This window comes from Oryza brachyantha, chromosome 3 (assembly GCF_000231095.2).
Source record: "Oryza brachyantha chromosome 3, ObraRS2, whole genome shotgun sequence".
NCBI lineage: Eukaryota > Viridiplantae > Streptophyta > Magnoliopsida > Poales > Poaceae > Oryza > Oryza brachyantha.
The window spans coordinates 21,465,967-21,722,766 of record NC_023165.2 but is presented as its reverse complement, the minus strand read 5'-3'; the positions used below and the strand labels follow the sequence as shown (position 1 = coordinate 21,722,766).

At 39.9% G+C, this 256,800-nt stretch overlaps 27 protein-coding genes, 1 long non-coding RNA gene and 3 other non-coding genes across 42 annotated transcripts; 16 read left to right on the top strand and 15 right to left on the bottom strand.

Moving 5' to 3' along the window:
* The first annotated feature begins 5,232 nt into the window (after nt 1-5,232).
* Nucleotides 5,233-8,290, top strand: LOC102708976. Its single transcript, XM_006650334.3, has 3 exons — nt 5,233-5,446; nt 5,637-7,771; nt 7,848-8,290. The coding sequence occupies exons 1-3, from the start codon at nt 5,341-5,343 to the stop codon at nt 7,926-7,928; spliced, it is 2,322 nt and encodes a 773-aa protein (XP_006650397.2). The 5' UTR covers nt 5,233-5,340; the 3' UTR covers nt 7,929-8,290.
* A 1,832-nt stretch (nt 8,291-10,122) lies between these two features.
* LOC102714087 (pyruvate kinase isozyme A, chloroplastic-like) lies at nt 10,123-15,000 on the top strand. Its single transcript, XM_006651613.3, has 7 exons — nt 10,123-10,607; nt 12,207-12,294; nt 12,374-12,564; nt 12,827-12,945; nt 13,420-13,663; nt 14,173-14,407; nt 14,502-15,000. Exons 1-7 carry the CDS (start codon nt 10,188-10,190, stop codon nt 14,834-14,836), a joined length of 1,632 nt encoding a protein of 543 aa, XP_006651676.2. The 5' UTR covers nt 10,123-10,187; the 3' UTR covers nt 14,837-15,000.
* Nucleotides 15,001-22,465: 7,465 nt separating this feature from the next.
* Nucleotides 22,466-27,480, bottom strand: LOC102713814 (transcription factor MYC2-like). Of its 4 annotated transcripts, none has more exons than XM_040522477.1 (4): nt 27,355-27,480; nt 26,254-26,892; nt 25,776-26,162; nt 22,466-22,840 (listed from the first exon to the last, which is right to left on the bottom strand). In XM_040522477.1, exons 2-4 carry the CDS (start codon nt 26,866-26,868, stop codon nt 22,700-22,702), a joined length of 1,143 nt encoding a protein of 380 aa, XP_040378411.1. In that variant the 5' UTR covers nt 26,869-26,892; nt 27,355-27,480; the 3' UTR covers nt 22,466-22,699. The 4 variants fall into 4 exon arrangements, with proteins under 4 accessions (XP_040378411.1, XP_040378413.1, XP_040378412.1 ...); XM_040522479.1 differs by lacking the exon at nt 27,355-27,480 and adding an exon at nt 26,988-27,229; XM_040522478.1 differs by lacking the exon at nt 27,355-27,480 and adding an exon at nt 26,992-27,229.
* Nucleotides 27,481-46,827: 19,347 nt separating this feature from the next.
* On the bottom strand, nt 46,828-47,839 carry LOC102708601. The gene is made up of 3 exons (XR_005811403.1): nt 47,750-47,839; nt 47,501-47,662; nt 46,828-47,063 (listed from the first exon to the last, which is right to left on the bottom strand). It is a non-coding gene; the product is annotated as an uncharacterized LOC102708601 (long non-coding RNA).
* Nucleotides 47,840-57,349: 9,510 nt separating this feature from the next.
* LOC121054012 (transcription factor bHLH25-like) lies at nt 57,350-62,762 on the bottom strand. Its single transcript, XM_040522869.1, has 4 exons — nt 62,710-62,762; nt 62,115-62,238; nt 61,647-62,036; nt 57,350-57,539 (listed from the first exon to the last, which is right to left on the bottom strand). The coding sequence occupies exons 1-4, from the start codon at nt 62,760-62,762 to the stop codon at nt 57,450-57,452; spliced, it is 657 nt and encodes a 218-aa protein (XP_040378803.1). The 3' UTR covers nt 57,350-57,449.
* Nucleotides 62,763-68,555: 5,793 nt separating this feature from the next.
* TRNAQ-CUG lies at nt 68,556-68,627 on the bottom strand. The gene has a single exon. It is a non-coding gene; the product is annotated as a tRNA-Gln (tRNA).
* Nucleotides 68,628-70,040: 1,413 nt separating this feature from the next.
* Nucleotides 70,041-70,113, top strand: TRNAR-CCU. The gene has a single exon. It is a non-coding gene; the product is annotated as a tRNA-Arg (tRNA).
* Nucleotides 70,114-71,654: 1,541 nt separating this feature from the next.
* TRNAR-CCG lies at nt 71,655-71,727 on the bottom strand. The gene has a single exon. It is a non-coding gene; the product is annotated as a tRNA-Arg (tRNA).
* Nucleotides 71,728-73,411: 1,684 nt separating this feature from the next.
* Nucleotides 73,412-76,074, bottom strand: LOC102708319 (GPI mannosyltransferase 1). The gene is made up of 4 exons (XM_015834523.2): nt 75,705-76,074; nt 74,993-75,175; nt 73,991-74,547; nt 73,412-73,902 (listed from the first exon to the last, which is right to left on the bottom strand). The coding sequence occupies exons 1-4, from the start codon at nt 75,979-75,981 to the stop codon at nt 73,585-73,587; spliced, it is 1,335 nt and encodes a 444-aa protein (XP_015690009.2). The 5' UTR covers nt 75,982-76,074; the 3' UTR covers nt 73,412-73,584.
* Nucleotides 76,075-76,247: 173 nt separating this feature from the next.
* LOC102708041 (protein TRIGALACTOSYLDIACYLGLYCEROL 3, chloroplastic) lies at nt 76,248-79,972 on the top strand. The gene is made up of 11 exons (XM_006650331.2): nt 76,248-76,433; nt 76,951-77,047; nt 77,154-77,282; nt 77,531-77,626; nt 77,751-77,828; nt 77,926-77,987; nt 78,067-78,142; nt 78,392-78,499; nt 78,590-78,765; nt 79,058-79,142; nt 79,429-79,972. Exons 1-11 carry the CDS (start codon nt 76,318-76,320, stop codon nt 79,468-79,470), a joined length of 1,065 nt encoding a protein of 354 aa, XP_006650394.1. The 5' UTR covers nt 76,248-76,317; the 3' UTR covers nt 79,471-79,972.
* Nucleotides 79,973-80,386: 414 nt separating this feature from the next.
* LOC107303724 lies at nt 80,387-82,433 on the bottom strand. Of its 2 annotated transcripts, none has more exons than XM_040522236.1 (2): nt 81,989-82,433; nt 80,387-81,027 (listed from the first exon to the last, which is right to left on the bottom strand). In XM_040522236.1, exon 1 carries the CDS (start codon nt 82,395-82,397, stop codon nt 82,011-82,013), a length of 387 nt encoding a protein of 128 aa, XP_040378170.1. In that variant the 5' UTR covers nt 82,398-82,433; the 3' UTR covers nt 80,387-81,027; nt 81,989-82,010. The 2 variants fall into 2 exon arrangements, with proteins under 2 accessions (XP_040378170.1, XP_040378171.1); XM_040522237.1 differs by having other exon boundaries at nt 82,011-82,433.
* A 1,710-nt stretch (nt 82,434-84,143) lies between these two features.
* LOC102713536 lies at nt 84,144-86,855 on the top strand. Its single transcript, XM_015834227.2, has 2 exons — nt 84,144-85,079; nt 85,819-86,855. Exons 1-2 carry the CDS (start codon nt 84,205-84,207, stop codon nt 86,405-86,407), a joined length of 1,464 nt encoding a protein of 487 aa, XP_015689713.2. The 5' UTR covers nt 84,144-84,204; the 3' UTR covers nt 86,408-86,855.
* Nucleotides 86,856-94,364: 7,509 nt separating this feature from the next.
* LOC121053979 lies at nt 94,365-95,589 on the bottom strand. The gene is made up of 2 exons (XM_040522727.1): nt 95,069-95,589; nt 94,365-94,985 (listed from the first exon to the last, which is right to left on the bottom strand). The coding sequence occupies exons 1-2, from the start codon at nt 95,484-95,486 to the stop codon at nt 94,654-94,656; spliced, it is 750 nt and encodes a 249-aa protein (XP_040378661.1). The 5' UTR covers nt 95,487-95,589; the 3' UTR covers nt 94,365-94,653.
* A 4,584-nt stretch (nt 95,590-100,173) lies between these two features.
* Nucleotides 100,174-103,646, top strand: LOC102713258 (glucan endo-1,3-beta-D-glucosidase). Its single transcript, XM_040522730.1, has 3 exons — nt 100,174-100,402; nt 100,569-101,843; nt 103,239-103,646. Exons 1-3 carry the CDS (start codon nt 100,183-100,185, stop codon nt 103,271-103,273), a joined length of 1,530 nt encoding a protein of 509 aa, XP_040378664.1. The 5' UTR covers nt 100,174-100,182; the 3' UTR covers nt 103,274-103,646.
* Nucleotides 103,647-105,542: 1,896 nt separating this feature from the next.
* LOC102707755 (guanine nucleotide-binding protein subunit beta) lies at nt 105,543-113,024 on the top strand. The gene is made up of 6 exons (XM_006650330.3): nt 105,543-105,892; nt 105,993-106,087; nt 109,262-109,686; nt 110,896-111,259; nt 111,846-111,959; nt 112,627-113,024. Exons 1-6 carry the CDS (start codon nt 105,784-105,786, stop codon nt 112,660-112,662), a joined length of 1,143 nt encoding a protein of 380 aa, XP_006650393.3. The 5' UTR covers nt 105,543-105,783; the 3' UTR covers nt 112,663-113,024.
* A 1,840-nt stretch (nt 113,025-114,864) lies between these two features.
* On the top strand, nt 114,865-115,913 carry LOC102707475 (deoxyuridine 5'-triphosphate nucleotidohydrolase). The gene is made up of 3 exons (XM_006650329.3): nt 114,865-115,215; nt 115,323-115,414; nt 115,508-115,913. Exons 1-3 carry the CDS (start codon nt 114,890-114,892, stop codon nt 115,750-115,752), a joined length of 663 nt encoding a protein of 220 aa, XP_006650392.1. The 5' UTR covers nt 114,865-114,889; the 3' UTR covers nt 115,753-115,913.
* Nucleotides 115,914-119,732: 3,819 nt separating this feature from the next.
* Nucleotides 119,733-125,024, top strand: LOC102712980 (DEAD-box ATP-dependent RNA helicase 10). Its single transcript, XM_006651609.3, has 13 exons — nt 119,733-120,081; nt 120,159-120,288; nt 120,379-120,448; nt 121,414-121,476; nt 121,609-121,683; nt 122,576-122,695; nt 123,094-123,135; nt 123,235-123,309; nt 123,613-123,759; nt 123,913-124,050; nt 124,147-124,258; nt 124,357-124,445; nt 124,651-125,024. The coding sequence occupies exons 1-13, from the start codon at nt 119,859-119,861 to the stop codon at nt 124,774-124,776; spliced, it is 1,410 nt and encodes a 469-aa protein (XP_006651672.3). The 5' UTR covers nt 119,733-119,858; the 3' UTR covers nt 124,777-125,024.
* Nucleotides 125,025-126,264: 1,240 nt separating this feature from the next.
* Nucleotides 126,265-131,145, bottom strand: LOC102712713 (acidic leucine-rich nuclear phosphoprotein 32-related protein 2-like). The gene is made up of 3 exons (XM_040521790.1): nt 131,020-131,145; nt 128,205-128,963; nt 126,265-126,830 (listed from the first exon to the last, which is right to left on the bottom strand). Exons 1-3 carry the CDS (start codon nt 131,143-131,145, stop codon nt 126,690-126,692), a joined length of 1,026 nt encoding a protein of 341 aa, XP_040377724.1. The 3' UTR covers nt 126,265-126,689.
* Nucleotides 131,146-131,995: 850 nt separating this feature from the next.
* LOC102712433 (E3 ubiquitin-protein ligase BOI-like) lies at nt 131,996-133,536 on the bottom strand. Its single transcript, XM_040522328.1, has 2 exons — nt 132,993-133,536; nt 131,996-132,894 (listed from the first exon to the last, which is right to left on the bottom strand). The coding sequence occupies exons 1-2, from the start codon at nt 133,476-133,478 to the stop codon at nt 132,307-132,309; spliced, it is 1,074 nt and encodes a 357-aa protein (XP_040378262.1). The 5' UTR covers nt 133,479-133,536; the 3' UTR covers nt 131,996-132,306.
* Nucleotides 133,537-146,888: 13,352 nt separating this feature from the next.
* On the bottom strand, nt 146,889-155,632 carry LOC102707294 (protein WHAT'S THIS FACTOR 1 homolog, chloroplastic). 6 transcript variants are annotated; one of them, XM_015835395.2, is made up of 6 exons: nt 155,284-155,632; nt 148,771-154,694; nt 148,552-148,655; nt 148,381-148,448; nt 148,107-148,278; nt 146,889-147,542 (listed from the first exon to the last, which is right to left on the bottom strand). In XM_015835395.2, exon 2 carries the CDS (start codon nt 154,604-154,606, stop codon nt 153,452-153,454), a length of 1,155 nt encoding a protein of 384 aa, XP_015690881.1. In that variant the 5' UTR covers nt 154,607-154,694; nt 155,284-155,632; the 3' UTR covers nt 146,889-147,542; nt 148,107-148,278; nt 148,381-148,448; nt 148,552-148,655; nt 148,771-153,451. The 6 variants fall into 6 exon arrangements, with proteins under 6 accessions (XP_015690881.1, XP_015690882.1, XP_015690878.1 ...); XM_015835396.2 differs by having other exon boundaries at nt 148,899-154,694; XM_015835392.2 differs by having other exon boundaries at nt 148,552-150,276; nt 150,366-154,694.
* A 4,241-nt stretch (nt 155,633-159,873) lies between these two features.
* Nucleotides 159,874-165,466, top strand: LOC102706736. Of its 2 annotated transcripts, none has more exons than XM_015834770.2 (10): nt 159,874-160,270; nt 160,850-161,004; nt 161,316-161,403; nt 162,372-162,621; nt 162,704-162,883; nt 163,419-163,460; nt 163,666-163,757; nt 163,882-164,001; nt 164,284-164,373; nt 164,860-165,466. In XM_015834770.2, exons 1-10 carry the CDS (start codon nt 160,217-160,219, stop codon nt 164,983-164,985), a joined length of 1,197 nt encoding a protein of 398 aa, XP_015690256.1. In that variant the 5' UTR covers nt 159,874-160,216; the 3' UTR covers nt 164,986-165,466. The 2 variants fall into 2 exon arrangements, with proteins under 2 accessions (XP_015690256.1, XP_006650390.2); XM_006650327.3 differs by having other exon boundaries at nt 163,660-163,757.
* A 10,120-nt stretch (nt 165,467-175,586) lies between these two features.
* Nucleotides 175,587-177,081, top strand: LOC107303794. Its single transcript, XM_040522767.1, has 5 exons — nt 175,587-175,659; nt 175,774-175,986; nt 176,065-176,157; nt 176,245-176,349; nt 176,420-177,081. The coding sequence occupies exons 1-5, from the start codon at nt 175,603-175,605 to the stop codon at nt 176,603-176,605; spliced, it is 654 nt and encodes a 217-aa protein (XP_040378701.1). The 5' UTR covers nt 175,587-175,602; the 3' UTR covers nt 176,606-177,081.
* Nucleotides 177,082-180,401: 3,320 nt separating this feature from the next.
* Nucleotides 180,402-184,202, top strand: LOC102712155 (fe(2+) transport protein 1-like). Its single transcript, XM_040522828.1, has 2 exons — nt 180,402-181,232; nt 183,454-184,202. The coding sequence occupies exons 1-2, from the start codon at nt 180,546-180,548 to the stop codon at nt 183,907-183,909; spliced, it is 1,143 nt and encodes a 380-aa protein (XP_040378762.1). The 5' UTR covers nt 180,402-180,545; the 3' UTR covers nt 183,910-184,202.
* Nucleotides 184,203-186,403: 2,201 nt separating this feature from the next.
* LOC102711874 (fe(2+) transport protein 2-like) lies at nt 186,404-187,823 on the top strand. The gene is made up of 2 exons (XM_006651605.3): nt 186,404-187,111; nt 187,221-187,823. The coding sequence occupies exons 1-2, from the start codon at nt 186,404-186,406 to the stop codon at nt 187,674-187,676; spliced, it is 1,164 nt and encodes a 387-aa protein (XP_006651668.2). The 3' UTR covers nt 187,677-187,823.
* A 6,920-nt stretch (nt 187,824-194,743) lies between these two features.
* LOC102711607 (BTB/POZ domain and ankyrin repeat-containing protein NPR3) lies at nt 194,744-198,566 on the top strand. The gene is made up of 4 exons (XM_040522352.1): nt 194,744-195,831; nt 196,114-196,873; nt 197,315-197,506; nt 197,665-198,566. Exons 1-4 carry the CDS (start codon nt 195,289-195,291, stop codon nt 197,940-197,942), a joined length of 1,773 nt encoding a protein of 590 aa, XP_040378286.1. The 5' UTR covers nt 194,744-195,288; the 3' UTR covers nt 197,943-198,566.
* Nucleotides 198,567-206,731: 8,165 nt separating this feature from the next.
* Nucleotides 206,732-210,073, top strand: LOC102706459 (TLC domain-containing protein 4-B-like). Of its 2 annotated transcripts, none has more exons than XM_006650326.3 (9): nt 206,732-206,942; nt 207,290-207,423; nt 208,118-208,206; nt 208,300-208,435; nt 208,532-208,606; nt 208,781-208,902; nt 208,995-209,070; nt 209,440-209,499; nt 209,607-210,073. In XM_006650326.3, exons 2-9 carry the CDS (start codon nt 207,313-207,315, stop codon nt 209,733-209,735), a joined length of 798 nt encoding a protein of 265 aa, XP_006650389.1. In that variant the 5' UTR covers nt 206,732-206,942; nt 207,290-207,312; the 3' UTR covers nt 209,736-210,073. The 2 variants fall into 2 exon arrangements, with proteins under 2 accessions (XP_006650389.1, XP_015690864.1); XM_015835378.2 differs by lacking the exon at nt 206,732-206,942 and adding an exon at nt 206,953-207,016.
* A 646-nt stretch (nt 210,074-210,719) lies between these two features.
* LOC102706177 (ras-related protein Rab5A-like) lies at nt 210,720-214,544 on the bottom strand. The gene is made up of 7 exons (XM_006650325.1): nt 214,322-214,544; nt 213,767-213,844; nt 213,499-213,666; nt 212,507-212,555; nt 211,959-212,032; nt 211,226-211,319; nt 210,720-211,027 (listed from the first exon to the last, which is right to left on the bottom strand). The coding sequence occupies exons 1-7, from the start codon at nt 214,364-214,366 to the stop codon at nt 210,921-210,923; spliced, it is 615 nt and encodes a 204-aa protein (XP_006650388.1). The 5' UTR covers nt 214,367-214,544; the 3' UTR covers nt 210,720-210,920.
* Nucleotides 214,545-224,791: 10,247 nt separating this feature from the next.
* LOC121053827 (trihelix transcription factor ASR3-like) lies at nt 224,792-225,886 on the bottom strand. The gene is made up of 2 exons (XM_040521789.1): nt 225,310-225,886; nt 224,792-225,225 (listed from the first exon to the last, which is right to left on the bottom strand). Exons 1-2 carry the CDS (start codon nt 225,884-225,886, stop codon nt 224,792-224,794), a joined length of 1,011 nt encoding a protein of 336 aa, XP_040377723.1.
* A 9,017-nt stretch (nt 225,887-234,903) lies between these two features.
* Nucleotides 234,904-239,153, top strand: LOC102711056 (switch-associated protein 70-like). The gene is made up of 11 exons (XM_015835601.2): nt 234,904-235,052; nt 235,168-235,272; nt 235,930-235,991; nt 236,075-236,158; nt 236,243-236,274; nt 236,351-236,432; nt 236,959-237,190; nt 237,856-238,083; nt 238,160-238,452; nt 238,584-238,946; nt 239,046-239,153. Exons 1-10 carry the CDS (start codon nt 235,029-235,031, stop codon nt 238,942-238,944), a joined length of 1,503 nt encoding a protein of 500 aa, XP_015691087.1. The 5' UTR covers nt 234,904-235,028; the 3' UTR covers nt 238,945-238,946; nt 239,046-239,153.
* Nucleotides 239,154-239,395: 242 nt separating this feature from the next.
* Nucleotides 239,396-246,547, bottom strand: LOC102705893 (ARF guanine-nucleotide exchange factor GNOM). The gene is made up of 2 exons (XM_006650324.3): nt 245,598-246,547; nt 239,396-243,242 (listed from the first exon to the last, which is right to left on the bottom strand). Exons 1-2 carry the CDS (start codon nt 246,348-246,350, stop codon nt 239,730-239,732), a joined length of 4,266 nt encoding a protein of 1,421 aa, XP_006650387.3. The 5' UTR covers nt 246,351-246,547; the 3' UTR covers nt 239,396-239,729.
* Nucleotides 246,548-249,720: 3,173 nt separating this feature from the next.
* Nucleotides 249,721-253,466, bottom strand: LOC102705610. Its single transcript, XM_040522235.1, has 6 exons — nt 253,308-253,466; nt 253,115-253,187; nt 252,370-252,477; nt 252,143-252,241; nt 250,745-250,870; nt 249,721-250,132 (listed from the first exon to the last, which is right to left on the bottom strand). Exons 1-6 carry the CDS (start codon nt 253,449-253,451, stop codon nt 249,993-249,995), a joined length of 690 nt encoding a protein of 229 aa, XP_040378169.1. The 5' UTR covers nt 253,452-253,466; the 3' UTR covers nt 249,721-249,992.
* Between the last annotated feature and the right edge of the window lie 3,334 nt (nt 253,467-256,800).

The window sequence follows — 256,800 nt, the reverse complement described above, 5'->3', positions numbered from 1 at the left end:
CAGCCCACGACCCGTCCCGTCCAATTGAAAGGCCTTTTCCATACTACTACTACTACTAGCTGCCTGCTTCTGCAGCAGCAAAGCGGCCAAGCATGAAACTTGCGCTCGCGAGCCGACGCCTGCACTGCGCAACCAAAAAGAAACTACTGCCACACAGGAGTGAGTGACATTGCAAGCAAACGATGTATAGCCACCCCCAGCGTGTAGCCTGCATGAACAGGAGAGTGAGACAGAGTGAGGGTGTGTCTCTCTGTAGTGACGTGTGTGTGTTTGTGTGAAACAGGCTGGCATTTGCCAAGCAGCAGTAGCAGGCGGCCGATCTGAAACGATCCGAAAGCTGTGATTCCTTGCGAGTTGCAAAGGCTTTTTTACGTTGAGATTGGATTTGATCCAACAAAAATAATAAAAAACATCTCAAGATATCGGTATCTCGATGTATTAAATTATTTTTTAAGATGTAGATCCAATAAATAGATCTAGTTCCAACTATATCTCTGTAGTGACGTTACACAGACACACGGGTGGCTGGCTGCAGGAGCGTCTTGCTCCAAAAGGAAAGCTGAAAAGGGCTTTGGCCTCGCGCTGTGCGTGGCCGTTGGGTAGCGGGGCCGGCGTTCCGGTCCAACCTCAACTGCTGGCCGGCCTCTGTGCACCTCATGTCCTGCTCTGCTCCGATTCCAACTAAAATTATATTCCTTCATATTGTTTATTCTAAATATATTTACTTTTAAGTAATTATTGCGTCGAAGTTTATGAAATTACTCCAGTAAATAAATGGATAGGAAATATGTAAAAAGTAGAGGATAATTATATTAAAATTTAATAAAGTGGAGAGTATTATAGTCTTTTTCTTTTTTTATTGGTATGTACAGGGTGGGCGATAAATGGAGTTATTTTAGGACAAATTAGAAAAAACAAACAACATATTTTAAAATAAAAAATAATTGTAAATACAAATTTTATATATGTATTAGCTTTTAGTATTTTTATTTGATCTTTATAAATGATTTATATAGAAGTTTCCATACACTTATATAGAGAACTAATAGGGTGGTGGTTACGATGATGATGAATCTGTCTTCCACCTCATCAACTCACTATCCTTTAAAATGGAAAGATAACTATGGGGCAGGGTTTGCAATTGGGCACGTCAGACCCGAGTTGGTCAAAAACAGCCCTGGCCCTGAACAGGGCCCTGCAGGTGGACAACAAGGGCGTGACGTAGAGCCGAGGACACGGTGGCAGCTAGCGTGTCGATGGGCGCAGAGATGGCTGCCAGCGTGATGATGGGCACGGAGAAGAGGGCGGTGATGGTGATGAGCGGCGACAGGTGCGCTTGGAGGTGAGAGGCAGGCGACAAGTGCAAGGAGAATGAGATATGAGAAATTAGGGTTAAGGGTTTATATATGGACTCTTTAATGACTGGGTTTTTGGGTCTACTGTATTTTCAATACAGAAATTTTAGTAAGCTGATACCCTTCACCTCTTGGCCATGTAGGGGCAGGCTTGTGAATCCCCAAAATATAAAATTACCAACCCTATGTGGGACGCATATCAACCGTTCGACGGACCATATTCAACAAATGTATACAAACATTAAGAAATTATATATGTACAAAATAATGTTGATAATATGTTGATGGTAATTTCAAAAATTTTGTTACTAGGCACGAGCAACATGGTAACTGTTTTTAAAACACACATTGTTTATCTATTTAGGAAGAGAGACGACGATAATCTAGGAGAGTAGACATACTGAATCTCTACTTTTTATAGAGTTAATGTCATTCTCTATTCTCTCATAAAGCCACACCACCTCAGTTGTTTTAAGTCTTAGGATGATATATCAAAAGTGTAAATTATGTCATATCATCTTAATTATTTTTAACCTTAGGATGATACATCAAAGTGTAAATTAAGCCACATCATCTTAATTGTTTTTAGACTTAGGATGATACATCAAAGGTGTAAATTACATCTCTTCACATCACCTTAATTGTTTTTAGCTTTTGGATGATTCATTAAGAGTGTAAGTTGTATCTCTTCCACTCAAAAGTCATACCATACGACCCAACCATTTATACCCTATCGATAATTGATAAAGACATAAAAGTATATAAACACATGAAAAAATATATAGTTATTTAAAAAATTTAGAATTCATATCTATTACACTATCATACATACAGTTCTTCAGCAGCAACGCACGAGGTATCCATCCATAAACGAACAAGTCCCCGTGAGATCTGTGAGATGGATGTGTAGTATCATCCGGACATGCTAATAAGTCGGGTGAATTTGGACGGTAATTTCCTTTGCTTATTGGGCTGTAAGTTTCACAGAAGAAAATTTCAACGAAGAAAAATACCGAAGAGAAAACTCCAAACAAAATAGAAACTACTTCCTTCATTTTTTAACAAATGATATTGTTGAATTGACATGTCGTCCATCTTATAAAAATCATATGTATGTCATTCATTAAAATAAATTTAATTATGATCCATACTTTATTTATATTTAGATTGATTTTTGAAACAAGACGAGTGGTCTAAATCTTTTTTTTTAGTGGAAGTAATCTAAATGTTTGTCGACAAAATCTCTAGTGCAGTCTTTTATAAAATGTAGGAAACACAACTGTGGTTCAATTGTGTATAAGTTTGTTTCTTTAGGTCATTTTTTGGGTATTTAGGGAAAAAGACAATGGCATAAAAAATAATTTGTAAATAAAACTTTTATATACGTATTTTTTATGATTTAAAGGATAAGTCAAGAAAAACTAAACCACGATGAATAAAAACTCTAAATTTAAGGTAAAAGGTTTAAATTTTAACTTATAAGCATAACCATAAACTCCATCTATTTCAAAATAAACCGTCCGTGCGCATTTCTCGAATCATAACCAGAAATTCAGATTTACTACAATGAACAGCAGAAAAGCTTATACTATGTCTTTTTTTATTTGATATTATTAACTTTTAAATTTATGCATAATCATTCCTCTTATCTAAAAATTTACATAATTAGTATTAACTATTTTATTGTGATTTGATTTACTACTAAAACTACTTTAAGCATGAATTATAATTATATATTTTAAACAAATTAAATAAAAATATAGTCAAGTCGGGTAAAAAAAAACCGAGCAGATCGAGTATTTTGGATGGGACGTGTATCCCGTTTACGCAATCACTCGGAACGGAACCGATGCAATTGGGTGGTCCCTGAATCGCAGTGAGTTGTCGAATTGGCGGGCCCCGCCTCCACAGATGCTGTGGTACACTGGTACGCACAAAAAGTCGTCCCGTCTTGTATTGTATTGGTCTGAGCCGGTGCGGTCACGTCGCCCCCAGCCCGCCCGCGCGCCGCCTGCTCTAGCTGCGGGCGTCTCCTCCACACGCGTCGTCACGCTACGCACCCAGCGGATGCTGCTGTATCGACTGCTGGGGAAAATGTGCCTGATAGGCCAACACAGCGTCACTGTCTTCTTTCCCGCCGATTATTTAATAAAATATAATTGATATTTTTATTGTTATTAGATGATAAAACATAAATAATACTTTGTGTACTATTTTCTAAATGTTTTTTAGATTTTGAAATAAAACAAACGGTTAAACATTGGATACATAAATTCATAAATACAGTCATATTAGGACGGAGGAAGTATAAATCAAAATTTAAATTCGAACTTTAAACGTTTAAAGTTAATTTTAGAGTTTTCTTATCATAATTTATTTTTTACCTTTAGTTTTATAACACTGAGAGCATATATATAAAAGTTTGTTTTATTAATAAAGTATTTTATATTTGCAAATATATTATTTGACTTTTTCTTGAATGGGCAAAAAGATGACTTTTTTCCTCGATTCTTACATGTATATTTCTCCGACCGCTAGACAATATTTTTCTTACAAAATATTTTTGTATATAAGATCGTCATCCCATAATTTTAAGACTTACTAGTTGATTTTATTATTCAATTCAACGGTGCAAACACTGGGCAGCAGTTACTAAAAGCTGCAACGAGAGAAACATGGGTCAAAGAAAAGGCGTAGCAAACTTTCTTTACCTTCTTGATAACTTGCTTGGCAATTTGACCATCTATCTATCTGCAGAGGTATATTCTGGGCCATCATGCCCTGCAGGAGCGTGATGGCCCAGAATCATTTGGGCTGGAACAGTATACGTTTCCGTGAACATGCCAAACCAGAATAAATCGGGCCAAAACTAGGTGACAAAGGACGCGGCAGTCCAGTATAGCTAGGCCGGAATGTGATTGTCCGACGAATGTTTCACGGGCGGCTCCGCGTGATACAATGATCAAGTGTTCAAGTTTGAAACAGGTCACTCGTCGTCAGCCGCAACCAAGGCTGAAAACGGTAACAAAAAAAAAAAAATTCCATGGCGTCGTTTTAGTATAAGTGCTGCTGCTGTATCTGACTGTTTCGTTTTATAGTCGCGCGTGTAATTTGATTTTTTCCAAATTTCATCAGCATTATGTTAAATAGTAGCTAAATTGGTAAATATAGTTGATTTCATCATGCGTCGTGTCTGCATTATATAATATCGAGTTCCTATCTCTTCGTTTCGACGCCCTCACCTAAATGTTGATAAATGTGCACGCTCATATAAGATTTGAAAAACGATTTAGATTATATTCTTCACTTAGGACAAATAGATTATCGGTGGCTAAAGATTTACTATTCTTGATACTTTTTATAGTTTAAAATAATTATCCACATACGTCAAGTTATAAATAATCTATAGCTTATACTTATATGACATAACACACTAATTTTATACTACCTCCGTCGCATAATAACTTTATTTTTCGTTTATTCGTGTCCGACGTTTGAGACGTTTGACTATTCGTCTTATTTGAAAAATTTATATAAAAACTTTAAAAAAAGTTAAGCATAAAATAATATTTATATTTTATCATCCCGTAACAATAAAAATATTAATCATAAAAAAATTTCAAATAAAATAAAAAATAATCTAAAAAACTTAAAAATAAAGTTATTATAGGAAGAATGGGTGTCAACAGCTCAACGGTCCATTTGGCAGCAAAACAGAAGAAAGCGTCCCAACGGCCGGAATCCTCCTCCAAATCCAATTCCAACCTCGTTGTTATCCAATTCCCAACGGTCATCTCTCCGCCTCCACTCCAGCAGCTCCGCGACAATAATAAAAGCCTTGTATTGTAGTAGCCGTTAGAGATCAAATCTCTCCGCCTCGATTGCATCCATCCCAGCTCGCTCTCGCTCTTCCGCCTCGCCCTCTCGCGTTTCATTTTTCTTCTTTTTCCCGGTAGATTTCTCCCGGATCGCTTTCACCTGCCATATGGCTACGGCGACGGCGAGGTCTCCGTCCCCGGCGGGACCCGGTGCGAGGCCCGGCTGCGCCGCCGTCAGGAGGAGCGCCGACTCCAGGCCCGCCTCCCCCTGCGGTAGCGTCTCCTCTTTCCTTCCTCTTCGTTTCTGGGCGGTGGGGCGGATTGGTTAATTTCCTTCCTGCGGCGGGGTGATGTTATTCGTCGATAGGATTCCTTTCTGAATGCTGTTGTCACGTTGTTTCCTGCTTGGATCTGCTGATTTTGGGTGGTGATTAATCGAGTCCGTTTTCGGTTGGATCCACAGATTCGCCGCTGAGGAGCTCCGCCGTCTGCAGAAACGCCGCCTCGCCGCGGGCGTCGTGGTGCGCGGAGAAGGAGAACAGTGACCAGCGTGGGGACGCGGCGGCGGCGAGGACGCCCAAGCCCGCCGCCCGCCCCGTCGTCGGTGGCGGCGCGAAGAACTTCATGGCACCCACGATCTCGGCCGCGTCCAAGGCCTCGCCGAGGAAGAAGGTGCTCGGAGAGCGCAACGAGCAGCAGCTCCACCCGGTGGCCTCGTCCTCCCCCGTCAAGCCCATGGGAGCGCCGCCGGCGTCCGAGGCGGCGGGCGCTCCGCGGCGCCTGCGGCTCTCGTTCGATGGGGCTGCTCCTCCCGCGTCCACGCCTGTTGCCGTGACCGGCTCCAGGCACTCGGTCGGCGGGGACGAGCGGAAGATGGTGGAGAACCCCCCGTGCAAGATCCACCACCACGCGGCGGTCTCCGATGATGCTGCTTCGCTGGAGACGGAGGCGGAGGCGGAGCCCTATCAGGCTGGAGCGGCGGCAGCGTATGATCCCAAGACGAACTACCTGTCGCCGAGGCCTCGGTTTCTGCACTACAAGCCCAACCCCCGCATCGAGCAGTACCGGCAAGGCAGCACCGGCGTGAGGCGCCTAGAGGACGGCTTCGCCTCCGAGAGCAGCGAGGAAACCATCACAACCACCTCCACCACCTCGGAGGAGGAGGAGGAGCTTACAGAGGAAGAACAAGGCCAAGCGCAGCTGTTGTATGAGCTCGGAGACGACACCGCTGTTCCCGCGGCTGATGCTTGCGCCCTGCCGCTGGACCCTGCGTCGGATTCGCCACGGGCTCGCGTGCTGACGCCAGATTCAGCGACGCGCTCTCGTGTCGATGCACCGGAGACGGAGTCTTCGGCGAGATCTGTGCAAGCTCCTCCCAAGAAGAGATCTTCGCTGAGGTTACTGGTCGCTCCCCTTGCTTTGGTTCTGTTCATGTCTGCTGCTCTCATCTGCGTGCCGCCGCCACTGGATTCTCCGGTCATGCCGAGAACCTCCTTGTCGAAGGTGTCAGACTTTCTGTCAGTTCAAGAATTGCATCCTGTGGAGTTTGCTGCTTGGCTGAAGCAATGGTCAAGCAGTTCGTTGAATTTGGTCACATCCTACTGGGAATCTCTTGTTTGGTCTCAAGAGCAAGAGTTCTTTGGTCCGCACTTCGCAGCCAATTTGAGTGCTGCTGCTGCAAGTGCAGATGAGGGTGTTGATATCTACTGCAACTTTGTTGAAGCAAGGCCAGTCCTGATGGAAGATATTGGTGTTAGTGCCTTCGAGCAAGATTTGCAAATCCAGGAGGCTGTTTCAGCAAGTGAGTCTGAGTTGATTTCAGAAATCAATTATGGTGAGCACGATGCTAACCCTGGAACAAGTGTCATAGAGGAGGGAAATGAGAATGTTGATGGCTTCTTAGCAGATCTTGAGATGCCAAAAGAAGATGCTGGGATGTCAGAAGAAGTTCCAGGTAGCAATGGTGAAGAAATGGCATCCTTTAGCCAGAATCTGGAGCCCTCTGAACCTACTACAGGAGAAGCTGAGCCACTAGAGAACATTGAAAGTAACGAGCCTTCCTTGGAGCAGGGCGTTCAGACTGATAATTCAGAGGGTGATCGTGCTGATGGTGGAGAGGAGCACCCACCGGCCTATCACGGAGCGAACTCGGAATTTGGGATGTGGCCAGGCTACCTCGACAAGATCTCAAAGCCTGCTGCAATTGGCGTTGCTCTCGCTGCTATTGTTGTTCCAGCTGCTCTGGCCTTCCTTCTCATGAGGAAGAGGCAAACTCAGGTTTGCGCCAGCGCTGATGCACCACCAGCTGAGCAAGCTGAACAGATTGTTGAGGCCCTATCTGGCTCAGGGAGCAGCGAGGGTCATCTTCGTGTGAAGGGTTCACAGCATCAGACTCCTGTGGCAGATGAGCCTGAGAGATTTGGCGGTTCTGGCGCTTCCATGTACAGCAGCAGCTTGTCTTCTGGCCATGGCAGGAGGAGGAATGTCAAGGAGGATGAGACTATGAGCACCGATCCAGTGTCTAGGAGGGACTCTGCGGCGTATTCCACATCATCCTATGGTAGTTTCACCACCTATGAGAAGATCCCTGCCAAGAAGGTAAATTAAGCAGTTGCTATTCCATCCTTTCAGCTGAGTTGTTAGATTATCACATTCTAATGAACTTGTTGTACAGAGAAACAAGGAGGATGAGGCGATGACCCCAGTCCGGCGTTCCAGCAGGTTGAGGAATCAAGTTAAATCACCGGAGGCCTAAGATGGGGCAGCCAGTGCTCTAACTACTTTGATTTGTAGGGGAACTTAGCCTTAGCACTTGCTACTTTAGCTGCTGCTCAGTTTCATTGACATTGTTTAACTGTACGGTATTGGACTGATGTGTGATGATTAGTAACAGCTATCTGCTGTTTTTTTCATCGACGGAATGATTTGGATTTCTGTTTTTCTTAGAATTGAGATGACTGCTTTCGTGCAGCTTTGTTATGTTTGTCAGTTACTGATAATGAATCTCTATTAATTCAGGGCATTGGTCTGTTACCGCTTCTGTTTTTACATAGCACACATGTATCTTGAAAAATGAAAGTTTGTACGGTTGGTATGGTTACTGAAGAAATGGGTTGGTATGCGTCACCTTCTTAACTGAACGCATTGCGCAATTCACAATTTTACGCTACGGTTTCATCTTCATACGTAGTACGTACTACCGAAGAAATGATTTCTTTGCTTACTCTATTTCATCTTCAAATTTGGTTTGATGTATTATATTGCGGTCTTTCTACTTTCAAGTTTCAACTTCTATTTGTTCCTCTTTTTTGTTGTACCTGGTACGACCGACCGTTGTTTATATCTGCATCTGTATCAAAATATAAGTGTTTCAATGCTATTCAGTTAAAAAAACATAATACTAATTAATAAATAAGAAATTAATATATGGGAACAAAAAAGGAAAGATTTCGAATGGAACAACCTGTAAAATAATACTATTAGTGCTTGTATTTTGGTATAATATTTAAATACTAGAAATTCTTATATTTTGAAAGATATGAATTAGTTTTATTCACAACAGAGTAGATTTTTCTCTTTTTCTTCGATTAACATGCTATTTTAAAACAAATATGGTGTCTCGGTCTTATAATATACTAAGGTATTTTATCATTTAAATATGTCAAACAATATAAGAGATTTTATGATTCCAAAACAATATTTTATTTTTCTTTATCATTTTATCTTAAGTTGAGAGATTTCATGATTCCAACAATTGTCCCATTTCATCTAACATAAATTATTTTTATACTATTTCATTTCCTTACTGACTATCTTTTTGTACACGTGTCATGTGAAGGTGGGGTTGTTAGGTTTTGACACGTAGGGTTAGACAATTCCCGCATGGGCCGGGGAACCAACCCAATCAGAATTTGGTGAGGTCGTAAGTCACTCATAAGGAATCCCTGTGGATCTAAAATATATCAAAAATATATTTTATATGTCCAATAGATAGCATAAATATCTATAAATAGGCCCAACTGATATAAATAAACTAAACACTACTCCAATTCCCTATCCCTACCACTATCCTCTATTCCCTGGCGATAACCCTATTTCCACGCCTCCTAAATGCGACCGCACTCTCCCCCATACCGGCCAATTGCTGTGGCCATCTCTCACATTGGCGTCCCTCTCTCGACACCGACACCTTCTCCAATCCTCCTTCACGTGGACCAATGCAAGCGGCGACGATAATGAGACTAGCTTATGTGAGACGTGACAGGTGACTAGGCATGGCAGCTCACCTCATCCACACAAGAGCGGGGCCCTGATTGAGGGTTTGGAGCTCGGAGAGGACTCGGATGGCCGATGGGGGATGATTTTCCCTATCTCCACATCGGAGCTAGGCTCGAGGAGCAATGTCGGAGATTAGGGGCGTAACCCTTCTTACCAATTCGGTCTAGACCTTCCTGTTGCCAATAATAATGATATGACTTTTACTACTTCATAATTTTTTTTTGCAAAAATAAATATAATCCCTTATTATGAGATGAAGAGGGTAGTTAGATAAATATATTATTTGATCAAATCCACTTGACATAAAACTACTACAACTTAATTTCTGATTAAGTACTACGAACACCATCTCTTTATATGTGTTCAACCCTTCCGGCCATTACCATTTTCTCTGTCAGCGGAAACAACACTCGCTGCAAACTTTATGCAACGGCACATAATTCGCTGCAGATGACTTGGTGTACTTAAATTTGTAACTTGGCAAACTGGGGCGGGAAAGCCCAGCAGAAAAAGAAAAAGGTACCTCGAAACTACACTGGCCCACTGGCCCCACATGTCAGCGCCCGGTCTCCCAATCCGGTGGCTCCCTGCCAGGTCGGACCCACGTGTCATTCACGCAGCAATTCGTTCAACTACCCACCACGACCGCAGGAGAAGGCCGTCTCCTCGCATCCTCCGCCGCCGCCGCCGCTCCTCCTCCTCTCCGCCGCCGCCGCAGGAACAAATCCTGACCATAATGGCCACCTCCGCCAACGCCAGCGCCTTGCCTTACCTCGTCGCCGCCCCCGCGGCGCGCCGGCGCGGGGGCCACCGGATCCGGGCTTTGTCGGCGCCGGCGCCGGTGGTGGAGGGGGCGATGGACGTGGTGTCGGAGGCCGAGCTGCGGGAGAAGGGGTTCATGGGCCTGCGGAAGACGAAGCTGGTGTGCACGGTGGGGCCCGCGTGCGTGGAGGCGCTCCCGGCGCTGGCGCGCGGCGGGATGGGCGTGGCGCGGGTCAACCTGTGCCACGGCGGCCGCGAGTGGCACCGGGACGTGATGCGCGAGGTGCGGCGGCTCAACGAGGAGGAAGGGTTCTGCGTCTCCCTGATGGTTGACACCGAGGGCTCTCAGCTCCTCGTCGCCGACCACGGCGGCGCCGCCTCCGTCAAGGCCGAGGTGTGTTGCCCGTCGCTCTCTCTTTCTCGACTTTTTTTTTCTCGTGTCTGCTGTTGAATTACGTCGATTAGGTTCCCGGCGCGACATCTGGGCATGTTGTCGCGTAACGACGAACGTGATTGTGCATCGACAGGATGCACCGATGTAGATGCTACCACATCGTTTTCAAACATATCTTAAAAGCATCAATTTATTTGTATCTGGTTGTTCAGAATTGAAATAAATGATTTTTCTGGTATTAATTGTATCAATCTGATCAAATTTGGCATGGCCGGTGACTAGATTTGAATCATAACACATTAACACTCGGACATGATGAGCATTGGCTCGTCATTTCTGTCTTCTGGGGATTGCTTTGCTATGACAGGTGTTTTATGAAGACATTGTTATTCTTTCAATTAACACATATGTTTGGTGATTCATTTAATTTGATGTATTATTTATATATCTTTTAGATTATAAAAACTAAGATAAATACAGAATCAATCCTATGTATATTCCTTTAAGAAAAAAATGGATAGTGGGCACTGCCTAGTGTATTCCGAAAAAACAGGATAGTGCCTTAAAAAAAAAAAGAAATAGCCCCTTCGTAATGCTGAAGGAGATGAGGTTTCACTTAGATTCCTCTGTAATGCCAAAAGAGCTCATGCAACTATATTTTGTGTTAATGTTGTACTTAGGATGCGTTTGGTTCGTGAACAAGGTAAGGTGAGTTGGGTTGGCTCCATCCCTTGATTGTAGGATGGGTTGGTTCTATTTTTCTGTTTAGTTGGATGGATGGGTTGGACCCTATTTTTTGTTTGGTGCAAGGGATGAGATGGGATGGGTTGGACCTGTTTTTTGTTTGGTTGAAGGGATAAGATGAGATAAAGATTACCTCTCATATCCAAAATAAAATATTAAATACTAGGATTAATATATGAATAACCTAAAGTAATTGAATGTATATTTATACAAGTAATATATTTTAAATAAATTTAATAAATAAAATGGATATCCCTCTGTGCGTCGTGGCCGTTCTATGATGTCCCACCATTTTGGTGGGATGGGTTGGACCTACATCTAGGAGGAATATTCCTCTCCTGGGTCCAACCTATCCCACCCATTAACCAACCAAACAGGGTCAGGGACAGGTTGGCTCTGTCCAACCAAACACATCCTTACATGACGAGAGATTTGATGACTTGGCACTACTATACGTACTACTTTAGTATTTTGTTATCATGGCTTAGGTTTCGTTAGAGTATGACACTGTAAAAATTAGATGGACCATGGTCATCTTGATCTTTGTAGTTTTTTCTTTCAACCATACAGTAAGTTATTGTGTGAGGTAGCAGAATTGATCAAACTAGATGACAGCTCAACAATCTTAATTCTGAGGCCTTGATATGTTAGTTCTGATGTAGATAACCATACATCCATTTGAGTTTTGATTAGTAACTAGTCTTCATTCATTTACCTTAGCAATTGATACCTTTATTCATCTGTAACTATCTCAGTGATTCAGTGTCTCAATATCATTCTAAACCACCATATCGCTGTCACTCTCTTTCATGCAAGTCATTGCTATAGTTTTCCTCTTTTCATCGGATATTGCAGGATGGCTCTGAGTGGTTATTTACAAGTAAAAGAACCGACGAAGCTCATCCATTCACAATGCATGTTAACTTTGATAAGTTTTCTGAAGGTCTGAAGATTTTTCATGTCTCTTGCTGGTTTCCTCAACATGAATTTATTTCTTAGCACAAATTGCTTTCCATTTACAGGCATTCTAGTTGGTGACGAGCTTGTAATTGATGGTGGAATGGCAACATTTGAAGTTACTGAGAAGGTCGGAAATGACTTGCGCTGTAAATGCACTGACCCAGGTTTGCTTCTTCCCCGAGCCAAATTGTCATTCTGGAGGAATGGAAAATTAGTTGAAAGGAACTTTGGGCTTCCTACACTGTCAGCAAAGGTTAATATACAGTGCAGTACTTTATTATTGGAGCATACGTATTGATTGTTATTTTTCTCATTTGAAATTGATATTTTGTTTTGTTCCTGAAAAAAGAGCATTTCATCATTTATTCATACGAATTTTTATTAATTGAACTATATTATTGCGTTTCTTTGCTAGTTTTTACAGTTTTATTCAAAACCGATAAAATTTTGGTTTCTTCTATTTGATCAATTGCCCACTCATAATCTTACTTGTTTGCTCATATATTGTTTTGTAGGACTGGGCTGACATTGAATTTGGGATATCTGAAGGAGTTGATTGCATTGCCCTTTCATTTGTAAAAGATGCTAATGACATCAAGTACCTCAAGACTTACCTCTCCAGAAAATCATTAGAGTGAGCAAACAACTGACATAGAAAGTTATTTCTTGGTTCCTAAACATAGTTCTCTGTGCATTATTATAAAATGGTGATACACTTATTTTTTTCATAGGGCTGTAGTCTAATATGTATTTTGGCCAACTATTATAGATGTCGTCTATGTGCTAAGTGCTAAAGGGATAGTCCGTGAAATCACTGGCAGGGTTCTTGCCAATGTAAATACATTCAATTAGTCTTATCTGGAAATGTGACCTGTAGAAGTGTAGAACTAAAGAAATTGATACTACTATTTTAAAGAAGAGTATATCCACTCAAATATTTGAAATTATTCAGTTGCAGTACTAAACCTAGAACCTTGCTTGTGATACTTTTATGCCAAAGTCACCAAGTGAACCCTATTCATTTTAGGATTTGGGATTATATTACTGTTGTACATATCTTTATGGAACTGCTACTGTAATATACTAATATAATCTAGTTGTTTACCAGACACATCAAAATATTCGCAAAGGTTGAGAGTCTAGAATCTCTCAAGAACTTGAAAGACATCATAGAGGCATCTGATGGAGTTATGGTAGCTCGTGGTGATCTTGGAGTTCAGATTCCTCTAGAACAAATCCCAGCCATCCAAGAAGCGATTGTTGAACTTTGTCGACAGTTGAACAAACCAGTGATAGTTGCTTCTCAGCTTCTCGAATCAATGGTCGAATATCCAACACCAACTCGTGCAGAGGTAATCAAACTTTTTGAAGGGAATTGAGTTCATCTAACCATGATGAAAATATATTTCTAAAAAAAAACTAAGAGCAAATTGCACTTTGGCACATTTTAGTATCTATGCTTCACTTTGAACCACCCTTATACCTATCATAACACTTTGGATCGGATAAATTTTGTGTTGTTGTGGTTTCAAGTTTCAACTACCTTGAACAATTTTTTCAGTACACTTCAATATCCCAAACGCATTGGCTTCAGTACACTGACGAACTCTTGTCTACGTACAGTCCATTTATTTATTGAAACACAGGTTAGATATGGCTAGAAAGTTGTTCGGGGGTGGTCAAAACTGCAACAATATTAAATTTGTCATGTACAAAGTGAAAAGGTTGGTTTAAAGATGGTTCAAAGTGAAACTAGAGTAATAAAAGGTAGCCCAAAATACAATTTACAAAAAAATAATTTTATTATATGTACCTAACTTTTTTTTGTGCTTCTTAATGACCTGTCATTATCTTTCTGAAGGTGGCAGATGTTTCTGAAGCAGTGCGGCAATATGCCGATGCTGTAATGTTATCGGCGGAGTCAGCTATAGGTGCATATCCCCAGAAAGCTCTAGCCGTCCTCCGTGCCGCAAGTGAGAGGATGGAATCATGGAGCCGCGAAGAAAGCATGCAGAAACTTCTTCCGCAACATCAACTTGCGATAGCTTTGCCTGATAGGATCTCAGAGCAAATTTGCACCAGTGCTGCCGAAATGGGTACTTTTCTTGTGTGCACTTCCTTCCCAGAGATATCTATTATCATGTCCTTTTGATAAGCAAATATATGTTCTGATGGTTACTCTCCCTGCAGCAAACAACCTTGCGGTGGATGCCATCTTTGTTTACACGAACTATGGCCACATGGCATCGCTTTTATCGCGAAATCGCCCCAACCCTCCCATTTTTGCTTTCACTGATAATGCCAACTCAAGAAAGAGCATGAACCTCTACTGGGGAGTAATTCCACTCCAGCTACCACTGTCAGATAGCATGGAGGATAACTTCAAGCGAACCATCAAGCTTATGAAGTCGAAGGGTTCAGTGAAATCTGGAGACACAGTCTTGGTCGTCGCCGACTCCGATCTGAATCGACCCTGTGCTGCTACCTCAGTTTTCCAATCCATTCAAGTTCGAATAGTGGACTAGGTTAGGCATTGGTGAGCCACTACCCACTAGCTAGCAGCTGCAGATCTGGATGGCTGTTTTCAAACTGTACGTTGATTATGGAAAATATACTCGTGCGGATTTCTTTTTGTATTTGTTTTAGGTACATATATTCAATTCGAATAAGGTTACCATTTTGATCGTGATGAAATTGTTGCGCTTGCGCACCTGGTATTAGCCTGTGTGCATTCTGATCCTCCCGTTTCCATATCAAAATGCTTCAAAAATATTTATAATATCACGAGTTGGCTTTCTATGGAGAATTGGCTGCAAAGTGTGTCTTATCGGTGTAGTGATAAATGGACTTTGTAGTAAACTTAGCAAAACAGACGTATGTTCTCTCGATGAAATTTAATTTCATGCAAAATTTTACATCCAAACTTTCGTAGCTCGGTTGGTTAGAGTATGGCAAACAATGAAATATCTACGATTCTAAGTTTTTTATGATCTAACTTATATAAATTTATGTAAATACCATAAATGTAACATTCCAAACATACCATATAAGTTCAAAATTAATTAAAAAAATCACCTTAAGGGAGTTTTTATGTTGTTTCTTTTCATAGGAATTATTTTTTTCTTTTTTGCATACTTATATAGTTTAGATTAGAATTTTTTAGGTTGTCCTTGTTCCACCGGGACCACCCTCTAGATTCTCCACTAAAAATAAACTATAATAACAAAACTCCAATCCAACATCAAAACTAAGTTTTAAATTTTAAATCTTGGCAACGGCTTATAACTAAATGACAAACGAGTGAATATATATCTAACATGCATCAACTATTAATACATTAATTAATTAATCACATTTCAGATCTAACATAAATCTATCAGTAATTAACAACATCCAGCAATTAACAGAGATAACTCACTGATAAAGTTGTCGACTCACACCCACCCACATTACACGACACTTAACTTTACTTGGCTCTCTGCTTATTACTTGCTACTAGCAATACTGGACTAAAAAATTTACTAAGCATCAGTTTGTCTATGTTTATCTATACTCCTATAAAGAGTAGCGGTGGTGGTGGATGGTGGTGAATCTGCTACCTACTTCACCACCAATTTTCTTCTATTTTTCTATACTCATGTAAAGAGGAGTAATGGTGATGATGAATCTGTCATCTATCAATCATCAACTATCTTCTATTTATTGAAAGAAAAAATAACTGAGATCTATATATCAAACCATTTTTATTAACTGTATTTTAATAGTATGTTAATGATATTTTTTAATAAAATTCTGTTACAACGCAGAGATATGATAGTTAAACATAAAGATGTAAGGTTCTAGGTAGAAATATGGCCTCTCTACCCACAAATGGATAGCCAAACTTTACAAACACAAGTATTTGGATTCCAAGGCTCATAGCTAAAGGGAAAGAAAGAGAGAAAACAATAAGCAAGCTAGGAAACTAAGACAAAAATGTTAGAAGACTAATACCTCGGATGACGCAGATAGTTTGGTTTAAGCTTATAGAAAGTTTTCGATATTGCAAACAAAGAAAAAAGGATTTAATTTTTAAGGAAGCGTACTCACGGTAAACAAGAGGGCAACAACTCCCTCTAATTATTAAGCTGAAAAGAACGTTGCATAAGCTTGAAACATTTGTCTGCCTATGCCCTTGCTCTATCTTATCACATCGATCGTACTTTTCTACTTATAAATTAAATTGGGTTATCACTAATTGCTTGCCAAGCCTTTTTGGTCATGTGCATAAACCACGTTGAGGAAGTCTCTCTGATGATCCAGCAGAGGGAACGTCACTAGACGATATATATATGTCTGGAAAATCACTCGGATATGCCTGGATGTTTCTGTCGCTGATCATCGCCATTATATCCCACGAGCACCACGCTGCATATATATATGCATCACTAAGCGAGCGAGGAGTTCTTTAATTTTCTACATATATATTAATTGCAAAATATCTTTAATTAGTGAGAAAGACAAAGCATAATCGTTGTGTTTTCCCCCAAATATGGATCGAGAAGTCCATGAATTAACTGTTTTGCACTAGGTCCCATATATGCATGAATTTCCATCGAAATCGATCGGTCTATCACTTACCTCAGCCTCAAAATGTTTCGGATCCTTCACACGTAATCCAGCTGAAAATCCATGCATGATTCGTTGAACATTTTGCAATGATTAACCAATAAGATCTGGACCGGATCGAATGGTGCTCTGACAACTGATCTACTTGAAATTACTACCAGCGCATGATATACTACCACCGTTTTGAAATTTCAGGTATCCTACGCTGGCCCAGAAATTTCTCAAGACTATTTCGCACTAATTACTCAGATATCGACTTAAGCATGGCACGCACGTGTCCCTGTCTGCATGTATCATGTATAAATATATATGTTTTTTGGTTAGCAAGGTTCAATGTCGTGTGGGGTCTGATCCGTCAGATCATGATTTATGGCGTTGTATGAATACTTGTAATTAATCAAGCACGTTGTTTTATGGTGTTGGCGTCTCCAGCTTTGATTGGCAATGTAACTTTCAAGTCTTCTTTTCAATGAATTGGCAGAGTTCCTAACGTTCTTATTTTAGATGATTATGGGGCATGCATGCTGCAGGGACAGACATGGACAACTTTTGAGTGGGGGCTGTGGGGTTCTAGCCACCCTAAGCGCAGGATCCCCGTAAAAAAGAGTGGAGAGGGGAGGGTGAAGAAGAATGGGAGGAGGAAGAACGCAATGGCCGGAGAAAGAAGAAGCTAACCAATCCCTCGGTTTTCAAAATATGGATCTGCCACTGAGAACATAGTCCCATTAGTTTATTAGTGAAATAAAAATATTACGAGTTGGAGCGAATTTTCCAGGATTCTAACGGCTTTGTGCTTTCAGTACGAGACGACGTGCCCGTCGACAATGAGGCGTCCGTGGCGACTTCGGGGTTTCTCTAGATTTGCTGATCAGTCTTCGGAGGTGCTCATAGGAGGGTTTACGCGCGTGCGTTCTTAGGAAAAAGTGTACGTGCGTTGTACTGTGTTCTCATAAAAAAATCTTACGAGGGATAGATATACAACAAAATTTTAAACTAATTTGGTTTTGGTTCATGCATGGGTCTTGCGTAATTTGTTCAGTCTATAATATAAAGAAACAAAGACATAATCAGCTAGCTAGCTAAATCTTCTATAAAGCGTGGAAAAGATAATTCAACATGCATGTAGTTTACTTGTATATATATTTACGTCCTAGGAATTCTTCTTGTGTGCGTATATATCTATAGTCTGAATACCGTGCTTTCGGCAGCACTTCAGACAAATGCCGCCAACTTTTTCTACCGTCAGATTGGTTTAAGATTAGCATCTAATCTAATCTTGTTCGGAGACTGAGCGCTAACGTACGGCAAGTTTTCAACGGTTCGTTGAATGCCCGGGCTCAGAATCCCTACGTATGTAGGTTTGCATAATTATTTTGCATTTCTAGATAGACACGCGTATATGTGTTATGTATGTACTACCTCCGTTTCATAATTTATCAACATCCTAGCGTATCCTAAATTCATATAGATATCAATGAATCTAGACATATATATAAACAATATACATTGATTAATAGATGAATCTAAGCATAGCTAAAACGTCTTACATTATGAAACGGAGGGAGTATCTATTATTTACTAGCAAATTACCCGTGCGTTTAAGGGATTTTATATTTTAAAATATCATTAATATAGATTTTACATTTTATTCGGTCGGTTGAGGGGCTAATTTAGACTTTTTCTGGTTCAACTTTCAGCCCGTTCGGTCTTCTTCTCGCGCAATCGACCACCCTTACGCACCAAGGCCACAACATGGGCCTGGGCCGCAAAATCCTCCCCCCCCACCCGCGCCCACATGGGCCATATTTGGCCCAATTATTTTCGGTCATCCGATCTGTGGTCGAGCGATCACATGGCCGACCGACGAGACAGGGGAACAAAACCCCACAAGCCCACACCGGTGTCGCCTCAAACCCTAACCCTAGCCGGTGCTTTCATCTTCCTCTCCTCCAGCGATCTTCGCCCACTGCGGCAGCGCTCAGCTTCTCGCCGGCGCGCGTACTCCGGCTGGTCCTCGCCTGCGCCCCTTTCCCTTCCTCCTTCCTCTCGCCTCCTCGGCTCGCTGGTGGCGCCGTCATGCAGCCCCTCGCCGGTAGGCGCGCTCGCCCACGAGTGAGCATGCCGCCGTCGAGCGGCCTCGCGATGGTGCCCTAGCTGGTGCCCGCGCGCGTTCCTTGCGCAGCAACGGCGACCGACGTGGCGGCGCAGTGGCCCGGCGACCCGGCGCGTCGGCTGGCGTCCTCGCCGCCCCCATCTCCAACGACAGTCAGTTCCCCCCTCTCTTTGTAGCCTATTTCGGGGCCTACGCGGTGTCCACACGTTATTGACTCTAGTGGTGGTGGCAGATGCACTGCCACCATCACTAGACTCTTTTTAGTATGATATAGATACAATATACCTTGAGATACCATAAGAAATTTAGTACTATATTTTTCAATGTAAAAATATAATACCTTAAGAAACCATATATCTTGAGGTACCATAATTTTGCACTAAAATTTTTTTACCTAAAGATACTTTTCAGGGACGGTAAAAAAGACACATACATAATACATCCCTTTCACAATGCAAGATTTTTTTAGCTTTAGCTAGAGTTGTATAGATATAATAAATCTATATGCATATATATAAATAATAAATATTTAAATCTAATTGTAGATAAAACATATTAATTACGATATAAAATGGAGGTAGTATATTAATTCTCTGTTTTTTTTTTGTCTATACCAACTCACATATATGTATACCATATATGTGCCAACTTTAGGGGGCATATCCCGGCCGACAGCTCTGATATATGTGTGCATTTTATAGTTTCAATACTAATGGTATATGTACGTACGTATATATTACATATGTATATTCATCGCGTAGTATATATAATAGTAGAAGCTTTTATATATATATATATATATATATATATATATATATATATATTAATTGCTGGTTCGCCAGGATCGTCCATGTCGATCCAGATGCTGATCAATTACTCGTACGTTTTCTTGATCTAGTTGACAATAGTACTGTCCTTTCTACCTGTATTATAATAGAACTGGACCAAGCTATACACAATATATATCTTTTGCATTGTGGATTAAATTGATGGATGAATTATATCATCAAATTGAAGAGAGAATAGCCATTAATAAATTGCAAACTTGCAGGACAGGTTTATTTATAAAGCTAGCGTATTAACCAGTCATTTTCATCCACGAAATGAGAGGACGTACGCAACTAGAAATTAAATAGAGGATCGTCTCCATCCATATGTAGAACATCTTTCATCAAACGGTGGAATGGACCGTTTGATCTCACAAGTGGCTTTAATTATCCGAACCACCTAACGCAATGCAACAAAAAACCCACAGGAGGAATCATATATGCAAGAAATCGTATCAATTGATGCATGCAAAAGATCACAAACTAGTACAAGTAGTTAATTAATTAATTAATTATACATACACCGATCCGCTTCCAATAATATTTAGTTTAGAAAACTTCACAAACTTATCGTTGGGTCTCATTTCTTGTGTGTTTCAAAGAGGATGCGCGGATCCGTGGCAGGTACAAGTGCCATGTGCAGGTGCTTTGTTCCGTGGTACGAGTATATATTGAGAAAGGACAATTCTCTGGTGCATTTTACTAGTATACTATCAGTGAAAAAAAATATTTTTACTTTGTCAATTATTTCATTAACAATATTTTTTAATTTTGTTTTTTTAATAAAGATCACAATAAAACAGATTATATTACCCCTTCAAATTTCTACTACATCTAATATTATTGGTAGTATAATTTAATTACAATCGTCCGATAAAAATAGATCAACAGTATGAATTAAATTCTACTATCAGTAAAATGCACCGGAGTAAGCCCTATCGAGAAAATATGCTAGATAGCGTCATATATAGCTAGGTAGCACACTAGACAAAATTAATAGCGCTATCCTCTGTCTTATGACATGCTTCTTTCGTCCAAAATAAATGAATGTCTAGGAACAAATCTAGACATACAATTGTTCATATTTGTTTGTAAAATTTGATTCTTTTTAGGACGAATAAAACAAATGACAATGTTGTAGCACACACAATGTCAAACTTATTGATGCAACATGAAGATCCATGCATTGCTTCAATGAACAATTAAAACTATAAACTTATATAACATGTTTTCACTTGGTTTTACTCTTACTACAAGATACTTTCACAAAAAGAACATGCTACTACGCGTAGTGGTATGTGCTATAACTTCTATCATTTTCTTTATGCATGGATGATAAGCCCGGGAAAAATGAACGAAACACAAAAAATAATTTATCGGTATAATTTTTATACATGTATTTTTGGTTATAAAAATTAAAAGCCAATCTTGAAAAACAACCTACATTAAAACCTCAAAATCATCCCTAAAATTAAGTATTAAAATTTTAATGTTTGTTGTGGCTGATTAGTAGATAAGAAAATAGTGAGAGTATATTTTTGAAATCGGTAGGTAGTCAAGGTTATTTTATTCAAATTTGAATATTGGAGCACTAATGATTACATGTCGGAATGTATATGATCTTGGGATCTTCAAATCAGTTGGTCATCTCGTAGAGTCGTAGTGGGGTCTGGGGTTTATCACATTACCTTAATTACTCCTTTTTTTTCTTAGTTTTATTGTTACTTGTGTGTCTAATGATATATATAGCTAGAGATGTAAACTGTTTTCACTGTAAAAAACGACATTAAGATTCAGAGACAGCATTGAACGCATGTTTTAAGGCGTATATTGTTATGGAGGCAGGCTCTACTAGGGAACTTTAAAAAAGGTGAAAGTGTATGAACTCGAGTCAACATGTGGTGTCTTATTACAAACTGAGAGCAAGTACAGTAAGATTTAAAATTATGTATTAGGAGGGTCACATATAAATATAATTGGGTGATGAGATGGAGGAGATAGAAGCTAATGTGAAGACAGAGTATGAGTCATCCCATACAGGAGGCAACTTCTATTGAAACTGTAAAAAAAGCATAGGAGAGTTTGAGGGTAAGCATAGGTGATATATTATACCAGTTCTTTTGTCTTAATTGATGTGAGAAGATGATGCATATAAAATTAGAAGTAGAGGCAATATTATAATATAAATCTATATTATTAAACTTGCTCAGATCAATCAACCATGAAACTTCTCTCCTGACCAATGATAACACATATACATGTATACATACATACATATATGTATGTATATGTATAGATATATATTTGTGTGAGAGAGAGAGTGCTAGCTACTACTATCCCATCTCGAAATAAGACCATTTTTTAGTTTTTATACAATGTTTTGACTCTTCGTCTTATTTGAAATTTTTTTACGATTAATATTTTTATTCTTACTAGATGACAAAACATGAATAATACTTTATGCGTAACTAATTTTTTATAAATTTTTTAAATAAGATGAATAGTTAAATGTTGGATATGAAAAAATAAAAAATAAAGTTATTATGAGAGCTTAGAGTACTAGCTTAGCTGGCGATCGATCGAATAGTCGTCGACTGATCAGCAAGGTCATCGATTTGATGCAGAAATTCTCGTTCGATACCAGCATAATATTATTCACCACATCATATCGATCAGGGGTGTGCATGTCTGCGTTCAATCAAGCAGAGAGTGGTAGCCTGCTGCATCACGTACGAGCACACACATACATACACACACACAACGAGAGAGACAGATCGAGAGCTTAATTATACACTGCTCTCAAGTCTCAGCTGGAATCAATCAAATGGCAAGCAAGCAAGCTAGCTAGCAGCTGTTTCTTGTTGTTGACAGCTTCTGGTTTCTTCTGCGGTAGTATTATTATTGTTCCTGCTGTTCTGCTGGAGAACAGTGTTAAGCTTCCCTACAATGTTCTCAGCTGTCACGCTGAACCCGTCATCCACCTGTGGAAGAAAGAGATCGTTAAGTTAATCATTGCAAGACTCGCCAGCTTAATTTCCTTTAATGATTGTACTTATATATGAAGACGCGCAATAGATTTAATATATATATAAAAGCTAAAAGGAAATAAATTGGATTTTACATTATTATTATTAATTAAACATAATATATCTACTTGACATTCACAGGTCGCATTAAAATATTAACATATTGGATTAATTAGTACAGGTATTGAACCAGTTACGTCTAGTGCTAGCTACTCTCCATCGAAAAATATGAGAAACTTCAGAGTTCAAAACGTGTTTTAAAGAAAGTTGGTAGAATTAAATGAGAAGGTTTGAAGTGGTTGAGAGAAGAAATCATGTGGAGAAGTTAAATGGTGATCAATGTTATTATTGGTTAGAAACAAAATACATGTTTAGATGTGTTATATTTTATTATACATTATAAGTGCTGCAGGTTATCATATTTTAAGATAGAGAAGCAGTTAGCTTGTAGTTGTAGCCGTGTACAGATGACTTACTACCTCCGTCCCAAAATGAACGAATTTCTACGTTTTTTTTAGAATTTTTGATTTTCTGTCTTATTTTAAAAAAATTTATGATTAAAATTTTTATTGTTATTACATGATAAAACATGAATAATATTTTATATGTAACTAATTTTTTTTAATTTTTTAAACAAGACGAATGGTTAAGCGCTCAACTAAAAAACCAGAAATTTTTTTGACGGATTAGTAGACAAAGACACTGCCGGTGGTACTGGAGTGACCTTATAATTAAGCGACCCATATAAAATAATAATAATAGTGTAATATCGTAGCTAGAGTAGCTGTCAAACTTTATTGAGCACGCATTTATATCCCTGCTCCCATATCACTGGACGACCAATTATTATAAACACTATCAGATTTTGTGAAGATACCACTAACAGATGAACTGACAATATTCTAATTAATTAATTTTATGTCTGCCTTTTTATTAGAAAATTTTCCTCACAGCCGCTTTCATAAGTACTATATCGTGGAGGGCTGCTGTCATTGATTAAAAAATAGTAATGCCACGCAAGCATATTAAACGTAGACGAGTTGTGAATTATTTTGATTTGGGTGCATAAATCAATTCTCACTTGCCTTCCAATTTCCTAAGTTTTGCGTAGTACCTCCAGTTTTACAAGTTTTCTTAATTAAATAGCATCATTTGTTTGTTTATTTGTCATTTTAATACATTATAAAACCAAATTATAATTCTAACAAATGTTCTGGAGAATGCGTCGTTGTTCAAAATGATATAAATTACTACACTGATGAAAGTATTATTTTGTCGACCCTGTGCACATGCAAAAATAGATGGAAGGGACGACGGCCAACAATAAACACATAACTTTCGTTTTTTTCCTGAATATATATCTGTGGGCATGTAAGTATAGATAAAAGAATTTACATATAATTGGTGTAATCACACACTTATAAATCAACCACCAGAATTAATGAAGGCGAGTCACTTTTCTTAATTTGATTATTTATTGAAAACATGGTGCAAATGTGAAGTAAGCCATTATATATGTAATATCTAATTTCGATTAGGTGATTAATATTACTTTATGCTAGCACAGTCTTATACATCTATAAAGTATACCTATATATACTGGTTCATAGCTAAATCGCATATTCCTTATATTGAAACAAAGATAGCATATCGTAGCTAAAATATGTTTTGAGTGATTTGTTAATTAACTATATTAGCTAGTAGCTACTAAGTAGTTCATTTAGTAGTTTCTATCCCCATAATTTTTAACTTCCACCTATAATCCACTATGTATAAAGCAACATATTTATACTAAATTTATAGGCTCAATATTTTTTTTTGTAGAAATTTGCGATTAGAAGTATTATGGTAAATTATAAATTGCAGATATAAGTTACCCGTGCAAGACATGTGTGGTTCATATTTGTCAAAAGAAATGAACTAGTTTTAGCATCTCAAGGGAATTAAGAAGTAAATAAAGAATGACTGTTCTCATAAGATACTCCTACATGAGAATATAAGATGACTATCATCATGATACGTACCTTGCGAATTTTACTGCTCTTACACTCCTACAGTTGGCATAAAGCAAATCCATATTTTGTAGCAAAAGTTTATACTCTAGCACTAAGTATATACTATTTTTTACTTACTATTTTGTCTTCGCTTTGTTAAAAGGATTAATATAATCTGAATATCCTTGATCGAATCGCGTGGGTTCACATATATTAAACATTTAACCCAACTTCTCTAAACTATCTATATATACGCAGGACCGGTGCCGTAATTCACTAATCCTATATAGTTCAAACATCTCGCCCATACTGGTTGGTACTAATTGAACATGTCGTTACTTTCTAAGGCCATTTATATTCAATACTTTGTCTGTCCCAAATTAAGTAGTTTACTTGTGAACGATCATATATAGAGTATATAAAAGTAAAAAAGTAAATGCATTAAAACTCGATAAAGTATAGGATAAATGTATTAGCATTGAAAAAGTAGAGAGTATTTTAATGTTTTTGTTTTTTCTTAGCACATATGGAATGAATAAAAAATAGTTTTATTGGGAGAAAGGATTATTGCTCTCTCCATAATTTTAATAGATGATGCTCTTGGTTTTTTAATAAACGTTTGACTATTCATCTCATTTAAAACCTTTATACAAATATGCGAAAATATAAATTATAATTAGAATAAATTTAGTAATAATGTAGAACACAACAAAACAAATGATAATCACTTAAGTTTTTTTTTAAATAATACGAATGGCATGCAACAAGAAATTAACTATGTCATCTTCATCTAGCTGTTAAAATATGAGAGGGAGTACAGTACGTTCATGTTATTATTTTATAAAAAACAAGTAAATTTCACTCCAAGCAAAAACCGTCAAATTTATAAATGTTACCTTTGCCATGATGGTTATGATGGCAGTGCATGCCGGGAACGGCATGACATTGGTGTGCGTGATGGCGAGGTGGAGCCCCTCCACCGCGGCGAGAAGCCTCACCACCAACCCCTTGCCACTCTCGCAGTGGATCCTCACCATCACGTTGCCGTGCGAGATCTTCGCCTCGATCTCCGGCAGCGAGCTCCTGCCCCTGCTGCCGCCGCCGGCCGCGGCTGCCTGCGCTGCCGGGTGGTCGTCCGATGCGGCGGCGGCGGCGATGCACGGCTTCTTGACGAGCACCGCCGACTCGACGCTCCGGCCGTTCTGGTCTTCGAGCTCGCTGAGCTTCTCCTGCAGCTCCTTCACGTACCTCACCGCGTCGGAGAGGATCGTCGCCTTGTCCATCTGATCAGGTCGGCCAATGTGGTCGGAGATCGCGAGAGGAATATTGTGCAAGAAATGTATGGAGTTTGCACTCTGCAGTTTTGGGGGTCACCTTCTTGAGGCCGGGGATGACGGTGGAGAGCTCGATGAACCGCTGGTTGATCTTCTCCCGGCGCTTCCGCTCCGCGATGATGTGCTCTTGCGCGTACGGCGCCGCCGACGAGGGGCCTGTGCCGCCGCCGCCCTTTGAGGCGGCTCGCCGTGTCGGTGGCGACACGGCCGACGTCTCTTGACCCCCGCCGCCGTGGCGCGCTCTCGTCGCCTGGTTCGGTGTGGTCTCGTTGCACGGCTGCGTCATGGCCGACGAGAAGTTCCAGCTCACGGGCCAGAGGCCGCCGCCGCCACCAGGTGCGCACCTGACCGAGTTCGGTGACGGCGACCAGCCGTCGACGTGCTCCATGGCAGCGGCGGATGTGTGGCCGCCGCCGGCGGACACGCTGTCCGTGTCGCCCGAGCTCCAGCTGTTGCTGGCCCGGTGCCCCTCGTGCGCCGCTGGCTCCGGCGGCGCCATGCCGTTCTGCGACGCCAAGTCGCGGAGCGCCTGGAGCGACGGAAACGCGTCGCCGACGCCGCCGGAGTATCCACCGGGCGCCGGCGGCTCCGGTGGCGAGTGCAGGTGCTGCAGCGTCTCCATTGCCCACTCCATGAACAGGCTCGAGTCATCCATGTCTCCCAGAGAAACTCTAGCTATCTACAGAGAAAAATCACACACAAAAAAAAGAGCTAAACATATCAGAGCCAACACTTCAATCTGATCAACGTCGATCCAGAGACGAATCCACATACGCACAGTTCATCCCAAGATTCAATGAGAACGAATACATGTTGCAACTTGCACACAAACAAAAAAAAAAGGCTAATTAATCGATCGATGGGAAATGATCTATCTCAGTAGAGCACTCAAGAACAAAACTGAACCAACTCTGAAGAAACTGTTTGGCTACTGTGTCTAGCTAGTGCCTACTGGCAAGAGCCAAGAAGCACAGGGATCCATCGATGATCCATCCGGGAGACAGATGCAACTAGCAATCAACAAGACGAACAGTATCCGACTTGATACCTCTACAGCCTCGCTGCCAATCGAATTGAGCTCGTGAAACACATAGAATCTAGTTCGCAGCCAGGAAAACAGTAGGGCCACTAGCTTAATTACCTGATGATCCCAAGAATTAATCTGCTTAGCTTGCAAAATAATGGAAGCTAGTGTGTAAGGAAGGCAAGAGGGTGATGTGTCTGAAGCTCACACCATTCAAGATCACCAGTCGAGGTTTGTCTGTGCTTGGCCTAATTAACCGCCTCTCCATAATCATGTCAGAGGCTTTCTCTTCCTAGACATTTATAGAGAACCACCACAAGCCCACTTGGGACATGTGCTCCCTTTCTTTAATCAAGTGCATATATTTTGGTTGAGCAATGATGGGATTTGTCATGGTACTTGGGGGGTGTTAAAAACTGAAGATTTCTGGTACTGGCTAATGTATGGAATATCTTGATACCTCAATACTTGGATCGATGGTATTACAAACTAATTAGAGCATATTCAATGCTGAGTCTATTATGGGCGCCACGTCAACAGAAAAAACTCCTCATACAAAGGACAATTTTTCAAACTGACTCTTCATGATTACATGCTAATAAATTCTCCGTTCACATTCTATCTGATCAGCGTCTCTGATTAGAGTCAGCACACGTACAAAGCAGATTTTCTGATTATCTTCTCGTTTTATGCGCCAAGAGTCGATGTTTTGCTGACTCCATGCAAAACAATCACTTTTCTATCTCATATCCTCTCTCTCTTCCACGTCAGCGAGCATGCAGCGATAAAGACGGTAGTGAGAGCCCTTTTTACGTGCCCTTAATATTGTATGGTATCTTTTGGTATTTTCTCATTGTTTGTTTTTATGGGGGAAGAGCGATTTAATTTATGGTAAGTGAGTAAGTACGGTGAGGTATTAATTTTATTATCAAATATCTTTCAGTATGTACATATGTTCCATTATTTCTCGAGGAATATGAAATTACCTATTAAAGAAGCATTGATTTTCTTTTGCTACCTTTCATATCAGTGTAGCGTCAACTAATATACCATATGTGGCACCATATAAATTGGATTTATGCAACATTTAATGATAGTTCGGTGATATTTTTATATATTATATTTCACGTTTTGCAACGATGATTTATATCAGTAGAAAATTAATTTGCAATCATCCATATGAATTAATATAACAAAGTGAAATTAATACCACTAGGTGCATACGTCCTACTGGTGATGAATACCTATTGTAAAGCTAGAGAGATAATCATTGATCCTTCATATATGCATGCCTTACATGTTATAAAGAGATTTTTTTTAAAAAAAATAGAAGTCTTGCATTTAGAAAAGGAACTTGGACGATGGCTCCAAAGATTCTATAATTTACTTTTGCACATTTCTTAGAAAATGGTCTACATTACGGCCTGTGGCATGTACGACTAAAACGTGCGCTCTGAACTTTCAGGAAAGAAATTAAGAAATAAACGTGCATGCAGTAACGGAACTGCACTGCACTGCACTCTTGGAGCATCAGATCAGATCATAGCTTTTGTGTGTCGTTTGGCTTCAGTTTTTTTGACATGTCTCCTGCCTCCACAATTGCCGCTATTAATTATCTCTCTCCATCGATCGTATCACACCTCTCCCTTTCCCCACAAAGGACAGCCAAAAATGGGACGGAATTATACAAATCGTTTCTGGCGATCGCGATTATCTGGCCTAATCCTACCAAAATGATACTCGTAGCCCACTGTCAGGTTAATTATCATATACAGAAAAGAAAGCATCCACATCACATGATGCAACTAGTAGCTAGCTAGCCAAATCTATTAATTGTTGATTAATTAATAACCTAACGTGTGCATACAAGGAAAGCTCCAAGGGAAATATTGTTTAATTTCTCAACGCGGCCGGGACGACGACCCTGAAGAAAATTTGGCTCTGCTTTCAGTAGCTTCAATTTTCTTTTAATTTAAACCAACTTGAGAGAAAGATTATATTATATCTTTAAGTAAATGATTCAGAACTGAGAAACCAAGTTAGCTCGCCGCCGCCACCCAAGCTAGAGTCATCTCATGATGGAATTAATTTAGGTGCACTTTTCCCGATAATGATAATCTATCAACCGATCTACAGTTATATATATTGCTCCTAAACTAAATATATATCACGTAAAATTTTATTGTAGGTTGAAGCAATTATTAATTCCTAGATTTAATTTTGTCGTTGGAGGGCACAAGTTTAGTTATGTTTATATTTTCTCTTGGTGTAATTTATCTTCCTTAATTACTAAGGTCCCCTTATAACTAGCTGGCGCTGCGACCAACTACGGTTTGTAGCCACCGTAACACGGGGTGTTTGGAACAAGGGACTAATGTCCCATTAAATGTTTGGACACTTATTATATACATATTAAATGTAGACTATTAATAAAATTCATTTATAATCTTGGACTAATTCACTAGACGAATCTATTAAACCTAATTAATCTATAATTAGTCTATGTGATGCTACAGTAGTCATGCTCTAATTATAGATTAATTAGGCTTAAAAAATTTGTCACACAAATTAGCTCTCATTTTTGCAATTAGTTTTATAATTAGTTTACATTTAATATTTATAATAAGTATCCAAACATTCGATATGACATGAGACTAAAAAGTTGTTTTAGCTGTATCAAAACACCCCTAAACTTTCATGGAAGAACACCAGACAAGATTATTTTAGTACAGTCAGCTTGTGACGGCACAGTGCCGGTGACTGTGCGGCCGGTCGTGCAAAAACAGTGTACCAGTCATGTCACTGCTGGTGATAATTAAACTTTTGAGATTTCTGATCAGTACCATCAACTGCCGCAGAGAAAAAAATATGTTTTGGAGCAAGATGAAATATATTCTCTGCTCAAAAATGTAGCATACTCTTACCGCTTTTTATTTACACAATCGAATTTTAAATCTGCGTGGGATCATTTATCTTATTTGATATTTTATGCAAATATATAAAATTAAAAAATTATGCTTAAAATACCATTAATGATAAAACAAATCATAGTAAAATAATTAAATGTGTGTTTTTAATAATATAAATAATCAAACATAGAAAAAAAAACATAGAATGAAAAGTAAACGGGCTCAAAGAAAACAAAGCTAGTATATTACTAGCTACTTTATCCAGATCTGTAGCGAAAAATAACTGTGTTTTATGATAAATGAAGTATATTGATAATGATTTAGAAAAATATAACTAATATTCGTAATATATAAGAAAACAGTTATTTTTCTATGGAGCATTAAGTCTAATCGAGTTATAATGCGGTATTTTTAATTTGTTTTGGTGCCTTGCGTCGCCATGGACAAACTTAGATAGCATTTATATCACTAATTGTTCGATTGGTTGCAAAAAGTATAGTGTATATGTATGCACAAATTCGATGTTACGGTGTAATAAAGGTCTCGTCCTATATGGACAGCGTCCAAAGGTTGGTTGCCCCGGGGTGAGGGTACTGTGCGCTAGCCATTCTCACTGTAAGTTTTATGTAAACGATTATCTAGAGTGACATATCATCTAAAAAGTTTAAAACTAGAATAAAACATTACTCTCTCAATGCATTTTTATCTATTGTTCTTTTCTAAGTTACATATAAGACACAAGCTGTCTAGGTAACAGTGCCTAGAAAGTTTCATCTCCATAAAACTCATTTCATCTTTCTTCATTAATATTTTATCACATCATCAAAAATGTCTACATGTCACCCTATTTATTATCCATAAAACTCCCATTGAGACTGGCTAACAGAGCATGTTCGCGTTCGGCTCCTCTATTTCTAACGTAATATTTTCTAGTTTTTCACGCGCATATTTTCTAAATTGTTATTATTATTTATGAAAATATTATATAGGAAAGTTGTTTTAAAAAACATATTAATTATTTTATAATTAATTAATTATATACTAATCTATTATTATATTTTACACGCTGGATAACTAACACCTCTGTTTACTCACCCGAACACGTCCTATATGTGGAGGCAATCATACCATAGCATACACATTCCAGTTGGTTTTTAGCCGGATGTATTTAAGGAATAATGATGAGAATTTGAGTCATGGATTTAGAAAAGGGAAAATTACAAAAAAAAGCCACCGAAATGTCACTCTTAATTTGATATTCCTTCCATAAATATCCTCTACTAATTCATTTTGGTTGGAGATTGCGTCCTACATCACTGTTGCTTACATATTTTTGTCATATTTTTTCATACGTTCTAGCGAATCTCATCAGTCGATCATGGCAAGAACCTTCGTTCTTGTTGTTGTAGGAGATCGATGTGGCTGCCATTTGCAGGGAGTTCCTCTCATGGTGATGTTCAGACGATCAAGCTCGATCCATGTTGTCGTTAAGCTCATGTTCAATGCCAGCGACCGACGACGCTGTCCATGATTGCACTCAACTCACGGACCTAGTATTCAACTATGACACTGAGATAAAAATCATTTTTGTTGGCCTACTAGTGCCAAAATAGAAGTTGCCTAGCTAGATCACTTGCGCCAAACTTAAAGAAAACAATCTACTTTTTATTAGTCTTTATTCTTGCTGAGAAACACAAAACAAATCATATATTCAACCCGCTAACCCTTTGAGGCCGGTTTCTATGGGTTTAGTTGTGTTACTATTAGAAAACATCTCAGACTTTAAATAAACATGCCTATCAACAGAAATACATGAGTGACCGTAACATGGAGCAATTTTAAAGCAAAATAAATTAGGAGGGGGTATTTGCAACAAATTAACTTATAGAGAGGAATCTCAAACTAAGAGTGACATTTCAGGATTGGCGCACCAGGGGTGCAATTTTCCCTTTAAGGAATATGAGAATGACTTGTTTTGAAAAATTGTACATTTAGCAATTTTTACTAATTTGAATTATTTATTATATAACACAAGCTACAACCCCTGATGTGGATAAGGGTTTCCGATCTTTCGAAAGTTCTAATATTCACTCGATTTGGTGGAGTCGTGACACAACTCGATTTGGCTTCTACTCCCTTGAACCCCGCCATCGCAATACCATGTCTTCTTTGGTTATCAGCTGTATCGAAACCTGATTGACCTCACCGAGATGGCTAATCCCTACTTGCAAATCGAAGAACACAAATAAGAACAAGATAGATTGCAACCAAATTGCCGATGAATGATTAAACTCACAAGTTAGGGTCTCACAAATCGAACGAATGGAAAAATTGTTCTAGACAGATTAATCTAAGCAAAACCCAAACCCTAACTATGGTGTCGACTACTAATATATAAAGTTCAGGGTCGTGTAACACCCCTTGATGTAACCCTAATGGACTCTGACACGATACACGTCCCAAAGGCTCAAAATTCAGCGATGCAGCACCAGGACAAATTGTGGACATCAACTTGTTCTCAGGCGATTTCCATTGACTCATAATGAATTTGGATATGGTACCATAACCATTGGAAATTTTATCTTCTTAGATTTCCATCCATATAAAGAACATCCTAATCTGAGCTCGTATGCGACCTGGGCGCCTGTTTTAGTACAAACTTATCCTAGACTCTGAATCGTACTCAAAGTTGACTTGGTTTAGACCTCTATCTTGATTTTAACGCCCTTGCTGATCCTCCACACCTTTAAGTCCCTCCCCTAAGTGTTTCCTTGTCCTTTCCATTGTCCTTAATCATAATATAATCATTAGGTAGCGATCTATTATCAAAATCATATAAAGACAAACTTAAGAACGAGCTCACCTGTAAATTCAATTATCGCAGATCTTGAATGACCAATGGAGGATTATTGTGTATATATGAAGGAACAGTGTCCTCATCAGCCCCAACACCCACAACAGATCGAAATCCTAGGTCATCGAACACATAGGTCCGGATCCTACATGAATGCCACTCCATCGTTTGATGTTGATTATAAGTCACTCCTATCCTAAAAAGTAATTTGCAGTTAACTTTATCTATGCGTGCTATTAATTTGAAAACGGATGCTACAAGCTAAAATACGAAAAGAAAAAACAACATTAACTCCAAAATTAAACCTTAAAATTTCAATTTTGGCGCTGACGTGAAATATGCAGACCATGTTAGAATTCATCTCGATCCCCTTAGGTGATAATTTCAAAAAGTCAAGACAAAACACAATAGTGTTAGCTCAAGCATGCGCAACTTTCAAGTTAGGGCATGTTTGGAGAGTTTAAGATTTTCACAAACAACTAGCGAGAAGCCAGTTGATCAGAATTTACAAAAACTGGGTTTTCCAGCTTCTAGCTTATAGTTTATTTCTGGGATTCTATAAAACTAGATTCATATAAGTTAAGGGTTATTTGGGAGAGTTTTAACTTCTTAAAGTTATGTAATTAACAAGATGTAGCTGGCAGAAGCTCCCCAAAACATATCCTTAATATTCTGTCTTACATGGTGAGGAATTCTGTTAAATTGTTTTAACTCTCGACAATTTCCTTATATTCTCTCTGTATTTTAATAGATAACGTCATTAACATTTTTATCACATGTTTGACCATTCGTATTAGTTAAAAGTTTTGTGCAAATTTGCAAAAAATTAAGTTATAATTAAAATATATTTAGTAATAAATCCGATCACAATAAAATAAATAATAATTATATTAGTTTAAGTTATAATTAAAATATATTTGGCGATTAAGCATGTACCAAAAAGTCAACGACATCATTTATTAAAATACGGATGAAATATGTTAATCCTCCTATATTTTAATAAAATAAATAGTTTTTTTCTCGAAATGGCACCTTGAAGTATCACCTTTTCTGCTATATAAAAACTCGATGCCTTCAGTTACTCGTTAACTCAGGGGTATCAAAATTTTACGTAAAATACATAATACCTTGAGTTACTTTTGCGAGATCAATAAAATTTCACAAAATAAAAACATTTATCTAAGAGAGAGATAGAGAGAAAGAAGAAAATGTAGCCGGAGGGGCTGCCAAGCGCGGTCGGAGTACGTGCACAACACTGCTATACATACGTCATACGGTGATTTTTTTAACTACGTGTACTATTAAATGTTTGTATCCTAATTGGACTTTAAGGTCCATAAACATCATTATACTTCTCTCCTGCCTTTCCGCACACATTTAAGACCCTGTTTGATACCCAGCTACTTTTAAAATTTTTAAAGTCTCTGTCACATCGAATGTTTAGACACTAATTAGAAGTATTAAATATAGACTATTAATAAAATCCCCCTCATACTTTGGACTATTTTGCGAGACGAATCTGTTGAGGCTAATTAGTCCATGATTAGAGAATATGATGCCACAATAAACATTTGCTAATCGTGGCTTAATTAGGCTTAAAAAATTTATCTAATGAAATAGCCTTTATTTATGCATTTAGTTTTGTTATCAGTCTATATTTAATACTCCTAATTATCGTTCAAATATTTGATGTGACAATAGACTTAAAAAAGTCCTTGAAACCGAACAGCCCCTAAATTATCAACATCAGATCGTGTGCGTAGTATTTTTCGTACGTTGCTGAGAGAAGCTAGACCCAACGACCGTAGTGGTGCAGTTACAGAGAAACGTGCTACTACAGTACAGGGTCCTGGCCATGTACGTTTATGAATGGCATATTGGTACCTTGCTACCTAGGGCACCCTGCATGATTGATCGATGCTAGCTGCTCCCTGCAGGCATGGCCCCCCACGCTTACCCACTTGTGGGAAATGCTTCATATTCCTATTTTTAACCACGTGCCTTGACTGTCATTATATTAGTTGCTATGCTGTTCAAATCAGCTGATCAATTAAATGCGTGTTGGGAATTAATTAATGAATTTCGTGTAGAAAAACCGTACCTATTCAGGCCTAGATATATTGCAAAAGCAGAAATACATTTGAGACGGAGAAAATACGCGTACGGTATATGATAGGATTGATGATCGTCAAGAGAAGTACATATGGGAGGTTCGTGGCTTAATTAATACTCGACAGCGACGATATAACTTGAAAATATCATGGACAAATACCCGTTGGCACCTACTACCTCTACCTCTGTTTCATACCGTACGACTTTCTAGCATTGTCTAAATTCATCAATTGATGAATATATATAATTTATATATATGTCTAGATTCATTAACATTTATATGAATCGATCTAGGCAAGACTATAAAGTCTTATACTGTGAAAGGGAGGGAGGAGAAAGCACACTGCGTGACGATATTGGTTATAAATTAGTGGTGAATCTTGATCACGGACAGTACGCTCTCCGTCCTAAAAATTAAAATTATTGCCAACTCTCAATCTTTTTATTTTTGCTACGTCTTCACCCATCCTCTTATCCTAACACATCATAGCCATTTTCTATTTAATTTTCACATATTTTCTCTTTTTAACCAATTATGACCTTTTAATTATTTTCACCTAGATTTTTAATACATGTGCTCACCTTTCCAGTTATATTTTAGAGCGGATGGGTGCCAGTGATAATTATAACCGTGTTCACGAATGGTAGTGAACTTAATTTGCGCATATATAAATCAATATGTCCTTTTCATATTTATGTTGATCTAGAGATCTCAATAAGCTATTGTTGGCTACATTTAGGATATTAGTGGAATTTAATCCAACATGTACACCAAAGATGCATCGGCCAAAATATTATCTGCTGATACATCAAAGCTTTGCTTCCTGAAGCTACAGCACTTGATGTTAGGTACTGTGCACTGGAGATGTTCTTATGATGCTTGCTGTAGTACATTGGTTGTTGGATCTGAGAAGAGTTTTTTTTTTTTTTTGATCAAAGATCCGAGAAGAGTAGCAGTGAAATAAAAAGCATAAGACATAATAAGATGTTGCCGTACTTTATCCAATATATATGAACCGTTCAGTTGTTCAATCTGTAATAATAAGCAGTGGATATATATGTTTCCTGCTACGAAATAATTGAAGTGGGAACACGTTAATCATCGCACTATGCATTAATTAAATGAAGTATAACACAATCATTGACCCAGTCAAAATCTGAAAACATACTCCAGAAACTGGACTAATACAAAACATGTACAAATAAACTTAATTAATTGTAAATCACAGATTAACACACGTGCCAGGGAGAAAGAAATGCCAAAAACAACAAACGGCCCACATATATACATGTGCCTACTACCAGATACGCTAACCTTTTTTCCGGTGCAATTAACCTGACATGTGTATGTCAACATTCGTTATGATATTAAATCTCATATTATATTCTATAATTAGAAATGGAGCGATAATACATACTACCTCTGTCCCGAAATAAGATCATTTCTTAGTTTTTAGATGTAATGTTTCGATTGTTCGTCTTATTTGAAATTTTTTTACGATTAATATTTTTATTGTTACTAGATGATAAAATATAAATAGTATTTTATGCATGACTAATTCTTTTAAGTTTTTTAGAAAATCTTCAAATAAGACGAATTAATGGTCAAACGTTGGGTACAGAAAAACGAAAAACAAATTTATTATGGGACGAATGTGTATATATTACATTGTAAGCATGACATGTATATGTATCGACCAGGCATGCAACAGGGAGGGCCATCGATCGTACGTGCCTAGTACGTTCAGATCGATCCGATCCCACCATGAGTTTTTGGTGGACACATGCATGTTCCCCGTGGCAGTGACCTCAGAGAGAGGGGTACAGCCAATGTTTCAGGAGCAGGAGGCAGGGAAAAAAAAAGGAAAGGTACAGTGTCACCGTATATGTTACTGCATCCACCGTAAAATAAGTAAACCTTCGATTTTAAATTTAAATTAGAGCGTTGCATTTATTATAGGACTGAGAAAATATGTTGAGAATATGTTACACCCTTTACTTTACAGTGTCACAGTACATGTTACCGTATCCATCGCAACATAAGTCTTCAATTTTAAATTTGAATTAGAACGTTGCACTTATTATAGGACCGAGAAAATATGTTGAGAAAACGTTGCACCCTTTATATTTTAATAGATAAGACCATTAATTTTTATTTCCACGTTGACTATTCTTATGACTTTCACATCTTCTAAATTTATAAGGCTTATTTGATTCTCTAAATGTTGTTAAATGAAAAGGTTATACATTACCAAGTAGATCTAATCAAGCTCTATATATAACTTCCCATATAGGGCACATAATCATTGGAGGTCGGTTGCAACATATATCTTAGATTTTCTTTTTAAAGGAATTCTGAAATTTCACATTGAATATTCGGGTCTCTAAATCATTCGGGTGATTAAACCACAGAAATAATTAATTTATCCGATCTAATATGAAAAATATATTTAAGCGATCCAAATGCTTGACACCGTTGATTTTTTTATATATGTTTGACTACCCATCTTATTTAATTTTTTTGTCACATGTGTAAAGCTATTTATATGGATAAAAATATATTTAATAATAAATAAAATGATATAAAAATAATTAATAATTATATATTTTTTTAATAAGACGAATAATTAAACGTGTATAACAAAGTTAACGACGCCAAATAGAAGTATAATACAATGTGGCCCGAAGCCCCAATCACTACAAAATTTATGCCCATAGACGTGCGGTTCCGGTGCCCTGCCGGTTTTCTCTGGGTCTGCCAACTTTTTATTAATTAACCTCGACACTCGAGAGTTTTGACAAAGCAAATTTCCAAGCATGGCGTGCACAAACCACACGTGCGTACGCACGCAGCGCGCTGTGCAAAATGCGGCGGTACGTACGTGTGCAGTAAAGATTTGGCGCATGCATGCGAAACACACCATCCAGCACAATTGGACAAAACAAATATTATATACATATATAGCCGCAGTTTACTTAGAGTATATTTAATTAATTGGACCTATTTTTTCTTGTGTCCATCATGCATGACAATATGACATGTACGTACGTTAACATCGAAGTTACCGTATGGACTACTACACAGGGAAAGGTTAGTTTCTCCAAATACAAAATCTGGGGAACATATAATAATATATGCATGCAAAAACAATTTTGGCAAAAGGAAATCAAAGTGAAAGCCACAGATGAGTTGCAACTTAATTATATACCCAGGCCAATCGACGCCACGCTACCAAATTCTATATATCTTTTATTGTCGGCGCTTATTTTTTTTACTGGGCATGCTTGAATCGTGGAGTCGACTTTTCTGAGCTGTTACCATGTATTCGACATCTTTGTTTGTTGTGAAAATTGGGTTATTACCTTTGTTGGTAGAAATCTTTCGAGATATTGTTTTTTAATACAATGTTTTAATTTAATGCTATTGAAAATGTAATATTGATCGTGGAGTACGTGAGCATATCTCAACTGATTAGTTTCCTTATGCACACAACATGTCAGCTAATTATTCTTTTAATGGTAAACGACGTACCATCGATAACAATGCGTTTTAACTTTGTTAATCTGATGCCTAATCTTTAGAGGTTCTCATAAAGATAGACTATGTGTATTTGTATTTATATGGGTGAATGTGCGCTCATTATGAGCGCATATGGGTTTGTATTATATTCTAAATTCACGATAATAAGGAGATCGTAATCTTAAATTTCAGTGGATAAACCTCCCTGTTTTCTCTTCCTTAACTTATATTACGAGGAGACAGCGATGTTTTCTCCTTAATCAGGACGTGAATTTAGGTTTTAAATAAGTGACACCTTAGATATACTGTTGTGCATGTCAACCTTCTCTGATTATATATTTTATATATTGCCATTATTTACACCTTTTTCTTTAGAGGATACACCGGGAATATAAATTATTGTGAATTTTTCCAATGCAAGGAAAAATTCGCATGAGCCGTTTTGTGGAGCATTGCAAGTCATTAATCATTCGTGTTAGTGTGAGCCTACAAAGGTTGGAGTAGCTAATTAAGCAAATTAGTCACACCACACGTACTTATGCGTCAGCAAATCAGACCAAATCCTGCAAATTTGAGCACAGGCATGCAATTCAAACAATTCGGAGCTTGGTTAACTAAAGTAGCTAGTGAATCTCTATGAACTATAGTTTATTCAAAACGGATAATTAATCTCGATTGATTGGTTGCTGAGCCAACGCCGGCGACACTTGAGCGAAGTATATAAAATATCGATTTAATTTTTTTTTTAAGATAATGGATGAAGTGCGCCAACTTCCGGCGAAATACTGGATTTGATTTGAGGAGAAAAAATATATTAATAACGAAATGGTAGGCGGCACGCTGAGCAGTTATTCTGCCGTGTGCTTGCATTGACACACACACATACAGCTATATTCGTAGCACGGAGTAATTAATCCCAATTAATGACAATGACATCGTGTGCCTATTCTTGACAATGCCATAGTTAATTAGTAATTTATATGTATAATTATTTGCTGAAGATAACGACAGTATCTATGACAGTGCGTAGCCTTAATTTATATATAATATGCGACCCACGTGCCACCCAGACGATATAGCAAAATTATTGTCAGAGTAAAGATAGATCAACAATGTAGGGTTGGCAATAAAATACGAACATTAATTATCTCCTTATTTGAGAAGAAATGAAAGGAAATGGAGTATAAATTAATAAATAATCAAAGTATATATCGTACCACTCAAATTAACCAACGAAGATTATAGCAATTGACACTTATTAGCTAGAATGAGTTCATCTAGTCAAGACCGACGTCAAATTAATATATTGCATATAACCAAGATTTATGATCCCGTTTTAACACGGGGAATTTTTCGTAAAATAATATGATCGAAATAAGCATACTTCATAAAATGATCACAAATAAATAAGAAGGAACGATGTTAATCTAAAATTCTAAATAAGCATAACTATATTAATCAGAGGAAGAGATCTAGCGTCCCCAATGGCATGGAGCATGGTTCTGCCTCCGTTTTATTTTTTTTCCTTCTTTTTCTTTTTTGTTTTTTTGTTCATTTGTCCATGTGGAAATTAAACGGGCAGGTGCAGTATTGTTAATTGCTCCAATAGCTATTTGGGCCTGCACGTATAGATAGATCTGGGCTTCTCATACTTCTTCTTTGGATCAGAATTTAGTTAGCGAGTAGCCCACTTCACCATCGTCCTCACGCATCTCTAGTTCTCTACTCTAATATTTAGCATCGCATTCAACTTCACCGCCTTTGCACAAATCGTCTCTGGTGTCATTGACTTTATTAGTGTGCTATAAAAAATTATATTCTCTCTGTTTCACATTATAAGGCCGTTTGATCTTGCCTAAATTTATATATATGTTAATCAATCTAAATATATGTACAACACCTATACATTGATATATTGGTGAATCTAGTCAAATCTAGAAAGTCTTATAATATTTAATGGATGAATTATTTTTCCATAATGTCTAATATGGAACCACTTCTCTTTATCCTGACACTACCATAAAACCTACTAAGGGGGTGTTTAGTTCGTAAAAAGAAAATTTTTGGATGTCACGTTAAATGTTTGACCGAATGTCGGAAGGGGTTTTCGGACACGAATAAAAAAAGAATTTCACGGCTAGCCTATAAACCGCGAGATAAATCTTTTGAGCCTAATTAATCCGCCATTAGCAATGGTAGCACTTATGGCTAATCATGGACTAATTAGGCTCAAAAGATTCATCTCACGATTTCTCCTATAACTGTGCAATTAGTTTTTTGTTTCATTAATATTAATGCTCTATTTAGGACTCTAAAGATTCGAGGTAATGTTTTTGGGTGAAAATTTTTGAGAACTAAATAAGGCCTAAGGTTGTCCTCTTTGGGCCATATTATTGTTCGGTTTTTATGCACATACTTTCTGCACTGATAAACACTATATTTTTTAAAAAATCTATATAGAGGTTTATAATTTCCTTTAAACATTAGATTTTTAATTTTATAGTAGTTAATTTCATTATTTATAATATTTAATAACATAGAAATATATGATAAGTAATTCTCTATGCATGTTAATTAGCTAGACAGACTTAACACTCCCCGTCCGCCGAGCGTATACATTTTTTTAAAATTTTAAACCTTTTTAATAAATAGTTTTATTACTAAACTTTGGAGAAAAATATTTTACTGTATAAACCTTTTGCTCGTGGCACCAACATCGGTGTGGCAAGATAACGCTGCCACGAAGAGTATTATGCGTGACAGGCTTGTCACGCCTGTTTCACCGGCGTGGCAAAGACAATGCTGCCACGCCAGTGTCGTTGGCAACTTTATCTTGCCACGTCACGAATATTGGTGTAGCCAAAAGGTTTATAGGTGAAAATATTTTTCTCCGAAGTCTAGTAATAAAATTATTTATTAAAAAAGTTTAAAGAATAAAAAAAATCAAGCGTATACTAGCCAGACTGAAAAAAAAAATCAACATCGACAACTCTTTCATCAGTACCGATAGTACTATGTTACAAATTATACAGATAATCCTTACGAACTAACACTGACAAAGTATCATGAGCCACTTAATTATTTTCCACAATTTTATTGTTGGTTCCAGCATATATGCATGAATTTTCGTTCTACATGACAGATAAAAGATTATTCGATTTATGTGATAGCTATTTAATGGTGTAAATAATAGAGTTAGCTACTATAAAATTGAAAATATATTTTGGAAGCCTAAGTTGATGAACTTCTATATAGAAATATTTTATAAAAAATACATCGTTTAGTAACTCGGGAAACTGTTAGATGGTTGTATCACACACTGGCCGCGTTCGGTATATTGGAGGAGGTGGGGTTAATTATCCAGCGGCGGAAAATAGTGTAATAGATTAGTACATGATTAATTAATTATTAATTATTAAAAAATATAAAATAGATTAATATGATTTTTTAAAACAACTTTTCTATAGAAAATTTTCAAAAAAAATACACCGTTTAGCATTTCGGGAAGCGTGCGTGCGAAAAACGAGGGACATAAGTTAACTAGTGGGGGCTTGCCGAATGCGGCCACTATGTTAGATATTTATCGTGCATTGTTCTTTGAGATGGACAACTTATTATTGATTAATAAATAAATGATTCATTTGTCATATTCTTTATGTCGTAAGTTAGTATTTCTTCAAAGATTACTTGATTAATATCCCATATAAAATAAATATGATTAGATGATCAACACATGTATTAATTGGTGATCATGTCCCATGGATCATAGTATGAAGGTACCAAATTGATCATGCAGACACATGTTGGAGAATATTATGTTGCATAGATTTGACATGAGACACTATGAAAGTTATATCTTGTGCCATCAATAATCTTCTTGAGTGTTGATGTATAATCCTTAGACTTAATTAAGATTATCATAGTTATCAACATGTTATTGGATTGCTTAGGGACTACTAAACACTACATCATGACTGAGTATTTATAAAAATAGTCTTCGAGAATAACATAACGTATGTAGTGGGATGTGAATAATTAAGATAGAATTTGCCCATCGATAGAAGAGATATCTCTGGGACCCTTGGTGCTATAATGCATGACCATACCAAATGTGATTGAGGAGTTAATCACAAGTTAAGTAATCTATTACATGATCAAGTGAATGATTGAGCTATTGAAGCGATGACACATATCTAGCCTGGAGCTTAATCGATATCGTGAGGCAAATGGATTAACACAAAGATACACTATATGTTCAACTGATGTGATGTTTATGTTAGCTTGGCGGGTCAATATGTTCTGTTAGGAGCCAATGTTGGTATGTGGACCGAAAAGGAGTTTTTGGGTTGCAAACGAGTATTTATGAACTTATGGGTCGTACACTTAATGGGCTAAATTATGGAAACTAGATGTTGATCCAGTACGACTCAGTTTGGATAGGGATCTGAGTAGGACTCCTACAGGCCGTAGAGTCCCAATTTCGAGTCTTATATATATATATATGGCGAGGGGAATGGTTTGACGTGAGAAAACCCTAGAGACCCTGCTCCTGAGCCAAAACCCTAGCGGCACATGAATGCTACATCTATGCATGGTGTTCCTTCCTTATTCGTGTGGAACCTAGAAGAGACAGCCAGATTGTGATGTTGATCAGTAAAGTTGTGTCCTGAGGTGCATACGCATAGAAGAGAAGATCGATCTACAGCAATCAACTACTTCCTCTACATCAATGGGTGTCAGATCGCTGACACTACTTTGACTTTTTATTATCTTCTTCCACTGCACAACGCATCGTACGGTAATGATACATGATTCTTTACTTAAATGGTTTTTGGTATAAAATTTTGTACTTTTATGTTGTTGTACCATAACCGTATCCTTACATAAACATGTGCGCAAAAGCCAAAGAAAAATTCCTGGCATAAATCTAGCTAGGTTAAGGCTTAAGGAACACAACCATCGTATTTCTCGAATCAAGCATGCCATGTTGCACATTGTTAAAATCAAGCTGATCATGTTCCACTTTGAAACGCATACATGACACACCATGCATATGTCGCACATGCATCCATCCAATGGGAGCAGACCGATTTAATTAATTTGGTGGTCGTCTTTCTCAGAGCTTAAAAATATATATGTAGGCAAACAATCGTGGCTAGCACATATATATACCTGAGCTTAACCACTCCACTTAAATCCCTATTGAATCGTGTGTAGTACGTGTTGTTTGTCAGTTTGTGTAATACCCCGTTCATCAGCTGCCTAGCTAGTTTAGTCTAAGTATGTGTTCTGATCGATTTCGGTTTAATTAGACATGATAGGTCCATGCATGTGTTTATCTGGTGGGATTGATTATTTTGGGTCAACTAATATATACCCAGTTTACAGAGTATCTCTAATTATTTTTTCTATACGAAGCGAGAACGAGAGTGTAATAAGTGGATAAATTATGTAATTTGTGCTTACTGTGTATAGAATAGTCTACGCAGATTTAGTGGCTAAGGTGTTACGGTCAACGTATCCATATATGAAATATATATACCGATGTGCTAAGCATACTCACTTTGTTATTATTATATAAGTCATTTCTGGTTAATCCTAATCAAATATCTTTAAGTGTTTTTATTTGTGGATATTTTTATTTTTTTATTTTGTGAATCCTTTTTTTAATTTGGAAACAAAACGTTAGCAGATCTTTATTACTAAATATGAATCTCTTGGTCATGCTATCCCACTCGACATAGGCAAATGATATTTGGTCGTGCTAGTTAGAGTGGTATGATAAGGAAACTGTCACACCAATTAGATTGATATCGTCACTTCTGCTTTTTATGGTACAACAGTGTTATTGGACTCTACTAGAAAACAATAGTTGGCATGGTATACTTTTAAAATTAAAAATTGAAAAGTTAGATATAATAGAAAATTATAATGATATTTTAACATAAAATAGATATTCTAAAAAAGTATATTTGAGGGTGAATTGACTTAAGCTAATTTGAAATCATAGATACTAGCACACTCTCCTATAAGCATTTAACATAAACAAACATAAGTGACTTGTAATAAGGCCATCTCAATGTAAGTTTTATGTACATGATTATCTAGAGTGATATGTCATCTAAAAAGTTTGAAACTATGATAAAATACCTCTCTCTTAATACATAGTTTTATCTATTATTGTTTCTTAGGTTACATGCAAGATACAAGCTATCTAGGTAACAGTGCGTATAAGGTTTTATCTCCATGAAACTCATTTCATCTCTTCATTAATACTTTGTCACATCATCAAAAATGTCTATATGGTATCCTATTTATTGTCTATGAAATTTCCATTAAGATTGATCTAATATAAAGCGAAGAGATAATACACATCTTAAAAGTGGTCGACCTCCTCCTCCCTAATCTTCGAACTTTTCCATAAAAGAACCACCTTAGCTTTTGAAAACATTAATTCTTCCAATTAAGTATTCCATGACAAAGAAAAAAATGAAGTCACCATCTTGTTTCTGATCCTGTTACCACACATGTGCATCGCACTAACTGCTAAAAAGCGCAGCGTTCCTGTCCCCCTCGTGGGGAGGGCACCCTCTTTCCTAAGAAAACCATCGCTTTCTAATCGATTATCCTAACGTTGGCTCATTAATTCCTAATGTACCCAAAAGGGTCACTAATAATATGTTATAATTCAATATCCGGTTTAAAACACAGGCCTATCAGGGCATGTTAAAAGGTATAGTCCATTTTTATCGAATCTACAGTGATACGTACGAAGGTAAAGTCATGTATAGCTTTTTCATTAATATAATAAAATATATTTTGTTATGCTAGTTTTCTTTTTATTTATCTTATAAAGTTTCTTTTAACAAATACTAAAAGTTGATTCTAAGACTTTGTTATACATGACAACAGATTTTCTCCTGCTTCCCTCTCTTTCCTCCACATCACCAAATTTGCTTACGTGACGATTAAAAGAGTCGGCTAGTAAACACATTTGTACGTGCCCTTACAAGTTAGACATATATGGAGACATTTTTTTATTCAGGCTTTTGCAAATTTGTTATTAGTTTTTTCTAAATTATAAGGATACCAGTATTTTTGTAATTTTTTATAATAATTTTGTATATTGTTTTATATTAGTGACAAATTTATCGTGGTCTCTTTCTCGAAAGATAGTCTGATACGTTGCTTGCGTGGAAAGTTTGCTGAATTGCTATAAGGTACAATAATCAATTAATTAATACGTCACAACGAGCACGATCCCAGCATTAATTCAAAAAGAATGGCTCGGTCGAATCCAAGCTAGCCTGCAAAAACCGTAATAATTAACATTTTGCCACTCTTAGAAACGGTGCTAACATATTTACTACTTCACATGTCATAAATAGCGGGTGACAAATATGTTATATATTATTTCTAAGAGTGTCAAAAAGTTAAATGTCTCGTAGATCTTTAATGTAATAGTAGTACCTCGTTTAAATAGGGTTTTTTTTCTAACTATTAGGAGGTATAAAACTTTAACTTTTATAACATTTAAATAAACGATCGGAGGCTGTGAACGTGCAGTGTTCATTGAATAGTGTGAAATAGAGTATAAGTTTATGATAATCAGAGTCTAGATAAATTAATTGTTGTCCAAGTAATCTGGACCCTCTAATATTCATTAAAATTCCCTATTTAACCAAAAAGAAAAAAAGGAAAAGAAAAAAAAAAGATCGATCTATGCATCACTTCGGTCCTTGCACGGTGGTTATGGTCGTCGTGTTGTAGATCAGATCGATCTAGCCTTCAACGTCATCTATATAAGCAATTAGAAAAAAAAAGAAACAATTTCGTTTCTACCCATTTTTTTTTCAGGTTCTAATACTGATATTACATCTTCTTTTTAGGTTTTCGTTTTTGCCCTTAAAAATTGAATGAACCGGTTGCTCCTCCTTTAGATGGAAGGACTAAAGGTGTTAAATGACGTGTTAAAAGACTATTTTACCCCTGCACCAGAATATCATTTTGATCCTTGTTTTTTTTGTTATTTGTGTAGTTACCCTCCATTCTAAATCATAGAAATACAAAAAAGTAATATATATTAATTCAAATGACATGTTTAAAAACTTATATTTTTAAAAAAAAATTGACAGTTTTAACAGAAATTGGATACAATTTTAACAACAGTTACATACAACATATCGTATCAAACTTTATCATGTAATTCAACATATGCCAAGTCCAAAATATCCCATAATTATTCCACATGTAACCATGTCCAAAATATCACAAAATAGACAACCATACCATAAGATCACATAATTAGTCCACATGAAATTTTAACGGGTTGGTTCAGTGATCAGTGGTCCAGATCACAGGTGTGATTGATCTGATCAATCAAAAGCATCAACATTTCCCCAGACAGACTGCACTTGCAGGTTATTAAGCACTGCAGCAGATACATTTCATTCAGGTTGATGATACCAGCTATTTCATGATTCATAACACAAGAAAAACATTCATTTGATAACTATAACCCAGAAGTGCCAGTTCTCTCTCTACAGAAGGGGCACCATATTTTTCAGGACACTAGCAGATCATCAATACATTGCAACGAAATTTTATAAACAAGTAGCATTAGCATGTTATTAAATTAGAATTAATAAAAGTGATTTGATATATGAGTCTTATCTTTTTTTTTTCTTTTAAAAAATAGGAGGAAGTTGGTGGTGAGGTAGGAGGTAGATTCACCGCTACCACCACCACCACTCTTCCTTGAGTATAGATACTGAATAGCATGCATTTACAATTACAGAAACATATCAAATCTGAAGTGAAGTTTCTTTACTAACAAAGAAACACAACCAATGAAATATGAAATATTACCTTTGCCAGATTTTAGAGCAACAGCACGCGAATCACCAACATTAGCTACATATAGTTCGTTGCCAATCAAAATCGCAGTGACAGCTGTTGAACCATCGTCGCTAGAACGATCAGAAGATATTGATAGTAGGAAATCAGCATCGGTTGTCCGAAATGTTTCTTCTGCTTTTTGCAAAAGCAGATAACAAAATGAGAACATTACTACTTGCGGCACTGGATCTGAACATACAGAAGAGGTACAGGCTGTACATCCGAAATGAGGAGGTGGTGGCGGCATGGGCGCGAGCTGGGAGGAGGAGGCGGTCGCAGATGGCGGCGAACTCGGCCATGACGTCGGCGACCATGGCGGCCTTGCCCTTGCCCACGAGCATCCTCACCAGCGCGACCACTCGCGCGTCCTCATCCACAACGACGACGACGGCGTCGCTCGAGACGAGCAGAGCGCGCGCGTGGTGGGCGGCCCTGGGCAGCGTGCCGCCGCCGCAAGCCTGGCCGTCGACGCCCCTCCCTGCCGCCCCCCGATCCAGCTCCCCTCCCCGTCGCGCGGTCGTGCGCCCCCTATCTGCCGCCGACGCCGTGACTAAGAGGCCGCGCCCCTCCCCGCCGCCGCAAGCCTGGCCGCCGACGCCCCTCCCTGCCGCCACCCGGTCCAGGTCTCCCCCTTCGGTATTTGCCACTCCCAATCCCAGCTACTCTCTATTCAGTCTCAACAGGGCAATTTGGTCATTTCGGAAATTAAATCTTTTATTTTTAAAATATAATATAGTGATCAACGTGATAAACGGTTCATTCGGTAAAAAAAAGATAAAAATAAAAATTCAAAAAAAAAAGTAAAATCAACTTAATACTTAAAATAAGGTCAGGAAGGAAATAATAAAAAAAACTGAGAGCGATCAGATCGATCTTGATCTGTCGATGCCACGTGTTGTGCTTTGCCGTAGCGAACGTGCCGTCGTACGTCGGTGTTGCCGCTGGCTGCCCGTGCTGCTATGTCGTGATCGTGCCGTCGCCCGCGTTGCGTCGTCGTCATCTCTGCTGCCGTTTCATCTTGCTGCCAGAAAGAGAGGAGGAAGATGAGAAGAAATTTGGGATTGTTGGGGGAGTTACTCAAAATCCTGCGAGGTGAAATTGTCAATAGTTCTTACTGCCTCCGTCACTGAATATTTAACTTTATTGATTTTTTTATAAATATTTAACTATTCATTTTATTCAATTTTTTTGTTAAATATATAAACCTATATATATGTACAAAAATATATTTATAAAAAATGAAATGATATAAAAATAATAAATAATTATATAAATTTTTTGGATAAGACGAATAGTCAAGGGTACATAAAAAAGTCAACGGCGTCAAACATTTAGGAAAGAAGGGAGTATTAGTCTATATTTTCAAATAAAAATCAATTACATATGTTCGATTGGGCTGGACCTGTTTTTTCAATTCTGGTACTTGTTGATTGACATTCAGGACCTAGACACCGTCGTTATCTTTCTAATACCATAAGTTTCGTTTAGTTCTAATAAAACTTGTCTCTTTTCATTAGAAGGTTTAGGAGAAACGCTAAAAATAGTGCTGCTATTCGGGTCAGGAACTGTTGCAATGTATTTTGCTTCATTTTAATTGAGACTGATAGAGACATCGTATGATTTTATTTCCAAAATAGAAGTTGTAGAAAATTTTCTGTAAATATCGAAAGTGTTACTATTTGTCTCTTTTCATTAGAAGGTTTGTGGTTTATGTATAAAACCGTCAACAGAGCAATCTATGTAGTTAATACGGGTCCAGGAATAAATAGTCTTTATGTTTCATTGTCAAAAATAGGTTAAATATTCTAAGTACTGTTAGTCACGTATATATGTTTTATACGATGTTTTTCTCCATATATACATTGAAGGGTTCAAACTTGAGAGCTGATGAGCTAAATTTAACATCATGGTTTAACGTGAGTGCACGACGAATATGATAGATATGTGACGATTGAAATGCTATACTATCATTATTTTGCGATACATATATTTACTTACTTGGTCGTAAATAATTATTAAATCTGATTTCATACTACTATTCAGATTAAATTTATTCATGTTTTTAGTTGATAATTGAGTTCCTCATGCCTTGTTCAAGTTTCATGATTCTACTTCTTTTCCGATTAACTCAATCAAGTACCATGCATAGTCATGTAGTGTTTCAGTTGATTATTTATTCATGATCCTTCCTTAGTAAGCGTTGGCCCCGCTTACTCGGGAACTACTATTTCATTGTATTTCGTGTTTATTTATGTATGTCCATGATGGAAACTACTGTTAAATTAAATTTTGAGTTTCTTTTCAAAAAAGAAATGATTCTTGGTGCTCTTTATTTCCAAATATATAATATATGTTATTTGCTGAGTATTTTATACGTACTCACTGTTATGTTTTATGTTGTTTTTAGGTACCAAGTAACAACAACATGCATGGACAGGATGTAGCATACTATTATTAGATACTTACGCACATCTCTAACATGAATTTAGTTTCAATATATTATGACATATTATATAGTGATTAGACGATCTAATATACGTGACCCCATGAAGTTTAGGATAGAGTGGATTTGTGTGTTTTGGGTAACATCCAGGTTGGTGAAAACCCATAATGTTACATTTATTAACTCGAGCTACGTGCTGCTACCTTTATCATAAAAAAATATAATTATTTTTATATTTTTAGAAAGATTAAGATATAGAACGATGAAAAATACATGAACGAGGATAGTTAGAAATAAAATAAAAAGAATTTTAATTATAAAATAATTGATGGGATAAATAACAGTATATATTATGAAAAATACTTATATTATTAAATAAGTTAAATATTAAAATATTTACATTTTGAAACTATAGATAACAATTATTTGAGTTGTTTTGATCTGTCAGCATAAAGCATACGAAAAGAAGTGTCCATTGTTTAGCTAGCATCGGAGTCCAACACAACGGACAACACATTTAATTTAATTATCTCACAGGTCTTACTATATTATAGTATATGCGAGGTTAGGAAAGAATCGCAGTCAAAGTAACCTTGTCAGCACCAGTAATGAGGTTTGTCAAGGTACGCCATCTTGCCATTTTAGAGGTAAGGTGGACTATTTTTGATGTTGACCGTTGATTATTTACGATTCATTATATTGAATAAGAATTAATCAACACGTTACAACAAAAAAAATACAATAATATTGAGAATAATTATCCTACTAAGATTAACTTTGCATATGTGTACCTACCAAAGAGTCAACATCAATTAAATATGAGTCTTACATATCAATGGAACAAGTGAATATGTTAATTTTTGTATTTAATTCGAACATTGAATTTTTTAATGGAATATATTAAAATTACATAAAAATAAATAAATATTTTTATACTTCTCATGAAAATATTTCAATATTTTAACCTTAAATACTGTTATGAAAATCAAAATTAAGATAACAGTCGGAGAAATTTCAGATTATTTTGAAAATTTTATCATACCTAACCAAATCACATTAAATTTGAGTGCACTGCTGCAATATAGTCCCGGAAAAAAGTTGAAACTTTACCTGCATACATTTTATGTTGTGTTAATTTATAATTTAAAAAGATAAGGACTCTTTGTTTACTTTCTTTATTACAATTGACTAATTACCAAAGGAATTAAATGATAATAAATGACTCTTAGTCTTACCCCACCATGAGATACGAGGAAATGTTGATGCATAGATCAAATCACAAAAGTTTTGGTGCACCTAAAAAACTCCACCAATAATAATAAAATAAATAAAGGAGTTCGGATTCTAATCATGGAGTGCCGTTTAATTAGTGTGATGTAAAAGTACGCACTAATATACCATTATTTTTACCAAGTTGGCAAGGAAAGTAGCTAGCAATCGTGCTCTATGCTCAATACGTCGCTTCATCATTGCTCTTTTCAATTCCAGAATTCTTATCACATTTTGGACAAATATCTAGTCAATTTTTTAAAATTTTGACTGTTCATAACTTTTAAATATTTAGTTTGATAGCACTAGGATAACATATATAGTGAATCATAGAGAGCACTTTAGTAAAAATAAACATGTATTTATTTATTTATAGAAAATTAAAGTAATTTAGAAGACCGTCTCGTCCAAAACACCGGAGAGAATAATATTTTTGGACAATGCACCATCAAATTGGGAACGATGCAAGGAAAAATTAAAAAAACAGCTAAGTGTAATTATTTCCTCATCCATAGTAATTGTCGACAGCTATCTACGCATGAGAAGACCATTGAGATACTAAATGTAAGAATCTTTTAATAAGAACAAACCGATGCGTTATTCGCCTCTATTCAGGAGTAGCTTTCAACTTTATCTTAAAATATAGTGACTTCATTGTTTACATTGTCTTATAAACTCACGATATTTCCCATTTAATTTCTGCACTTACTTCATTCACAGAATAATCACGACATTTATATTTAATTTCACCTACTTTATTACGGCCTTGTTTAGTTCCCAAAAATTTTTCCCAAAAACATCCCATCGAATTTTTGGATATTTAAATGGAGCATTAAATATAGGTGAATCAAAAAACTAATTGCACACTTGTGGAAGAAATCTTAAGACGAATCTTTTGAGCCTAATTAGTCCATGATTAGCCATAAGTGCTAGAATAACCAACATGTGCTAATGACGGCTTAATTAGACAAAAAATTCGTCTCGTGGTTTCCAGCCGAGCCATGAAATTCGTTTTTTCATTCGTGTCCAAAAACTCCTTTCGACATCCGATCAAACGTTCAATGTGATCTATTCCCCAAAAAAATTTACCATCTAAACACCCCCTAATACAATAATCTTCTGATAGGCGCACATCGAGAATCTTCTGACCGATCAGCCTTATCCATAGCTTTGGGAAGCTGTTCTCAAAGATTCTCGCTCGTGCCTATCCCCCACCTCGATGTCCTTGTTGAGGCGAACCAGAGCGCCTTCATCAAAGGCCATTCTATCCACGACAACTTCCACCATATCCAGCTTGCGGCCAAGGCCCTTCACGCCAAGCGTATTCCCTCGGCTTCTTCATAAGGTGGACATCGCAAAGGCCTTTCACACTATCAGCTGGCCCTTCTTGTTGAGGTGCTATCTCACCTTGGGTGCCGAAGAAGGAAGAGGCGGTCGATGTGGGGACTTCCGGCCAATCAGCCTCATCCATAGCTTTGGGAAGTTGTTCTCAAACATTCTCGCCCCACGCCTATCCCACCCTGATGTCCTGGTTGAGGCAAACCAGAGTGCCTGCATCAAAGGCTGTTCTATCCACGACAACTTTTGCTATGTCCATCTTGCGGCCAAGGCCCTTCACGCTAGGCGCATTCCTCGGCTTCTTCTTAAGGTGGACACCGCAAAGGCCTTTGACATTGTCAGCTTGCCCTTCTTGTTGGAGGTGTTGTCTCAACTTGGGTTCAGCCAACAGTGGCGCGACTGGATCTCCATCATTCTCGACGTCTCCTAGTCAATGGGATGCCTGGCCCCCGCTTCCTCTATCAGTGAGGCCTCTGCTAGGGCGATCACCTCCCCTACATGCTCTTTATCGTAGTCATGGAGGTGCTCAACGCAATGCTCCGCAAGGCTACAGAGACGGGCAGGCTACTCCAGCTAGCGGGCCATCCAGCATTGTGCCTCTCTCTATGCAGATGATCTAGTCATGTTTCTCTCCCCTGTTCGTCTGGACCTTGAGTTCATTCAAGGCATCCTCTTCGTCTTCGGCTGAGCCTTGGGGCTCTGCACTAACTTCTCCAAGTGCTCGATAACGCGGATCCGTTGCTCAGCCAACGAGCTTGAGCTAATATGCTCCTCCTTCCCCTGTGTGATCTCCGACTTCCCTTGCACTGATCTCGGCATTCTGCTCTCAGTCCATAAGCTACCGAAGGCGGCCCTGTAGCCACTGGTGGACAAGGTTTCCTGCCGCCTGCCTCCTTGAACGGGTCGGCTCCTCTCCCTTGCTAGTCGTACAGTACTTGTGCAGTCAGTGCTCTCCTCCATCCTGGTCCATGTGGCGTTGGCGATTGGCCTACTTGGTTGGTGGTGAAAGCCATTGACAAGAAGCGGCATGCCTTCCTTTGGATGGGCTCGGACACGGTTCATGGGGGACAATGCAAAGTATCTTGGGCGAACGTCTATCGCCCAAAGGTATTCCTAGGGCTAGGCATTCCTAACCTATAGTTAGTCGGCTTTGCCCTGCGCCTATGTTGGCTTTGGTTGCAGTACTTAGGGCATCCCTACTGGGCTGGCCTTAAGGCCCTCCTTGAGCGATGTGTCTCTGACATGTTCGCCGCCTCCACCTTCTTCTTGCCTGACAACAGGGAGGCGGCTCTCTTCTGGACCAATCGATGAATCGAGGGTCGATAAGTAGCCTCCCTGGCCCCACTCCTGCTTCCCATGTTGCCCCGTCGCCTTCGAAACCAGCGCTTAGTTGCAGCCAGTCTCGATAACAATGCTTGGATCTCAGACATCCAAGGCGCGCTTACTGTCCCGGTAATCTGCCAATTCCTACTGGTTTGGGATGCGGTACAGCGGGTTCAGCTCATGCCAGGCGTTCAGTACCACCTCTGTTGGCGCTGGAAAAGCGGCTAGCGTTGCTCAGTTCATTCAGCTTATCAGGCCTTCATCCTTGGCCAGTAGCTCCTCCCTTGTGCTAATTTGCTCTAGCGAGCGAAAGGTCCGGCAAAGTGCTAATTCTTCCTCTAGTTCGCTCTCGTGTAGGATGGCAGATTTGCTCCTCAAGCGCGGCCACAATTCCTACTCCTCGTGCCCCCTCTGCGCTCAGGATCCCGAGACAACGAACCACATCCTTCTTGAATGTGTGTTCGCCAGGCAAATCTAGCTCCGTATACTATCAGTTGCCGGTTGGGTGTCACTTTCTCCTCCTAGCGACGTCTACCTCTAGGACTGGTGGCCCTCTTCAAGAGCCCTCCTTCTGAAGCACTTGAAGGCCAGCTTCGATTTTCTCATCCTCATCGTTTCCCGGCACCTCTGGAAGGAGTGCAACCGTTGGGTTTTCGACCATGCTTTGTCCTCCATGCAAGTGGTGCTTGAGGCCATTCACGCGGAGGGGCACCTTTGGGCGGCCGCAGGGGTGGCAGCGTTTGGAGGCCTTTTGGGAGATTAGGTTTACTTGTCCGCTCCCCCCCTCTCCTTGTGGGTGTCACGTTTAGTCCGCATCTGTTTGCTCGAAATTATTCCAAGCTTGTACCTAGGGGTCCCTGCATAAGTCCGGTCTGGCCTTGTGCGTCATGTGACGTAACTTCTTTTCTTCTAAATATATTGACACGTAAATCTTTTGAGCATTCGAGAAAAAAATACTTATCATGCATGAAAATAATTTGTAATGTCACTAGGCAAATGACGAAAATATGCATGAAATTAAAGCAAATAGCTATAGGGGAACTTGTACCATCACATGAGGAAGAGAGGCTGCACACGCAGTAGTATATACCAGAAAGTAAACTACACTATTCAAAGTCAAGGGAGACTCCATCCAACAAATTTTAATACACCTCCGTTCTAAAATATGAACAAGATTCATCTTACACTATCTCCAAACATTAAAGTCCCACTATTAATTTTTTATAATATATTATCAATAACTCATAAAGTAACTCCCATGACACTAGCACAGGATACGCTGTCTGTGACATGCCTAGACACATTTATGACGGACAGACAACTGGTTAGCCATGAGTGGTCAGTGATAAGAAAAAACATTGGTGACAGGCCGATGCCCGTCACCGATGGTAGCATCTCTGACGGACCAAAACATTAGCCTATCACTGATTAGGCCTACGGTCCGTCAGAGATATACCATCCGTGACGGACCAAAATATTAGCCCGTCACCGATTAGGCCTACAACCCGTCAAAGATATACCATCCGTGACGGGGCTGTAAATTTACTGTCCGTCAAAGATATGACATCGGTCACGCGCTTAGAGTTATGGCCCATCCCAGATAAGTATAATCCAAAATAAATAAAATTTGTCATATGTGTGCCTTTTGGTCATCTCTGACAGGTGGTTAGCCCTTTGCTCTAGGCCAAGCACACTTAACGTCATAGTTCTTTTGAAGATTGCTTTCGAGAAAGAAATTATAATTTGTTATTATAAGTATTCTATTAATCCTATTAACCTCTGGGTCAGGATGTGACATCCTAACATCCCCAATTCATATACATTCATTCACAAACACAACCATCAATATATTTAACACAACCACGTTCATACAAATTTACTTTGGTATTTTGTCTATATAAATTTTTTGAACAATTTAAATTTGAATTTAAAAATATGATAACTTCGAACAATATTTTCAAATACTAAATGATTTCAACAGAGAAAGTCATCAACAACAAAGTTGTATAACTCATCAATATCTATAACTTTTATTTTGTTCATTTTTCTATACAACATGTTTTTGATGCACCTTCGTCGTCGGTGACGGACCGTAAATTATACATCTGTGGCGGGCCGTAAATTATAACCCATCACCGATACGTCATCCGTGACAGGCGGGAGTTTACAGCCCGTCACTGGCGCACCTTCTTTGACGGGCCATAAGTTACAGCCCGTCACAGATGCATTATCTGTGACGGGCCATAAGTTACGGCCCGTCACAGATGTGTCATCCGTGACGGGCTATAATTTAAAACCCGTCACAGATGGTTATCGGTGAAGGGCTGTAACTTACGGTATGTGCATCTCCTCGAAAAAGGTTTTAGTACTTAAAAAATAGTAGCTAGCAAGTATCGTGTTTTGGGAAATTAATTTCTTTTTTGTTACCGGTCATAGATTATTTTATGTTGAATTTTTTTTTTTGTAAATTTAAAACTCTCTATGAATCTTTTGGACGCACTACCCTACCCGGCATGACCAAATAACACCGTCGTGCCATGAATAATTAGTCTAGCAATAATTATTTAGCTAAGCCAATCTCGTTGCTGCTGCCAAATAACGTGCTATATATGCCATGCAGACAGTTGTGACAATGTTATTTTATCACGGCAGATAGACTAACATATCCAAAAAGTTTACATTTGTAAATATGCTTTGAGAGGGTTAGTTTTAATATCTAAAAATGAAAAGATTAAAAAAGATAAAGAAAAAAATCTCGGTTATAATAATGGAAGCACGGGTGTATGTGCTGTGCATTGTTTGTCCCACGGCTTATAATTTTGGTAAATTTTTAATTTTAAAACTTAATTTCATATATGATTTTGGGTTGTGAACATAGTTTCTTTTTGGGAATTTTATTGTTATATAAGTCTTATCTATATTCACTACGGTTTATCCAAAATAGGTTTGCCTGTCCATGCAACAAGCAAATTAAGATTCGATTAACACGATTAAATATTTATTTATTACAGGAAATTAAGTTGTTCCCGTAGAGGCTCACGCAAATTAAGCAACTAGAAAAAACTAGTAGCACATCCATCAATACTATATATGTACTAATTAATAATTACATTTTTAAGTACAGACCAAAATATGTGAGTTTGATGATGACCAATTAAGCTAGCCAAGTTTTTTTTTTTTTTGAAAACTTACGCTGGCCAAGTTAATCTTTGCAAATTGCGCATGTCGATCGCAGAGATCATGTTCATACATATATACATATATGCAATTGGATGTGCAAGCGTTCCGAAGATCCATCAAATGTAAGTACATATGTATAACCATACAAGTCGCGTACAAGCTCCAACGTCCAAATATACGTTTATATCATGTTCATACATTCATACATATATACATACATATGTATATACAAGTCGTGTACATGCAAGCTCCAACGTCCAATGTATGTTCAACGACTTAAATATTTCGGGAAAAAAAGTTGGGAAGGCTAACACGACTTGCATATGAAAAATCGGAGGAAATATATGAATTTAATCTATGTTTTCCTCAGTAGTATTTGCTGATGTCTTGTATGTGTAATGCTGAGTTAAGCCTGCCTACGATCTCCTCTGCCTTTACTGTGAAGCCATCCTCTACCTGTACATATATAATATATAAAATCGACGACATTTAGATCAATTTGTTAATTTCATTACATACATTAATTATTTTTCCAAATACTTATGATGCATGCTCCTACCTCTCTGTTTTATATCGTAAAACTTTCTAGCCTTATCTAAATTAATCAATTGATGAATATATAAAATTTATATATATATATATATAGATTCATTAACATTCATATGAATTTAAAAATTCTTACGTCGTAAAAGGGAGGAGTAATAAATAGTCAATGCTCCATTACGATCAACCAGACCGAAGCAATCGCATTTAGGGTCCTCTAGCCAATTAATAATGTATATCGTACCAAACTCTGTACTAAATTATAGCTAGTTTCATGTGCATATATGTATATGCATGCATCTAGCTAGGTGGTTGTTGCTCCATTCAGTTTAGAGAATTACATGAGAAAAAAGAGAAATTAAGTTGTGGGGCTTCCCGCATGCAAATTAATAAACTACTCCTCATTTCAAAACATAACAATAACTTCTTGAATTCTGAATTTTCCCAAAATACAACAATTTATACACCTGTATCAACCAATCACAAACTTCTATCGTTAAAGTTTACCATTTATATACTTTCTCTTATTAACTACTCCCTCCATTTCATAATGTAAGATGTTTTAGCTATGCTTAGATTCATCTATTATCTAATGTATATTGTTTATATATATGTCTAGATTCATTGATATCTATATGAATTTAGGGTACGCTAGAAAATCTTACATTATGAAATGGAGGCAGTAATAACAACATTCCCCTATTTAATTCCACCAACTTCCTTAAAAATGTGCTGGCTCTAAAACTTCTTATATTGCGGGCTGGAAGGAGTATGATTTATCCTTCAAAGATATAAGAATTTAAGACCATGTCAATTTAAAATATTATTCTCCTCTATATATTCCCGTGCAGTTTTTCTCCGTGAAGCATAGAAGCACTACTAAATAATGGGATCAGTGACAAGCATATTGTCAGTTATAAAATGCTTAATTAAGCTTAGCTTGTGTGAGTGTCGACTTCGGAGAATATACTCAACAATTATGTAAGTCGGTCGGATGACAGGTTAGCTAGGTTTCATAAGAGAGTATGAAGGGTCTCCTAGTTTGGCTGTAGGAAAAAAAACAATTGCCATACTGACAACTCAAAAATTCAAAATAGCGAAGGTCTAATGACATTCTGTAGAAGTGCACTTATATATTACCAGTCGAATATTACTAAAACTAAAGCAACAACTCTTTAATTATTTCTTCCATAAAATACTGACATTTTCTAAAAGTGTACTTATATACTACATCCATTTCATATTGTCAGATTTTCTAGCATTATCTAAATTCATATAATGCTAATAAATCTAGACATTTATACAAATTATATATATTCGTTAATGGATGAATCTAGGCAAAACTAGAAAGTCTTACATTGTGAAACGGAGGGAGTAGTATATATTATTGAACGAATATGATTACAAGTAAAACATCAACTCTTTACTTATCTCTTCCATAAAAATGCTGTCTATTTCGACGGTAAGCTGTACAACATGGAACTACTACATGATGAGATAAACCCAAACTGGAGGTACTCCCATGCAAGAAATAAGACCCGGCACAAATGTGCAACCACTTGATCAAGTTTCTAGAAGTTTTCTTCTCCAGCTGCAAAAGTAATCTACAAGGGTTTGAACATCTACTATTGCTTTTGTTTGGGCAAATGAACTTTCCATAATAGAAATTTTCTCCCCTTCCAAATGGAAGGTCAAATTGGATTAAGATAAAATTTAACCCATGTGTAAATTAGTTGTAAAAGAGTAGCAATGTCAGTACTCCGGAATGAGATCCTCTGCAATAGCATACTGCATCATGCTACTGCAGAGAGCAACAGTAATGTCAATTTGGTATATCTCGTGACCGTTGAATCGAAACGGATGGATGAGATCTAGTGATACACTATTTGCTATATTAATGAACAGTGTTTCAAAACAACTGTTGCTATATTATTCCGGCACTGTTTATGGCATTGAATCACTGTTTCACTTACATGAACAGTATTCTCTGCAGTAATGCAGAGGAACCGGACCCAGTACTCCATATATTTAATTAGAATTTTAAAAGTTATTCCTTCCAACTCTTTCAAAGAGTTTTCCTGTAGGAATGTAAACACAAAATATACGTGAGATGTGCTGGGATTTAGTATGGATACATGTGGCCGTGTGCAGAGCCGGGAATTGCAATAGATAGGGAAATATAGAAATAACTATTAATTGGATAGACAAAAAAGCATAGGAACATGCAGATCAAAGTAAACTCCCGCGAGGTTGGATCTCATACTAATTTTCCTCTAAAATGCCTATTTTATACAGCCATTAATACAGGATTTATAATTTCATATATAGGATTTCTAATGCCCTAATAATGTACCAACCATTTGTCCTAAAGAAGTGTAAATACCCTAAGCTGACAATAGAGAGAGATATATATACACACAGGACAATAAATAAAAGTAGTATGTCTTTTCACAAAAAAAAGGAAAAAGAAAACAGTATCTTCATAATGTTCTTCCACAAGGATCTCATCAAAAAATTTATAAGCTGTACACATTTGAATAAGAAGTTTGAGTAGATGCAGCAGATCCACACCTATCATATGGCTTCTTTAGAATGTGCAAAATTTCTGTGAGATTTAGGTCAAGCTGCCAAATTGGTTGCATTCCATAAGCTCCAAAATCTCAAAATACAAATTCTCCTAACCATTGATTGAGTGGCCCCCTCCCTAGTGTCATATTCTCTTTCTCTTATATAGCTAATAAAATTTATAATTAACATTTTGGTACTAGCTAGTAAGAGTAACTTGGCGTACCAATTTTACATGCCTCCTGGAACTTTCTGAGAGATAATAATTTATTTCTCATATACGATTTGCCATTTAATGGCCAAGGGCGCTCTCTATATCTCTCTCCTCTTGCTCTACACGTACCTCACTTGGCTAAAACCAATGGATTTCTTAACAACATCGTGAGTTTATGTTACTGATGAGATGATTTTCTCTTTGTTTGGGAAAAAAAGATGATATTTTTTTTACGAGGAAACATATTTTAAGGAGATATCAGAGAAGAAAGAAGAGCAGTGAGCTACAGATTTATAGCCAGCTGTAGCATGGACTCCAAGACATAATGTGTACGACAGGTGAGACATAGTAATATATGTTTTGTAGGTAGCTATGATATGAATTGACTACACTAGTAGTTGACTATATTATTAGACTTTTAATGATCCTAGATAAAGTAGGCCAGCGATGCATGAATTGTGGGGCGTCTCAAGCTAACCATAAGAAATTCACTATACCAAGCCCAAAGAAAAGGCCTTGCATCATAAGATATATACACCACGTGGTACCACATAAAGCATCAGCCATGACGTTACCCGTGACGATGTGACATAAAACACTAATCAATTTATTTTTGGCAAATCACGCTGGATAACGTAAAAGATAATTCATCTTATTTGATAATTCTTGTTATTTCACATAATGAAACTCAGTCTTCTAAATTTATCTTTAAATGAGATAATATGTTATAACATATAAATAAATGAATGTTTCTTTTATTAAAATACTATGTATAATTTATCTAAACATGTTGTCGTATTGTTTTTAACTTAAGTATTTTAAAAGTTATTAATAATTAAAGTTTTAAAGTTTAAGCATACTTTTGTCCAAAATGATATGAATTACAGAAATGGAACGAGTATTCTGTATTAAGGCCACGTTCGTCGTCCCAACTAGTTAACTTATCCATTCTCGTTTTTTGCGCGCACGCTTCCCAAACTACCAAACGGTGTATTTTTTACAAAAATATTCTATAGAGTTATTTTAAAAAATCATATTAATTTATTTTATATTTTTTTAATAATTAATAATTAATTAATCATGTACTATCTATTACTACGTTTCCCATGTCAGGCCATAAATTAACTAAAGGCCCCGGCCGAACGCGGTCTAAGTAATTAATCCTATCTTCGTTCCTGAATATGCTCGTTCAAATTCATTCTCAAAATCCCTTATATCTAGAATCATAACGTAGAGCATACCTTTGCAGTGATGGTGATGATCATCATGGTACCATCCGGAAATGGCATGGCATTGGCGTTGATGATTTTGAGGCGGAGCTCCTCGACCTCGGCGAGCGCCCTCACGATCATCCCCTTCACGTTCTTGCAATGGATCCTCACAATCACGTTCCTTTTCTGCGAGCACCGCCGCACCTCGATCTCCGGCGCCGGCGCCGGGGAGATGTCGTCCTCCGCCGGCACGGCGAGGCACGGCTTCTTGTTGACGAGCGACAGCGGCTCGGTGACAACCCTGCAGGCGCCGCCATTGTAGGCGGCGCGGCCTGTAGCTTCTGGCTCCATGGCCTTGAGCTTCCCTTGCAGCTCCCTGATGTAGCTCGCCGCGTCGGAGAGGATCGTCGCCTTGTCCATCTGGTCGCTCAAAGAAACCAACGGGTCGAAGCGGAAGCATTTCATGGTGTGGAATTGATGGGATTTGTTTTGGACTACCTTCTTGAGTGTTGGGACGACGGCGGAGAGCTCGATGAACCGCTGGTTGATCTTCTCCCGGCGCTTCCGCTCCGTGATGACGTGCTCCAGCTGCGCGTACGCCGCCGAGCTCGCCGCCGCGCTCCTCCTGGCGGATCCCCCGGTTGACGGCAACTGATCAGGCACAGGCAGCACGACGCCGCCGCCGTAGGACCTAGGCCCCGGCTCGCCGCCGCCGCCGCCGCCGCCGCTCGGCTGCACCTGCACCGCCACCGAGGCCGCGCTGAAGTCCCAGCTCATCAGGGGCAGATTGCTGCCGCCGCTGCTGCTCCCACCACCTGACGGCCTTCCCGGATTCGGGGACGTTGACCAGCCTCTGCCTCCCCCGCTCTCCCCCACGGCCACGGCGGGGCACCCGATCCCGCCGCCGCCGGCGTCCCGCCCGGTGCTCCTGCAGCTGCTGCCTCCAGCTCCACGCGCTACCGCCGTCGCCGTCCGTTCCTGGACCGGGACCACCACCTCCGCGGCGTCGCAGAGCGCCTGGAGCGAGAAGAACGACGTGGCCGCCGCCGCCGCCTCACCGCGGCTCTCGCCGACGGCCGCCGGTGCCGGGTGCTGGTGCTGCAGCGTGCTCACCGCCCACTGCAAGAAGAGGTTGGAGTCGTCCATGTCGTTCTTGGCCACGAGTACCATAAACCTAGCAAATTAAGAGAGAAGAGAGACTCACAGCTAATTAATCATAAGCTCATATGGCAAAGCAAAGAGTGGGAAGAAGAATCATGCATAAGATTAGAGGATATTCACACGAGTTTGGACTAAAATATTTTTGCCTTAATTAATCTCACCTTTGATCACTAATTAATGGCTTAATTATGCTGGCCACATGCCATATATAGCTTTCCTTTGTTACTCGAATTTATAGAAACATCATGTCTAAAAGCTTGTTCATTCGATTCTTTCTTACCTCAAAGAGCCGTACAATTACTAATTAAAGTAATATTTCATTGGGATTCTGGTTGTGTGGGCTAAATCGTGTGAAAATAATTTCCGGTACACCCAAAAAGTGACCCCAGCGCATATGCAGAAATATAATATAATATGGTACGATGTGGTTGATTTGACTCGATCCCATTGTGCAAATTAAGGTTCATGTAAGATTACCATACTTGCTTAAGCTTTTCTCTGAAGACATGATGCTTTTCTCTAAAGACACATGATTAAATATTTTTTTTCGGGAACTTTTACTCATTCCGTACTATTTATATGTAAACCTATGCTAGCTAACAACGGAGGCATCTGTCCGCTCCTCCGTATATCGAGCAAAGCTTAACCACCTCGTCCCAAAACACTATTAAAAAATAAAAGTATAATCCATATGTAATTGTATAGACTTATTGCAACAAATGGACATGTTACTATTCCCATCCAATTTGATAATATTTCTTGTTTTGGATAACGGCACGGTATTCTAATCTATCTGTTAACTTTAATTTTATTAATATATATTGTGTAAATAAATAAATATTTTGTACGGTTATTCTCTTATAGACTTATCTATACATTGCTTCATAGTATTTTCTAACAAAATACTTTAATAGTATTAATAGTTAAAGTTTTAAAAGTTTGACCACGTTCGAGAAGAATTAAGGAAGTAGAGAGAGCAGTATAAGAAACTTTTGTAGTAACTAGCGAAATAACCATGCATTGCTACAGAGAAATATGAATTATACACATGCTAGTATTGTTCAGAACTTGTATTTTGAAGATGAAAAATAGAACCAACATATAGAACTATTTTGAAATATTATATATATATATATATATAAGTAGTTGGTAAGATAATATATAATATAGTTAGTGTATAGCAGATTCACGGCCACCACCATTACTTTAGTATAGATACTTATATAATCCATTCAACCACTATATTTATTTCTCACTCAATGTTATTCTCCCCTGAAAGAAGTGATCACTTTGGTTTAAAATTTGTCCTAAATTAAATAATCATTTAAAGTAGTTGTCTCATTAATAACATCCTATTCAAATATTTTTCCCATCTTACCCTCAACCACCTTTCCACTTATATTAATATATCATTTAATATGGGGTATTTAGGTTATTTTTCTCCACTAATAATTTAGTCTATAAATGATAAAGGACTCATTTATTTAAGGACGAGAGTACTCTAAGGTATCTTTTCAAATCAAGCAAAAACTTAATGGTATCAAACTGATTTCACCTCAACCTTAACTCTCCTAAATAACATAAAATCCATTATATTGGTGGACTTAGGCCCCGTTCGGTAGGAGACAGGGGTACATAAGTTATCTGGCGCAGAAAACGTAGTAATAGATTAGTACATGATTAATTAATTATTAATTATTAAAAAATATAAAATAGATTAATATGCTTTTTTAAAACAACTTTCCTATAGAAAATTTTTGCAAAAAATACACCATTTAGCAGTTTGGGAAGCGTGCGCGCAAAAAACAAGAGTGGTAAGATATCTTAGTAGGGCTCCCGAACACGGCCTTAGGGAGCATAGTTTTACACTTAATATGTCCTAAAGCCAAATCAAGTGACAAAAGAGAAAAACAAAAATAAAGTTTAAAATAAGTTATGAAATTTATAATTGAATTAGCGAAAGCTCAAACAGGCATACCCTCAACTATTATTGTAGTTCAATTAATTTCTATCCCTCAACTATAATGGTAGGTAAATTAAGTCCCTCAACTGTCTACGCAAGATTCAATACTAGGCTCTACCCTTGAACATGTCCTAAGGGGCTGCAAGCTTCGTAGCAAGCATAGTTGTTCTTACTTGGAGCACACTTGAGAGCACCCCATCAGCTAAGTATAATTCCATCTCCATACTTGTCCAATATCACCAAGTGGGAAGTAGGGCTATCATACTCGGGTAGTCTCAAACGTGGGAAAAAATTTACATTAGTTTTTCAAAGTATCAAGCGATCGCATCCTTAACCTACTAATCACCATGTTCTCCATAAAACTATATGCTAACTAGAGAACATGATCAAAAATCTTATTTTTCTAGGAAATTCCAAGTATATGTTCTTTTAAAAATACTAAGCATTCGAGAAGTTGATGATTAGAATATTATTGTGGCTCTGATATCACCTATAACACTCTAACCCCCAAATACGCATAGCCCACCATGCACGGTGAGTGGGCCCATGTTAAAATAGCGCCCAACTTACACTTTTGTGATCGCTTCCTGTGAAAACGTTAACCCGAAGATACTATGCTTAGAGTGAATTGGGTATATAAGTCACCCCAAATCTATCTAAATTTTTCATATGGGACTAATCTCAACAACCGAACACTTAAGCCTAACGGGCCTAACAGGCTGAACCTAAACGAGAACACACATATACTATAACACTGCCAATAGGTTAGGGTATTACACTGATGTTGAGGAGAATTAATCCTCTTGAAAAAAAAGAGTTGGTAGCTACTAGTTATGATATACTATCATTGATGCATTGGTGTCTCTGCATTTTTAATGTAAATATACCTTTCTAAAAAATCTATATGCTAACTAGAGAACATGATCAAAAATCTTATTTTTCTAGGAAATTCCAAGTATATGTTCTTTTAAAAATACTAAGCATTCGAGAAGTTGATGATTAGAATATTATTGTGGCTCTGATATCACCTATAACACTCTAACCCCCAAATACGCATAGCCCACCATGCACGGTGAGTGGGCCCATGTTAAAATAGCGCCCAACTTACACTTTTGTGATCGCTTCCTGTGAAAACGTTAACCCGAAGATACTATGCTTAGAGTGAATTGGGTATATAAGTCACCCCAAATCTATCTAAATTTTTCATATGGGACTAATCTCAACAACCGAACACTTAAGCCTAACGGGCCTAATAGGCTGAACCTAAACGAGAACACACATATACTATAACACTGCCAATAGGTTAGGGTATTACACTGATGTTGAGGAGAATTAATCCTCTTGAAAAAAAAGAGTTGGTAGCTACTAGTTATGATATACTATCATTGATGCATTGGTGTCTCTGCATTTTTAATGTAAATATACCTTTCTAAAAAACCAAAAGTAAAGAGTTCCTACAAACAAAAGTATGGATATGGTTGATTGGTTGTCGGATCTACTGTGATGCAAGGGGGATAGTCTAGCCAGCAGGGTGTCTATGTGGGAGGTTCAAGCTCAACATGGTGCAAATGATTAGTAGTGAGTAATACGGACGGTCTTGTCACAACCTCTCATCGGGATGTTATGGTAGCACATCATTGTACAGGTATGTATATTGGGGTTATGTCTTATGCATAAAGTTGTACACCTCTGGCTAGAGTAAAACTGTTCGAACAGCCATGTCCGCAATTATGGGCAGTCGATCGAGCTTCACCTTGATTAATGTCAAGGTAGTATATGAGGGTGAAGCTACTGTTGCATGGTGTAGTCTATTATTAGTGGATGGTTGACCATAGTGCAGCGTGGTGTAACGCTAGCCAATGAGTGGTTTAATATGGACTAATAACTACTGAACATTTTTCTTGTTGGCAAGTGCAGAGCTAGAGCGAAATAGACGGGGTGCCACTCATTTATTTTTTCAGTGCTTTGAATTAGATTTAGACGGCTACGGGTGCCTAAATTTAAATCGAAGGAATACATATAGGGTGAAAATTGATAGACTCTAGCTAAGATTTTTTTCGAGGGGGTTCCTAACCACCCCCCCCCCCATACATATGCAGCTCTGCCCCCGCTTGTTGGGCTGCAACCACATTAATTAGTTTATCTTTCTTTTCCCGCTGCATTTGTAAGCTTGTTTAATTTTTTTTATGTAAGACGAGGGCTACTGTAATCGATGTGTCTACTATGTATCCGGGTTAGATCCTGAACCAAGATTTAATGTACATTAGAGTTAGAAAATTGGTTAAATTTCTAAACGTGACGGTAACTTAGGATGAAGCTGGATGCACAAACACCATAGCCTCCTAGAAGCCCTGCCCACATTGCCTTCCTAGGGAGAAGAAAAGTATACATGACATCTATCCTTTTCATGTTTGGAAAGACTTCGCTTATCTATAACTACATGTCCGCACGAATCTTAGAGCTAGGACTCTAGCCAAGGAGAAAGAGAAAGAAGAAGGGAAAAATTTGGGCACTCAAGGTAGAGGTAGAAAATGAGTGTTTTAAAATTTGTCCAGACAACTGGATATATCTAGTTTTGCGGCTTAGGTAGTCAAATCAAACTCGGTTGATAGTTAAGGGAGGTAATATGGACCTGTTTTCTACTAGAAATTACAAAGGCCCATCTTGGGAATCCCATCAGAGCCAATGAGCTCACAAGCCCATATACGTCCATAATCCCACAGCATTCTCCAAATTCTACTTGAGAGTTGTGCTTGTGCAGCTGCTCTGCTTCCTCTTGCCCATCACCGGAGGCGAGGCGGCGGCGGCGGCTCATCTCCCGTGGCTCCGAGATGGGGCTGCTCAGCATCATCCGAGACTGCATGGCTCACCTAAAAGATTTTCCCCTGGCTTCCATTTCTTCCTTCTAAGTGAGATGTGGCAAAATGAGTTTAAGAGTGTTATTATCAACACAAAAGTAGATACAAAAGTCTCATGCTCAGTGCAGCCAAAACACTAAATACTTCAGAACAACTCCTTTGGTATTACTGCAGGTGGGGGGATTAATGAATAATATCTGTTTTGTGACTGACAGATATACATTTTGAACAAATGGGATGTCGGTGGACAGAAGACTGTCCGATCTTATTGGAGGAATTACTTTGAGCAAACTGATAGAATTACTTTGACAGTTCAGACATTAGGAGACCTGACGATTGTCGTGCTCAACTCCACAATCTCTTGAAAGGAGAGGTACTATTTCTGGGCCACAAGTGACAAGTTCCAAAATGATTGCAGCTTATTGTTGCTCCACAAACTTTTGGACTGCAGACGCGCTAAGGGTTTCTGATTATTACGTGAATGAATTAGTATATCATGTATCGATATTCTATTCCTATTATTTAGTTCCATGAGCGTCTATGCTGTACTATATCAGAAAGTGGATTGTTTGTACTCAAGGCATTTGTGCTACCCAGATTCTAATATGGATTTGTAGGGAGATTCATTTTGCTAAGATTCGCGTAGAGACCATGAATTCCTACTTTCTGTTCATGCGATTATGGCGGAGCTACATATTATGACAGACTTCGTACCCCAATTTTAACTCATCTTTTATTTTGTGCACTAAATACTCTGTCCACTCCAAACAAGATGTTTTGCAAAGGTGTGCACGTATTGCGTAGAGAAGAAACAAAGTTGAAGAGGGAAAATATTCAGGGAAAGATAAAAGAAAATGTTTAACTTGTATTGGGCAGAGAAAACAAAGAAGCTGGTGGGTGTGGGAAAAATGCCAGGAATGATAACGAACGAAGGATAAAAAAAAATAAAAAAAAGCAAGGTCCCACCGAGATTTGAACTCGGGTTACTGGATTCAGAGTCCAATGTCCTAACCGCTAGACCATGGGACCTTGGCGTTATCGCACTGTTTGTGATTTTTTTTATCAGGCATCTCACCCAGACCACGACGCCAAATGCCAAATTAAGTGCCAAAGACGCTTCCACGTACACAAAAGGAGTATCATCGGCTATGGATGCCATCTTTTGGCTTTTTCGTTGGAACAAGTCAGTAAAAAAATAATTTATGAGTTAAACTTTATATATATATATATATATATATATAAATAAATAACAAAACAAACTATGATAAAAAAAATTAAAATCAACTTTAAATTTAAGGTTGAAAATTAAAACCTTTTGACAAAATGAAAAGATAATGGCGCTCGCAGAGAAAAGGTCCAGCGCTTAGTGACGCGACGACGACACGACAAAATAAATTATCTTTTTACATTTTACTTATAATATTTGACTATTCATCATATTTAAAAAATTTACGATAAATATTGTTATTTTTATTAGATGATCATAAATTATGAATAGTGTTTTACGTGTGACTATTTTTAAAAAAATTTCCAATAAAACAGATGGTCAGACACGAAAACCAAAAATTTATCTTTTAGGAACGGAGCGAGTAGTCGTAATTTCCAAAAAAGGTTACATCACGACGAAAACACTGAAATGAGGAGTACATTTAAAAGGCCCTAGCTAGCCCCTAAACAATATTTCTATTTCAATCGTTAGGTTATGTTATAAAGATTTTTAACTTTTTTTTATAATTATTTAATGGTATAAATGATAATAACATAACCGAGTAAGATCATTGCTCAATACTGTGGGTTGCGAACCATGTGAGCTGCACATCCGGTCCCTTGCAGCCTAGACTCATCGTTCCGTTTATAACAAAGATAAACGAACCAACGTATTAGCAATTAAAAATTAATTTAAAAAAATCTAATAAATATCATTATACAGTTAATTCTAAGAAAAATATCCTCGATGAGTACGAGTTATATAAAATGTCCTTGTACAATAAATTTATCTAATAAGTGTCATCGTCGTTAGGATTTCATCAACATTTCACCATTTAAGTGCTATAATATGAACAGTATATTTAACAATAGAAATCGACACAGTATTTCTCAGACAAATTCGTTTATAAAATGACATTTTATAGAATCCGCTGTCAATAATATCATTTTTTAGACTTACACATTTGTCAATAGTATTTTTTAGATTTTTCTTAAATTAATTTATATGTAAAATTGTTAAATAGATATTCTTATCGTTCTAAAAATAAATGCTATAAAATAAACTACGATGAATACGTTCTAAAATAAACTCAAAATTAATTATGGTTTATGCTTACGTGACGTTGCTAAAACTGTGACGGCTCAGACCATACTCGATGCAAGTCGCTAATCTCAACCGTTTGCTAATTGATGATTCACGGTTATAAAGATGTATGTAATATTCAAAGACATTAAGCGCCTGTAGCTCAGTGGATAGAGCGTCTGTTTCCTAAGCAGAAGGCCGTAGGTTCGACCCCTACCTGGCGCGTTTTCCAATTTTTTCTACCATGGCCTCATACAAAATCATGATCTTTTTATTTCATACAAAATTCTAGCATGGCCTCATACAAATTTTTACCACAAAAGCAATCAATCATCCACAAACGCTTCAGACGAAAAGTCACTCGATCATCTACAAACGCCATGGCCTCATACAAATTTCTACCATAAAAGCAATCAATCATTCACAAACGCTTCAGGCGAAAAAGCAGTCAATCATCCGCAAACGCTTCAGGATATTTATAAAAAAATAATTTATAAATAAAACTTTTATATTTATTCTCGGTGGTCTAAAAACCAAAGCTGAAAAATAAACTTCATATAAAAAAATTCTCCGCCCCCCTACGACTGATGGATTAAGAGGCAGCGACGGTACTACCAACTTAGCTTCTCACCACAGTCTGTGGTAGGAGCTAGGCGAGGTCTGAGGAGGCCATGGCAGGACCACAGTCTGCGGTAGGAGCTAGGCAAGGTCTGAGGAGGCCATGGCAGGAGGAGGTTGCGGTCTCGTGAGGTGAGGTGGGGTGTTCATGTGGAGCCATGGAGAAAGGCAGAAGGTGGCAGCACAATGCTAGGAAGTGAAAGGTAGGAAAGTAAGGGGGTGTAGACTTTTTAGCCCCATGTTACATCGGATGTTTGGATACTTATTATAAATATTAAACGTAGACTAATTATAAAACTAATTATAGAAATGAGAGCTAATTTATGTGACAAATTTTTTAATCCTAATTAATCCATAATTAGGACATGTTTACTGTAGCATCATATAGGCTAATCATGGATTAAATAGGCTCAATAGATTCGTCTCGCGAATTAGTCCAAGATTAATGAGTTTTATTAATAGTCTATATTTATTTTAATAGGACAAATGACTAAAGTTTAGTCCCTTGTCCCAAAGACCCTCTAAAAAGAGAAGGTGACGGTGGCAGAGGGAACTAGGGGGCTAGGGAAAGCAGTTTTGTTGGGTTGGGGGTAGGGTAGGCACTAGGGTTTAGTTGTGTTATTCTTGTGTGTCTATATACTACTTATCTATCAATTATTTTACATTCAAAATTCTTTTCATTTTATCCATACATACTCTCAAGAGCCTATATTTTTCTTCTAACTTTAATCTCCGCTAAAAGATCTAGAAATGATTATATTTTAAAACAACCAATGTAGTATATATTATTAGGACTATTGGATCGGCCTATCGGCTAGTTTAGTTAACCGAGGTTGGTGAACGAATTAACCAAATCTATATGTAAATTTATTTTTTAACGTATGTTTGACCATTTATCTTATTCAAAAGTTATATACAAATATGCAAAAATGAGAGTCATAATTAAAATATATTTAATACTAGCAAATCCACTCATAATAAAATAAATAATTTAATTACAGAAGTTTCTTAAATAAGATTAATGGTAAAAAGAAGTCAACTGTCATAGACATGTCATCTACTACGTATTAAAATAGGAGTATTATACCGGGGAGAAATAATCAAAAAAAAAAAAGAGGAGTATTATATAGAGGAAAAATAATCAAGAGCGACCACGATGGGACTCGAACCCACAATCTCCCGCTCCGGAGGCGAGCGCCTTATCCATTAGGCCACGCGGTCGTATCTTTTGTGTGCTTTCGAATAGCAGTGATCATAATATTAATAAAAGTTTACCAGAGGCAAGCTGTGAACTCGTTTCTCGTTTATGAAATGCGCTTGAAATTGAAAGGTTAATCACCTGATCTCCAACCATAAGGCTTTGTCTGACAGACCCGAAGGCAGCAGATTCTGCTAATCATTCTCAGTTCTCACAACCAAACCATGGTGACTTGAATACTTCCTTCCGTAGTTCTCCCTCCATTTCACGATGTCTTTATCTTATCTAGATTCATATAGATACTAATAAATTTACATATATATATATATATATATATATATATATATATACACACATATATATATATATACACATATATATATACCCGTGCTTCGCAACGGGTTAAGAAAAAGAGTAAGATAAATTTTACTGTTTCCGTGCACTCAACCATGCATTGTTTTTTTAATAAATACAATTGGAACCTTTTATATATGCTACAACAATTCATCAAACTTGTCTCTTTGCAACAGTAAAGTAACCATGAATTTCTGCTCCAACGACATTATCAATGGAGGTGCGGAGATAAAGTCCGATATGGTCTCATAATCAATATATCAAAATATTTGTTTATTACCCTTTACTTTTTATCCACCTTATGCAACCAAATTTGTACTAAAGAATATTGTACATGCCGTGAGGCAATTTATTTCAAAATCTCAGACTATTCCCTACCATGACCAATATATAGTATAGCTTAGCTTTTCTTGAGATTGATCGATGTATATCTGCATGTCATTGAGCTTCTACTATGTTTATCTCTCAAACACTGGCATACTGATATGCCAACTCCTAAAATCAATTTCATCTCAATCAAAAATAAATAACTTAGGTCTTCTATTCAAGATTAACAATATATAAATCTAATCAAGAATGAAAATAACCATAACTATGTGTAAATAACAATTTTATAAACTTTCGAATGTTGATAAAACAGAAATATTGAGCTACAATTTATGAGTTTACGATGCCCTCTCAAAAAAGCCCCATGAGTAAAAATAATCCTTACACCGTAATAAAACGTAGTGAGATTCGCTCTTTAAACCTGATATGGTGGATTAGTGGTATATATGCCATTCGTTGATTATGCTCTACATGCATCATGAAATCAATAGGTCATTGTAGTATAGCGGTGAGTATCCCTGATGTCACGCTGGTGACCCGGATTCGGTTCGGGCTACGCGCATTTTTTCCATCTTTTGCGACGCGCATGGCGCAAGTGGGCCAACGGCCTGATGGCGAGGGTGGGTGGCGCAAGCGCGAGGCCGGGCACGGAAGCGACGCGTGTGGCGCGAATGGGCCGTGAGCGCGCGCTTAGAAGCAGGCCGACGGCCTGGCGCAGAAGCGGCCCACGGGGGTGACGGATGAAAAATCCTAGCAGAATCAATACCGCTTTTTATAATAGTATAGATATATTCATTAATTGATGAATTTAGACAAAACTAGAAAATCTTACAATACGAAGACTTTATGATTTTGTCTAGATTAATCCGCATATCAATGTATATATTTTATATATGTTCATATATTTATTAGTATACAAATAAATCTAGACAAGTTCAAAAAGTTTTAAAACGGAGGGAATAGTAATCAGAAATTCAAACACCCGTAGTTAACAGCCTACCGCTTATTAGCAATCGCACATTCCAATGACTAAACAATCTCACTTTAGTAACATACAGCCTAATTTTAAGTTACAGCTTACATGATGCAAATCGCATAAGATTCAGCATATCAAAGAGAGATCAGGATCCGTGTCTTCAGAAATACTCAGCTGGTAAAGTTTTTATAAAAAAAAAAGAAAGAAAGAAAAGGCTAGCACGCTATTCCTTCTTGGAATTAATCTTGCTTGCAGACTTCACGGATGGTGATGAGAAGAACGGAGTGAACCGGTGGTGCTTGATCACCATGAGCATAACAAAGACGTTTGCAGCCAGGAACACGAGACCTGCTGCCCAGAGCTGTATGAAGATGTTTCGGCCCTTGAATTCAAGCAAGTATGCCCACATCAGCCAGTGAAGTTGGGACCCCATCCACACAAGTACACAGGACAGTCCCTTCCACTTCAGATTCATGGTAGTCCAAGGGAGGATGAGCGGCAGCAGGCAAAAGAACCACACAAAATACTGCGCTGTCATCACCTGCTTGGCAGTAGACTTAACAATCAACATTCAAGGTAACAAGAGTTTTAAAAACGAGATATCTCCATGATGGTGAGACATACTATACCTTGTTAAATGCAACAAATGCAACCGTTTGGAGAAACAAGCAAAATGGAAGATCCCTAGAAAAGCGCAGAATGAGTGCCAACTGCACAATCAGCTGTGGCAGAAAAGAAGTGAGCTTATGTATACTTGAGAACCCTTGCTGATGATGCAGATATATGTGGTAGAAATATATTGAGAAGTTATGCCTCGGGTCAGTCCGAGAAAGATGGTAAAGTAGTGCTTCATTTAAGAATTCCCATCCATAAAGATAAAAGAAAACACCAGTCCAGAGAAAGAACATAGATCCTGAGAGTAATCCAAAATAGATTGTATTTCTTGTTATGAGGCTTCGCAGAAAATTCCATAAACTGGCCAACAATGGCATTGCTCCTTCCACACATGGACTGGGTTTATTACTTTGCAAATGTTGCTTAGCAGTCCACTGTGTAAGAATAGGCCTTCCAGCAGGAGCAGCATAACCCTTGCCCAGAACTATAACAAAAGGAATTGCATATATGATAGGATATATTCTGAAGTGCACAATCAGACCATACCAGAATGCTGCCTGCAATACTCTACCTACAGTAGAGAATCAAACTGTAAGATGAAACTAACCTGCACACATGAATTATTTGTACTTCACAATTTCTGATTCTATTATTGACCATAACACAGCAATATAAGTAATTTTCTCATAGCCTTATCCTATTTATTACGCAAGTACAATGAAGAGGAAAATAATCTATGAATTCTTGTGCAAAGTACCTAATAAAAATAGTACCTTAGTTTTTCTGATTTTGCTAAGACAGGCTCCCTAAACATTTAGACTATTAAAATATGCATAAATTGCATTTTATTTCCTTTTGGAATAATTATATTCCTAAGCTTGGTATGGAAGGACCAACAAACAAGCTACAAGATACACACTAGTCCGTCAAAGCATTTAAATGGTCATTACCCATAGCAATATAAAAGTAAGAAAACTGAACAGATAGAAACAAAAAAAAAAGTTCAGAGCTTACACCATTCATCAAACATATCAGAATCCAGAGTATGACAGCGCAGACTATAGGCTCACAATTTCCTCTTGTGCCAATTGTGAACGTGAAGGGATTGAATAACCAAGCTACAACAGACCAGATCCGAGTTCTCTCAGGGATTCCACGTAGTTTGAGAATGGTGTCAATGAACAAGCCAACAAGCAAATCTGCACAAAAAAAAAAGACACATGACCATCTCATATCCTCCCGAGACCAAGAAATCAACCACTTATAGATTCATTAATTTTTTTAAAAAAATCACCCTAGTTAACCTAATTGTTATTTTTAGTGATATGATCCTAAGGAAGTTTACTGCCTTATAAAGCATCTAAAATATCATTGTCATATGATCCTATCTCATTTCTAACAAGGATCATTAGTTTGGAAAGATCTGCATTCAATTCGTCCCACTACGCCAAATGCTGATAAACTTACGGCTATGGTGTCATGCTGCCACTTTAAATCTTTAACCATTCCAGTAACTGACATAAAAAAAAGGGCAAAAACAATCTAGGCACTAGAAACTTTCTGGCTTTCAGCTAGCACTACGCAATTAAACTGCAGGTGGAAGAAACACCGAGATCATTTCCAAGTTCTCAATGTTACTGAATTCAGAAATCAAACAGAAAAGGTAAATATAGTCTAGTTGTACAAACACAATATTTGCTCGCCGCGTGTGGACAGTGCACAGTTTACCTGCGGCGGAGAAGAGGAGCTTCCCCCAGGCGGGGTGCAGGAGCGAGTTGGGGAGGAGCAGGTAGGCGAGGAGCGGTGAGTATCGGTAGGTGGCGCGGGCGAAGGGGGATCCGCCCGCGGCGACGGAGGCCGCGGCGTCGGAGAAGACGAGGTAGTCGACGTCGGTGTACCTCACCTCCAGGTGCGCGTCCTGCCACTCCCCGAGCGCCAGCAGCGCGGCCCTGAGCGCGGCCGACGCCACCACCACCCGCGGGAGCGTCACGGCGGCGGCGGCCATCGCGCTCGCTCCGTCGCTCGCCGCCGGCCGGGCCAGATCGCCGTGACCGGAGGGAGATCCGAATCGCGGGAGGAGGAGGGGCAGTTTGGTAATTTACCCCCACAATCTATCAACGTGTGGGGCACCGAAACGCACGTGGGACGTTGGATCAGAATCCGACGGCTTGGTCTCTCCGCTCGCGCTGCTGCGGGTGGTGGGCCCCACGTGTCAGGCTGCACCCCTCCCTCTCTCTCCATCGTCGTGTCACCTTGCCACCGGAGGAGGAGGATTCCATCCGGTTTCCCTTTCTTTTTCCTTCACCACCGCGTGGCGCCGCCGCCGCCGAGCTCGTCGACCATGGCGTCGCCGCCCATCCCGGCGGCTCTCTGCCACCCGCATCCCCGGGCCGCCGGTCCGCGTCTCCTCCTCCGATCCTCGGGAGACCCCTGCCCGCGCTGTACCCTCCCGTTTAGGTGAAGAATAACCATTAGCCTGAATATTTCTCCCTCTCTTTTTTTCGTCTAGTTGGTTGGAGCCTCTCCTGTTACCTCGGAGTCGCGAAGATTTTTAGGAAATCCAGTTGTGGTGGTAGATCATGAGGCCGTTGTTTGTTTTGAGGGCCTGTCGATTTGCTCGTGCTGCGTAAAATAGATTCCTTGCTTCATGAACTGTTGTTCAGGGGACGATTGGGGAAAGCGATTTTGCGGTATAGTTATTTTTTACTGTTCCTGTAACCTAAGTGGTGACGTCCTTGACAAACCCCGATTAGGCTGCAATATTGCAAAGCGAGTTTGGCAACCGGTTAGATTGCTGATGCAAAAGGGGAAGAATGTGGCCATTTAGTTGTATTGAGCTGTGCTGTGCTTGTGTAGCATGTATTTCTTCATACTGTGGCATGTTCATTTCGATGTATATAGGTACATTGATCTGCAGTTATGCCTGCTAATGGGACATGGTATTCATATTCTGCTTATGTTCTTGCTTAGGCAGGTTAGGAGGAGTGTCACTAAAAAAGGGACATTCGTGCGCTGGTGCTGTATCAGCTACGAGAAGTCCTGGTTTGGGCAGTGCAGAGAATCTGCGTGAGGTGAGCTCTTGCAACGACGCCATGATCCTGATGTAGCTTAGTTGAATTTGCGGGTGTCTTGGTGTTTTGAGTTGATAAATTGTATTATGTTTTGGTCATGCTATAGAGTCCAAACTTGTCAAGGAGTTGGGGTGTGAACGGGCAGATTGATGGTGATCATGATGTTCTTATAGAATGTAGGGATGTGCACAAATCCTTTGGTAACAAGAAGGTATTGAATGGCATTAGCTTCAAGGTAAGTTCTTTTGCAAGCAATCCATTCCTGTTTCAGCTTCTCTTTGGTTTGGTTTTCTACATCTTGGGCATTATTTGAAATTAACTACTTAGGTGCTTACATGTCAACTGCATCTTCTTATGCAATGCTGCTCCCAGAGTTTTATGTACTTTACAAACATTCAAAGAAAATTGGAAGTAGAAATCGAATTGTTCCATTCTGTATTTCTGTTTCGTACTCTCCATCAACCAATCACTTATTATGTGTAGATTAGACATGGAGAAGCTGTTGGAATAATTGGTCCTTCGGGAACAGGAAAGTCAACTGTTTTGAAGGTTATGGCTGGGCTACTGGCTCCAGACAAGGTTGTTGCATTTTCTTGATTATCTTTTAAAACAACAGGCTATTAGGAGGTACCCATTTGATGTGCTGAACTGGTGATGTTTGTCTATTGTTTTTTTTAAATTTTAAATCCACAACAATGAGAAGGGTGATGTTATTATTTGCGGGAAAAAACGTCATGGGCTAGTTAGCGATGAAGACATATCTGGTGTCCGAATTGGCTTGGTATACTCCCTAATTACTTCAAATGCACCAAATGAATACCATGATAATTTTCTCATACAGATGTTCTTGGAAATTCTGACATGGACTTCCTACGCAGGTGTTTCAAAGTGCAGCTTTGTTTGATTCTCTCACAGTTCGTGAAAATGTTGGATTCCTTTTGTAAGAACATATAACCTCCTTAAGTCTATTGAGAGTAGTCTTTGTACTAATCTTGGTTTCCTCTGTCCTTTGCATTTAGATATGAAAATTCTAGCCTGCCTGAGGAGAGAATAGCTACACTAGTGACAGAAACATTGGGCGCAGTTGGCCTAAAAGTAAGTCAAATTTTTGTTATGTTCAAGTCAAAACTAAGCATAGAATAGTCCCAGATTATCGACTGGAGGCAATGTTTTATGTGATTGTATGAAGTTTCTGTAAGAGGTAATAGAAGCAAAGTTATATGTTGGATTGTTGATGTATTCTAGATTTCTGTTTTAGTTTTGATAGGACGAAAGGTTTTTTTTTTTTTGCTCATACTTGTGATTGTAACAGACTTAGAGATATTATCACCATCCATCTTGCAGGGTGTTGAAGATCGAATGCCATCTGAATTGTCTGGTGGCATGAAAAAGCGTGTAGCCCTAGCTCGTTCGATAATATATGATGATACAAAGGAAACAATAGAGCCAGAGGTGCCCAGGCTAATATCTTCACTCATTACACCTAAATTGCAAGACCAAACAACTTAGCCCTTTTCAATCTTATACTCATTTTTTTCACAGGTTCTTTTATACGATGAGCCTACTGCTGGACTTGACCCTATTGCATCCACTGTTGTTGAAGACCTTATACGTTCCGTCCATGTGACAGGGAAAGATGCTCTTGGTAAGCCTGGAAAGATAGCATCGTATGTGGTTGTCACTCATCAGCATAGCACAATAAAGAGAGCTGTTGACAGGTAATAGCAGGCATCGTTTTACTGGTGGCTTCCAGCCCTCTATTGTTCATTGCCAAGCTGAGGCTATTATGGCTGTTTTCTTATCTCATTATTGGTTTTTCAAACTCTTAAAGTGTCATTTCGTGCAAAACATTTCTACATAAAAGTTCCTCATCTAATCTTTCTAAAGCAAGATTTTTACTTTTTAATAGTTAATTCAGTTGTTTATACCCTCAAATAACTCATAAAAATCAGATAATCCAAAAAACCAAAATCTTCATCACTTTAAAACGGGCCTATATTTGACTTTCAGGTTGTTATTTCTCCATGAGGGAAAGGTAGTATGGGAAGGAATGACACAAGAATTCACTACATCAACAAATCCTATTGTACAACAGGTAATGCATTAATGCCTTAAGAGCAAGTCTGTACTACTACATATACTCGAGCTAACATGTACAATAGACTAGCCATTGTTTTTCTCCTATTTATTTCTCTCACTTACGTATTTAATGCAAATATTTTGGAGCATAAAAGCCAATACTTTTCATTTCTCGTTCTCTCTCCTCCACATAGGTTTATAGTTGTCTTACAGCATGCTAGTGTACTCGCTCAACTGAATAACCTAGAAACATACCTCTACTCGATGTTGTGCCTCACTGCATTGCCGTTTGATATTTGTAGTTTGCATCTGGTAGCCTGGATGGACCAATACGATACTTCTGAGGATTATAATCCAAGTGTTCTGAATACTCCCTGCTATACCAACATACACATCCTGCCACAGGCCACATCTACAAGAGGCATCCCAAAGCAATAGCCAATAAGACATGTGGCTTGTGTCTGGTTACCTTAGGCAAGCTGGAGGTAGACGGCATAGTTTCTGCCTTGGGCAGGTCTGGAGGTAGACGGCAGTTTCTGCCTTGGCATTATTGGGCAACTAATAGTTGTGTTGATACAAAAGAATATAACCCTTGCGATTTGTTGGACATTATCAAGTGGAATAAACAGCCAGAAGAGCTTGTAAAATGGAACGGTTCGTTGGTCGAGTTGTGTTGCCGTGTACGTGTCATAGATGATAGATCTGTATTCAATCATTGATAAAGGCTCTTCGATATATAGATCATATCTGCTAGCCAAAATTGATTGGTTGGATGACTTGTATCTGCAGGCCTGACTGCCAGTACCATAACATGGAATAAAAAGATGAGACATTGATCTTATTGAACCTGATTTGTTTGCATTGTCAGGGCCCAGGGGCGACTATAGAGAGAGTTACCTACGCTGACAGTCATGCAGCCAGAAACTACTCCCTCCATATTTCCATATTTTTTTATATGAAACATCATTAACTTTTAAATTTATATTTAACCATTCATTTTATTCAAAATTTATATTTAAACATGCAAAATTACAAGGCATACTTAAAGTTCCTATATAATAAATCATATTATAACAAAATAATTAATAATTGTATTTTTAAATAAAACAAATGATTAAACATGGAACTAAAAGTCAACTTCATCATATAAAAAAATAATATGGAGAGGGTATGGAAATATTCTTGCTCGGACTGAAAATGATGAAATTCCGATGGTGCGTAGGTGAACAAATCGTCTCAATTGGATTAGATTGACCCAACTTAAAGAATGAAATTCCATCTTATATCTGAAAACCACGTCTTGTTCACATCACAGAACTAACTGTTACAGCATAGAGCAGCTAGCACACAACATACACGATATCGAAGAAACTAGCCAGGACCCAAGAGATACCATTTATATGACATTCTCGCATTCACGAGCACATGCGAGAAGAACAGATCCAGGTTCACAGTATATCTTCTGAAATGGTTTGCAAGTACCGTTAACAAAATTGGAATAACCAGGCATAACTGCTCATTTAGAAGGAGCAGGATTGCAGGAAAACTGTATAGCTCTCAACCAATTGATGAATGTTTCCAGAGACACCACGAATCCACAATCTGACTGAGTATATAGGGGTCATACCATCCTTTTAGGAAAAGAACAAAAGAAAAGGGCAAAATACCACCAGTATTTAATCATTTAAAGGTTTATTGGCCAGAAATTCATGAATAAACCACTGCTTCCTGGGGCTCATTTTCATTTAGTCTTGATAGATGGATACCCAGTGCCAACAATTACAGGCTGGTATTCAACCAGCTCCTCCTGTAATCAAATAAAAACTGCTAGAAATAATCAGCCTGTATCCAGTCAGGGAGCGGTGGCGAGTGCTTGCTTGCAAGTAAAATCCTTGAGCACACTAAAATAAATAAAACTGTGAATTAGTGCACAGAACAAGGTAAAAGTGATCAGAATGTTCGTGTTGTGCAGGAGTTGTTACTACTATAAATCGATGATAACTTCTATTGTGAAGATGGCACACAAGTGAGTAGATCAAAGGCATAAGAAAATTTTATACTTGCAGCAGTATATTATCTAATATGTACATATTGCAACTCTACTCTTGTTTAAAATGGAAAAGTCCTTTAAAAATTATACTAGAAGCCTAGAATATTTTTTTGACTGAAAGAAGCCTAGAAGATTTTGAAATGGAGCATTTACTGATTTGGAGTCCTCAGAACACAATCTAAAAAGAGAAGCATAATTTTAGCAGATGAAATGAACATTTAGCCCAGTGATACAACACATGGTGAACTGATGTTCTTATCCAAATTTTAATTGTTTCATCTGGCAAAACTATTAATGGAAGCCTCGGAATGGAAGATGAGACAGAAAAAGTTCTGAATAAAATCTGGACCAAACTATTCTTATAATATTACTGTATGCAAAGTACAATCTCTAGCAGCACTGTACAGAAGATGACACTATGCACGCGTAGCATTGCAGCATTGATTCAATGAGAACCGAGTAAAAATCAAACCAAATGAGAGCCGCTCAGTGTTTCAAACTTATTCATCTACATTTCTGTCATAGCAATATGACTGCATACATCAACAAAGTAGTGGAGCCTTAAACTGAAAATATAGACCAAGACCTAGATATAGCTTAGCGCCTTAATGATACAGCATTTCCATCCATTATAACATAATGGTGAATTAAACCGAGCTAAAGACAAAGTGCCTAACAAGTAACAATTCATTACACGAAGCAACTGCATCCAGCTTCCTTCGTGACAGTCATGGCGGCGAGCACCGCAGCGCGCGAAAAATGGTGAGAGGATCATCGCAATCGAAGCGGGAGGGAAGGCGGAGGGTGTTCACCGTGAGGCGGCGGCGGCCCGACCTATGTCTGGCGGCGGAGGCGCTTCCGGAGCTTGCGGAGCTTGTGCTTGTTCATCTTGCGCTTGCGCTTCTTCTTCACGCTGTCCGCCCACACCTCGGCGCCTCCCCCGTTGCCGTTCGCGTCCACGCCCTCACAGCCCCGACCCACTCTCGGATCAAGCGATGGGAATATCTGGAGCCCGGGGTGGAAGGAGGAGAGGAGTTCACGGAGATTCGGCGAAGGTGGTGCTTGGGTGGGGATCGTGCCTGGGCAAGGGGGCGCGGCGGGGGCCGCGGCCGGTGCGGCGGCTTGCGACGGGAGGTGGGCGAGGAGCGGGACGGGGAGCGGCGGCTGCTTCCCGAGGCGGAGGAGCAGCCTGCGGAGCGGCGCGGCGGCGGCGGCGGCCATCGGAGATTCGCGTGGGGAAGCGGCACCGAGCAGACCAACACGGCGGCGAGGGTTTCTAAGCTTGGACGAGGCTGGGCCGGCTTGCCTATTTGGGCCGGATATTACGGCCTGTGGGCCGGATGCGACCTGCCCCGGCCCGTTTGCCACCGGAGGAGACGGAGCCACCCTATCAGGCCATGACGGCTGGGGCTGGGGCTTACCGGTTTGAGTTTAATCTCTCGCAACACTGTGCGGGAGACCTGTGGTACTCCTTCCATATGAAAATGACACCGTTAACTTTTAGAATCACGTTTGACTATTCGTCTTATTTAAAATTTATATCCAAATATGTAAAATTATAATGCATAATTAAAGTTTCTATAATAATAAATTATATTATAACAAAATAATTAATAATTATATAATTTTTTTGAATAAGACGAATGGTCAAACATGGACCTAAAAGTCAACGGCGTCATATAAAAAAATATGGAGGGAGGATTAAATTTGTCGCTCGCTCGTAAGGGTATGTATAATAATTCAGATTGTAGCTATTTATTTGGTACATAGAGTCATAGAGATAGCAAAACAAGATAGATTAACTATTGTCAACTGTTGTGTATTACTGTTGTCTATTTGGTTGTCTACAAATTTTGTAATGCATATATCTGGGTGGATATATTGGTGGATACAGAGGCCAGTAAAAAATATCCTTCTCTAAAAAAATAAATTTTTGTAATGCATTAATGCATATATGATAAAGCTCACAGCTCCTCCCTAAACACATGTCGATTGTTGACTTCATGTGTTATAGCATATGCCTTTGCCGTCGCTGAACAAGACGACGGCAACCATCTCTTTCTTCATTCAATGGTGTCCAGGTAAGCGAATTTTGCCTCCGTGGCAGCACAGAGACAGCTGTCATCTTGGCGTTGTATGTGCCCTAAGAGCTATAAATTTTTCTGATGAGGCGGCGTTGTCCGAAGACGTGCTCACCTAGGTCCTCTACCGCCTCGCACCGGTGTTGGCTCGTGGCGTTCCACTCCAATTGCAAGGCTTGGTGTGACGTCGGCGACGGGCATCTCCCTGCTGTGTACGGACCTCATCCCCTCTTGTTCACCAGTATATTCGCCAACTATATCTCATGTTGCAAGTCTTCTCATCGAGAACCGAGCAATGCATGGGAGGGAGAGATTTCATTTTTAGCCACTACATTTTCTTATTTATATACTTGCCAAAAAGCGTAACGATGTATTTTTATTTATATATTTGTGACTAGCATTGCCGAAATATTTGATGTATTATTTCATTTATATATTTGTGACTAGTATTACCTCTTAATAGAAATATCCAAACCCTATTTTCAAAATTTGCATCATTTTATCATCGTTCTCTTTACTGTGGCAATATCACTGTTACGCTATGATCATTTAATATGTCGGTGTTTTCTTTTTGCCCCGTGGATCTCATGAGCTTGGTAAAACCCTTCTCACGTCATTTTTGTCTGGGTGATAATCATTTTTATCGGTGTGACAAGAGGACGCAGATTTTGGAAGTAAAGTTTTGTGATGATTTGTCTTTAACAATAAATATTAAAAAGCGCATGAAATTAAAATCATAAAACTTGGTGGTTTTCTCTCGTCAATGCTTCATATCCCTGGGTAGGCTGAAAAAAAAAACGCTCGCACCGTCGTACGTGCCCTAAACCGTCGGCCAGTACATCTCATGCGATAAAATCGCTACTATGAATTCGTCGATCGCCAAAACAATAAAATAATGCGAGTCCAACCGAACGCAGTATATATAGACCGAATCGACGGCCGGTTGCATGCCGCCTCCGTTGATCTCGGTCGAATCGATCGGCGACATGGCGGCGGCGGTGGCGGCGCTCCCCCGCCTCCCCGACGACGTGCTCGCGGAGGTCCTCCGCCGCCTCGAGCCGCGGTCGCTCGTGGCGTCGCGCTGCGTCTGCAAGCCCTGGCGCGACCTCATCGACGCCCGCCGCCGCCAGCTCCTCCTCCCTCTCTCCCTCGCCGGGATCTTCATCGGCCAGACCGCCTCCCACGGCCCGAGATTCTTCGCCCGCCGCCCCTCCTCCATCGCCGGTAGCCTCCGCTTCCTCCCCTCCTCCACCCCCACCCCCACTCCCACCGCCGGCGACAAACCACCACCACCACAACCACCCCACCGCCGCGGCCGCGGCCGCTACGAGATCCAGGACCACTGCAACGGCCTCCTCCTGCTCCTCCTCCCCGACGACCTCGTCGTCGCCAACCCGGCAACGCGGTGGTGCTCGCCGCCCTTACCCCCGCGGCCGGCGCCGCGGATGGGGCCCAGCGCCTTCGACGCCCACTGCCTCGTGTACGACCCCACCGCCTCCTCCCGCTACGAGGTCTTCTCCATCCCCTGCTTCCACCGCAGGTGCAGCGCGTGCTACTCCAGCCCAGAGCCGGGGACTGCAGACAGCAGGCGCGCCGGCTGCGACGAACCCCTGAACGAGCTGTCCGAGTGGCCGCCATTGGTGTGGGCCTTGGACGTGTACTCGTCGAGCACGGGGAGATGGGAGGAGAGGACGTTTCATCGGCAGGGGGAAGCTGCAGGGACCATCGCTGGCATGCGGTTTGATTTGTCAGGTCACAAGTGCAAATCCGTCTACTGGCGAGGAGCACTCTACGTCCATTACAAAACGTGTTTCATCATGAGGTAATTAGCTACACCTCCTCTTAACTATCGTACATTTCTTTAGAAAAAGTACCCCGGGTAGTTTTAGTCCCTTTCGTCCCAAAAAAACGAATTTTTAGGAATGAATCTGACTCAGATTCATCTCCAGAAATCCACCTTTTCAGGAGTATTTTATTATGATAAGTGTTTGAACATAAGTTATTTTATTAGTATATAATGTTTATGACACGGAATTGATATTTTTATACTCGCATTTGAAAACTTTTTCTTACTATTATACTTCCATGTCACATAAATGATATTCCATCCGCTCCATATTATAATATTTTTTTGTTTTGTTTACGTTTATTTTTGTGCTAATGAATCTAAACACGTATACAAAACATATATATTGATACATGAATAAATATAACTGATGCTATCTTATCTGCTAAAATGGACAAAATCTTCTCTTCTTCTCTATGTCACTAATCTGATAAACCCATAAAGTCTTATAATATAAAATGGATAGATTATATTAATTCTTACAATTATACTTTCGTGTCAAACAACTAATATATTAATAGAGTAATATTTTGTTAGACTATTATCCCGACGAAATAAAATGTGTGTCGTATATTTTTTTTAAAATTGAGGGAGTACCTGGGTATGCCAAAACTATGTAGTAACAGACAATTTGTTACCTTCCGGTGTCACACACAATTTGGTATTTGTGTGTGATTTGCTGATGTCATATCATATCGATTATTTGATCACACAGGATGTCCTTGTCGGATGGCAAGTACCAAGTGATTAAAACGCCGCCAGTGGTCAGGGTGAACAGATTCCCACATTTTTCTCTAGGAGCGTCACAGAAGGGCGTGTACCTCGCACAAGTCACACAGCCCCGCTGGCTTCAGGTCTGGGTTCTCGACGAGTCGTCCGACAGAATGGAGTGGGCGCTGAAGCACGAGAAGAACCTCAACCTCGTGCTGCCTCGACAGACCCACTACCGCCGATGGATCTTGCAAGATGTAACTGGCAAGGACAAAATCAGGCAGCACAAAGAACGGGGCGACGAAGAGAGCCCCGAATGGAGCTCCGACGATGACACCATTGATCTCAGGAGAGTGGTCCAGGTGCCCCACCATGGATACCGTGGAAACATTGATGTCCTGGGGTTTCATCCGCACAAGGAGATCGTTTTCTTGTGTGATGCGCTGCAGACAGGGCTGGCTTACCATATAAACACCTCCAAGATCGACAACCTGGGCAAGTTGCATCTGGCCGGCAGCTACGACGAGGTTTTATCTAATAAGAGGTTCAGTGGTGCGTTTTTTCCATACACACCCTGCTGGCTGTCATGGTGATTTCAGGGAGGAAGAACAGTCCTGCGAACCTGCAAGATAATGGTGATCTGCCGAAAATAAGCGTATGCTTGCAAGATGATTGAGCTGCGGAACGGAAAGGCCGGCCTGCTCACCTTGGAGCTCTGAACAAGCTGTTCTTTTCTATAGATAGAAATTGTTTTGCTCGTATCAAATATCTGTTCAAGCTGTCTTAATTTAGTTCTGTTTCTCGTTGCTAATACTAACAGCATTTTAGCAGCAGCATCAGTTGGCCACAATAAGTCCTGGTGTTTATCTTTTCTTCCTTCCTAGTGGATAATTTTAGGGGTGCCATGTTTTGCTTATATATAGAAAATTTCATCTTTGGGAATTTATATCATATTTTGTTTGTACTAGTACAATGCTCATGTTTTGCCACGGGCACAAATAAACCAAGGGATGCATCGTTTCGCAGTTGCAACTGCTAATAAGACAATTTGAATTTTAGAACTTAATTTTGAACTTGATTTTATTGGGTTTTTTCATCATGATTTATTTTACATATTTCACTTTTGAGTCGCTATGGACACGTATATAAAAGTTTTACCTGAAAATTATTTTTCGTTTGTAAAAACGCGTTTTCGCTTACTCCTCTAAAAAGCGAAAGGATGGGAGCCTAACAAAACGTCCTTGTTCACACCATTTTTCTTGCCCATAATTCTATTATATCCTCTATTTAATTAAAATATGTGAATACATGCATATCCTACTTGTTGATGTGTTAATCATTAAATACACTTTTGTCACACATTAGAATTTTGATTTTTTTAAGATAGTTTCGATAAAGAAAAGTATCATCGTACGTCATACAATACATAGAGCCCAATGAAATACATTCTGATATCCTGCACTTTGACAAAGATTCACATTTTCCGCAAATCTAGCACGCAGGGACCTCCCTTCGGCGGTGGCATAAAAAATGCAACCCAAGAAGCTGACCAATCTTGCTCTAGCAACCTCCATGATCACAAATTCACAGACACTCTGATGCTACGGAACAAATTACAACTCTAGATAGGAAACCTGAACCATACATAGATCAAAACACCATCAATTGAGAAATTTATTTTTGATACTGGACAATGCCACAACCAATATTCACCCCCAAACTGAACCAACATTGGCCCAACTAATTGAAAACTCAAATCATACCATCTCCATAGTTAATTCCTAGTGCCTCTCCAGTTTTGATAGTGCCCACAACTACAAGCAATCAGACTGGAAGCAAAAGAAAAGACCAAGGTTACAAGAAGGCGAACAAAATAAAAAGGAGGCACTTTGGCCTGTTGGCAAGGAGGGGAGGAGTTAACTGTAGCCTTCGTATCATCCGATGGATGAGTTAATTGCTGCTCGGGGACACATAGCAGTAGCGCATGTGCAGTTGTACCCTCCGTGTCACATTTAACTTTTTTTTTTCACTCTTAATATTGGCAGATAACAGATTTGTCACTCGTTGTCTATGACATGTGGACCCTCGTATGTCACATGTGAGTCAAGTGACAAATCTGTTATTACCGCTTATAAGAGTGACAAAAAATTAATTATTTTCGTATTCATAGGAAATCTTCTTGGTCTCTACATGGCCAGATGGGCTGGACGTGCCGATCGGACCCTAGACCCACAATGGATAGCGCCCACAACATAACAACATAACAAGAAAGAAACCCTCCGTATTTTTTAATTAGTACTGCTTCCGTCCCTAAATGTTTAACGCTATTAATTTTTTTTATACACGTTTGACCATTCGTCTTATTTAAAAAATTTATAAAATTATTAATTATTTTTATATCATTTCATTTCATTTATTATTAAATATACATTTATACATATATATAGCTTTACATATTTTAAAATAAAAATTGAATAAATTGAACAGTCAAACATGTGTCAAAAAGTCAAGGAAAAATTGCCAAAACACCACCCGTAAAGTCAGACTCTCGAGAATACCATTAGTAAACAAGAACCCTACAAAACACCACTAGTAAACAAGGTAGTAATACCAAAACGCCAAAATTCACAAAACAGGCATTAACCATTCTACCCCTAAGCCTTGTATTAGCCATATATTATTCTAGAAATTAATAAAAAATATTTATTTTTGAATAAATAATCATAGAAAATATGAATAATTGTTTTTTCGCGCAAAAAAAACCATGAAATCTTCAAAAAGCCATATATTATTCTAGAAATTAATTTTTTTGCACCAAAAAATAATTATTCATATTTTGTATGATTATTTATTCAAAAATAAATATTTTTTATAATTTTATTAATTTCTAGAATAATATATGGCTGATATAAGGCTTAGGGGTAGAATGGTCACTTTTAATGCATGTTTTATGAATTTTGACGTTTTGACATTTTACTAGTGGTGCTTGTTTACTATTGGTGTTTTAGAGAGTTCTTGTTTACTAATGGTGTTCTCGAGAATGCTGATTTTAAGGGTTGATGTTTTGGCAATTTTCCCCGTCTCGATGCCATGGTATGAGAGATAGGAGAGAGTTATACATTTTTGTTCTACAAATTACAAGAGAGTATACATTTTTGTCATTGAGGAGATGCAAACTGTACAGATGAAGGCTTACAAATTACCAGGAGTATATAATAAGTAGCATATAATTCAGAAGTACGAGACCTGTTTTTTTTTTGCTAGCCAGTATGCGGTAAAGCGATAGACTAGAGTTAATAATTACAATGGCGAAGCAGAGAAGGGGATATAAATAAGCATTGTTAATTCCATATATTTACAATTAAAAGTATTTATTTTTAATTAAGTGAAAATATTTAATCAGGCTATAGCTGAAAACTCGATGGGGCTTTTGCTACATGCACAGCGCTAATAGTAAAGCAAGATACCAACAAAATAAACCGCCTCTTCTGAGAATCTGAATCTCAGTACAAAGGACACTAGTGTTGCCCTGAAGAAGTCTGCATAAGAAACCGGGCAATGCCAACCTTGAAATATGTTCACAAGGACAACAGGTACAAAGGAAAATACTCAAGAATAAAATGATAATACTCAGGAAATTGTGGAGACAATATCAGCTGGACAAAAAAGGGGCAAAGGATCTTTCAACGCACTCATTTTAATCGAGAAACTGACTTACTGACTGACTGGAGTACAAGTAACTAGGGTGGGATGGCTTACAAGTTCTAGGAGAGTATCAAAACAGTCACTGTTCAGTTACAAAAGTGTGATGCACAAGGCAAACACGTCTCACCCTGCAAGCATAGATTAAACCCCAAAAGAAAAGACTGCAGCAGAAACGCATGGTACTATACCCAACAAACATTGGAGATTATATACTCGCACAGCATTGAGCTCAGAGAAAAAATGATCGATATATCTTCTAGCACTTTAGTAGAGGCTAAAGAATGAGATGTATATTGGAGGCAGGGTAACATGAATGAAGGGTGTGTGCTAAGCAAGCCAAGAATGTGGATTCTGTATGCTAAGAACAAACAGAAAATCAGGAAAACAACCAACACCCTTACATGGAGAGAGGCAACAATAATCTTCTCTCTCTTTTCTTAGCGAGCTTTCTCTGCCTCAGAATATAAAGGCCAGCAGGAAGAAGAATACCGAGTGAGATAATAACAGCGGACAGCCAGAAGTGCCTGAAGTACAATGTCATATACGAAGATATTATCAGAAAGCAACACAGCAAGCCCCATGAGACTGCTCCAATTATGTCGCGCCTGCAGAACATAGAAGCAGAGCCATGTTCAGATCATTGAGGTGATACTGCAGTTGTATCTGATAGAGGAGCGACTCAAAGCGAGGAAATCATTTTGGATCAATACAAGAAAATATTTCGTATTGCACGGTTTCATGATACATCGAGTGAACTATCAGTATCTGAATTAACATGTAAAACCAACTATGAAAAGATAAAGTGGTCTGGTAGCAAAGTTTGGGGTTCCCATTCAAGAAACAGCAAGCAAAATTTAGCAGAGCACGCGACTCATTCGCAGAACCTTACTACTAGTGATTGTGACCGCCGCTCGCCAGCAGTGACAAGGCCTGAATGAGCCTAAACTAAACTACATTAGTATGATCTACCAAAATTTGGTAACCGAGATGACAAAAATTGGCGCCTCACAACTTTTGCAACTTACTCCTAAGTATCAATAATACCCCTGGTACCCCAGAACTCAGCTATAACAAATTATTTTCGCTCCCACAACCACAAATCAAATCCAGGGGAAGAGCGCCTCAACAAGTAGAGTACTAGAGTGATCTTCTTCTTTGGCTAATGCTGCAAACTTCTGCAAATTGTTGCTTTCATGCCTGCTCGCATAGAAACAAGCAGCCTCATTGTCCTCCCAGAGTAAATCGCATTGCCAATCAAGAACACTACTTATCCCAGTGCAGCTTCGAGCCCAACCCTAGCTAGCCCGAGATCTGGTCGCGTCAATCATTTATCAAAGATGAACTAGGCGTCTAGTCTAGGCCTAATTGCGGCTGAGTTCGCCGGAGAATGGAGCTGGGGGAGAGGGGGGTTTTACTTGTGCTGGGATCGGATCTGGTAGTCGCGCAGCTGCTCCACCAGCTTCGACCGGGTTATCATCGCAGATACCCCGGCCGCCGCCGCCGCCGACGCCTTCGCCACGGCCCCCCCCGCCGCCGACGACGCCGAAGCCTTCTCCACCTCTCACGCCCGCGGCTCCCGCTTCCTGCAGCTGCTCCCGGATCTCCGGGCGATCGGCGCGCCGGAGATTGGGCTCGATTTGGGCGTGGAAATTGGAATCGGCCACGCCGCAGGTGGACGTGGGGGAAAAAAGTCGTTCAGGGCCGCGGACGACCACGAGGGAGTGATTGCGAAAACAGAAAAGAAAAAAGGAAACAACCCAAACTGTACTGCTGCAAATGCAGTGTTTGTATTAAACCCCTACCAAAATTAATTTTTAAAAAGTTTTTTTAATCTTTAATTTTTTTTAAAAAAGTAAATACTTGATTCTAAATTTAAACCTCGTAGCCACACTGTTCTGCTCATGGGCTAATGGTGTGTCGGTGTTATTTCGTCACGCTAGACGGATGGCGTGGTTAAAAAGATTTAGATTTGTAAATAAGTTTCGGAAGGATTTAGTTTTAAATTAAAAATGTTTTAAAAAATAATTAGAAAAACATCAAAATCTAAAAACAGACACCCCTCAAAACTTTACATTGTTTACCATATTATGTATACACTGTTACGAAGGTATTAAAAGATTATCCTCTCGTTCTCATATAAAAATGATGCTCTATCAGTTCTAGAGTATAGCTACTTAAAGTTTTTTAGAGAGACTAAGGATGTAGGGATGGTTAAAAATAGTATTACCAAAATGCGTCTATATGAATTTTGTCATTGTTAATATTAGGTAAGGTAAAATTGTATTTGGTTTGAGACCAAAATGAGCCAAACTATAGTTCAATATGATCTTATTTGGCTTCTACCAAAAGGTCTTGCCAAATTTTGATACCAAACCAAATGTTCGAAAACACTGCAACGGTGGTCAAATTTTAGTAAGCTCAATTTTTAGCTTCAAACCAAAATGATCCATAGTGCATGTTCAAAAATACCCTTTGTCATAGTAGGCGGGGTGTAGAGTCCAATCCAATTGTAGGTATACATACCATCATGTCTAGTATGAGAAGATTTGTGTTAAAATATACCTTTTATATATCTTTGGTGATCATTTTAGAAGAAATTCAATTGTATTTATGACGAAGTGAGTACTAGAATAGACATGCATGCATATAAACCTAGCACGTCGAGCTAGAGTGCGAGCATAGGATAAGTCTGTGAATATCATAAATCACTAAACTATATGTATTTATAAATATGGACTTTGAGATATGAGCATTGCTACGTTATTTATATAAATCATCATCTCAGTGAAGAGGTAATCCACATCTTAAAACTCATTGCACAGGTCCATAATTTATACATTCTAGAATTCATTGACATGTGTAAAACAGTTACACGTGGTTCTATCCACGTATGATGGCATTATCTTTATATATGTCCTCCATATTGGACATTGGTCAATGGAAAAGATTATGGTGTTAATTTTTGTAAGTTTTTATATTTTCTCTATCTTTGATATTTCATCATGGTTTATGGATCAAAATCCAATAGGTTACATGTTTCCTTACACGTTAAACTGGTCCACTAACTAGTTTTGATGTTAGGGGAGCTAGAAAAATAACTCATAGACACAAAACTGCAGTAAGCATGCCGGAGTACATCTCGTGTTAGATAGGGATATGAGGAAAGAGCAGGGTGAGGGAGTGAGAGAGAGCATAGCAATGCTATCGGGATCAGGGTAAACGAAACCGGTTGTTTCTCTACCATGCCACAATAACCATGATTATCACAGCAAGAAGCCAACTAAAACCACGAAAAACCCGTGATAATCGTGCTCTACTGGGTGGCGGCATCAGAACTCTCCACGGCAAGGTAAACCTTGGTTGGGATTCCTTTACAAAAATAGGTCGTCAGAACAAAAGAATAGAAAACATACTCCCTTCGATTTTTTTTCTAAGTTAACACAGTTGACTTTTATATCTATATTTGACCGTTGGTCTTATTTATTTATTTATTTGCAAATATACAAAATTATAAGTTATGCTTCAAATATTTTTCGTAATTAATAAAATTAAAAACAATTAATAACTATATATTTTTAAAATAAGATAAATAATCAAACATACATCCAAAAGTTAATGGCATTAGGTAAGAAAAGTGAAGGGAGTAGATATAAAATGTCATCTCTTATATACCATTTAGAGCAACTCCAACACTAGATATCTGGGTTTGGATCGGTAAAAAAAAAAAACGAGTCAAAACCAGGTTCCAACACACTCGGTATCTCGCTCCGCTCGCGATCCCGTTCGGCATCCCTCGCCCCTCGCCCTGCATATTTGCAGAGGCCATCCGCTCGCAATCACCGCTCTCCTACGCACACACTCGTTTCCTGCCCATGCGCTCCCGCCCAATCGGTCCCGCCGCCTCGCCCTCCCGCCATGCTACGCCATCGCACCAGTCCCGTTGTCCCACCTCTTAGCGCCCTCGCGCTCCCATCACACTGCTCCGGCCCCCGGCCTTCGTCTCGTCATGTGGAGGCCGCCCCGTCTTGCTTCAACGACAGCTAGGGACTTGGATCGATGCAGCATCGGGTGGTTCCTCCAACAGGCGTCGATGGTTGGAAGGCACAGGGTCTGTTCATCGGTGAGCAAGTCACCATTGAGGAGGTCTGCACAGGTGAGACTCACTATCTACATCTGTCAAACCCTTTGTTGTTAGTTGGATAACCGGATCACAGGAAGTTTAGCTCGTTCATTACCGATGTTAATTGAATTCACGCAAGACTCACTATCTACATATGTCAAACCCTTTGCTGTTAGTTGGATAACTGGATCACAGGAAGTTTAGCTCGTTATTACCGATGTTAATTGAATTCACGCAAGACTGCAGTATCAATTAATCTTCCTCTGCATGGCGATAGCGTACGCACCTATTGGATGAGCGGCCACCGGCGGCGTGATGACGCAACAAGGAGGCGCACGGCGTCCACAAACAATCTGCCGATGGCGACACAATGCAACTAGAGGCAGCGACGTGCAGAAGGAAGCAGCCGGCTGCGAACGACGTCCAAGCAATGGAAACCAGCGGCGGCGGTAGAGAAGCGAGAAGTCGTGAAGTCACCGGTCCAAAAGAACGGGAGCCGTGACGTGAACCCTTTTGAATAGTCAATATTAGCTAGGCTGTTGGTTTTACCCCTCTGTTTGGGACCTTTTTACCTTGTTGCTGACCTCTTTACTCTCTAAACTTAGCTAATCATATACATAATCTCTTAAAGTTGCTCTTAATAGCATGTGAAAGTTTCGAAATTGTCACTTGGATGTCACACGGAAAAATGGCACAAGCGCTCATGCTTATTACAAGGACTCTTTTTATTCTATATTATGGATGTTTTGGACCGATGAATGTTTTATATATAAGTATGTATGAATATAAGGATATAATATGTTATAGTATGAAACGAAGTCAGTATTAGAGACGATCGAGTATGTTATTAATCGTCTAATTGCTCTGTACGGTATGCAAGGCAGGAGTATCCGGATCCATCCATTACCATTTCCTAGAGTACTCGACAAATTAAATTAATCAACGAACTACGAATTGCCACACTTCAAACAGGGGATCGAGCACGCCTACTGCTACCGATCATGTCCGCTCGCATTACGGGGCGGTGATCACCGCCGCCGGCGTCGCGGGTCGCGCGCGAAGGTGGTTACAGCCGTCGGCGATGTCGGCGCCGACGGTGCGGAGGCCTCCGCAGGCGGTGTACATGGCGAGGAGGCCCGTGGCGTTCGTCCCCGCGACGGCGAGCTGCGGCTCGGCCAGCACGCGGCAGAGGCAGCTAGGATCCCCGCCGGCGAGGTCGACGGAGGCCACCACCGGCTCGCAGCACTGCGAGGTGGGGGCGTCGGACCGGCAGTACCGCGTGAGCTGGGCGGCGAGGTTGGAAGGGTCGCACGCCTCCTCCGACATGTCCCCCGACTCCGCCATGACTGGTGAAGAAGAAACCAAGAAACACGAGAAGAATTATATTAGGTAGAAGACGAAGCTAGAGGGAGGGGTGGCCGGGCCAAACCTCCGCAGGCGGTGGCGAGGCGGGAGTCGACGAGGCGGCGGCCACCGCAGGCGGCGTAGAGCGCGAGGAGGCGGGTGGAGTTGAGCCCACCGATGACGAGCTGCTGCTCGGCCGCGGCGGCGCAGAGGCAGCGGAAGCCCGAGTCGAGGCGGACCGCGTAGCCCACCGTCTTGCAGCACTGCGCGTTGGCTTGGACGACGGGACCGGGTGGCACCCCGCCGCCGCCGCCGTCGTCTTCGTCGGCAGCCGGCAGGCAGTGGAGCGCCAGCTGGGTGGCGAGCGTGTCGATCTCGCACCGCGCCTCCAACGCGCCCCCCGGCTGCTGCGGCGCCTGCGCCTCGGCGATGCCCCCGGCGCCGGCGAGGACGATGAGGGCCACCACCACCAGGAGGAGGAGGAGGAGTTGGCCGCGCTCCATGGCGTGAGGGTGATGTGCATGCACCAGCGCTGGTCGATCTATCTCATCGACTTGTTCGTGGACGCGCTCAGTTTACATCGCGACGCGAGGCGCGGCGCGCGGGGCGCGCCTGCAACCTACTCAAGAATCGCCATTAGCTCACAGGTTGTTTCTCACTCGAATGGCAACGGGATGGCTTTCCAATTATTCCCTGGGCTTTGTGGGAGAAACCTGCTCAATAGACAATAGCCCAAGCCCGGCCCATCTGAGATGCTATTACAGCTAGAATGCTACTCTAGTAGTCTAGAGCATGTTTCCTCCAACATAAGATAAAGTTATTTCTAACCATCCGCCGTTGTCCCAATATGTAGATATTCTTTACCTAATCACTCATTCCACCGACCATAATAATTCTCTACTTAATGTAATAAGATTATTTTTAATTTTTTGATACAATATTTTGACTCTTCGTCTTATTTGAAATTTTTTTGCGATTAATATCTTTGTTCTTGCTAGATGATAAAACACGAATAATACTTTATGCGTGATTAATTTTTTTAAGTTTTTGTACAATTTTTTTAAATAAGACGAATGGTCAAGCGTTGGATACGGAAAATAAAAAATAAAGTTATTATGGGACGGAGGTAGTACGTTGACTTTCGCAGTATATCTCTAATCATTTCTGCCTAAAAGTACTTTCTTAGTATATGTGTCCGACCTCAGAAAATTACATTCTAGAACGAATGAACAAGTATATTATTGGACATATTCTAAGACTATGGCCGTGTTTGTTTGGTCCCTTAAGTTAACTTACCCCTTATTTTGCGTGCGCACGCTTCCCTTATTTTGCGTGCGCACGCTTCCCAAACTACTAAATGGAAATTTTCTATAGGAAAGTTGTTTTAGAAAATCATATTAATCTATTTTATATTTTTTAATAATTAATACTTAATTAATCATGTACTAATCTATTACTACGTTTTCGATAGTTTTCCATATCGATGTAAGTTAACTTATCCTTGTTTCAAACGAGAGCGGCCTATGAATATATACACGTTCTATCTAAATTTATAATAAAAAATTAGTTAGTACTACTATTTTAGGACAGAGCAAGTACCTCATAAAGGTTATCTTGGTGGAGTATGTCTCCGTTCAGAGTTCCACGGTTCCACCACGGAGGAAGGTTTTGGTTCTTTTATAACTCAATGATTTCGAACCAAGGTCATGTTTTTTTCATAAGAAAATCAACCAAAAAAATGTCGTGTTTCACAAGAGTATTTATCCTTGACTGATAGTTGTCTGCCTTACACTATCGACATAGGTAACTTAAAGATGAGATCAACGGATACAGCATGGTCACTGACATGTGGTTCCACTATCCATGGGTTCATAAGTCGCCTACTGAGTCTCTCTAACTTTTACGTCAAAATATCTCGTTCCGAGTGCAACATATATTGCCTCGCGAAAAATTTCTGCTTAAGAGACATTACTCATTGTCGCTTTCCTTTTCCGGAGTGTATGCGCGCACATACACACCACACTTACACCACGACATAGATTTGAGGCACCAAGCTTCAGTGCACGAGTAGCATGTAGTCTCACTGAACGCGCATGCATGTATGTACTCATGCATGTATCTAATTTAAGTAATCAATAGAGAAACAGGGTAATCCCCGGTTAAGAAACACAAGTTGCGATCCCAAAGATTAAACTGGCGTGGCTTGCTCGCTCACATGGCATAGCGCTCACATGGCATAGCTAGCCAGCTGAACACTTCTTGGTTCTTAACCGACTTCTTTATTCACGTATCGTCTTTCTTCACCTTATATTTGGTTAAACTAGTCATGTTCTAGTGACTTTGAAGATGTAAATGGATTGATCCACGAACCAATTTATAACCCAATTAAGCTGGTTCATAGGCTAGTTCACTTACACCACAAAGTAGGTATGAGAATGCCTTATAATAATATCTTTATTTTCCAACCATCTCATTTATACACCAATAAAAAATAACAGGCTAAAATATCTTCTATTTCATCAAATCTCAATACAATTGTAGTTTCTATTTTCATTGTATTTATTGAATATTTTTCACAAATTTCAATGTGATGATCATTAAAAAAAATTATTTAGCACGAAACATGAATAGGCAACAATGATCTTATTTTGGATAGAGGTTCTAGTAGTACTTTTCCGTCTCAATATAAATGCATGTCTAGCATTGTAGAGATAAATTAATTAAAAGAAAAAAAGCTTAAATGATCGTTATTAAATTGAGAAGATGGTACGAGTAAAAGGTAAGTATGGTAAAATGCATGGAAATTTGAATATGATTAATGGGTATTCCAAAAATATATTATTTGTGAGAAGAATTTAAATTTAGAAATATAATTATCTAGGACATTCAGAGTGGATGAATGTGACGAGTGGTTTCACCACACTACGTCCACCGTTGTCTACCATGAATGAGAGAGATGTGATGGGGACAAGTGACCTCTGCAGGCCGCACACACCTTCTGTAGCACACGGGTGGTCTCGGTAGAGGTGGTGTAGGGAGGGAGGTCATGCCTCCGCCTCGTCGCGCGACAATAACGCAGCGCGAGCCCATCCCCACATCTTGGCATCTTTTCGAGCTCTAACATCTAGATAAGAGGTACGGTGGAGAGGAGACGAGGAGGCTATCGGCATTGGTGAGCTCAAGGCTTGATCCAGCGGCGTCGTCGAGATTTTCGCACGATTCACGCAACTTTGTCAAGGTCATCGCACAATTGGCACCCCTGTTGAGTTCTTTGTCCCCGATTTGTCCCATGGCAATCTACTCTGCTCAAGCCATGTAAATAAAAGTAATATATGAATTGATGTGTGAAAACTAAGGACTGACATACAAAGTTAAAAGACACATTTTAAACCATTCTATACCGTGGAATTGAGAAAAAAAATAGAATTGGAGCCATTTATAGTCTAGAATAAAGAAATTTTAGACTTGAAGTCATTCTATAATCGTATAATCGTGAGTGTGAGATCACTTGTTAAAGTGGCTTTCAATGTGAATGTCCTTATGGGCCAGTAAGAGCAGTCTGGTCGTGTTCTTATGGTAATAAAGGATGAAAGATGAAATATTATTTGATTTTGTGACAAATATTTATTGGTAAAAAAAAATTAGCTACTGCAAAGTTAAAAATCTACTATAAACAATAAAATTAGTTACTACAAAGTTAAAATTCTACTTTAGAATTGTGAGTCGATAAACTTCTCTATAATTTTTTTTAAAAAAAATACATTGTATAGTAGTTTGGGAAGTGTGCACATAGAATAGGAGAAAAATTAGGTAAAATAAGAGCAAGTATAATAGTGTAGACAGTTATTGTCTATCTGCCACACACAAACAGCTAACTTGTACAATGCCTTGTCTATTTATTTGTCTGCAAAACATTTAATTTATCATTTGACACATAAATCAAGATAATCAACGGTACTAGCGAATAGACGAGATTCGGCGTACATCAGTGCTAGCGGTGTCGGTTTGGCATTGGAGCATGCATCCCTACCGTCTCTTCGCGAAGAGACGTTGTGACCGTCTGTTAGATGGGGTGGGATCTTTTTGCAAATTTCACAACATACAAACGGTTTAAAGACAGACGTTATAATACCCTAAGGACATGCACTATACAAGCCACTTCCTCAGAAAGAAGGAGATGCTACGTGGGATGGAGCTACACATCTCACCACGCAAAGTGCTCCAAGTGGGCCCCACAATAGTTTTTTTTTCTTTTCCCTGTCAACTCTCTCCCCTCTTCCGAGCTCTCTCGTCTCTCCTGGTCAGCGGTGCATAAGGGGCGGCAGATCGAGACGGCAGCCGCGTCCCCGCGGTAGATCTGGACGGTAGACAAACAACAACGCATCGAGCCACAGCGGATCCACACGGCGGCGCGTCGGGACGATGTATCTGGCTATCGACGACGATGGTCGACCTCGCCGCGCCACCCTATTGGTGCTTTCTGATTCGGTTCTGTCCTCTCTTTCTTGCTTTCTCCGGTTTCTCTCCTTTCACTTTCTGCCCAAGCCTTCGTGTCCTCTGTAAGATCCGTGCACCTCTGTTAAGGCACGGTGCATACTAAAATGGTGAGCTTGTTCTGTAGTAACGAACTTGAGCCACTTACCACGGGAGAGCATAGTGCACGCCCTCGCGCAGCCTCTAGCGCACAAATGATTGCATCACACATCGAACACCCGGGTGGCTGCCAGTGGAGCAGCAGCAGCCGTCGTCGCGTTTTGCCATCTCCGGCGTCATCATCAATCTATCCCCCACACGCGCTACGCACAAAATCACTGCCAGATCTACCCAGAAAAAACCGTACGTACCACAGTAAAAAAACTAAAAACAATGCGGCCCGTACCACCCCAACACGGGCCCACCCGATCACACACGTCGTCGCACCATCGCCGCCGCACGGTGGCCCGCGCACGCAACGGCTCTCCGCCTCCGCCTCCGCGACCCGCGCCCGGCGGGCAGCCGTCCACCCCCGATCCAACGGCCCCCGCCCGCCGCACGTGGCCACAGCGCAGCGCGCGTACCGGCGCTCGTTACATTTTTTGTACACCCAATTCCCCTTACCCGCGGACGGCGAATCCGCGGCTGGCCGGCGGGCGCACGCAACGGCGGGCGCCACCGAGTGGGTAGGCTCGTCTCGTTGCCGGGTAGGCATATGATTCTTGGATGATTTGGTCGGCTTCCCCGCGTCCTTGTCCGTCGCGCGCGTCTTCACGTCTCCACACTTGGCCGCCTCGCCCTCGTTCTTCCGCTCTTTCGCTTCTTTCCTTCTGGGGCTCAGACGACGTGTCCACCCCGGGAGCTCGATTCCATCCCATGGAGGCCGAGGCGAGAAAGCCCCTTTTGGTTCTCGCCTTCTTGCTCTGCTGCTTCGTCGGCGTGTCCAGTAAGTTGACGACCATGTGTGTGAGTGTGTCCCGAGGAATTTGTTGCTGGATCAAGAAGCCGTGGGGGTGCTTTTCGAGCTGGAAAGCTCTGGGATTTTTCATGGCTTTTGGGGTTTGTTGATTTCGGCATGACGGCTTTGGTGTGTGGGTTTGGTCTGGACGCAGCGGCGCAGTCGTACATCGGGGTGAACTACGGCGAGGTGGCGGACAACCTGCCGGCGCCGGAGGAGACGGTGAAGCTGCTCAAGTCGACGACCATCTCCAAGGTCAGGCTGTACGGCGTTGATCCGGCGATTATGCGGGCGCTCGCCGGCACAGGTATCTCGATTGTGGTGGGGGTGGCCAACGGCGAGATCCCCTCGCTGGCGGCCGACCCGGCCGCCGCGTCCCGCTGGCTCGCGGCCAACGTGCTCCCGTTCGTGCCGGCGTCGACCATCTCCGTCGTGGCCGTCGGGAATGAGGTCCTCGAGTCCGGGGACGCCTCCCTCGCCGCCGCGCTCCTCCCCGCCATGCAGAACCTCCGCGCCGCCGCCGCCGCGGCAGGCGACGGGGCCGCGGGGATCAAGTTCTCCACCGTGAACACCATGGCCGTGCTCGCGCAGTCCGACCCGCCGTCCACCGGCGCCTTCCACCCGGACGTCGCGTCGCAGCTGCAGCAGATCCTGGGCTTCCTGAGCAAGACCAGCGCGCCCTTCATGATCAACCCCTACCCCTACTTCGCCTACCAGTCCGACCCCCGGCCGGAGACGCTGGCTTTCTGCCTCTTCCAGCCCAATGCCGGCCGCGTCGACGCCGGGTCCAAGATCAAGTACACCAACATGTTCGACGCGCAGCTCGATGCCGTCAAGTCGGCGCTGGGGCGGGTCGGGTACGGCGACGTGGAGATCGTGGTGGCGGAGACCGGGTGGCCGACCAAGGGCGACGCCGGGGAGGCCGGCGCCACGGCGGACAACGCCAGGGCGTACGTCTCCAACCTGGTCGCGCACCTGCGGTCCGGCGCCGGCACGCCGCTGATGCCGGGCAAGTCCGTCGACACGTACCTGTTCGCGCTCTACGACGAGGACCTCAAGCCCGGCCCGATGTCGGAGCGGTCGTTCGGGCTGTACCACACCGACCTCACCATGGCGTTCGACGCCGGCCTGACGTCGTCGTCGGCAGGCGCGGGCGCGGGCGCGGCCTCGCCGCAGCAGCCGAGGGGCGGCGGGTGGTGCGTGGCGAGCGCCGGTGCGACGGACGCCGACCTGCAGGCCGACCTGGACTACGCATGCGCGCAGGTGGGCGTGGACTGCAGCGCCATCCAGGCCGGGGGCGCGTGCTTCGAGCCCAACACGGTGCGCGCCCACGCCGCGTACGCCATGAACCAGCTCTACCAGGCCGCCGGCCGCCACCCCTGGAACTGCGACTTCCGCGCCTCCGCCACGCTCGCCTCCGACAACCCCAGTACGTTCACCCCCCCCCCCCCCCCCCCCAAATCCCTTACTGCAGGGACTTTTTCGAAGTGTCTCGTCACATAGAATGTGAATGTTTTGACGTTAATTACGAGTATTAAATATAGACGATAATAAAATTAATTGTATAAATAAAGACTATTTTATTAGACAAAATTTTTAAGTCTAATTAAGCCACGATTAGTAAATATTTATTGTAGCATCACATTCGCTAATCATGGGCTAATTAGGCTCAATAAATTCGTCTCACGAAATAGTTTAGATTATAAGGTGAGTTTTATTAATAGTCTATATTTAATACTTTTAATTAGTGTCTAAATATTCGATGTGATAGTGACTTAAAAAAAGTTCTATTGTATCCAAACAGCGTCTTAATTTTCTCAACTATTTCAAGTTTTTCTATTCTGTAGCATCCCTCCCATTCATTCATCATTCGCCATTGCTCATTGTTGAGAATTCAGTGTGATTTTCTCAACTGTTGAATCTGGCATTTTTTTTTTCTGATATGTCTCACTTTTTTGCTGCAAAAGCTTGCAGTAGTAGGTAACATAGTATGCAAATTGCAGGGCTAGTGATCACTATTGTATAATGTCAGGGAATGAATTCTGTAGGAAAGTGCTAGCACACATGTTAAAGGTGGTGTTTAGATTGAGAAAAGTTTTGGAAGAAGTGTCACGTCAAATGTTTGATCGGATGTTGGAAGGGGTTTTCGGACACGAATGAAAAAACGAATTTCACGGCTAGCCTAGAAACCGCAAGACGAATCTTTTGAGCCTAATTAATCCATCATTAGCACATGTTGGTTACTGTAGCACTTATGGCTAATCGTGGACTAATTAGGCTCAAAAGATTCGTCTCGAGATTTCTTCCATAACTGTGCAATTAGTTTTTTGGTTCATCTATATTTAATGCTTTATTTAGGTGTCTAAAAATTCGATGTGATGTTTTTAGAAAAAAAAAATTGAGAACTAAACAAGGCCTAACTTTGCTCATCTTTTCAGTAATGCTCTCTGAATTCTGAAGCTATCAGTACTCTGTGCCTTTACCACCTGATTGACATATGAAAATTACTTGAGTAGTCTTTCCTATTGCCACTGTCAGGGCATGAATTCTGCAGGAAAGCGGCAGTGCAGTAGCTTTGCTCATCTCGCATAATAGTTCCATATGCTACTATGAACTCTGAAAGTTATCTACATGCCTTTACCTGCTTGGTATGATAATAATCAAATTTCTTCACATGATTGTTCGAAAGATTGAAATTGAGTTCCATCTGGTAAAATTCTTGTAGCTACAGAACCAAACTATTGCTTTCCTGTGAAAAAATGCTTTGCAGCTATGTATGAACATGAACTGTGCTAATCCCAAATCTCCCCTATGATATCTGCAGGCTATGGCTCGTGTGTGTACACCGGTGGCCAATGATGAACACCCATCACCGGCTTAATCATCTATTAACCTCCACACCACCCCATAACTCGTGTCTTCTGCAGTCACCATGATGATGATCTAGTACTACCAAGTTTTCCAAGCCCTACAAAACGCCTGTGCGAAATCGAATAAAGGCGCAAGCAATAATGCCATATTATTAGTGGTGGTGGTTGGCTGTAAGATGCATATGCTGCTGTGCCATGGCATCGTCCTGTCTCCACTCCATGTTCATCTTCTCGGCAGATGCTTCCATTCCTCGGCCTCTTTTTTCGGTTGCCTTTGTGGCTTTTGTGCGTGTGCGTGTGTGACTGACTGTACATGGCGTCTCTTCTATTTCCTCCGTTCTATGTTATAAAACTTTCTGCTATTGTCTAGATTTACATGCATGCTAATAAATCTAGATATAAATATAAAACATATACATTAATGTATGGATGAATCTAAACAACCTCAGAAAATCTTATAATATGTAAACGGGTAGTAGAAAGTAAAATACCTGTAGTGCTTTGGGCAGGTTAGGTTGGTTTTTGTGATGACTATGTGTAAAGGCGTGTGAGTCGTTGTAAAGAATGATGCAGATTGTGTTTGGTGTATGTCTTACATAAGCTTGTATGTATGTCAATGTTGAGTCAATTCGGTTGAGCTATTTGTTCGTACATTCTTGTGTCTATCTCGAATTTACTTATTTTATAGAATTTTTGGAGTAATTTCAAATTATGAAGTTCATTTTTTTTATGAATGGATTTTCTCGTGTGAATTACTCCAGTTTTTCTGTTCTGGTTTTTCTGAGCAATGAATTTTCGTTTCCTGTCTTGGTGTGGGTAGGTGGATCTTAGTTTCATTTTATTACCCTTGTGCATAGCTGTAAGGAAAGAGACCTGATGACTTCAGAAGACAACATAGCATCAAGGCTGTAATCTGAATTGAAAGGTTCTATTATCCGTCAAATATGTGGAAAAAAAAAAGGTATCGGATGCTAACACAGTAGTAACATGTAGTGTCATTTTCGATGCTGTGGAATTCGTTTTGTGGGATAGCGGCTGGTAGAGTGGTAGAGCGGATTTTGGCCATTTTTATTTTGTCGGATTATCTTGCCATGGGGCGAAATGATTGACCTTTCAACATCGTTGTTTTGCAAGACCTGAGTTTGTTGAATCAACCTTGCTAGGGATTCACATGAATTGGGAAAAATCTTGTGGAGATTTAGAAGGGAAAAACTTTTATGATCTAAGGGAGGGAGGAATATTTGTAGCTCACATGATCGAGTTATATTTAGGCATTTTTAGTTCCAAAAACATCACATCAAATCTTTGGACATCTAAATGAGGCATTAAATATATATGAACATTAAAACTAATTACGCAGTTATGGAGAAAATTGCGAGACAAATCTTTTAAGCCTAATTAGAATATGATTAGCTATAAAGTGCTACAGTAACCAACATGTGCTAATGACAGATTAATTAAACTCAAAAGATTCATCTCGCGGTTTCCAGGCGGAATCTGAAATTTGTTTTTTCATTCGTGTTCAAAAACTTCTTCCGATATCTGGTTAAAAATTTGACGTAACTCTTTTCTAAAAAAGTTTTGTCAACTAAACAAGGCCTCACTTTGTGACTTGTCAGCAAAACACGGCCAGAATCTAAGGATCCTTCTTCTTTCTTATGTAAGGCAGCGTTTAGTTTGCCAAAAGTTTTTACCAAAACATCACATCAAATCTTTGGACACATATTTTAAGTATTAAACGAAGTCTAATTACAAGACAAATTTCAGATTCCGCCTAAAAACCACAAGACGAATCATTTGAGTCTAATTAAGCCGTCATTAATATATATTGGTTACTGTAACACTTATGGCTAATCACGTCCTAATTAGGCTCAAAAGATTCGTCTCACGATCTCCCCTATAACTGTGTAATTAGTTTTAATCCTTTATTTAGATGTCTAAAGATTCAATGTGATGTTTTTTTAAAAAAAGTTTTTGATAACTAACCATAGCCTAAATGTTAGAAAACTGAGGAAACACTTAACTCGGGCTAAAACCTACCATCACTGGCTGGAGAGAGAGAGCGCGCGCGCTTCACACAACGGTCACTACACCATGGGCCAACGTGGTCCCTCCCATCCCCACCAAACCCCCCAGCCCGCCATCAAAACCAACCCTACCCCAGTGGGCCCACCGTCCCATGTGGGCCCCACATGTCATCCACGTAGCAGCAGCGCGACATCCCGCCCGGACACTCCCTCTTTCCTCCTCCTCCTCCTCCTAAACCCAACGCGTCCCCAACAACTCGCCCACCACTTCTCCCCCATTTCCCGTCGGTTTCTAGCCGCCGCCGCCGCCGCCATCGCCGCGGACGTGTCCTGCTTGCCGGCTCCGGGAAGCTTGAAGCGGAGCCATTGTGTGTCCCCGAACCTCCATGCTCGGATCCCGGTAGATCCTCCCCTCTCACCAGCGCTCGAATCCTGAGGGCGGCGGGGGCGGGCGCGCGGGCGGGGGAGGGGCATGGCGTCCGTGGCGGAGCTCAAGGAGAAGCACGCGGCGGCCACGGCGTCGGTGAACTCTCTGCGGGAGAGGCTCCGGCAGAGGCGGCAGATGCTGCTCGACACCGACGGTGAGGGTCCCCGCCCCGGACCACCACAAGCGGGGGAGCTGGCTCTCGAGGGAATTTAGCGGGTTATTTTGCTGATTGTTTTGTGCGCGCGCGTGTGCAGTGGAGAGGTACTCGAAGACGCAGGGGCGGACGCCGGTGAGCTTTAACCCGACGGATCTGGTGTGCTGCCGCACTCTTCAGGGCCACAGCGGAAAGGTTGCTGATCAGTTGACTTCTTTTTGGCCTCTTGTCTCTATTTCGGTACACCTTTTGCGAAATTTTGGTTCCGTCGTGCGGTTTTGGATGTTGAATTGGGAAGAAGAGATGGGTGAAGTACTAACACTTGTCGCGATTAGAAATGGTGGAAACTGGTATAGCGCCAACGGGGTGGTAGGTGCGAGCCCAGTTTGTAACTGCAATCTCAAATCAGTAAGATTCGGTGGTAGGGTTGGCAAACCTTGCCATTTAGTTGAACGCATTTTCTTGGGCAAATGTTGTTGAATTGATTTTTTTTTGTGGATTTAGAGCCATTTAAACATTTTTCAAGATGCATTATTGTAGAATGTAGATTAGGGTGAAGTTACTTTGTTTTGGGAATGTTGTTATGAGGAACTTGAATTCGAGATGCCATTCAAGAAGAAGAAAGTTAATTCATCAGATCGTCAATCATTCTGTTTTGCATGCTTTTGTTGCCTCATTTACCTTATTTTATAAATGGTATGCAATTAGTTGAACTATGTGATGTGTAGATGCTCTTGTTTTGAGGAAGTTTAGTACTCCTATTTCAAATTATAAAGCTATCATTTGCCTCGAGGAACAACCTTTTTAAACCTTTACTGGTCCAAGAAATCCTTTACTGGGAGGCAAGGGAAGTCTTTGTTTACGGAAGGTGCTCTTGTAGCAGAGGATAAGGCACAAAACTTTTGGTGCACAGGAATGGGATGAAGGTGGATGATGAAGTAGAATAACTTTATTAAAGGCTATCCTTTGTGTAATGATCTAAAACATGCGTTATGAAATGCACTTTTGGTTGTTTCCTTCCTTACTAATCCCCTCTGTACTGGTGTATTTCATTTTCAATCACTGCTAGGCTTCAGGGAGTGAGGGGTTAATCCACTTCTTTCTAAATAAATATAGAAAGTGAATATTACCATGGCACTTTGCAACATTTAGGCATGGATTGGCTAATTGTTTTTTATTATTTATATCATTGTCTCCTAATTAGATAGAACTACTAACAGACAGAACTAGGTTGAACTAGATTGCAATTTTGATAACCAGTCCATCTCATACCTGTTTAAAATTTTAATGCCCAATCATGTAATGGCTGTAACCATTCTATCCATAGACATACCTGTGTTGAACTCTACTGCCAAAGCCTTAGTACCAACACCAGCTTGTTTGGAAGGTCCAATCCCAGCCAGGATCTTGATCCAATCTCTGCAGTGATTGAGCAGGGATCCTAGCCAGGATTTGGCCATGGAAAGTTGGAAACCTCCCAACAAAGGGCAAATGATATATGATATGCTCACCATCACAGCCGGGTGGGAATTTAGCAGGATTGCAGGACCAGGCATGATGCAATCATTGTACTAATAGCCACTTCCTTGAGAAGCTTTGCCGGGCAGCATCACTTACATTTTTTTTGCCAAATATTCTTGCTATATTTTCCTCACACTTTTGATGCGAACTTTCTGCATTGAGAGCATTCTTTTGTTTGAAAATAAAATGGGATACAAAAATATTGACACCATTCGTTTTATTAAAGCGACTTTTGTTATCTACTCTGTTTTTCTCCTATAAAGGTTGTTTTGCTTGCGATCAGTCCATTGAATCGACTAGAGTTGGATTCTAACAATGAAAATTAGGTTGATTTCTGCGTTTGCGGGACAATATATTGTCATGCATGCATGCTGTTTTTGTATCTTTTATGGAAACTGTCAAATTCCAATAGCTATTTATCAGCAATGTCACAGACAACCATGGCTCCTGGCCTTCTTCCCTTATGCATGGAGCAGTAATGTGTTTGTTGCAACACTTAGACATGGCTGAGTGATTTGGTTTACAAACATTAGTCTCTTCTAGGGGACAATTTGGTGTTGTTGTCTTCTTTCTAGCCTGTGCTACATGCACTCCCTTTTCACTCCTATGCGACATGATTTTGGGCCTGTTTGGGGGAGCTTCTCCTAGCTGCAGCTTTTTCCCAAAAATTGCTTCTGTCAGAAGCTGTCCCAAACGGTCCACAGCTTCTGAGAATATGTAGTTACAGAGTCTGAAAAATGATCTAAGAAGCCAGAAGCTGGAGAAGTTAGGTTTCAGAGCTTTTTCAGATTCTCAGAAGTTAACTACTAAACAACTGCTTCTCAGAATCTATAAGCTCTTCCAAACATGCCCTTTACTTGCCACGGTCCCCAATATTTTTATTTGACCACTAATTTCTCTTATAGTATATGAATTTTTTTATAGTACTCATTTTCGACCATCTATTACACCTTGATCCAGACATTTTATACTTTGTTAATTGCAAGATAGGCCTAGGCTTCGGTGGTGCTCATAGCCTCATAAGATAGGGTGTGCGTGTCCCATTCAGGTGGTGAGTGTGCACACGTGTATGTGAGTACCTGTATTTGTACTGTGTTTTGAAAATATTACTCTCTGTTTCTTTTATTTGACGCCGTTGATTTTTAGATCTACATTTGACCGTTCATCTTATTCAATTTTTTTGTGCAAATATGCAAAACTACAAGTTATTCTTAAAGTTTCTTTAGTAATAAATCAAATCATAACAAAATAATTAATAATTATATATTTTTTGAATAAGATGAATGGTCAAATGTAGATCTAAAAGTCAACGGCGTTAAATAAAAAAAACTGAAGGGAGTACCTTAGTGGAGGCAATAGATCATATAAACAATGGAAAGAAACAAGTTCTATTGAAACATTCTTCAGTTCTCAGGATCTTATGACCTGTCTATAATAGCTTGTTGACTGAAATGTTTGGTAGAACTTATGTTTTTTTCATAATCTTTAATATTTAGCCCAATTCAGGACAGTTAAAGAACTGGTGTTCTAATGGGTCTACTAGGGTGCACAGGTTATTGTCCGTAGCATCGGCATGTTCACATGTTACTGTTAGTCTGCACAATCAGGTCAAATAGGTAATATGATCCCTTGGTTGGTGACCAAATGAACACAGATTACTGATGTTTATAAAGTTGCAAACAATAAAAAAAATGATGATGCGAGGATTATAATCTGCTACTGTTTCCAGTTTCCAACTGTTCTAAGATGCCTGTTACTGCTACTTGCTTTGGTGATTTGGTGGACAAAATGCTTTTGTGAAATGGTTTAGTGGTTTTATGAATAGTATTGACTCAGTAGTCATTGCAGGTATATTCTCTGGATTGGACCCCTGAAAAGAATTGGATTGTCAGTGCCTCACAAGATGGAAGGCTAATTGTGTGGAATGCACTTACAAGTCAGAAAACACATGCCATTAAATTACATTGTCCATGGGTGATGACATGTGCATTTGCACCCAATGGTCAATCTGTTGCCTGTGGTGGTCTTGATAGTGCATGTTCTATCTTCAATCTTAACTCACAAGCAGACAGAGATGGGAATATACCAGTATCAAGAATACTTACCGGACACAAAGGCTATGTTTCTTCCTGTCAGTATGTCCCAGATCAGGAAACCCGCCTAATTACTAGCTCAGGTGATCAAACATGTGTCCTGTGGGATGTTACTACTGGCCAAAGGATATCAATATTTGGTGGTGAATTTCCATCAGGGCATACAGCAGATGTTTTGAGGTATTTTTCTTTCTTTCTTGACTTGGGTCATTTGTCATCATCCTTACTGTTGCATTGTATTTAACTCTTCTCCATGTAGTGATAATCTTGTTCCCATGTTTACAGTTTCAACTTAAGCTACTGAATGCTCAGTTATCATCTTCAGTAATATGTGAATACTGTTAGTGCCACAGATCTTGTTTCCTGCAGAAGAAATGATGTGTCCTAGCATTTCAGTGCATCTATTTAGTGGTATAAGTTTGCTTGCAAGGGCTAGCTATAGCTAGTAACAACTAATATGCAATGTTGTCACATCACAGCGCATGAGGCATTTAGTCTAACACTATCCCCTTAAAGGTTAGTGAAACAATTGCACGAACAGAGCGGAGATGAGTTAGTAATTAGGAAAATGTCTAGTTTTGCTCCCTCAAATATTGTTGTGGTTTAATTTTTGTCCCTCAACTAAAATACGGGACAACCTACATCCGTCATCTCTTAAAACTGGTCACTTTTCATTCCTCATCTCATTTGAACACACTTTAGGCCAGCTTGGACACGTGGCTCAGTGTTGACTAGAGTTGACTGTCATTGACTTGCTGAATCAGCAGGACCATTTAAGCATCCAACATCAGGCAACATCCACCATGCTCTCTCTCTCCCTCCCTCCCTCCTGTACTTTTTCCCAAAATCCCCATCTAATTCTCTCTATGCGTCCCATGTTCATGCTCCTTTCCCAGATCCCCAACCTAGCAAGCTAGAAGCCAGCAGAAGGTCCCCAAATTGGGAATCTGAAAGGTTACTGCTTCAGCCCTGTGCCCAACTAGGACCAACCTCACCCACCTCCCCCCAAACAGAGTATAGTGACCACCTTGTTCCAGCACCCGTGCCATCACCACGGCCATGGACATGGACAAAATGCTTGCTCCTGATTCTGATGGCCGGCCATGGACATGCTGTCTGCACGGATGATTCCATGTTCTAGTGTCCACACTGAGAGTCATGTGTCCATGCTGGCCAAAACTGGGTTCAAATGAGACAGACGGATGAAAATAAACCAGTTTTGAGAGACGAGGGAAGTTGTCCGGTATTATATTTGAGGGACCAAATCTAGACTTTATTTCTAGTAATCAATAGGCTTATGCACTTGTGGCATAGAAAACATTGTACCAATTCTGTTTGCGTGGGTGTGATTTTTGAGTGCTCTGATATCTATCTGCTTTTCCCCTTCAGCTTGTCCATAAACTCATCAAATACGAACACGTTTGTCTCGGGTTCATGTGATGCAACTGTAAGGCTGTGGGATATCAGAATCGCAAGCCGGGCAGTTCGAACGTACCATGGCCATGAGGGTGACATTAACAGTGTCAAGTTTTTCCCTGATGGCCAGAGGTTTGGTACTGGTTCAGATGATGGAACATGTAGATTATTTGACATGAGAACAGGCCATCAGCTTCAAGTATACAGTCGGGAGCCTGATAGAAATGATAATGAACTCCCAACTGTTACGTCTATTGCATTTTCAATATCAGGAAGGCTTCTGTTCGCTGGATACTCCAATGGTGACTGTTATGTGTGGGACACACTTCTTGCTGAGGTTTGCATCATTGGCCATTTTTCATGCATTTTAATACAGCTTAGATAGTGTGAAAACTAGAACTGAAAACAACATTGACCAAATTACTGTGAATACTTTAAATGTATGACCAAAGTCACGTTTTTCATTTTCTTTATATATTGCAAATATTATATCATGCATGTACTACTATATGAAAGTCAGTTGGAAGATAAAATGATGTCAAAGCGAGATTATGACTGATGCTGTTTGAGTTACACAACCTTAACTCTGTTAACAATGTAGATATGACTCTATTTTGGCATGCTATAACTTTTCTGGTTTTAAGATAACTAGCTGAATTCCCACGCAGTAGTGCAGGCTAGACTTTAGTTTATTTGGAAAAAAAATGTATTTACTGTGCAACTCTTGGGTTTATTTTGGAAAATGCAATTCTACTGCATATACACTTGTGTGTATCTTAATACTTGGAGCTTCTTTTTGCCTTGCTTCAATGATATAACTGATAGGGAGTAGGCTTTTCCCATATACTGTCTGTCTTTATATATTGCTTTTAATGTTGTAACATGTAAAAAATGGCTCACTTGTGAATACTTGTTTCTGATAGGTGGTACTTAATTTGGGAAACCTACAAAACTCTCATGAGGGACGTATAAGCTGCCTTGGTCTGTCATCTGATGGGAGTGCATTGTGTACAGGAAGTTGGGACAAGAATTTGAAGGTATGGAAGGTTCTTTTGTTAATCAAGTGCATGCCATGAACTATATTACCTTAACACGTTGAATTATAATGTAATTATCAGTAAAAGTTATCAGTCGTAGGGCCTGTTATCATGCTAGAATGTAATTATCAGTCGTAGTGCCTGTTATCCTCATTTCAAAGGTAATACTACCTCTGTCCCAAAATATAGCTAGTTTTGGTTACTTGTCCTGGTAGCCAGAACTAGCTATTTATTTTAACAGAGGGGGAGTACTTGTGAGTTTTGGAAACAATAACTTCTGCATTTTGTACTTATTTGACATCCTTACTAACTCAAAAGTTTTTTGTATCATAGATTAACACTTGATATTAAGATACAAAAGGATACTTCGGGTAGACAATATTTTCTATTTTATATGCCTGTTGTGATGTACTGGAAGCCTTGCATATGTTGATTTTTTTTCACCGGACCGGACCTTTCATATGTTGTTTTTGACAACTGTTACTCCTAGTTTCAGCATTGGCATGAATCCCGTGATTAATGTGGTGCCTTCTATCTTTTATAAAAATCCCAGGGAAACTTACTGAGTTTTGTGTTTAGCAGTTGCCTTTTATATTGTAAAAGTGAAAGCGAAAGAAAATAATTCCAACTTGTTGAGGTTTGCATTGCTGCTTGTTGAACTTTTCAGATTTGGGCCTTCAGTGGACACCGGAGAATAGTTTGAAGGACAGTTTTATTCCTGTGTTGTTGTTCCTTGTTGCGCTAAGGATCACGAGTCACGACCAAACTCAATGGGCCCTGGAAATCGGTTTGTTGGTCTTGGTAGTATAGAATCAGGCAATCAGCTGTACCATATCCTAATATCCAGTGGAAAATGTAATCTGTTGTCTTGGCAAGACCTGTGCTCTGACTTACCGTGTTAAGTTGATGTAGTGTTTATAATTACCAGAAAGCATCATCCATTTGGATCGGTCTCTTCTTGTTGTATAACTTCCTTTTTGCAGTAGGAAAGCCACCAACTTTGGCATATGTATTTCACAACCGATTATCAATTTGTCCATTTCCAAGTCAAGCGTATCAGGAGTATTTTCTCTATTTTGCTTACCAGATTAGACAGTTGTTTGTCATCGTGGTTATTAAATTATACTATCTCTGTTTCATATTGTAAGACTTTTTTAGTTTTTACTAAATTCATTAATTGATGAACGTATATAATTTATATATATATGTCTAGATTCATTGGCATCTATATTAATCTAGTCAATGTTAAGAAGTCTTATGATGTTAAACGGTGGGAGTACTATTGACGTGATCATATTGGCACATGATCTTTTGTCATCCCCCACCACCCCGCCCCCCCAAAGTCTGGAAATTCGAGTTTCAAATAAAGATTACAGATGTAAAAGGTCGGGCTAAAACACATCCTAAGTACTCTTTGTGCCTTTCAAGCTTATATTATTGTAATATGGATTATTGATTTGGATTATTATAAGGTGGAGTATTATAAGAAATGACAAATGTGTGTAATCATTTTCAAGTATCGAAGTCCAGTGGGTTATGATATATCCAATATTCTTGAAAAAAGCATCCTTACAGAAGCTTATTATATTATAATTATGAGTTTTAGATTATAATAATATATCATAATAATCCATCTTAGGTCCTGATTATTTTCTCTTAAGATTATTATAATCTAGATTATTATGATGTGTTACTGTAAGTGGATTAGTATAAGCCATAATGCATGATAAGATGAGTAATTAATTTGAAGTCGTAGTGAGTCTTTAGCCACTTAATAATCTAGAAAAATCTTTAGAGGAGCTTATCAGATTATAGTAATATGATCGTTGGATTATAATAAGCTGATATAATAATCTAATTATTTATTTTATATTATTTCTATAATTCACGTTATAATGATCCTAAGTCGAAACAAATGGAGCCTTAATAATTTGTCAATTTCTTTTAGCTTATTTCTAATAAGAATTACCTCATTTCACATTGTAATAGTTTTTTATTGTTGAGATTCATATACGTACTAAGGCATGTACAATAATAAAAGCGATCATATATATGTATCTACGTCCAAATTAATCGTTATATGCGACATTATTAACTTAATAAAAACTTGGTCGTTGTCTATTTATTCATCTACTTCTCATGCTTGTGCTACTCGTCTATATGTAACCTGATTAGAAGTGATTTATTAAATATGATATACACAACCAAATATATAACTCATTATATAACTTGTGCGTGTAGCTACATGTGCACGTGTATATTAAATAGAAAACCTTTGTCTATAATGCTATACATATTAATAAGTTTAGATATGTATACAGATGATATACACCCGGATAAAACAATATACCTCGTTCAAGGGACAAACTAAGGTATACGGAGTAACTAAGAGCATCCCCAACAGCTCACCTATCTTATGTTTTATCCTAAAAATAGATGATGAAGATTACAAATTGAGTTACAACGAGACAATCATTCTATCATCTATTTTTGAATGTCATCTATATTAGAAGAGAGAAACTCCATATTTGAATGATATCTCTCCATTCTCTAAAAAAATATAGAGAATGTCATATATGAATGATCTGGTAAAATAAAAAAGATACAAAGGATGAAACTGTTTTAGATGATTATCCAAATTAATATATGGATGATCAAATTTAAATGAGATATTGGGATTGGTCTACGATATTTTACAATACATAAATGTATATGGAGTAAAACAATAAATTTACTTTTATCATTTTATGGCAAACTCGAAACCCTTCATCAGAAACAGTGTTGTACTATGAAAGAACAAATCGCAGGAAATCGGGCGAGATTCCAGAAACTGCTTCGCACGCGCACGAATCCACGCATTTAAAACGGCAGCGACCGCGTGGGAGACCAAAACTGACCCCGAAGATTTTGCTCGGGCGCGGGGAGGAGAAATGGCGGGAAAACTTGGCGCCATCTGCTCCTCCCGCCTCGCCGCCCCTGTATTTAACCACCATGGCCGCCGCCTCCGCTTCCCCTCAATCTCACCCGCTCCACTCCTCCGCATCTCGCACCACCACCTGCGGCAGCGAGCCCTCTCACCCATCGTCGCCCCTGCCATGGCCACCGCTTCCAACGGCAACGCCACCGCCGCCGCTGAACACGAGCCCCCGCACAAGGTCGCCAGGGTCGCGCCCCTGCTCAAGGTCAAGAAGCTCTCCGAGAAGGCCGTCCTGCCGTCCCGCGGCTCCGCCCACGCCGCCGGCTACGACCTGTCGAGGTACGCGCCCGGGCGAAAGCTCGCCGTGAAAGAGGCATCGCCGTTGGTGGTGGTTTGTTTCTTCTGCTCCTTGGTTTACGACGTTTCCGTGGCTCCTCTGATCTCAGCGCGGCGGAGGCGGTCGTGCCGGCGAGGGGCAAGGCGATGGTGCCCACCGACCTCAGCATCGCCATCCCGGAGGGCACCTACGCGCGCATCGGTGAGCACCCCCTCCCCTAATCTCTACGTTTCTTGCATGCACCTCAGGTGTTTGATGAAATGCTCGTTCGTTTCTTTCTCTTTGCCGCCGCAGCGCCGAGGTCGGGGCTGGCGCTGAAGCACTCGATCGACGTGGGCGCGGGAGTGATCGACGCGGACTACCGTGGCCCGGTGGGGGTCATCCTGTTCAACCACTCCGACGCCGACTTCGCGGTGAAGCCCGGTGACCGGATCGCGCAGATGATCATCGAGGTGATCGCGACGCCGGAGGTCGCCGAGGTGGAGGACCTCGACGCCACCGTGAGGGGAGAGGGAGGGTTCGGATCCACCGGCGTCTGAGGCGCCATCGCTCTCTCCTTTTAGATGATGGGTGATGTCGTGATGAAACACTTTGTATCCTTTGTACGCTTCGGATGCGTTTGTGGTGTAGAATGGAATCATCTGGTACTACCGAATTGGCATGGCTATATTATCAGTTGCTTTGTTCACCCTCCTGAAATGCTTTCACTCTTTTTATATAAAACTAACTATTATAAAGTTAAAGAAATATTTTTACAGATGAATTTCTATGTAGATTTTTTTTTAAAAAAACATGTTAGTGTGAGAAACGTGCGCATGAAGAGATGAACACAGCCTTAATCCGGTTGAATCCGGTGATTAGTTGCAAACGTGGGGGTGATTGTGTTAGCAAAGGAGTAATAAAAAAGGTAGATGCTGGGGACAGGCGAAGAACTGAAAGAAAAACTCACCCATTACCTGCCTGTTGCACAATGTACTCTCAGGTAACCACAAAACATTTCAAGTTTTCACGCTGACAAATTCATCCCGTATATGTTTCCACTTCAATAAAATATACTGAGTGGCCATGAAAACATTTTGGTGCAGACATCGATATTGTGATTCAGATTCAACTTTAACTGATAATGTCTATCTCAGACAAAATTACAATATAATGAGATCAATGTATTATTCGAGGAAAATGTATATATGTAATAATTGATTTCATCTATCGTCACTGGCCAAGTCCTTGCCTCCTCAGCAAGGACGGGTTCTATACATGGGTTTACAGTACCTATCACGTGCCAACTTCTTTGGTTTCATGTGTATTAAGTTTTAAAGAAACATAGCCCAATTACCAAGCCCGAGTATTTGGACAATATTCTGTCATAATAAATAAAATGTTTATGACTGTAGGGCTGAAATGCTAGCGCAAAATTGAAATCCCTGACTCCCGTAGTTAATTCATACGGACATGCACACACACACAAAAAACAACATTGCAGGTCGCTCAACATTTCTAACACTATATTGCCTTTATCAAAATAGGAAAAATTCTATCCATACCATAAATTTTTGATGGTACCAAAAAATACTACGGAACTCAACAGAAGTGGAACGTCGTCTATTTGTAGGACCAAAATACCTCTGTATGTATACGTTGAACGGGAGAACGTGCCGCCAGCATTGTCTTTCTGTTTCTCCATGATTGGCAGCCGGAGCGACGTCACGGCGAATGACGGCAGCTACGGGTGGTACATCACGTAGAACACCCCCGCCGCGATGGCGCCCAGGAACACCAGCCCACCACCATCGTCATCCACAGGCAGCACGCGCAGCACGACCCGCGCCTGCTCCGCCTCCGCCTCGCCGGCGCCTGCATCGGCTTCGGCTGTTACATCGGCGGCAGCGGCACGCCCCCGGCACCATGGGCGGCGGCCGCGCCGCGCCGCCTCCTCCCGCTCCCACTCCCCCGTTCGCCGCCACTGGGACTGGCTTGGATGCCGGCGCGTACGCCCGGTCGACCATCCCGCCGCCCCCCACCTGCTGCTGCTTCCGCTCGCGCACCGGCTTGGAGGAAGAGGACGAACACCTTGGGGGAGTGAGTGGCAGCCAAGCAAGGCACTAAAGGATGAAGAAAGAGAGAACGCAGAGCAATAAGTGGCAGGGAGGGAAATCGGTCGGCCGGCAGCGCGGGAAGCCGCCGGGCGGGCGGGCGTCGGCCGGCGGGGCGGGGAGGGGCGTCGGCCGGCCGCCGGCCGGATCTAAAAATTTCCCTCTGTTCCCTCTTTCTTTCTGGGGTTCCTTCTTTCTGCTGGTGCTGGGCGTGGGGGCTAGGAGGATTTTGGATAGGGGTATAAATGTGTAGCGCTGTTATTTTACATGCCGTCTTGTTTCACTCCTGTTTTTTCTATGGTATCGTTAAAAGGTGAAAAATTTTATGTTATTTTTTAAGTACCGGTGAAAAGTTTATGATATGAATAAAATTTTCCACTCAAAATAATGCCAAGTTGAATACAACATGAAGCTTCACTATACGTACGATCGTCTGTTTACGATCAAACACTCCTCTAAGTGCATTTTAACGGATGCAAGGCACGGGCCAACAGAAAAGAAAGATTCTTCTCTAATGTGAGAGCGGCATGGCGTTTGATCGTACTACGATCGGACATTTAGCTACTAAATCCTATGTACTTTTTGTCTTTTGAAGGAAAGTAACTTTTATTTGCTCATTGGCACATTGCTTGCGAGATAAAATTTTTGGAGCTTGAGTTTAGTTACATGTCCGTGCTTCACTATAAAACTATATTTAGCAAAAAAAAAACATTTAGCTCAAAACATAAATTTTGGATGGTGATGGCTGAGGCTTTCGGCGACGGGGCGAGCGGCGGCCCCTTTCTTTTGCGTCCGTGTGCTATCGTGCTGCTTCTATGTTAGGGTTAGGCTAGGTATGTGTGTTTTTTTTCATGTGTGACCGTGCGTTTTTTTTTTGGGTGATCTGCGATGTGATGAAGGGGGACGTTTTCTCTGTTAAAAGACGAAAATCTGTAGTAAAGATATATAAAGACACATCTCATAATTACCTAACTAAAATATAGATTGACCAATACTACCTCTTTTTCATAATAATTTTATTTTTCATTTTTCTGTATCGTTTGACCATTCTTCTTATTTAAAAAATTTATATAAAACTTTAAAAAATCAGTCATACGTAAAATAATATTCATGTTTTATCATCTAGTAAAAATAAAAATATTAATCACAAAAAAGTTTTAAATAAAATAAAGAATAAAAACATTATATAAAAACTGAAAAATGATCAAATGAAGGTAATATTTTCATGCATGATAAAAGAACTAAACAAACTAAATCCTGGACGGCCGCCGTCGAACCCATCGTCCGCTAGGCGTTCTAGCCGCTGCCCGACATCGAGATCGCCGTTGACATTGCCCACGCCACCCGTCCGTCCGCACGAGCGGCTGGCGTGCGGCGACGGTGACGCGTGCGTGCGTCCGTGGAGCAGAGGTTCTAGGGGTGTTTGTTTCTGCGCACCATAGTTTAGTCCTATTTAGATTGGAGTGTGTTTAACCGGAGACGGAATGAATATGTGTTATTTATTTTAGTAAAAGTTCTATTTAGATTGGGGTGTGTTTGGCTGGAGACGGAATGGAATATGGGCTATTTATTTTAAGTATACGATGATTCAGTTTTATATTTTTAAGGATACGATGATTCAGTTTTATATTTAGTTAGATAAATGAGATAATATAATTTTTTATTTATTTGGATAGATGATGATGTGATGGATATATTGGATTACTAATAAACAATAATATAAATTAATCATCATAAATTTTATCGTAATTAGTTAACACTAATTTAAACTTGGTAATTACCGATTAATGTGAAAACTAATTATCACTAAACAATAACTGATGATCATGGTTCGTGAATGTGGATGAGCTCATCTGGCCAATTTGGCAGAATACATCCATCCAGCATCTTCGTGGAATATTTACTTTTTGGACCATCATATCCAGTTTCGCCCACGAACCAAACATATTAAAAACCTAGACGGCCATCTCTCATCCATGCATATCCTACTAACTAAACACATCCTTGTATGGTTGGACACTTATTATATATTAAACGTAAACTATTAATAAAAACCATCTATAATCTTACACTAATTCACAAACCTAATTAATCCATGATTAGTCTATATGATGCTATGGTACAATTTGCTAATTATAGATTAATTAGGATTAAAAATTCATCTCACAGATTAACTCTCACTTATTAAATTAATTTTTTATTAATCTATATTTAATATTTTAAAATAGTGTTCAGACCACCTCCGATGTGACATGACATGTGCTTAAAAAACTTTAGCCCGATCTGTTTGTGCGAGGTGGGACGTTTTTTCTAGAGAGAGAGAGGACGGAAGGACGACGAGTCCGTTTCTAACTACAGCAGTAGACTAGCCAAATCGGCCCAATGCGTGAGGCCCATATAATTCTCCATCGAGGGTTCGGCTCGCCGCCCTCCACAATCGAAGCCTCCGCCGCCGCCGCCGCCCGAGCCGCAGCTTGTTCGCTAAGCCTCTTCCGCCGCCGAAGCCACCGCTGTTTCCCTCCCCGCGGGACCGCCCCCCGTCTCTCGTAGCCATGGCGAAGAAGAAGAAGGTGGTGGAACCGGAGGCGAAGGAGTTGGAGGAGGAGGCGGTGGTGGCCGAGGCGCAGGAGGCGGCGGAGCCCGAGCCGCCGGTGCGCCGGCCGTCGACGTTCGCGGAGCTGGGCATCTGCCCGGAGCTGGTGGCGGCGTGCGACGCCATGGGGTGGAAGGAGCCCACCACCATCCAGGCCGAGGCCATCCCCCACGCCCTCGAAGGCACGCCCGCCCATCACCCTCAGCGCGCCGCCCGCGGCCATGCCGACAGCAGCTAACATGGTGGTGTTTTTGTGCAGGGAGGGACCTGATTGGGCTGGGGCAGACGGGCTCCGGCAAGACGGGAGCCTTCGCGCTGCCGATCATCCAGGCGCTGCTCAAGCTGGACAAGCCCCAGCCCTTGTTTGCCTGCGTGTTGTCACCCACAAGGTTGCCCTTCTTTTTCCTTTTTTTTTTCCTTCATGGTCTATATTTTCTCCTTATGGTTGTTACGATAATTATTGGAGCGTGCTGGTTCAGGGAGCTGGCTATTCAGATTGGACAGCAGTTTCAGGCGCTCGGCTCTGCGATCAGTTTGAGTTGCACAGTAGTGAGTGATTCTGTCTGTTACAACTTATAAGTGATGGTGGAATCATAATTTTTATCTTAAATTGGATTGTGGAAAGTTCTGTATGCTTTCTCATCCCTTTATGCAGTTCATGTTTATCACGTACCAAACAGTTGATTGCTATTTGTGAATGTCGCCTACAGGTTTTAGAGTAGGTTAGCTAGTTAATGGTTCAAAGCATTGGTTTTATATTCATATGCCGGTTAGTATTTTTCCTGGATTTTGAAACACAATTATGCTCAATTGGTATTTCAGTTGATGGTGTCGTGCCAACCTGTGGTGGCTTCGTCCATGTTGCCAGAATTTTTTTTAAAAATAATACCATTATAATAAAAAAATATTAAAACTGTATGTTGGGTGAAAAAAAAGTGAAAAGGACCCTGTCAAACTTTGCGTGGTCAACAGGGCACTATCAAACTCCCCTAGTTCCACAGCCTCCTCCACGCCAGACCTATCAAACATTGGTAATTTGGTAGTTCGATGAGTTGTTTCCCAATCTTGAGAGGTCCCTGTTGAACTGGACCATACCCCCCCTATCGAATAGACTGATGTCGACAGGTCCGCTGTCGACCTGTCCCAATTTGATAGGACCCTATTTTTGCAATTTTTGATATCCAACACTTAGTTTTTGCAATTTTCCATTTCAACTACTTTTTAAAGAAATTCGATTCTCCACTGCAAAATATTTCCTTTGGATTTACCATAGCATGAAGAGTATGCCAGTATGGTAATACTTGCAGGAGTAATGTCTAAATGTTTTGGTTTATGTTCTCTCTAATGTTAGTTTTTTCCTCTTGCTATAATTGTGAAGGTGCTATTGGATCCATAGAGATGTTCCTTAGTTATTATACTTTTGTATGATTAAATTCCAGTCTTCATATTATGATCCATTACAACCTGTTGATGTTTTATTAACCATTATCAATTGAAATTTCTTCTTTCCCCAGCTCGTTGGAGGAGTCGATCGGGTGGAACAAGCTTTATCCCTTGCAAGACGCCCACATATTGTGGTATGCATATTTTAGTAAATGACCTCTACCTCATATGACAATGTGGTTTTGGTCTGTTATTTCATTCCTGTACATGAGAACTTTATTACATAAACTTGGGATATTTACTGTATCATTTCCCTCAAAATTTAGGTTGGAACTCCTGGACGTCTTTTGGATCATTTGACCGATACGAAAGGTTTTAGCCTTAATAAATTGAAGTACTTGGTATGTGCCCTCTGTTTTTTTTTAATGTTGCTTCTTGTTAAATAATCTAATGGTTAGTTTTTGATGTTGTGACCTTGTGTATATTTTTCAAAATTTTCTAGTAAGGGGTGGTAATGGGCCAAAACCCATGGATTCTTTCACAACCTTACTCAACCCTTATATATTTTTAGCTAAAAAATCTATAAAATTTCAGTCCACTCCTTTTAAAACCGAGCCTTTAAATTTTATAGGCCAAAATGGAGGGCCCACTACCACTCCTAAGTACCATATGTCAATTTATTGTCTGTGTCAAATCAAACTTAACATCATGGTTCCCACGTCCATTGTGCCAATTTTTCTTCTGTTTCATTCATATTTTGACTATCCATCAACGTTTTTGGGTATAGTTTTATTACTTCATTGGGGACCTGTCTCAATCTTCTAAGTTATAACAAGACTGGATTTTGTTTGTATATATTTTGATTTTTGACTTCAAATATCATCTTTGACTGCCACAGGTACAACCCTAAAAATGAAGGCTTTACTAATACCTTTTTCACATGTTGCAATATTCAATAAATAGTCTATTAGTGTCACTCCAACAGTTCAATGTAAAATGATATATTTGCCTTCCCTTAGTTATCTCAAGCTCATTCAAAATGAACAGCATTGCAGTCTTGGAGAAAAGTTTTGAATTGCATAAGCATTATCCTGTTGAGTATTTTTTTACATTCTGTGCAGCAAAAAATTGTTGCAAATTTCATATTTTAACTCCCTCTCCCCTGAAATTACAGTGCCTTGTCAACTATCTTGTGATATTTTTTGGAGCATACCTCAAGAATATGGGTCAACTTTACTAACTTTTATAAGTTAAAATGCTATTATTTTATGCGCCTTTGTTTTTTTTTGCTAGGTTTTGGATGAAGCTGATAAGTTACTTAATGTGGAGTTCCAGAAATCCATTGATGATATCCTGAATGTTATCCCTAAAGAACGGAGAACTTTCCTTTTTTCAGCCACAATGACCAATAAGGTTGGTGGATTGGTCGTATTTGAGAGAAGATTTATGACTTCTCTAAATTCGAGAAACCAAGGATTTAAGCATTGCTGGTCTCCCTTGAATAGATTGTTTACTTTATCAGATTGATGTGGCCATGTTACATAGCTTACGTTAACAGTTGCAATTATGACACCGATTTACAAAATTTTGGAGGTAGTGAAATTGTAGACGGTCTATTTATTCTGGCATAAGCCATAGTGCTACCATTTACTGGTATCTTTGTATTTCTAGGACAGGTTAAATGTGCCCTTCCTACTATGATGATCATTTTAGTTGACCTATTTTTTCTAAATGGCACCTGATGGCTATGCAATCTATTTGTTATAACTGAATTTGGTTTTCTTCGCAATAACATCTATTTCCTCCTCCAGGTTTCTAAACTGCAGCGTGCTTGTCTCAGAAATCCTGTTAAGGTAACATTCTTTCTTCATCTTTCAAGCATTAATGAAAGGGGGCATTTTCAGGTACCTTATGTTTTGCTAATAGTCTACCCTTTTTGTTTCTGGGATCAGGTCGAGGTAGCCTCCAAATATTCTACAGTGGACACACTTAAACAGGAATTTTATTTTGTTCCTGCTGATTACAAGGTCAATTTCTATCCCTTGTATGGCCATGGACTCTATTTTGTTTGATCTTATTACATTGGCTGCTTTCATGACTGATGGTTCTACCCTTAGTGCCATTATTTTAGAGTAATTACGAAGTACTATTATTGATTCATGCATCTAGGTAGCATCACTTTGAACCTTCTCCCATGCATTTAATGGCAATCCTGAAAAATGTTGCCCATGATGAATTCGACCCTTGCTTATGCTCATTCCGTTATGTTGTTACATCATGATAGAGCCATTTTCATTCAATGTTCTGAACATTCTTATGTGCGATTCCAGGATTGTTATCTTGTTCATGTTCTGAACGAGTTGCCAGGGAGCATGATCATGATATTTGTGCGGACCTGTGAATCAACTAGGCTCCTTGCTCTCACCCTAAGGAATCTTCGATTTAAAGCTATCTCTATTAGTGGCCAAATGAGTCAGGTTACTTTCTGAGCTTTCCTGTCAAACGGAAATTGTTCGTTTTCCCATTCGGTTATTTGTCAATTTGAAGGCAGAAGTGAATGCACTGTTTATCCCCCCCCCCCTTGCAATACTTATATTACATATGTATATTTTTATTTATTTTTGTTTCAGGATAAGAGACTAGGCGCTTTAAACAGGTTCAAAACGAAAGACTGCAATATCCTTATTTGCACAGATGTGGCAAGTCGTGGTCTTGACATTCAAGGAGTTGATGTGGTTATCAATTATGACATTCCAATGAATTCTAAGGTTTTTATATTAGTACTTCCACTCCCTTTCTCGATTTACATTTTGTAGATACCTTTTTGTATGTGAATGTGACTTAACTTACTGGGCCAAATGCAGGATTATGTTCATCGAGTGGGTAGAACTGCACGTGCTGGGAATACAGGATATGCTGTGTCATTGGTGAACCAATATGAAGCCATGTGGTTTAAGATGATAGAGCAGTTCCTTGGTAATAGCACTTATCCTTGTTACTTCTACCTTTTATTCCATCTGTAACTGGGGGGTGTTATTCTAAAATCTGAATATTTTTATCAACTATTATTGTAGGAAGTGAGATTCCTGATCGTAAGGTGGATAACATAGAAATCATGATACTTCGTGAACGTATCTCTGACTCAAAGAGGATTGCGCTGACGGTATGTGCTCATTGACTGTACTGTCAATTTGAAGCGTCTTGCTCTTGCTGTCACCCGATGGTGCCTTCTCTATGTTCTGCAGAAAGGATTTACACTTGCCTCCGACAATCTGAACATAGATAGTTTGCCCTTGTTCTTGCGTCTTGAGTTAGATGCATACTCTGTTCATGGATTGATTTTTTACTTATTTCTTACTTTCTGATAGACGATGAAGGAGAGCGGTGGCCACAAGAAGAAGCGGAGGAGGAATGAAGATGATGATGACGACGAGGAGCGTAATGCTCCTGTTTCCAGAAAATCGAAGTCCTTCAATAATTCAAGAAGACGGTGAAAGGATTGGACTCCAAGGCCATCGTGAAGCCTGCCTTTAAGCATTAGATGAGTTAGATTCGTGAGCTAGAATTAGTATATACCGGCATACCACTGCCCCACTTTTATGTTACCTTTAAGAGAAAAGCAAATTTTTATGTAGTCCATTTTCACGAATTAACTATTTATTTGGTTCAGGGGCAATCTGGCTGGTTCTTTGTGGTGAGTTTTGGCGTAGCAGCGATATTTCATCGTCTTCTATCGAGTCTCTGTGGGCGTATTTGTTCAATTGATATGTCCGAAGAAATCAACGTCAGACTTGCTAGCTCGCCCCCACTCGGAAGGGGACCGTTGCCTTCCTTCCACCTTACTAGCTGTGCAGGAAAGGCCCAAAGCCAATCTTAGGGAGGTATTCATACCCCCCCTGGAAGGCTATGGGTGAGGAGGGATTCAAACCACTAACACCGTGGTTTGTAGCTATTTTTAATTTACGTTAGGTTATGAATATGTCATAGACGATATTAACTGAGTGAGGCCGTGTTCGGTCGGGGGCTAAGTTATCTTAGCCCCTTTGATTTCTGCACCCACATTTTTTAAACTACTAAACAGTGTATCTTTTACAAAAATTTCTACAAGAAAATTATTTTAAAAATCATATTAATCTATTTTATATTTTTTAATAATTAATAACTAATTAATCATGTATCAATTTATTACTACGTTTTCTGCACCAGATAACTAACGCTCCCTCTCACCCTAAACAAACATGGCCTGAGAAGTCTAATCCCACTAACACCCTGGTTTGTAGCCACTTTTAATTTATGTTAGGGTATGAATAGACCATAGATGATATTAAATGAGTGAGGGAAGTTTTCCATAGCGAGTTGACCCAAATAAGGATCCTAAATCGCATGAGCAATAAGTCACCCTTGGTGACAATAATAGTCTAAACTAGAGTTTTAGCCACTCTTTCTATTAATCTTTAATCTTTAGTGGCAGTCGATCTAAACTACATAGAGTTTTAGCCACTCTTTTTATTGATCTTTAATAGAGGCTCTGGTAGTCCTAATGACGTCTTTACGGTAGATCCGCTCCTCCCGTGTGACGAAAACTTTTTGTTGCCGTCGGAATAAAAAAAGTCCAATCCCCATTGACATAATTAGAAGTTGCATAATGAAAAGTCCTTGACTCCCAGGCTCTCAAATAGATCGATCCGTAATAACACGTATGATTGTTTTATTTTGTTAGACTTAGACTGCGCAATGTAAGAATTTCTCGCTATTTACAATTTCATATTCTCGTATGCACGCCGTGGTGAAAAAAAAATCTCGGTATATATATTTTCCAATAAAGCGGTCTTTCTTTTTTGATTACCCTTCTTGCGTACGTATAAGACCAAATATGTTCTTATTTCGAAATACCACATTTTGATGAACTGTTAGGACTATTTGGTGAAGCTGGATCTTGGAAATTTTGCTCATCTGTTTCCAGAAAAGCAAATATGGCACAAAAATGTTAGTGTCTTCAGATATATGATACATCCATTGCAAACATATGCATTTCTCGAGTACATGTCTTGAGTTTTGTGGGAGCACTTAAGCAACGATGCTGGCAACACGAAAAAGAAGAATCTTTACATTTAGATCAAGATACGCTAGTTCAACATCGCCCGCACAACCAGAACCGGTATTTCAATTAGCAGCATCGAAAAGTCACAGGAATGGGCAGGAGTACGTCAAAGGCAAGTTGCAGGAATGGACAGGAGTACATCAAAGGAGGAAGATATATCCATGTCATGAATTAAAATTAGAAGCCTTTTGGCAACTGGCATCTAAAAACAGCTGAAACTTCTACACGAACCGAAGAAAGTGTCTGAGCCCTCCAAAGAACATTGCAGGGAGGGCTTCCAAAGAACAACCGAAACCAGTTCCAAATTTAGTTGTCTCCATTAGCATCATCCTCATTGTCCCTCTTCCTTTTGTTTGACTGAGCTGATCCTCCATTGACCACTTTGCTTTCGTCTTCTGCATCCTTATCAGTTTGGTTATCATCAGCTTCATCCTCTTCATCTTCAGCCTGAAAGGGTGCACATTAAGTTAGCTGATACCTGATAGAAGTATGGAAAAAAAAAGTAAAATGTGATATGTATTAAAATCCACAACGGAACAACAGGAGCAGACTTCTGCCAATTGCTACCAACGCATATCTTTACTACTATAAAAGTCCCTAGTGGTGCCACCACCACCTACTCTCATTGCATTTTTATAATTTACTCCCTTAACTTCATAATATTAAAAATCAATCAAATCTAGATGGATATCCACATAAAATCAAATTGATATGGATATTTCCTATATAAAAAGCACATGCATATATTTCATGAAAAATATTTTTTCATTTATTCTAGGAATAACATAATATGTTTTTTATCCTTTGCAAAGCACAGGCATTCAGCTAGTAAACCAAAATACACTAAATCTTCAGTTAATTTGAAATGATCAAGCACACCTTATAAAAATGGCATACTACCTTTTCTACTGCAACGAATAGGGGCATATATAGTAGAATGATTGCACTAGATATTTTGTTGATTCCTTAAACGTACAATCATTTTGATAGGAACATTCATGAGAAAATGGAGAATAATCATGAGGAAAGAAATTGAATTTTTGCGTCAAAAACAAAATTAAAGAGTTCATGGTACCGCAATCACGGACAGACAAGAATTATGAGGATAGAAATAGTATCTTTATGTTAAAAAAATTTCAAGAATTGTGAGGACAGATATAGTATCATTATGAGAAAAAAAAAACAAACAAATTAAAGAGGTCCTGATACTGCAATCACCGCATAGTAACTGCTGAAGCATTTAAAAATATAAATATAAACAAGGTGGTAATGCATAACAGATCAATGAATAAAATTAGATAAGCAGCAAACTACCAAACAAGAAGTTGCTAGATAATAACAGTGAAACTAAGATGTGGTATCACAATCACAGGCCTAAAATTTATTAATAAGAAAATAAAACGATGAGAGGAAAAATCATCCATGTGGAAGAATGGTTCGGTAGTATTTTTCACATAACTGATTACGCACGCACCATTACTTCGGTAGTATTTTTCACATAACTGATTACGCACGCACCATTACTTATCAAGCCATTATGCTAAAAATTCCAGACTTCCAAAACCCAACACTAAACAAGTGCTCAGTCGCACAATAATTTCAACTAATAAGAAATGTTTGGTTAGTCCTAGAATTTTGCTGCAGATTAGCCAAAATAGGTCCAATGCAAACATTACGGTAGCTCATAACCGACCAACAAAGCACACGATGCACTAATATACCAATAATTGGGCTAAATTTTTACCAGTTTGCAATTTGTCAACCATGCAAAACCTGTACATATATTCTCAGTGTCGACGAGAACTAAAGCAAAATTCTCACCTCCTCATCACCTTCGTCGTCATCCTCTTCGTCTCCTTCCGATTCCTCCTCTTCATCATCTTCATCGCCTTCCCCTTCCTCTCCACCCTCCTCTTCTTCGTCACCTTCCCCTTCACCCTCCGCCCCCTCCTCGTCGTCCTCCTCCTCGTCGTCCTCTTCTTCGTCGGACTCCAAGCGGTCGTTACCCTCGGCGTCCATGCCGTCCAAGTACTTGAGGCTGGGAATCAGCGCGAACACCTTCTCCCTGTACCCCTTGACCTTGGTGACGGGGCACTGGTAGAGGTCCAGCGACTCGATCCCGAGCGGCGCGAGCGGCGCCAGCTCGTCGACCTCGGCGAAGCGGTTGTTCCCGAGGTCGAGGCCCCGGAGCGTGGCGCCGCAGGACTCGGCGACGGCCGCGAGGGAGGCGGCGCCGGAGAGCCGGTTGTCGGGTAGGGAGAGGCGGCGGAGCGCCGGGAGGCGCGGGAGGCCCGCGAGCGAGGAGAGGCGGGCCCCCGCGACGGAGAGCTCCTCGAGGGACGGGTAGCGGTCGAGGAGCGACGGCGAGGGGAGGCGGCCGGTGGTGGACTTGACGGCGCCGTCGAGCGTCAGCGTCTTGGGCGCCGAGAAGGGGGCGCTCTTCACGGCCGCCGCGATGGCGCGCTCCCACGCGGCGTCGTCCTCTCCGGCGGCGGCCATGGCGTGCAGAACCCTAGCTAAACCCTGGAGCCTGGAAGCTTTCGGCGTCCGGGAGATTGTGGGATGGGTGGGATGGCCACGCTAGAACACGTCTTGGTAGTGGGCCTCTTGCTCTTGCGGGCTTTATATTCGGCCCATGGAAGCATTGAGCCCAACTCAGGTTCTCGAGAAAAAGGCCGTGAAAGTATCTAAGCTCAACACAGGTGGGCCCAAGGCCCAGTGTAGTGGGCTCGCTTGTCCGAAGAGCCATGTTCTTTTCCGCTTAGGGCTTCTTTTAGTTTCTAATTATTTTTTTAAAAATATCACATCGAATCTTTGGACATCTAAATAAAACATTAAATATAGATGAACCAAAAAACTAATTGCACAGTTATAAAAAAAATCTTGGGACGAATCTTTTGCCTAATTAGTCCATGATTAACCATAAGTGCTACAATAACCAATATGTGCTAATGACGGATTAATTAGGCTCAAAAGATTCATCCCGCGGTTTCTAGGCTAGCGAAATTCGTTTTTCATTCGTATCCGAAAACCCCTTCCAAGTTCCGACATCCGGTCAAACATTTGACGTGACACTTCTCTCAAAAATTTTCTCAATCTAAACACTACCTTACTCGTTATGTTTTCTCAAGATGCTTTTTTACTATTGTAGTATTGATTAGGCTAATTATTTTAATTTTTATTCAATTATTTATTAACATGTTTATTTATATCTGGTTAATAACAATCTTTTTAATAACCTAAATCAAGCGGGGCCTATGACTTTTTCTACAAAATGCAGTAGAATTACGAGCTATAATTTTTTTTAAAATCTCATCAGTAGAAATTACGAGCTATGTGCACGTACGATAGGCCACGCGCGCGCGACGCACCCATCCAAAATCCACAATCAATCAAATTACTAGAGCAGAGACCCTTGGCCGGGCGACGACCTTTCCCATCAAGGAACCGCGCACCGGCCGTGCAACCGGCCGGAACAATGTGTGTACGTACGTAGTACTCTCTCCATTTTTTTTAATTCGAAGTCGTTAACTTTTTGCGTCTACATGCGCAGTAATTCATCTTACTTTTAAAAAATAGATATAGTTATTAATTATTTTATTTTTGCTTGATTTACTACTAAAGAGAATTTAAGTATGACTTATAATTATATATATTTATATACACATATTGCCACAAAATAGACGGACTCCACCGTACGTACATTGAATGTGCCTCCGATTATATGTTGTCATACTTAATTGTTTGTGTATATATGTATGATCCATCATGCGTACGTTACTTACGTGTACCAGTTTAATTAGGAGTAGTATATATAAGCCCATACCTTTTCTGCATGCATAATGCGATGGTGCATGCACCTCTGTATATATACTTGCTAGGATTCCGGCCGGCCGGTGCACGGCTAGGATCGCAATTAGGGTGGATAACGAGCCGGCTCGGCTCGGCTCGTTATCGTAACGAGCTAAAAACCCAGCTCGGTTTGACTTGTTATAAAGCTCGATTTGGCTCGTTAGGGTCACGAGTCGTGTATGAAAAGTTAACTTAAATAATTTTTCAATAGATTATACAAGCTAATTTTCAGTTTAAACATACAAATCATATAAAATTGTATCTATGTATTAAAGTTTGAACCAACAAATCACATGGCGAACCTATAAAGTATTGAACATATGCTTTTTGGGGTAGAATCAATGAATGCCGACGAATCGTGTATCTTTGGTCTAGCTCGTTAGGCTCGCGAGCAGCTCACGAGCCAGCTCGTTATCTCTAACGAGCTAAAATGCTACCTCGGCTCGTTAAAAAAATAAAACAAGCCGAGTCGAGTTTATCATGAGTCAAGCGAGCTAACGAGCCACGAGCTTTCTGTCCACCCTAATCGCAATGCAGTCGTCACGCCAAAAGAATTAAAGACAATTAAATAAGCAAACGAAGCTACTAGTATGCATGCAGATGCAGAACAGCAGAATTGCAATTTATTCTGAACACTGAAGGTAAGATTTCAGACTCGACACCCCTGCGTCTGACCAAAAGAATGAACCTCCAGGTTGCAGCGTACGTCGGCCAGCTAGCTATACTGCATCGATCGATCGAGAGCAGCCTCCAATTGTCCACGCATTGCAGCATGCGTGTGTACGGCATCCTGGAATCCTGGATGATTGTTGTGCATTTGTACATAAGGTATGTGCATGAACTGCTCTGCTGTGTAGATCTGAATCTGATTGTGTATGATGTCTGTTACTACCTGCTGATGCTGCTTCATGCAAGCACTTACCTGTGCATGCATCAGCCATCAGCCAGGCAGCTAGCTCTCTCGGTCTCTCTCTGCTTCAATTCATTCACACATCACCACGTACATTCATTCACGCCCATGCATGCATCCTCTTCGTCTTCATCTGCCGCGCGTGCTTGTCAGCCACGAGAAGAGCTCTCCGTGTCCTTCTCTGCAGCTATCAAACTAATTAAGCATATCTATGTACAAGTATTAGTATACATATATGAATTAATCCAACGCACGTGTCACGTGGAACTGAACTGATGCTACAGTGCCAGTGCCCATCGTAGCCGATCAGATCCATCTATTTAATTTCTTGTATCATCCTCGATCGATTTGCTATTGCTCCCTGCATAATTTGATCGTACGTGATCTTATACATCCCATGTATATATGCATGGTATATTGCTACCAGTACCAGGTTAATCTGCAGTAACAGTAAACGCGAGAAATCCTACCAAAAAGTGGCGAAAAGACTGAATCCTGAACTTGGAAGGCTAACAAGTTGACGTACATGGTGTAGAGTTTTCAGGTAAATTACAGGAGAAAACAAAAGTTCAACAAACCATATGAAAAAAAAGATAGGCAGGTGAAGTTTACTGGAGTATCTGCAGCCAGAACTTCTCTTTATTGGAACGGACATGCATAACACTTTACGGCAATGAAAATTTTACGGTGCTGAATATAAGGCATTGGATTAATTATCATGGAACAGTTTCGTTGCAGATCAAATTCGAGTTATGAAAAAACTTCCAAAACACAAACAAAACAGGTATATATATATATATATATATATATATATATATGTATACATATATATATGTATATAACCAGGATATTCAGGAATCAATGCTGGTGCGAAGCAAAACGATTTGATTTGAAGGTGTTACCAAGTTTCTATTGTTTTTTGTTTCCTTGTTGATCAATCGATTCAACAGCAAAAAAAAAAAAGGCAAAAAAGAAGGAAATTAAAACTCATCCGCTCATATCCACATCATTAGACCATATCGCCCTATTATCCCCATCAGCTAGCTCAACAAAAACAAAAACGGAGGAGAAAGAAAAAAAAAGAAAAGAGCAGAAAAATCTACTCTAATGACTAGTCCTTTAATTTCCTTCGCCGCAACCATCCATCCATCCATGTATCGTTCACGAAAAGTTGACGGTGACGCTGCCATTCTTGGCGCACCCGCACGCCGGGCACGCCGTCGCCGCCGCGGCGCACGCCGCGCACGCGCACAGGTGCCGGCAGGGGAGCACCAGCACCACGGCCGCGGCCTCGCCGCACCCCCTGCACGACCTCGCGCGCCCGGCGGCTGCAGGGACGGCGGCGGCCGCCCGCTCGGCCGACGTCGCCGCGGCAGCAGCCGCCTCCTGATCCTCGTCGGCGGCGGCCACGTCGTTCTCGCCGTAGCAGCAGGACTCGGCGTCGTCGCCGGCGGCGGCGAGGGCGAGGGCGATGCCGCCGCGGCGTGCCTGGGCGTCGAGCACCTGCTCCAGCTCGCCGCGGAGCGCGTTGGCGGAGGCCTCGTTGGACTGGGCGAGGTCGCGCCACACCTGCGCCTCGACGTACATGCCCTTGAGGCGCTCCTCGAGCGCCCAGTTGAGGCGCCCGACCCTCTCGATCTCCTCGTCCTTGGCCCTCAGCCGCTTCGCCGCCGCGGCCTCCACGGCGGCCACCATCTGCCTCGCGTGCCTCCGCCTCTGCTCCGCCAGCTCCGCCCACATCTTCGCCGTCTGCATCCACACGCCACAACGCCCGATCACCACACACGCGCGCGTGGAAGAAACCAAAAAAAAAAACCACCACGACGACAGATCAAACATCAACTCACGTGGTGGAGCACGAGGCGATCGACGTCGACCAGCTGCTGGCGAGCCTGCGCCAACACCGTGGTGTCACCCGCGGCGCCAAGAACCACCTCCGGTAGCTCCGCGCGCTTCCTCTTCCTGGGAGCAGCCGCCGCCATCTCCTGCCCGCCGCCGAATGTGACGCCGCTCTCCGCCGCGTCCGCCGCGCACATCCGCGAGTACTGCCTCAGCACCTCCACCGCCCCCGCCGGCGCCACCACCGCCGGCGGCGCCGGCGCCAGCTGCTGCTGCTGCTGCCTCACTCCTCCTCCACCTCCCACATACGCCATCTGGTACCCCTGCACCAGCTGCTGCTCCTGACAAACACCCGGCATCAGTGCCCCGGTGGCGCCGGCGGCAACCTCCCCGGCGCCGAAACACGCCTGCCTCGGCGAGAACATGGAGTCCCCGAAAGCAGCCGCAGCGGCAGAAGGCTGGATGGGTGGCAGGTGGTGCGCGTCGACGGCCATGGCGGTCGAACGCCCGCGCGGTGCGCGCCTATATATGGGTGGGGGGCCGGCGCACACGCCGGAGGGGAGGTAGGCAACAAAACGAGGCGCTTTGGAAAGAAGAGGCGAGTATTTATGGTGTTCGGCTTGGCTGGCTCTGGCCTCCCTAGAGTGAGAAAGCAACCACAAATTTTTTTAAAAAAATAAGAAAACGCCACGACTAAACTAATTAATTCTTTCTCCTTTTCTAGGAGATCTCCATTTTTCTTTTCTATTTCCTTCTTAATTATAAAGGGTGCGGTTTCCCTGAATTAGGGAGACCCGGGCAGGCAAGGCAATGTAAGACTTTAGAGTGAGGGGAAAAAGGGATTTTTTTCTTTTTTTTTTGAGAAAGGGAGTTAAAATTGAGTTGTTTCATTTTGCCAATCCTTCTAGCCCTGAAAAGATATTGCTTTTGTGTTTAATATATGGTATTTGAAATGTAATTCGACCGCTAATTTCGATTGTAAAAAGTTAAAAGTTAGCAAAAATTATAATAACCGGTATTTGTGGCAAGTTATATATACGACTTGTATATATCAATTGTGGATATTTGAAAAGATACGGATCCTTAAATATTTTAAAGTTTGAATTGAAACATATCCAAAAACGACACGTTTCATATCGGAGGGAGTAATTTGCTTTTAAATGGCACGCGTTTGGCTAATCTGGGCCAGTTGTATGTGATACGGATGCAATGGACGCTATTTCTTGTATTAAAATATCGTAGCAGACTCATATTAATGTTATTGCGGAGAATCCGTATACAGCTAAAATTACATAACTACGTATAATTATGTCCCAGCTGTACGCCTACGCATGAGTGTGATGAACAAAAAACCATTGGAAATTAATAAGGCATTGAATTAAAAAAATATTTAAAAGAGTTGTACCTATCACCTCCCTTCACAAAAAAAAAATAAAAAAATGTTGTTACTTGTCAACATATGATACGGTTTTCAAAATATTTTTAACATCCAATTTATACTACAAAATATTTGTGAACCGATAGAACTATTGCATTATAAAAATATTTTTTAAAAATAATATAGCATATGGACAAGATTTTCATACGTCCAATCTAAAAAGATAAACCTGCACGGTGTAGTTTTAAAATTTGACTTAACATTCGTAAATTGTGATAGGAGGGAGTAACCACAAGCTAGCGATCAAAATTAATTAGCAGGAAGGGGAAAATAAATAAATAACGGGCCCAAAATATTTGGTGAGGAAAGCGTCTTGCCTAAAGTTTTTGCAGAAATTGATGATCTACGTTTGGTGCAACAACTTAAATGGCAAATAATCCTCCTCGTGCATGCTTAATTTCTTTCTCGTGAAGTTGCAGTGCAATGCATGCTGCCTTCAGAAGTAAGATAGATACATATAATTAATCAGGATATTAGGTGAATTTATCGCCGAAATTATATAGAATTAATCGTATCGATCACCGGTTAAGGTTGCAACGTCGAGCATGCCGCGCCGCGTATATATAGGTTAATTAACTCATTGGTGAATATCAGACTAGGAACTATAGTGGTGTGAAGTATATATGTAAAATCTCGTGGTATTTTAAGATTTTAGACGAATTGATAAAACGACTGAATAAAAAGAAATATTGTAGGAGTATCAAATACATATATAAACTCTCACCTCCCTTTTTTTTAATCTTTTGTTTATGCTTATAAGCCAAAATTTAAATTTTCAGCATTAAACTTAAAGTTGATTTTGAGTTTTTTTAATGGCTGCTTATTTTTCAATTTTGATTTTTAGATCGCTATGAACACGTATATAAACAATTTATTCATATTTTTTTTCAAATATATCGTTAGCTTTTTTCACCAACAACTCAAAGATGACACCCCTGATTAATTAATGGCCAATTTAATGTACAGTATACGTCTTCTTCGGTTTAGCAACCGTACACTCAATGGTAAAAGCATGACAGACGATGTTACGTTGGATCAGTTCGAGCAAATGCCAAACCGAAAAAACAAAAAAAAAACAACAAAAACAAAAAGGCAATAATAACGTGCACTAGAACAAACAATCGATCGTTCTATCCGGCCGGCTCTCTATCTCGATCTTAGATATAGCAAAGAGAAAAAAACGAAGTTGCTGACGCAGATAATATTACACGCATGTAGAGTAGATAGCTAGATCACTATCATATCATAGATCAGAGAAAGAGGGAAGAAAACAAGATAATCTTCGAGATGTAAATTAATACCACCGTTCCATACTAACTCTATTTTTCGTTTTTCCGTATCCAACGTTTAACCATTCATCTTATTTAAAAATTTTATAAAAAACTTTAAAAAATTAGTCATGCATAAAGTACTATTTATGTTTTATCATCTAGTAAAAAATTTTAAATAAGACGAAGAGTCAAAAGATTGTATCAAAAAACTAAAAAATAATCTTATTTCGGAACGGAGGTAGTAGCATGCACAGTGAGCGAGAAGCATAGCTGACGTACGTAGGCCGCGTTCGCCCCCGCCCATTAGATAACTTACATTTCTCGTTTTCCGTACACACGCATCCCAAACTGCTAAACGGTGTATTTTTTGCAAAAAAAATTCTATAGAAAAGTTGTTTTAAAAATTATATTAATCTATTTTATATTTATTAATAATTAATTAATCATATATTAATCTATTACTACGTTATCCGTGTCAGGTAAGTTAACTTACCATCCTCTCTTGCAGAACAGGGCCATGGCGATAGAGGGTAGTGTGGACCAAGGGCCGAGGAGGAGGGTTCACCAATTAAGTGTTAGATTTCGATCCTTATTGCTTTTATTAAATTTTTTGGAAATATGATAAAAAATTAGTCAGGTTTACTCTCATTAGTTTTTCAAAAGAACATTTAAAATTTCACTTGGAATCTAGGTTGATACATCGAAACATTGGAATTGCTGACACAGGTATTACACATACGTATGTAGCTAGCTATATCACATCATATCGAAGAAGAAAAAGAGAGGAAGAAAATAAATTTGTTTTCGAGAAGTAAAATATGCACGACGAGCGAGAAGCATAGCGTACGTAGTGATAGAGGGTGAGGACAAAAGGGGAAGGTTGCTCGGTTGTCTATCGGAAGCACGTATGCATGGGACGGTATGCAACGTGTCGCACAACACTATATGCATGTGTGTTTGTACCTACACGCAGGTGGTGTCCGCGCCACCCTCACCATCCAAAGGGAGGGCGGTTCGTCCCTTCTCTAGTTAAGTGTTAAATTTTGATCCTTATTTATATGGTATTTTTCATTAAATTTTGTAAATTTTCTATTAGATTTCAGTTGAATTTTACCACTTTAAGTTTGAATTTTGCAAATCTAACTTCATCCCACGGTGAAACCTCGAAATTTCACTGCTTTCAATCAGATTTCATTGAAAATATAAACCCTCGGACAGCGTCCAGCTAGATAGCTAGGAAACAACTATTCCATTGGTTTTTTTGGTTATCATAATTTATTTCTTTGTAAGAACTATATGTTTTGATGTTAACAAACAATCGAATTTACGCTTGTCATTAGATGAACCTGAATTTCACGGAATGCTATCTCACACAATTACTTTTTCCCATCTATGCGTTTGCCGCTAGCCCGCCCTTCGTTAGATACACATCAAGTAAAAGGTTCTTTTTGTTTATTAAAGTGTATATCAGTCTTAATTAGTGAGTGCTTTATATTTTTGAGAGTTATAAAATGGACTTTACATATGGCGTTAACAGAGTGAATTTAATGGGAGGTTTAATGACGATAGCTTAAGGAGAAGACAAACGCTCCTGTAATGGTATACTCTTTAAAAAAAAAATTGAAACCATTAACTTTTGAATGATCATCTATCTTATTCAAATTATCCGTGTAGGTATGCAAAATTATAAACTATGCTTAAAATTATTTAGTAATAAATTAAATCATAACAAAATAATTAATAATCATATAACTTTTTTGAATCAGACAAATGATCAAATGTCAATTAAAAAACGGACAAATCATTATTTTGTTTTCGCTACTTGTGAGGGGATATATATATGGAGATCTTCAATCCAATGGTTGGGTGTTGCCGTCTACCTCGAGCCGGCCGTACTGACCAGTAAAGTGAGAAAAGGGACAATAGATTAAGCGACGGGGATTTTCTTCAACGATGCGAAAGCGGTGCAGGGATGAGCATGCCATAAAGAGCATTCCTAGGACCTCGTGTATATTTGGTTATGCATATGACCATATTGGATGACTATAAAAAATTATTTCTTATCTATATCATCTTGTAATTATGTATAATCCATCATCTATATTTATTGTATTAATATTTTACAACCATCTACTCTCGTATTAATATTACTCCCCTCTCTTATGATATGCACAGAGGAGAAAAAACATCTAAATTTAGATGACATCTCTCTAACTTAGATGACCATTTATTTTTGTATGATGGGTTATATGATCTGTTGGAGCTAGTTTTTCTCTTTATATCGTCTATTTTCCATATGCATGATGGGATATATGTGCTCTTCTAAGCACACTGATTATGTCACTGTGATAGAATGAGGGAAGAAATGTGATGCGGTGATCGGTTGAGTTGGTACATGGGGGGACAAGGGGTTACCAGAGTCATCGACGTTAGAAGAGGAGGAGGCACGTGTCGAGCTAATGAATAAGGCGAGACAACGAAGACAAAGCTAATGGAAAAGAGTCTTACAAACGTAGAGACCGAAAAATATGTAACCTAAAACGAGCTCTAAAAATTATTATATTATATTTATATTTATGTGGAGCAGAGAAAAGAAAAAAGGTCTACAGATTTATAGTTGGTGTAATGGTAGAAGATAATATATATGTATGAGAGATGTACTATATATTAGCGTTATATTAGCGTTATAGTATATATTTATGGCTAACTATTATACTATACGTGTTGGCTCTATGTTAGCTCTTAATGAGAAAAAAATTTAGAACTAGCCGTTAGTTTTTATGATAGAACTTCTTTAACGTGCGATGATGATGATAATCATTGGTTTGGCGAAGGTGGGATAATTGGGAAAAAATAATATGTGGAATTAATGATAGAAAGAGATCAATCCCGAACTGTTTTTTTTCTTTTGAGGAAATTGTTGTTTTCTTACTCTTGGTTCAACCAAAAAACTATCTTCCGAGGAAAAGAAACTATACTAGTTGAAACACGGACAACTGAGGATTTGGTTAATTTCAAACCTACCACATCAAGCTCGAAGCGAATCATCTAGACACCCTTTTGCTGGGCTGGCAATCATATCGTTTTTCTCCTAAAAGAATCTTGTTTTTTTCTTGTATATTTCAAAAGACCAACCACAAAAACATAGGTCGGGTTCGCATGAATGAATGAAAATACAAAGGGGTGATCATTTGACTTGTTCGGAGAAAAAAAACCAAGTGGCATATTTATAAATGAAAAACAAATTAAGAATAAAATTATATATATATATATATATATATTTTCGGTGATATAAAAATTAAGACTGAAAAATAAACTACAACAAAATCCCCTCAAAATCAATTCTAAATTTAAATGTTAAAAAATTAAATTTTAACGTATAAATGAAAAGATAAGACTGAAAGACATCATTAATTCGTAATATGTTCCCGTGACAGATGACTGGCAAAGTGAACACTAATCTAATATACTCTACTCTAGTACAAATATGTCAACATATAGTACCATGCCCCAATAGGTAGATGAAACCAATAGCCCAATTGGTGAGGCATCGTAATCGCGTCACGATCTGTCCATTCATAGCCAATTACCACCTATTTTCCGGTATATGTCTTTATCCTCTTTGTTCTCCCGGTAAATTCGCATTTCAGACATATTTTTTCCTCATTTTGTCATGTATTTATGGTAATATCGAAAAAAGAAATCGATCAGGTTGACAAAGGGGATGCACATGTGCATGCTTAAAGGGGCGCTTCGTAAAACAGAACTATTTTATCCTTATCATCTAGGTTGGTGATATAAAGTTTTTATTCCGTAGCACCAATATTTGAGAATATATATACACATGGATGTTTACATTGTTGGTACATGCCGAATGATAATGTAAATAGATATGGCTCCACCTACATGAATGAATATATACATGCATAAAGAGCACATCCTAATTCGCTAATTTACAGGAAGATACTGGAATTTTGGATTTGAAAAAAAGTTTCAGAATATAAAGTAGATGGTGATCGATAGAGCATTTTTTGCTCATAATTAAGTTCCAGTATGAGTACTGCACCGATGCATATTTACTTGATGTACTGTTATCATATATAAGTGAGATCACATCGATCATATCAAGCTTTATTTGGATTCCAAATGAATGAATTTAATTCTATTTATTGTGCATAGATGGCATTATCGTGAGGCAGAGAAATGGAGAAGGCTGCAATGACGGGTGGTCAGGTGGTGGTTTCACGCCAAGATTGGTGATGCCCTATTAAATTTGTGTTAAAAGTGACATCTTTGTATATCAAAACCCGCTTATCTTTTCTCTCTTGCCTATGATTATAAGCAAAAATTTAAATTTTTAACCTTAAATTTAGCATCGATTTTAAAGGTTTTTATCATCGTGCTTTATTTTTCATCCTTGACTTATAAATCAATAAGAATACATATATATAAAAGTTTTATTTAAAAAATATTTTTCTTTCTAAATATATCTCGTTCCAAACTATCACAGCCATATCTCAACCACATTTTTCCAAAAAGATATATACCAATATATACAAGTTTGATTGGATGCAGTGAGCTAAGACAAGTTTTTTTAAAAAAAAAATTGTCTGGTGGAGTGAATGCCAGCACCAATACTGTCATCTCATTTCCCCTCCTTTGATTCTTTCCTGTCGTGTGTCCACCAGAGTGGTTAGCACACAAGGTGTCATATCGGTTGGCTTTTATTTTTCTTTCAAGAAACCACAAACATATCAAGGAGAAAGAAAAAAAGAAGGATAAGTGCTCTTTTGTTTAGCTCCCTTTGGCAGAATAGGAAACGTTCTTGACTAAACTTAATATCAACCCATATCGTTAATTAATTTAATCAGCATCTCTATAAAATTAAAGACCCGATTTGACACCGGCACAATGGAGATAGTACACGATGGATAGTAGTAGATAGGACGCCGTCCTTTTCTCTCTGTCAACTTCATGCAGGCTCATCTAGGTTTACATGAACATCCCAGTCACTGTCCAGTGTCCTTGAGCCCAAGTACATTTGTCCTGATTAGTATGGAGCCTTGTGATTGCTAAGCAGCTTTAAATCCATTAATTAATTACTACTAGTACTAGTGTATGCTAATTAAATTGAGCTGGAAGAGATTATTGGGATGTGGTTAACTGTCAGGCATCATCAGCCATGTGTAAGATATATATATATATATATATATATATATATATATATATATATATATATATATATATATATATATATATATTTTCATTTCATTCATGGTCATGATCACACATTGCATTTGCATTCAGTAGTGTCTCTTAGTGTCGTTCCCTTCACTTCAGTCAACTAAATAAAGGCGTGAAAAAAAAGGTGATTCCTCCGTTTATCTAACAAGATTAATTAGTAAAGCAAAAAAGGTGATCGAGCTAGCTAGCTAGCCACCACATCATCAGTGCTAATAAAAATCTTAATTTTGTTCCTAGAAAAAAATTCACTGGTTCACGTGTGGTCGATTGGGACAAGGGAGATTCGGCCATTATTTATATACCAATATATATGTGGAATATTTGATGCTTTGATCACCTCAAAAATAGAATAAAGAAAAAGGAAGATAAGAGATATACACCCAAGCAGTGGAACCTTTTTAAGGCATTAATTCCACACCACAATTATACATATATACTAATTCTGTATATTAAATTTAACATGGATTTTTTTATATATTAATCTATTTTTAATGTTTTTAGATCATGTATGTATGTCCTTTAACGCCCCTGCATCTAGGAACTTGTTTTTGTTTGTGCATCATGGCTTGTAAATTACTTAATTATTCATGTTGAAATATACATATTTCTATATAAGCATGGAAGAGCACTTTAGGAACAATGCAAACATGAAAAAGGCTAACAATGGTTATTATCCAACCACAGGAATTGCTCACGCAATCACGCATGTCATTTGTAGAAGGGTGGCTTCTCACAAAGCAAAATTCAATTAACCTAATACTAATGACCACAATGAATTCTTTAGGAAGGGTGTCACATCTAAAACCTAATGCAACTAGAAGTGACAGTTTCTATATTAGCTTCCTCAAAGGTGAATATATGGGTGAAAGGAAAGGAAAGAGATGGAACATCGTTTGACAAAAGAAAAAAAAAGGGGTTTTGATGGAGGGAGTTTTCATCCAAAATAGAAAAAAAAGAAAGAAATATCTTTTGTTCCTAGGTCCTACACATAGTACTACACAGCTCATGCCACCACTTGACCCTTTAGTACTAGCTTCCACATCACTACATATGGGACTTAAAATTATTCCTCCTTGGAAGCCAGAACAGAAACAACACCCAACAAGGATGGCACATATTTGTTCTCATGTCCATATGCTATGATTAGCCTTTTGGATCTACCAAAGCATGCATGCATTATTGGGTCCTACTAATTAATTAGAACCAAAAGATTATCCCATGATTTTATACCAAACAATGTGTGCCAAATGCGAGAGGCATTATGTATAGTAATTTCTTTGGCCGCGTTCGGCAATACCTATAACTAACCCATTTTTTTCTATGCCTACGCTTCACACACTGCTTAACGACATATTTTTTTATAAAAAATTTATATATAAAAGTTTCTTAAAAATTCAGATCAATCCATTTTCTAGTTTTTTAACTAATTAATTATATATCAATTTGTTACGACGTTTTCCGCACCGGTTAACCAAACCACCGCCGAACGCAGCATTTGTGGGCAAAATCATGGACAACACCACTTATCCTATCCACCTTTTTCATGGTTGCAGAGATGGTGGCCTGCTAGTAGCAACCAACATTGCTCCCCACACTAGCTAATCTGCTGATCTCCTGCTTTGTTAATGCCTTGTGACTCTGAAGGAACCTGAAAAAGGGAGTTAAATTAGTCCCTGTGCTTTAAGATATCAACTAGTACTAATTAGCCATTTCTATGCAAAGGCCGTACGGCCACACGACAACATCTATGTTAGGTGGGACCCACAGAAAGATGCAAGAGTAAAGAAAAATTGCTTCCATTAATTGGTGCCAACGGAATCGCTTCTGCTTTCAGCCTGTTCAATGGGATAGGGAATTGGGGTGATGAATAGAGAGGGTGAAAGGGATAAAAAGGTGGTAGAAATTTAAGAGAAAAAAGAGGAATGTGAAAGTATGCCAAAATGTGTAGGTAGATAGACATGGTGGTGATAGGGTTCCATTCCCTCTAAAATTTGCAAAATTCTATAGCTCTATTATTGCTCCCATCAACCCCAACAAGGCATATTAACCCCTCACTTTGCTTATCTACTAAAATACCACAAACACGGCAGGCTAATGGGGACGAAGAAAGCTAAGTAAGACTAGTAAATGTTTGGGCAAAAGAGAGGTTATAGGCTAAAGAAGCTCACAGAGTAGCCCCACCACACCTATTTAGGCAAATCTAACACGTTTGTAAAGCGGTTACGAGGATCACCCGATTCCTGCACCTAGGTGAAAGGAAAGGACCGAAAATAGCATAACATTATTTATACTTGTGTGTTGTCCCCAACCATCGGCAATTTGGCATCGAACTACGCACACATATTCTTGTTCCGATCACCCCTGAAATAAAAGAAGGAATTCCCATCCAACTCACAAGTTGGATGATCCCTTCTGAAAGAAATGATGACTACTCCATTCCTCCCACCCCCTATCTTGGTGAGAATCTACCTCAACCCAACCTCACCCCCTCCCCTCCCCACCATCTTTATTTCTCCCATCATTTTCTCCCCTTTTCTCTTGCTCTAGATCAGATGCCTAGCTACCCTCTCTTCTAAAAGATAGAGAAAAGAAATAAATATATAAAATAAAAATAAAAATAAAGAAAGCAATGCATGTGCAAGTTGGGACCCTGATCCCTTGTACCAGGGGGGCACATGATTTGTTCAAAGCTAAGGTTTGCATTGCACTGTTGTATGGGCCTATTTAGTTCCCAAAATAAAAAAATTTTAAGTACTCACATTGAATGTTTGGACATATGCATGTTGTATTATATGTAGGTAAACAACCAATTATACAGATTACATGTAAATTATGAGACGAATCTTTTAAGACTAATTGTGTCATGATTTGACTATGTGGTACTACCGTAAATATTTTCTAATGATTGATTAATTAGGTGAATATGTAGTTTATTTTATTATAAGACTACGTTTAATACTTTAAATATATATTTATATATCCGATGTGACAATTAAACCTAAAAATTTTCTACGACTAACCGCACCCTATATATATTCATATATTGTGAGTTGAACTGACCTGACCTCCATGGGCTAGCTGCAACAGAAACAGAATGGCATCCAATCGGATCACTGTGTGGAGGTCGTACGTGCATCTGTACTGTACTGTTGCCTCGCGCGCGCACAACCCGCCCGGTTGATTGCGACCGCCCGCCGCGTGGACATGTCGCCCTTGGTCCACGCCCCGGCATCATATATATGCATCGCTATATGTAATTATATTGCCTTTTTTTTTCTCTGGCTGATTCGCGGTTCAGGCTACCTGAATTTTGGGAGTTTAATCCGGTTTTGCTTGTGGGTTATGGTAGATGTTCTTCTAGATAAATTTTGCAGTTTTTTAAATTGAACAAAATAAATGTTCAGATGTCAAATTATTTTGTGGAACTTGGGCGCCCTGATGATGATAACGATGATATATACACACACGCGATCTCATTCCCAAAATAAGGTAATATTTAGAGCTTTATTTATTTCAAAATAAATTAATTTTTCTACCTTCTTACCAACTTTTGATTCGTAAATAAAAAAAAATTATATAGAGCTTCGAGCTAAAATGTTATGAAAGAACCCAAATGTCTTGATCCATTACCATTTCTGCTTACAACCATCGTTTTACTATTAACAGGAGGGCTTTTTTTTTTCTTTTACACCTCTTCTCATTCCATTTGACAAAGCCATAAGTAGATTTTTTTTCTTATGGAAATAGTACATAGGTAGCTGCACTGTGATAAGGACGAACTAAGTAAAGAAGAGACGAGAGGAGATGAGGAAATATATAGACAGGTCAAGTTTCCGATGCAGTGGCAGTGGCAGATGCGATGCGTGTTTGTTGCTTGCTAGGGCTTAACTCGAAGCAACAGATCGACTCGAGTGCAACCCACGCCGTGTGTGGGAGCAGTTGTGTGGCGACTTCCCCGTGTATATAGTATACTTTGCCATTCCATGCTCGTGATCCATCAGCTCGTTTAATTTATACTTGCGTAGTAGGACTAAAACACTGTAATCATCGATTAGGCAACGAGGGGTCAAAGTAAGTGCAAAAAAAAATTGAATGTATACACTTTTAAGCATACCATATGTTCGTGTGGGCTACCAAATGTGTGGCTGTTCGTCCATTAGACCGACCTACGAATATAGTACTCATATATATAAATGTCATAGTTGATATTCTTTGTTCTCTAGTCCAAAGTATTATTTGGATGCCCAGTCAAATCTCAAAATTTTAAATAAGCGTTGGTATATTCAAATATTTTGAGATTTGGTAATAAAAATTGATGTCATAATTTTTTCACATAGTTATATTGTTAAACATTTTTATAAATACATGGTTAGAGAAAATAATGATAAAGAAGTGCACTGGATTTTCTGGATATCACGATGTGTCTCAATGTCCTAACTGTTTCCCACTTTAGTAATAATAATACCATTACATTTATCGTGAAAGATAATTCCATATAGTTATATCATTACTAATTCTTCTAAGAGTAAATTTCACTAAACTACATATATCTTGACCAAAGTATCTCAAACATATAGATTTAAAATGATGTATCACTAAATAAAACTATATATTTAAGGTCAAGTATCCCAAAACTAAAGATTTAATATTTAGGTTATCACAATCATATATAACTATAGATCGGTAGAGCTTAACTCCCTAACACTACCGTTTCGTTAGAGCTATAAACGTTGCAGTTTTAAGATTAAATTGGTACTAAACATATACTTTGGTGACAATTAAATTTGTCGATTAAAAGTTTATAACGAAATTTTGTGGCACTCCATCTTAAATACATAATCGCATTATTAGTTCAGTGCCAATTCTATTAGCTTTGTGATAGTTTGATCACATCATTTATAGTTTTATAAAATTCACTCTCTTTACGAATATATACTGTCAGCGAAAAGTACGTAGTGACCAAATTAATTCATAATTAGAGAATATTTACTGTAGCATTACACAGGCTAATCATGGATTAATTAGGCTTAATAGATTTGTCTCGCGAATTAGTCCAAAATTATGGATGAGTTTAATTAATAGTCTACGTTTACTATTTTTAATAATGGTCCAAATATTCGATGGGACAAGGGCTAAACTTTAACCCCTTGTCCCAAACAGCCCCTCAAAGATACTTTCCTTCCTCTAACCGTTTCTCACTTTCTTAGAAAAAAAAAGGGGGGGGGGGCGGTTTAGGTATGGATTGTTGAGCTCACAATCCACACAGCACATGTATGCAGGATGCAGGACGTGAAAGAAAGGGAAGAGAGAAGAAAAAGAGGAAGAAGATGACAAGTCCCAGCATCCTCCTCATGAGCTTGTTGCTTCTGCCAGAATAGAATAGCTGGGCATCAGCTGCTCCTGTGCAGGAATAGCTCCTCCCATTTTTTCGAGTGGTTGGGGCAGCCACGGCGTCCGCACGCGCGGCACGAGTGCACGCCACACCGCACCGCACCCCCATGCACGCCGTTGGCGTGAGACCACCGGCGCACAACCAACGCTTTGTTTTAACCCTCCAGATTTACATAAGTATTACTAAATTGGATACATATCTATGGTCCTACTGGTAAATCCGCCACGCCTCACCCACTCACGTCTTTACTTAAAAAAAGGTGATAAGAGAGACCATGTATTGGTTATTCTCCATCATTTAATAGATAATATATGACAAAATAATGATAACAATGGATTGATGATTATTTCATTTAATTAAAATTATGTTACAACACACGGACAATATGCTAATATAAAAAATATTCATTAATATAAATCTAGATAGATCCAAAATAACTTATACACTTATTACCACCAACAGTTTGCAACCATATGGGCCCAAGTAAAGGAGCAAAGGAGGACCCACGTGTTATCGACTCATTATCTATTTGTATTCATTTGTTATGGTTATTACTCTCTATCATCAATAATAAACTTTCTCTTGTTCTAAATACTTGTTACTAAATAATACAAATTACTTTTTAACCTTCGCTTCTTGTCTTTTACGAAATCAGCAAATACATGTTGTCGTACATACAATCATATACGTTTCGTTAATTACAAATAATCATCTAAAAGGTAATTTTAATGGTGAAAGTAGAAATTGCTGGTGACGAATAAACGAGAAAAGAGGGAGTATAATGTTGGGAGTACTAACTCACATATTATTGGCCGGATGATTGTAGCCCCAATATTGTACATACATTCTTTAAAATGAATTATGGCACAGAGGATAGATACCTACCATAAAATTCATGTATATGGGATGACGATTAAAAGATTCGTTTTTTACGGTGTGCATCCAATTCTACTCTTTTTTTTAAAAAAAAAAGAAGAAAAAGAAAAAATGGTATAGTAAAACTGGGGGTGTGAACATGTGAGGTGGATTGATGCAGAAGGGAGCAAAAGAAACGGGGACCAATTTAAGCGGATGGGAAATTTTGTTGGCCGAAAGAGCGAAAGATGCAGCAGCAGGTGGTGGTGGTGGCTTCCAATCCATCAACCGGCAGCAGACAAAGGAGTACAAGGCCCTGCAGTCCCCCCACCGGCGATCACTCCACGACGCAGCCTGCCTGCACGCATGCACAAGTCATCTGCTCTTATTAGTCATAGGGTTTCTTTTTCTTCAGGATTAACATTAACAGCTAGTGCAAGGTAGATTAGTAGAGAGGTTGGTAAATGGCAATTAGAGCAGCGGCACATTAGGGTGGCCATCATCATTATAGTCATAATAATCATCTTGTTCAACAACGAGCCGTGACGATACTGACAAGAAGAGAAGCTCTCAGCTTTAACAAAAGGCTCATCATTACTGTACAGTGGCTTGTTTTGTGCACTCAGCCTGGACCATGTTATACCTCTATCAGAATTTTACTTTTCGATTCGACTGAATTGAATTTTTAAATATGGTGCGGCTTGCTGCTTTTACAAAAGACGGTTTGCATAAATAAATTTATCGCTCTATCTCAGAGGGGCCCCTCCCTAGTCCCTACAAATTTTCACAAGAGGATTCTGTAATAAAAGTGTAATTCTTCTTGGGCATTATGCTGGAAGGAATCAGGCAAAGAATTTCAGTTCCTGATGAGTGCAAAAGAGGATTTTTATTCCAGCCAAAAGAACTTGTGTCAAATGCTTACCTAAATTGATGACCGGTTTTGTGGGTTTGGTGGTGGGGTAAAGGTAGAATGCTTCAGCTCCTTGAGATGCCCACTCTGATTGACTTGGAATAAAATCGTTTCTTCAGTATTCAGCTGGAATTATCTTCTACCCTTTATGCTTGAAGCGTAGAATAATCTGCCTTTGATATGTCTTCACTTGGCAACATGTCATAGAGATAAAGAAAGATCAGGAAAATTAGGAAACACTACAAAAACAAGGAACTGGGTGCAGAGGGACAGGCATCCTCATTACATGCCAAGATTGTGAAATCTGAACCAACCACACCACCCACGGCTACGCCAAGATGGACCCCCCCTGCACTGGATATATCAAATGCACACATTACTTTCTTCAGATAAGACAAGTACAAAAATGACTTGCTACTAGAGGCTATGCAGGAGTAGGAAGAATTGAGACTCAAACATGATGCTGATGCATAGTCCAAATATTTGTCCAGAACCAAGGATGGCGATGGCCAAGCAGGCTGTGATGTTCAAATCAGGATTCTTTGCTTGCTAGGCGCCACCCTGCTCATTCAAGCAAGGAAAGAGAGAAATTGTTACATAACACAAATGAGGTCCTTTCTTCTCCTAATGGATAGACATCAGGCAGATGATGACAGAAACAGGGGGTGGCCTGGACCTGCCACCCTAATTGCGACGTTCAACCATCAAAGAAGCGTTGAACAATGCAACTCACGGGGCGGCCCTTCTCATTACCAACTTTCCCTAGAGTTTGAAAAACAGCGAGAATAGAAAGGTAAAAGGCACCTATTAAAAAAGCTAAGAATCAATGGAGAAGACATTCATCACGGATGAAGAGGTTAATGATGCATTGATCAATAATAAGCTACAAGAAACCAAAAATGACATAATTAGAATAATAGAATTATATTTAGGTGGAAATCTAGTGGAAAGCATGAAAATCAAAGTGAAAGACAAGTAAACATAATGGCAGCTTCCTAAAGTCAAGGCAGGGTCCAGAGAAAGGGACAGCAAAACCAAGCGGTTCTGAAGCAGTGATAACTCTTGTGATTTTGTGGAAGTTGCCAACTTAAAAAGGCAGGGCCCAGCCACACACAAAAGTTGTTTATGGAACAGGTAATGCTACTCAAGGACAGAGACAGGGAGGCAAAGACTGGTGTACAAGAAAGACACATCAATTGGAAATCCAGACGGGTCACTAGAGGCTGAAGGTGACTGGAGGGCAAAGAAAAGCATGTGCTCTTGGTGGCCAATAATAGAGCCAAAAAAAATTAAGAGGCCAAATCAATGTTCACACAATAAGTTATGGAAGTAACATCAGACGGAAAGGCTACTGCAGAGGGAGGCATAAATGCTTACCAGAAAAATAAACAGGATCAGAAAAGGGTCTCTAGTCTCCATCCACTGTATTTGTATGACTTGAGGATAGGCCTGCCTAAACTAACAGCCACTAACACCCATCCAAATCTAGCTTTTAGTGCATCTGACCAGGCTCATGACCACTATCGTTTATAGGTGCTCTTAGTGTCTGAAGAATCTGGTCCCAATCACTGCTCCCGAGTATGCTTCTCACTTTCATGGGTTATAATTGAGGAGCAGCCAGTTGGCCTCATTTCACTTCAATGTGTCCAGGCCACCCATAATTTTGTCGGTCGATCTTTACTTAGCATATGTTCATCTAATTATCTCAATGGACTCCACCTACAGGTTGATTTGGTGCTGCAAACAACTATGGAAAACATCCTTAATGCATCTCCCACCAAGAATTCTATGTGGACAAGCACTTTGATATGTAAATATCAGAAAATACTCAAGATAGCATGGATGTGTGATTGTGAAAGGGATGCAAACTTGTGCCTGTTATTAGCCTGTTGCAGGAATTGCCATAGCCATTAATAAAGCTTCCCATGTTTAGGATATGGTACCAGATCGACAGCAATGAGGTCCAACAATTTTATTGCTTATTATTATTCATTCCCAAGCGACTAGTTAATCTAAAGCTTTCAGACAATCGTTATTCACCCATTTAACCAATCTGTCAAAGTATGCAATTGTAATTTCTTTTACTTGACAACCAAATACCGTCTCAATTCCAACATGAAACAGTAATTTTACTAATTACACATAAACATACTTTGGCGCAACAGACTAGCCACAGAATAACCTGACAAAATCAAATACATATTACATGAATAATCTGAAATGACAAATAGCTAGCTTCCAAATTGCAACTTATTTCATAGGTATCATCACCTTGGTGATATTTCACTTGCAAAGATTTGGTTGCTACATTTACACTGACCATTAAAACATTAAAGGCTCCATCGGATCGCTGTTGTGGCCGAGGATTTTCAGCATAAGCCCATCGGTTCGCTTATTGCGTTAAATGCGGATCAGCCATTGGTAGTGGGCCCTACGTAATACGTGATCTGTCTATGGCTATCTCCCAGTGAACCATCCAGTGAGGTCTAAAACCATGTATAGTCTCACAAAAAAAATACTCACTTCATTATTCCACAAGGCCACAGAAGATCCATTAATCAGCAATTCTTTCCTCATAAGCAAAACAATGGAATTTCTGTTGCTTTTAAGCAGCAGCCTAACACGCTGAAATGCAACTGCAACTGCAAAACGATGGAGGTCTAAAAAAAATCTTGTTGGCTTAAGTCATACCTGTTCCTGCTGGATAAAGATTGAACAGTAATCAAAAGGCCATTTTTCTCCCGTGGTTAACAGTACTCGGTGTTCCTCCACTCAAGATTCACCTGCGTAGATTATGGAGACGTCCTACAATCCCATGAGCACAAGAACACAAATATTTCTTGCTAACAGAAATCAGGTGATCTGCATCACAAATCTGGCCATTGTTAAGAATGCACAACCCACTGGCATAATTTTTGAGTTAGCACGGAATAAACACTACCAGGCCTTTTGTAGAGAGATACATGAAAGGACATCCACAACCATCCACGTTATGCATCAATTTATGTGGGTTTACCATGTTTGTTTGTGCCTTTGCTCCATACAGAATACCACACAGAAATAGAACCTAGACTAAACACAACAAAATATGGACTGCTAGAGTACAGGCACATATACCACTAGATGCAATTATAATTCAGGGTCACATAGCATGAAACAGGTCATCAAATAGGGCCAATCGACCAGATGGAATGTCAGTCTATACTGGTAGGATTAATGCAATTATGAACAAGTTGAATACTATAGGATCACTACTGCATGGTAATGCAATGTACAAAGTAGAAAATAGAAGCTAAAGTTATGTAGCCAAGTTGCAGTTATTTAAGATGGTTCACAGTTGGCTTAAATCATAAATTCATTGGATGCGTTCGCAAGTGACAATTGTGGCTATTTTTTTCCTTTTTTTCCGTGCGCACGCTTCCCGAACTGCTAAACAATGTGTTTTTTGCAAAAAAAAATATGAGAGTTGTTTAAAAACACATTAATCCACTTTTCAAGTTTGCAATAGCTAATACTCATTTATCATGTGCTAATTGGCCCAACTGTAATCTGCAGTTGCAAACAAGCCCATAATCAGCATGTGAACTAAATACCACGGTATTTTCAAATTTCTGATCAAAAAATCTAGAGATTAATAGGTATTTCCATGGATGGAGTAGGTGTCAATTAACAAAACAGAACTAAAAATAACAACGCCACAGACACATGGTTCATGAAATTTTGACAATTCAACTAATGCATACTCATTATTTGAACATGCCATCATTGTGCATAGGAAACGCAGGATACTGCTACTGGTTGTTCCATACCAAGAAGAGATACAAAGCAAAGCAAATATTCTTGGTTGTTCTCTGCTTGTTTTAATAACGTAAACAAGGAAGCAGAGATCTGGAAGACTGGAACACAAATGAGAATGCTGCAACTGATTTGGAACAGTCATAGTCCAATTATCTAAAACACTGAATCATATCAGTACTAGCGTTAGCATTCTATGTTGTAGTCTCACCAAAATGAAGAGTATCACCTACCAGCATTATGTGCATGTGTGTGCAATAGTAATGTCACCACCTATTAGTGTAGTTATCTGCACTAATCTTTATTACGAGTTTACGACCTAATAAGGTGTTGATTGAAGCCATTTTCTGTACTCAGATATCTCAAAGGATGTGTAAGGATATCCTGCTTCTTATTAAATCAAACAGATCATGAATATACACAAAAAGGTGGAGTTGTCAGAGTGATAGCAACTAATGACCTATGGCATATAATCAAATAATTAACATTCCCAAGTAACATAAGCAACAAAACACAATCATACATGGTCAATATAAAAACTGTTAACAAGATCCAGAAAATAGAAGACCGATTGATGTGCTAGTGCTATATGGAGGGAATCATTGATACAGCATGTGGAGCATTTTATGGACAGTTTTAGCCTGTGTATGGATGAAGGGAAAAAAACACTGAGAACAATACCAGAATGTATTAGTACTATTGTCAATAGTTCAATTACTCCATAAGAAAAATGTTAAAGTGCAACGAATTACAAGCATGATCTATTGAAAGCAGTGGTGATTTGACAATTATATGATGCCAAACAACATTAAATACCTTTCTGCAAGCAGACTCACGTGATAGTACAATATTCCCTCAGATTATAAGATGTTTTGACTTTTTCTTAAGTCAAACTTTTCAATTTTGACCAAGTATATACAAAAACACACATCTACAACACCAAATTAATTTCATTAACTCCAAAACTGAATACATTTTTATTTGTTTTGTGTTGAAAATATTGCTATGTTTTTCTATAATTTGGTCAAACTTGAAGAAGTTTAACTTAAAACAAAGTCAAAGCGTCTTACAATCTGCAACAGAGGGAATACATTTTAAGATCAACTAGTACCTGACCATACCATCAATTAGGAAAAGCCGAAATGCCGTCCAGTTATCCAAGAGAAGAAAATTCAGTACTATAGTTGTGAGGTTAAGATCTTTTCTTTTTGGCAATTATAGGCTGAAGGTAATACTCTCAAGGAAAGTAGGAAACTCCTCAAAACTAACCATAACATCTTCAACAGTTGAGTGCAATAGTGGTAGGAATGAACCTACGTCCTTTAGTACAACAATCAATGCCTTATCTGCTGAGATCTGAGCTGCCACTTGATTTCTGCGTTCTCAAATTTCAAGTGAAACTTGAGCTGGATGGAGCATATCCATCATACAGAGGACTTGCAGAGTTAGTTGCATGCAAATGAGTTTATTTTGAGCTGATCGAAGTAGCAACTAAGGGATGCATCAGCCAGCCACATGCCACATAGCAATTTGTCTTTCTCGCTTGGAACTTATTACTCCAATTATGCTGTCAATAAATCATTTGAATCGGAGCACGTTCGGCCGATTAGAGTGGCAAATCGATCATGGAATTTCAATAAAGGGCATTTCTCAATAAGTTCACTATCATCATATGCTTCCTTGAGGAAGACAGTGCTCCTTGCTCCCTTATTAGTGATGTAGAATATCCCATGATTTTTTATTAAACACAGAAGTAGCTTACATGGCAGCCTGTACTCATTATGGAAGACTTCCAGCTTGTCAGATGTTAATCGTCTCTCCATTGTCAGGCTCAAAATCTCATGCAGAACAGCAACAGCGCGCTTCCTAGCCTGTGGTGTTGCAGGCTCCACACGCCTAGCATTCAGATATGGTGATGGAAATGCCAACTTCTGCCACCTAACAACCTCCTCAAGATACTTCCGATTTGGCCTAAATCCTGCTGGATACTTCAACTTGAAAGCAAAAGGACCAAAGACATTTCCATCTTTAGGAATCCCTCTACAGTCCTTTTGGAAGCCATCAAAATTCATTTTTTCTTCTCGTGCTGTGACAGCCAGTGAAGAATCCCAACTCTCCAAACACAAATGGTCCAATCCCTTCACATTGCAAACTGAAAATAATTCAGGATACCTCGGAATCAAGTTGCTCTTGAAGTTCTTGGGCAAGCCCAATTCAGATTGGATGAGCTCAATCTTCTCTATAGGAATCTGGCAATCCAAAGACATCATTAGTAGCTTCCTTAGATTTTTCACCAAGATAGGTTCCATTAGCTCTCGTGCTTGGGTCTCCTCACTAGATATCTTTCTGGCCTTCTCTGTGAGCATAACTGAAATGGGCTCTCGGGAGGCACTACCACCAGAGACGCAGAAGATGTTTGGGTGTCGCTCAATAAGTGAAACAAAGTTCCATTTTTGGACAAAGCCAACCTCCTTTTCAAGATCACGTACAAGAAGAGGATTTGTCTTTCGGGACAAGATGAGCTCCCGAAGACGAAGGAGGAGGGCAGGCTTCTTTTGGAGGTCCATGGCCTTGTCAAGGCCAGGTTCACGGTGATAAAGCTTCTTCTTAGGTCTGCGTCCATGAGCAACAGAATATGTGGACATAACCTTGAGTTGAATCAAAGGAAGAGCTCTAGAAATCAAAGATATGTGTTCTGCCAATCTTATTGCCATCATTTGGTCTCAATGCCTGTCTACATGTGCATCATACATCCAAGCATCCAGGAACACAAATAATGAAGCACCAAGCCTACTAGGCTAACTTCTGCAAAAAAAAAAAGAAAAAAGAAAGAAAGAAAAAGAAAAAAGGGTCATCCAGTCGTCAGGCAACTAAAAACAAGAAGCAAGTTTCAGTTACATCTTAATTGGCTTGTATACCCGAAATTATAATAATTGGCTTGTATAACATCAAGCACTTAGTGGTCATACGATATATATCATATATAACACAAAATGTCAAAATTGAGTCTAAAGCCATATTTCATTCTTGTATATAACACCAGCATATTTACGGGACTGAACATTCTTGTAAAGGAAGAGGGAGCGTCATCGCTTTGGAGGGGTTGGGCTGGGAAATTTTTTCGCTATGGTGTTCAAGATGGCTCCAAGTTTGGTCTTTATGAGTATTTCAACAAGAAGTATTCTGATGTACTAGTGGACAGAAATAAGAGCACCATTTAACTATGTTTGCAAAAGGTTTGGTTGATGGCTTTCCAAGGGTGTATGCCACTGAAGGCTTGTCTGGGTAAGCTTCCTTGAGTAAGATACTGTCGTTCAATATTTGATGAAGTAATACAGATTGAAGAAAATGTTAATGAGGAAGACTAGAAGACAGAACTACAGACTCTGCGAACCTGCGGAGATGCGGAATGCGGCTTGCTGCGCCGGTTTGCACGCCTGCCTGGCTGCACCGGCCGCCCACGCCCGGTTGCCCGCCCCTGCTCGCCAGCGGCCGGCCCCGCCCGCACTGGCCGCGATGACGCCGACGAGCCGACGACCGGGCTCCTCGGACTGCTACTCGCCGGCTCCGCTGGGCGCTGGACTAATGCTCTCCTGCTCGCAGTGTTCGGCAGGCCGGCCGACCGCCGCCGGCGCCCGGCGAGCCCTCGCTCCTCGGCTCGGGTGCTCGTGCCCGTCCCGCTCCTCGGGTCCTCGGCGCGGCGGCTCCCGGTCCTGCCGTCCCAGGCTCCGCTCCGCACCTCCCGGCCGCCTCCGCCGGCGCCGATCCGCCGCACTTTCGCACCGCCCGTTCGCCCGCCGGTCGCCGGCCTCCAGCCCAGCAGCCCTCCACTACCTCAGCCAAACAGGTAGCCGCCGCCCCCAATCCCCCAACAGCTAGGTCAAAATAAGAAAAACGGACCATCGGAATTTTACCGAGAATTTCAAATGAAACAGTTTAATTCCTCTAAAAATTTCTGTAAAATTCCTCAAACCAAAGACGCCTCATGCCTATTTTTATCTGTTTGGGTTGAATAGTGTCTTTCCTTTTGTTTATTTAATACATATAGTATACATAGTATATATGTGTATTTTTTTTTCCAAAAATCTTGGGTATTCACCGTGAATTAAGATAGGCCGGCACTGTAAGCGGGCCGCCTAGAGTCTCAGCCAGAATGGGCCAACCAAATTTATTTCATTAATATTTATGTGGTTTGATTTTTATATTACTATTTTTTAAAAATAGATGATTAATCAACTTATGAAACTATTTAGATGGTGAATATCTTTTAGTTAAGATTATTAGCTCTATCATTTACTTGTTATTTTTTGTCGTAGCTAAAATTTGCATTTTAAATCTTAATATTAGAGTTGATTTTAAGATATTCTTATTGTTGTTTATTTTTTCCAACATTGTCTTCTAAATTGCCAATAACACAAATAAAAAGTTTTACTTATAAATTATTTTTTGTTGATTTACTTTTTATTTAATTTCTTTATTTTAGTTTTTCAATTTAGTGTCAACATTATTTATCAAAATTTAGAACTACTATATTTCAAGTCAACTCTTAAGAGTTAATACTTGGTTTATCATGTCAATGATGTTTATTTGTGTCACTTTAGAGGATAAATAATTATAAGATATATTACAAGTAAAATTATATTTAGCCTAAAGGGCTTATAGCACAGAGTTCACCTAGAGCCCCAAAATTATGGAGTCGGCCCTGGTGCTAGTCCACTACGTTTGTCAAGAACAGGGCTAAAGCCTAAGCTGCCCTAAGCCTAATTTCTCCCTAATGTCATAGCCAAAATCGTTTGGCGCACTCTTATAGCGAAAGGGTGGGATTACACATCGTTGTGTTACGGAAACATGATGGAGTCAAAGACAAGGTAGCCAGCATAGGAGCAATGCATGTCTCCGTTCATGCGGCGTCCACGGTGGAAAGCAACCCCACCATCCCATGACAGGTTTAGCCACGCAGTTGAAATACTCAGCCACATGCTAGCCCATTGTTGATACTCTACCCAATACTGAGGATTCGTCAGTAGTGGAGGGCATGAAGGGCAAGGTCGCTGGAGCCTATCATCGAGGGATGGGTGAAGAGCTTGGTGTCATACATGGCATGGAGGTTGATGAAGATGCCCACGAGCGAGTGTGGGAAGGAGGTCCACGTACAGCAGGCGTCGCTCGTAGACGAGGTTGCACCACGCCTTGCAAACGCAACAGGGTGCACGAGGCGGCGGAGGATCTCGGTGAGCACGTCGCCCGACAGCGTATGTTTCATCCCCTTCAATTCCTCTCGATGACTTCGTGTGTTAGGAATCTCTCCTCTCACTCCTCTCTGGTGAAGACACATACCCAGAAACTCAAACACAGGCTTTGGTCGACATGACCACTTGCCCACATCATTTTTTCCATTATATGGACTCAAATTACATGCAAGGGCAGAACCAGTCAGGAGCCAGCCCTAGTGCTCAATTCAATTATCTTGTTCTAGCTCTTTAAAGGATTAACTTGTTTCCTAAAATTTGTACAAAAAGTTTCATACAGTTTGGACCGCAGGCTTAGGTCTCCAGCCCTTGATGCCCTAGGCCTAGATCCACCTCTGATTACGTGTAAAGAATAAGCATTAGCCAATTCGCTTGGCTGAGACACACCATGCTTGCCACGTGCAAATGCATGTACCTAAACCGCTAGCTAGCACCTATTCTTTAGCCAAGAAATCACCTGTTGGCCTTTTAACCAAAGTGGCAGGTGTATAGGCATCTCTACACGTCCAAAACATATGCTTTCATGTAGCTACTAATCACTAGTTTTACGTGCTAATGCAATAACTCTGCACATGGTAGATATCAGCACGTTCGTCCGACCGCATTACGTAGCTTCTCAGCGAGCAATTCGAATTTAGGTTTCCTGACAACATTAACTTCAACGGACCTAACCGTTGATCTATAAGGAATCTTAGGGCCATGAGTACTTGTTGGAAAAAATTATGGAATCTATTTCAGATGGTTTTGGTCCAACGCCAAAATTCCTACCGAGTTGTTGGGAATATATAAAACAAGCCATATACCTCGTTTACTCCGAATCTGATTTGGTCTTGAACTTTGTAATTGTGCCGTGGGCTAAGCCCAATAGGGCAATCCCAGGACATCCTAAATCATATTTATTCGGTAGTTGTCATAGTTTAGAATTGAGTTTTGGTTAGATTATTTTTCCGTTGGTTAGTTTGTGCAACCCCAAATTTGAGTGGTTATTATCCATATGCAATTGTATTGCAATCTATCATGTTTGTTGCTTGTGTTATTCGATCCGCATGTAGGAATTAATCTTATGAAAACGTTGTGCTGTGATTGCAGGGCTAGAATCTAAGTTGATCGAAAACCGGGTGTGTGCCAAGTTTCCACCAAATCCAAAGTTACCGATACCTATCGAAAGATCGTGACCTAGTTTTCTCATCAGCTATTATCTCTAATTCAGGGTGCTTAGTGGAGCTTAATCATGTGCCCTTACAGCGGTTTTGCGTGGGCCCGTGCGGGGCCAGGAAAGGAATTCACCCTGCTTTTATTTTCGGGGTTTGGGCCGGGGCATTTCTTGGCCGGAAAAAGTCCACAAAGATCCCTGAACTTGAAGGCAAATTTATTTTTCGTCCCTTAACCAAAATATCAGAAATATGCACCCTAAACTTGCATAATCCGTTTAAAAAAGGTCACTCGGCAGACTCGTATTTTTGACTGGTTTGCTGACGTGGCACATGGTGAATCCCACGTTTCAGATATTTTTGTTTTTTTAATCTCTCATTTTATTTTTCTCTCCTCTCCCTCTCTCTCTGCTTCCTCCGTTCTTCCTCTCTTCAGGCTGCATCGCCCACGTCTGCGGCGTCGCCCACGACCGACCACCCAGGTTCGTGCGCGAGCTATTCTCGCTGGACTACCTCCTAATCCTATGCACACGACAACCACATACGTTGGTGCTCATGTGCATGCATGCAAAACAGAAATGAAAACATGCAGTCCTAACTAACTCACAACGCAAAGGCTTAACTAACAAATCTCCTCCTAAGCCTTGCGCATCTACTTTAGCTGGACGAGGCCGAGCTTGGCATGGAGTTCGCAGAATCTTCTCGCACCAGCTAGCGCCTTCGTCATGATATCCACCAGCTGCTCGCTCAGCTGTGCCGATGGAGACGACATCAACCCTTCCTTCTTCAATGCACTCTTGATTAAAATGAAATCTCTTACTTAGTTGGATGGCGGACTGATTGTCGATGTTGATCTTTACTGCGCCTTCTTGCTCACCTTTTAGCTCGGCCATCGCCACTCCCCGCCCGATCGGCGTCGCAAGCCGAAAGTCACCGCCGCCCCCGCACGTCCGGCCGCCGCAAACCGCAAGCCGCCGCGGCCTCCCGCTCGTCCGGCCGCCACCTCGGTGCTGCAAGCTGCCCTCGCCCGCCCGACGCCACCTCGGTCGCCACAAGCCACCACAGCCCCCCGTCCAGCTCAGTCGCATGCCGCCTGGGCGGGCCGCCGCCGCTGTCGCCCGCCCGGCTGCCGTCGCCACACAGCTCCTCCGCCACCCGCTCGCCCGACCACCCGACTACCGCCACCTCCAGCTTGCAGCCACTCCTGCCCTAGCCTGAAGAGAGGAAGAAGGGACGAAGGAGAGAGAAGAGAAAAAGAGAAGAAGTAAAAAAAAAAAAAAAACACTTGACATCTGGGGCCACTATAAGCCATGTTAGCAAAATCAGACAAAAAAAATTAAAGAATACTGCCGAGAAACCTTTTGAACGGTTTATGTAAGTTTAGGGATGTATTTCGGTTAAGGGACGGAAAACAGATTTGCCTGATGGACTTTTTCTTCTTAGCCTTTAGTCTTGGAAGGCCCAAAACGGTTTCGGCCTATGAAAGGCCCATGTTCTGGCAGTGGGCCCACTGGAGCCGAGCCCTCCTCCGACTCCCCCACCCAAACCCTCGCCGCCACTCCGCCATCGCCGGATTCCCCACCTCCACCTCCCCCGTCCCGCTCCCCGCCACCGCCGCCGCGCGCGCAGCGTACGCCGTCGCCTCGCCTACACGTGGCCCCAAGACGTGGGTCGGAAAAAGGAGATCGGCTCTCGCTGCTCTCCGCTCTTTCTTCCACCAGCCACCGTCTCCTGCCAAGAAGCAAAAGCTTTTGAAGGAGTTCGAATCCGCTTCTGCCTTGGGGTTTGAGCTAGCGCTCCAAATCCAAATCCGCTTCCTACCCGCGCGCGGCGACCCCTCTACTACTTTGCCTCTGCTACCGCTGCAGCGCCCCCACGCCCTGCTGCTCTGCGATTTGTTAGGGTTTCGGGAGCTCGGGGCCACGTCATGGCGACGCGGGGAGCAAAGCGCGCCGCCACCTCTGACCCCGCGAATCCCGAGGTACGCATATCCTTTTCTCCCCCACTTAGAACCGTGCTTGTCGCCGTGGGGAGCGGTGCAAGGACAAAGTTAGGATTTTTTTAATTACAGTTTTGATTTGGGGATGCTATCTATGTAAATAGTCGTGCTGCTTCTGCGTAGCTGATTGCTTAGAGTTACTTACAGGATCTAGTTCCTTTAGAAGAGAGGGAAAGTCACACCATCACGATGGTGCTAACATAAGTTTGAAGTGCGGAAAAATGCTTTAGGACGTTGTTATATGCATGTTTAATTCTTGCACTCCAATCTTGGTGTTGAAAAATATACCCATTGCGTTGAGAAAGAGGATGTAGAAAAGCATGTAAACTGTTTATTGGTGCTGATTTTTGAATTGTCACATATCAGTTTTACCATGTAGTAGGAACCTCTTTCTGAGTTCTGATAGTTCTCATGCGATCCTAGCGCATATAGTACTTGACAGTCTATCTATTACTACCAATAAGTTTGTTTTCGTAATTTTTGTTAATGTTGAAAAGTTTTTTTGTTGTTCCATCTTTTGCTGTTTTATTTATTATTCGTTTTGTTATTATAATGCTGCAGCTACCAAGTAAGAGAGTAATGGACGGACCCTCTTTTGATGTTCACAGGGCGGAGTCTTCCCATCAACATATGATGGCAGGACCCGCTACTTTAGATCCTCAGCGGGCTGAAACTGCAAGCAAGCATGTGAGAGCTCTCAATACCCAGTTTGCTAGGTTGGTCACTTCTTCACCTGCTAGTTTTACCAGTTTTGGATCTTAGGAACCACATCAACATTTGAATTCTTGTGGTATTACATGCGTGTATGATGCTATCTAGTATGTGTGCTCATTCATTATGTCTCCTAACGCCATGCTTTCTACGCAACCTAAATGTTCTCTGAACTATGTGCGATAATTCTTACTGGCTACAATTTTTAGAATGTTGATGTTTCAGTTAAATTTACCCATCTTCTTTGCAGCAGTGCTCTATTATTTATGTCTTGTTTGGTCTAATAAATAATCATCTGAATGTTTTATATGAGCAGCTGGGTACAATCACAGTTGCAAAATCACCCAGCCGAACTTTGGGAGGATGGAATGAAGGACTACCTATCCCATGCTTCTGAAATAATGGTAGGAAACACATGCCATATACACTTGGTATTTGGTATGTTTTTTAATCGACCGCCTTAGTAAAACCTTTAATGTATTTTGTTTTTGTACACTGCACAACCAGGGATATAATATAGTACTGATGAAATGTATCAATTCTACAAATTCCGATTTATGACTCGAGTTCTACAAAATACCATGGCACAAGTGTTTTTCTTCCCTTTTTGCCATCATTGTGAATTTTCTGTTAACCCAATGCAAAGACTCTATTTTCCCCTGGAATATATGAAGCATGCCCTGGGCTGAGATACACGCTTATCAGGGTAAATGGGTGTTTTGCCACGTGTTAATGGAAAACTCATAGCTATGCAAAAAGGGAAGTAAAATGCTTTACAATGTCATTTTGTAGAATTCTTGTTCACCAATGGCAATTCCTAGAGTTGATTATTTGTCAATGGCAAAATGCAGCATGCAAGAATTTTGAAGCTGTAACTAATAGGGTGTTATCAACAGTGTTTACAACCACACAATTATACAATGTAGAATCATTTTATACCCCTATGAAAAATTGAGTATCTAATGTCTGTAAGACCTTATACTCTGTATCTGTTAAGTTACTTTAGGATCGACTATATATATATTTATTGACTGTACACTGGAGAACAACTCAAGAAATGAAATTATACTAATACAAAACCACTCGATATCTTCTCCGTCTCCGCTGTGTAACCTGCAAACACATGCACAGTGCAGTGTCTGAATTATAACAACTGTTCCTGAGACTAGGATGAAACTACACAATGTTGATCCAAATACTTTTAAGCTGTAGGTCTTTTTGCTGATGTTGACTTGTAGAAGTGACTGCCATTCATTTAGCAAACATTCTCATATTGCTTAATGCTGAGATAGCAAATGGCACTATAGTTTTTCTCAGCAGTCTGCTATTTTTTTCTAATCATGGACCTCCTGCTATTATTTGCTCTCACTAGGACAAATTCAAGGATGTTGTCAATTGGCTTAGGCAAAATAAAACAGGTTCAGCAGCTCTGTTGTCCCCAAGTACACCAAATGATGACAAGACTACTTCGCCAGCAACTGTAGACAGCAAGTTTATGGTACAACCAAGTTCAGATAATGGACAGAAAGTTCCAGTTACAGTAGTTAGCTCTCCAGCTTTTCAGAATTCCAGCTCACCGAACTTGTTTTCGTCTTCTAATGAAAAAACGCCAGTTTTTACTGGTATGGCTATTCACCAGTTCATATATTTACATTGCTCTATTTTTATGTATTCCTATGTAAGTTGTGTTGTAATGATATCTAGGCATTTTTGGTGGCAACAAAAACATGCCCGGTGATAGCAACAAACCAACTTTCCAGTTTGGTGCAAATAATGGCTTTTCAACACCAAGCACGCCACCCATTTTTTCTACTTCAGGTGCCCAGAGTTTTAGCATGCCAACCCAGACACTGTTCTCAGTTAACCAACAGCCGGTTGTCTCAGGTAATTTTCTTATTTTCCCGTAGCTTTATTTTGTTTATTCTTTCAGATGGAATGAGTTAGAAGACGTGTTCTTTTTTCAATAATATCTGCGCATATAGTAAGGATGTCAATTCTTTTTCTGTGGTCCCTGGTTTATATATTTGATGGAGTTTTGTAGTGCTTTGTGTCCATTTTAGTAATTGTGATTAAAATTGATACACACAAATGCGATGATATTACCTTGCTATCCTATGGCCTAAAAGTTACTTCTGTTTGCTCATATTGGCCCCAATGTTAAATTACACATTTTTATGCAATGCAGCAAATATGTCAAGTGTAATTCATGAATTCAGAATAAGGCAAATTGTTGTTGGCTTGGTTCTTTTCATATGAACTGTCTAACACAACTTCTCCTACCCCTTCAACTAGCACTTGTCATTCTGATGATAATGACAGTAATTTATCCTAGGGACAGCACCTTATTACTCTAGTGCAGAACATAGATACATATACCTTATGTTTATGGAATATTAAGCTTTTATTGTTAATTTTTCAGGAATCAAAAATACTGCCGAAGCTTCAGCTGATGCAGATGAAGGTGAGTATCTGATTTACCAATTTATCAAAGAGTAAATTAGATAACCCCAGTTGATAAAATTTCCTATTTACTTTGACCCTTCAATGTTTGGGATGCTACTTATGTGTTTTAAGATTATATGTGTCTTTCATTAAAAAAAGATTATATGTGTCCTCAGTTTTTCTATGCTACCCAGTTTATTCATAGTTTGTTTGTTCAGATGCAGAACCTGAGCAACCGAGCAGCCCTTCTGTAAAGAAGGCAGAAGAGCAAGGAATCATTGTTGTTCATGAAGCCAAATGCAAGGTCTATGTTAAGGTATTAGTTTTCCTATGAATTATTTTACCTTTTTCATATAGTTTGTTTTTCTGGAGCCAATACTACTATTCGAGTACTCACAAAAAATGCTTGCACCTGAATCACACTTTATTTCCATTTGTAGCATGATGATGCTAGCAAAGGTTGGAAAGATATTGGTGTTGGGCAGCTCAACATCAGGTGTAAAGAAGGAGCTGAGAGAGCCTCCAAAGAGTCCAGTCCAACCATTGTTATTAGAAATGACGTATGTACCCCTCCTTTATTATGCTCATATATAGTAACCCAAGTCCATTTGTCTTCAGTTTAGTAGGGCAATACTAATTATGTATCTGTCCATTGTGCATCAAACTATCATCCATTCACTGTGCTTTAATTTATCAATTATTTTTTAGTAATGGTAATTATTTGTTACTTGATTTATTTTTTGCTCCCAAAATTAGTGAGATCACCCTTCCTCGCTCCATCTGTTTTTGGTATATAGGCTGTTGTGCGGTTGTAAAGTACTCATGGATGATTTTAATAACAGGTGGGAAAAATTCTTCTGAATGCTCTGATCTACAAGGGGATAAAGATGAATGTTCAGAAGAACACAGTAGCTTCGATATTTCATACCTCAGTAAGTAACTACTGTCTGCTACCTCCGCACCACACACACACACACAAAAGAAAATAAACAACCCAAAGAGAACAAGAAAAGGAAGGAATGGGCAACAGCACTTTGAAAATAGCATGTGGTGCTCTAACTCAAATTTCTGTAAGGAGAGTTCATTAGATTTGACATATTTTCTATGCTGATCTTTTTGGTTGTTAGAAGAGGCATACATCTGCACTAGAGTAGGTTAAACAGAAACCTTGCTGTTGGATACATGCTGATTTATTTGTAAGCATTTTTAAAAGCAGGGATGCAATTGGTCAAACTCATTCTCGTTTCCTGTCCCCTAGTATATGAACTTGAAAACATTCAAATCAAACTACGTTAACCTGGATATATTTTGCATTTTGTGCATGCTACACTGCTTCAAAATTATACTTACCTCTCTTTCGTGTGTGTTCCGCATATAGCTCAATGAGTATAACAACTGTCCATTCAAAAATTTCTCAGGATGCACAGTCAAGCGAATCAGTCAATGCCACTGTTGTAGCTCGAACATACTTGTTCCGATTGAAAAATGAGGACGAGGCTACAAAGTTGTCGGCTGCAATTAAGGAGAACGCGCCATCAGAATGATTCCTCTATGGGTTAAACCCTAACCAGTGCTTGGGCCAAAGGATTCCTTGCACAGCTTTTTGCCCTCCCAATTGCAGCAGAGTACACGGGGATAAAAATCCGTGATGCTTCTGAGCTGGCCGGCCATGTATCACCAATTTTCCTGGCGTTGTATCGTCCTAATTTGACACTGCTAAGGCTATGAGATTATCACCTGAGTGCTGAGGGAGGCATGGCTTAAATTATAGTAGATGGTTGAACACCTGCTTGCTGCTAGCCTAGTCTTTAGACTTTGTGCAATCAATATATATTTATTGCAAACACATTCTCCGGTCTGAAACCTCGGGGTATGCCGTTCAATTTTTGTATCATTTCTTGATATTTTCTTTTTGCCCCCAAGGATAGCTGGTAGACTTGTACTTGATGGCTAACGTATCTCAAGCAAGGATCAGATAAACTGGTTTTTGAAAATGGCCTACCGTGGTACCATCATGTTTTAATCCTGTCGCAGATAAGATTTTCATTTTGATCTTGTTACTCTGGAAACGGATCTAGCGACTCTGCAAACAAGGGGTAGGATATTTCATGAATAGGCCTGGGAAATTTACGTGTGTTCCGTATATATTACTAGTAGTAGTAATAATGTTTTTTGATAAAAGGCTCGGAAAGAGCCCAGCTTTTACTGAAAGCGATAAAACAAAGAGTCGTTGCTGGGGATTCCAGCTTACAACCAAGGTTCAAAGTAAAACAGCATCTAAAGAAAAACAGAAGTCTAGGGACAACCAGGCTCAAAGCCACAGCTCTGCTTTCATCTATTTCTGGAGATGACGACAGATGGAACAAGAGACTACACAAAAACTAAACATCTCATCCTACACCAACTTTCCTCTGTTGTCTTCCCAGGTCCCAAGCTATCCCAGCGATTGCCTGCATCATCGTTTCCATCTCAGCAATTTCCTTGTCCTTCAGCAGATTTTTCCAATTCCTGAGCAAAGAGAGAAAATGGTAAACAATATTGATAGGAGACAAAGTTAGTTTCTCTCGAAAAATCATGTCATTTCTGACATTCCAAAGAGCCCAAGATACCGCCATCAGCAAAGCAACTCTCAGTCTACTATTTTTACTGCCAGCTCTACCAATAACCTTTGTGTTAAACTCCTCAAAACTAGACGGGATAAAATTCCAATTCAGAGCATCTCTAATAACACACCAGACAAAAATAGCAGGAGGGCATTCAAAAATAATATGCTGAGCAGTTTCATGATTATTACATAGGGTGCAAAGATGAGAGTCTCCCCCACCCTCATTTTTTCAGCTGGACTGTTGACTGTATTATGTCTTTAACGGCAAGCCAACAGAAGTGTTTGATTTTTAAGGGGCATGGTGCGTTCCAGATATCTTGAAATCTAGCATCTCTTACACCTCTAAAGGTTAGAGCCCTATACATAGATTTCACACTAAAAAGTTTATTTTTCTCTAACTCCCATTGAATTTTGTCAGTTTCAACTTCTTTAATAAAACCTGAAATATCATAATTCAACTCATGCCAAAGTAATAACTCTGTTTCCCCAAAAGATCTCCTAAAAGTAAGGTTGTTAAGGTCATCTAGCACCTCTTTGACCAAGATATCTTGTTGAAGACTGATCTCAAAGAGTTTGTAGTATTTAATTTGAAAGGAAACATCACCTCTCCAAACATCCTTCTAGAATCTAATGTTTTCACCAGTGCCACATTTCCAGCTACTACCTAACTTGAACCAGTCTCTAATCTGAATCAAACCCTTCCAGAACTGAGAGCCCCCAGTCCGGTTTTGATTAAAGAAACCTCCTGAGTTAAGATATTTTTTCCTAAGAAGATTCAGACATAAACTGTCTTTATCAGATAAATCAAAAATCCATTTAGAAAGCAAAGCAACATTCATATATCTAGTATCTATAAAGCCTAAACCTCCATAATCTTTTGGAAAAGTCAAGTCACTCCATTTTATCATATGATATTTTCTTTTGTCACTAGTCCCAGCCCAATAGAAACGACTTCTAATAGAATCTATTTTTTGATGAATCCCTTCAGGAAGAAGATAACACCCCATAGCATAATTCGGAATATTTGAGAGACAGGAGTTTATAAGAATATCTCTACCTCCAAAGGAGAGGGAACCACAACTCCAAGAGCTCAATCTCTTCTCAATTTTCTCAGGAATAATCACTTATATTATAATATTTTTCAATCTTTTCAACATTTATACGAAACACTAATGAGTTTAGGACACAAACATATTCACTGCTACACGAATGAATCTTGACAATGGAACATGATGCAACAAGGAGTGAGGTGGTGTGTAATTAATATACTTAGTTGCATTCTTTTGCACTTACAATGCAAATTATTTCTCGGTTTTCATGCTTATGTTTCTTGAACTGTTAAACAATGTGTGTGTTTATTTTTGAAAATTTCATCATCTCATATAGGGAAAGAAGGCACTATGGGAAACTCTTTTAAACCATTGACTAGATATACTATCAACTTTTGCATGTCATTTAAATGGTTATGAAAAAATAAAAAATTTCTAGGATAGATTACTATAATATAGGTATAGCTCTACACAAGTATATAAGGTTAAATTTGACTTCTACAGGTTATAAAAAAAACATGAGTTTGAATGTGCATACACTACAACAGATCTGACGTTCAATGATAAAAGGAGGGTGACAAATAATGGTTTCGTCATAGAACAGTATATCTGTGACGATACTTAGTGGCGCGTCACAAGACCTGGCTGGAGGCTAATTTTTGTGACGATCTCTCAAAATTGTCATTAAATATAGACTATGTTTCGTCATAGATGTTCTATGGGGGTGGTGCGGGCAATTAAAAATAATCTATGACGATTATTATGACGATAAATCTTTTGTCACAGTGTATCTACTTTATGACGATTTATATTGGAAAAAAAACTTCTGTTTGTGACAAAATAATGCATCATCATGTATATAGTGCCGATTAGATAAGGTGGCCAGACCACCTCCTCTTCCTATACCAACAAGATAAGAATGGGGGAGAAGACCTTTTGATGAATAGTCACAAAATTGGCACTCAGGTACCTCTTTTCTGTTTTTCTTTTTTGGATTTACTTCTTCGATGCCTTATTCTGGTTCATGTGTTGGAAGAAGAGGCATTCCATTCCCTTTCTATGAGGAAGTGTTGAAAGCACATCGAGTTATTGATCTTGTTTTATTAGTTCTCCAACAATTTTAAATATAATTGATTGTTCTTGTGTGATTCCCTGCTACTTGTTTTCTTCTAAACTAGACACACCTATTGGATTAGTGATTTTGGGAGAAAACTATGTTGTTTGCTCTCTGTGTGGTCAAACTGTTTGATGAAATGTCCACATGCAAGTAATTTCAATAGTAATAAACTAGTGTGTACTTTCCTCAAAAGACAACCTTACAACTTTTGTTTGTCCATGTAAGGTATATATATTATCATGTTAAGTTTGTCTTCCCTATTAAAAATTTGGCATAATATATTTTTGTTTTAGGATAAAATGGATTGAAGCTGGATAAAAGCACGACATTTCAGTGCTACATACATAGACGGTGTTGAGCAATTTAGACAGTTTGTTCAAGATCATTTTAATGAAAACGATGAAATATTATGTCCATGTCGCCGGTGTCTTAATTTGAAAAATCACACCCAAGAAGATGTGATGGAACACCTACATGTGAATGGTATGTCAGTTACATACACAAGGTGGATTTTTCATGGAGAATCAGTGAGTGATGGTGAAGAAAATGATGAGGAGGCTCCCTATGACTTTGATGTGGATAATGATGATTTTGATATGTCTAGAGAAAATGCTGATATCGACCAGGACGACGACGATGATATTTCGAGTTTAGTACAAGATCTGTACGTAGCTGGAAATCAAGGGGGTGGAAATCAAGGTGGTGGTCACCCAAATATATTTGCAAATTTAATTGATGAGTCCAAGAGAGAGATTTACCCTGGATGTAAAAAATTCACAAGATTGTCATTTTTGATTAAGTTGCTCCATATCAAATCTTACAACAGAATTTCAAATTCTGCATTTAATTCCTTGCTTCAATTGTTGAGTATGGTACTCCCAGAAAACCATAGCCTACCAAAGTCATACAATGAAGCTAAAAATGTTCTTCGTACAATTGGTCTTGGTTACGAGTCGATTCATGCTTGCAAGTATGATTGTGCACTGTTTTGGAAAGAGCATGCCAACAAAAATCATTGCCCAATCTGTGGTACATCACGATGGAAAGACATGGAAGGAAAGAAAAGAATTCCCCACAAGGTACTTAGATATTTCCCAATAATCCCAAGGCTTCAAAGAATATTTGTATCAAAGGCAACATCTGAATATGCACGATGGCACCAGGAGAAGAGGTGCGAAGAAGAAAATATTATGAGACATCCGGTTGATGGTGAAGCATGGAAAGACTTTGATAGAAATTATGGATGGTTTGCCAACGATCCTCGCAATATAAAATTAGGTATTGCCACAGATGGATTTAATCCATTTGGAAACATGAGCAACTCTTATAGTGTGTGGCCAGTGTTTGTCATGCCATACAATTTCCCACCATGGATGTGTATGGATCAATCAAATTTCCTAATGGCATTAGTTATTCCTAGACCAAGATCACTAGGAAAGGATTTCCATGTATATATGCAACCTTTAATGGAAGATATGGAACTTTTGTGGAAAGGTATTCCTACCTATGACGCATATAAAGATGAAACATTTTCCTTGCATGCTTCTATAATTTGGGGTATTCACGATTATCCTGGACTAGGCACTATGTCAACGAGGTGCACAAGGGGTTATTTTGCATGTGTGCACTGTGATGAGAACCCATGCTCTGTGTCACTTCGAAATAAAATTGGATATGTTGGGCATCGGCGATTTCTTCCTACTAACCATCCTTGGAGAAAAAGCAAAGTTTTTAATGGGAAGCATGAGAATAGAGAAAAAACGAGAAAATTTTCCAATCATGAATTGCTAGAGAAGTTAGGGAACCTCACAGACTTTGTTCCTGGGAAACATCCAAAAAACAAGAAGAGAAAGCGACCTGATAAGGATCATCCAAGTTGGAGTCAAAATGCCAGTTTTTTTGATTTACCATATTCGTCTCAATTGAAATTACACCATAACCTTGATGTAATGCACATCGAAAAAAATATTTGTGACAACATTGTAGGGACATTGCTTGACATAGAGGGTAAGTCCAAGGATACTGTGAGTGCTAGACTTGATTTGCAAGATCAAAATATTCGGAAAGAGTTACACTTGATAAATAATGGGACTTCGTATCTCAAGCCACCAGCATGCTATACATTTAATAAGGAGCAAAAAAAATAAGTTTTGCCGATTTTTGGCCAGTGTGAAATTCCCAGATGGATACGCTTCGAACTTAGCAAGATGCGTGGATCTTGAAAAATGTAAATTGCATGGATTAAAAACTCATGACTGTCATATTCTACTGCAGAGAATTCTACCGGTTAGTATTAGAGGAATTGTGCGAAAGGATATATATGAAGCAATTGCTGAGTTAGGGAATTTTTTCAAGGAGTTGTGTTCTAAGACTCTTAAAATTGATGCCTTGCTCCGATTAAAGGCTGAAATTCCTGTGATTCTGTGCAAGTTAGAGAAGATTTATCCACCTGCTTTCTTTGATGTAATGGTGCATTTAGCTGTTCACTTGCCCGATGAAGCAATTCTTAGAGGACCAGTCCAGTACGGATGGATGTTTCCCATTGAAAGACGGTTGGGTAAGCTCAAGCAGTATGTGAGAAACAGGGCAAGGCCGGAAGGATCAATAGCTTACAAGATTTAACAAGGAAGAGAGGAACAAGGATGGTAAAAAAATGTATCACCCGATATACTGCCAATTTTTTCACATGGTACCCATGCACTTGGTCCTTCCAAACTAAAATATTTTCATACTGAATATGAAAAAATGGTTTGGTATGTGCTTAATAATTCTCCTGAAATAGATGAATATAAAAGGTAAGCACCGTTCTTTTAAATCTATGCATTAATTTGCTACTGTTGAATTATAATAATGTTTTAAATACCTATTTATGTTTTGTCTAGTATATTCAGAGAACTAGAGAAGAACAGTGTGAATGATATTGACACAAGACTTGAGAGAGAATTTCCAAAATGGTTCAAGAATTATGTAAGTAATTCAATTATCCAGATCTTAAAAAACTATTAGAGCATATCTAATGTGCAAACCTTGTAATAGATTGAGGAGCTACATTACAATGGAGCACCGGAAGTTTCAGATGATTTGTACTCTCTAGCACATGGTCCAGATAGGCGTCTCAGAGTGTACTCAGCTTGCAATGTGAATGGGGTTCGGTACCACACCATTGATCGTGAAAAGAACCGAAAGACTCAAAACAGTGGCATCAAGGTTGAGGGTGCACATAAAAATTTAATCATTGATTTTTATGGTGTTCTTATAGAAATTCTCGAGTTGCGGTACACAACAAATAAAAATGGGGACATATCAGTTTTTTTGTTCCGATGTGATTGGTTTGATCTTGATGGATGGAAGACACGGATGAGGAACGATGGGTACTTTACGAGCATTAATATTCGTGGTCGTTGGTACAAGAACGATCCTTTCATTTTGGCACCCCAAGCAAAATAAGTATTTTAGTTGGATGACACAAGATTTGGTAAAGATTGGAAAGTAGTGCAGAATTTTGAACATAGGCATGTATATGATGTCCCTGAAAAAGAAAGAACAGAGACCAACGAAAATGATGATTTTCAAATGGATAATCAAGATGCGTACCAACAAGAGAGTTCTTCTACTGAATTCATCGTAAGTGATATCAATCCTCTCCTAGACACACTTCACCGTGATGATGAAGATGTTTTGGACCTTCAGATTGAAATGGTTGAAAATATTCGAGACCAAAAAGGCAAAAATATTGCTCATGAACTTTATAGTAGTGACAGCGAAGAGGAATATGAAGACGATACCCGGGACTATCCATATGACAATGGAGTTGATGGTCCACTTAGTGAGACTGATGAGTAGCTTTCTTTTAATAAGTAATCTGGGAATATGTTTGTAATATTTGAAACAATTACTTACTGCATTACTATTATCCAAGTATTTATTAGTTTGCACACAAGACAGACGTGTGCATTTTATATTTTTAATGAACATCGTGAACTATCAAATGCTCAGCATCTTTTTAGCTTTAAAACATGTTTTTGCCAACTAGTATATGAGTATCCAATGGACATATACCATGCAGACTAACTTCTCGGAAATAGATGAAAACAAGCTCTGCCTTTTTTTTTCTTATGTATATACTACCTCCGTCCATAAATGTTTGATGTTGTTGACTTTTTTATAAATGTTTGACCGTTCGTCTTATTCAAAAAATTTACGAAATTATTAATTCTTTTCATATCATTTGATTCGTTGTTAAATAAATTTTTATGCACATATATAGTTTTATATATTTTATAAATTTTTTTGAATAAGACGAATAGTCAAACATGTGTTAAAAAGTCAACGGCGTAAAACATTTAAGGACAGAGGTAGTGTGTGTGTATATATATATATATATATATAAACACAATATCTATTGCGGTACTACTCGTCTGCAGCAACATCGGCGACGTGAGTAGGGAGGGGAGGGTTGGAGGGGCTCACCCGTGCCAGCGAGCCCGGGAGGCCGCGGGCGGCGGCAACGTCGGATAGGACTAAGGGCCAACCGATATATATGACATGTATTCGGATTGGATCGGATGGGATCATATAAGTTCTATTTGCACACATTTGTTAGCGTAACTGTAAGAAAGGTAGTATCAAGATACCAGGTAGTATCTTTTTTTGTCTGGCAGTATCAAGTATCGGGATCCTACTAGATTTTAAAATACATGTTTTTTATAATTTTTATATAAGATTTATAATTTATAGTATACATTAAATCCTATAATATTAGATTTTGCTAAATTTAATTTAATTTATGTAACTTTAGAAGGAACTTACTCATAATATTATTAATCCACTCTATTTTAAAACAATATTGCAGATTCATGGTATCGTAGGTTACTAGGATACGTATCAGGATACTGCCAACCTTGACTGTGAGCACTTGAGTCAACTTTAGGATCTGACTTAGAAAGACAACACCAAAATCCTAACTATTCAAGCTATACAAAATTAATTGCTGGTTATTTTTACTAAAATAATAGACCAATATTTTCCAAAAAACTAGGCGGACGAATAGTCAATTTTTTCCAATTATTAACTTAGTTAGTTGTACCCGAGTATTTTTTTCAATTATTAATACAAATAGATGAACAAAATTTGAAGGAATAAGAATAAATGTTATTTTGTACTGAACGACTTTACTTTGAACTCTACATGTACAATCAACTGATATGCATGCCATTCAATTTTTTTTAGAAAAGGTTATTTCATAAATAAAACACTAGCCAATTAGTAGCCAAATTGCCAATTCCTCCCAGAAATGTTAGCGCGCCAAAAAATTTGGGAGAATCGCGCCATTTCAGTCCCATATGGGCTAAAGTTCCACTTTTGCCCATAACCGAGCCTTCTATGAAAATTTTGTAGCAAGGGTAATTTCATACTTGCTCAAACCCATTAAAATCTCCTGTGTCCGATGAATTCCACAATTCCACACCCAAATGCAAGACTCAACCACTCAGGTACCTCCCTCTCTCTCTCCACCCCCTCTCTCCCCTCTCTCTTTCACTCCCCTGATTTTTCCCCCCAGCTTGCACCCCATTCGATCCACTCCCAATCCATTGAATCCACTAAACCTTCTGCTTATAATCCTCCCACTAAGGCACCTTAACCTTCTTCATTTTCGAATCCCGATTTGTGGTTCATATGCCTGGTATCTGGTTAATAGGGTTTATTAAACCTAGGGATTTCTTGATTCCGGGCTTTCTTGCTTGATGCTATTTTTTCTGGTCCTAAATTCTATCTGTGTGTTTTGCTTACTTCTACAGATCGATAGAACAAGGAGCTGAACAACATCCACATGCATATTTCCATTGAAGGCTATCTGTCATATTGAGATCAAGTAAAACTTTCTTACGCATGTATATCGAAGTTAATCTGTTAACATCTGAACTATTCCGTACGTGGTGGTAGACAATACAATAGTTATAACATGAATTGTGCTTATTTCCATAGTTGGCAAAAAAAAGTATATATTCTTGTAGCTTGCTCTGTGACATGTCCCATACTCCATGTAATGATATTAATGTAGTGCTAAGTTCTATATTAACTCTGTGTATACTTATGCTAGGCACTTTACTTACTACATGGGTACTGCTCCCATCATTTCACCTTCTAAACAATTGGACAACAGATTTGAGTTGCTTAATTAGAAATTAACCTTATTTGGAATATTGGTTACATCAGCTATTCTTATATGAGTCCTTACTGTATAGGAACAAAAATCCAATATCTATAGGAAATGGAACTGACAGACTATGAGAGGAAGAGGAACATACAAATTGACAGGAATAATAAAGTGCTACGATCATTTGGTTTACCTGAACTGAAAAAGACTCTTTTTAGTATGTTTCATGGGAAGGGAAATAGCAGTGAACAAGTTATCTTAGCGAAGAAGCGGAGAAATACTAGTAATCAGGAGGAATCTGGATCGGATTATGAACCAAATGAGGAGGAAACTGAAACAGACAGTGATGACATAGATGGAAACAACCTAGGACAAATGGTTCAGCAGAAGCATGGAAAAACTCTTGCTAGGTTACATCAGATTAAGGTGCTAATTTCATCATTTCTTTTCATTGGTTAATTGAGCATAACATAGATATGATATGAGAATTGTTACACTATTATTAGTTTGTTAGTCTAGCTTTCAACTTTTATTTGTGTGATTTCTTTCTGCAATTACTATGTCTTATTGACTTAATTTTTTTTAATATGCAGCCCCTGATAAATTTAAAGATGGCACCTGGTACAAGACCTCAAAAGAGGGCTAAAAGCTCCTCCAACAATGAATCTAACTCTGTGTCAACACGTTCTCGGGTGAATCCATTGGATAATGCACACGTGACTGATCAAAGGATTGGAAGAGCTATAACATCAGTTAGCAACCATCTCTTAGACTGGAGCCAAATTAGGGATCCACAAGAATCCACACCAAGTCCAAGCAATTCACCTATGGCAACTCAATTTTCTCGGTTGAGCAATGATATTACTGATGGCAATTCTGCTACCCATAACTGTGATGGGGTCAGTGAAACTACTAGACAATTTGGTATGGTTGTTTCACTGCAAGCTGAAGGTAATCATGTATCTAATGTACTCTATTATATAGTAATGTATTGTACCAACTTTATATAACAATATTATCTACATTCTTTTAGATGCACCAACTAGCTCTGAAAAACGTAAACAGACTATGGGACATGGACTTGAGGAGTATGTACAGAGGACAGGTCACAAAATGCACATCTCTTTCACTGATGGTAAGCGAAGACCACTGGATCCAACCCAAGCTTCGAAGCTAGCATCGGAATGCGGAATTCACATTAGAAACCATCTGCGTGTTGCAACACATTGGAAGATGTACAAGACAAATGACTACAAGAAAACCATCCCAGCTGCTATCACTTCTATAGCGGTGACTCCAACTTGCTCTATACATATAGCCTTGTTTTCTAAATCATGTCTAGTTTTTAGATGCGTGGACCATACATGTTTAACATATGTTTGTTTCTAATTCTGGTTTTTTTAGGAAAAGTTTGACATGAATGCAAATGATGAAGTGGCTCGGGCAACATGCACTAATATTATTAAGGATGGTATCCGGCAACAGCGGTATAGGCTTAAGAGCAAATATTTTAATAATGTTCCTATTAGTGAAGTGCTTTCAAAAGGCCCACCACCACGTGTCAGTCCGGAAGATTGGGCAAAACTTGTAGAGAAATGGACTGATCCAAAGCACAAGGTATGAGTATGAAACAAGTAAACAACTATTATATATTCCATTAGAAGTGTATTGTACTAATGAAAAGTCTTCATATAGGAAACTTGTGAAAAGAATAAAATTAATCGAGAACAGGTTAAATTTCACCAAACTACAAGTTCTAGGAGTTATGTTTGTGCAATCCATTCTATGGTAACTTACTGATCTTTTCTCTAGCAATTATGTACATATAATGGGTAGATCTGAGAAAATAATTGGATCTTAAAAATCTTTTTGCAGAAGGTGAATAACAATGATCAAGAACCAGATGCTATTGACTTTTTCAAAGAGAGCCATTTCAGCAAGAAGAAAGGTTCCATGAGTGATGATGCACAGGAAGCCTATGTATATTTTTCCTCGTATATTTTTCATCATGTTTGCCCTTTAAAGATAGGTTAACATATTTAATTTTCAGAATGCTATGGTGAGTAAAAGAGAACAAAATCAAGAGGAAGGTGGACACGCGAAACTTGACGAGGAAATTGTTGCTGAAGTTTTGTCTGAAAGAAACACATCAAGCACATTTCTAGTAAATATGGGTTTCCCCAATAAAAAAATCTGGCAATACTACTTCATCTATGCAGGTGCAAGAGCTGCGTGATCAGCTAAGAGTAGAGAAAGAGGATAATGCAAGGAAGCAGCATCAACTTACTGAACAACTTGAATCTCAGCAACAAGAAATTACTGAATTGAAAAGGAAGCATCAGGAAGAGATGGACAACTTGAAGAAGAGCCAAGATGAGAAAATGGATGGTCTTCGGAAGAAACAAGATGAAATGGAGGCTATGTTCCGATTTTTCATAAGACAGCAGTAGACCCAATCATCAAGGGATCAAGGAACATCAAAGTAGTTTGTTAGGGGAAGATTTTTTGGGTATGATACTTTTAAGTGGTAGAAATGACTTTTGTGTTTTGGTGGCATGACGTTGAACTGTAGTTATTCTGATTTAGATGGTCTAACTTAACTGTGTGGTATCTCTTTTGTATATGTCAGTAGGATGCTTATCTTACGATGAAACACTGGATGGTATCTTTTATGCTATGTTATAGACATATTGAATGAAATATATGAATTGCTATTGGCATCACTCATGTGCAACTATATAAGTTTGTTTACAATATTACTTGAGCATGTACTGGTAACTGAATTACTAGAAACCAAAAATAGTAATAAAAAATTGTAAGCATCATGGTGAACCGTGACGATTTGCAATGTCATAGCTACAACTATAAGGAGGCATCCACGTGAATTAGCTAGTGACGAATGTTGGATAATACATGACATAACTATATTGTCATAGATTTTATGACGCTAGAAAAATCGTCATAGATCTATGACGAAAAAAGGTGATTTGTCAATAGAAACTTTCTATGACGTGGCTTCCATGACGATATTTGTGACGCGTTGTATTTGTCACAGGGGATCATCTATGATGAATTTAAGTTTTCTGTGATACTTATTCATCGTCATTGAATCACAAATCAGTTGTAGTGATATAACAATGAGAACTTAATTTGCTCCTTTTGTTATAATTTGTATATCATATATTAATCCTCTTATCATTCTTTCTCAAAAAATTCGCAACTATCTAGACGATACAAAAAACGAGGAAACATCCTCTTGAGGGATTAGAATTCATTTCCGAGTCACCGTCTAGCTCTAGTTGAGCGTCACCAACATCAGGGGAACTTAAGAGCAAGTACAAGAAGATGCGTGTGAATCGCAGTAGCCTACAAAAGTGAAGGGAACCGCGAGCATACAACCTTGCGCCGAAATCGAACGAAGTATGTGAGCCTGAGCGTCACAAACACACTAAGGCCACGTTCGGCTGGGTGGTAAGTTAACTAATTTCTCTCGTTTTCTGCACGCACTTGTCCTAAACTATTAGTATATTTTACAAAAATTTTCTATAGAAAAGTTGTTTTTAAAAATCATATTAATCTATTTTATATGTTTTAGTAATTAATAATTAATTAATTATGTACTAATATATTACTATGTTTTTTGTGCCAGGGTAAGTTAACTTGTTACCCCTCAAAAGAAGGTGGCCTAAAATCGATCGATGGTGTGTGCCTCGCCTCGGTTATAGCTCATCCGTGTGAGGCAAGGTCGATGGAGGTTTCACGGGACCCTAAATTTGCGAATTTTTGAGAATTAACATTATTTTAGTGGAAAAACATAAAATTAGAGGGCATCCGTGAAAAATCGCAAATTTAGGGTCCTGTCGAACTGTCGAAGTTCGATAGGACCCCTACCGAACAGCCAGTAGTTGACTAAGGAGGAGATCGGATTAGATCGCCAGCGTTGCAGTTCGATAGGGAGGCCATTCTAACTCTGTCAAACTTTAGAAGTTAGACAGGTCCAACAGTTCGACAGGGCCGGCTGGCTTAGCAATTGACCGGGTGCTGGGCTCTGTCGAACTTCCTCCGTTCGATAAGCCCTAGTTGAACGCACACCGTTCGATAAATCCCTAAATTTGCTATTTTCTTCATATAATCTCTACTTTTACGATTTTCTATTAAAATAATATTAATTATCTAAAAAATTTTCGATGGCGTGCCCTCCTGTCTGACCCGACGGACCAACTCCATAGGCAGGCACCTTCTCTTCTCATGTGTGACAGCAGCCGGCTGCACACACCGAACAGTGCGTTGCAGAAATACAAGGCACACACACGATGTTGCCCAGGCCGACCGTTTGCTAAATTTTTTTTAAATAGTATATTAATAGCCAATATTTGTTTTCTTCTACCTAGTATGAAAAAAACGGAGTCATGTATTAACTGGTATGTAATATTTCATTCTCTCGTAATGTATTAACTGGTATATAATATTTCACCCTTCCTATCCCTAATCAACCATGTGGACATGACCCTTTGATCCTTCTATCACCTCCCAGATTCTATGAGAAATACTAATACATGTTGTTCACTCTGTTCCACAATATAAGACTTTCTGATATTGGCTAGATTTGTATGTATGTCAATGAATCTAGACAAATATATATTGATATATGGATGAATCGAAGCAAACCCAGAAAATCTTATAATATGAAACAGGGACAATACTTATAAAATTCTATACTGCTAAGCCACTGCCAAATTTAAGACCTGATTTCTTGGTGGCATCTCCGATCATATAGATACAGCTCATTGCAACCAACGAACCTTAGGAACCGTTTAGATTCCAATTTTTTTTGCGAGAATAGTCACATCGACATGTACGATTACATATTTGAAATATTAAACATAGCCTAATTATAAAATAAATTTTAGATTCTGCCTTACGAGATGAATCTTTTGAGTCTAATTAATCTGTCATTAGCACACGTTGGTTGCTGTAGAACTTATGGCTAATCATATCCTAATTAGGTTCAAAAGATTCATCTCACGATTTGCTCTATAGCTGTGTAATTAGGTTTAATATTTATCTATATTTAATGCTTTATTTAGACATCTAAAAATTCGATTTGATATTTTTTTTAAAAAAAATTCGGAACTAAACTGGGCCTTAGGTACCACCGGAAAGTCAACCGTGGCACATGCAGACAGGCAGACACGATAACACCTACACCACCGGCGGGCGTACAATAATCGTACGATCCAGTACGCACGGTGTGGTAGCTTAATTAACTGCTTTTTTAGTTATAACGTTTAACTATTCGTCTTATTTAAAAATTTAATATAAATATAAAAATCACGCTTAAAGTTTTTAAGGTGAGTCACAAGCAAAATAAATAACATTTCTATATTTTTAAATAAGATAAATAGTCAAATATTATAATAAAAAATCAAACATTTTATATTAATATAAAACGGAGGAGTAATACTGTACTGCTACTATCCGCCGTAGCCGGATGCTCGTCTCAGCCGGCCGGCCGTTCGTACGTCCGTACATTAATTAATCTATCTCGTCCCAGAATATGTGGCGATTAATTTTCGCTCGTCAACTCTCTGCTCATCTCAGCTGCGCAACTGTATCTGTGTATATCTCGCGTAATCACCTCATAATGTGACGATTGTTTGGCTTATTTAGAAAAAAGTTAGAGAGCATAAAAATAAACTATGAATAAAAATTATATATATGTTGCTAGTGATTTAAAAGTCAAGAACCGAAAAATAAAATATGATGAAAAAACTCTAAACCTACTCTAAATTTAATGTTGAAGATTTAAATTTCGGCTTATAGCCCATGGTATTTTTTGATATTAGAAAATGGTCTATAGTTGATTCAAATAAGTGATATTAATATGTTGATAGAAAAACTATAGCATTTTGTATATAATTCCATTGCAAAGCAGGAGTTTTGCTAGTATCAAAGATTAATTAAAGTCAACATTTCTCAGCATCGTATCAATATATCTCTGCTTGTGAGTTAGGAGCAGCATGAATTCTCATGCTGCCTCATGGCGTCATCGAAAGATCACCACTTGGCCAGCTCAAAGGAGCAAGCTCTCTATATAACACGCTAGCTAGCTAGCTCATCCAGTGCTACACGAGCTCAAGCAAAGCAAGCAGCTAGCTAGCCAGAGCTAGCTAGCAATGGCGCCGACGACGAGGACAGTACTGGTCCTTCTCTCGGTCGCGGTGCTCTTCCTCGTCGCCGGCTTCCCCCTCCTCGCCGACGCGCAGGCCGCGGCAGTACCGGCGGCGGCGGATCAGGCGTGCGGCGCCCGGCTGGACCAGGCGGACGGCGCCGGCGCGTGCCACGACGTGCCCAAGGCGCTGCGGCTGAAGCTGATCGCCATCCCGGCCATCCTCGTGTCCAGCGTCGTCGGCGTCTGCCTGCCGCTCTTCGCCCGCTCCGTGCCGGCGCTCCGCCCCGACCGCAACCTCTTCGTCGTCGTCAAGGCCTTCGCGTCGGGGGTCATCCTCGCCACCGGCTACATGCACGTGCTCCCGGACTCCTTCAGCAGCCTCGGCTCGCCGTGCCTGCCCAGGAAGCCGTGGTCCGACTTCCCCTTCGCCGCCTTCGTCGCCATGCTCGCCGCCGTCTCCACGCTCATGGTCGACTCGCTCATGCTCACCTACTACAACCGCACCAGGCGCAGCTCCTCCTCTAGCGGCGCCGCCGGCGACACCGCCGCCGTCGCCGACCACGAGAGCCCGGACCAGGCAGCACACTGGCACGGCCACGGCCACAGCCATGGCATGGCGGTGGCCGTGGCCAAGCCCGACGACGTCGAGGCCACTCAGGTGCAGCTGCGCCGGAACCGCGTCGTCGTTCAGGTAACTTACCGTGCATTGCACCTTGCTCCCATGACATCACACCCCAACTGCGTAATTAATTAAGCTAACTTAGTGATCAATTAAGTTTTTAATTTGATCCCTACTACTCGGCCGCTGTACTTACCGACACTGTGCTTTCGACACGATATCCAAAGATTCGTGGAGATGCTTACTCCGTTCTTAAATAAATCAACTTTAAAGTTTGATCTTTGTTCTAAAATAAATTAACTTTTATATATATATATATATATATATATAAAACTATCAACCAACAAATAAAAAAATATTTCTTTTAACATCCTTTAACGTGTCACCAACCTAATACTCCCTATGTTCCACAGTAGAAAGGATTCTATATTTTTGAAAATATAAGAAAATAACAAAACTATAAGTAGTCATGTCATAAAAGGTGGAAGTTGAGAGTTTTCAAAAATTAATAGGTGACAAATAAAATAATATAAAAATTGATAAATGGGAAATGAAATATTTTTTCAAGGTCGCAAAATTCATCGATTATTTGGACAAAATTGAAGAGCAAAATGTTGATAGCATGGGACAGATGGAATGTCATTTTTATATTAATTAATGAGAGGTATTTTTGTCTTTTTCTTTCTTCGTACTATATATTGTACGGGGATTCTAAGGATTAGTTTTTCTTTTTAACGGATCGTGGGAGTAGTCATTAGCCAAGGGGGCGATTCTTTAGCTTTTTCATCCGAACACCATATTTGCCAACGCAAATATATGTTTTGTTAGCGATCTAAAAGTTAAGGCTGGAAAATATACTTCGGTGAAAAAACCTCAAAATCAACTTTAAATTTAAGATTAAAAATTTAAATTTTATTTTGTAATTATAAGTATAAGCGAAAAGATCGTGGTGAAAATTTAAAGGACGGTTCCGTAGGATCCGTAGAGAAGTCTTTGAGATAGGTTAATGGTCATGTTCAGTGAACTCATAATCGAGTTAATTAATTAACTACATGTACTAGTACTCCTACATAGCTTTAAATTGACTCGATGTTTTTTTTGTTCATATATATCTCATGAAAGAAATGACACAAGCAGACTGACTTAATTATATTCATGGAAATTTCATCATCTGGCGCTTTTTGTCGTTTTATCGTACATTACTGTAACAGGTGACGGCCAGCTAGATCAATTAGTTATCGGAACTTTTTAATTAATTCGAGAAATATAATGTTGTAAAGTAAAGAACGACGTCACTAATTTTGGACTTAGAAGTAATAATTTGTCTATGACCCGTTTTGCATGCTATATATTCAGTCGTTGCATGCAAAGTAAAATGGGGAGCTGTAATTTTGCATATATGCATGTACCTGCTAGTTTGGTTATTACCATATCAGCTATAACGAATTTAAGCTAAAGTATAGCTTAATTAAGTAAGCGAGCTTTTGTATGTTTGACTTTGGTTTATGGTGAAAACAAATAAATTAAAGCAACATATCGACACAACACCAACTAACTTGTCATGTATTCCGTACATACTGCTTGACGTTTAAATTAATTAGACGTCGTTAGCAAACGGTCAGTTTACATGGCATTTGGAATTTTATAGCTTAAGTAAGCGAGCTTTCGTATGTTTGACTTTGGTTTATGGCGACAACAAATAAAAGCAACATATCGACACGGCAACACCAACTAACTTCTCGTGTTTGCTTAAAAAAAATAACTTGTCGTGTTTTCCGTACATATTGCTTGAGGTTTAAATTAATTAGACGTCATTACAGCATCTACCAGATACTACCTATTTCACTCGTCGTACCAAATTTTAGTAATTATGCTGAAAAAATATTCTTTAAAGAGATTATCTATTGAATGTGGCATGTAATTTTAATGGTTAAACATGTCTTCTCAGTGGTCAAATCTGACAAGTCATCCTGCGACGTACTCCCTTCATCCCTAAATATTCGACGTTATTGACTTTTTTATACACGTTTGACTACTCGTTTTATTCAAAAAATTTACATAATCATTAATTATTTTTATATCATTTCATTTATTGTTAAAGATACTTTTATGTATATACATAGTTTTACAAGTTTGAAATTTTTTTAATAAAATGAATAGTCAAACATATATAAAAAATTAACGACGTCAAATATTTAGAGATATTTAGAGAGGGATCGATGCAGTAGTAGTTAAGTAAAAGCTCCAACTTTTTTTTGGTTTCAAACTATAATCGCACGGCTTCATCACGCAGGTCCTGGAGATGGGCATCGTGGTGCACTCGGTGGTGATCGGGCTGGGCATGGGGGCGTCGCAGAACGCGTGCACCATCCGGCCGCTGGTGGCGGCGATGTGCTTCCACCAGATGTTCGAGGGGATGGGCCTCGGCGGCTGCATCCTGCAGGCGGAGTACGGCGCCAGGATGAGGTCGGCGCTCGTCTTCTTCTTCTCCACCACCACGCCGTTCGGCATCGCCCTCGGCCTGGCGCTCACCAGGGTGTACAGGGACGACAGCCCGACGGCGCTCGTCGTCGTCGGCCTGCTCAACGCCGCCTCGGCCGGGCTGCTGCACTACATGGCGCTGGTGGAGCTCCTCGCCGCCGACTTCATGGGGCCCAGGCTGCAGGGCAACGTCCGGCTCCAGCTCGCCGCGTTCCTCGCCGTCCTCCTCGGCGCCGGCGGCATGTCCGTCATGGCCAAGTGGGCGTGAGCTTGGCTGATCGCCCCCGCATCCCACGGTCCGGCCGGTTGGCATGATGCATGCATGCTGCATGTTTGATTGAGTTTGGTCAGATCACTCGATCCTCAGCTGTGGCCTGTGGACATATTGTATTAGTGATAGTGTGATTCATATTTTCAGTGTTGTAGTGTGATTGTTCAGGTTTTGTTCATGTGATACGTACATTACCAACCCAAAGAACTACGGTGAGACAGCGGGCACTGTCTGACAAGGCTGTATGGGTGAAAAATATGATATCATGATTATCATATGATCATCTTGCATGTGCAGTAAAGCTATAAGCAGTCTTCCTTGGAAAAAATATATGGTAATTCCTCCGTAGAAGCAAGATGATATGATATAACACTGACATCCACCCGTGTCTTAAAAAACTGTTTTCAATTTAAGAATGCAAAACAAGGAGTCAAGATTACCTCAAGTACTGCAGAAGAACTAGTACCCCGAAGTACTGCAGCTCCTTTTCTAAAAAAAAAGTACTGCAGCAGAACTGTTATTTAGAATGCTCCCTCTGTTTTACAATATAATACTTAATTTCTAGCCTTGACTAGATGCTAATGAATCTAAACATATATATAAATTATATATATTAATTAATTAATAAATTTAGACAAGACTAACAAATGCAGTAAGAGACGAGGAGTGTGCGTCGTGCTCGTGCAGACTGCAAGGTGGAGTGGACCACACTCGCTGCGGTTGTGGCCGGCCGGCGGCCGCCGGCGCTCCCGGTTTCGCGCGCGTCGGCGTGGGGCGGGGTGATCTCGTGGGCTGGGCAGATTTGTCCACCTGCGGGTGGAATTGCAATGGGCTTGGGACGTTAGCAAGAAGGAATTACTTGGGCCGTCCCATCTTCGTTGAACCGATCCGCCGAGTGCTAAGAAAGAGCACACCAAACTCGTATACTGCTGCTCCTTTTGCCATAATTAATTAAAGAAGTTTATTCATGGTAGGATTGCCCACAGAACTTAAGAACCTCTTAACATCGCTCACGACCGCACTGATGTTAATCTCCCCCGGAATCCTACAAGGTAGGTTCCCTAGTTTACCAAAAACACTGTCGATGTCATCAATTTAGCTAGTTTTAGATATCGAACACGACTTGAGTAATACGTACGAACAGATTACAGATAGTTGACCTGTACACATTAGCATATATTACTGTTAATTATTAACTAGAGTGTCTTTGCAAAAAGAGGCCATGCATGCAAGACAATGGGTGCACCGAATATATAAGTCGCCACGCTTATCCAAGCACCATGACATGAGCAAAATATTGGGCAAAATAGGGGCAACCGCAAGTGGCGTCTTCGTCTAGGCCGGTGGCCATGCATCCCGGCCTCCGGCGCCCGCAGCATCGTCCGGAAACCGGCGGCGCGGCGCACGTCGGGCGCCCACCGGAAAACCCTCCTCTCCACGTCGCCGGCCGCTGCCGCCTGGGCCCGGGAAGAGCGGGCCCGCCGCTGTCAGTGACGGGTCCGGCGAGGCGGCGCGTGGCGCGCGCGTGCTCCAGGGAGCGCGGAGCCGTACGGCACGCGACGCGGACGGTGGCGGCGCGTGTCCTCCCCGTTGCCGGCTCGTGCCCTCCGTGACTTTACCACTGTGCCCTTCACTAGAAGCGAGTATAATAATTGATGTTAGCGAACTTCAAAATTATCATGTAATATTTATATTTATATGTAGAATAAAGAAAATGAGATTAAAAAAAGAGCTATAGATTTACGATCATTTATAACACAAGCTCTAAAATACTGAGTATGTATGAAAAATAGAATATACATTAAAAATATATAATATATTTATACGTATGATTCTATATTTGCTATAATAACGTTAAATGTTTGGGGCTAGGCGGCTAGCAGGTCTAATGACCTTGCTCGGTGGATCTGCCTCGAGATTCGTGCACCGGAGCATGCACCTCACCTGGCATGCATGCATGGCCATTTTCGTGTGTCCACTAGGGCACGTAAAAGACTCTTATTATCGTCTCTATCGCTGCATGCTCGCTGATGTGTAAGAGAGAGGATATGAGAGAGAAAAGTGGTTGTTTTATATGGAATCGGCAAAACGTTGACTCTTTGGCGTATAAAACGAGAAGATAACCATAAAATCTGCTTTGTACGTGGGCTGACTCTAATCAGATACCCTGATCAGATGGAATGTGAACGAGGAATTAATTAGCCTGTAATTATAAATAGTCAGCTTGAAAGACTAACTTTTATATGAGAAGTTTTTTCTGCTGACGTGGCTTGAGATAGAGCTCATAATGGACTCTACCATTGAACGTGGCCTTAGCTAATTAATCCTTAAGCAATCTGAATAAATTAAGTCGTTAATTGAACTGATGTGATCCACTATAAAAAGCCTTGCTAATAAGCACTAGATGTGCAAGGCACGACCTTAATTTCCTTAAGCAGCTTAGTTAAGATCGGAGCTGTATATAGAATTATAGATCAACACGTAGTGGATCATGTCTTCGCGACGGCAAACACGACTGCTCGTCTTCTTTGCGCTGCTAATCTTCTCCTCTGTTGCCGCCGCCGTCACTACTTCTGACGCGCCAAGCGATGCCGATCACCAAACTGCACCGCCGGCCGCCGCGCGGCACGCGGCGTGCGGTGGTCCGGCCGTGGGAGGCAGATGCCACAGCGTCGCCAGGGCGCTCCGCCTGAAGCTGATCGCCATCCCGACGATCCTCGCCGCCAGCGTCGTCGGCGTGTGCCTGCCGCTGTTCTCCCGCTCCGTGCCGGCGCTCCGCCCGGACGGCAACCTCTTCGTCGTCGTGAAGGCATTCGCGTCGGGGGTCATCCTCGGCACCGGGTACATGCACGTGCTCCCGGACTCGTTCAGCGACCTCAGCTCGCCGTGCCTGCCCGCGAAGCCCTGGGCGGAGTTCCCGTTCACGGCGTTCGTCGCCATGCTTGCCGCTGTGTTCACGCTCATGGTGGACTCGCTGATGCTCACGCTCCACACCCGTGCGGGCGCGGGGCGGGCCAACGGCGCCGCCGTCGCGCACCACGGCCACGACGGAAGCCCTGTGGTGGTGCACGGGCACTGTCACGCGCCGGGCCAACCAGACGTCGCGGCGCTGTCGACGACGGAGGCGGCGGACAAGGGCGGCGACTTCGAGGCGGGCAATACCAACACGCAGCTGCTCAGGAATCGCGTCATTGTGCAGGTAATCACGCTGAACGCTTGCTGCTGCCCATGCACAATGCAACCATGCAATCACTGGCACACGTACGCTGATCACACAGTGACACTCATGGCGCCTTGTTCGCTGTCAGGTTCTGGAGATGGGAATCGTGGTGCACTCGGTGGTGATCGGGCTCGGCATGGGCGCGTCGCAGAACGCGTGCACCATCCGGCCGCTGGTGGCGGCGCTCTGCTTCCACCAGATGTTCGAGGGGATGGGCCTCGGCGGCTGCATCCTGCAGGCGGAGTACGGCGCCAGGATGAGGTCGGCGCTCGTCTTCTTCTTCTCTACCACCACGCCGTTCGGCATCGCCCTCGGCCTGGCGCTCACCAGGGTGTACAGGGACGACAGCCCGACGGCGCTGATCGTCGTCGGCCTGCTCAACGCCGCCTCGGCCGGGCTGCTGCACTACATGGCGCTGGTGGATCTCCTCGCCGCCGACTTCATGGGGCCCAGGCTGCAGGGCAACGTCCGGCTCCAGCTCGCCGCGTTCCTCGCCGTCCTCCTCGGCGCCGGCGGCATGTCCGTCATGGCCAAGTGGGCTTGACCCGCGTCAGAATAGGTTTCGAAGACACGTGCATCAGGTGAAGGTGACATTGTATATGCTACGACATGCGCGCGATATCGCCATGGATCGTTGCCGTGCGCGTATATCGGTCTCGACGGCCACTTTCTCTGTAACCTTTCGCTTGAATAAAAGGAGACGAAAAAGAACAACAGGAAAAGATGCTGGAAATTGTCTTGTTCTGATGCGTGTTTGTTCGATCTCATGTTACCTCCGTTACTTCATGTTTGACGTTATTAACTTTTTTATACGTGTTTGACTATCTGTCTTATTTATAAAATTATTAATTATTTTTGTATCATTTCATTTATTGTTACATATATTTTTATGCATATATATAGTTTACATATTTGAAAAAAATTTGAATAAGATAAATAGTGAAATGTGTATAAAAAGATCAACATCATCAAACATTTAGTGACGGAGGGAGTACGTCTTTATTATCTTTAATTTCAAGTTTGTGTGACCGTATACCATGGTTGACAGAAATGGATTCTAATATATCATTGCACACACACACCAACAATTATGCATTCAGAGATGAGCGCTGCAAGCGGGAAGCCTACGACCTAAAAGCTGCCTGGGCCGTTCCCGACTTCTTCATTCCGGCCCATGGGCGGGCACTCGTGACTGCACGAGGCAGCAAAACGCGGAAAGGAGCCGAACGCCGAAAGACCCAATCAAACAGACGACCAGAAAGAGAAAGGAAATATCAAAAAAAAGAAAAAAAAAAAGCAGCCACGACCACAGTACCCCCACACGTTCACATCGGTGCAGGCCACACTCACTCCCTTTTCCCTGCTTTTTTTTTTCTGGAGGGCATCGCATCACTGTGTATGCCACACGAGAATAACCATAACCGGATACAAGAAGTATACCGCTGACGGGGAGAGTGATCCGAAAGTCGCTATTTTATCATCTTCAACGTGGCTACGCTGTAATCACTTTTAATTTTGGCTTTACTATGATGCCATTTCTAATTTTTTATCTTCACTAAAATACCAATTTTAAACTGGCACAACACGCTAAAATGATATTTCTCTCATTTCTTCTCAAAAAAAAAATCAATTAGACACGATTTTATGGTGAAATGACATTTTTACCCACGGCCCATTGATTGAAAACACACACAACTCAATTCACCTTCAAAATTAACTCTAGAGAAAACCCAAAACCCTAACGTAACTTTATAACTATGTTGTGCTACTATTGGAATGTTAATCAAGTAAAGTACTCAAATTTTATTGGAGCTCTTGAGATGATGATTGAGTAGTGTATTGGTCCATCTATAATTTTGTTTTCATATGTATTTTGGTTTGCAATAAATATATGGCTTGACTTAGCCACCTTATTTGATATTATAAGCTTAAGTATATTTTTTGTTTTCAAAAATATTTCTCCAATCACCCACACCGTTATTGGTTGGACTAGGTGATTAACTAACACTCCCACAGACAATTTGGTAAGCTCACCACGGAATACAGAGAAAAAAACATTTTGTGTGACATGAAATGGATGAAAATGATATTTTTTAGCGTACTGCAACGTTCGGAGAATGTTATTTTAGCAAAGGGAGCAAATTCAAAGCTAGCAATGACACTAGCGAAATCACATTTTAAGGATGACAAAATAGCAATTTTCTACCGTAGGCTAACGGCTATACTAACGTTTGCTCGTTAACCTTTTTGCCATGGGCCCAAGGTGTGCCTAACATAGTTCAGGAGCCGATGACGACATTTAAAATGTCTGACACACTATAACTTGAATTATAATTTTATATATTTAAATAAAATTTTTAAATAAACAAATTGTTATATATAGGCTCAAAAGTCAACGACATAAATAAAAAACTGAGAAAGTAATAGACACTACTCGCCTAATATAAATATTATTATATTTAAATTTAATGCCATAACTATCTCATTAGATATTGTAAATAGTCTAGAAACCATTCTCATACCAGATCTGATTGCTCTCTCTTTATTTATTTATTCCCTTGACATATTATTTTTTTATCTTCTAGGATAATTTATTTAATTTTATAAATACCATTATATTATGTTCTTTCATAATGTAATACTGTAACACATTTTGGCCTAGTATAGATTCATACGAATGCTAATAATTTAGACATATATATATAAATTATATGTATTCATCAATTGATAAATTTAGAAAGACTAGAAAATCTTTTTATATAATATAAAAAGAAGATAGTACGTGAAAAAAAAGCAGTATCTGAAGTCTTTAAAGCCGCTGGGATTTGGAGCTCCTAGAGCTTTTCTGCCTGCCGTGGCTACCAGACACGCCATCCCTGCCCTTTTTTTAACTGTATATTTTAATTAGTTAACTACATATTTTAATTAAAACTCCATACATGTTTACCGCAACGCGCGCGATTCATTATACTTGTCGTGATGCATGCGTCGTCGTTGACTCGGAGGAGAAGAAAAAAGCTTCCCACTTCCGACGTCTCGTCGTCCGATTCGCTCGCACGTTCTCCACTTTCACTCCGCCGCCGCCGCTGTGCCTGTCGCGGTGTTGCCGCTTGCTTTTTTCTTTCTCTCTCTCTGTTTGGCCCGCGGCGCACGTGAGGCTACCGGAAGGTGTTGCATTGCACGCGCTGCAACGTGCGCGCGCCGGCCGCGCGGGATACGCTGCCTCCTTGCACAGCAGCCTCCCGTGAAACATGAGGCCTAGTTCAGAGCACTAAATAGAGCCTTAATATTGAGTAAATAAAAACTAATGATGTGTATGCAATGGTTGTATTGGAAAAACACTCATGTCGCTTCAAAAAATTTAGAATTTAGACCGAACCTTTATTTTCTTGTGGAATAAAATCTTAAAGAACTAAACTGTCAAGATAACTTAGACTAATTAAAAAACCTAAAACTATTACATATAGTTTGTATACTTTATAAATCTTGGTGCCCATGATTTTTAAGGCCCCTGTGCAGTCGCCCACCTCGCACGGCCCCCAGACGCCGCTGCCTCCCGTCGTAAGTCAATCGATCAAGCTCTTGCCCTTGCCTCCCACTAGTTTTGGGTTTGGACTTTCAGAGGGGTGGGGCTACTCACAATTTTACTACTCATTGTTTACTTTTGATATTGATCAAATGTTTAATTTTTTATTCTTCTACGAAACACGCGCGTAATGCATGGAGGGCTGTGGGGAGGGTATGTACGTGATTTTTGACTTATGTGCATGTCTTCGGTTTATCATCTAACGATAGTGATTGGATTTTATCGATGGAATTAGAATTTTCAAATATTTGATCACTAGGCAGACCCCTCATTCTTTGTTTGACGTCGTTGACTTTTTATCTATATTTGATCATTTGTTTTATTTAAAAAAATTATATAATTATTTACTATTTTATTATGATTTGGTTTATTATATATATAATTTTGTACTTTTGGACAAAACTTTTAAATAAAAAGAATTGTCAAATGCAAATAAAAAATCAACGGCATCAAAAAACGGAGGGAGTAGTAGAATCAACTGCTATGTAAATTTATATTAGAACTAATATATATAATAAATTAGATATTAAGGTTGGTTCTAATATTTTTTATCTCTATCTTTCGCTTATGTATTTTCTATTTTCTTTTTCACGTAAACTTATAGTCAACGTATAATTTTTCATAATTTAATACTACCTCCGTTCATATTGTAAGTCTTTCTAGATTTGTCTAAATTCATTGATTGATGAATACATACTTTATATATGTGTCTAGATTCATTATCATCTATATAAATCTAGGAAATGCTAGAAAAACTTACATTGTGGAACAGAGGGAGTAGAAGACATCGTTAATTGATTGTTTATTTTATTGACAAAACTTATATAATTATGATTGAGTTTATAACTAGACATATTTCTTAAGTATAACTTAATTTTTACATATTGATATTTTAGATAAAATAAATGGTTAAGTATGTAAAAAATATGAGGACTGCTAGGCGACGATATTCCGTCCGAACGGGATAACTAAAATAGATCGTGTTCATGCATCCACGCGTCACCCCCGCCTCCACACGTCTCCCGCCTTCACGCGGTGTGCGGCACTCTGCGGCAACGCATCACCTGCCTCCACGCGTCGCTCGCATCCACGCCGCTTGCCTACCTCCACGTGCCGCACGCCTCCACCGCCTCCGATGCATCTCGCGCCGCCATACATCGCTGGTACTAAATGATACCCCTGGTATGATACCAGATGATACCAACTGGTATCATGCCATAGATCTGTTCGACAAGTGCTACTTGAGGGATATAAAGTACAACATGATACCAGGTGGTACCTGGCAGTACCATATGATATCAGCATATATCAACATGTATCAGTAAGTATCGATAGGTATCACTTGATTCTCATATGGAAATCTAGATGATATGGATTAATATCAACATGTGTCAGATAATGCCAAAAGATACCAGAAGGTATCAGCAGGTATCAACTTAGTAGATTCTAAGTGGTATCACGTGATACCAAAAGGTATTAACGTGCATCAAACAATATTAATAGGTATCGATTGATCACATAAGGATACCAGAAGACATTCACACTCACGCAAGCAAAGCTAAGCCAAATACGAAACAATTGTTGGGTTCGTCTAGCTAGTTGGCTCTAGCTAGGCGTCAATGTAGAGTGAGCCAGACAGCCAGTGCAGCTTCGATCATGGCGGTGGCAACGGCAACCTCAGCATACGCGTGCACATGGAAATCTCGCCTCTTCGGCGTCCTGCTAGCACCAGTGGTGGAGGCGGCACCCTCGCTAACCGCTGCCAGGACATCGATGTTGTCGGGTCGTCGCCGTCTCGGGCCGTCTATAGCTTCGACGGTGTTGCCGAAGGCATCTGGGTGCCGTACCACACTGCAGCAAAGCTACAAAAGCGCATGTGGCAAAATTTATTTAAAGATGCCGTCCGAACAGAATACCGTTCTTCGGTCTTTCTAAAGAAACATTAATGTTCTCATCTATTTATTTAATATGATCGAAGTAATTTGGTATAGTAGCTGCTCTTATGTCGGCAATCCGGCCTTGTGCGCTGGAGTGGACCCCTGGGGTGCTCCTCAAAACTCCCGCAGCTAGCGAGCAACTCTCACTTGAATCTGCGTCCGGGTTTGGGTGGCATTGGTTCCGGGTTTGGGTGGCACTGGTGGTAGGGGCGGAAACTCGTTTTCGTTTATGATTATGTTAATAATATAAAAGTTAAATTTTTTAAGTTAAAATTAATTTTAGGTATTTTTATCGTAGTTTATTTTAAATTATCTTTACTTATAAATATATTGTTTCGTTTATTTTTTAAGATAAATGAAAAGATAGGCACCGATAATTTTCTTTTTTCGATTTGCAGCACCCGATAATTGATTACCACTGGTACTGCATTCTGTTCTTTTTGTTCGGGCTCCGTGTGACTGTGTGAGCCTTACGCGAGTTTGCTGCTGCTGCTGCTGTCATGTTAGCCTGGCACGAGATTTAGATACGAGTGCACGACGGTAGCGTGGAACCCCACACATACTGCTGTACTGTACAGTAGTGCGGCTGATATGTGGGCCCAGCAGATAATCCCCGCCGCCCAAACATACCTTACCTTTTTGGTGTTAGCTTATATCTCGTTTCGAGCCGTGTTTCATTTGATAATCCCTTTCGATGTTTAAGTGTTAAACATAAGAGTGATACAGCTGTTGGGTCAGCCTAACTATTCAGGTTCTGTGGCGCGCGCTCGTCTGAGCCTTGGTCATTTTAGGATTAGAACAAGATACATGACAAAAATATCTCTTATTTATTTTTCTGAGCCACACTTTTAACAAATTCAGCAGATCACCTATGATGGAAGAGAAAAATGGGTTCCAACATGTCACCCATATTGAAAAAAAAACCTTCAAATATAAATGTTCTCTTTTTCCTCCATATCTCAATATCCAATCACAAGAGTTAAGAGCAATAATAACATGAGTAAATATGTGTGCAAAATATTAATAATATATATATGGATGTTTTGTTCGAGCGATATATGATATGGATAGAAAATTTATTTTGGATGATCATTTAAATGGTAATTTAGTTAATGAAATTTAGATGATCTGCGGCTTTTCAGCGACACGTATCCGTTCCTTTGGTTAGAAAACTGTAGTGTACAATTAGCAATTACAGATCGATAGTTCAAGCTTTATATTTTTGTTTTTCTCGTGGTTATAAGTTAAAATTTATATTTTTAATTTTAAAACTAAAATTGTTTTTATAATTTTTCTTCATAGTTTATTTTTTCTTTACTAAAAATCATGATATATATATATATATATAGATTTTGTTTCAAAATAGTTATTTTATAAATATAACATTTGATTTTTAATTAAAAGAAAGCCAACTAATGAGGGCCTTCATCCCTGGGTCGGTCTAATGCGCGGGCAACCACAAGCCACCCTCCCATGAGATCGGTTTTAGAACATATATGCATAGATATAGGTTACTACACGCGTGCACACACACATAGATATTTTATACATACAAACTTTATACTTATAAAATTTAAGCATACATGCTTACGCATATATCTTTATACATGTAAACTCTTCTCTATAAAAATATAATAGATACAAATGTTACATATACACTAAAACATTATAGATATAAACTTAATATATAGAAATCTCTCTATATATAAATTTATGTATGAAAACATAAAATAAAAAATACAAATTTTATACAAATAAAGTAAAAAAAACATGTTTCGGGCCTATTCGCGTTCAGCCTCTCCCCGCGGACGCCCGGCAATTAGCCTATTCTTTCGTCCCCTCCCCAAGTCAAGTCAAGGTCGTCGCCTGGCCTCCCCCTCACCGCAGCCGCACTGCACGAACACACACACACCCCCCCCCCCTCACTGACACGCAGGCCCCATCCTCTTTCACAGCAGCCAGCCAGGTCGGCGGTCGCAGTATTCCTTCCTCGCCGAAGCGACGGCGACTATTTCTCCCCCGACGACGTCACCGCCCGTGACGCGGGCTGCACCGTCACGGCCAGCCCACCCGCATCGCGTCACCGTCGCCCCCCGCTCCCTCCCCACGACAAGGCCAAGCGCGCACGTTCTTGTTTCCTTCTCGCCCGCGGAGACGACGCGACGGAGCCAGGGGCGAGGAAGAAAGACACGCGCGAAATTTCCGGATAAGACCAGCGCCGGCGGCGGCGCTGGCAGCCTTTCGTCTTCTGGCTTCTGTGCTCCGACCTTCGCTGCTCCCGCGAATCCGCTTCGCCTAGGCTTTTGCTGCGGCTCGATTTGGTTATGCTTGGCTGATTTTGAGCGCGCGCGCGCGTGCGGGCGTGTGTGCTTCTTTTCCCTTTTCTGGGAGGAGAGTTTGCCGTTCTTGGTTTAGTTTTTTTGGGAACCTTGAACCGTTTCTTGTTCGATTCTGGGAAAAAATTATGCTTGATTTGGCTGTTCCTCCGCTGTTTTGGAGTTAATTCGGGAGGTTTTTGATTTGGTGTAAAAGTCTTTGATCTTTGGAGCTTCTCTGAGTTCGGATTTTTTTGCTTGCACAACTGCAAGAATCATGAGGGAGAAGTAGATTCTAGAAGCTTCTAGATTCTCCTCATGGAGACGTCGACCATAAGCTTCTCCTCCTCGTCGCCGCCGTCGCCGCCGCAGCCGGCTGCAGCCAACCTCGACGCCGTCAGCCTCGACCGCCTCAGCAGAAACCTCGAGCACCTCCTCGACCCGGCCTTCCTCAACTGCACGGACGCCGAGATCATCCTCGCCACTGGAGGCGGCGGGGACCCCGGCGCCGCCGCCGTCGGCGTCCACCGCTGCATCCTCGCCGCCAGGAGCCGCTTCTTCTACGACCATTTCTCTTCCGCCCCCGCCGCCGGCGGCGGCGGCGCCGGCGAAAAGCCGCAGCTGAAGCTCGACGGGCTGGTCCCCGGCGGGCGCCACATCGGGCGAGACGCCCTCGTCGCCGTTCTTGGGTACCTGTATACCGGCCGCCTCAGGTCGGCATCCCCTGAGGCGGCCGTCTGCTTGGACAACGGCGTCGACGGGTGCACCCACGACGCGTGCCGGCCGGCGATCGACTTCATCGTCGAGTCCACGTACGCCGCCTCAGGCTTCCAGATCTCCGAGCTTGTCTCCCTCTTCCAGGTAATCAGCTACCAAAACATCTTCTTTGCACTCATGGTACTCAAGCAACTTCACTTCAGGAAAAAAAAAAAACGAAATTGCAGGATGGTGTTATAAACTGGCTGTAAATTAGTGTCCGAATTTGCAAACAATTCATGGAACGAGTTGCTGGGTACTAACACAGATGGATATTTAGTATCTGTATTTGTTGCAAACAATTCATCATTCTGTTGAATGAGTAGCTCAGTAACACAGATAAATGTGAATCCCTAAATTCTAACTAATCGGGTTCTTATGTCGCAGCGTCGACTGTCTGATTTCGTGTTCAAAGCTTTGGCTGAGGATATACTGCCAATTCTTATAGTTGCCGCCACCTGCCAGCTTCCAGACCTGCTAAATCAATGTATCCAAAGGGTTGCCAACTCAAATGTTGACAATCGCTACCTCGAGAAGCAGCTTCCAGATGATATATATGCCAAGGTGAAGGAGGTTCGTGTGCCTGATGAATCACACACTGCCATTCTGGACCCTGAACATGAGAAAAGGGTCCGGAACATCCACAAGGCCTTGGATTCTGATGATGTTGACCTTGTTGGCATGCTTCTAAAAGAGTCTCCGGTTACCTTGGATGATGCATTTGCCATACACTATGCCGCAGCCTACTGTGAGCCCAAAGTGTTGGCAGAATTGCTGAAACTGGACTCTGCTAATGTGAATCTGAAGAATTCAAGTGGATACACGCCGCTTCATATGGCTTGCATGAGACGAGAACCGGATATCATCGTTTCGCTTATAGAAAAGGGGGCCTCTGTGCTGGAAAGGACACAAGACGGGCGTGATGCTCTTACAATCTGCAAGAGATTAACAAGAGAGAAAGACCGCAATGAGAAGGCAGAAAGGTGCAAGGAGAGAAGCAAGGCCTACTTGTGCATCGGCATCTTACAGCAAGAAATAAAGAGGAAATTATTCATTTTGCAGGACCAGATGTCTTCAGAGGAGTCAATTGTTACACCTCTGCTGTATGAGAATTTTCACATGAGGCTACTAAACTTGGAGAATAGAGGTCAGCACATATTTATCTTGGTTTGTCATTTTGAAGCGTTTGCAACAACTTACTGATGTCTATAAAAGTTGCCGATTATCCTAGTCCATCTTTTACATTGATTAATTTTATATCCTAGAGTGTGTTTTTACATATTGGTGCCTTTTTCGTTCTTGAATTTGGAAACATATTTCTGTTGAGCTAATTTGTCATTGTATTCTCAGTAACTTCAGTGGGCATAAGTTCTATCTGTACTGATATGTATATTTCATCTGCATCAAAGACTCTCGTTTCTTTTATGATAGCAATATGCTCCACCAACTTAATATGACATGCAGCACAAAAGAGGGAACCTAATTCAGCATCAGTGGGCATTACAATTTTGATTTTTCCCCCTTTCCAGCTAGAGGCTAGAATAACAATTCTGAAATCACGCCTGAAGTCTATTTCTGTGCCTTGCAGTTGCCTTTGCAAGAATATTTTTCCCTTCAGAAGCCAAGCTTGTCATGCGAATAGCACGAGCTGACTCAACTGAAGAGTTTGCTGGTCTCACATCAGCTAGTTTCAGTAAACTGAAGGAGGTTGACCTAAATGAGACCCCCACAATGCAAAACAAGAGGTTACGTGAACGCCTTGATGCCTTGACAAAAACAGGTCATTGTTTAAACTTATAATCGTGCATCTATTATAAAGTTCGTCAAACACTTTTGTACTGTATATGGTAAATATATGCACCTGCATGTCGACATATAAGCTTCCAGAGTATCTGCAGCTCTCTACCGTTCTTTAATAAACCCCTGTTTATGCTCCAGTTGAGCTTGGGCGACGGTACTTCCCACACTGTTCAGACGTTCTCGACAAGTTTCTCAATGAAGAATCCACCGATTTGTTCTTCCTTGAAAGTGGCACAGCAGAGGACCAGCAAACCAAGAGGATGCGCTTTTCTGAACTCAGAGAGGATGTTCGGAAGGCCTTCAGCAAAGATAAGGCAGCTGGAGCTGCAATATCTTCCTCAACATCGGCATCGTCATCACCTCGGACTGAAGGAAAGGTTAGACCTGGCAACAGGAAAGGGAAGTTTTCACGGTAATACCAGGAGTGAAGTCTAATCTGCAGGGTAGCTTCTGCTGCGCTGCAACATCCTCATCTTCACCAGCAATGCTTGATACTTGATAAAAAGGGGGTAAACAGGGCCTTAGAAAATGGAAGTTATTATGGTAATATCAGAAGTCCAATCTGTTGAACTTGCACAGCTTCAGAAATGGTGGAGAAAAGGAAAGTAGGGTGGCTGCTTTGACAGGTAGGGGGTGCAATGGAACTACTTATCCAAGAAAAAACTGAAAGCATATCTGCAATAGCGTGCTTACTTGCAGAGCATTTCTTATAGTCGCTGTGATCTGACATAATGGCATGGATTTTGGTATGCTAAAAATAATTGCCAATGGTCACTTTCACAATGGGTGTAGCCCTCTTGTAATGTTTTTAACTAATTAGTTAAGTGCTGCTAGAGTGTAACAGTTTTGGTATGAATTGACTTCCACTATGTCTGAAAATGTTTATGCGGTAACTTTAGAGTTACTATTTTATATTTATACCATCTGCTTAGTTCCTTCTTTTGTGTCAGTGATGTGGCTAGTTCCTAGTCCCTCAGGCTTAATCTAGTGCTGACAATGGAAAACTAGAATAAGGAATGTGAGTGTTAAACTGTTGAGTAGGGCAATCCTCTTATTCCCTTTAACTGAAACCATATCCAGACTCAAATTAATGATATATTTAACTGACTTTATGCATTTATGTAATATTGAGCAAATTTCATAGAACTCCAAGCGTATTTCGATCAAACTACCTTAAAACTGCATATTTAAGGTGTTATATCATAAAACTACATATTAAGCATTAAAAAAAAATACAGTTTTAGAGTTTAAATACCTAGCACTACTATTATATTAGAGCTATAAATGTTGTAGTTTTGTAATTAAATTTGTCATAAACTTGTAGTATTGGGATAATTTTTATTTTTAGGAAAAATTGCAAAGATGCCATTATAATTTTGTAAAATTGGAGATATGTCAATGACTCGTGCGGATCCCATATGTTATTGAGATACCAATGACATATTTTTAACTTTGTAAAATTATAATGGCACGTTTACAAATTTCTAATTTTTATTACTCAATTTGTAGTTTTATTATCCGTAATTTTGTGATAATTTAATGCTAAATATATGGTTTCATTGGTTTAATTTATAGTTTTATGAGTTTGGTCAAAGTATATATAGTTTCCTGAAATGTATTATGTAATGAAATATGCCCTTGTGGACAAAGTAAAAGATTCATCACATGCTTGATCTGTTATACTACTGCATCTCTCGTCATCCATGTGAGATGTTCTTCCCTGCCCCTACAGTATCTTGAGCATGTGTCGGTTGCATTCTCTTTTGTAGATGTATGAAGATAAAGACAAAAGATCTTTTGAATTTTTAATAGCTATTTAATGGTATAAACTATAGAATTAGCTATCGTAAAGTTGAAAATTTACATCAGAAATAGAAATATAAAATGATGAACTTTATATAGAAAAATACATCATTCAGTCGCTCGGAAAACATGAACATAAAAACCGAGAATTCTGGTTAAAAAATCGATACAAAAGAGCACAGTACAACAAGACTGCAACTTAAGCAGTCAGGCACACACTGGATGTGAGGACCCGGATGTCAGATACTCGGATCAGGATAAGGCCTGGTTTAGTTCCCAAAAGCATCACATCGAATTTTTGGACATTTAAATGAAGCATTAAACATAGAAGAAATGAAAAACTAATTTACAGTTATGGAAAAAATCTTGAGACAAATCTTTTGAGCCTAATTAATTTATGATTAGTCATAAGTGCTACAGTAACCAACACATGCTAATGACGGTTTAATTAGGCTAAAAAAATTTATCTCGTAGCCAGCCGAGCTGTGAAATTCGTTTTTTTATTCATGTCCGAAAACACCTTCCGACGTTCGATGACCTCTTCTCTCGAAAATTTTGCCATCTAAACATGGCTAGGCTGCAGTTGCAGCTTTGACTGCAACTTAAGCAATCCATCCATCTCACCGTTGAATGAGCAACCGATAGCTGAACGTAGAGCTGCTAGTTTTCCTTTGCTTCCCCTATAGCTACTTAGCAAACCTAAATTAATTTATTCTAAACTTCATGAATTAATTATTTTGTAACTAGAAAGTACAATTTTTGTTTAGATGTGAATATTTGCAAAAAATAAAATCAAAGTATGGGAGTTTCGTTTTTTAGGGAAGAACACATTGATCATAACTAATTTAGCCATTACATACTTAGGTCGCGTTCGGTGAGGGTATGGATAAGTTAACTTACCTTGCGTGGAAAAAGTAGTAATAGATTAATACATGATTAATTAATTATTAATTATTAACAAATATAAAATAGATTAATATGGTTTTTTAAAACAACTTTCCTATAATTTTTTTGAGTAAAGTACATGACCGGTGCTTAAACTTATGGCGCTGTACCATCCAGGTCCATGCTCTCGTTTTTAATGTACCATCTAGGTCCATAAATTTGGAATTGGATAATACATTAAAACGAGATCATGGATCTAAATGTGTATTTTCTAAATTTATGGACCTAAGTGGTACCGCGCCTCCAGTTTAAGGACCGGTCATATACTTTACTCATTTTTTTTTATGAAAAATACGCCGTTTAGCAGTTCGAGAAACATGCGCGTGGAAAACGAGAGTGGTAAGTTAACTCGTCGCCCCGACGAACGCGGCCTTAGTTCCATCCAAGTGAAATATTCCTAATCCCATCTAACTGAATCATTTCTATCCGTGATCTGCAAAATAACAAGTAAATAAAAGAAGAGACGTTTTAAATCTAGCCGTTGGTATTCAATTGAATGGTAGATCGATCAAGACTGCGTAGCTCGCAACTGCAGCTGATCCCTATCCCAGATAATCAGACCTGAATTCCAATGGATTGGAGTCTCTCAGACATTGCAGATAACATCACCCTAGATTACTGTAGCTACGGATAATGATTCAAATATCAGGAACATGGATGGGTGACAGGATTGGTGAGATGGCGTTACGCTGTACTCGTGGTTTGCGGTATTGCTGTGGGGATAGTACGTTGTACAGCCAAGTACCAGCCGGAGCATCTGGCTGGGTGGCATGTCTGTTTCACACGAGTACTTTGCACGGAGTAGATAGCACATATTTTAGCTTGGTGTGTGTTCAAATTCGTCCTACTATATTATTACTAATGTTTAATTTTTTTCTTGGAATGTTTGACTATCTGTCTTATTTAAAATATTATAAAAATATTATTTTTTTGCTTGTGACTTACTTTATTATCAAAAGAACTCTAAGCACGACTTGTTATTTTTTATATTTATACTAAATTTTTGAATAAGACGATTGGTCAAATGTTGTAACAAAAAAATTAAACATATTATATTATGAAACGGAGGTAGTATTATATATATATATATATATATATATATATAATTTTAACATTATAGAGTTAAATACTAAAATGTCTCTCAATAAATAAAAAGATAGTATATAGCGATAAATAGTTAGGGATAAAGTGAATAGAGGCTTGAATATGGGATGGATAGTACTCCACATATACACTTATTTGTGATAAATTTGAATTATAGATATGCATTTATTATGAGAGATATGTAGTATATATATATATTTTTTCTGTTTTTGAGGTCCGGGGTAAGACCAATCTCAATAGGAGTTTCATATGCAATAAATAGGATGTCAGGCAAATATTTTTGATGATGTGACAAAGTGTTAATGAAGACAGAGATGAAATAAGTTTGATGTAGATGCAACCTTCTATGTGCTGCTACCTAAACAGCTTGTGTCTTTTATGTAACCTAGAAACAACAATAGATGAAACTATGTATTGATAGAGGGATGTTTTATTCAGTTTTAAACTTTTTAGATTACATGTCACAGTTAACTGTGTCCATAAAACTAACGTCGAGCATGGCCTAACAGCAGGCATCGTCCTCACCGCTGCAGTCGTTGGGCATCACATGCTAATTAATTGAGTGTATGCAGTACTACTGTCATTAGTAAGTAGTACTCCAGTTGATGATGATTGGCTCTACTTGTGTGGAATGAGACTTCAACTAATATGGTTCGTCGAAAGTGCTTGGGAGGACACATGCAAAGTCAATCAGTTGTTGTCCAAGAGAAAACAACCAATTTATGTAGTGCCTAGTACCAGCAATACGTGTTTTCTTTTGTTAAATTGTACTGCATTCGTTTTTTAATCGATACCATTAACTTTTAGATTTACGTTTGACTATTTACCTTATTAAAAAATATATAATTATTGATGGTTTTGTTATGATTTGATTTATTACTGAGTAACTTTAAGTATGATTTATAATTTTGCGGATTTGGATAAAAATTTTACATAAGATAAAAAGTTAAGGCTCCCTTTGAATCAAAGGAAATTCACACGAGTTTTAGAGGATTTTATTCGTATAAGAATTTTTTCTATAAAGCCCTTGAATCAAAGGAATACACCCTATGAAATCCTATAAAATTCCTATGGAATACCTCTTCTCATACAAGTTTTGAAGAAAATTTAACAAGAGTTAGAACCTCATAAAAAAATTCTTTTGAGTCTTTATCTTTACTTATATTTCTGTGTTTTTCCTGTGGTCCAATCAAATGACTATTCCTACGTTTTTTCTGTGTTTTGTAATTCTTTATTTTATACTTACATTACTATCAGAATTCTATGTTTTTCTATTTTATTTATGTGATTCAAAGGACCAATGACGTCAATTAAAAAATAAAGGGGCATAGTCTCCTGCTTACCTACGTACACGCCCCCAACTGTCCCACTTGCACGCCCGTGTCAACACTCAACAGATAATGTTGGCCTGTGCTTATTAACGCACAATAAAGATTGGAGGGCATGTTATTTTCGACATAGCTGATTAGTCGCACGCAAAGTAAGAAACATTATCTTCCCGAGAATTAATTCGGATAAAAACTATTTGGGTGTAGAAATAAAGTGTGGAAAAATAATAAAGAATTTTTCCACTACCAGTTATAGAGAGAAATCATAAAGATATTTATATCCCACTCAGATCTCTTAAAAGAATTTTATGGATTGATATGAGCATGGATTCATATTCCTCCACCTTTTCTAGTTTCTCTGGGTTCAATTTCCTCCTAACCAAATAAGGCCCACGTGTAAGGAATAAATTGGTTGGGTGTTTTGCAATAAGCCGGATATACAACATTTTAATTATTGGAAAAAAGAGAATTAGTACTTACTGCTTGCCCTTCATACCATAATTTCCTTTTACAACCTCGCTATACGTACGACCTAGTTGTACTACATGCGTACGATTAAAACACTGCAACCACCGTTGATTAGACAAAATGGGTCAAGTGAGTATCATTGTAGCCGTTGGATGGTTGTGTCATACGTAAGTTGGATTGTTGAATCATATGCATAACAATTTCCTTTTACACGATAGTGGCTTTTACTAGTACTAATTACGATATCTTGGGAGGAATCGAACATGCGACATATGACCATGTGCACTTAGTATCATATTAGGTCTTGAGGCTGGAATGACGTGGTTCACTCACCATAGAAGCACTAAATGTTATAACGAGGTTACTCTCAAGGTTGTAAATACTATACCGTGAGGAGTTTTTTTTTACCATGTTTAAAATATATGATAATATATTTTCTAGCGTAAAAATGATATTAAATTGTCACGTTAAAAAATCGGTAGCTCTATGCGTTTTCTCGAGCATCATAAAATTTCTCTACGATAAATCGCTGTAGGTTGGAATCAGTTTAGCGGATTGCGGGCAATATTATATTACAGATACTACATCCAATAGTGAAGTTAAAAACATCATTCAAAATATTAGTAAATTTCATGTGTTCTCTATATATAACTATTTTATGTGTTATTAATGCTTGATTCACTCAAAACTTACCAGTTCCTAGAATTAATAACTTGATGTTTTACCGGTGCTCAACTGCAGCGTGTGACTGTCTAGCTAATTTGGGGAAGAATAGGGCGCCCAATTCCTAGGCTCCAATAGAATTAGCATTGCCCTTACGGACCCTTCCACAAACAGTAGTAATACCAGTACCAACTACCAACTACCAACTGGTCTCTAACTTGGGTGTGAAACTTTACACTGAACGCAACAAGAAATCCACATTAAATTAAACCACTGAGGAGAATATTATTAAAAGAAGCAGACGCACATGCTAGCTACTTCCTCTATCCCAGTCCCGAAGGAAGTGACTAATTGTTCGAGTATCATGAAAAATGCTAAATGATATATTTACAAGTTAAAAAATAATTTATAAATAGAAATTTTAGATACGTATTCTCAGTAAACTAAAAGCGTAGGCTGAAAAGTAAATTTTATTTAAAAACTCTAAAATCTACTCTAAATTAAAATTAAAATTAATTTTTTGGTTTACGAGTATAAACATAATCAAAAAGAAGAAATAATAACTATGTGTTTACTGTTTTAATGATAGAAAGGTACGCAATTTCTAAAACCGTCGCTTGTTTTAGGATAAAACATTTAACCAAAATAAACATTTATTTTAAGACAGGGACAGCGCGGGGGGCAGCATAATAAATAAATAGAGTGGAAAACGGTGCAAGCGAAGGCTGGCCGGGCACATGCCATCTCTCTTCCGCCGACACCGCCCGCACCGCAGCAGCGAGAATTCCCGTCCACGTCTCGGGCGACCGGATTTATGGCAATTGCGAGCGCGACGAGAGCAGAACGGGTCGGCTCGATCGAACGGCCAAGTCGGGGGCGCGGGGCACTTTAGTTAACTTATCTTCCTCGTTTTCACACGTACGCTTCCTAAATTACTAAACGGTGTATTTTTTATAAAAATTTTCTACAGTAAAGTTATTTTAAAAAAAATCATATTAATATAGTTTATATTTTTTTAATAATTAATTAATTATGTATTAATCTATTACTACGTTTTTCGTACCAGGTTAAGTTATCTTACCAGCGTTCCAACGAACGCGGCCTAGTTTTAGCGTATAGTTTTATGGTATAGTTATTAAGACTGTAAACTAGGTACCCGAGCCAGATGAGTCTATTGGGAATAAAATTTCTCTCTTATCTTATGAAACTCCCTTATCTAATGACATTATCAAATCAGTAATTTTACTGATGTGACATTCTATTTAATATGTATGACATGCATGTGAAACACGCATCAAAAGAGTTAAGACTTAGCCTAATTCTGCAGCTCGTCCGGACTGATCCAGATCCAAGCCGGTGGGTGGCTCTACCAAAACCAAAAGGAGCTTATATTTTGCCAAGTGTTGTAGTACTGGTGCTCGTAGTTTTCGTGTTCTCGAAGCTGGGGCCTCGCAACTTCACATCATCGGAGGGTGCTGAGGGCCATATCTTGGTTAGGTTGCTTGGCTTTCAATTACAAAATCAAGGGATCTGGGTAGGTAGATACTCCCTCTGTTTATATATATATATATATATATATATATATATATGACCCAATTATACTACCTGCGTACGACTAAAACATTGTAATTTGATTAGACAAAGAGAATCAAGTGAGTGACTCTTGCACCCGTTGATCAATTGAATCATACGTAAGATGGGATCATATGAATAGCAATTACCTTTTTAATACACGTATAGATTATTAATATGCATATAAATATAGTCAACATTAGAAATATTTATATTATAAAACGGAGAGAGCAGTCTCTTCGTTTACGTTGGATTTAGTAGTATATATGTAATTAATGGTAGAGATGACCGACTTAAAAAGTGGGATGCTCCTCAATCCTCATCCACCTGACTAATTATTAAAATATATTGTTTATTTTTACATTTAAGTGCATTTTACGATACAAACGCACAGTAATCTCTTTTTATATAGTCCACGTCATAAAAAAAAACAACTACCACTGTACACTGATCTTTCTTTTAATTGAAAAGACACTACTTGCTCCTCTTTGAATCCAATGCCATCCTACTTACATTAAGCTTTGAACATAGATTACAAACCTACTTACTCGCTTATCGTATCAGTTTTTATCTTATAAACCAACTCATATAATTTTATATTCATCATCCTAGTCACTGTGACCTAAAATAGTTGTTATTTGTTGGATTTTTTTTTATTTGTAAACTATTTTTAGTTTATAAATACATCATTTTTATTTTTTCCAAAACCAACCAAATGATGAGCACCTAGTAGAGCTGAAAAAAAAGAAGCGGTTACTGGCCGTGAGAACGGCAAAAATACACTTTTTTTTTCGCTTTTTCGTCGGTAGGGGCCACGAGATCGCCGTTGGTTAACGTGCATAGCATGCTGCTGCTGCTTAGCATGTTCAGCTTATTTTAGACCTATCCCATAATATGCTGCTAATATTCCTTTTAATACTCCCAAAATGACCCTTCTACCCCCATTGCCACCTTTCCTTAATTTGACTGTTTGCTTAGATACAATGATTAGCAAGCAGTTCAGTCTAGGCTGTTTAGCACCACCCTCAAGGCCTCACCAGCAATACAAGTAATTAATTATTTTATTTATTAAATATTACATTTTAATTAATAAACCTTTTTATTATACAATGATTAGCAGTTCAGTCTAGGCTGTTTAGCACCCTCAATGCCTCACCAACAACACAATACAAGTAAGTAAGTAATTAATCAATCAATAGATTATGATTAATAAAACCATTTATTAGCCACTTTTTATTTATTTTTTTGTCTAATGAAAATGGTTGTTAGCAAATGATGTATAGTGGCAACCACCCCCCAAATTGAGAAGCCCTTGTCTTCCACCTTCAGCCTTCCTGCTCCTCCTCTCACTGCAGCCAAAAGCAAGCAAAGCAACGCAACCTCGCCGGGGAGGAGGAGGAGGAGGAATGGAGCTGAGCTGAGCTGAGCCTGCCCTTCTCCCACCCCGCCGCCTCCACTCGTGTAGCCGCCCTTTCTCCTCCGCGTTCGCCGCGGGCCGGGGGCCGACGCGGCCGGTCCGGATCGAATCGAGAGGTATTCGTCCTTCTCTCGTACCACTCCTCCGGCGGCGGGTGTGGGCGTGGGTTGGTGATCCGGCCAGGCTCCGGGTTGGTTTCGTTCTTCTTTTTCTTTTTTTGTTAGGATTTCTTTGATGCGTGTGGTAGCTGCTGTGGTAGTAAAAGAAGTTTGTTCTAAAAAAGATTTTTTTTTTTTTTTTTGTGTTGGGGGTGGGGGGTTCAGAATCAGATGAACCCCATGATCCCCGTTTAGGTCTTAGGTGTGCCCCTGATTTCTGTTAGGTGTTTTGAGGCGCCAAATGATGCATCTTTTCAGGATTTTCTCAAATGTGGTTAAGTTCATCTCAACATCTTGTTGTGCAGGCGATTTTGGGTAGTCTGGGAGGATGGCGATGATGGGCTACAACCAAGCTCAGGAGTTGATGAGGGACTACTTGCTAGCTGATCCAGTGGTTCCATACACCTCGGTGCTCGTTGGCATTGTTCTCTGCAAGATGGTAATTTTTCCCCACCTGCTTCTAAGTTGTGATTGATGATTGCATTGCATAGTCAGCATAATGCTTGCCGATGATTATATGTTTCTGCTTGTTGATTTGTGAGAATTTTAGTAGCACGAAATGGTCGAGGACTTCAACCAACAAGTGACACCAGAAGCTCCAGTAGGAGTAGATTTTGTCAATACTAATTGAATCAAAGATTAGCTGTAACTTTTGGAAAAAAAACTTTATCTAGTACTACTGCTTTTAGAGTTCTGGACCTCTAGTTAATGCATTGAGCACATTGATTTTCCCATTTATTCCTTGATATCTTCAATTTAATAATTGGACCAAAATTTTAACAAAGTTTCTGTTGAATTTAGTATGCTTGGTATAGTTTCTGCTAAGTAGCATTGATCCATTAAACTGTTTTCATTTTAAGTTGAATGGACTTGTTTTAACTGAAGAATGTAAAACAAGGCAAAAATGGCATCCAGTGTTGGAGTTATGACATACAACTAACAATCACTAACTAGATTTTTGCTATCTTTCGTCAATGACAAAACAATATTTGGAATAAACGAATCTGACATAATATATGCCATATTTATTGCTGGAAACTGACCATAGCATTTTTGGAGTTGTTTCCATTGCTTGCCAGCTTTTAATTATTCAACAGCATGTTTTTAATTTCATAATGGCATGATCCCTGTAGGCATATGATCTCACACGGCTGCTGAGCTCATTTTACTTTAAGGGATATTCTTCACTGACAAAGATACAGCGTGTTGAATGGAACAACAGGTCAGCGTTGTTAAGATCTAGTACATATATTGTTCCCACCCTGATATTTTGCTTCTCATAAATTGCATAGTAACAACAAATTATCTTTTTCAGGGGTATGTCCAGTGCACATGCGATCTTCATCACAGCTATATCATTATATCTTGTCATGTCTACAGACCTGTTCTCTGATCGCCTTAAGGGGCCCATCACATTCCGCAATTCGGTCATCTCCACTTTTGCATTAGGGGTACTAAATAACATTCAGTCTACAGTGACTTTCTTAATTCTGGAATTATGTTAATTGTTCAATTGACATATTTTTGTCCTGGCTGTATGCTGACAGGTTTCTGTGGGCTACTTCATCGCTGACCTTGCAATGATCTTCTGGTTGTATCCTTCCCTTGGTGGAATGGAATACGTATGTGTTCAGCATTTGTGTATATATTGTTATAAACCACGCTAATTACTAATGAATTAGGTTTAGTTAAAATTTGTTTCGTTTGATTAAGCTCATGCAATAATTTTGGTGGCATGTTAGACGGTTAAGTAATGCCTGGTTATCAATACCTTATGGTTGTATATTGTCTTGCAGATTGTCCATCATACCCTTTCTCTAGTTGCAATAGCTTACACAATGTTGTCAGGGGAGGGCCAATTCTACACATACATGGTTCTTATTTCAGAAACAACCACCCCTGAAATTAACTTGAGATGGTAAGCAAGTTGAGCATGTTTCATTTCTCTTATGAATTTATTTCATCTCAGTTATTTGGTTATAACATTCTCTTGTTTCAATTTATTTTAAGGTTTCTTGACACAGCTGGACTGAAAAAGTCAAGTGCGTACTTGGTTAATGGTATTCTTATGTTTATTGCATGGCTGGTGAGTGAATTTCTTGCATAGCATTGAAGAAGCAGCCTTCTATACCATGTGCTCTATTTTGTTGAAATTTAAATGTGAAGTTTCAAGCATGATCTTCACTGAGGACCCATAATAAAAGATTCATGTCCATAGAACAAATAAGAAAAAGAGAATAGGTTTGTGATTGTGAATAACTGTCCCCATAAAATTGTGTTGGCAATGTAACTTCACCAAATTGGATGTGGTATGGACAGATGGCATAGAAGGCTGCTGTAGTAGGATGATTTCCTTATGTACCTGACTAAACTGTTTAGTTAGAGAGAATTTCTTTTCCTTGATGTTGTGCTTTTGGCTCTTTATCTTAGCGAGTTATTAATTTTTTTCAATCAGGTGGCGAGGATACTTTTATTCATGTACGTATTTTACCACATCTATTTGCACTACAGTCAGGTACTAACATCTCCATTGAAGATGCATTTATTCTATATTATTGTACTTATAAGTATACCATCTGACACGTTCTTACTACTATATTCTTCTTGTTGACTACAATACAGGTTGTGCAGATGCATGCTTTTGGGTACTACTTGACATTCATTGTGCCATCAGTGCTCTTTGTCATGAACACAATGTGGTTTATGAAGATTTTGAAAGGCGTGAAGAAAACATTGGGGAAGTGGTCATGATCAATCAGGCAATGCAGATCCTAGAACCATCAACAATGAGTTGGTATTCCAGCGATCCTCCTTATGATCTTGATGTGTAAAGTTATGGACATATCAGGTTAACTAGGGTAAAGTGAATATATAAAGTGCTAGCAAACAAGTTTAGATTAGGCCAAATTTGCGCTATTTTCAGCAAGGCTGGAGTTCCTTAGCCTATCGGGCGCGTACTGAATTTCCAGCATGCTGTTTCTCCGCTCCTGCATGCATCGTGTGTATATCTGAAGAAAATTCCTGTGGATCAATTGTCCAACAGTGCAACCTCCAATGCTATAGTATTTGAATATTTCTGACCTTGATGATATCTTTGAATGTTCCTGTCCTTGGATGCATATCCTGATATCCGGTTTACCTGTTCTCAGGACACGTAAAATCGGTACCGAATCTTGTCTCTGACGTTTGAATTCGTCGAAAGGATCCATCCTAATGGTTCTATGTAAATGAAATGTAACCAACTTTTGCAAGCAATTTATCACCTCTATTTTTTCGCTGCTGCTTATAAATCAAAATTTAAATTTTTAACCTCAAATTTAGAATTGATTTTAGGGTTTTTTTTTCACCAAAGTTTATTTTCTAACCTTTAGCTTTTATTCACAAATTATTTTTATTTATAAATATGCCGTTTGTTTTTTTTTCATCTACTTTTGAAAGAAAACAAAATTAGTTTCCTCGGTGCTGCAATCTTTTTTTTTTTTTTAGAGAAGGATTTTTTTTACCCTGCCTCTATACCCGTAGGATATATGCAGCTATTTTTTTTTTATTTTCAGGAACTTTGAGAACTTAGCCAGCCCAAGTTAGAGTGAACTTCAGAAACTTTTATCCTCGGTGCTGCAATAGAGTGAGCAACCAAAGGTAAATGCACGCCAGGTATAACTCCTCACTGACCAAGGTCACAGAACTCATGAGAATGAAATGTGAAAGCTCAACCAGGTTCAGTAACAATGATAAAGCGCAATCAACAACTGGGTACCAATTTCAAGTCTCTGCTGTGGCATTCTCGTATTGACAATTTACATGACAGGCACAAAGAAAGAAAAGAAAGGAGCACGAAGGCTGCGTATGTAGCCATGAAGGTGGTCACACAAGAACTTTAGGAATAGTTTGTTGAAATTTTGCTCTCCTAGATATAAGACACAATTAAACTATGCTTCAAGAGCAGCATGAGGCAGAGCTGACCAGTCTCTCATTTGGTCTCTGGGAGAGGACCATCCCGGCCTGTGGGTTCTGAGCTGGCTGTCCTTGAAGTAATCTTTTTGCTGCAATGAGAATGCATAATAGATGTTTAATTTTGTGTGTACTATCATATCTTCAGTTCAAACAACTAAAGAAACGGTTAATATTAGCATGGGTGATTGTAGATCAATAGAAAGGTTGATTATCTAATAGCCTGAAGATCGACTAACAATAAGAACATAACAAATCCACCCAACTAAAATGCATACAGGTGAACTGACCAATTTCATAAAATATGTCATTCACATTGATTGCAGTTTTCGCAGATGTTTCCATGAAGAAAAGCCCATTCTCCTGGGCATATGTCTTTGCTTCCTGCAGAAAAAAAGGAGTTGTAACATACAAGTGAACACCATAACAAGCAAACAACATACTACAAACAGTAGAAAGTAGTGTCATTCTCATGCCCCAATTTCCCATTACATGCCATGAGCATGTTTTTCCTGGAAAGCTAACAAAAAGCACAGGACAATCATGCTTTCATGCTGATAGTAAATAACACTCTAACTACCTCACACGGAGGATTAACAGAATGGCTGTATGAAATATGCACTGCAAGATTGATCATGAACCACTGTCTTGTACTAATACATAATATTTTTCTAATAATATACTTTTCAATTAAAACAGATTAAAGTAAGGGTATGATAAAAGGATGTAATGTAAAAGTATGTTGCTCAATATTTTTTATTCATTGCAGAGCTAAGTAAAAGGTTGAAGGCTATGCAAGGTGCATTCATCTCATTCAAAATTTATTTTCTTTGTAGACACAGTCAACTGTCATACAAAATATAAACAGAAAGAGTGATTGCACTGTTTCTTTTTAGAAACGGCAAGAGAACCTACCTATACAATGTGACAGAAAATTTCACCTTGGCAACATAGGATAGTGAATACTGTCATACTGATTTCGCATATGACACCAGAGTGAGGGAGAAAGAAAAGGAAAGATACCTCTATTTGCACCTGCCTTGTTTCTAGTAAATCAGCCTTGTTGCCAGCCAGAGCCACCACCGTACTTGAGTTACCTATATCAAAGGACAACTCAAAATTATTTTGACAAGCTAGATAAACATATTATTGACAATTTCATTAACCAAATCCAAAAGTAAAAAGGTGAAATTTCTCAGGGAGTTAATGTGCGTAATAATACAAAATTGCAAGCGATAGAATAATAAGAAAAGAACCTATGCTTCTTGATTATTTAATAACCATACAGAAGTATGAAATCAAAGACAGCATATAAGGAAAACTATATACGACACTAATAAGATCAATAACTGTTGGTGGCAAACGTATACATAAGTGATAAAATTAGGTGCCCAATAATGCCATCATCACATGCAGATGTGGTGGATTACTTACGAACTAACAGTTCAAGGAGCTGATAAGTTGTATAAGTCCAGTAAAATTCTTATTTCGAAATACCAGTTCCACAATCTTTAAAACAATACGAGACCTCAAACACAGATGCCATTTCCTCATATAGCACAGCAAACTACCTTGAGCTTGAAGTTCTTGAACCCATTTCTTTGCACGTGTGAAAGAGGCCTAAAAGTAGAGAGACATGTTAAAATATCTGAACAGGCACTTCCATCTATACGAGAAAAAACAGTCGGAGCTGCGCTATGTTAGAATTATATACTGCTTCAGATTACTAGACCGATTGAGCCTAACGTGGATGAGTGCATGCTTTAGAACATGGCTGCAAATAAGAGATTCAATATTCATCCCATGATACAGCCAGGCTCAAAATTGATCGATTTATTTTTGTTGAACCTTTTTTATTTTTATATTTTAAATCTAAACCCTCTCAGAACTTATTTCCAAATCTAAACACTTTGACAACGCCAACCCGCTAATCTAGATGGCGTGACAATGTTATTTGGCCATACTAGCAAAACTGGCATGACAGAAAAATACCGCACACCAACTCATGGCATGACAGTGTTATTTGGCAACGTCATACAGGATGGCATGGCCAAAAGGTCTAGATATGGAAATAATTCTTGGAAGAGTTTAGTTTTAAATTTTTTTAAAAAAATTTCAAAAAGTAATAAAAATTCTTCAAAATTGGACACGTAGTCAGGCATGTATCCAGTTAGTGCAGAACCACTTAAACAAACACCTAAACATTATCGTGTCAGGCTTTAACTACAGAACCTATCAACACAAATAGAAGTATAGATCATCATTGACACACCATTGAGATCTACCATTAGTATCACATACACCATTAATGCTAAACTATATCTTGTCGATTCTCAAGTTTTGATGGCTTTTATTCTGTAGAAATACTGTGGACGTAACAATCATAGTTTTTTTGAATTGCATTTATGCTATTATCCATGCATGTATCAATAAACACCACTATAGGAGCTATTATCATAAAAAACTAATTATAATTAATAAGAACAACCGCCAAGTAAATCATGAATGGAACGCCTATTACTATAAAAACCTAGTAAAAGGAAACCAGCTGCATTGTACTAACCGGATTCGTGATGTCATAGACCACTATGGCAGCAGCCGCACCCCTATAGTACATGGGAGCCAAACTATGGTACCTCTCCTGCCCAGCTGTATCCCAGATTTCAAACTTCACAGTTTCATCATTAACTGCCAAGGTCTGCGAGAAAAATGCTGCTCCAATTGTCGATTCCTACAGATAGACAGGCCAATATTCATCATTTGGAGAACATAAAGCCATAAACCCTCTCAATCTGCAACCCTCAACAAGATAAGCAGATGAACAAGCTAACCTGAAACTCAACAAACTGCCCTTTTACAAAACGAAGCACCAAGCTAGATTTCCCAGCGCCCACATCTCCAAGAAGAACCTAAAGAGTCCAAGCACACTGAAAAAGTCAGCGCTGCATAGCCCAATAAGATTCTAGCAATGCAATACCTGTATATGCTCACACTGAATTTCCCCCACAACATAAAATTTGTGCTTATAACGAAAATGTGACCACAAATGGAATTGAACATGGACATGAGCTCAGAATCATCATCACTGTGCTCTGTGCGCATTCTGGATGAACATCACTTGGCATGAAAAATTGGGAACGACACCCAAAAAAACAGAACTACTGTGTCTCCATGCTAACAAAGACTCAGACTTTAGCGATAACAGAACAACACTCCATTGATAATTAACCAATAAATATGTAACGCCATTATTATACGATCCGAAACAATCGCACGCGATTAAAAAGAAAAAAAAAGAGAAAGATATAAGATATAAGATCGCGATTCGGTCGACGGCGAAATCAAGAACCTGGAATTGGAACAGACGGGATTGGGAAAATCCTCACCAGTTTGGCGTTGCGGATCTTGTTGCCGCCGGCGTTGGCCGCCATGGGATTCGACGCCCGGATCGGGAGAAGTCGCTCCGTGGAAGCTCTTGGCCGAGATCAAATCGCACGCGAGGAAGCGGAATTGGGGGAAAAAAATCTTTATCGTCAGCCTCCACGTGTGCTATACGCCCCCCCTTCTCGGCTCGCCCTCTGACTCTCTCCACTCTCTTTATCTTTTTTTTAAGAAAAAAATGAATTTCTCATCTACTAGGTTTCAGAAACCTTTTCAGTCTAACCCTTCACTTACGTATAATTACAAAAGTATTACTATTGTACAACCTACCCCACGTTTTCTATGCCGAGCGCACTTTTTCTATGCCGAGCGTAGTAACTGAGATCCTCTGCAGTACTGACAGATAGACCCTATAGCCTGTAGAGCCTATTTGTCAGTGAGCAGTACTGCACATGGAGCAGTGTAGAGGATCCAGATCCCGAGCAAGAAGTGACATGTCAAGTAGTACCATGATATAACCGAGGGATTGTTTAGTCACCATACCATCATTTTGGTTAGGTATCTTGGTGTATTTGGTTCGTGTGATATCTGTGGTAATATTCTTTTATCTTTATAAGTGTTCGTGCCATAAAAATACGTAAGTTTGTACTATTCTAACTAAGGTGTAACTTTAATTTTCGTGGTCAATGTTAGTCATATTAGTTAAAAAAAGTGTAGCTATCTTAAACAATTTGAGTATGACATCCAAACAATCCCTAAGTACTCCATCCATATTTTAACATATGACGATGTTGATTTTTCGACACATGTTTATCTATTTTCTTATTTAAATAATTTATATAAATATATGAAGATATGTTATAATTAAAATGCATTTAGTAATATATCAATTATAATAAAATAAATAATAATGCATAAGTTTTTTAAATAAGACGAATAATCAAACATATGTCAAAAAGTCAACAGTGTTATTCATTAAAATACGAAGGGATATATATTGACTTTCACTAAATTTTAACTACTCATGACATCCAAATTTTGTTTACTATAGAGTAGTTAATTTTCCAACTACTGCTCATCTTAAGCAATCACAGCAATCCGTCGTTTATCTTTTTCTTTTTTCTTATCTCAGTCAAACAAAACAATTTCTTATTTAATTTCTTTGTTCCTTAATCTCTCAAAAAGATAAAGGATAACTAATATAAGTTGAAGTCCATCGATGCTTGGGTACACCTACAAAATAAGTAGAGAAATTGGGCTATAGTTGCGCTCCCGAAAATTCACCTTTTTTTCCAAAAAAAAATTCAGCAAGTTATGTTAGAATGCTAAACTATGAGGCCTAATCAATTCAGATATATGCCCATTTAAGTCAAATGATATAAAGATTTTGTCCACAAATATAAATATTCTTTAATTCAAGTATATCTTGTGAGGTCACGACTAGCTCTAACCAAAATCAACTTTGGTTGCCTCATGTCCATGCAAAAGGAAGACTTAGCCTAATGCAATATATTCCAACACTAATCTTTTTTTTGACAACTTCCAACACTAATCTTGATAAATTTAGTCTCATTCTTCCTAATGTATCAAGCCTCCTCATAGATTCCTCTTGTCGTTGACATGCGACTATTTGTAGTCGATGGTGTCCCTTGATGTCCTTATAGCTGCTAGCTGCTAATGTATGTGTGTTGATATACATAGATTTGTTCACTTCCTCAGTCACAAATTCATCTTATTTGGCAGTGTTGGTGCCTCTTAACATCATCACGTGATCACGACAAATATTTAGAATAGTTCGGTTATATCCTCACCAGTATTTCCTACGTACATCATGGCTTAGTCCGTACTCCATCCGTCTCTAAATATTCGACGTATTTAACTTTTTTATACATGTTTGACTCTTCGTCTCATTCATTTTTTTTATCAAATATATAAAGCTATATATGCATAAAAGTATATTTAAAAATAAATAAAATAATATAAAAATTAATAATTATGTAAATTTTTTGAATAAGACGAATAGTCAAACGTGTATAAAAATATTAACGGTGTTAAATATTTTGGGACAGAGCTAGTATATATCTAGCACAATACTGTCCTAGAAAAGTTCTTTCGTTTTCTACAAAAATATATTCTACACATTCACTAACTGCATAATAATGTTGCTTTTTATAAGATGAATAAAAAAATCCATATTTTTTTTATTTTTATGATAGCTATTTAATAGTATAAATACATAGAGAATTAACTATTACAATTTTGAAATCTACTTTCTATAGGTGAGATTATAAACTTATATATAAAAATATTTTGTAAAAATATATCATTTAATGGTTCGAGAATTACGAGCATACGAACCGAGAAAAAACACGAGAAAACTATGGAGAAGAACGTAGCCTAAGGCACTGTTCCATAGCACAAGCTTGCATCTTCTATTCCCTTGTTATTCATGTGCTTGTCTTCTGTGCTAAATGTTACATATTTATTTTAAAAAATTCTTTAGAAATGTTTTTTAAAAAAATCACATTGATCTATTTTAAAGTTTTTCAATTAGTATTTAATTAATCAGAGTCACTCTGTTTTCCGTGCTTGGGATAGTAGTTCCTAACCTGAAGAAACGAATGTGGCGTAAGCATTTTTTTGTCAAAAAAAAAAGTTTTTAGCTCTTGCCACCGATTACCAGTAAAGTCATATTTGTTAAACTTCGCAGCGATTGATCGATGAGTAGATTGATATCTACAATTCTCCATTGATCATGACCTTGCAAAAAGAAAGGCAGTAAGCAGTGCAAATTAAAATACAAAGTTAAGGTGTAAATGTTCAATTCGTCCATCTAAAGAATAAGCATTTCTAGGTTATTCAGTAAAGATTAAATTTAATAAATGATGATGAATAGGACGAGAGTCGGCGAGGATAAAATAAAAAATAAATCAGAAGTAACTGATGAGACCATTAGTACCATGCATAATACCAGAATGTTTATATTTTTTATATTTATTTTAGAAGCAAGAGAGTATCATAGTTATATCTTGGAATGGAAGTAGGTACTGTACTTAACTAATGTGTTAAGTTGTACTGGCTTACAATGTCGTGTTTGTGCAACTTCAACCTTTCTATCGTGTAAAATATAGGACACATAGGTAGGCGGCAATACATCTCTCTTAGGCTTCTTACTGCTTATAAAAGCATTGATTAGACAAAAATGTATGAGTGACATTGAGCTACTAACAATAAATAGCTTAATATTTATTGTAACATGTACATTTGTGTAAGTTGTTACCGTCTTCGTTGCCGAATGATTTCTTATCTTCACCTTGTTTTTCATGGGAACACTTTATATTCTACACACGTATATTTTATTGTTTTTAAGGATTTTATTTTATTTTTAAAGTCATGCAAAAAAACATTAAGCATATATAAAACTAATTTTTTAAGTAATTATCTTCAAAATTCACGTGACCGTAGCCCTCTAAAAAAGTAATATGCATATTATTGAGCATTTTTTTCTCAAAGCCGTTAACCATTGCTAAAAATAAAATTAAACGTATGACCATATGTTTTCGACTTTTTCATACGTCTAGATCGTCGCCTAGATGAGAGGGTGGTAGTTGGTGATTATTGTTAGGGTATGATATTCCTTTCTCCAAGTTTATATGAGTCGTTGTATTCATGTTCTCCGATGCCACATGACCACCAAAGTCCCCCACCGTGTGAAGATCTCATTATTATCATAATATGCTATATAGAGAATCTTAGTCTCACATTAGCACGCCACTTGTGTAAATATATATTTTGAATATTTTAAAACTCTTCATAAATCTTTATTAGAGGATAATGATTTATTTACAAAATAGTTTTACTAATGGGTAAATCATAAAATTATATTCACACACCCTTACATATTTGTTTTTAGAGACTGGTATCTTCATCCATAGAAACCTCGTGAATGAATTTTTTATCAACCATATGGTCCAATGGTTAAGACTAATTCACTCTATTTTGTCTCACCCTGCATCCAATGGTTAAATTTATTTTTTTTAACAGATGATCTGACACATTATGTTTGTATCTTAGGAAGAACTTCATTACGTCTATTTGGCAGTTTGTTTCTGAACTCCACGGAATAACCAAAGAGCTACGGGTAAAACAAAACAAATGCATCCGCCTGTGATACCGCTCGGCCGAGACGCCGACGCCGGCCGGCCGGCCGGCGCAGAAGATCGATCGCCTGGAGTTCTCGCCGGCGCTGCTGACCGGCCGCCGGCGTCACGGCCGGCCAGAGCCTCCTCCTCCTCCTCATGATGCCATGCCAGCAACGCAGCCGACGGGGCGAGGCAGTCGATGGACACGCCATTTGGCACTGCGTGCAGAGAGCCAGAGGCAGAGGCAGCAGCAGCAGAGGAGCCAGCGTGGCAGAGGCATGCAGGCAGGTGCAGCTACAAAATACAAACGCAGTTGCAGTGTCTGGCGAAAGAGATTCCTTTGACCGCTCTCCAGTCCGGTCCTCGCCTCTGCCTCAGCTACGTACTCCTCTGTCCTCTTGCATCGTCACCCTCTTGTGATCAACAGCCATGGCCACCACCAGCGCTCTCTCTCTCTCTCTCCATCTCCCTCTCATTCCCTGAGACTGAGAGCGTTCACAGTAGATGCCACTCTGCTAAGTGACCTTAAGTTGAGATATAAGTCTAAAAATTTGATGTTCTCGTAGTAGTTCCAGTGGTGCTTTTAATTTTTCACGTTAATTCCTGCAATTTTCTATTTCATTCCTTATTATTTTTATAATTTATATTAAAGTCCAAAATTTGCACTTAGCACCCTTAATTAGGAAAAATATATAAATGGCTTCTTCACATTTTCCCCTCGGATTCTCACTCTGAGTCGCCTCCTCTATCTCACCTACTCCGTCGTCTTCGCCCATTTCTCTTTAGCTATCGATGCCACTACCACCATAAATTGTCGGTGCCCGATCCACTTTTCTTAGGCGTAATTGAATGTGTAGTCCGACAAACTCTCTGGTCACCATGAGCAAAATGAGGAAGGGGAGAGGGTGGCATAGAAGTTGTCATCATCCTCATATATATCTGGTGGTCCATGGACAGAGAGGTAGATCGACATGGACCGCCATCCTTGGTGGACGGTCTACTCCCATCGGTGACCTACGGCGGCGTCGACCTTGATAGTGGAATGAAGGGAGTAGTAGGGAGGGAGCTCGACGACACAGGATGAGCGGATCAAGGTAACGTGACTCGACGAACTCCGAGGTCAGCAATGGAGCATGTTAGATCTAGCCATAAGCTCGTTGTCCTTTTTCACGGTATACAAATCTAGGTGAGAGTTCGCTGCACCTTTCCGGTCGATGCTGTAGTATAGTGAGCTCTGAATCCCCTCTCCTCACGGCTATCCTCACTACTCACGTATCATCTCTGGCTCGCACTACGTCGCGGGTGCACGAGGAGGTGGAGCACGACCTCCTCTGCCGAGACCACTCACGAAGATGTGTGCGTCCTAGTAAGGGTATTCACTCACCCTCTCTCCTTTGCAGTGGTCGGCCACCGACATGACATTATGAGACCGCCCACCCTGTCCCCTCTCTCTCCACGGTGTACGGCCACCGATGTGACGTTATAAAACCACCTACCATGTTATGGCATCGTGCTAGAGCTGCAGCGTAGGCAGGGTTGCCCAAATCGCCAGAGCCCCTCCGACGACACGCTGGCGGAGGTGTGGTAACTACGGAAGCTGGCACAAATTCAAAATTCAAATTTTTGAATTCAAAATGGTCGGTTACCGTGACATTGTGGTCAAAACTGCGCAGTTTTCAGTCAAAACCACGGGCAGTTTCATACAAAACCTGCAGATAGTATGAATCGAAGATGAAAGTTGAAAAAAATCTGAAAAGACTGTAAACTTGTAAAAAAAAGGAAATTAGTATATATGTATAATTCTAACAGGTAGGACATGTTTTTTTGGAAAAAAAGAGGAAATTTCGGCATGGCCTTTATTAAATTCGGGATATTGCAACAAATATATAAATGACATTTGATAAGTCTCAATTATTGCACACCACAAGTGATATACCAAATATATGTTCACACCATAAATATTAGAAAGTACCATAAATAAGATAGTGTACCCAAAAAAAAACTATTATAACCATGTACTTACATATATAGTTAAACCTTACAACCCCTAAACATACGGCTTTGGTGACTTACAAATCTTTCACGTCAAAATAAACATCATCATTTCACATTATTCCTTACAACATATATCCAACAAATAATTATTACCTACAAAACTAATATAACCACGTGCCCACGTATATAATTTAGCCACACATATCAATGTATTATACTAGTATAACATGATAGCACATAATATAAATTGAAGATGCGCCTGCAATCAATTATACAAACTGTATATATGTCAAATACATACTGCCACCATTCAAATACCTAAAAAAATATTTAAGGACAGCAAACACTTAACAACAAGCCGGGCAAACCACATAAACCAACGGTTTTTATGGCCAAATCGCGAAAGCAAATCAGAAGAAATCGCGCATTAGCTCGCGGTTACCGCGGCTAGCAACAACCGGCTTAACTTATAGAAAGATGCGGTAACCGTTGGCTGCCGCGCGGTTTTGAAGCTAAAAACCGTAATTAATTACCGCTAGGAGCAAGGAGATCGATTAGCGCGCTTAAAATGTTCTTTTTTTTTTCTTTTTCTGGTCGATTTTTTTCCTTTTCATTTTGTAAATCGGGCTCAAATCTAACGTTTTTCATATATTTCTTAGCACCAAATTTCACTACAAATTGTGCTCTACCACATATATTTTTGTTTCTAGATTATCTTAAATCGTTTTAATTTATCTCGAATTTATACTTGTCTACCCGTCGGTTACCAAAACCTAGCCCCGGCGGAGGCTACGGTTACGCCGCGGGAACCGATTCCCACGGCGGTAACAGTGGTTTCGGGAACCTGAGCGTAGCAGTACGTTGTGCTGTGGTTGTGGCATCAATGGCTGCCAAGGCATGGCAGCGGTAGCGGCAGCAGCACGGAGGGACGCAGCGCATTGTCCGGTTGCGCAGGTAGCTATTGCTCTGGGCTTTCTCCGGTCGTCACTGGCTTGGCTCTCTGGTGCTGCTTGGCTCTCTGGTGCTTGAGGCCCCGTTTAGTTTTTAAAAAGTTTTCTCAAAAATATTATATCGAATTTTTAGATATTTAAATAGAGCATTAAACATGAAGGAAGAAAAAACTAATTGTATAGTTACGAAAGAAATATTGAGACGAATCTTTTCAGCCTAATTAGTCTATGATTGGTCATAGATGTTACATTAACGAACATGTGCTAATGACGGATTAATTAGGCTTAAAAGATTCGTCTCACGGTTTCTAGCCGTGAAATTCATCTTTCGTTCGTGTCCGAAAACTTTTTCCAATATCTGATTAAACGTTTGATGTAACTATCTCCCAAAAGTTGGGCCTAAGCAAAATTTGTCCGGCTTCTTCCCGAGCAACGAAACTCGGACAAAACACTCTTCTCTCGCTGGTGCATGCATGAACATCTCTGCATCTGCATCGCATCGGTGCGAGTGCAGTAAACCCCGCATGTTGGCCTGGGAGGGCGCCTCTCGCGTACCGTCTCTTTAGCTCTCAGACCCAGACTTGGCTCTTCTTTTGGTCTCTTCTTCCTTGGCTGCTCTCTCTTGAGTGTATACCTTTCAATCTTTTCATTCATGCTGCAGGCAAGATAGGGCAAGGTGTAAAGTGTCCTCCTCCTCTAATTAATGCAGCTAAATGAATCTTAATGGGAGCATATATATACATGAAAAACTAGTAAAATATTGGATGGTCAATCTCTATACTTCTTACTACCGATTAGATCATCTGTTTTGTTTTGGGGGGGAGGGAACCAATCAGGCGATCTAACCTACCTGACCAGGAATTTCACAGGCTTTCTGCTACATAATCCAGTTCAATTCCTGAAGAAAATCGCGCTGGTAGAGGTCTAAAAGTAGTGGTAGAGGGGGCAGTGCTCCGGGAAAGGGCTGCAGTTTTAAAGAGCCGAGTGACCATGGCTCTGCCTTGTAAACAGACAGAATAAAAACAAGATGAATCACTGTTTCGTACGTACGTCTTGCTTAGCATCATGTACACACGTACAGGCCTCTGCTGGCCATTGCTCTATTCATCAGAACAGAGCTACAGAAAGCCAAATTTCGCTCTAGATATATATCATCAGTTGCACGTTGTCCTGTACTGTGCTCCGCAGTCACAGGGATAGGTTAAAGTCTGTGACACATCTTACTGCAGAAAGATTGTACAAGTATTTGCAGGGGTTATCTACTGTTCAAATAGCCTATTTTTCAAAAATGGTTAACTTTTTTATGTCTATCAAAGTGCAAGTCTTTTAACATGATGTAAATCTGGCGTCCTTGTCTTTTCGCTTTTGCTTATGCTTATATGCCGAAATTTAAATTTTTAATCTTAGATTTAGAGATCTTTTTCGTCGTAATCTATTTTTCAATCTTGATTAGCTAGTGACACATATATAAAAGTTTTATTCATAAATTATTTTACGTTTGTAAATATGACATTTGTTATTTTTTATAAAAAAGATCAAATGATCACCCTCTGAACATTTCAACCTGTACTGTACTCAGGGGCGTTCCTATGTAGTCCTACCCGGGGTCACATGACACGAGGTAGTTTGATTGTTTGTCTGTATTAATCATATTATTAGTTGAAAATAAGAATATTATATGTGTACGACATGTATAGGACCCAGTAACTTTTGCTCTGGATTCGCCACTGCCTGTACTTGTCCACAATCAATGTTTTTACTGTTTGATAATTAAGGTGGAAACATGTTTAGCCCATTTCATCACAAGAGATCGACAAAATATGAATAAATATATACCTGGTGCTTATATGCATGAAAAAATCTATCATATATATATTTCTTGCTTGAAAAGAAGAAGAAAGGGATGCACATCACTTACTATTTCTCCTATGTAACAATCAAATTTCTAACCTTTCTTCAATATAAAAAGAAGAAAGGCATGCACATCACTTACTTCTTGCAAAGTCTCCTTAGAGATTTATGCTCCACCAAGATCTCTCAATCGAAATTATCATTTTTCAGCTTGGACTTTCAAGTCACCTTGAGGGTTTAGGGATTATCAGTTTTACCAATGTCAAGATCCTAGATAAGGGGAGGGGGCTTGATAGAGAGGATAACTGAGCGGGACTATGAGGGTGGTAAATAGAGAGAATAGAATCAACGAATAACCTAGGAGGCCTTTTTTTCACCTTCTACATACAGTGGGGTGAATAGAAAACGTCAAATGACATATTTACAAATGAAAAAAAATTATGAATAAAACTTTTTATATAAGTATTCTTAACGATCTTAAAGCCAAAACTGGAAAATAAACTTTGGTGAAAAACCCTCAAAATCAAATTTAAGAATAAATATTTAAATATTTACTTATAAACATAAGCAGAAGCGAAAAAAATGAGGTGCAGATTATTGTCATTGATTATTTGCCCCATGCTTCTCAACAATATGATTATCATAAAACTTTATTGTACTGCATTATTTAAACCACTTGTCCAAAGTTAGTCATTAAATTCTTATAATTAAATAGATAATCCGCAACAATAATTTAGTGAATAATCTATTTCGAACGCTACTATGAGATGGTTAATTGTACTCCCTCCATTCCATATTATAAGATTTTCTGGATTTACGTAGATTTATCCATGTATCGATATATATATGTCCAGATTCATTAGCATACATATAAATCTAGACGAGTCGGAAAGTCTTATAATGTGAAATGGAGGGATAAGTATATATAGTACTCGATCGAAGTCGAAATTATAGAATTGATGTTTCGGATAGTGCCATAAAAAAAGTTCTAGGACGCAATGTTTGTTCAAGCCTCATGCCCTTCTCAAAGAGAGTGAAACTACCCAAACTTCATTTTATCTAGTGAATATACATAAACCCTATCACACCTGCTGCCGCAAGCCCACAACAAATTGTAGGAGAATGAATGAATCGCAGAACAGGACCGAGTGTCGGTAATGTGCACACAACAATTAAATTAAGGAACAGATCGATCAACAAAAGGAAAACAAAGTATTAATCCAACACACATGAACAAAAGCAATTCTAGCTAATTAATCACGGTAGGACACGACACGGCAAGCCGGATCGATCGGAGTACGTGCTTTAGCTAGCTTAGCTGCATATGCATATGCTTGCTACCCTAGCTAGAGCCTGTCAGATTCGATGAAGAGACCAGCTAGCTAGCCACTCACATGCAAAGCTCTAGCCTTGCTTAGCTAGCCCGGCCGGCCGGCCGGACGACGACGACGACTCGTCGCCGAGCAGCAGAGCAGGCAGCAGCCACGCCCATGCATGCATCAACGCATGCGTGCATGCATGGTCTCTGTAGCTGAGCTCACTTGGGCGCGGCGGGGCCCCTGCACTTGGCGGCGAGCGCGAGCATCGAGCCGGCGAGCTGGCTCACGGCGGCGGCGAGCCCGGCCATGCACTGGTCGCCGGCCTCGCGCCGGGCCTGGCGCGCCCGGCCGAGGCGCTCCTCCGCGGCCATCGCCTCCCTGTGCCTGCGGTCCTCCGAGGCCTCGCGGTTCTCCAGCGCCACCGACAGGATCGCCGCGCACCGCCCGATCGCCCCGCCCAGGCCGTCGTCTTCGTCCCCGATGTCGTCGGAGCTCTCGTCGGCGCCATGATCGTAGTCGCTGTCGGGGTGTTCTTGGTGGCTCTGCCTTCCTGGCGCTGGTGGCGTGCTGGCGCTCCCCCCTGGTGGTTGTTTGTCCAGTGACGGCCGCCGCCGCTTCCTCTCCGGCGACCCCGAGCTGCAGTTCGTCGTCTCTGGTTAGGCAAGAAAACAACCGTAAAAATGTCGACCAAGTCCAGCACAGCATAAATGGCGAGACAGAGAGAGAGAGAGAGTACCAAGAGGTCGGGGCAGGAGTTGAGCGAGAGGAGAGGCCTGCATGGCCATGGGGACGTCGGCGAGGCCGGAGCCAGACGACGATGCCGTCAAAAACACGGCGCCTCCGCCCCCGGAGCTCATCCGCCTCTCCACGACCTCGTCCATGGCCTCATATATCTCGCGCAGGAGGTTGGCCGGGAGACCCCTCTCCTTCCGCTCCCCCCTGCCCATCACCCAGTAGCTCTCCGTGCCGCCGCCGGCGCCGGCGCCGCTGAGCTCGTAGGCGCGGACCTTCTTGTAGTCCCGCATGAGGTTATCCCACCGGTCGTTGCACTGGTTCTGGCTGCGCTGGCACCCGCGGCGCCAGCAGTAGTCCTCCACCCACCGCCACCGCGCCAGCCCCTGGTCCGCCGCCGGCCGCCTCCCGTCGTGCACCCTCTTCTTGGCCTCGATCAGGAGCATCGTCTCCGGCAGCGTCCAGTTCCCCCTCCGGTACTCCCTCGCCGCCACCTGCACCATCGCGTCGGCCATGGTGTTCATGGCTTCCCCCTCTTCTTCTTGGCCCAGCAACGCACCGACGGAGCCGCCGGCGTCCATGGCCGTTCCTAGCTAAGCTAAGCTAACTACCGACAGCTCAGGATTCAGGAGGCGCACACAAGCTAGCTAGTAGATATTTGGGAATGGTGATCAATCTCGCATGGTGAGATCGATCTCACCTTCACAAGCACGAGGAGAAGAAGAAGAAGATGCATTGATGCTGTCATCTGCTATAGCTAGCTAGGCGATGCCTTGCAATGCGTGCATGGTCTATATAGTGGAGAGATGTAGTTTAAGCCCTTCAGGATGCACATCTCAGAGACAAGGCATGTTCTATATATCTTTTCCTTTGTATATGGTCTAAATTTTTTACTAAATTATTTTTTTTGGCACTATATAAATAACATAGATTATTGGGTTACATATCCCTCCTTAAGTACGTATGATCAAATTAAATTTGATCCACACATGAAAAAAAAACGAAAACAAGTAATTCAACTGTAAAACAAAATTGATCTTAAATGTTTATGGAGGGGTATACACAACACAATAATCTATGTTTAATGTTGTAATTGCCCTGCTATGACATTTAGCAATCAACATCTTCAAACAGCTGATAGTGGGTTAAATAGGACTGTACTGGTTAATAGCGTCTATATATAGCCAGAGATTTAAGTCTTTGTCTATGTTGCATTATTTTTTCGCCTTTGCTATTACGCAGTTGCCTAAAAATTTTCAATGTGTCAGTCAATTCTTCTATCCGTCGGGTTTGCTTAAAGATGTGTGCATGCTATTGGGTTTGGGCTATTGGATGGAGATCCCAAGATGCACATGAATCGACTGATACAAATAAAATTTTCAAATTTTCAGTCACTTGAGCAATAGGCGGACCCATTTTTTTTAAATACATGCGAAACAATAAAAGCCCACAAATATACTTAAAATAGACTATGTGCCTGTTTGGGGAGCTTCTCCCAGCTGCAACTTTTCCCAAAAGCTGCTTCTGTCAGAAGTTGTCCCAAACGGTATACAGCTTCTGAGAATCTGTAGTTACAACTTCTGGAAAATAAACTAAGAAGCCAGAAGCCGGAGAAACTGAGTTTAGGAGTTTTTCCAGATTCTCAGAAGTTGGCTTCCAAACAGCTTATTCTCAGAATCTAAAGCTCCCCAAACTGACTCTATATAATGGGGTATGCAATCAAAATGAGGGATGCATGATTGCATGGAAGGCAAGAGAGTAATGTTAGTGCACCACTACACAATGATACTTCATGCATGCATAATCAATTAATCCCAGAGTATATAGTAAATGTTAGTAACGGAAAAGAGCAGTGTACTACTGCTAGTAATGACTATGCATGCTTGCATATTAATTTATTAATCACAGGTTATATAGTAAATGTTAGCAAGAAGATACTCGAATGAGAGAGGACATGCATGTGAGAACTGACGAGTAAAAAGCATCGCATCTACTGCTACCTCCGTTTAATAATATAATATGTTTGATTTTTTTTTCAACGTTCGACTATTCGTCTTATTCAAAAATTTAATACAAATATAAAACATGTTAAGTTATGCTTAAATTTTTTTATAATAAAGTAAATCACAAGCATTTTCAATAAGACAAATAATCAAACATTGCAAGAAAAATTTCAAACATAAACGTAAACGGAAGGAGTAGCTGTTTGGTTCTTATGCATTGCCCTTTCTCACCTCCTTTTGCGGGCTTTTTTGACTTATGTGTGGGGTCTATTATGGTTTGACTATCCTGCTCCCTAGATTCCAATGCATATATAAGTTTAAGGTTAAGAAAATAGGGTGAGTGCAAGATACAAGGGGTTGCATGTCGTACGAATGCTTAACTTAATTATCTCTTAAAAAACGATTCTCTTACCAAAAGAAAAAAAAGAGGAAGGGCTAGTTAGTTAGTTAACAACGGCCGGCCCTTTCAAGGACATGATCACCTTAGCAATTAAATTAAGCAATTAACCAGACAGAAGCAGCAATCATTTGGTGAGGCAGTGAGGGGGCCAGCATGATGCATGAGCCAAAGCCCCCATGTTAACACATAAGTGCCATCTTTGGCAATGTGGGAGGATGCCTGCCTGGGTGGCTAAATTAACATGAATCTTGGGGGGAGCAGATGTACCACAGGCCTCAGAGACATCACATGGCCAGTGGTGCCAGAGAAAAAGGAAGAGGCTGGACAAGGAAGAAATTTAGTATGCTAGCTTTTTGGTGCATAGCCTTTATTAACGCGTCGGTACCAACTACCCTAGCATCAACACTCCTAGCATAATGTCTAGCACTCCTAGCATAATGTTTAGGAACGTGGCTCAAGTCGGTGTTAAGATATGTAATTTGAAGGTACGTGGTGTCTATGTACCAATGTCAAGATGATCAGTATCGAGCTGCGATTTGTTTATCTTTGAACTTTTGATTACATAACTCTTATTTATTACGGGAAGTTTGGCGAAACCTATTTCAGAAATAATTCCATATGTTAGGTTTTTTATGCATAGCCTTTATTAAAGTGTTGGTACCAGTTTACCCTACATCAACTCCTAGCATAATGTTTAGAAACGAGTCCGATCGGTGTTAAGATATACTACTCATGTTTCTAAATGTTTGACACCGTTGACTTTTTTTATATACGTTTGATCATTCGTCTTATTTAATTTTTTTAAAATACGTAAAATTATATAAACATAAAAGTATATTTAACAATAAATGAAATAATATAAAAATAATTAATAATTATGTAAATTTTTTAAATAAGACGAATAGTATAAAAATATTAACGACGTCAAACATTTAGGAATATTTAGGAATAGAAGGAGTATGACTATATACCAATGTCAAGATCACCAGGGTCGAGCTGATGTTGTTGTGCGCTAAACCTGAGCACTAGCCTCCAAACAAGTTAGTTGTCACGGTGTAAGGGATGACACCGTTTTGTAATATTATAGAATAATCAGATTGGAAAAGTTATCTGAATATAAGTTAATGCCACTAGCTACTAGAATCCATCTCTTTCTTGACGGCCAAATAACGACATGAGATTTGCAAAAAACCGACAGGGAAATACTCATTCACAAATGATGCGGAAATTGGTAAATGTATTGAGGAACATCGCCAAAGAAATCTTTCGTGGCAGGTCACCGACGGGGAACTATGTTGTGACGGATCGCCGACAGGGATAAACGATAGGAAATTTCCTTCCATTGGACGACTCCTACACTTTATTTGTTGACTTTATAATGTCAGGGAAACACGTTAGGAAAACTGAGGCTGACGTGCTTTAAAGAAAATACCTGTGAGGGAAAAAATCGACCTAGATGTAAAAAATCGTGAGGGAAATATTAACAGGTTTCTGATATTTAATGACCATTGAATTCCATTTTCAAAAGACCAAAATCATGAGATTCATACGCCATAATTAATACTTCATCTGAGTTTTTTTATTTAAAGTCGTTGACTTTTAGATCTAAGTTTGACCTGTCATGCTTAAAATATCTTTAATAATAAATCAAATCATAGAAAATAAGTAATGGTTATCTATTTTTGACTAAGACGAACGATCAAATATAAACTAAAAATCAACCATGTTAAATTAAAAAATGGAGAAAGTATGTATGCCTACACATCGGAGAGGGATGTATTTATATTGCAACATCACACAATAGAAAAGATATTAAATTTAAGTATTTCATAATGAAAAGCTTAATGGTTTCATATACATATATATACACAAACATAAATACGATGGCACTACACGACGTGCAGCGCGTCTCACAGTGCGCTCCACTTTTTTCCGTTTTCACGTTCCATGTTCCCTCCCTTTTCCTTTTTTTTCTTTTTCTCCCTATCCCACTCCCTATTTTTTCTTTTCCCCTACTACCAATAATGTTTTCTCTCTATTAAAGTATTTGCTTGTCAAATAAATTGTAGTTCCCATTAAGCGTGTCACAGGCTAGCCTACTTACACCCTATTCTCATTATGTTCCGTACTCAGTAAATATTTAGTACTTCAAGAATAATATACCATCATATCTCATTTGCACCGGCGCCACCTCGTAAAATATTTACTACTCTCTCCTACTCTCTCCGTACCAAAATAACTTTATTTTTCACTCATGTCACATATATCAATAAAACAAAAAAAAAAGAATACCCTCCGCTTTATCAAATACAATACAATTATACCCTACTTTATCTATTCCCATTGCATTTATGTCTTGATTTTACAAACTCCCATGTTGTGATTACTTAAAAATAAACTTATTTTCCGATAGAGGTAGTATCAAACTTAAATTCCGTGTTCTCTATCCCACATTTATCTAGTAATAAAATTTTTATTTTTATATGTTGGTTGTCACAAAATCACAGCAATGCTTAATAATTTTTTTGGGGAAAATTTCAGTTTGCTCGGAGAATCAAATGATAGTAAAAAAATTTTTGACTCCACAATAATTTTGTGATAGTAATTTTTTTGGCACATCATGTTGGTAATCATTCATGAAAATTCCCAGAGGAGATTGTTTGAAGAATGAAAATCAAGTGGAGCCAAAAGAAATTAAAAAAACACATATGATCATCCTAGTTCAAGACGGCAAGGTGCCAGCGGCGGCTATGGCGTCAGATCGACAAATAGCAGTGGGGTGGAGCGGATCGGTTGATGACAAGGGAGCCCATGATGACCGAGACAAGTCTTGAGATTCGTGTGTAGCTACTCAATAGCTTCTAGCTTGTCTAGTTCGGAGAAAGTATACTAGTAACGATAAGGGTGTGGTGACCATGACGACAGCGCCCCTAGACCTGCATGGCTACGTTGTCACAAATCTGTGGAGGAGGATGGCTAGGCAGCAGAGTAGTGCTCGGGCGTCCCACCATTTTTACTCGATCACCGATGAGGGACGGGGCACCATCGACATGTCTGCCGATATGAGCTCTATCACCAATCCCCACACCCTAGAGCAGTCCCTAGGCACAAGATGTAGCCAATATTGGGTTGCATGGATCTACATGTGGAGAATAAAGCCGTCAGCGCAGTGTCCCCTAGATCTTATCCCCACCACCTCATCGCCGCTTTGCCAACTTGGATCCCCTACAACTGTGTCATTGTGATTACAATCACTGATACTATTCTTCCATAGGCTCATATATCAGTGCCCGTAATGACACTCTCCTCACCATCCACGATGACAGCCTTGTCGTCGCCTCAATGTTGTCTCCAACTCCACACTCAATGCAGATTAGGAAAAAGGAGAGGTATTGGGGAACAAATGGATGAATGTTGTTACGGTACATATGTGTATGTGTGTGTGTGTGTCTATAAGAAAAATAGATACTAATATCGGGTGTAGGTACTCCCCTCATGTTTAAGGTGCAAAAACACCTACATACATATTTCTGCTTTCACCCTGCAGAAATTACAGACACCGTTAAATTGCATATGAGTGATGCAACTATTTGTGGTGTCTATAATTTCTATTGCATGAGAGCAGCAACATGAATGGAGATGTTTCTGCACCTTAAACATGAATGGAGTAACTACACCCGATGGTAGGATATAGACTTCCTATACGTATGTACACTCATATTATTAGAACATTTGTAGTGCTCCAATATGACGAGTGATTATAGCTCGTCACCTAGGAGTCACGCCCGCATGGAGGAGAGAGGGTATGAGGCCAAGTGTTTTCATGGGGATCCTTATGCCTTTTGCGAGGCACAAATGTTCTCGATAGAGAATACACGAAGGCATGGTCCCCTCCCCTCTTTTATTCAATTGTGTGGTAGAGATACCTAGAGTGACAACAATGGCAAGCAACAAGATGGCGTCAGTATCGAACGAGCAAACTCAGTGGTGGTGGTGGTAGATGAAGAAGCTGAAGCACTCTTGATCCATCACCGGGAGGCAAGGGCCAGCCGGATCTAGAGGAGCTACAAAACCAGAGCCAAGATCCGCAACAACAGTTATGCCCACCTCCACATCCACCTTTGTCGAAGTAGCAGTATCCGTGCTGATGCTCATTGTCGCATCCCATCTCTATCAAACCAGCAACAGCCGTAGGCGTTCCCACCTTCATCATTGTCATCGGTCTCCCAAATGTGCATTATGCATGAGAGTGAGCTTGTGCGGCCAGATCCGATGAGCCAACGGGAGGAGGGAGGGGCACCGATACCAAGTGGCTCAGATCTAGAGCAAGAAGAGGGGTAGCAATCGGGAAAGAGTAGAGTAGGTTGCGGACTTGTGGTTAGTGGAGAAGAAGAGGACGGTAGTGCATTGGCTACAACTCATGGCAGTAGTGGAGCTTGAGGATGAAGGAGAGGTGGCGGCTAAGGTAGGAGGCCGGAGGGAGTAGAGGCGGCGGAGACCGAAAGATGGTTGTGCCAAACCGCCGACTATGGGGTGAATGATAGATGACTGAGGATCGCCGTGTCTGGTGGAGAATTTTACCAATTTGGGGTGGCTGTAATTAGTTTCTTGTTTTTGAGGTTTTGGGCATAAAATCTTGAACTTACATGTAAATTCAGAAAAGTTTAAAAGCAAAATACAAAATAGAAATGGCTAAGAGCATCCCCAGGAGATCATTCATATTTGGTCATCTAAAAAAGATTATCATTCATATCTATTTCCACTCCAACAAATCATCTATATTGCATCATCCATATGACATCCTCCTATGTTTTAGTATTATTTTTCAACTAAACTTACATTTGTATTATTAAGGGATATTTTGAACGAATAAATTTTAATGATGTTATTTATTGCGATGATAATTAGAAATAGATATATATTAATGGATATATGTTTAATTGTTAATTTTGTAATTAATATATATGAATTGAGTGAAGAAATTTTTTTTGTGTATTCAATGGCTACATTTCCGCCAACTCTGTAGCTCATTCAAATTGTCCAATGGCTACCTCATGCAATGTAAAGTTTAGCTCTATATATACACCATATTGATTGCTATTTGTTTGTCCAATATTGCTTGCTATCTTTTTCCATCACTCAATGAGCTTCATTTTAAGACATTTCCTATTGGATGAATCATCATCATCGGACGATGAAATCATCATTGCTGCAGCAATAATCACGCAAGATGAATATGAGCAGTCGAATGCTCCATGGCAAGGTGGTTCTGTTCCTGGTCGTTAAGGTGTTCGTCGTAATCGTCAAGCCGACCATGATATATTGCAACACGACTACTTCTCATAGCATCCTAAGTACGACACAGTCTTATTTCGGCAAAGGTTTGCAATTTAATTTAATATTTTGGTGAATCCCGTTATTTTCACCCCTTATATTAATTCACAGATTTTTGCACATGTTTAGAATGAGCCGCCCTATTTTCGTGCGCATAGTTAATGATGTGGCAACCCATGATAATTATTTTGTCGAAAAAAGAAATGATGTCGGTGCTTTGGGTCTATCACCATTGCAAAAAATTACCGTTGCACTTAGAATGATAACCAATGGAGTTGCAGTCGACACTTAAGATGAATATCTATAAATTGCAGATAGTACCACCATAGAGAGTCTAAAAAGGTTTGTGAGAGCCATTGTTGAGCTTTTTGGAGACGCAAATTTGTGTTATCCAACTAGTGCTGACACTACTTAGTTACTTGCACTTGGAGAGTAGAGAGGTTTTCCTGAAATGCTAAGATCCATAGATTGCATGTATTCGGAGTGGAAAAATTGTCCTTCAGCATGGCAAGACATGTATAAAAGAAAATCAAGCAAGCACCACTATAGTTTTGGAAGCCATTGTTGCTTCAAAAGATCTTTGGATTTGGCATGCATTTTTTGTTTGTCGGGATCTCACAATGATTAATGTTTTTCATCATTTCCATCTCTTTTCAACGCTAGTTGAAAGACAGGTTGGCAAGTGAATTATGAAATGAATGGCCACAACTACATAGTGGGTTATTACCTTGCAGATCGTATTTATCCCTCATGGGCAACTTTTGTGAAGACAATATCATAATCGCAAGGTAATAAGAATAAACACTGTACTAGAAATATTTACATAGAAATAGAATAAACATCCTCTAAAATTTGATGTTTCACAACCAAACTGAAAAGCAAAACCACACAAGAGTACAAAACAATACTAAAAATCCTTCAGAAAAATAATAGAACCCCACCCCAAATTTCACTCTTAGTTTGAATTTCCCACTTATAAATTGATTTGTTACAAATAGCTCCCTCCTAATTTTTGGTTTGAAATTGCCCTCTATCGTGGTCACTCATGTACTTTTGTGGCTAAGTATATCCATGATCTCATATGGTTTTTAATAATAAACTAATTGAACCCGTAGAAATCGATGTAGGACAAGTTAGGTTAGTGGGTTGAACGAGTTATACGTTTTGTGTTTCTCGACAATAATAAAGATGAGCAAACTAGCAATGGACTCCCATGTTTATTGTTGATGATCTTGTCATAAGTGAGCTAAACAAGCCCTATTCTAGCATTGGTATGTCAATGAAGGTGATATTATCTTGATGTCATAGCTTAATACCTGCTCCACGAGTCTAAGTGCGCTTGTGGACATGATTGTCGATCGCAAGCATTGAACATGAGCATAATGAGTATGCGACAACATGGATGGAGCTCGCTTACCCGAACATCACTATGAGAGCACCTCCGTGCATATGATAGCCACATCCAGCTCCTACAAAAGCAAGAACGACAACTGCCTATTAAAATCGACCGATGTAGCATATTCTATTAGGTTACCCATTAAATTAGCCTATAAAAGAATTCGTGGACCAACCTACTTACCCACTAGGCTTCGTAACCATGGACCATGAAATACACTAGGTCAAAACCAAAATAAACTAAAAGAGATCATGAGGAGTCTCAAACTAACAGTAACATTTGAGCGATTTTCTTTTTGCAATCTTCAATAATCCTTTCACTGTCCAAAACGTACCCCTGCAAACCAAGCAGCCACCAGTCACTGACAGCCGTGGCAGCAGAGGCGGGCCCACTCTATATGACCAACACAGCTCGCGGGTAGCCTCGGGCAGCGTAGCGGAAAAGCATTTCCGGAACCGAACTTTTTTTTTTCCACCGATCTGAACTGGACACCACCCCCCACCGCCACCGCCACCGGCCGGCCGGTCGTCGCGCGCCGCCCCCCCTCCACCACCTACCCGCCTCGTCGCCGTCAGTCTCCGCCCCTCGCCATGGCGACCAACGGCAGCTCCCCGGTACGAGCCCGCGCCCCTCGGCCCTTCCGTTTCTGGGAGTTTCTTTTTTTTTTTCTCTCTCCTGATTTTCCGGTGATTCTTGTGATGACTTTTTGGAGGGGGCTTTTGTTCGCAGAGGGCGAGGGACACTGAGAGCTGCCTGGAGAAGGTGAAGCGGCAGCTCTCGTCGGGGTCCGGGAGGTACCTGCTGCAGGGGCCCCTGCTGAAGCGATCTGAGACGGTATTGTGGTGCTTCTTGTTCTCTCTACCTCTCGCTGGTCGTATTGTGGGATGATGGATTCTATGGGGGTTTATTAGGCGCGTTTTGTGCTAGGCTTTGGTCTAATGAGGTCTTGGTGTTGAAAGGTGCGATTTTGATTCTGATTGTGGTGTGAATATCAGCAACTTTGATGTATGGTTGGAGCTTGGAAGTAGAAAATTATGGTTCTGAGTATATGTGTGCTCAGCCTTTCTGTTTGTTTCTTTTTTGTAGTATAATTTTGTTTGGATAATAGGTAGTATATGAGATTTGGTGAGTGGCAGCTAGGGGTATCGCATTGACCTGTGTCGGTGGCGTCGCTCGAGTACCTGTGTTGTGGCATTTGCCTCTAAGTAGTCTCGTAGAGAGAAAGGGGGAAGCCAGGTGAATCTTATCCCAATGCTACAAGGATCTTTTCTTGACTTAAATGCAATTCATTGGGTGCCTGCCATTCATATATTGCTGTGCTGCGTGCATGTACTCGCTACTGACCAAGCAAATACAACCTAGTAATTCGATTAGGACCTTTTTTGTTCAAATAAAATGCAATCAATGGAAACTATAAGCATAGTTTTTGTTGAAATCTGAAAATTATTCTAGCAATTTAACTTTTTTATTATTATTTCTTTTTCCATACAGTTGAGGAAATGGAATGAGAGATGGGTAATATTAGACCCAACTTCAGGGAAGATGGAATACAAGTATGTGGAATTTTTAAATTTTTGTGAATTAGATTCCTGCAGTTCTGCTATTATCTTGTTATTCATTTTTGTCCCTGTTTCAGAATTCGTAGAAATGAAACTGCAATTAAGGGAACCATTCTATTTGATGCTTCAAGCACCATTACTTTGTCTCCTGTTAATTTCCAGTAAGATTACCCCCTATATATATATTTTCTTGGTATGGTCTTTCGAATTTGAACGGTATATAACCGCTGCTCATTTTTTTGCAGAGGGATGCCAAAGTATGAGAACTGCTGTTTCTGTATCCTATGTACTTGCTTAATTTCTTCTTAAGAAGTGTATATGCTTTAGTTATAGTGTTCCTTGACTTCAGATAGACATCGGAACTCCTCAGAAAAAGGATTACTTTCTTTGTGCTGAAACTCCTGGTGCTGCAAAGGCTTGGGTCTCTACACTGCAGTAAGCTTTCTGGTCCATGACTTGTCAAATGTCATTATACTTCCAGATTAGGGATAATTATCAGGTATATATAAAATGAAACCAGATATTTACACTCCTCAACTATCAAATCTGGCAAAAATGCTTTCCTAAGGGCAATGATGATGTTTTCATTATATTGATATATAAATAGTTCATGTTTTTTCACTTTTATGGCACCTAACTAGCAAGAAATGTACATATTAGTTAAATGTAAGTTAAAAACATATATTCAGATGCCAAAATCATGAATAACACTATTGAGAATCAAGTTGTATGTTGACCAGTTTTGATAGCTGAGGGGCGTCATATGGACTTAAAGATTAATGCCTGCTTTCAGTCATTTATAAATGTATCTATATAATTATGGGAATGTATAACACAAGCCCTAAACATTACGGAAAACACACATAGTCCAATATGAACCGCCCAATCAATGCGAATATTTTTTTTCTCCATAAAGGTGGAAGTAGGAGAATCTTGGGCTGATGTTGTCTATTTTAAACAGTGCAACACAATTAGTACTACGAGCACATAAAGAAGCAGTAAATTCTTTGGCTGGGAATGGCTCTCCTGCTACATTGGGCACAGTTGCTACAGCAGTTGCTAATGCCAACGCAACTGCTTTGGAGGCTACCAAGGAGATAGAGGCAGCAATGAAAGTTTCAATGAGGGCAGCTCTTGGGTTGGGGACAAACAATTCTACAGAGGGTCAACTTGATGATCTAACTATCATGAAGGTATGTATTCATTTCTCAGTGAAGATGGATTCTTTCATCTATGTTCTTGTTTCATATTGTAACCGGCGGTTCTCTGTCCACAAGCAAGTTTCTAGCATTACTCACTGAGAGGGGTGTTGAGTTCTAGATAATCATTACTTTGCTGCTTCCAAATATTTGTTGTAACGAGACTAGTATTTTATTGGCTTTAAATTGCATGGTATCCCTCTGTACCTATGAAGCAAACTACACTCTAGTATCCACACGTGTTGATTTCATACATGGCATCGTGAACTGCAATATTACTGCAAGCTTTACATCGCTGCTGTCAATCTGAATTAGTGATGTATATTAGACTTGTTTCCTCAGGCCAGACTTCTAGATGCCTAGATAGATAGATTCTCAAATCTCAATAAACTCACAGCAAATTCATGCTAGAAGTACAGAACAAGCCTGGTGTAATATATAGCTGATATTTGACTTTTCTTGGGAGCCTGAAAGTTGTTGTAGAACGCACAGATTTGTGTGGTTTTGAACATTGATTTCCGAATTTTTTAGATGGTTACATCTTTGCGCGGTAGGTTTCAATTCTTTTCATGCATGTGCTGCTAGGTATGTGATTGGGTATCCTTGATTTGATTTCTGAATATTGTTTTATCATTTTTCTACTTGTTAATATTCCTCAGGAGACTCTTCGGGTGAAAGATGAGGAGTTGCAGAACTTGGCCAAGGATATTCGTGCCCGGGATGCTACAATTAAGGAAATAGCAGATAAGCTAACAGAAACTGCAGAGGCTGCAGAAGCTGCTGCTTCTGCAGCTCATACGATGGATGAACAGAGAAGAGTTCTATGTTCAGAGATTGAACGCCTAAGGCAAGCAATGGAAAGACAAATGGAACAATCGATGCTTAAGGTAGATCCTTATGTTTTCTATCTGAATATTGAGTGCTCTGAATTCTGACACTCCAAATTGTTTATGGATATTACAGCTAAGACAATCTGAAGAAAAGGTAATTAGCTTGAGCAAAGAGAAGGATCAATTGCTGAAGGAAAGAGATGCTGCACTTCAGGAGGCTCATATGTGGCGCACGGAGCTAGGGAAAGCTAGAGAGCAAGCAGTAATACAAGAAGCAACTATTGCCAGAGCAGATGAGAAGGTAAGGGTGTCTGAAGCAGATGCTGCAGCTCGGATAAAGGAAGCTGCTGAAAGGTTACATGCTGTTGAGAAAGAAAAAGAGGACCTTCTATCCCTTGTTGGCATTCTTCAATCACAAGTCCAGAGGTTTGTCATTTTTATTGTCTTTTACATGAACTGAGTAAAAAAAAATAACATATAAAAGTTTGGATGCATCTGTTTGTCATGAGTTCTGCATTCTGACATTGATTAGCCTAAACACGAACTTACTGATGCAGAGAGCAAAGCAGCACAAAGCTGGTATGCGAAGAGAGAACTGAATCGTGCTCCGGTGCCGACGACTCCCCTCCCTTGACAAAACACGTTGATGCGTCAGATGATGATGTTGACAAAGCTTGTGTAAGCGACTCGAGATCAGTCCTGGTCTCCAATGATAACACTGAAGTCCAGCTCGCAGTTGATGGGGTGGACATACGCCCTATTGGCGATGCGGAATGGGGTAGTTTCCAGCAGTCGGAAGCATTGATCGCCGATGTGCGGGAGGTCTCCCCGGAATCAGAAGGCGGCAGCTTGGATATTCCTGTGGTCAACCCCCCACCAGTGAGTGATCATATCCAGGGGGGTGCAACTCACCCTTGAAGGTATGAAGTTCTACCTGTCATATAATACTTTCTGGGATTGTTGTGATTATTGAGGAAAACTGACTGGGATTTGAATCCTTTTGAGAATTGCTTCGGCAGGAGTTTGCAGCGGTGCCTGGTTGTATGTCCATTGTATTTAAAACCATACGACTCAAATAAAAGATAGCTGTGGTCGTTTGTGTGTAAATTATTGGTTCAAGATTTGAATTCTGACTTCATTACTTCAATGCATGAAGTTACTTTCTCCCGTCATAAATATTTGATGTTTCAGGAAATATTCAATTGAACTTTTGAAAGTTTTAACTATTTTTATGATATTATGGCAACTATGTCAAATCTAACAAGCTTACAATATTATAAAAATATTGATCTTATAAGAAACCGTTATTGATCGATGCTGTAAAATTTTGATCATTTCCAATCCTTGATGTTAAATATTCATGATCAGAGAGAAGAACCGTTTTGACATCAGATTAAATTCATAAACAGGCATGCCACAGATTAGCTGTGAGAATGTGAGATCTTGTCAACTTGCTGTCGCGGTTACCCTTTACACAGAATATCAGCAATTCCGAACACAGGACTGTAAAAAGGTCTGTGAGCTCGCCAGAACAAACGCATACTACAAAACTTACACAAAGATCAACTTACAGTGGGGCATGCAATGCAATTACAATATCAAAACCTTACGTCTCAATGGACAGGAAAACAAGCAGTGGCAACCTAGTATAGTAACACAGCTATGCTTGCAACCGAACAACCAGCCAAACACCTGAACTTCTTCTAGTCCCTGGACTCGACGCCGTTGGGTCCTCTCGGGCTGCCGGCAGTGGTGTGCTGCTCATACTCCTGACTCGGGAAAACATCAGACTGCAAACTCGTCGAGATGTTATTCGCATGAAGCCATGTCAACTCCCACAAGCTATCACCCCCAATGGTGCTCCTCTTTGCGAGGATCCCCCTGTTCTTCATCGCAACCAGAATGTTCTTGAGCAGCTCCGGGATCAGTTCTTGCAGCTTGTCGCTGCGCTTGCCACGAACCTTGATTTTGATGTACTTCTCCATCCGGCTGAGGACGCCCAGCCACAACTTGCAGAAGCTGCTTAGCCCAAAAAGATCTGGCAGTAGTTGCAGATAGACTTTTGCGACTAGTTTGATAGCAAGCACAAGAGATCCTTCCATGTTCCTGTAGTCCTTTTGCGAGTGATTTTGGCTGATCTCTAGCAAGTCATCAAGCAGCGCAAATATGACGAGATCAAAAGCATGTGACCATGTGGAGCTCTGGAGGCATACCCCTTCTGTTGCCGTTAGGCATCGCTGAAGTGAAGTTAATGCGTGGTTTCTCACCTCCTCTCTCTGATCCAAACTCAACTTCTTCAGTGCTTGCAACAGCTTGAGCCACATCTCCCTGATTGCTTCCGACCCCTTGTCAGCTTCCTCACCTGTTCCTTTTGTCTCCTGTGACCATCGGGCAAGACTACTGGCAGAATCAGCCATCAGATCCAGAGCACGAATGGATCTATCAATTAGACCAACCCTGGATTCAGCAAACTGCCGTGATGCTTCAATGCAGAAGGCATAATTCGATAGGGAAAGGTGAGCACCCTCGGACATGATGTACATGATAGCCTCAAAGCCTACTTCTGAAGCATCAGGGTGTCGAGCTGTTATGGAGAGCAGTAATACTACAGTCCTCCAGCCCATTTGTGATTTTATGTGTCCAGCATTTGCTTTAACAAGGCGCGCAACCTCCTGTGTGATATTCTCACAGTATGCATCAGCTACACGCGCATCCAGCTTGAGAACTAATTGCAATGACCTCAGCAGCTCATCAGCAAGGTTCTCTTTATATGGTAATAACCTCTGGCATATCCGCAGAAGTCCAAAAATAGCTTTCTCCACAAGAGCACATGGCATAACTGTGGACTGGACTATGTTGGCAATATGCTCATAAACTCCTTGCCAGAGAAGCACAATTCGGTCTCGATTGTTAAGAGTAATGGCGATCAGCAGTTCCAGGCAGAATACTGCTGTGTCCTCATCATCTGGCGAGCTGGCAACCTTTTGAGGTCGTCCTGCAGCCCAAATCAGTGCCCTAGCAAGTTGTAATAGTGAATCAGGTTGCAGAAATTTGCTCTCTGTAAATATACTGTCTATGCGGCATTTCTGAATCGTCTGTAGAGTCCTCTGATGGGCAGCAAGTTGCTGCTCAGTTGGCTGTGATCTTGGTTCTTCGCTGTCAAGCGAGAGCAGCTGACTAAATCTCCCCATAAGTCCAGAGGATTTCCGAGGCGTACCAATAACTGGAATATGAGATGTTGAAATTGAGCTAGGAGTAGGCTTTCCTTGGACAGTTTCAGCAGAAACTTCAGAATCATCAGCTGCATCACTAGCAACACGGGCCGGAAGAAGACCTAACTTATGCAGCCTCAAGATGCAATCCAAGACATTTCTCCAACCAGTACGTATGTAGTCCCCATATCTATTAGCTATGGTAAACAATGTCTCAGTTGCCAATCTGGCCTTTAGGTCATCCCCAAAGGCAGTAACTGGTTCCTCAACCAAAGAGGTGTTCAAAAGAGTGGTGAATTTGCAGAGAGAAACAACAAGATCATCCAATACATCTTCAAGATGATGAAATGCCGAGATCTTTGCAACACCCAAGAAGCCATCCACACAGGCCAACAGAACTTCTTCATGTTCCGAATGATCAAACACCACTGCAATGGCAGCAATAGTAGGACCAGACATGATAGCAAACATATCATGATCAAGAAAGGGCTGAGAATCACCAACTATATACAGGGATGTTGACTTTGACTTCCGCATTAAATCTATCCAGCGGCTGGGCGACATTTCAAAATATCCCATGCCCTGTTCTGGAGTGGTCTTAATCTCATTTCGGCATATGGAATGGTATAGTTCAGAAAGCATCTCACGTGGAAGGTCACTACCCCCATTTATGTTCCTGTTGTTCTTGATGAAGTCCTCCTCAGTCATCTTCTTCTTCACCTGCATGTTGTGCTGATCAGTGTTCAGCATTATAATTGAGTAAGCCAGTAGTAAAGCAGTGTCCTTATTAGCAAAAGCCTGTGGGGACTGCTCATAGTATCTATCTGAGAAAGCCTCGAGAACCCTCTGTATCTTCTGAGATTCTCCAGGCAGGCGAAATGTCTCCAAAAATAATCTCAGAGCTGTATCCAGGTTCATTTCCTGGAAGTCAAAGGTCTGAGCAAACTCGTGAAGCACCTGAACACAAAACTCATCATGATTGCCTAGAAAGTCTCCTACAAGATTCTTGTCCAAACCAGCTGTGTAGCGGAAAAAACAAGCCACACTTTGGGGATCAAGCTTCTCAGGCAACAAATGAGTGCCTTGAAGAAATTCCAGACCTTTCTTTGGGTCTCTGTTGAAGTGATCAGCACCAATCATCAGTCTTCTTTTTACATACTTTCTTTGACGGACAAACTTCACCCAATGCTGAGGATCTAAAAAATTCTCACACTTAACGGTCCAGAAGGGAGTGTATTCATCAAGTTCCACAGGCAGGAGCTCAGGGCGTGAAGTCACATTTCCAATCCGATCAGCCATTCCCTGGATCACAGAGATCAGACCTTCCAGAGCAAGAATGTGCATGGAAGACAATGGGCAGTTAATAGGAAATGCACTCTTTGATAGAAGATTTGCAAGTTCCTCAAACACATTCCTGCAGGTTATGTCACAGTCCAGATTGGCATACATCTCCACCATGAAATTCTTCTGTCGACAAAAGTCTACAAGAGCTTCCATTGCAACCTCCTGCTGATGATATGTTGCTCCAAATCGGGGTTGTGCAAGCCTTAGGATTATACAAGAAAAGAATGCCTCAAGCTGCAATTTGAGCTCAGTCCGGAGATGATGATAAAGATTTAGCACAATGCTGCACACCATTGAAAGGATAAGTGGGCTCATGGACAACCCAAACTGCATTAGGTTTCGGAAAAGCTCATCTTGCACTAATGACAGCAGTCTTGGATGCTTCCGAATTGAAGAACCACCAAGTTCGATTGCTGAATTAATCAACTTCAGAGCAAACAATGGCAGATCTTCATCAACTCCAATTTGGTCAACAACATTGAGGAGAGAGCAGAGGAAATGAAAAATCTCCACCATGCATGGGATCCCATAAGGCTCCACAACAATGCCACTGCCATCTGCAGAATTCTCGTCAGATGCAACTGCCTCAGATGCATAGCTCCCATTGCCATTTTCCATTTGTCCAATCCCAAAAGGATGGTTCTTATCCATGCCACCCATCTGCACAAAGTAGCATACAAAAGTCACTTGGTAAAGCTGTGCCATGTTGCAAACAAGATAGCATATGCATGCGATGCTTCACAACGTACATGATAGAGAAATCAATGCATATGTGTTTTTCAAACTTCTAGTGACCCTTTCAGGACTAATTTTTATTTCACCTGGTCATAACTTGAGATGAATTCATTAATACAGAATTAGCCAGTTTTTTCACCTTATTATAAATCCAAACACACGATTTTCTGAAGGCTTTTCTGTCTACTTTTAATCACTACATATCTTTAATGTTGACAACGTTCTAGACAGGCATTTACTAAAACAGTTGATAGACACTAGAAAAGGCTACCTTTACAACTTTATTTTTCTCACCACAAGCCTCAACAAAGGACTTGGCAATGGAGCGTGCAAGATACAGAAAAAGATGCGATAACCAGAAATGTCCAAGCAAAACCATTTATGTTGAGCATATGGTGGTGTCACTGAGGTTGTAAAAATGTTGGTCATAAATTCAAGGCCCCTGTGATTATGGTATTGGATCACCATGTCTTCAATGATAAATTAAAACAACCTCTTGTGACCAGGGATAAGAAAAAAGCCCAGCAGAAAGTAATTATTCCAACCAGATTTTAGAATAATATAATGGATTCAGGGTCTAGAGTCAAACTAGTGTTCACATATGGAGTCAGTTCTAAAACAAAGTTGAAACAACAAAATTTGGTTTGTCAAGTACTTTAGCATTCCACCATGCACATGTCTGTTTGTGCACATCAAGTGCGTCCCTTCAGAGAAGAGTAGAAAATCTATTGTGAGAAAAAACTACTACCTCCTTATTTAACATATGACGTTTAGGACAAGCTAATTAGGCAAAAAGATAGCTTAATTAGCGTGTCTTAAATGTCATATATTAGAGGGAATACAGAGGTAGTACTTCCGGTGAGGTAGTGAACATCTCTAATTCTCTTTATGGAGTTAGGTTTATCCCTATGACCTCACATCCCTCTCAATATCTACTGATTCCAATCAGTCACATGCTGCATGCAAAAAAAAATGTAGATAATTTGCTGGGAACTTAGACTGTTCAGATATTGTTTCTGAGTAGGTTTGCAACCTTTCCATGCTCAAACAGAATAAGGATTGTTGAAAGCCAATAGCAGAATAGTGACTAAAATCGAAGGACAAACATGCACATAGCAGACCTCAGCAACAACACTGTGTGTCACATAAAACCAAACCGCACTTGCACCAAAGTTTTGAGGTATTGAAACTTAAATGGAGAAAAAGGAATCTAACAACTGAATACTGGAAAAAAAAAAGCTGCTGATGTTTATCAAAGTAACAATCATGCACATAGTACTGGTTTCAAAACATCAATAACCTCAGCTTGAACGGGACCAAACTGAATACTGGGAAAACATTGCATATCCACTTTTTTGAAAACCATGATGTATATTTGCTAAAACCAATTGAAACTTAAATGGAGAAAAAGGAATCTAACAACTGAATACTGGAAAAAAAAAAGCTGCTGATGTTTATCAAAGTAACAATCATGCACATAGTACTGGTTTCAAAACATCAATAACCTCAGCTTGAACGGGACCAAACTGAATACTGGGAAAACATTGCATATCCACTTTTTTGAAAACCATGATGTATATTTGCTAAAACCAATTGAGGATGAATTGAACAGAAGATGTTGGTGCACTGAAAAAGAAACATGATTTTTTTTTTCTGAGTTCCAAGAGAATATAATAAACTAATAAATCAACCACATGCAGATAATGTTATCAGATTCAACACATTTGCACATTCTATTTTGCAACATGCAGGGGAAAGGAAAACTTCCACTGCTTATAAAACCTACTAAACATGTCATACTGATAGTCATTAGCATAAAGTGAGGTTCATTTAATTTGAACATAATTCTTGGCACATGTATCAGCTTTTATACATCAAAAGAGTGTTCCAGTGTTTGACACAAACTTCAAAGAAACTTTTTTATCTTCTACCAGACTTTGAACCAAAATGGTAAGTTCTTCTTTGGATTGGAGGAATTGAATTAAATCCTATCAAAATTCTGTAAAGTTCATATGTTCCAAAGAAGCCCTAAAGCTCAAATATTCAGTTCAGCACATTGCTGAACAGGTAACATGGCTGCTTAAGTAACAATAGGTATAAATTCTTGTGTCTATCTCTGAGGAGTTCATGGGTACTGGGTACAACACAAAAGATCAACGGAAACACATGCATCTACTCTTTCCATGAATGTCATTAGCTGATTGTTGTTGTAATGTTCATAAACGTAATGGATAATGGCGTGACTAGTAGCTATTAATAGCAAAGTAAAATTGACCATACCTCTGGTTTAACGGAACCATCACCTCCATCGCCATTACCTATCTGTGGTAGGCGGGCAAAGACACATCGGATGATCTCGTGCATAGCGTGCCGCGAGAATCGCTGCAGGAGCTCACCCTTGGCGCCTGCCTGATGGACAACACGGAAGCACGTGTTGACGGCAGTGCAGACGTGCTGGTCACCGAGGGCAGGGGCTGCAGGGGCGCGCAGGCAGGCGAGCAGAGCCTGCAGCATCCGCATCAGCACGGCCTCCTCGGCGGCGGCCTCGGCCCCGGCCTCGAACCGGCAGCTGGCGACGGCGTCCACGACCTCCCGCAGCGCGGCGCCCGGGAGGGAGGGCCCCATGAGCGCCATGACCTCGTGGAGCGCGGCGAGCGAGGCCGAGGTGACGGCGGCGCCGGCGTCCTCGGAGCGGACGGCGTCGAGGAAGGGCCTCAGCACGGCGGCGGGGAGCGCGGGCGAGGCCGCAGCGGCGGCGGCGGCGGGGGAGAAGACGAGGCGGCGCAGCGCCTTGAGGGAGGAGACGAGCGGGTGGTCCGCCGCGGCGTCGTCGGCCGCGGCGCGCGGGTGGCGCAGGCTGCGGCGCATGACGGCCAGCACGGCGCTGGCCTCCGCGGAGATCGCGCAGGCGAGCCCCGCGGCGGGGTCGCCGCCATCCCCACCACCACCTGCAGCCGCGGAGGGCGAGGAATGAGGTGGCTCCTCCGCGATGGGGTCGATCCCGGCGGCCCCGGGCATCCTGGGCCGCCCCATTCCGCGTGCTCCGGGCGGGCTAGGCTAGGCTAGGCGCCGCCGCGGCATACCGGATCTGGGAGGCGGATCGGCCGAGGAGGGGGGAGCGGGGGAGTGGGAGTTCGTGCCCGCCCCGTCGTGCGGTGCGTGGCCGCCTTTTTCCTCGTGCCCCGCTTTAATTTTTTCCGCCGTGAGCCGGGCCGCGCCGCGCCGTGCGGGAGTTGCCGCTGCTGCTTGGGGAAGGAAGGAAAGGAGAAGTGCCGGCTGCGTGCGAGGGGTTGGGCGAATCGCGATGGACTTTTGGGAGGGGGCGTCAAAGCCGTCAGTTGGGGCCTTGGTGGTGGCAAACTGTGGCAGGATTTTTTTTATTTGTATATATTATTTTTAAAATATATATTTTTAGTTTAAAATTTGAATATATATCGCAATGCTCTCTAGTATTTTTAAAAATAATCTCTGCTAATGATCATGATATTCGACGTGACATTTAGAGGGTTATCAATATCAACCATGGTTTTTTTGCAGTTGGTTGTCTTGCCACCCTCTCAAAGGAAATTTTGAGCAAACCTAGCATATCTTCTGTCCTATTATCTATTTTGAAGAATACAGATGATATGGAAAAAAATAGGTTCAAACAGGTCATCTATCTCATCATATGAAAATAGAGCATCATCCATATTGAAGAAAAACTTCAAATATGGATGTTCACTCTTCTCCCTACATATCTTAACATCCAATCATAAAAGGATAGAACAATAATAACATAAGAGGAGTTGATTGTAAAATATTAATAAAATATATATGAATGATATAATTAGATGATCTGGTAGAGTGATATAGGATATGAATAGAAAATCTATTTTACATGGCCATCCAAATAACAGTATGGATGATGAAATTTGGATGAGTTGTTGGGAATGTTGTCTCATGCAAAAAGTGTAGTGGCTGGTTGACACATATTTGGAGAGTGACTCCCTTTCCACCTTTAAAGGATGTTTTATTCATCGGACACTATAAAATTGTCACCCTCCTAACCTATTCAATGTCTACAAAGGGCTAACCGATGCAATTTTGCAAGCAACTCCTTGATCGCCCTATTGAATGGTGGCTAGGAGCCTACGTGCAAAAGGCCACGGCTCATGCCTCATGCCGGGAATCCTCCATCTATCTCCTAAGATATCACACTTTCTGAAAAGTGGAAGGTTGTTTTTTTAAAAAAAATCCTAGAGGGCATTGGGGGTATATTTTGCAAAATTTGGACTAAAAATATATTTTGTAAATATTTTAATTAAAAATCCAAGGTGGCAAGTGGCTTTCATATTGCGGCTGATGGAACCAAGGAGCGAACTATGGCTACACTAGTACTTTGGCTGAATGGTTGCGACGCCGATAAGAGTAAGACTAATAGAAATGTTAGCTGCTAGCCTTAAAATCTTTTTATATTATTAAAAGCTAATAATTATATATAAACATATATTGCATCTGATATTCTAGAGTCCATACTACAGCTAGCTATAAGGGCTCCTTTGATTCAAAGAATTGGTATAGGATTTTTGTAGGATTCACGATCTTATGGATTGTTTCCTATGTATGCCTTTGATTCATAGAAAAGGAAAAGAAACATTTCTTAGGATTGCATTCCTTTAGTTCATTTTCACAGGAAAATAAGAAAGAGGTCTGACCTCTTTGAAAACTTTCCTGGCGCGAATCAAAGGGTGAATTCTATGTTTTTCCTATATCCTATAGCAAAGGATATCTTTCATCTTTTCCTATTTTTTTATTCTCGCGAGATTGAAGAATCATACTACTTCAATTCCTATGTTTTTTCTGTCCAGCAAATCAAAGGGGTCCTAAATTTATAGCCCCGTCGACTTATTTTCTCTGAGTAGAAACATGAAGTGACCATTCTAAATCCAATTGCGTCATGCTCTCGGTTGAGATGGCGCTTGCGACTGTGGGAGTAGCAAAGCCTCATGGCTCGTATAGTTGAATGCATGGCATGTCTAGGCTGGAACTAGTAGTTTATATGCACGGGCCCTTGGTAAGGTTGGATAAGCAACAAAACAAGTGACTTGTTTGGGTTTGGTAGCGCATATCTTGTGCAATGCCAAAAATATCGGTAAAGTGAGGTTGTTTGGTTCGCTGAAAAAATTTTGATAGGGTAACAAGGGCTATTACTTGATTTAATGTCAATGCTCACTTGGCTTAGAAAATGTTGTGTTGCCACAATTTTGGTATCGGATAAGTTGGTACCACCAAGGTTGCCAAATTTATTTGTGAAATCAAAATTTAGGTAGAGTTAACCTAGACTGGAACAACGAGCCCACATTTCCTGAGACGAAAATTTTACTAGGACTTATTTCTGCAACGAGTTAGCAAACGTCACTGCCGGAAAATTTTACATTTTGCCATCTATGCCGGATAAAGGGCGCATAAAGTACAAGGCAACTGTTTCATTGCTATATGTACTATGCCAGTTTCAATACATAATTTTATAGCATAGTTACCAAGATTGTAAACTAAGTAACCGAGTTAAATGAGTTTTACAGGGATGAAATTCCTCTCTTATCTCATGAAACTCCGTCATTTAATGACTCTGCCAAGTCAACAATTTTTTTGATGTTGGATCATATTAAATGTGCATGACACCTCTGTTAAACATATATTGAGACTGATCTAAAGAAAACCAACAACTAGTCATCAACCCACATGTTACATGATTTATTAGTATTAATCCGAATTTAATTATATGTCAGATGCATTAGATGTTTTTTTCAAATTATATTATTACGATTTAGATTTAAAAGGATTTCGTGTAATTTATAGTAGATTCTTACCTTAAGCCTTTTATTCCCTAAATAACTTATCCAAAAGTCGTTAATAAATATATATTTTCTCACTCCGTTCATACGTATACGATGCTGAATAGGTGCAAGTTGTTAGTGTAGATGTCCACTTCTTAATTTACCGTCAGCAATTGGAGAATAACCGAATAGAGTACATGGCTTAGATGGGATTTCAATAGAGCCCACAAACATGGTGTTAAAGGCACACCACATTAAAACACCATACTATCTACAGTTTAGATTGCGCAACATACTTAATGATATATAATCGTTATAGTTAACGTAAGAGCTCATCGAAATTGCCCAATCAGTACAGATAAGATATATAGATGAGATAGATGGATGCTACTTGGAAAAAACGACATGAAAAATGTCAATGTTATCCCACGGCAATTTTGCAAACTTTAGTGTCATTTTTTTTTTTGCAACTGAACCAACAGAAGAGTTCCCAATTATTTCAATAAACTTTAGTTTAATTTTATTTTTTCGAAGTTAAAAATGTTTGTGGTTCTAAAAGAGGGAACTCAGAAAAATAGCATAAATGATAACTAGAAGACATCTTTCATATTATTGGCAGCCTAAGACCGATTCAACGTTTCCTCTACAAAAAGGGGGAAATTCATCGAGACAAATTACCCCAACTCTGCAGGTGCTGCCTGTTAGGACCAAATGTACTTACCAGACAAATGATTCCAGCAATAAAACCGAGGTCTGGTCAACAAAGAAAGCTCGGATATAACGAGATGGATCTTGTTTCAGGAAAAAAAAAAAAAGAAATCGGTATAGTCCATGCCGACATAATCTCAGCCATTTACCATCACGACTTCAGTTCATCAAACGCCTTCAGGATGCTCGTCTTGTAGGTCTCGATCTCGGCATAATCAGGATCAGGGGAGTTCGGAGTGGAACTGACTATTCCGTAGGCACCTACCTTGTCCAAAAATCCTGCTGCTTCCTCTGGACATTACAAGGAGCATTTTTCAGAGCATTGTGAGTATGTGAAAACAAAAGCACAAGGACAAAAAACACCAACGCAAGAACTAAGAACCGAAGCATGGGCATATGGGGTGTGCCAGCTGTAGGTAACACACAGCAATATCAAATCAACCACATCACCCCATGATTTCCTAGAGTCATGACCCACGGGAGTTCAGGTCCTTAAGACAGAGCCCAGTGGTAGCTTGCTTTCATATCACATGATCAATTAGCAGACCACAAAGTCTCAAATTGAAAATCAATTCAATGTTCTTGGCAGTTCGAGATACACATTCTATTAAAAAAATTGTTATTTGGTGTAAATAAATTCTACTTCTTTTTGTGCATAATTTCTACCACGTTCAGCCACTAGTGGAACTTCTACCAACAAACATCACTGCAACCTTGACAAGAGGACAGTACAGTAGAAAGTTTGTTACTGCAGGAGTCTACTCAACACAAAAACTCAAGGGAATAGGGTAATTTAAAGGGAGAAGATGCAGGCACATCACAATGTTAAATGAACTATTCTGATTTCTGAATGATAAGACTAAAGAAAGTAAAATCAAGTAGGACCCATTTAACTTTGCTCACCAGACTTTGAAAGTGCAACAAGAGCTTTTAGGACTTGTTTACGTGTTTTATCATCTTTAGCACCTTCCAGCACATTAAGAAGTTCTTGAGCTCCCCCCATCTCCACTACCTTCATTATCCTTTCATCTGTGTGAGTAGGAAAGGAGTAAGTGTACTAAAACAAAAATGAAGAAATTGACATGGAATGTTAAATGCAATTGAACAAAAGGGAAGCAATAGGAATAGGTCTGGAGGATTTGCTTAAGATCAATTAGAGGACTCCAAATCTATGTTTCTAACTAGGTCAGTACTGAGATTATGAAAAAAAAATTATATGTATCTTCTATCTTGACATATCCAGGGGACATGACCAAGTACATAAGCAGTGTAGCAAGACCTAGAAAATATGTTCCCTAGTTCTTGTCTAGGATTATCAGGACAAACGCGGTATTAGCAGAGGGCGAGCTGCCGATCCCAAGCCCTACCTGGATATTCTTAAAAAAATTTCCATTAGATATAGTAGCTATTTTCATACTCAGAAAACATCTGGAATTGATCTAGATCCATCACTTACGAGCATGAGCAGTTTCTATAACAGAGGCCAGATCACCAGTCAAGAAGTCATAAACCCACACCATCACATTGATAAATGTCCAACACAAGTAACATGTAAGTGAAGGACGCTTAGAATGCTGGTGCATTCTCACAGAAGAACAATATGTGAATCATCATTTTTTTTCAAAACAGGAAAATTGGTTTCGTAGCATGAAATTCACCAGTTTAGAAAAAAAATACCATCCAAAATTTGTGATACACTTTAAAAGAGTAAAAATCAATAACAGGAGACAAGTTGGAAAATCTTTGCTAGTTGCAGCTAGAGAACAAAAACTGAGAACCCAGACAGTACATGCGAGACAGTTATTCGGTTAATTGTATAGTAATAGCTAGGAAAGTCTACTATAAGTCAACGGGCAAGAGAAAGAAAAGCCATCAGATTTCACAGTGTTCTAATTAATAAAAGGACTAAATTTCAAACCCTTAATGTACTAGTAGTTAGACTATTGATTTTGAGCAAGCTGTTAATTAATTGTATTAGCAGCTGTGAGCACTACAAAGGACAAAGGATACAAAAAAATAAAATAAAAATGATCCTCTTCATATTCTTATAAACTGGCATGGTAAAGGTGGGAATGGCCCTCTCCATATAGCATACAAACTAAATCATCGTCAATGCAGAAACAACTGTATCAAGCTTTCAAAGTTAAAAGTTAATTAAGACAAGTAGACAAGTTAATGTTATGAGCCTTTTTTTTGTTCTGTAAAATAATTAGTATGACAATGCGTCCTGGAGCCCAAAAATGTAGAATATATCACAAGAGAACTGCAATTCTGCAAACATGCTTATATAAAATTAGTTACCATCCACTGCAAAACGAGCTAGCCGGGAAGCTCCCATTCGCTTAAACAAGGGATCTTTGACATGTAAAAGTGATATGGATTGCTGAAGCAGGTTATCCCCTGAAAACTTGTCAGACAAAAAAGCATTCTCAGGTTTGCCTAAATAATGCCCTAGACTGATAGTTCAAGCCCAGAAGAGTTCTGGGTGTGCCACCATTTGTTGTCATATCAGAAAATGGTAATCATACCCATATAAGGAAAGAATTGGTATCCAACAAGGCCAGCAGTTCCTATGAAGAATATCTTCAATATCCATCCAAATTTCTTCTCAGCTTCCTCCTCAAGTGCCCTGTCATCTGTGCATCATTTCATTCCAGTTCAAGTCAAACAAGCCTGTAATGGGATTGCAGTTTGCACTAGGAATAGCCAGATAATATTCACAACAAGAAAAGCTTCAACATAATATTATTCTCTAGTTCTTGTTAAACAATTGCTTTCAAGTTTCAACACAGGGTTATCGCAGCATAATTCTATAGTGAAAATACGAGAAATGTACTATCAATCCTTCAGGAGTGATAAATGCTCTCTGCATAATCTATAAATGATAAATCATGGACCACCCACTGCTAGTGACTATTATCAGGACGACAAGGCAATTCTCTACAGCACTTGGCGGATATACTGTAATAAATAGAGAAGGAGCAAGATCAAGATTAACAGCAATCACATGGCATTGAGATCCAATAAGACAACTCTACTACTAATACTCCACCAAGGTAGCGTAAAACCTCGGGGGCACCGGAATTGCACTAATCATAAGCCATTTCTCAGAGCATGCAAAAACTTACAAGCACATTTATTCAATAACCTCTCTAGATTAATCATACAACCACATGCCCACATGCATTTCATCGATGCTTGCTTGATTGCTTCCCATGAACAGCAAAACGGCTCAGATTTGGAAGGCTACCGAAACGAAACAGCTGGATATACCTCTCTCGTCGTAGGTGCAGAGCCTCCGAGCCAAGCGAAGCCCCAGGCCGCCATTCCAGCCGCCCGCCGCCACCTAAAAGGTCACACAAACCACGAGAGTCACGGAGGCTTCCAGGCTCGACGCGAGAGGATCCCAACCCCCCCCCCCCCCAACCCACCAAAACCAGAGAAATCTCCCTGATCGGGAGCATACCCTGGAGCCACCCCCGCGGCGAGGGAGGACCGCTGCCCCTCCGCTGGAGAAGGCCTCTGCAGCCACCGGCCCGGGCCACCGGCGGGCGGCGGGCGGCAGCGACAGGAGGCGGCGGAGCGCGAGCTGCGAGAGCCGCCTCTGCATGGTTGGATTAGGGTCGCGAGGGGGCGCGTGGCCGGCGCGGCGACCGGGCGGAGTCGACGACGAGGGCGGGCGGCGAGACGACGAGGCCTGTCGGGTGGCGCGACGACGGGCCGGGCGGGGGTGGAGTCGACGACGGGCCGGGCGGCGCGACGACGGTGCTATGGGGAGGCGAGACACCGGCGACTGCACGGCGGCGCTATAGGGGAGGCGGCGCGGGGAGGGGGGGGGGGGCGAAAAAGGCTATTTCAGGCACTCAAAACGGCTGTTTTTGCCCACGGTGAAAAAACGGCATGTTTCTTGTGTGTATACACGGTACATGAGTCGGCCCATCTATAGTATATATGGTTTTTAACTTTAGAGTTAATTATATCTGTATCGTTATAATTTTGTCTGTTTTGAAATATATCATTACTATTTGACTAATCGTAAGGATGTCAGTGTGATTTCTGAACCATTCGAAATATGTCATTATAAAACTTTTTGGACTAAATTATCCTTTGCACCTACAAAGGAGACAGTGAATAGCATATAGGCAATATGGTCCAATTTTGTTTTGAAAATGCACTGAAAGGGTATGAAGTGGCATATTTGGAATAGTTCTGAAATTATAATGACATCTTTACTATTAGTTAAATATTAGTCAAATAGTAATGGTATATTTTAAAACTGACAAATTTATAATGACATAGATCTAATTAACCCTTTACTTTATGGGTATAAAGTTTGCAAGTGTAAAGTTGCATGTATAAAGTTTTCAGATATAAAGTTTATGTGCATAAAATTTATATATATATATATATATATATGTATAGTCATATATAAGTTTATATGTATAAAGTTTGCATGTTTAAAGTTTACTAAAGTGTATATATACGTGTGAGTATATAAAGAGAGATAAGAGAGAGAGTACGTACCGTACCGACGTAAAACCGATCGCTCGTGCGGGGGGTGAGCGCCCGCGCGCGCATTAGACCGACCCGGGGCGGGGGTGACTGGCTGAAGGCCGCGTTAGTTGTTGGCACTTTTGGGCTAAGTTAGCTCGCGTTAGTTGTTGGTAATTTTGGGCTAAGTTATTCGGCGCAAAACGTAATAATATATTAGTATATAATTATTAATTATAAAACTTTAAAGTTGATTAATATTATATTTTAAAGCAACTTTTCTACAGAAAATTTTCTCAAAAAATATATCGTTTAATAGTTTGAAAAGCGCGCGCATAGAAAAAAAGAATTTGGGTTACTAAGGGCACTCACGGTGTAGAGCCAATGGTAGTTTCTATCTGTGTTTATTGCTATGCTACATAAGTATTTGCCGATGTGACAAGTTTTATATTGAAGAGAGAGACAAAAACAAAGAAAGTGGTTCTAGATTAAGACCCAATGTTTTTACGTAAAATAAGACTGTATGTGAGATAGACGAGTGAGCCATGTGATAACAAGATACAAAAATTGCATCGCGAAAGATAGTTTCTTGACACGATGTCCTGAAGTATAGAAATCACGATAGTTTCAAGCACTGTGAGTAGATATAGAAATCACGATAGCACTATGAGTACGAGAGCACTATGAGTACGAGCCGAGCTCGAGTGAGCTTGCCAGTCTAGGCCTCGAGCTCGAGCCGAGCTCGAGTCAAGCCTACTAAAACTCCGAGCCCTTAGGCAGGGTCGGCTCGAGCTCAACTTGAGTATAAGATATAGTTATTTTGATGATAATTTTTAACAAAAACAATAATTTTAAGTCAATCATATTAAATAAATTACAAATAAGATCTAAAATCAATATATAATACCAATACAAATTATTTTATCATTTAAATATATAATATTGTATTCTTAATATACTATCTTATTAAATAAAAATAACACATATGGGTAAGCTAGTGAGAAGCTCGAGCTCAGCCCGAGAAAGTTTGCAAGCTTTAGATCAGGCTCGAGCTCGGCTCGTTAGGAGCTCAAGCCGAGCTCGAATCAAGCTTGGGACAAGCCAAGCTCAAGCAGCTCATGAGCTTCGAGCTTTTCTGATAGCCCTAACTATGAGTGCTCTAAGCTTGCTGTCGAACGCGACCTAAGCAGTAGTTAGGGTTTGTCTTATATATCTTATCTGAGTAGGCATATTGGGCTTTTTTTTATCATGAACAGATTTCTGAAGAACCTAATAAAGACTTCGGTCCCTGTGGATTTTCCACAGGTGAATTCTGATCCCCGTCTCCATCCCCAGTAATTACAGGGGCCAACTCCCCACGGGGTAATTGCTACCCTGGGTAATTGGGTTGCATTCTTTTGCCGTGGGGAAGTTTGAGCCCCGTGGGCCTAAACGTTTTAGAAGAACTAGAAAGAAAATGAGTAATTGGGCCGTAACGCATGGAAACTAGGATTTTTACAAGATGGATCTCTCTTTGGCACGAAGCAAATAGGCCGTACAATTTTAAAATCCAGAAGATTTCGATTTGAACAATTTCATAAGATTTCAACCTGTGTTAGTTTCATCTGGAGATTATGGATTTTTTAGGCACGGTTTTTGTTAGCACATAAACAGTATGTTTTGTACAAAAATAGTCTTTATAAAATTTCTCCATTTAGCAAAATTTTGTTATTATATTACTACTTTCGTCCCTAAATGTTTGACGTCGTTGATTTTTTTATACAAGTTTGACTATTTGTTTTATTCAAAAAATTTACATAATTATCAAGATTAACAGCAATCACATGGTATTGAGATCCAATAAGACAACTCTACTACTAATACTCCACCTAGGTAGCTTAAAACCTCGAGGGCACCGGAATTGCACTAATCATAAGTCATTCCTCAGAGCATGCAGAAACTCAAAAACACATTTATTCAGTAACCTCTCTAGATTAATGCCACAACCACATGTCCGCATGCATTTTATCGATGCTTGCTTGATTGCTTCCCATGAACAGCAAAACGGCCCAGATTTGGAAGCCTAACGAAATGAAACAGCTGGATATACCTCTCTCGTCGTAGGTGTAGAGCCTCCGTGTCAAGCGAAGCCCCAGGCCACCACTCCTGCTGCCCCCCGCCACCTAAAAGGCCACACAAACCACGAGGGTCACGGAGGCTTCAAGGCTCGACGCGACAGGATCTCTCCCAAAACCCCCCCACCAAAACCAGAGAAATCTCCCTGATCGGGAGCATACCCCGGAGCCATCCCCGCAGCAAGGGAGGACCGCTACCCCTCTGCTAGAGAAGGCCTCCGCAGCCATCGGCCCGAGCCGCCAGCGGGCGGCGGCGACAGGAGACGGTGGAGCGCGAGCTGCGAGAGCCGCCTCTGCATGGTTGGAATGTTGGATTCGTTTTCTATTGCTGCGGGGAGGTTTGAGCCTAGTGGG

Bases quoted from the DNA above. Each gene is read 5' to 3' on its own strand.
- LOC107303794 (XM_040522767.1), top strand. From the start codon at position 175,603: ATGTACAAGACAAATGACTACAAGAAAACCATCCCAGCTGCTATCACT. The intron at 175,660-175,773 runs GTGACTCCAACT...TGGTTTTTTTAG, and splicing joins CTGCTATCACTTCTATAGCG to GAAAAGTTTGACATGAATGC. The intron at 176,158-176,244 runs GTAACTTACTGA...ATCTTTTTGCAG, and splicing joins TTTGTGCAATCCATTCTATG to AAGGTGAATAACAATGATCA.
- LOC102708319 (XM_015834523.2), bottom strand. From the start codon at position 75,981: ATGGCCGCCGCCGCCGTGACGCTCCCGCGGGTGGTGGTGGCGTCGGCC. The intron at 75,176-75,704 runs GTAAACTGTGCA...TTTTTTGTGCAG, and splicing joins GCTCCTCTTCTCCGCCGCAG to ATTTGCTTGTTGGCTTGTTC. The intron at 73,903-73,990 runs GTATAGTATGTC...ACTGCCAAGCAG, and splicing joins CATTTGTTGCATTTAACAAG to GTGATGACAGCGCAGTATTT.
- LOC102712980 (XM_006651609.3), top strand. From the start codon at position 119,859: ATGGCGAAGAAGAAGAAGGTGGTGGAACCGGAGGCGAAGGAGTTGGAG. The intron at 120,082-120,158 runs GCACGCCCGCCC...GTTTTTGTGCAG, and splicing joins CATCCCCCACGCCCTCGAAG to GGAGGGACCTGATTGGGCTG. The intron at 120,449-121,413 runs GTGAGTGATTCT...TTCTTTCCCCAG, and splicing joins TCAGTTTGAGTTGCACAGTA to CTCGTTGGAGGAGTCGATCG.
- LOC102714087 (XM_006651613.3), top strand. From the start codon at position 10,188: ATGGCCACCTCCGCCAACGCCAGCGCCTTGCCTTACCTCGTCGCCGCC. The intron at 13,664-14,172 runs GTAATCAAACTT...ATCTTTCTGAAG, and splicing joins CAACACCAACTCGTGCAGAG to GTGGCAGATGTTTCTGAAGC. The intron at 14,408-14,501 runs GTACTTTTCTTG...CTCTCCCTGCAG, and splicing joins CACCAGTGCTGCCGAAATGG to CAAACAACCTTGCGGTGGAT.
- LOC102713258 (XM_040522730.1), top strand. From the start codon at position 100,183: ATGATTTGGTCGGCTTCCCCGCGTCCTTGTCCGTCGCGCGCGTCTTCA. The intron at 100,403-100,568 runs GTAAGTTGACGA...GTCTGGACGCAG, and splicing joins CTGCTTCGTCGGCGTGTCCA to CGGCGCAGTCGTACATCGGG. The intron at 101,844-103,238 runs GTACGTTCACCC...TGATATCTGCAG, and splicing joins GCTCGCCTCCGACAACCCCA to GCTATGGCTCGTGTGTGTAC.
- LOC102706177 (XM_006650325.1), bottom strand. From the start codon at position 214,366: ATGGCGGCCAACGCCGGCGGCAACAAGATCCGCAACGCCAAACTG. The intron at 213,667-213,766 runs GTTAGCTTGTTC...GTCTATCTGTAG, and splicing joins GGCAGTTTGTTGAGTTTCAG to GAATCGACAATTGGAGCAGC. The intron at 211,320-211,958 runs GTATCTTTCCTT...TTTTTTCTGCAG, and splicing joins CAAGGCAGGTGCAAATAGAG to GAAGCAAAGACATATGCCCA.
- LOC102711874 (XM_006651605.3), top strand. From the start codon at position 186,404: ATGTCTTCGCGACGGCAAACACGACTGCTCGTCTTCTTTGCGCTGCTA. The intron at 187,112-187,220 runs GTAATCACGCTG...GTTCGCTGTCAG, and splicing joins GGAATCGCGTCATTGTGCAG to GTTCTGGAGATGGGAATCGT.
- LOC102713814 (XM_040522477.1), bottom strand. From the start codon at position 26,868: ATGGATGACTCGAGCCTGTTCATGGAGTGGGCAATGGAGACGCTGCAG. The intron at 26,163-26,253 runs GTGACCCCCAAA...CGACCTGATCAG, and splicing joins TCATCCCCGGCCTCAAGAAG to ATGGACAAGGCGACGATCCT. The intron at 22,841-25,775 runs GTAACATTTATA...TTTCTTCCACAG, and splicing joins TCATAACCATCATGGCAAAG to GTGGATGACGGGTTCAGCGT.
- LOC121054012 (XM_040522869.1), bottom strand. From the start codon at position 62,762: ATGGACGACTCCAACCTCTTCTTGCAGTGGGCGGTGAGCACGCTGCAG. The intron at 62,239-62,709 runs GCACCCGGCACC...ATCCGCCAGGAG, and splicing joins GTGAGCACGCTGCAGCACCA to GAGCGCGGCGGCGAGCTCGG. The intron at 62,037-62,114 runs GTAGTCCAAAAC...TTGAGCGACCAG, and splicing joins TCGTCCCAACACTCAAGAAG to ATGGACAAGGCGACGATCCT.
- LOC102705610 (XM_040522235.1), bottom strand. From the start codon at position 253,451: ATGCAGAGGCGGCTCTCGCAGCTCGCGCTCCGCCGCCTCCTGTCGCTG. The intron at 252,242-252,369 runs GTATGATTACCA...ACAAGTTTTCAG, and splicing joins CCAATTCTTTCCTTATATGG to GGGATAACCTGCTTCAGCAA. The intron at 250,133-250,744 runs GTGAGCAAAGTT...TGTAATGTCCAG, and splicing joins TGTTGCACTTTCAAAGTCTG to AGGAAGCAGCAGGATTTTTG.
- LOC102713536 (XM_015834227.2), top strand. From the start codon at position 84,205: ATGCCGCCTCCGTTGATCTCGGTCGAATCGATCGGCGACATGGCGGCG. The intron at 85,080-85,818 runs GTAATTAGCTAC...TTGATCACACAG, and splicing joins AAAACGTGTTTCATCATGAG to GATGTCCTTGTCGGATGGCA.
- LOC102712713 (XM_040521790.1), bottom strand. From the start codon at position 131,145: ATGAAGCAGCATCAGCAGGTAGTAACAGACATCATACACAATCAGATT. The intron at 128,964-131,019 runs GTACACACGCAT...GACGTGTTCTAG, and splicing joins ATCCAGGATTCCAGGATGCC to CGTGGCCATCCCACCCATCC. The intron at 126,831-128,204 runs GTGAGAATTTTG...GCACCCTTTCAG, and splicing joins ACGACGAAGGTGATGAGGAG to GCTGAAGATGAAGAGGATGA.
- LOC102707755 (XM_006650330.3), top strand. From the start codon at position 105,784: ATGGCGTCCGTGGCGGAGCTCAAGGAGAAGCACGCGGCGGCCACGGCG. The intron at 105,893-105,992 runs GTGAGGGTCCCC...GCGCGTGTGCAG, and splicing joins GATGCTGCTCGACACCGACG to TGGAGAGGTACTCGAAGACG. The intron at 106,088-109,261 runs GTTGCTGATCAG...TAGTCATTGCAG, and splicing joins TTCAGGGCCACAGCGGAAAG to GTATATTCTCTGGATTGGAC.
- LOC102708041 (XM_006650331.2), top strand. From the start codon at position 76,318: ATGGCGTCGCCGCCCATCCCGGCGGCTCTCTGCCACCCGCATCCCCGG. The intron at 77,283-77,530 runs GTAAGTTCTTTT...TATTATGTGTAG, and splicing joins TGAATGGCATTAGCTTCAAG to ATTAGACATGGAGAAGCTGT. The intron at 77,988-78,066 runs GTAAGAACATAT...CTTTGCATTTAG, and splicing joins GAAAATGTTGGATTCCTTTT to ATATGAAAATTCTAGCCTGC.
- LOC102707294 (XM_015835397.2), bottom strand. From the start codon at position 154,606: ATGATGGCAATAAGATTGGCAGAACACATATCTTTGATTTCTAGAGCT.
- LOC102712155 (XM_040522828.1), top strand. From the start codon at position 180,546: ATGGCGCCGACGACGAGGACAGTACTGGTCCTTCTCTCGGTCGCGGTG. The intron at 181,233-183,453 runs GTAACTTACCGT...TTCATCACGCAG, and splicing joins GGAACCGCGTCGTCGTTCAG to GTCCTGGAGATGGGCATCGT.
- LOC121053827 (XM_040521789.1), bottom strand. From the start codon at position 225,886: ATGGACGCCGGCGGCTCCGTCGGTGCGTTGCTGGGCCAAGAAGAAGAG. The intron at 225,226-225,309 runs GTACTCTCTCTC...TTGCCTAACCAG, and splicing joins ACTCCTGCCCCGACCTCTTG to AGACGACGAACTGCAGCTCG.
- LOC102705893 (XM_006650324.3), bottom strand. From the start codon at position 246,350: ATGGGGCGGCCCAGGATGCCCGGGGCCGCCGGGATCGACCCCATCGCG. The intron at 243,243-245,597 runs GTATGGTCAATT...TACTTTGTGCAG, and splicing joins ATGGTTCCGTTAAACCAGAG to ATGGGTGGCATGGATAAGAA.
- LOC107303724 (XM_040522236.1), bottom strand. From the start codon at position 82,397: ATGGCCGCCGCCGCCGCCGCGCCGCTCCGCAGGCTGCTCCTCCGCCTC.
- LOC102706459 (XM_006650326.3), top strand. From the start codon at position 207,313: ATGGCGATGATGGGCTACAACCAAGCTCAGGAGTTGATGAGGGACTAC. The intron at 208,207-208,299 runs GTCAGCGTTGTT...TATCTTTTTCAG, and splicing joins CGTGTTGAATGGAACAACAG to GGGTATGTCCAGTGCACATG. The intron at 208,903-208,994 runs GTAAGCAAGTTG...ATTTATTTTAAG, and splicing joins CCTGAAATTAACTTGAGATG to GTTTCTTGACACAGCTGGAC.
- LOC102706736 (XM_006650327.3), top strand. From the start codon at position 160,217: ATGGCGACGCGGGGAGCAAAGCGCGCCGCCACCTCTGACCCCGCGAAT. The intron at 161,404-162,371 runs GTAGGAAACACA...TGCTCTCACTAG, and splicing joins CCCATGCTTCTGAAATAATG to GACAAATTCAAGGATGTTGT. The intron at 164,002-164,283 runs GTATGTACCCCT...TTTTAATAACAG, and splicing joins CCATTGTTATTAGAAATGAC to GTGGGAAAAATTCTTCTGAA.
- LOC102712433 (XM_040522328.1), bottom strand. From the start codon at position 133,478: ATGGCCGTCGACGCGCACCACCTGCCACCCATCCAGCCTTCTGCCGCT. The intron at 132,895-132,992 runs GTGAGTTGATGT...GTGTGGATGCAG, and splicing joins ATCGCCTCGTGCTCCACCAC to ACGGCGAAGATGTGGGCGGA.
- LOC102711056 (XM_015835601.2), top strand. From the start codon at position 235,029: ATGGCGACCAACGGCAGCTCCCCG. The intron at 236,275-236,350 runs GTATCCTATGTA...GACTTCAGATAG, and splicing joins GTATGAGAACTGCTGTTTCT to ACATCGGAACTCCTCAGAAA. The intron at 237,191-237,855 runs GTATGTATTCAT...AATATTCCTCAG, and splicing joins ATGATCTAACTATCATGAAG to GAGACTCTTCGGGTGAAAGA.
- LOC102708976 (XM_006650334.3), top strand. From the start codon at position 5,341: ATGGCTACGGCGACGGCGAGGTCTCCGTCCCCGGCGGGACCCGGTGCG. The intron at 5,447-5,636 runs GTAGCGTCTCCT...TTGGATCCACAG, and splicing joins CAGGCCCGCCTCCCCCTGCG to ATTCGCCGCTGAGGAGCTCC. The intron at 7,772-7,847 runs GTAAATTAAGCA...CTTGTTGTACAG, and splicing joins AGAAGATCCCTGCCAAGAAG to AGAAACAAGGAGGATGAGGC.
- LOC121053979 (XM_040522727.1), bottom strand. From the start codon at position 95,486: ATGGAGCGCGGCCAACTCCTCCTCCTCCTCCTGGTGGTGGTGGCCCTC. The intron at 94,986-95,068 runs GTTTGGCCCGGC...CTTCTTCACCAG, and splicing joins CCTCGCCACCGCCTGCGGAG to TCATGGCGGAGTCGGGGGAC.
- LOC102707475 (XM_006650329.3), top strand. From the start codon at position 114,890: ATGGCGGGAAAACTTGGCGCCATCTGCTCCTCCCGCCTCGCCGCCCCT. The intron at 115,216-115,322 runs GTACGCGCCCGG...CTCTGATCTCAG, and splicing joins GCCGGCTACGACCTGTCGAG to CGCGGCGGAGGCGGTCGTGC. The intron at 115,415-115,507 runs GTGAGCACCCCC...TTGCCGCCGCAG, and splicing joins GGGCACCTACGCGCGCATCG to CGCCGAGGTCGGGGCTGGCG.
- LOC102711607 (XM_040522352.1), top strand. From the start codon at position 195,289: ATGGAGACGTCGACCATAAGCTTCTCCTCCTCGTCGCCGCCGTCGCCG. The intron at 196,874-197,314 runs GTCAGCACATAT...TGTGCCTTGCAG, and splicing joins ACTAAACTTGGAGAATAGAG to TTGCCTTTGCAAGAATATTT. The intron at 197,507-197,664 runs GTCATTGTTTAA...TTTATGCTCCAG, and splicing joins TGATGCCTTGACAAAAACAG to TTGAGCTTGGGCGACGGTAC.